Genomic DNA, 287,243 nt, shown 5'->3' with positions numbered 1-287,243 from the left:
CATCTCTGATTGTCTGTTTGGCCTTATGGTTGTGCAAAGATGCTAATGAGAATAAGAGGAACTATAACTAACCTGTGTAAAACGGGGCCAAGTCTTCAGCTGGTGTCATCAGTATTTCTGTATTGTGGAGATTTACTGATTTTAAATGAGCTGAGGAACTTGCCAGGCCATGGTTCTTTCCCATGGAGGAGAATCAGGAGAAACTCATGTGAAGTCGGTGAGGTCTGTTCTGTGACGCTATGCCAGTCCCACCCTGATGACATTCGATTTCCGTGTGATTTGCACCCCTGCTAGGACAGAACCCAGTGGAGCTGGTTTAAGTGGGGGAAGTATCAGGCCAGAATCTCAGCCATGCCAGTGTGAATCTCATGCAGTTTCACTGGACCAATGGAGTTGCAGCAGTGTAAAATGAGTGTGAAAGGAAGAGCAGGCTCATTGCCTTCAGCAATGTCACACTACAGCCACACTGGTGTAACTTAAATGGGGCTCTGGCCCCATTTCCTTATCACCCTATAGTCTGTGGTGTTCATTCCCAGGCTGCAGGGAAACGACTCGTGTTGAGCAGTTCACATCTGCCGTGTGGAAGGGTTGATAAACCACCATTGGCACAGAGCTGTGCAACATCTGTTTCTTCTTCGAGTGTCCCCGTGGGTGCTCCACAATAGGTGACGGGCTTGCCCGGCGCCGCAGATCGGATCTTCCAAGCAGTTTCTGCCGGACCGCGCATGCGCCGGCGCGCGCCGCTCCCTTGCGCGCTCCTGGCCATGTGCGCGATCCGGTCCCCGCCAGTTCCTCTTAACCGCCGTCGGCTGCAGACGGAATCCGACTAGGCTAAGGCCAAATAGCGTATTCAACGACTTTATCTGTTTTTTCTTTGAAGTTTTTCAGTTACTTAGGCTACTATAAGTTAGCCGGTTGTTATTTTGTAAAAAAAAAAAAAAACAACAACAACAAACAAGCTACGAGAGGGACAGCTCAGCCCAGTCCCAGTAACAAGCGCCGGAGGCCAGGAGCTAGGGCCATCAGCCCTCCTGCTGAGGCAGGCCATCAGACGGGGAAAACAGCACAAAGAAGGTGCTAAGTACCCACTTAAAAACTCAAAGACTCACCAACAATGTCCTCTTCAGGCTTTAAAAAATGTGAGTCCTGCCGAGAGGCGATGCCAGTGTCCGATGGGCACAGTCTATGCATAAGGTGCCTGGGGGAGTCCCATGTGGCACAGAAATGCGCCTTCTGTGCTAAATTAACAACCAGAGCACGGAGGGACAGGGAGATGCGGATCAAAATGCTGCTTCTTGACAAGGCCCTCCAGCCAGACGTGCCGGAGCGGCTGCAGCAGGAGGGACCCTCCGGGGCCCTTAAAAGGAAAGCTGCCTCCCTCACTCCATCAGCGCAAAAACGGAGGAAAGTTTCTCCAGCCCGATCCCTGCCGGCAGCAACAGTGAGCGGGACGGGAGGAGCAAGCAGCCCCCAGCCGCAGCAACAGCTGATCGGCGGCGGCACGGAGAGCCACGTGGAAACGGCTCAGCCTCCGATAATCAGCCAGCCGCCCCGCACCGCAGGCAGGGCGGCGGCTAAGCAAACGCCGGTACCGGCGGCACCGCAGACAGCAGCACCGACCCCCAGGGAACCGGCGGTGCAGGGAGCTCAGGCACGTAGCCTGCAGGCGCAGAAGGACACCGCACGTGCGGCACCGCCTTCGAGCGTGCCTAGCACGGTGCCGACGGGGCCGGGATCCCCTGCCCATCAGGGGGCGGAGTTACCTGCTCCAGGGAGGGGGAAGGCTGCTCACAAGAGGAGGCACTGCAGCCCCTCTCCGGACAGGGCTGTGGAGCTGCTTTCTCACAGCCCTCCGCTTATGTTGCAGACTCCAACCAGAAGGCAGGGGTCCCCCCTAGCCTACCCGGAGCCGCCTTCTCCATTTTTACAACCAGACTCACCATGGCTGGCACCACCTTCACCCTTCCTGGGATTTGAACCGCTGGACTATTATGCTAAATCGCTCTCTCCAGTGTCTCGACGATCTCCCTCCCCCAGACGCAGAGGGTACGCACCAAGGGAATGGTCGAGGTCACCTTCCCAGGAACAGTGCCTATACTGCCATGGTCGTCCCTACCACGCGGGGCACGGACACCATCGGCAATCTACTAGGGAAAGATCCCCACACACTACCTCGTACCCCCGAGGGCAATCGCGATCGGGGACAGAGACTCAAGCATCTCAGGGGGGACTGGTCATGGGACCCCGAGATTTTCCCTCGCAAACCTCCAGCGAGAGGGTGTACCATCACCAGCAGGAACCGGAAGGGTCCAGAGAGACGTACCCCAGCGGTTCCTCGCTCTCCTCCCCGGACGAGGCCACGGCCCTGGGGGACGTCCATCCTAAGGACGATCTCAAACAGTTTCAGGAGCTGTTTAAGAGGGTAGCCTTCACGCAAGGCATCCAGACAGCAGAGGTGCAAGAGAAACACCATAAGCTCCTCAAAAATTTGAGACCTCCGGCCTCCTCCAGAGTAGCAATACCGCTTGATGAAGCGATCTTAGAGTCCGCCACTACCATATGGCAGACCCCTGCAACTATTCCGCCGGTCCAAAAGAGAGCGGATAAGAAATACTTCGTGCCGGCGAAAGGCATGGAGTTCCTGTTTAGCCACCCACAGCCAAACTCCTTGGTGGTGGAGTCCTCGCAACAAAGATCAAAAACATCTCAATTTAAAACAGGGGGAACGGACAAAGATGCCAAGAAGCTAGAGCTGTTCGGCAGAAAGGTCTACTCCTCCTCTACTTTAACGTTGCGAATGGCAAATTACGCAGCGCACTTGGCGAACCATAATTTTGACAACTATTCTAGGTTAACCTCCCTCATGGACTCGCTTCCAGAGGACAAAAAGCCGGTCCTCAAGGCCATAGTGCAAGAAGGCTACGCGGCTGTGAGGATGGGAGTTCAGATTGCTTTGGACGTTGCGGACACAGCAGCACGTTCCACAGCAACTGCAGTGGTGATGCGACGGGAGTCCTGGCTCCAGACCTCGGGTATACCGAGAGATCTGCAGGCAAAGATAGTTGACCTTCCCTTCGACTCGCAGAAGCTGTTTGCTGAATCAACTGACTCGGTCCTTCATTCCAGTAAAGATTCAAGAGCCACACTCAGGACCCTGGGGATTTACACCCCTCCATACACAAAGAAAAGGTACTACCCTCAGCAAAGGCGGTACCAGTACCAGCAACAGCGCCCCCAGTATCACAGGGGTTACGAGCAAGGGCGGCATCAGCAGCACCAGCAGTACAGAACTCCCAGGCGACGCTCACAACAGGGCCGTGCGTCCTCGGGGCGGGGCCAAAGGCCACAAGTTTGACATACAGATCCAGGGCTGCGCCATCACTACCATCGCACAAGGTCATCCGAAGCGGCTATTTCACCATCGCCTCCGACCATTCTACGACCAGTGGCAAAGGATCACCACAGACAAATGGGTGCTGGAGATCATAGCCACGGGGTACGCCATCCCCTTCCAGTCGCTTCCACCATCGCGACCTCCGCCCAAGCCCCACCTCCAGGAGGCCTCCCATGTAGCCAGGCTGAGGCAGGAGGTGGCCCATCTCGTGCTCATAGGGGCGGTGGAAAGGGTGCCGGAGCAACTGCAAGGAAAAGGGTTTTACTCCCGGTATTTCCTAACGGAGAAAAAGACAGGAGGCTGGAGGCCCATCTTAGACCTTCGCGGCCTCAACAGGTATCTGCGCAAACAACGTTTTCGGATGATCACGATTGCCTCCATCCTTACAGCACTGGACGATGGAGATTGGTTCGCAGCCCTCGATTTGCAAGACGCATATTTTCACATAACCATCCATCCGGCTCACTGGCGATTTCTCCGTTTCATGGTAGGCAACGAACACTTCCAATACAAAGTCCTACCGTTTGGCCTCTCCTCGGTCCCCAGAGTCTTCACCAAGACCTTGGCAGTGGTGTCAGCCTACCTGCACAGACAGGGGGTATTTATTTTCCCGTATCTGGACGACTGCCTGCTCAAAGGGGCCTCGAAGGGGGAGGTTCTCCGCATGATACGCGTCACAGCAAACACGTTCTCCTCACTTGGCCTGGTTATCAATCTGGCAAAATCAAAAATAGACCCCACACAGGACATAGAGTTCATAGGGGCTCGCATAAACTCGATCACGGCGAGAGTATACCTACCAGAGGCTCGCTCTCGAGCCATCGGTTCCCTCGTGCAAGTCATCACCTTCAGCCCTACGGTGCCGGTCTTGACGTGCTTGCAGCTGCTGGGCCACATGGCAGCGGCGACGTTTGTGGTACAAAACGCCAGGTTGCACATGCGCAGCATGCAGCACTGGCTGGCCAGTGTATACAAACCGGCAGTACACACCGTTCACAGGGCGGTGTCGCCCACAGCCGGGGTGCGCAAATCCCTGCAATGGTGGGTAAACCCCAGGAACCTGCTAACAGGGGTACCCTTCCATCAGCCGCAAATCTCGGTTTTCCTCACCACAGATGCCTCCCTCATAGGGTGGGGAGCGCACATGGGCGAAGAGGTGACTCAAGGACTGTGGTCACCCACGGAACAGTCACTACACATCAATGAACTGGAGCTCAGAGCAGTGTTCAACGCCTGCAAACACTTTCGAGACCACATACAAGGCAAAGTCGTCGGGATCAGTACAGACAATACCTCCACCATGTTTTATATAAACAGGCAAGGAGGAGCTCGATCGCGTGCCTTATGCGCGGAAGCAATCCGCTTATGGAACTGGTGCATCGCCCACGATATAATCTTGAAAGCCTCATACTTGCCGGGTGCGCACAACGTGAAGGCAGACCAGCTGAGCAGGCGTTTTGCGCTCACACACGAGTGGCAGATTCGTCCCGATCTGCTACGGCCGATTTTCCACGCATGGGGGTTTCCCCAAATAGATCTGTTTGCCACCCAGCACAACAAGCAGTGCCCACGGTTCTGCTCCAGAGCAGGACTGGGCTGGGGGTCCCTGGGGGACGCATTCGCGATCCAGTGGGGGGGCCCCCTGCTTTACGCGTTTCCTCCCACAGTGCTGATCCACAAAGTTTTGCAAAAAGCCAGGAGGGAAAGGGCCCGGATGATCCTGATAGTCCCAACGTGGGATCGCCAACAATGGTTCCCCCTACTCCTGCGCATGTCGGACCGTCCACCGATGCCTCTTCCGGTGGCGCCGGATCTGCTCACGCAAGCCCAGGGGTCCATAGTGCATCCGCACCCCCAAAGCCTGCGACTGCAAGCGTGGCTAATCCATGGCTCAGCTCCCTAGAGCGCACATGCACAGTGGAAGTACAGCAAGTCCTAGAAAGTAGCAGGAGGACTTCCACTAGGAAGACCTACAAACAAAAATGGACTCGCTTTACGGCCTGGTGTTCTACCAAACAACTGGCCCCCCTTTCGGTGCCTATACCTACAGTTCTAGAGTATTTACTGGACCTCAAGAGAGGAGGACTCTCGCTATCCTCGTTAAAGGTCCACCTTGCTGCCATCTCGGCGTTCAAACATGAGGAGGAAGGGCACACGGTGTTCGCCCACCCTATGGTTACCAGGTTCCTCAAAGGGTTGGTAAACCTCTACCCCCCTCGGAAACCGATTCCACCTTCGTGGAACTTGGACCTGGTGCTTACCACACTCATGGGACCACCGTTCGAGCCATTGGCCACGGTTCCCCTCCACCTCCTTACAATAAAGACGACCTTTCTCCTTGCAATTACGTCAGCTCGTAGGGTGAGCGAGCTCGCGGCAGTCATGGCAACGCCACCCTGCACTGTTTTTTCCAAGGAGGCGGTAACCATACGGCTGCATCCAGCCTTTGTTCCCAAAGTTTCCTCCGAGTTTCACATCAACGAACCTATTGTTCTACCCTTGTTTTATCCAAAGCCTCATAACTCCAACGAAGAGGCGCGCCTACACCTCCTGGACGTGAGGAGGGCGCTAGCCTTCTACGTAGACAGGACCAAGTCCTTCCGGAAAACGGATAGACTCCTAGTCTCCCTCGCTCCCAAATCGAAAGGAGAAGGTCTCTCATCGCAGCGAATCTCAAAGCACATTGTATCCTGCATAAAAATGTGCTACGAGCTCAAAAAGACTCCTTTATTGGCCACTCCCAGGGCTCATTCCACCAGGGCGGTGGCAGCATCAACAGCCTTTTTCAAGGGCGTTGCGTTAAAAGACATTTGCAGGGCGGCGACCTGGTCATCCTACGACACCTTCGCCAAACATTACGCCCTTCACAGGGTATTCCAAGAGGATACCCGTCTCTCTGCAGCGGTCCTCTCGGGGACAAGCTGCACATAATCCGATTACCCACCTCCTATCTTGGGTTACTGCTGGGTAGTCACCTATTGTGGAGCACCCACGGGGACACTCGAAGAAGAAAGAGAAGTTACTCACCGTAGTAACGGTGGTTCTTCGAGATGTGTCCCCGTGGGTGCTCCACTTCCCGCCCATCCTCCCCGCTTCGGATCTCTGTTAGTGTTTTGCAGGGGCACCCGAGGCGGTTGGTCGAGGAACTGGCGGGGACCGGATCGCGCACATGGCCAGGAGCACGCAAGGGAGCGGCGCGCGCCGGCGCATGCGCGGTCCGGCAGAAACTGCTTGGAAGATCCGATCTGCGGCGCCGGGCAAGCCCGTCACCTATTGTGGAGCACCCATGGGGACACATCTCGAAGAACCACCGTTACTATGGTGAGTAACTTCTCTTATCTTCCAAACCGGAATCAGGCACCTTTCTTCATTTGTCTGCAGCAGTGAACAACTTCACAGACAGGGCCAAGCATTCTCCCTTTTCCAGCACATGGTCCCAGTAGGACAGTGAACAGTGGGACATACATAGCTCAGAGGAAGGCTCTTTCGTCAGCTGGACTGCTGAAAGCAGGGCCATGTCGGGCAGTGGGTGTGTGTGAGAATTTTTGCTGTGTTAAGGCATCAGTGTAAAATAGTCACTCGTTCATCTCACTCAGAGCACTTTTGCCAAGAAATCATGGGATCAAGACCCTCAGTGGGAATCCCTCAGCAAAGTTCCACTAAGTCAGAAGAGTTGTTTCATACCAGTGGATGATTTGGCCTTATATGTTTAAAAGAAAGTGAAATAGTCCTGTCTGTTAGTGCTGGATAGTGAAGCTTCTATCTAGCTGTTCTCCATATAGCCCTTCTATATACTCATCTATCCCAAAACACAACCCTATCTGTTGGCCCAACTGTTCTCACTTATTCCATAAGTGAGAGAGAGTGCAGTGGAGCATCTTCAAAGTACTGAATATGAAAAATATGCCAACTTCTGTTCCCTACCCAGCCATGCTATATGCACCTTGATTTCCATCTGGTCTGCTCCCCAGCTGAGGTCATGATGTATAGATTGTAGCTTGTTAGCACTTCAATGGCAGTACCTGGTCTGGAACCATATGCCTGAAATATTTTGAAGTTCTTTGTCTCCACGCACTCCACCATCTGCTTCTGCTTTGGCTTGGCTGATCTCAGCAGGACAGGAATCTTGACCTCACCCAACTGCCTTCCCCACCTCACACTCCATCTTCATTATTAAACTCATTTTCCAAACCTGCCCCCAAAGCTCCTCAGGAACGTGTGTGAAACACCACCCAGCAAAACCCCTCTGCCCACAGATGAGGGACCCTCCACTAGCATTTGAGCAGCAAACAGATTTCCTTTGCCTTTCCTGGTGCTGACCCTTTGCACAAGAGGTGAAAGTGCAACAACACTTTTAGACACTAGCTGGTGTGAGCGAATCTGCAGCAGACCCCAGCTGGTGGCTCTGCTTAGCAGATTCACAAACTGCAAGGGCTCTTCCCCTTCCTTCATTGTCCACCCTTACTCTCTGCTGGCTCTTTCGCTCAATTTCCACTGACGTCATCAAAGATGGATTGTAGTTACTAACGTCTGCTCTGGTCAAGTCATTTGAGAACCAGAACAGGAAATGTGCAGAGCTTGGTATCTAAAGGTACAATCCAGCACAAAACACCAAGCTATGCTGTGGAGAGGGAAGTCTCCAGACCTGAGGAACAATCCCTTTTCTGACAATGGAGAGACCAAGCCACTGAGAAACACCCCTGCTCTGTACAGGAGTCCTAAGGCAATGGGCAGGTGGGTATGACAAAGAAAAGATCAGGTTATTTCTTTTCCAGAATGGCCCTTGGCTGTTCAGGCCACTGTTTTGGGAGCCAGTGCGAGGTTGTGAAAGGAGAGGACGGATGGTCCAGTGGCTGGCTGGCTAGTTCAGTGCTAACAAGATAACAGCAGTTCAAGTCCCTGCTCTACCGCCAATTTTCTCTCTGAGCAAGTCACTCAGCCACTGTGCCTTTGTTGCACTGGTAAAGTAGGAGTAGCACTGCCTCCCCTCACAGCAGTTCTGGGAGAACACAGATATCAAAGATCAGGAGATGCTGAGGAATGGATGGGCTCTAAGTACCATAGTCTAGCAGGTGTCTCAAATGAGAGCCCCTGGTTGGAAACACGGGCCTCATTCACACAGTGCTGACATTTGTGAAGCTGAGGGACATGTTGTGAGGTTAGTGTGCAACACATCCCTTAGCTTTGCTTCTTGGTGGATTTTATTGGGTCCCTCAGAGACTCACTGTGGCCCTTCTGTTGCCTTGGGTCTTTCCAGCAGCAAGAATCCCCACTTACTGAGCCATTCTCCTCATAGGGAAGTCACAGTGGGTTGGGGCAGCTCGAGACCAGTTCTAATGGCGACAGCTCTGAGCAGTAGCTTCACGACTGAACTTGTGTTACAGGCTGTTAGTGAGCCACACGTGCCTTTAAGTTCCACTACTGAGACAAACACCCGTATTCTCCCTCCCTGACCTAGCACCCTGTAGTGGATTTTGGAGCTATGGGGCCCTTGCCTTAGTGAGATGGCACCTACTCGGCCGTCTTTAGCACTTAAATCTTTCCGATAAACCACTAACAAAGCAGGGCAGACTTGCACTGAGCTCCTCATCTGGACTAGATTGTTCCAACAGCCTCCTTAGCTCCACCTAATACTTTTCTTTTGATCACACTGTTTTATAACATTAAAGTGTAACTTTATGAAAAACAACACAGCTGGGCTGAGAGCTGAGCGTGTGGATTTCCTGAATCCCCCTTTCTTTTATCAAACGCTTGGGGCACTTATTTCATTTGCCTTCTCCGGCTGGGTGCAGCTGTTCCAGGGACAGGTTTCGCAATGCACAGTCAGATGGATAGCCTTACACTTTTGCTTCAGCTGGGCTTTTACTGATCCCTGCTTTGTGAAATCTGAACCTGGGGCTGGCCTCAGGTTTCAGTCCTACTGCTAAACTCTTTAGTGTAGTCTATTGTGTCCTGGCTGGAATTCCAGAGTAACTGTATCTCTTGGTTGTATCTCTGGGCAGTCTGAATAGTGCTGGGAATGGGATATTTGCAAAACAGGACCATCAAAAGTGCCAGGCAAGAAACCCGTGGGACAGGGGTGGTGTTCACCCAGGGACATTAGAGGAACTGGTGTAACTGCCCTCAGGCAGACTTGAACGTGGCACCTCTGGAGCTTACCGCAGGCACCTCTACAGCTTGAACTAAAGGGGAGCTGGCTCTCAGCTTACTCTGTAAAGGACACTTATTCTTTCTCTGTGACATAGTCTAGGTGCAACTACATGGCACAGTTAACCACACATAGGTGTGTGGGTTACACTGGGTCAGTGCAGATATCCATTGGAACCTTTTCCCCAGACTGGCCTGAAGCTCTGGAGACAGGTCACTGATGTGCTCACTTTGTTCTGCTAGGAACCATGCCAAAGTGCCATGATGGAGGCTGGCCTCATCCTGTTTCTGGCTGCAGCCAGGGAATATGGCAGGCCTTTGTTAATATCAGTGGGAAGCACAGTCTCTGCTCCAGCAATCTAAGCTAGACCAGTCGTGCAAATCGCATGCAATGAGACAAAAGAGCCAAGAGGAGGCTTTAGCACAAAGAGATGCACTCTGTAAAGTTATATGGACAAGTTTCCCTGGCACACTCTGGTTGCTTTGTGCCCCTCCAGCAATGCAAAGCAGAAGTGAGCCTGTTGCAACTGGCCAGTTCCACTGGTTTTGCTCTGAAAGGCCAATGCACACTAATTGGAATGTTCTTGAGCGCCTGGCCATTTAGGAGCCCGACTATGGCAAAAGGCCCTGCTGTGCTGTGCTCACCATGGCACAGACAACTGAAATCCCCTTTCTGGTGTACTGACTCTGTGGCAAAGACAAGTTCATTTAAACCTCTTGTACCATTAGACCTATTGAGTCATTCTGCTGACACACTGGTGATCAGGCCAGTTGGGTCTTATTAGCTTCAATGCAGGACAGGGGCATAGCCACAGGTGGGCCTGAGTGGGCCATGGCCCACCCACTTTGCATCCAGGCCCACCTCGCATCCCTTCACAGCTCTCCTAAGGCCCCAGTGCTAGTGCCACTCCACTGGCCCACATGGCACTCCATCTGACCAGGGCACTGGGTCTTACTCTGCTCCGCCCAATGCTCTGGCCAGGGAGCAGGGCCAGGACACTGGGACTTACCCACTCTGCCTGCAGCTGCAGCCAGGGAGCAGGGCTGGCACACCAGGGAGTAACCCCATCACCCCTCATTGCCCACCCACCCGCAGTCAGGGCCTGCCCAAGGGGGCCCTTCTGGCTATGCCACTGACTCAGGAGGCTGTGGAAGTATTGCCAGAGTCCCCAGATGCTCACAGGTTTTAGGGGTGCCTCTAGTACCCAAGTCATACTGGTGAACCAGCAGTCATGGGTTTCTAAAGTTAGCCCATGACAGCAGATCAAGCCCTTTAATTCTCAGTGATAACGGCATGTGATGGGTTGGCAGCCGCTGCTGAAGAGAGGTACCAATGTGCTGTGTCTGGGGCAAGGGGCATTCCAAGCTCATACAGCGCTTCAGCTGCTGCTTGTTACAGCATTTGGAATAAAGCCGAGGTGCTCCAGCCATAAGGAACTTTCTGTAAATTTCTTAAAGCAGGAAGACAGCCAAAAATCTCCTTAAAAGTCTAACCTGGGTCTGAGATGTTCTGATGTCAGGAGGAGAAGGCAGGCTCTGTGTTCCTTCAAACTCAAGGCCAGATTTCCAAACCAACTCCCCAGAGATTGGCTCCATCAGGGGAACTGGCAAGAGAATCACATTTTTAATGTCCGTTTCAGTGTTCTTATCTATTTTCTGTTTGGTGCTGATTTATGCTTCTCAGGATTTTATCTACACTGCTGAATTTCTCTCTCCCATGATTTATACTACCTTCATGTTTCTCAGACTGTGCATGTTCTTTTCCATGGGGAGCTGCCCTGATGCTGATAAAGATTCTTCTCCCTGAAAGTTAGGGAAAGAATTTCCTCTCACTCCAACAGGACTTTCTGCTTTGGGAGTGCCTGATCCTATAGAGGTTGCTTGCCTGTCTTTGAAGGGCTCAATGTTTAGGCTGCAGGTGGAATTTAGAGAGCACAGGCATAATTGTGTATCAACAACAGCTGTTTGGTTCCATCATAAAGTAATGGGACCATATAAGTACCACAGATGGATAGATCTGGGAATGGAGCCAGTAATTCTGACTCCCCATCCCCACTAGCAGACCTTCGTGCTTCTCAAGACCAAAATGTAGATTTGGGCTGAGATTTTCAAATGGTGCCCAACTCCCCCTGGAAGCCTAAGGGAATGGGAGACTGCTTCTGTTGTTCCAAATGCGGTAAAAAGCAGGGAGCCCTTTGGAAAATAATCACAGCTAACAGTGCATACTATAAGCAGTGAGAAGAAAAATGAGAATTTCGTCACAGGCTAGCTCCTAAGTATCCAGCGTTACTGGCTTTTTAGGTCATGCCAGGGACTCTAGAAGGAATGTTGTTCCGAATGGGCTAGGCCATGGGTCTGCAACCAAAATAGCGAGGAGAGCCATTTTTTCAAATTCAGTTACAAAGTCAGTCCTTCAAGAGCCGCAGTGCACGTGAATACGAGGCAGTTCTTTAATAAATAATGTCAAACCATGCGTTTTATCACCCCTATTTTAAGAAAAGCACACACAATGATTTGTAACAGTTAAAAAGTTGTTATCCCCATCTCCAGGCTTTACTCCCCCTTCCTGCAAAACCCCCCCCATCCCCAGGCTTAACCCCTCCAAATTCCAACCTCCCTTCCCAACCCCCAGGCTTAACTCCTTTGAACCCCAACCTTCCACCGCACCCCCAAACTTAACCCCACTGAGCCCCCCCCACCCCCCCGCCACAGGCTTAACTCGCCTCAGCATGTGTAGTTCTGCAGTGGACATGGCTGCTACCATCCCCCATTGCTCCCCGCCATCTCCTCCTCCTTCTGGGTGCAGCTGTGCAGCTCCAGCAGGGGCAGAGGCAGGCTTGGCCACCCTCCCCCCCCAGCTCTCCTGCCCACTTAGACTTCCACCCACATGGGGTGGCCCCCTCCCAGCTGGCTTTCTCTGCTGGGCTCCCTGCCGCAGCTGGCTGCTGAGCATCTCCGGCTGCCTCCACTTAAACAAAAAAACTAAATTCAGTTGGTTCAACAGTGAGCAACTGAATTTAGATTTTTGTTTAAGCGGTGGCAGCACCTGGAGCTGCAAGAGGAGTCAGCGGCGGCAGCGCTTGGAGCCGCAGTTGACTCCTTAAAGAGCCATGTGTGGCTGTGGAGCCACAGGGTGCCAACTCTTGAGCTGGGGCATCTCTCACCAAATCAGCTTCCAAGGAAGCTTATTCCCGGATGAAAGCTTTTAAAGAGTAAAAGCAATGAACCATCTGTAGCCCGTTCAGGCTCCTGGAAAGGGTCCTCCCTCTCCGGGTCAGTGGGCGGCCATCCCGCCCCACCCCTGCGAGTCCCAACAACCCCCAAGTCCCTGGTTTGGGGGGGGGGTCGTCCCATCTGGCTTCAGGTGGGTGAGTGGCAACAGTTCAAAAGCCCCCTGCCTTACTTCACAGTCTTGCCCACCCCCACCCCTAGCTCAGGGCAGGGCAGCACACATCCAAAAAGGAGCCCATGCCCTGGAGTAAGGTGGGGCAGCAAACACTGGTCTTCAGGTGGCTCATGGCCCTCATTCGGGGGAGGGGGGCAGAGGCGGCACACAACAAAAGAAGCCTAGGCCCTGGTTCAGGGCGGGGCAACAAAAAACAGTCTTACAGGCTGCCCAGGCCCTAGCCCAGGCAGGGCAGGAAACAAACCCAATGGCAGCCCAGGCCCTAGCCCAGGGCGGGGCATCAAAAAACCGAACAGAAGCCCAGGCCCTAGCTCAGGGTGGGGCAGCAAACAAACACAAAAGCCTGTGCTTGGCAGAGAGTGGGGAGACTGCCACTCGGCAAGTGGTGGCAGGGGGACGCAGGCTTACCCACCCCACTGAGTCCCGGCCCAGGGGTCCTGGTCGCAGCAGTATAGCCAGCTGCACAGGTCAGCAGAGAATCCGGACCACAACACGCTGCTCAAGACCTTTACCTGTCTTCTCTATCCCCTGGGCCACTCCCAGTCTCCCCCCCCAGCACATACCCAAAGTCCACCCGACATCTTGAGGCTCACAGGGTATCAGGGCCGGCTGGGGTCCGGGTGGCTCAAGTCCGGACCTACATAGCCTACTGAGTCCGCTGCTCAGGCTGGCTGGGGGTCTAGGCTGTGGTGGATACTCTGGTCAATCCTCTGGGTCTGGCTGGTCTGCTCTAACAGGCAGGTTCCTCTGGGGTCGGTAGGGTGTCAGAACCAGCAGGGCCCAGGCAGCCCAATCCAGGTCTTGGCCTCACTTAGCTGGTCCTCTGTCTCCCAGGCTGGGAGCCCAGAGCCATCCTCTTGCTCCCCTGGGGGCTGGCCCCCAGCAGAGTCCTCAGGCTGTCAGGCAGGGAGCGCAGAACCATTGTGTGGCTCCTCTGGAGGCACAGTCCCAACTGAGTCCTCTGCCGCGGCTTGTATTGGCCTGGCCCCACCTCCTGACTTCTGGTCAGCTGACTGGGAGGGGCCAGACTTCACACAAAAAGGCTTCTGGAAGGACCCCCTTCTGGGTAGTGGGGTGGTCATCCTGCCCAACTACAACCATACATTTGTTTCTAAAAGTAAAGAGAAAACCTTTGCAAGCTCTCTCATCTTGAGCTAATCAGCTCTCGGGGGAGCAGGGAGGTCTGGTCAATGCAAATGTAGACTTTCCTTTTGACATTTCTTTCTGTCTAACTGGCTACAAGCTTCCAAGGGAAGCTCCCAAGCAACAATCACCCCTTAGCATCTCTCCCTGTGTGGGGACAGGAGTAGGAGTCCACCGAAAGTCTCTCTGCATTCAATTTTCCATCTATGTGGCCATGGTGGCCCCACATGCCTGAACAGGAGCAACTGTGTCTAGGAGTAAGAGCTCAGTTCCTTTCCAATAGCCTGTTCAGTTCCTTACCTTTCTGCTGATGCTGCCAGAAAGGACTCTGGTGCCTTTCAGGACAAGGACATTTGAACAGTATGGATGGGCCTAAGACCCACCAACTCAACTCAGGAAGGCAGTAAACAGTTGTTTTAACAGGGTTTCCTTACTGTTCTCCTTGCAATGACTTGGAAGTGAATGGCTCTATAAATCATTACCAAACCCATGAGCCAGTCACCTCGTGCCAATCTCACTCTTCCCTGCAAACAATCACCAGTCAGAGGGGCCCTGGTCTGGGATTGTGGAGCTGGCAGGTAGTGAAAATGGCACGATGGCCAGGCCTCACCAAAGACTCTGGGCTTGGGGAAGGGATGAGAGCTCTTATTTCACCCAGTGTCCTCCGTCCACCCTGTGGCAATGCTCTGTACAGAAGTAGTGTCCTTTTTCTTTCCAATGCAAGCTGTGGGGGGGGCCATGGATTACACTGACATGAAGGATTAATGTCAGACACGTGACTGGCAAGCCGACTCAAGCCATCACCTTCAGTCTCCCCTGTTCTCCAGCGGGTGCCCATATGGCTGGCCAGGGCTGCAAGCACCAGAGGAGCGCTTTCAGTGCTAGCTCCTCTCTTTGCCTTGGCTTGTCAGCTGCTTGCTCTGAATCAGGAAGGGGCTGGTCTTCTTAATGAGTTTTTCAGTGCCGACCCTAGGGGAACGTGCTTGGAAAAAGCTGGCCGGCTGGAATAACATTACTTCAGAGCCCTGCACGTCACACTGAGGGAAGAGAGATTGTTTGTTTCCCACTGTGCATTCCGTGACAGCTTCTCCTTCAATAGACAGTTAGAGAGCACAACCGCAGGCAGGACAGTCTCCCAAAGCTAGATCAGGGCTAATCCCCCTCACCTTTCCTTTGACGGGTGTGAAACCTCTTGTCAGGCTTGGCGGCCGTGGGTCATCTCCACACAAACCCCATCTGTGCAGTGTTGGATGCTCATGCCACATGGGCCATCAGGGCTGATGCTGCTATGCCTTCCCTACAGTGCTCTCCAGGGCTGTAGGGGCAGCCTTGGAGTCCTTCATAGCAGCTTTAAACACTGAGGGCCTATTTCACCTGCTACTGCCACGTGGCAGGCAGCTGCCCTCTGAGGCAAGTGTTCTCAGAGAGGAGAGACCCTGCCGAATTACCTCCAGCACTTCCTGCTGTAACTGGGGCTCCTCAGAGGCTCTCTCGCCCCAGAGCCAGCGCTGCTGAGTTTGTAGGGCTTGCAAGACACAGCCCTGCAAGGCACAGCTACTTGCTAGTTCAATGAAGAAACTTCTGGGAAAACCAGGGAGCTAGTGGACCATTTTCTACCCAATCTTGTCTCTATGCGTCCCATCCATCTAGCTAGTGTGGTTTGTCCTGGAGGCCTCCTGGTTCCTGATTGCTGTGGTGGGCTCTGAGCGGAGTTCCACGGCCGTGGGCCAGCTGTTGAGAAGGCTCTGTTCCCCCAAGATACCTGTGTCCCGGGGACAGGGGCATGATGGCAGCAGAGAGCGAGCCCTGGACTGATCGTTGGGCAGCTTTGCCCATAGGCCACTCCTGACTTCAGTTATCTGTCCTGCAGGGAGTAAGCAAAGAGAGGGGATCCACAAGGCAGTGTGCTTCCCGTGACCCATATCGTGAAGCAAACTGGCTACTGAGACGCTGGCAGCTCCTGCAGCGTCAGTGGCTCCATTCTGGTGGGTCACCATGGCCAAATTGCAGGCTGATAGGAAAGTGCACAGTGCCTTTCCAGAGTGCCAAGTAAATGGATCCTCCGCACCTGTGGCTGATGCCATGCAAAGCCTGCAGGGAGTCTTGTGCTGGGCTGCAGAGCAGCAGCAGCCAGCGCAGCAGCTTCATCATCCTGTCGGTGGAGTGAATGTTCTCACTAGGAACAGAAAACAGGCTCTGAGACAATGTCTTGGCCCCACTGCCAAACTAAACTGAACTTGGCACGGTTAGTTATTTGTTTCTCCAGAGAGCTTGCTGGGACCTCATCGAGCAGAACAACTCTGGGAAAGAGGGAGCTTCCTTCCCAGGGACCCTTACCAGCACTGCCTCTAAGAAAGGGGCCAGGGCTTGCCAGCCCTATTATTGTAGTGCCAAGACTTTCAGACTGTGTTTGTTTGAAGAGAGCATGGGAGCGTAAGCACTGGTGAGCCCACGTGGAGGACAGGCTCTGGGACCCCCACGCCCAGTAGTGCATACGAGTGTTTGTTTTGCAGTTGTTGCTAGTCTGGGCTGGGATTGCCAGCAGAGCAGCTTCCAAACAGGCTGAGTGTCCAGCTTTGATTATTTAGCTGAGTGGAGAGACAAGTGCAAACCCTGCCTTCCCCTCTCTGCCTCCTAAGGCCAGGTGGAAATGGCTGTGGGGACAGAGCCAGCTGCATACATACTGCATCCCAGTGGTCTCTGGCAGTCAGGGGAGACTCAGCATTCTGCAGGAGAGCTTTCCTCACTGAGACAACTGGGTGTCCAGCATGGAGACAGGTCTCGTACGGGGCAGGAGATGCTATTCTCTAGGGATAGCCTGACACAGCCACACTCTGGGTCACTACAGATACCTTTTTGCAAGAGTTGTGGCATTTGCCCAACACACTGGCCCAGATCCAGAGACAGTCATTATCTTACTCATGAAAATCCCCTGCACAGCATCAGCCAGGTGCTGTGCAAACTGCCAGTTGCCCTACACTTTTGTGCAGCCTAGAGTGCTCCTTAACTCACACCTGCTTAGGACAGACTCTTTCCTTGTCACCATGGTGGGGCAGGGGAGTGCTTTCATTGATTTCAGTGGAAGTTAGGCGCCCAGTGGAATATGATCTGCCCATGGTTGGGGTGCAGGAGCAGCTGCCCCACGTGGCTGTGTGTTTTAATGCAACTGCTGGGACTGGATTACAGAGAAAGGGACAAGCACAGTTAGTTCCTTGCCTGTGTCTTGGAACAAGATAGAGCCCCCAGGAGCACTGACCGGCAGAGCCACTCCTCGCTTGGCCATGGGAACAGGCCAGGGGGTGAACCCCACCACCAGGAGTGTGGGAGCAACATGGACTGCTCTCCCATGTGGACACGACTCATTTCAGGAGGGGGCAGAGCAGTGCACGTGGGGCCAGGGGAAAGGCAGTTACAAGCCCCGGGATGACTGAGCTGCCTGATCCTGAGAAGTGAAAACATCCATTGCAGAGGAGACCCCATCACCTGACGTGTCTTTTGCCAGGGTGGGTCTCTGGTGGGAAGAGGCTATGACAGGTTGGTGCCTTGAGCAACACCGGGATAGCTTCTCTGCCCTGACACCACACCCCTCTGGACTTCTCCATGCTTAGAAAACAGTCCTGGCACCAGGTGCATTCTGGGATAGTGTGAGGGAGATTGTGAGCATGTGACCCCTGGCCTGCCGGAGGAATCTCACAAGCCATGAGAACATTTCCCAGAATGCAGTGGGTGTGGGAGCAGTGCTGGGACTGAACTCGGTGCTGCATGGTGCCACTGGATGCAGAAGAGAGCTTCATGGCAGCTCTTTGCTGGGGCAACTCCACCTTTGTGAACATAGCCCATGGAAGTAAAATGCTCCAGATTAACTCCACCAGGGCCCCTCAGGCACAATTTCTCTCTGCAGTCATCCCCGGGGCAGGATCTCTTGAGTGCCCGCTCGGAGAACTCTGGCACCCTGTCAGGCCCAGCATTGGCTTCACAAACAGTACCCTAACCTCCCCACCTAGGACAGCCTTTCCCTCCGCTTCCAGAAGCACTTGCCCAGCACTGGCCCCAGGGCGGGCTGCAGAAGCACAGGCTCTGCATGGCAGCACAATGCAGGGATTACTCCTCTGGGCTCTGGCTGTCCAAGAATCCCCCCTGCTGCCTCTTTGGAAGAAATTACAATAGGAACTGGCCCTGGTGGGAAGGAGCCTTTCCTGCTGCTAAGCTCTTTTTGCAGGTGAAGGAAGAAAGGAGGTGAGGCAGCATGGGCTGGGGCAGGAGCTTGTGCATTTCGGAGGCAGCAGGTTTTGTCTTTCTTTAAGTGGAGGGAAGGAGCCAGTCACACAAAGATCCTTTTCTTTGCATCCCAGGACCCTTTCAAAGCACCTGGGGAACTGGTGAATAGAAGCCTGGTGCACGTAACAGCCCACTGGCAGCCTGCTGCTTGGGTGAGCTTGCAGGTGCATGTTAACCCTTCCTGGCCCTGATGGACACAGCCATGCTCCACTGTGCTCTGAGTTTCTGGGGCTATCTCCATGCCATCTCACCCTCCCTGTCAGCCATGACGTACAAGCTGTTCCAGTCCAACTCTTCCTAGCATGGGGAAGCATCCCCTGGGGGGAAGCCGAGCCCCAATATGCCAGCCCTAACTCCTGTTCTGTGCCCTTCTCACTGGCTCCAGGCACCGGCTGTACAGTGACCCAAGCGGAGGACACAGAAGTTCCCTGGTGCCCCTCCCGGTTTCTCTGGAGCTGGCTGACCTGCAGGAAGGACAGAAATTGCCTGGAGCTATAAAGGATCTCTGTAGCCATGGATATTTGAAGCTGCAAAGAGCTTTGCATTTCTAGTAGTCTCCAGTGCTGAAGCCCCATTATCCCCCCACTCACGTTCCATGCACTCTGCTTCCTCTATGCTCCAAATTCACAAGAGCACCACATTTCCCTCATAGCAGCCCCCCGGGACACAGGACAAGGTTTACAGAGGCCTTTAGCATGGGGGAAAATAACTTCAGTTTCTTACAGCTACTGTCCTATCACAACCTGCCCCTGCTTCAAGAAAGAAACTTAAGTTTGTGATGGAGTGAGGGTAGGTGTGGTATATGTCAAGGCAGGGTTGGGGTTTGTTGCGGGGTTGCAGGATTCAGGGCAGAGGGCTGTGGAAATGCGGGGTACAGGAGTCAAGGCAGGAGACTGAGGATGTGGAGGAATCAGGGCTGCTGGGGCTGTGAGGGGTTCAGAGCAAATGTTTGGGCTGTGGGGGGTGCAGGTTAGGGACAGGGTGCTGGGGGTATAGGAGAGGCTCAGGGAAAGGGGCTCTGAGTGTGTGTGTGGGGGGGGAATTTCTACAGGGGTGTCTCAGGTCTGGGACAGTCCTGGATACTGCCAAGCTACCTTATCTGGCTGGTGGACAAGTGCCCTGCTGCTCTGCTCCAGTTCACTGCTCTGCCACAAGGGAGCTGTGGGCTGGCTGCGTGGGGCACTGCTGCAGGGAAACCCGCAGTAGTGTGAGTGATCCCCTGGCTGCCCGTTGTGCACTGAGAGGGGCAGCGAGACAGGTGCAGATGTACCAGGCACACTGCTGGGAGCACAGCCCCTTCCTCAGCTTGTGCCTTAGCCAGATCCTTTCACACCTGCCTGCTCCACCTGGCTGCACGTGCAGGGATGCCAGCACCTGCCTACAACAGGAGCCCTGGGAGCCTGGCTAGGCGAGCCCAGCAAGCCATGCATGCATGACAGCAGAGTGGCCCAGCCAGCTCTCAGCAGGGCACCCCAGCCAGCTCTCGCTGGAGTGGTGCACCAGGGCTCCCCACCTGACTTTCCCCTCTGGACTTCCTGTACCTTTGTATGTGTGGCCCAGAGTTACTAGCCAAGACTGGCTGAACCTCTATTACCTGCAGAGCCCAGCAGGGAGCTGGATGCTTTGTAGACAGGTTCCTCCTACAAGGGGTTTTAAGTCTTGGGGCATTTGCTCAGGACAAAGGAGTGCACACTGCAGCCACTCCCAGAAGGCTCAGCCAAGAGTGAGGTCACTGCCCCCCACCCTCAGCACAGGCACTCCCAAAACAGCCTGCACCTACAAAACACTCACAACAAAAGCCTCCCCTCGCTGTCCTCATTCCCAGTCTCTGGTGACCCCCAAGGCCCCAACAAACCACAAGTCCTTCTCCCTCCTGATCCACTGTCTCTGGTGGAAACACCCTGGCAGTGCACACGAACATCCAAAACACAGCTCACAAGACACCTGCGGCTGTCAGCCACAGCCCAGCAACAACAGCTTCACCCATGCATGAAATGTGTCCAGGGTACAGGTACTGCTGGCACTGAACCCCGCTGCTGTGCATGCCAACACCTGGCCCTGCCAGCCAGGGCCCTGAAGGGAAGATAGCTCTGATGGCTATACACCTCTTGGCCCCATTCTCTTACAGGTGGACCTCTCCACAGCTTCAGGAATGTTCAGCCCTGGAGTCGTGCGGCCCCAGCTCCGAGACATGGCGGGATTCAGTGGCACCCAGACGAATTCCATCATTCATCTCAGGCTGCCCCCAGAGTGATGTGAAGGCCTGCTTCTTCACTTCCAAAGTCCCCCCATGCAGAATCCCCATGGGCATCCAGCCTCTCCCACAGCTTACTCAATGTGGAGTCACTGCAGAGGACAATGGGACCACCTGGCCTGAGATCTCAGCCACATGCAGGAGACACCCAGATCCAGGCCAGCTTCACCTCACATACAGCTAGCGCCATTTCTCAGCTCTCCAGAAGCTGGGCAAGGAGCAGCTAATGACAAACTCTGGAAAATCAAAGTGGAGAGGAAAGCACTTCAAAACATTTCCTCCACAAAAAGCATTGACCCTCAGATTTTTAAGGAAGCTTGCAACCTTGGTGTGCACCTGGGCTTTTCCTAGCTCCAGCAGATGGTCATCAGAACCCACCCAGAGACAGGCCTACAACCCCAGGGGCCATCTGACCTGTGTGATCAAGGTCTGCCATAACAACATCATCCCAGGGACAATGGAAAAGTCATCCTCCAGAGTGAGATTCGTGAGCCAGACACAGAGCTTTCACAGGCACTGGCCCAAGAATCTGGAATCGACTGAAAGCCATCAGAGAGACTGCAAATCTCTGTGCCTGTGGGGTAAACTGCAAAGCCTGCCCCCTCGGTAAAAGCATGCTCTTAAACAATGGTGTCTGGCTGAAGGGAAGGCCAGCTTTGCCACTGAACTGCAACTCAGGAGGCCTGGGGCCAGTGAGAGGCTCTGGTGGGGGTGTGGTGTGTGACCGAGTAAGTCACTTAACCTCTCTGTGTCTCGAATTCTTGTCTGGACAATGGGCACCATCTCTCCCTAATTCAAGGTGTGCCCTCTGAAGGGTACAGGAATGTACATGTGGTGCAGTTGTGTGGCACAGCAATGAGGACTGGATCATGCTGAGAAAGAGATGCCACTGTGATGGTTGCCACCTAGAAGAGGTGGCAAATAGAAAAACAATGAGAAGTCCTGTGGCACCTCACAAACTAACAGATTTAAGCTACGTCTACACGTGAACGCTACATCGAAGTAGCTTATTTCGATGTAGAGACATCGAAACAGGCTATTTCGATGAATAACGTCTACACGTCCTCCAGGGCTGGCAATGTCGACATTCAACATCGACGTTGCACAGCACCACATCGAAATAGGCACTGCAAGGGAATGTCTACACGCCAAAGTAGCACACATCGAAATAAGGGTGCCAGGAACAGCTGCAGACAGGGTCACAGGGCGGACTAGCGCTTCCGGGGCAACAGCTAGCCTCTCCCTTAAAGGGCCCCTCCCAGACACACGCAGCCTGCACAGCACGCAGTCTGCAGAGCCATAGGCACACAGACCTCGAGCGACGCAGTCATGGACCCCCCGCAGCAGCAGCAGCAGCAGCAGCAGCAGCCAGAGGTCCACACAGCTGCCCGTGCAGGAGCAGTGCTCGCCCTGCTCGATGCCATGCAGGAGGCAGCTGAGCACCTCCTTGCCACAGAGGAGGAGCTGCCCACAGGGGAGGAGGACTCAACCCCCAACCCTGCAGCACCCCGCCGCCGCCGCCCCCCCCCCCCCCCCCCCCCCCCCCCCGCCGTGCACGCCGCCGGCTGTGGAGCTACCCCACCAGCACCGACTGCTGGGAGCGGCTGGTGCTCGGAGAGTGGGATGACGACCGCTGGCTCCAGAACTTTCGCATGAGCCGGCAGTCATTTCTGGAGCTATGCCAGTGGCTCAGCCCCGCACTGAGGCACCAGGACACCGCTGTGCGGCGTGCCCTCAGCGTGGAGAAACGGGTCGGCATCGCTGTCTGGAAGCCTGCCACTCCAGACAGCTACCGATCCGTGGGCCAGCAGTTTGGCGTCGGCAAGGCCACCATCGGGGCTGTCCTCATGGAGGTAAGAGGACCCACGGGGGGAAGGGGAGGCAGCCCTGGCAGGGGAGGGTAGGGGAGGGGTGGGGGGCCCTGGCAGGAGAGGGCCACACACACCCTGCACACCCCTCATTGGTGCTCTCCCATGTGCTTTCCCTGCAGGTCGTCCGTGCCATCAACGCCCTGCTTCTCCACAGGCTCGTGAGGCTTGGGGACCCGGATGCTGCCATCGCGGGCTTTGCCACCCTGGGCTTCCCCGATTGGTTCGGGGCTCTGGATGGGACCCACATCCCCATCTGCGCCCCAGAACACAGTGGAGGACGCTACATAAACAGCAAGGGCTACCACTCAGTGGTCCTGCAGGCCTTGGTGGACAGCCGGGGCCGTTTCCAGGACATTTATGTGGGCTGGCCTGGCAGCACCCACGGTGCCCGGGTATTCCGGAACTTGGGCCTGTGCCGCCGGCTGGAGACGGGGACTTACATCCCCCAGCGGGAGATCCCTGTGGGGGACACCACCATGCCCCTCTGCCTCATCGCAGATGTGGCATACCCACTCCGGCCTTGGCTCATGCACCCGTACAAGGGCCATCTGCCTGCCAGCCAGGAGCGCTTCAACCAGTGCCTGAACCACGCGCACCAGGTGGTGGAGCGCACATTTGGCCTCCTCAAAGGGCGCTGGAGGTGTCTCCTCACCTGCCTTGATGCGGGCCCCACCAACATCCCCCAGATTGTGGGTGCATGCAGCGCCCTACACAACCTCGTGGAGAGCAAGGGGGATGCCTTCTTTCAGGGCTGGGCTGTGGAGGCCGGCAGGGCCGATGTGCAGCCACCCGCTGCCCCCAGTCGCCAGGTGGACCCCGAAGGGACCCGGGTCCGGGGGGCCCTGCAGGCCCAGTTTGATGAGGCCGCGGGGTGAACGCTGGCAGGTCCCCCACTGTCCCCCCACATCCTCCACAACACTCCCTGCCCCTACGCCCACACCACAGAGTACCCAAGAGCACACCCCCCAACTTTTCTTGTAAAAATAAAAGCAGACACTTGTTTGTCAACTCAAACATTTTCTTTACTACAACTCTTATACTATTATTATTATTATTATTATAAATATTCTGAACAAGACAAACTATGTACAGGGGAAATCAAACTGATAAATATATATACATTATAAAAATCGGGATAACATGAAAGGGGAAGACAAGGAAGGGGAGAACTGTTTACATGGGGGGGTAAGGATCAGCAAAGTAATGGGTCACAAATACAAACTATTTACAAGAAAAGAATAATAAACTGGGGGGAATATATACAAAGGGGGAGGGGGGGGCCACGTCCTGGGCCCCACGCGCCTACAGTCCAGCGCTGGGGGTGGGCGACCGGGATCCCCGCCTCGGCCGCAGCCCTGGCCAGGGCTGGCTGGGGGCCGGGCGGACCGGGAGATACGGCCGGCGAGTGTCAGCTGGCCGCAGGTCCCCCTCGGCGGAATGGCCCTCAGTGGTGGGTGGCGGTGCGACGGCGGACGGCGCAGCGGGTGGAGCAGGCAGGGCGGGCGCTGTGGCGGATGGTGCGGCCTGGAGGGCTAGGGAGTCCGCGATGTGGTTGAGGATCCGCATGTAGGCCCCCCATGCCTCCTGGCGCCAGGCCAGCGCCCACTCCTGCAGGTGGAAGCGGCGTTCCTCCACCCGCAGCCGCTGCTCGGCGACCTCCAGCTGCCGACGGCGCAGGGCCAGCAGCTGGGGGTCCGTTGCCAGCGGCTGGTGGTGCTGCATCCGCTGTCTTCCCCGCCGTGGGGCTGGTCGTTGCTCTGCCGAGGGGCTGGCCTGGAGCAATGGACCCGGAGGGCTTTCCGGGACCACTGACGCCTCGCCGGCGCTCTCCGGTCCTTCCGATGGTACAGCTGCGGAACACAGGAGAGGGGGAAGAAGAGTGGAGACAGGCGTTAGTGTGGGCCCCGAGCCATGGCCCTTGTCCCCCCACCCCTCTGCTGCAGGTTCCCCATCCCCGTCCCCGGGAGATGCTGCTGTGATGGGGTTCAGGGGTCCCCCTGCACTGCACCCCGTCCGCTGGCAGGAGTGACTCTCACTCACTCAGCAGGTACGACAGGAGGTTTATTAGGCAACAGATGCCCACTTTCTCCCAGAAGCGACAGTACAGCAGTCAGAGACGGTCCTTCCAACCCGTCCTGGGGAGAAGACCCCGAGGGGTGCCCCTCTGGGGTGTAGCTTTCCCCCTCCTCAGGCTGACTGCCTTCCAGCTCTCCCTTCCCCTAGCCTCTAACTGCCGCCCCCAATTCAAACGCAGCTCGGCTCCTCCCTCCTCTTTGTTCAGGGCAGAGATGTAACCTGCCAGTTGTAGCCCCAGGATCATCCTTAGCCACTGGGAGCTATTCAGCTTGTTTCTCATATCTAGCCTGAGTCTCGCATTTGCACTCCCCCTACTCCATCACATGCTGCTGCTGCTGCTGCTGCTGGGTGTCCCTCCCCCTCCCCCCGGGGGACCCTAGAGGTTCCGCTCCCCCCAGCCCCGGGGATGGGGCATGGCACTGTCGTGCTGGGGGGGGCAGGGGCTGATGCACTCCTGTGAGGGACATGCCACTGCTGTCCTTGGGGCCATGGTCATCTGGGCATGTGGAGGGCCCTATCCATATCTATTACCCCCGCCCCTCAACCCCGGGGGTGTGCACCGGGGGGGGTAGATACCTGACGGTCCACTCCCACGGTCAGGGGACACCCGGGGGGCGGACGCCTGGCTGGAGCTCCTGGATGGGAGTATGATGTGCAGGCCAGTGTCACTGGAGGAGGAGTCCCTCTCCTCCTCCTCCTCCTCCGGTGTCCCGGGGGTGGGCTCCTGGGGGGGCCCCTGGGATGCGGGGCTTGCCTCCGAGGCAGACTCCGCCTCCAGGGCCTGCTGGGGCTCCTCAGCCGAGGTATCAAGAGTGGCCGGAGGGGAGGAGGTGTGCCTGGGGCCCAGGATGTCCCTGAGCTCCCTGTAAAAGGGGCAAGTGACGGGGGCGGCCCCAGATCGGCCGGCCGCATCCCGGGCCCGGGCATAACCCTGCCGCAGCTCCTTCACTTTACTCCAGACATGATCCGGAGTGCGGGCAGGGTGACCCCGGGCAGCCAGGCCCTCGGCCAGCCGAGCGAACGCATCCGCGTTCCGCCTCTTGCTCCCCAATACCTGGAGCACCTCCTCCTCGCTCCAGAGCCCCAGCAGGTCCCGAAGCTCGGCCTCCGTCCGGGGGGGCCCTGCTGCCACTTCCCCGCCTGGCTGCTGGGCTGTGAGCCCTGGCTCCCCTTGGGGGGGGTGCGCTGGGGGGGGCTGCCGGGCAGCCATCGTGTTGGGTGGGGGTGTGGGTGGCTGCGGAGGAGCATGCAGGCTAGCCGCGTGTTACGGCTGCTGCCTGCATGCTCTCTCAGCTTCCTGCACAGGAAGGCGGGGGGTGGGGAGCTTTAAGGGGCCGCTCCACGCGGCCACCATTGAGCTCAGGGGCTGGAGAGAGTATCTCTCAACCCGTCAGCTGATGGCCGCCATGGAGGACCCCGCAATTTCGATGTTGCGGGACGTGCAACGACTACACGTTCCCTACTTCGACGTTGAACGTCGAAGTAGGGCGCTATTCCCATCCCCTCATGGGGTCAGTGGCTTCAATGTCTCGCTGCCTAACGTCGATGTTAACTTCGAAATAGCGCCCAACACATGTAGCTGTGACGGGTGCTATTTCGAAGTTGGTGCCGCTACTTCGAAGTAGCGTGCACGTGTAGATGCGGCTTTATTGGAGCATAAAATTTCATGGGCAAAGACCCACTTCGTCAGCCTCGTTCGCAGTTCCCAGGCAGGCTGGAATAATGTGACATAGTCTGCGTGGCTCTGTGAGTGGGGCTAGAATGTGGGCTCTCTGGTATTGCTGTAATGGGAGCCACGCAAGGTCCTTCCTTGGCTCTTTGATCTGATTCACTGTGCACTTGAGCTAACGTGGGACGCCTGGAAAGGCAGCTAGAATTTGGCCAGTATGTGGATCACATCTTTTCCATCAGCAGCTTGGAGCTGGGCCAGAGGGGTTGCTCTGCCTCCTTTGTTTGCCAGATGTGATAGGAAGGGTCTGTTTATCCTTAAAAGGAAAATGCTTTGGTCCATCAAAGAGAAGCATTTGTGATGGGCGAGTGTGCCCTGTGCAAAGCCATGTGTCTCTGTAAAGATAACGGCATCCCAAGGGAGAACCAGGAAGATGGGGCTCTCTGGCTACGTCCTGACATGGCTGCCAAGAACGCCAAGGAACCCTGGCAGCATGCTGGAGATAGTTCCCTGCACAAGGACACACACAGCAACAACCACTTTCCCGTCGTGACCTTCACTTTTTAAGGGGAGCTTTGCTAAGGGTATCTCACAAGCAGCACCTGCCAGTGGATCTGGCGAGCCCTGAAGAAGAGCAGGCCCAGAGAAATCCCCCACCCTGGAGAGAGGCAGGGCCAATTAACTGCTCTGCCTGCCACCAGGGTATGGCCTAGAAAGCACAATGAAACCATGAGCTCCTTTCACAGCGCCTCTCATCCTTGTTCGCATCAACAGCTCCCCACTTGCTCCCTATCCCTCAGCCTCCAACAGATGGTCTGTGTTACTGGAGGAGCCTGGGATAAGGTGGGAGCTAGAGACGGGGTGGCACGGTGGTATTTACCCTTTGGCTTCCCATAAAAAGCCCAGGTTTTATCTCTTTAATCTGAAGGGTCGGGGTCAATGCTTGTGATGGCACAGAGAGCAGGTTAATGGAATGTCAGGTGGGAGTGGCCAGCAGGAACGTGCGTGCTGGGCTCAGAGAACACAGCTCACGGCTTGGCTCCTGCCAGGGCTCAGGCAGGCGAAGCAAGATCAAGGGGCTGCTCAACATAGGAGCCCTGGGTGAAATCCTGGTGGGCCTGGTGGGACCTGGAATGGAATCAACTCACAACACAAAGGCATTTTAATGGGAACATGCCACACATTTTGTTCAGAGCCAGCTGAGACAACCAGGCTTTTCAGTCCCTGGCAGAACATTTCTTGTTTCCCCTTCAAAACAAAATATTCATTCAGTGAGCAGGGATTCACCCACCTACCTGTGTCAGAGTACCATATTCTTAGCGGCAAGCTGGCCATCCCAGGTTTCCCAGCCTGTTCCAGCTGTGCTCTGAGCTGGATCTGAGGGCACAGGGCAGGGTACCCAGCTGGGGGACTAGTAGCCAGCCACGCCGGGCAGCCCAACTTATCCCAGCTTTAAGGCCTAGCCAGGAAGGAGAGGCCCTGGGGCTCACCACCCTGCCCTTTCAGTATCAAGCAGTGCTCGCTGCTTCCTCTGCGCCTGTCAGATGAAGGAGGGCCATTTTACTATCCTCTGGGTCACTTTGCAGAGAGGTGTCTGGTCGCAGAGAATTTGGATTCAACCCAAGTAATAGCCAGAGAGAAAGGAGTTGCTCCCAGCACAGGCCAGCATATGGGATGGCTTACTCAAGCTCCACTCCCTGCACCTGCACTCCCTACCTTCCACTCTTTCTGTCCATTATTGTCAATGACAGCACTTCCTGCTCTCTCTCCCACAGCCAGGTCCAGTCCAGGACCTTCAGTCATGAGACACACGAAGAATCCTTTGCAGCAACTGCTGCAGCAGTGGCAAGGAGATGGCCCAGCTATGAGTGTGGAGAAGGAGGTGTCCAACTTGTTGTGGACAAGAGTGGAGACCTTTGCCATGTGGCAGCAGAGGAGGTAAGGGAGGAAAGAGAACGGTATTGGGATGAGGGGAACTGGAGAGCAAGGGAGAGGGTGGGTAAGAGGGAGGAAACAAGGGATGAGCCACTGAATTGAAAAGGAGCACACAGGAGCTAGAGAAGCCCTTTTGGACTGCTGCCCAAGACCAGGGGCAGGTAAGGGGGTGGCTGGGAGAAGGCTTAGCTGAAGTACCACTGCCTTCCAGCTGTTCTGTAGGTAGGACCGGCCTCTTTTGAGCACAGATGAGACAGCCAAAGTGATGCTGCTGCAGCTTACACAAGCGGCTAAGCCAGAAAAGGGCATGCGCACAGGTCTTTGCCATCTCTGCCCATCCCATTCCTGCACAAAAGGGAGCAGAAAACCAAGCCCTGCTGGCAGCATATGCAGCTGTTCCGCTCTACTGCTGGGGAAGACACTCGAGTCTGCTCTAAGAAAACCTGATCCAGCAAGAACTCGGGGGAAGACGAGGAGGCAAAGGTGAAAAACCCAAGCAACAAAACCATGCTAATGTTCTCATACCTCTTTAGCAGGGATTCCCAGACTATGGGTTGGGATCCAAATATGGTTCACCATTAGATTTCCTAAGGGTCACCAGATGGGCGGCTCTGAACTGCATGTGGCTCTTTAAGGAGCCACTTGCAGCTCCTGCTGCTGCTGCCACAGACTCCTCTGGCTCCCAGTCCCCGCCCTGCCATGCTGAAATGGAACTCAGTTTAATTGGTTTAACGGATGGCAGGAGGGATCCAGCCATTAAACTGATTAAATGGAGTCTGATTTCAGCGTGACAGGGCAGGGAACTGCCCTGCTGCAGGTGGGGGAAAGGGAGTAGGAGGGCTGTGGGGAGCCATGCGGAGGAGGCAGCAGCCTGGCGATGGAGCAGTGGTCGGTGGGAGCAGTGGCACTTGTATGAGGTGGAGGGGCGGTTTGGAGCTGTGGGAGGTTTGGGCCTTGCGGGGGGTGGGGTTGGAGCTGTGGGGGGCGGTTTAAGCCTGCAAGCGGAGGGTGGGGATATCAAGATTTATTTAAAAAAAAAACAAAAAAAAGCCATCCCAGGGAGAACCTCCCCATCCCAGTTTTGAATTGCTTTGGGTCACAAAGTCTTACTGAATTGTCAGAATGGATCCCTGTCTTGAAAACGTTGGGAGCCACTGCTCCATAGCTACCAGCACTGACCCATTCCTGAGCAGCACGTATGTGTCAGGGCTTGTAATTCACAGCTCTTCTTAAACAAAACATCTTGATACTTACTGTCAGCTGATGGCTAGTAAAAACCTTGAGCCATACCGACAAAGGGAACATCTGCAAAACAGCTCCTTCCGCATTTTAGCTTTGCAGTAAGTTTCCTCTGATTTCTGTTCTTTGCTGACTGCTGATGTCTAATGCGTAGCAGCTCTACTCAGTGCTGTAGCTGCTCACAAACGGGTCTAAACACCACTGCCCTTCCCACAGATGGAGGGGGTTTGCAGTTTCTAGATGGACCCCAATACATGAGCCTTCTAGGATTCATAACCTGCTCCCAGGAGGGCAATCTTCTTGGGTCATCTCTTTAGCAGTGGTCATCACTGGGCAATAAGGCCTCTCTTTGTGGCACACTCTCCTAAACCAGCTGAATTATCTGCCTGAAGTCTCTCAAACCCTGGCTGGCCACTCTTCCTAGATTTCTCTCCCAAACCCCACTGATTCCCCATGTACTCTTTTGGCAAGATTCTAGTTTTCCCCACAACACCTAATACTGCTGAGGGTCAGACATTTGGCTTGGGTAAATGCTCCGTTTGAGCTCATCTGAGCCTCTTTGTCTGAGCTCATGCCTAGTGCAACTTCAGCAACCTGGGGCTGAAGCGGGGCTGAGGTAAAAAAAATTCAATGTGGTGGAGAGAAATGAGGTTTCTCTTTCAGGCTCCAGCTGAGGTCAGGTCCCACCATGCTTGGCTCTGCCCAGGCACAGAACGAGAGGCAAACCCTGCCCCCAAAACTTTGCAGGCTAGACAGAGGTGACAGGTAAAAGGCAGGGGAAAGAAAATGCCACTCTCTGCTTCCTATGGCTAGGGAGGACACTCAGTGCTGAGGGCATAGGGCTCAGACACTCAAAGCTGTTTAAATACCGTTGAGGAGCCAGACTTAAGCTACTTTGTGATGCTCTCACCGAAAGGCTGTGGCAGAACTAGGGATTGAGCCGAGCCAGTCACACCGACATAGGGGCAAGGAGGACAGTTGCCCCAGAGCCCCTTTGAAGTGCAGTGGCAGAGCTGCTCTTGCTGCATGCAGCTGTGAGGTAGTGGGGTGGGGGGGAGGCAGTGACGTGGTCTGGGTGGTGCTGAAAGCTCACTTCTCTTGGCCCTGCTCCTTCCAGGCTTGCGGAGCTGGGCCTCACTCCCACCTTACCACACAACCCGCCCTTGCTCTGGGGGCTGCTTAGTCCAGCTCTTCAGCATTCCAGCCCTGTGCCTTCTCTGCCCACCATCCTTCCTCTTGACCCAGTGCTGCCCTCATCCTAGTCACAGTTTTCTCAGGACTCTGATAACCAACAAATTTGCTCATGTGACAGCTACTTTGGGCTCCACATTTTGCGAATGAGCAGCTGGGCAGACAAGCTGCGCGTCACTCTAAACTCCCATCTCCATTTGCAGATTACACACAAGTTGGTCCTGAGTGCTGCAAGGGCATTACCTCTTTGACCAGAATGGTGGATATTTGACGGGTGTGTTTCTCCCAGGTTTGTATGTGAACCCTCTTTGGCCTGTTTATCAAAATGGGCCTCTGACCCCTGTGAGGCTTCCTAGCTGCTACCAGAATTTGCATGGTTTTCTCTCCTACTGGGCTTTTATACTAAATTTATCCACAGGAAACTCTGTGGGACAAGAACAATCTTGTTGTTCTGTGTTTGTACAGTACCTAGCACAACTGGATCCCTGGCTAGGACTCTAAGGTGCTCAGTAATACAAATCCTGTTAAATAATAATATTAATGCTAGACACCTCTGTTTACAATGTCAGCCCACCCACGAGCTGAACCCGACTCCTGTTAATGGTGTTTCATTGAAGCTGCGGCTCTGAAATGGGGAGGGAAGGGGATGATAGGCTTCAATCAGATAAAACGCTCTGTGACGTGGTTGTTTTTACCACCAGCAGTGCACAGTTCACTGCAGGCCAATGTGGCATTCCGTGAGCCAAAACTGCAGGCAGAAGTTTTACTGGTGTTATAAAAAAAACAGTGGAACAGTGTCAGAGGAAGATGTTTGGGAAAAGCTGAACATAAACATCAGAGAAAATGAGTCTGAGTTTATACAGAGTAAAATTGCTTTTCCAGGCTGCCCGAGCACGGACCTGGGAAGGCAGCTAAGCTGGGATTCTGTTCTCTTGGAGCCCAATACCCAGCCACGCAAGCATGGCAGAGGATTGCAAATGGTGAGTCTGGCAGCTTTGTTTTGTGTCAAGCAGGGCGGTGCCTGGCATCATATCTGGGTTGAGCAGGAGCCTTGCACTCAGGAGTCCAGGTCTAGGCTCCTTGGTGATCTGTAGGCACCATCCTCACATGCGGCAGAGCTAGCTGAGCTCTGACCAGTTCAGTGCCCTGGGGTGCAAACACTCCCATATGTCCTGCTGTGAAGGGTACCTGCGTGGTTGGAGCCTCATGGCTCACGTGTATCTGACAGCAGCTGGTCCTCACTCCCACATTCCTGACCCAGGGCATTTCATACCTAAAGGCATAGACTCCCTTATCGATACTCTTTGAGCACAGCGTTAGCCATGGTGTTGTACTGGCTGCCTGGCTTTGCAGCATCGAACACCACAGTCTTCACAGAATCGGGGTTTGCTGCCTGATTAGCACTGAGTTTAAGATTCAGAATGTGAATCTAGAGTTCTAAATCTTAAAAACTGGACACAGCAAATCCAGGGCCTTGCTCATCCCATTAAAGAGAGGGACGCTCTGGAATGTCTTGCTGTGGAGTTCAAATCCTCCAACAGTTGTGGGATGCTTGAAACTGAGGCTAGACTTACAAATCTCCCTAGGTTTTTTTTGTGACTGTAAGACGAACAGCAGCAAATCATTTTACTAAATATTTACTAACCCCAAACAGAAAGGGATTGAAAAACAAGTTTTGATACAGAAAAGCCTGTCACAGCTCACCATCTCCATCACTATGAACAGTCTTCCAGCACAGCCCACCTCTGTGCTGTTTTTCCCACTGGAATAGCAAACAGGAATTCCTAGACTCCATTCAACACAAGGTGCACACAGTCTGGTCTCTGGTGTACAGCACTGGCAGTACAAGATGCTTCAGAGGAAAATGCAAGAACCCCACAGTAGCAGATGTGCGGCAGACAGCCCACTCCATCCCCCAATGTTCTGGTCTCATCTTAAACCTGTCAGGAGTTGCACTCCAGAGCTAAGCCTTTCTAGTAGCCCTTCTCTTTTGTGATATGACCCAGCCCCATGACCTGTCAGGCCCAGGCTTTGTGGATTTCAAAATCTAGGTTCACTCCATGAACTCTAGGGGTTTGGGCTGGTGAGTGTGGTGTGTGCAAAGCCATCCATCACTATGGAAGTCTCTGCAGCCTCGGGCACTGAGTGTACTACTGCTCTTTTCTTCTTGGGTTGTTCCATTTCCCACAGACCTAGAGTCACTGCCCATAGCCCAGGGCTTTGTTTTTTTCCGGCTTTTTGGGTTGCTTTCCCAGTACATACACTGGACTGCGATGCCTGCATGCTGTCAGTCCATCGCTTCCTGGGCGTCTTTAGTTTAAATCTGTGTATGTGTTTTGTATTTATAGCAGTGATTGAGCCTTTCCTTGGACAGAGCAGCTGCCCTTGCTTCTTGGAGGCATTTCTCTAAAGTGAGGTCTGTTTCTCTCCTGTAATCTAGATTCGTGTCCCACCATGTCCTGACTTTTCTTTTTTTCTGCTGGGGGCTCCACCCCCACTCTGCCCTGAGGCCCCCTCCCACTGGGCCTTTTCTCTGGAGGCCCCGTATTCACTTCACCTCTTTCCCCCTTCCACTCTGCTCCCTCTTCAGAGACGCCCCACATGTATCAACATGATCTTCTATTCACTCATTTCCGTCTCTTCCCTGAGCACTCTCACCACCTGCTCCCTGACCAATGGTCAGCCTTGGACTCCTTGAACAGCTGATCAGAGGCCAGCTCCCAGGCCACAGAACCACTGAGGCTGGTGGATATTGAGTACCCCTGTTTTTTGTGCGTGCTTTTGCCTCAGAACACCCACACAGTTGGCACCTGTGTGTCCCACAAATAATCCTGCCTCTAATTTGGGAATCATTTATGTCTGCAAAGCTCCGTGTATATTCCAGAGTTCATGTCTCTGTAATGTAGGTATCTATTCCTTCGTCTCCTTCTTGGGTTCTAACAAAAAATCCGTCATCTCTCTACGGTCCCCTTCTGGTAGAAGTCACAGTATTCCTCAAAGGCCTTGCTGCTGTTCTGCTGTGTGCCTCATTACTCCTGCCAACAGTGTTTCCCTCAGTTATATAGTAAACAAGCTTTTCCTTCCTTTTCTTGTCATGATGCGCCATGTGCATCTCTGGTTACAGGTTGAGTTTCTTCTTTCTGTGCTTTTTTGTCTGGAAATTAAGCATTCACAGTGCTTTGAGATCCTCCATGCTGCTTATTGGCGTTACTTTGTTTTCCTGTTAGTCACATTCTCTTCCTTGGTGTCTGTCTCACTAGACCCACTGCCACTATGTTTTATGTACCACATGATGGGAAGAGTACAAGAGGATTCCATGCTTGTAAAACTAAACTGTCTCTTTATTAAAGGAGAGGAAGCCATGCTAGTCTATACACTATCAAAACAAAAAGCAGTCAAATAGCACTTTAAAGACTAGCAAAATAGTTTATTAGGTGAGCTTTCGTGGGACAGACCCACTTCTTCAGACCATAGCCAGACCAGAACAGACTCAATATTTGAGACACAGAGAACCAAAAACAGTAAGCTTAGGAGGACAAATCAGAAAAAGATAATCAAGGTGAGCAAATCAGAGAGTGGAGGGGTGGGGGGGAAGGTCAAGAATTAGATTGAGCCAAGTATACAGACGAGCCCCTATAGTCTTTAAAATAGTGCCAATTCTCCTGAACTCCTGTCCCCTTCATTTTAGCTTCCCAGGGAATCCAGCCCATCAGGTTTCTGAGGGAGTCGAAATCTTCTCTTCTCAAATCAAGAGTCTGTATTTTACTGCTCACCTTTCTTCCTTTTGTTAGGATCCTGAAATCCACCATCTCATGATCGCTGCAGCCCAGATTGCCACCTACTTCTGTTTCTCCGACTAGTTCTTCCTGGTTTGTGAGCAGCAGGTCAAGCTGCACATAGGCCCTGGTTGGTTCCTTCAGCACTTGTACGAAGAAGTTATCCCCAGCATTCTCCAGAAACTTCCTGGATTATCTGTGAGCTTCTGTATTGGTCTCCCAACAAATGTCAGGGTGATTAAAATCTGCTATGAGAACCAGGGCCTGAGATTTGGAAGCTTCTCTTAGTTGTCTAAAGAAATGCTCATCTACCTCATCTACCTGATCTGGCAGCCGAAAGCCAACACCAGCCACAACATCACCTCTGTTGCTTCCGCATCTAAACGTAAACCATTGTAGTCTGCAGTCTGTTGCCTATGCTCCAGTTCCCTCCCTGCTTGTAGGGCATTGTGGATGCTCACGCCCAGCCTCCCAAAACAGAAGAGTCAGGCCCCACTGGTGAGTGGGGTAACGGGGCAGAGAGTGGAAGTAACATTCGATCACACAGCACATCTGGGGCAAAGTCTGCCGGGGAACCCAGATCCCGAAGGGCAAGGAGCAATGTGTGGGTTCCCGCTGACCAGCCGCTCCCTGGCCCTCCTCCCCAAGTCCATTCTCCAGTAACAGAACTGTTTGTCTCCCTGCCCGTGGGGCCTTCACTTAGCAGCAGCAGCAGCAGCAGCAGCAACAGCAGCAGCAGGACAGGGGTGTAGAGAGACCAGACAGAATGCCTGCTGCCTGGTCCCTTGGGAAAGGGCCTGGGGCTCATCTCCAGAGCTGCCCCCCCCCGGCCCCCAACTGACACAGAGAAGGTGTCTGCTGTGAAAGAGACGCTTGTGCTGAGTGGCGGAATGGAGAAAGCTGTGGAAGGGGGGAATGTTTTATCCAAAACATATGTTTTTGCCGTGATTCTAGTTATCTGGGATATTTCCTGCATGTTTGTTGCTAGAGCAACTGGCCCAGCATGAAAGCCCTATTTACTAGACCCTAGGATAAGAGACAGCCATGTGGTGTCAATTTTAAGGCTCTCTCTCTTTCTTCAGTCTGTGCAGTCCCCTCCGCCGCTTTACCGGATGGTACAGAGCTGAGCCCCGAGTTGAGAGCCATCCCTCCCCACTCACCTCCTCTCCCAGGCAGTTTTGTTTGAATTTGAGTGAGGGTTTCTTGGCTGCAGGGCGAGAGTGACTGGGCAGGCAGCCACGGTGGGACAGGGGCTCCGCTTAGAAGCAAGTGTTGAGAGAAGCGTCTGGTGCCTGCGAGCAGTGAGAAGAAGAGGAGAGGAGTTTGCCGCTGGTAAGTGACCCCTTCAGCTCTTTGGAGGCAGACCTGGTGGATTAATAGAGGTGAAGCCCCTTCCCCACTCCCTGAGGTGCCCAGGACATCTCACCTGCTTGCTCTCCCAGGGCACGGCAGACGGGTGCTTTTGTTTCCACTGCTTTTCAGGAAACTAGCTGGTCTGTGAAGTGCCAGGTGGCTGGGATAGTGAAGGGGGCTGGCATTTGGGTTTGAATGCACAACAGGATCCTCCAGATGTTCTCACTGATTCTCATACCGAGGTAGCACAGTGATTAGGTCCTAGGACAGGGCCTAGTAAAGCAGCACCAAGCAGCATGGAAACAACATCCTGCTGGCTCTAGATTTCACCCCGGAATGACCTGTCACATGTGAAGCCTCCCCAATTCTTATCCCTGCTCATGCCCGACAGGTCTCGAGGAGCCCTCAGTGACTTTCCTCAGTGTCTGGAGAGCATCCAGGGCAGGGAGGCCTGTGCTGTATGGCGCTCAGCTTTGGTTTTTGGTCACCGTGCAGACGGTGTGGCACACTGATTGTCATCTTCCTAGCTCTGTCGGCAGCCGCAGCCCTTAGCCAGCAGGTGCACGCGTGTCAGTGTTCCACTGTGCACACTGTCAGGCCAGGTAGCTGCCCTGAGATGGCAGTACAGGTAAAGGAGATGGCTGTTTTAATCCTCGCTCTGTGGGAAGGTTTGGTGGGCAGTATGGGGGGGGTGCATGTTGTGCATGCATACCTGAACCCTCTGTGAAAGGAAGGACTGATGTAGCTGTGGTTGTTGCTGAGGCTGCAGTTGAAAGCCTGGTGCTGGAATCACCCATCAGGCTGGTTCTTTCACTAGCCTCTTGGATGCCAGATGTAGGCCACTTGGCTCGAAGCTCTGCCGTCTTTGCCAGGCACCATGGGGCGAGGGAGGGGTGATAGGTTCCTTTCCACAGCACCTCCCCTCCATGCACATTAGTGCTCTAGCTCCAGGTGATTGAAGCCATGTACTGAAACCACGTCCTAGCCACTGCCGGAGCTGATGGGGGTGCTGCAGCTCAGCAGGTAGGTTACTACTAGGGGCTCTGCAGCACCATCCCACAGAACTTTATAGGATAACCTGCCAAAACGCACGCATGCGCATGTCCCTAATGAAGCAGGCAAGGTACAGAGCAGGAGCCAAAGCTAATGCCTCCTGAAATCCACTTGGAAAGCAGTTTTTGCAATTAGAAATCATTTGGATATTAAAAACAAACAGAGAGCAGCCTCAGGGCTGGACTCAACATCCATTCCTCATGGAGCAGAGCTGGAGTCTGAACTCACAGCTGGACTAGGGACAGCAAAGAAGGAATGATTAGTAAGTCTCCCAGCTATGGAGTAATTCAACTCAGTCACTGGGGGCTCTGCTTCACCTGAAGTTCCAAGGTTTGCCTTCATCAAATAAAACATGTTACACAGCATGTGGAGGAAATCAAGAGCACTGTCAGTTAAGGGCCCTCTCTCCTAAGCCAAGGGAAGGTGTTAGCACGTCTCTACTACACACGCTAAATCAAACCCTGGAATATCAGCTTCTGAAGCATTGACCTTCCCATAAGAATAGATGTGTCCTAAATAACACTTGCTAAGAGATGGAGCAGCTGGGGGAAGACAAAGCTGTGAGAGCTCAGAGCAGTTTTGCTAGAATCCTGATTTGGAAATGAACTTATTGAGATAGCCTGAGCTAGGAGCTTCTGAACCTGATGTCAAGAGGTAGTGATCACTTTGCCTTTTCCTACAGCTCAGTGGAGAGGTGCTGGATAGTTGGGAGAAGCATCTTGGAGAAATGACGGAAATGGCTCCACACCTGCATCATTGCTAATGACACATTGGAACTGTAATAGAGAAGTAGCTGGGTTAGTCTGTATCTTAACAAAACAAAAACACAGTCGTGTAGCACTTTAAAGACTAACAAAATAATGTATTAATTATTATTTATTATTATTTATTACTTTTGTGGGGCAGACCCACTTCAGAGATGGTGCTGAAAGTGAATTGGCATGACAATTATATAACAGAGAGATACAAACAAAAAAATGGAAATGAAAACTGACACATCAGGTACACAGGACGCGGGGTGGGGACAAAGGTTGGAGAGGAAGGAGCACAAAATTATTTCCTGCAAATGTCCATTAAGTTAAGTAGCTTGCCTCAGATCACTACAAATATCAAAGATGGGGAAGCTGTCTTTGTAATGTGTAAGGTAGTTGCTACCTCTATTGAGGCCAAGGAGCAAAGTATCTAATTTGAGCATAAACTCCGCTTCAGATGTTTCCCTTTGTAATCTGGTGTTAAAGTCTCTTTGTTTTCAGGTACATATTCTCAGGTCTTTAACAGTATGGTTCACTCCACTGACATGCTCACTGACAGGTTTATGTGTATTCAGATTCCTAATGTCTGCTTTGTGTCCATTCATTCTTTGGCAAAGTGATTATCCAGTCTGTCCAATATACATAGCAGAGGGGCGTAGCTGGCACATTGTGGCATATATGTTAGGAATGTGTCAGCAGGAGCTCAAATCTGAAGGAGTTTGAGGAATGTGTCCTTTAGAGATCATTTGCATGAAAATGCAAACGTATGCATATATAATGCCTTGCAAACAGAACCCGATGGGTAGCAGATGAAGCAGCGGGGTTACATCTGTTGTAAACAACATGCTGTTGTAAAGTCACAGTTTATGCTATCCCCCAGTGTAAGAATTGTGTAGTCTCACCAATGTTTGAAGTTATTGTAGGGGTACAGGGTGGTCCTCATCACTGGGCAAGATATGGATTGCACAGGGCTCCTCTCATCTGAGCATGGGCAGGGGGAAGGGTTATTGCTTGAACTGGCTGATTGGGAGTCTTTGGCTACACCAAGTCCTGGCTATATAGCTTATAAGCCTGCTTTGACTAGTCCTTCCTCCCCACTTTTCAAAGGTAGAACTATAAGCTAGATGCTGGAGTCTGTATTGTCTTGTGTGAGTCCATGCTAATGGATACTGAGGTTGAAAGCTGAAATCACAGGGTGGCAGTTGAAGCCACTGAGAGCTGAGATCACAGTGCTTTGCATTCAGTCAAACCCCCAAAGCAGTCTCCAGGCCACCTACACAGTGGCTGGCAGGAACGACAGGCGGAAGAAATGTCTGGCAGGGGCGACTGGCATGTGGCTGGTAAGAGCAAGTGGACCACAGGACTGGCACAAAGGTGGTAGTATCTCAGGCTCAGTGAAGGAAGTCATCATGGTGATATGTCATGATCTGGATGGACTGGACAGAACCTTAAGGGGTACATTTCAAGGGAGGTACAGAGAAAGTTTGGGTATGTGAATGGGACCCCTATGTTGTTGGACAGTTGAGCCTGAGACGCAAAGGACGCTGCTTAGTCCGTTAGAGCTGGGATGGTTACTTGGGAAATGGTTGAAATGGTTACTTGAACTCTGGTTGTGGTATTTTTCCAAAGCTAATGCCATATGACTTCTCTGCCTCTTTCATTAAAAGTTTCTTTTGTACTCTCAGACCCTGTGCTTGTGAGTGGGGAAGCATTGTCTCTGAGAGGTGCCCAAAGATCTGTGAATTTTCCAGGCTACTGGGTGGGGGCTCAAGCCAGTTCTGCGTGAGATGGATGGAAAGGAACCCCTAGATATGGAATCCAGCCCTGCCTGCTGCTGACTGCTATCGGCAGAAGGGTTACATATATAACATGAGTTGAGGTACAGGAGTCTGATCCCCGTATCCTGTAACTGACATGGTTAGGTCTGATGATAGTGTCTCCAGAATAAATATGTGGACAAAGTTGGCAACAGGCTTTGTTGCATGGAAAAGTTCCATGGTTACTTTGGTATGGCCTCTGGTTGCTAGTGAGAATTTTCCTGAGTTTAGGTGGTTGTCCGTAGGAGAGAACAGGCCTCTCACCCAGAGCCCGTTGGAGTGTGGCATCATGTTCCAGCTGGAGGGGTTTGAGCTGGAGGTTACAGGTAATGACAAGTGGTGTTCTGTTATTGATCTTCTTGGGCCTATCTTGAAGTAGCTGGTTTCTGGATATTCTTCTGGCCTTGTCAAACTGTTTTTTCACGTCTTTGAGATGGTAATTAAGTTTTATGAATGCGCTTGGTACAGATCTTGAAGTTTTGGGTCTCTGTCAGTAGGGTTGGAGAAGCACTGAACTATTTTCCCGGGGTTAAGTATCAGAGGGGCAGTTGTGTTAGTCTATATCTGCATAAACAATAAGAAGTCCTGTGGCACCTTACAGATAACAGATGTTTTTGGAATATGAGCTTTCATGGGCCTTTAAAGACCTTGCCAAAGTGGGTCTTTTCTCAGGAAAGCTTATGCTCCATAAAAAAAAAAAAATCTATTAGTCTATAAGATGCCACAGGACTTGTTGTTTTTCCTGGGGTTATTACTGCAGACTCATGGTGCCTCCAGCATCAGGTGAGTTGGGTTAAAAGGTTGAAAAGATGTGGATCTCAAAGCATTTTCCAGAAATTCATGACTTAAGCTCCCACCCCTACCTGGGAAGTTGGCCAGCATAATCATCCCCATTTTGTGCTACAGTGAAACTATGTGGTTTGTTGTCAAGATTAACACAGGAAGGCAATATCAGAGGTAGAAGATAGAACCCAGGACTCTGATTTCCAGGCCTGTAGCCATGACTCCCTCCATTTGATGTGATCAAAAACACAGTACAAAAAACACAGATTCTTTGTATACTAGTATCAGAGAGGTAGCCATGTTAGGTCTGTAGCTTCGAGAACAACAAGATGTCTTGTGGCACCTTACAGACTGACAGATATTTTGGAGCATAAGCTTTCATGGGCAAAGACCCACTTCATCAGATGCATGGGGGCGGTGGTTTCACAGGGGTATTTAAAGAATGGGGTCCCAGTAAAAGGGAGGGCCAGAGCTGACAAGGTCTATTCAGCAAGGTGGAAATGGCCCGTTATCAATAGTAGGTATCGAAAGAGACAAAAACAAGTCAGATCAGACAGGGGGATATGAGCCATTGTCAGAGTCTAATGGGGAGATATTAACACCCAGGGCAGAGAAGCTATTTTTTGTAAGCTGCAAGCCACTCCCAGTCTCTGTTTAGTCCGTGGCTAATGGAGTCAAATTTGCAAATAAATTGCAGCTCAGAGATTTCTCTCTCCATTTGATTTCTGAAATTTCTTTGTTTCAGGACTTCCACCCTTAAATCTGCTACTGAGTGTCCAGGGAGATCGAAGTGTTCCCCCACAGGCTTTTGTACATTACTGTTTCTGATGTCTGATTTATGTCCATTTATTCTTTTACATAGAGACTGTCCAGTTTGGCCAATGTAAATTGCAGTGGGGCATTGCTGGCACATGACGGCATATATTATATTAGTAGATGTTCAGGTAAAGGAGCCCCTGATGGTATGGTTGATGTTAGGTCCTGTGATGATGTCACTGGTGTAGGTATGTTAGCGGAGTTGGCAGCAAGGAGCGTTACAGGGGCTGGTTCCAGGCCTAGAGCCACTGGTTTGTGATTTGTAGTGGCTGGTGAGGATTTGTTTAAGGTTGGCAGGCTGTCTGTAGGCGAGGACAGGCCTGCCTCCCAAGGTCCGTGAGAGTGAAAGATCCTTGTTCAGGATAGGTTGCAGATCACTGATGACGCATTGGAGAGGCCTTAGGTGGGGTCTGTATGTGATGGTCATTGGTGTTCTCTTGTTTTCCTCGCGAGGCCTGTCTTGTAGCAGGTCACATAAATACCACCCTATACCAAAAACCCATGGACCGCTGTGCTTATCTACACTCCTCCCACTTCCATCCAGGGCATACTACACAATCCATTGTTTACAGCCAGCCATCAGACAGAGACAAACATCTACAAGACCTTTACCAAGTCTTCCTCAAGCTACAATACCCACCTAAGGAAGTGAGGAAACAGATTGACAGAGCCGGACGTGTACCCAGAAGCCACCTGCTACAAGACAGGCCTCTTCCCATTAGACTCTGACAATGGCTCATATCCCCCTGTGTGATCTGATTTGTTTTTTCCTCTTTTGGTACGTACTATTGATAATGGGCCATTTCCACCCTGCTGAATAGACCTTGTCAGCTCTGGCCCTCCCTTTCACTGGGACCCCATTCTTTAAATACCCCTCTGAAACCACCCCCCCTCCCCCTTTGTGTACTAGCTTAGCTATAGGCTGTCCCCAGAAGCCATTAATAAAATTACAATTGTGTCTGTCTGGTATACCCAGCTAGGGCCTGTGTTCGGTCTGTGCATATGCTCTGTGCACGCAGGTCTTATCAGGCTGTGGATTCCAGCGCTCCTAGCTGGAGAGGATACTCAGGTCATTACGTACCTTTTAATGCAGGTTGCACTTCTCTGGTCTGACACAGGCCCGAACAAGAGAATTTGCCAGACCTGCAAAAGACCCCAAGCCACCCCTCCCCACAACCCCCCTGCACTGGGCTGCTCACTCAGCTTCTGCGGAGCCAGATGGACTCCAGCCCTGGCCCACTCTGCAGTGCAGGGCTTTGGCCTGCACCACCCCTTGTGGAGTGCCAGAGGATGCTGGTTCCAGCCCCACCCAGTGCGACTGTCCTGTGGGCTGGCCCTAGCTGCCCCCGCAACCAGGATGCCAGCTCCAGCCATGGCCCCATGGGCCTGCCCATGGCACTGCGTGGCTGTCAGGGCTATTGTCTCTTGCCTTGGCCCCATGTGGCTGCTGAGGGGCTCTGACCTAGGCCCCAGCCTTACACAACTGCCTTCTGGGCCAGCCCATGTTGCCCACCACAGGACACTAACTCTGGCTCCCCAGAGCTGCTGGCGGACAACAGCTCCAGCTTGCCCTCCTGCCAGGGCTCTCTGGTCCAGGAGCTTCCGTGGTCCAGCCAGACCAGGAATGTTGCCAGAGCAGAGAGTGCAGGTTTTAGGGGTTGCACCTGTAGTGGTGTCTCCTCCTCAGCCAGGCCAGGAGAGTGCTGGTCGTTGGAAGCTGAGAATACCACAGCCATCTACACAGCCCTGTTTGAGAGGCTATGTGTACAGGCCAGGCAGCAGTTTGATCCAAAGCAGTTGTGGCATGTGCCAGTGCCTGGTGTGCCAAGACGACAGGGCCTTGTTTATAAGAAGATGTGGAAGTGTGTGTGAGAGAGCCTATAAAAGGCAATGTGGGCTAGGGAAGGAATGTAAATATGCAGCTATTTTTCACATTCAAGGTTAGACTAATCTACACGAGGGGCGCAGAGACCTAGCCATGCCCCCTGGGACAGACCTGCTGACGAGCCCTGACACAGGGAGGGTTGGAGCAGCTCCATGGCCAGGCTGAGTAAACCAAGTGTAAAAAGCTCTCCTGCTGTGGGATTTCCACCTTCTTTTACAGAGCTCTGGGCTCAAACAGCCTGCAGTCTGTTCCTGGCTCCGACACTGATTTCCTGAGTAGCCTTGGGCAGCTCACAGCCTCCTCTCTGCATGGTGGTTTCCACATCCATAAAAGGAGGGTAACCCTGCCATACCTTCCAGGGTGTGGAGAGAGTTTGGAAATCGTGTGCTTTGAGCTCTTTGCCTGAAAGCTGCCCTAGGCATGCCGATGTAGTGTGGGGATAGCTGCTGACTGTAAATCAGTCCTTTTGGCCATAAACTCAGAGAGTGGGGGCCTCATTGGTGTACCTTGGGACACCTGGCCAGGACAGACTTCTTTAGCACCTTCAGCCAGAGATCTCCAAGCAAGCACTTTGCAGATCTGGATCCACTGCAGAGGCCAGGTGCTTCTGTGGGACAGGAAGGGCCCACACATCAGACTGCTGCTGGAGCTCGGGGATTGGTAGAGGGATCCAGCCTGTGCAAGGGCAACTGCCTTTCATCTCTAATTCTCTACACCAGCAGAGCTCACTACCTCACTTGCTGGGACAATAACCATCTGCCTGAGTTACAGAGAATCCATTTTTCTGTGAACTCACTGCTGTCCTGAAAGGCCCCAGGGCTCTCTTCTGCTGCAGTGCTGCTGGGCAAAAGAGAACTGAGACCTCTGTGTTCTGTTGCCCTTTGTGCTGTGGGACTGGACTGGGCCCCACCAACTCATCTCACACTGAGCGTTGAAGATCTTCCCTCTTCTATTGGAGTCCTGCTCCTTCAAGTGCTCTGCTTCTAGGCACCATATACCAGACATGGGGGAGTAAGAACAGGAGCCTAAAGGGAATTGCCCTAGTCATGGGGCTGCTCACACTTCCATCCCCTTTCTGGTCTGTGAGTGTCTGCATACACACATGCGTCTGCGCACATCATGCATGTTAGGCAGCATACCCAGAGTTCCAGCTGAAGTTAAAACGATGGCCTGGGTTAGCGAAGGCTTTAGCTGGATGGGGACTTTGGGAGATAGATGCCCAGGGGTGAAGTGCTACGGTCAGTACTGACACCACCAGTGCTGGCTGTACCCAGGCCGCTGAACCTGATTCCTGACTCCTCCTGGACTTGCTGTGAGCTTGTGTTCAGAGGCTGTAGCCAGGACACCCGTCTTCCCATTGGCTTTTACTTTACGGTGGTGGCCAAGGTGGGGACCTGGAGGAGACAGCAAATGTGGGATGAGTGAGGGAATCTGCCCCGACCTTCAGCACAATGGTGGATGAGCAAAGAGTGATACCAGCTCACTAACATTCTCCATTCTCCCTGTCCTAGGCCCGCAGAGGAAACAAGTGCAAGTTTGTGTGGCCTGTAGTTGTTTCCTCCTCTGAGCAGAGGGGAACCCCTTAATAACCCAGCTGTCCAGCAACAAGTGGGGCTGAGCAGCTGAAACAGATGCGAGGGTCACCTCTAACAATCCCACCCTGTTGGCAGGCGTTGATGTTGCTAGGAAAGAACTCAGTTGGTTTGCTGCCTCATTGAGGTTGGTGGCATGCTAAATCCCTATTGACTTTCAGAGAGATGGGTGTGAATTTCTGTGGAGAGAAGATCCAGGGGGTGGGCTGAGCAGCCCTGTGGGAAGAGCCTGAGAATGGGTCCAACCTGAGGAGAAGGTTACTGCTGAGCTTAGTGTTTTATTATTGCTGTTTTCTGTGTTAATAAAGCCAAATCCTAGAAGCATTGTGGCACAGGAAGCAGCATCTCGTGAAAGGCTGGAAAGACGATTTCAAGCTATTCAATGCAGTTTGTCTGTGATGTTCATACTTCATTTAAGGAAAACCCAGACAATCCATAATCCATCCTTCCCCTGCCGCCAGTAAACCCAAATGTCATATGAAAGACTCTCAAGTCCCAGAGGTGCAGGATCCCCTACTTGCAAATTATCTGACTATTTGTGCTGGTGTTTGTTTGTGGTTTTAGGGACTTCTTTGTACTGACAGTTAGGAAGTGCTCCGTTTGCTGGCAACTGCATGTGATTACAGCCTCCTTCGATAGGTTGCATCTCCAGTTGCCCATCACCATGCTAATCTGTGCACATATGTCTATAATCCCTGATTTCGCCAGCATGTTGGCTGGACTTGTATTAAATCTGGATGTGAAAACCCAAGGACCCAGGGAATTGTGTTTCCAAACTGTAGAAAGTCAGGATTTGTGAGTTCTTTTCCTGCCGCTGCATCTGATTGCCTCTGTGACCTTGGCCAAGTTTTTCTGCTCTGTGCCTCAGTTTTTCCATCTGTAAAATGGGGATCATGCCTGTCTCACAGAGCTGTGAAGCTGTGATTGCAGATGCTCTTGAAGTGCTATGAGATCATTAGAGGGACAGCATGGTAAGATCTATCTGTCCTGTCATCTTGTTATCATCACATGGCTGATTGACTGGCTTTTGAGTGTCTGGCAGGGTGAAGACCAGATTGTGTGAAGTGTGGAGTATTTCCTGGGCAGCAACAAATGCTTTTGGCTCCTTGGGTTTCAGTCAAAGATGAAGGCTTTTCTTTGATCTCGCCTTCCCTAATATGAACACAGAGCAGCCACTATGTCAGCCACCATTACTAACGAAAACTCCACCCAGGCAAGACACTTCACATGCTTGTCCCTCTGTGAAAGCAAACACAGCAGTGTGATCACATTGTGTGATGCCAAGAGATGGAGCTCAGCTGCTACAGCAAGGAGCGTGGGATAAAGCGGGACAGAGACTGGAAAAGAGCAGGCATTCAGTCCATCCTGGCAAGTGCCCAGCCCCTCACATGGCCAGGCTTGAGGGGTGCTCACTCCTGGGCACCCGTCAGTCCCCCTTAGCCTGCAATGGTGCATAGTCCTGAGCCTGGGGAGTTGTTCGGGGGAGCTCCAGCTGGTATTTGCTAGAGGCTGAATCCAGAACACCCAGGCTCTTTGCTGTCAACAGAATCCTCTGCAGGCCCCAGGGTGCGGGGGAGCAGCCTTGGCTTCAGAACTGAAGCTGATAGTGGGAGGCTGGCAATGTGCCCACAGCAGTACCTGGCTCTGCTCTCGCCTTCTTTGCAAACAGCTGACAGGAGGCAGGGAGGGCTGGCAGGTCAGAGCTGTGCAGGGCACAGCCAGATGGGAGCTCTCAGCCCCTTCCCTCTTCGCTGCTTTGGGGAGGCAGACCCCTGCCATGGGAGCTGGGCTACGCTGAAGCCTTGGCTGTTAGCGGAGGGATCCCAGCTCCCTCATGTCTACCCCTCTTCCAAGTGAGGGTCCGTTCTGCTCCAGCTTGTCAGCTCCATCAGGCCTCAGGCTCCTTAGAGAGACCAGAGATGTTGAACTCATGATTGGGACTTCCTACATGGCTCCTGCATGGAAACCTGGGGCCCCAGTGCCTTCTCCTGCCCTCCTGGGAGCCCTGTCCTTCCCTTTCCAGTCCCCTCATCATCCTCTTCCCTACAGGCCTCCACATCCTCCTCCCCTCCCATTGCTCTCTCACCTGCTTTCTAGGTGTCCCCAATCTATCCCTGCCTCAGCATGTCTCCCTCCTCTTGCCCCTGTGCCCCCACCCTGCTCCCCCTCTATACAGACACAATACCCTGGGTCCCTGCTTCTCTGGGATACCTCCATGTCCTGCCCCAGCTCTCCCTTTCCACCCCCCCAGCATGGTCTCACACCATTCCCCAAGGGTGCCATAGAAATGCTTCCCCGGGCCAGTTGTGGGAGCCTCAGCAGAGTCTGCTGCAGAGCATCAGCCCCAGAGCAGGGAACAGCTGCCTGGTGCTGGTGCCATGCTGGCCTGCCAGGGCTGCTGGCCTGCGCAAGCCTACAGCGCTGTGTTGTGTGAACAGGCCAGGAGTGGGTGAAGTGCTTCAGACAGTGGGATTTGCATACATTGAAGCCGCAGGCAAGGGGCCTGCCATCTATTTGTCACCCTCCGTTAGAGATGAGCCAGCCTAGTGCCATTGTCCTGCCTTAATCTAGCCCTGAAAGGGCCACTGTCAATATCTGCAGTGCTCCGCTCTTGTGTCTGTGACTCAGCGCGGGGTCTCCAGCTGTGTAGCCAATGGGGCTGTCAGAGCCACTAACAGCCAGGCTACTTCTGTGGGCCCCCCCATGGAGAGAAGAGGCTTTTCTCTGGGAAGACAGGCTGGCAGCGGTGGGGGTCACGCAGCAACATGGCTGGGCCCAGCCATTCACTCAAAGTGCGCATCTGCTGCCTTATCAAAGGCATTTCTGAGGTGTTGCAATGGGGTACTCTGCTCCCTGCTGGACAGCGCCTCCTCCTGGCAGTCCCAAGAACCAGCTCTGCGAGGCTGATGCCAATTCCTGCAGTTGCACTCTATCCCTCTGTCTCTCTCTCTCTCCATCTGCAGCCCCTCTGCTGCTATCTCTTCACCACTCGGCCTGCTGGCCAGTTCACTCAGCAACTTCTCTCGGGCAGAGGGGTATTTTTCAAGATCTCTTGCCACGAAAAGCATCAGGCAATCTTCACACCATCTGCCCTATGTTGCTGCAGCAATGACTCCAGTGATTTTTGTAGCACTGCCCTGAACACCACCATTCTGCAGTGATTGGTGAGGGAGATGACCCCGACTCATTCTCTACTCTCAGTTCGGCTCCAGGGCCCTGCAGAGAATAGTCAAGGTCTGCATTGATCCCCCTGCTCTGGCCGCCCTGCTGCTCTCCCCAGACTACTTCCTACCCTTACCTCACGGAGAGGGAGTGCAGGCTGCCTGCTTAGCCCTTCCAGCCTCCTGTCTTTCTGTCTGTTCCCTTACAGGTGAGCTGCTTTCTAATCAAGGCTCTCCACGTCATAAATCTGCCTTGTTTGCTGCTGGACTGGCTGACTGAGCCCACCTGGCCTTGTAGGCTCAGTGTGGGGCATACCTCCCTTCACTGTTGCTGGTCACAGTGGCATCTAGATGCATAGTGGTGGCTCAGACTGAGGCTAATCCAGTTCTCAGGTGTCAGGAGCCAGCACCCTGTAATCAACGGTCAGCACTGTGATATCATGAGGATAGAGATGGGGGAGCAATGATAGCAACCAAGGTATCCAAGAAAATGGAGCAAAGGCTTAGGGGGAAGCCTGGACAAAGGAGTACCTCTGCTGCTTTCTGGAGGGGGCCTGTTAAATTCCCAGTGTAGTGATTGTCTTGGAAGCAAGGGCCACTTCGTGTGTTCCCAGAAACACTGAGACACAGCACCAGTGGGTCCAGAACTCCAGAGAAATCCATTTTACTATGTATAGAGATTTATACAAAGTAAGCTCACATTCTCCCTCTTTCTCAGGGTAATGATATATGCACGGATTCTTGCCCCCTCTCCTTGGTAACAGTTACTTACACTGGGTTTATTGATAAACAAAAGTGATTTTATTAAGTATAAAAGGCAGGATTTAAGCAGTCATAAGAGATACCAGACAGAACAAAATAGGTTAGTAAACAAAATAGAACAGAACATGCCAGCTAAGCTGAATACACTAGCAAACTGGTTATGTATAGTACGTTCTCAACCTACGTGCCAATTAAATAATCTAATCTTTGCGCAGACTGGATGCCTTTCCAGTTGGTGTCCAGCCATTCCTCCTGTTCAGCCTTAAGACGTTTCCAGCAGTCATCTTGAGTGGGATAGCTAAGGAAAAGCTGACAACCAAGATAATTTTACTCTCTACCCCTGCCTCCCCACACCTTACATAGGTTTTGCAGAAATTCTTTGTGTTCAGTTCAAATGTTTTCGGAAAAGTACAACATCCAAGATGGGCCCTAGCATTAGGTGACATGGCCACATGTCTTGGTAGAACCACCATAGCCTCTCCTCCCAGGCATATAAAAAAGAAATAATGTCAGAGAGGTAGTCATGTTAGTCTGTATCTTCACAACACAAAAAAGCAGTCCTGTAGCACTTGCAGAAAATAATTGAAATCTTTGTCGAGTCCATGTTGATAGGTATCAAACTTGAAAATGAATTCCAATTCATATGTTGTAATCTGGTGTTAAAATCTTTGTTTTAAAACACACACCAGTAAGTCGTTAGTTTGTCCTGCCAAGTTGAAATGTTCACTTACAGGTTTATGTGTGTTTAGATTCCTAATGTCTGATTTGTCTCCATTAATTCTTTGTCCATTGTATGTGGCAGAGGGGCATTGCTGGCACATGATGACATATACAGGAAACTCTTCGATATCCAGCATCCATGGGACCAGGAGATTGCCAGATAATCAAATATTCTGGATCATAGAGAGTTCAGTACTCATGCTGGGTACGAGTGCAGAGACCCTGCCATCTTCACTCACACGCAGCCCTGAGTGGAATGACCTCCCCCCCAAGGGGCAGGGCACAAACCCCAGGTTTTCTTCCTGGCTCTGTTCTCTGCTGTAAGCCATGGGCCTGGGCAGGACGAGGCAGGTTTGCAGCTGCCATCTCCCAACCCACAGCTCTGCAAAGCCCTTCAAGATGGAGCCCCACAACAGCAGGAAAAGGGGATGGTACCCCGGGGGCGGGGGATGCAGCTGGCTCTGGGTGGGTCCCCCTGCACGCTTCCACCTTCCCCTTTAAGAGCAGGTATGTTTCCCCTTTAAGAACAGGAAGCTCCATGCCGAGTCTGCACCAGCAGCAGGCAGGTATTGGGTTCAGGGGAGAGAGGTAGTGCCTGTTGTCTATTAAAATTGCTAGCTAGCTACATGATTAGTGGGGCTAGATTAAGCATGTCTTTTTAATTTCTTAAGGGAACAGGATGCCAAGACGTGAGGTTTATCAGCTACCATCTAAATGTTCCTTTAGGACATTTCCACTTCCAACTAAACCAATGAGATTTTATTGCTACCAACTTATTACCATGTGTCTTGCAGCCAGGGACAGGGGACAGGGATGGAGAGAGCCCAGGAGTTAAGCTGGTTACTCAAATACCAATCAAATAAGAGTTTACTGTATAACACTAGTCAAAGTGCAGGAATGTGAGACACTGATTATATGACTGACATGGTTAGGTCCAGTGATGGTGTCTCAAGTGTAAATATGTGGACTGAGTTGACAATGGGGTTTGTTGCAAGGAAAGGTTCCAGGATTAGTATTTCTGTGGTAAGTAAGTAATTCTTGATAAGTGAGCATTTGAACTTGGCAGGACACACTATCCACGACTTAATGGGGCATGTTCTGAAAAAAAGAGATTTTAACACCAATTATCTAAAGCATTACAAGGACACTTTCCCAGCCTTTGATATTCACAGTGATGGCAGGCATCCCACTTAACTTAATAAACACTTGCTGAGGTTTTGTTTCTCCCCACTCGCTTTCATCATCATCATCATCATCATCATCAACAACAACAACCATGGGTTCAGCACCCGTTGGTGTCCAATGCCTCCCTCACTATTTCCTTCCATCTTTCTTTGTCCAGCGTGGAGTGCCTTAATTCTGTAGAAAAGCTCCACACCAGTATACTGTATCATGTACCCATTCTCTGTGGGGTCTTCCTGGTCCTGTTTGAACCATCCATTATGCCAAATACCATGGTCTTGATTTTTTGTTTGTCATTCATTTTGCAGATAAGCCTAAATAGCTGTAACTTCTGTCGTATAGCCTTCTGCAGTAAGTTTTCTTTCGGCCGTATCTTCCTATATATTTCCTCATGGGGGGACTTTTGCTTCCATCCTGTTCTCAGGATTTTTCTGTAACAACCCCTCTTGAACGTCAGTATCCTTCTCTTTCACTCTTTCATTATCACCCATGTCTCACATTCGTACAACGTGCTGATGAATACTTATGTTTTCAAGACACTCAGCTTTGTTCCTAAACCAATTGCTTTGCTTTTCCGGATCTTATCCATCGCCTTCAAACTCGCTCTTGCTTTCACTATTCTAGGCACTGTTTCCCTCTTACAGTCTCGATCATACGTTATTTTGCTCCCCAGATGTGTGAGCTTCTCTGGTTTGATCCCGTCTACACTCATCTTCCTTCCTATTTCCTTGTCTCCAAATACCATTGTTTTTGTTTTATCTATGTTCACAATCGGTTCATACCACTTCCCTTCCTCGTTTAGCACTTGCACTGTTCTCACTAGCGTCTCTTCATTTTCTTCAATGATAACTGTATCATCCGTGATGAACCCCTTTCTTCCCTCCATCCAGCTGATGTGTAAGCTTTTTTTCTTTCACTTTTTTCTATTGGTTTTTCTTTTCCTTTCCCTCAGTAATCAATTATTCTTCTACGAGTGTCCCCGTGGGTGCTCCACCATAGGTGTCGGACTCGCCCCAGCGCCACAGATCGGAAACTTTCCAGCAGTTTCTCTCGGACCGCACATGCACCGGCGCGCGCCACTCCCTTGCGCGTCCCAGGCCACGTGCGTGATCCGGTCCCCACCAGTTCCTTCTCAACCACCATCGGCTGCAGACAGAATCCGCTCAGGCTACAGCCAGAGTCAGCTTAGTTAGAGTTTTTTTAGTGTAAACTGTTGGTTTTCTTGCAAAAAAAAAAAAAAGGAGAAAAAGAAGAAAGGATATATATATATACATATATATAAAAAGATTTAGTAAAGAGAGAGAGGAGCAGAGAAGACGCAGGGACGTGAAGGCCAGTAGGCCTCCAGCCGCGGCGGGCTGCGGTCCGCGAAAGGGGAACAGGCACAAATCTAGTGCTAAGTACCCTATTAACAACTCAAAGACTCACCGTGATGTCCTCTTCAGGATTCAAAAAGTGCGAGTCCTGCCGCGAAGCTATGCCGGCCTCCGATGGGCATAGTCAATGCATTAGGTGCCTGGGGGAATTACACGTTACCCAGAAGTGTTCCCATTGTGCAAAGCTCACAGCCAGGGCCAGAAAAGACAGAGAAATGTGGCTGAAAATGCTGTTGTTTGATAAGGCCCTCCAGCCCGATGTGCCGGAGAGGCCTCAATCGGAGGGACCCCCGGGCTCCATAAAAGGAAGGCGGCTTCCCTCACTCCCTCGGTGCAGAAACGGAGGAAGCTCTCTCCAGCCCGATTCCTGCCAGCAGTCACAGCGAGCGGGACGGACGTAGCACACAGCCCCCAGCCACAGATCCAAACAAGCGGCAGCGCAGCAGCGCACGCGGCAGAGGCTGAGCCTCCAATTACTAAACAGCTGGCACGTGCAGCTCTCAGAGCGGCGGCCAGGCAAGCTCCAGAACTGGCGGCACCGCCACAAGCGGCACCGATCCCCGCGGCGCCAGCAGTGCAGGGCCAACAGGCACGCAGCCTGCAGGCACCGGAGGATGTTATCCGCGCGGCACCGCAGCTGAGCGTGCTGAGCGCGGCGCTGACAGTGGGGCCGAGATCCCCCGCAGGGGAGGGGTAAGGCGAGAGCAAAAACCTGGCACCACAGCCCTTCTCCGGACAGGGCTGCAATGCTACTCTCAACAAGCCCTCCCCTTATGCTGCTCACGCCACCCAGAAGACATGGGTCTCCTCCAGCCTACCCAGAGCCGCCTCCTCCGTTCCTCCAACCAGCGTCACCATGGTTTGGGCCACCTTCGCCTTTTCTGGGTTTGGATCCCTTGGAGTAGTATCACAAACCAGTTTCACCATTGTCTGAATCATCGTGGAGCTCTCGCTCTCCCAGACACCGGGGGTACACACCCCGAGAGTGGTCCAGGTCTCCATCCCAGGAACCATGCCTATGCTGCCATGGTCGCTCTTACCATGCTGGGCACAGACACCCCAGGCATACACCTAGGGGCAGGTCCCCCCCGACCGTCCAATACCCCCGCGGACACGCTCGGACGGGGACGGAAACACAGTTGTCTCAAAGGGAGTTGATTTTGGAACCCTGAGACTTTCCTTCGCAAGCCTCTAGCAAGCGGGTGTACCATCGACCACAAGAACCTGAGAGTTCGAGGGAGGCTTACAAATGGAAAATCATAATTCAGTAAACTATAACTTTTGTTGTGTTATCTTACTTAAGATATTTTGCATAAAGCATATTCCTGGTTTGTCAGATTCATATTCATATGCATATTTTCATAAAGCATATGGAATACCCCATGGTGAGGGGTCTTCCTGAGTTCAGCTGTGATTGGCCTGTGGCCTGGAGCAGCATCATTGGTATGTATGTTAATGTCAGAAAAAATCATAGAGAATTTTAAAATTCCTCCTGTGAGGAGGAATATGCTTGTTGACATCTGGCAAAGAGGAAGGACTCAGCCAAATCATAGAATCATGGGCTGGAAAAGACCTCAGGAAGTCATTGAGTCCAGCTACCTACTTCAAGCAGGATCAACCCCAGGTAAATCATCCCAGCCAGGACTTAAAAACCTCTGGAGATGGAGATTCCACCACCTCTCAAGGCAATGCATTCCAGTGCTTCACCACCATTCTGGGGTAGTAGTTTTTCCTAATATTCAACCTAATCCACTCCTTCTGTAACTTCAGGCTACTGCTCCTTGTTCTACTGTCTGTCAGCACAGAGATCAGTTCTGCTCCATCTTCTTTAGAGCTCCCCTTCAGGGGGTTGAAGGCTGCTATTAAATCACCCCTGTAGTATATACATCTCCTAGAGCAGGAAGGGACTTTGGGAGATCATTGAGTCCAGTCCCTACCAAGTGGTGTTCCTGGGTTTTTTTTTTTTTTTTTGAACATCTATTTCTCCCAGACCCTAAATGGCCTCCTCAAGGATTGAGCTCACATCCCTGGGTTTGTTAGGCCAGGGCTCAAACCACTGAGCTCTTCATCTCCCCAGTCTTTTCTTCTGCAAACTAAATAATCCCAAATCCCTTAGCCTCTCCTCATAGGTCATGTGCTCCAGCCCCTTAATCATTTTCATTGCCCTCTGCTGAACCTGCTCCAGCACATCCACATCCTTTCTATACTGGGGGGCCCAAAACTGGATGCGGCCTCATCAGTGCAGAATAGAGGGGAACAACAACTCCTCTAGATCTGCTCAAAATGCTCCTCCTAATGCACCCCAACGTGCCGTTAGCCTTCTTGGCTACAAGGGCACAATGTTTACACATATCCAGCCTATCATCGACCATAATCGTTAGGTTCCTTTCCACTGTACTGCTGCTTAGCCAGTCGGTCCCCAGCCTATAACCATGCTTGGGATTCTTCCGTCCCAAATGCAGGACTCTACACTTCTCCTTGTTGAATCGCATCACATTTCTTTTGGCCCAGTCCTCCAATTTGTCCTGGTCACTCTGGATCCTATCGCTCCCCTCCAACGCATCTACCTCTCCCCCTAGCTTCATGTCATCCGCAAACTTGCTGAGAGTGCAGTCTATCCCCTCATCCAGGTCATTAATAAAGATGTTGAACAACACTGACCCCCCAGAACCAAGCCTTGGGACGCTCCGCTTGAAACCGACTACCATTCAGATATTGAGCTATTGACCACTACCCATTGGGTAGCTTTCTAGTCATCTTATAGTCCGTGTATCCAAACATGAACACCCCCACGGACAGGGAAGAGGTTGCTAGGAGACAGCTGGGCCCAAGGTGGAAAGAACAGAAGGCAGCTTCTGAATTGTGTCCTCAGTCCCTGGCAGGCGACAGGCTGCCATGCAGTGTTCTGCACAAGGGGCAGAGGTCCTGCTAGCCCCCAAAAGTGCACAAACTATTCACCCCATAGCTATCAGAAACAGGAGGGCTTCGGGGCTGATCATCCCCCCACGATTTGCAGGGAGCAACTTGGAAATGCATCGGGGTCCCTAGTCTGAAGGGTTGGAAAGGGGCAGCAAAGGTGAGTCGCCAAGGGCAGGAGCATGAAAGGCCAGGCACCAGGCCTGGGTTAGGATCTGTGTGTAGCTGGGAGTCACCCTTGCCACCTGCGATGCATCAGCAATCCTTTCCTCAGGCACCAAACTGCAACAGCTGTGTGCAACGCTGCTGAGTTGGTTCCAGGATAGTTGAGACATCAGAAATTAGAGGTAATATCTGAATAAAGCTATTACCTCACCAGCCAAGTCTCTGGGACATCATAAATTCATTTTAAAGTGTCTTGATCTTAACCAAATGGATGATTTTTGGGGAGCAAACACAATTTTCAAGGTTTTGAGACATTAGAGCACTCTCTCTGCTACAGCCTTCCACCTGGAATGCTCTTCTTGCTATCAGCACAAGGATGATGCAGCTACAGATAGTGCCATGAACATCCTGGCTTGCAGAGGAGCAGTATGCTGAACCCCCTGGAATGCAAACTGCAGAAAGACATGAAAGCCTGGAGCACAGCACAGACCTTTATTATCAGCTGAGGCTCTCAGTTGGTTTTGGAAAGGGAAATTATTCTCCCAGCCAGGATGACAGGGATGATCCGCCCCTTTTGCAGAGAGAGATGCCTGAGTTACTTAGCAAGTCCGCATAGGGCCCAGATCCCTCAGTCTCACTCTTCTAGGAGTCAGACATCTATGTCATAAGAGACCATCCATGTCCCAAACCTTACAATCCAAGCAGACAGGATAGCTCCTGACTGAGAGTAAAGAATTATCCCTGGTACCGATGGGGACCTGTGACACAGAGCCAGGCGGTGAACTAAGATGTCCTAAATTGCTGGAGAGGAGTCACCCATGAGACACTGCCTCCCTGCAAACCTAGGACTTCTGAAGCCTCATCCTTTCTCCAGCCCTATCAGTCTGTTAATGAGAAAGGGGCTTGCCTTTGCATAAGCTCAAGTTTTCAAAAATGATTTAGGCACATAAGCTCCTTTTCGTATTTAGGTGCCTAACTCCCATAGGAGTCTGTTCTGTGAACTTTCACTGAAACTTTGACTCTTGAGTCATATTGAAAATGGAACTTAGGCACATAAGTCACTGAGGCAATTTTGTAAATGTCAACCAAAGTCCCACTTGTAGAGGGTCAGCATGAAATCCTGAGAAATGTCATTGACTTGACACCATGTCACTTACAGAAGGTGTCTGAGGTATCTTGTTCCACAGACAGGAGCTAACTCACCGCATGGATTGTTGTGTGTTGGCAAATGTTGCCTTTTCGTGGTAACTCTTATGTCTCCGGGCGGAATCGTGTAGGTGTGGTTCAAGTAGTGACAGTGTGATCAACCCTGCACAAACCACACAGGCATGATCCCAGTTCAGCTGTGCTTATGGTGAAGGCCCCGTCTCGCACCACAACTAGGTGCACTGCTCACAACTGGGTAAAATTGCAGCCTGTGCAAAGGGCCAGTACAAGTCTATGCTGCTCAGAGGGCTCAGGTAGCCTAACGCAGTACCTGAGCCTTGCTTGATAGCTCGTTGAATAGCACATATGGGCAAGCACAGGTCCCCACAGAGAACCAACACAATTCAGAAAGCCCCAGATGGACTGTTCTTAGAAAGGGGAAGCACATTTTATGAAACAGATACATGAGAGAGCCTTTCATTAGCTGGATTATGCTCAACAGAGTCTGTCCATGCAAGAGAACAGTGTAATTCCTATTGGCAATCCAAAGCTTGCTCAGCATCCAGGGGAGGTGTGCTGGCTAGGGTCTGTTACGAGCAGCAAGGGGTTATGCCCACTTTAGCAGAATTTCCCCTTTGTGCTCAGGTGGCAATGCCAGGTCTGGTTGTCACATACGTCCCACCTGAGCCTTTATAAGAGTCTTTGCCTGGGTGGAATATCACCCACAAACTCCTGGAAGGTTATGAATGACAAAACACTATTGGCTTCCCCAGAAGAGAATCAGGTGAAAGAACAGTAACTCTGCCCCAGCTGTTGATGGCTCCATGGCCCCTGATTGCAGGGTTATGCCATTGGCAGTTCCATTTGGACAGACACCCGACAGACACATGTTTCTCCAGAGCTCTCAGTTTAGCTAATCCAGTCCAGACACATCAGAGGAATGAGCTCATTCCCGAGACTGTCAACCCTTCCTGCTTGCTTTGGTAGGAAAAGATGGCCTAGTGGTTAGGGTGTGAACTTAGGATGTGGGACGCTGAGGTTCCATTTCCTAGCTTTCCCCAGATTCCTTGGGCTACTCACTTGTTCTCTCTGTGCCTTGTCTCCTCTGTGCTCAGTGGTCACAAAGCTCTTCCCTTCCCCAGTGGCTGTCATGGGGGAAAGGAGGTTGAGATGCTCAGACCCTTTGGTGACAACAGCTAGAGATGTGTATCACATGGAAATTCCACAGGAACAAAATCTCAACACTTTTGCTTCTGAAGGAAGCCTCAGACAGTCACTCACTACACAAATGGAAAATAACGGGGGAAGGGATATTCCTGTTTGACACCACGGCTTCATAGAGACTACTGTGACACTAGGTATGCACAGGCATTGACCTCCCACAGCATCATCCATAGAGCAGATCTTTTCAACAAATATACCAGATTGATTTAAAAAGGGTCAGAAGTGGAGACTCTGCCATGACCGGGGGTATGCAGTGCCAGTGGTTAAATCCCCTCCCTGTCACCCGTTACACTTTAGTTCCTGTTTGAATTTGTCTAGCTTCAAATTCCAGTCACTGCACAGGGCTCACCCTTTTCTGCTAGACCAGCAGCTCAAGTATCTGATCCCCATGTAGGTACTGACAGACTGTGGTCATGTCACCCCTTGTGCTTCTCATTGTTAAGCTAAATAGATTAAGCTGCCCAAGTCTCTTCCTGTCAGGCAGGTTTCTAACCCTTTAATCATTCCCAAGACTCTTCTCTGAACTCTCCCTACCTGATCCACAGCCTTTGTGCATGTGAAGTGTCAGAGATGAATGTTTTATCTGAACACAGCCATCTGGCCTTGCCATGCCTTAGAGTGTGGTTAGGTATTGTGAAGAATGCAGGGTGTGGGGGGAAGAGGGGATATGGGGGCAGTGGATGGGATTTGAGGAGATTAGATGAATCCCTGAACAGTTAACTAAACATTCTTTGGCTGTGGTGGGTGTGTGCGAGGGGTAGTGTGATGCCCTTAAACAGCCCTAAGTTACAAAGCTCTTTGTTTGCTGGGATAATACATGACTCGCTCTGCAGCCGGCACGAGCCTGGTACAATGTCCAGCAGAAATAGTGTAAGAAGCATAAACCAAATACACTGGATCACATGGATCCAGTGGGCTTTGGATCAGGCCCATGCAGACAAAGATATGCTGCGTGTCCATACACCCATGTTCTTACATGCCTAGCCTCATAAACTGTGTGTCATGTGGTTCCTGAAGTGGGGACAGCCTCTTGCCCTGCAGGTTTAAACCCAGTACCCAGCATTTCTACAACCCACTTCTTTGTGGTGTCCTCTGGTTAGTCTTGGCTCTGGCCTCTTGGGCAGCTCAGTTACTTGTTCCAGAGCTCAGAGTTGTCTTTCTCTGTGTTTGGCACTTGGAATGCAGGCTCCTTCACAACCTGCTCCCCTGTCCAATATTCCCGTTAGATCTTTCCAGTGTTATTTCAAGATCAGTGAAGCATTTGGCACACAGAACAATGGCTCTATTAATATACGTGTTTGTGTTACAAGAATTTGTTTGAAAGGATTTTGGTGTATTTTAAAATTTACAAGAAAAACTTTCTGATCCTCCTGGTCCCCTGGTGATTGAAATAAAACTTCTGACTTCATTACACAGTAAGAAACAAAACAGCACCAGGGCAAGAGTCACAGTTGCTTGTGTGTGTGGAGTTAGAAGTGTGAGTTGCAAACACCCACATGGGTTGGCAATGGCTTTGCTCTGAGCTGTAGACACTGCTGTTATTCACCTTCCAGTGACTAGGACTACCCACTCTCTAGCTGAACAGAAGTGAACACCCTCATCCCACCTCTTCTCTGAGGCCTGCCCTGCTTGCTCCATCCCTCCACCCTCCATCACGTGTGCTCCCCAACCCTCGCTCACTCACTCTTGTAAGAGCTGGGGAGGCCCCCTTTTCAGGCGAGTGTTTGATTGAAACCTGGATGCCTGGCAACTCAACCACATAAAATCTGCCACAAATTTCATTTCACTGGGTCAGCGAAATGGATGCAGTGTGGACATGCTTCTTTCAGTTCAAATGAGGCTTATTGTAGTTTAGCCAGCACTGGTTAGGAGCAGGACTGAGCTAAACCAAAATAAGCCACTCTGAAAGAAAAGTTCACAAAGGCGTTTGCACAAATTTAATCTAAATGGCTATAAAAACAGATTTACACTAAACTTGTGAGAGTATCTCCTGTGCAAAAGAGCACAGCCTTTAGCACCAGTTTAACTAAACAAGTTTTAAAATCATCCCTGAGAAGAAGCTGGTGTCAGAGCATGTGGATGTAGGCAGCCCTTCAACTATGTCTACACTGGGGAAAAAAAACCTGGGGCTGTGAGTCTCCGAAGCCATGTCTACAGACTTGGGCTTGTGCTACCATGCTAAAAATGGCCATGTAGAAGTTCTGACCCAGACTGTAGTTCAGGCACTGAAGCCTGGAGCTGAAGGTAAGCTTCAGTGCCTGAACTGGAACATTTACCCAGCTGCAGCAGTACAGGGTGTACCACATGAGCATGAGTCTGTAGAACTGGGCTCACTGCCGTGGGGCTCTTTTATCAGTTTAAATGTACCCTCTGACGCCTGCATGGAGATTGGAAAGCCTTTACAATCACAGAAAATCAGGGTTGGAAGAGCCCTCAGGAGCTCATCTAGTCCAACCCCCTGCTCAAAGCAGGACCAATCCCTACTAAATCATCCCAGCCAGGGCTTCGTCAAGCCAGGACTTAAAAACCTCTAGGGGTGGAGATTCCACTTCTTCCCCAGCCAACCCATTCCAGGCCTCGTCCACTTCTTGGTGACATAGTTTTTTCTAATATCCAGCGTAGACCTCCCCCACCACAACTTGAGACCATTGCTCCTTGTTCTGCCGTCTGTCACTACTAACACTAACCTGACTCCATCCTCTTTGTAACCCCCTTCAGGTAGTTGAACTCCACTGTAACGTCCCTCCTTACTCCTTTCTTCTGCAGACTCACTAACCCAGTTCAGTCAGCCTCTCCTCATAAGTCATCTGCCGCGGCCCCTAATTATTTTCATTGCCCTCTACTGGACAGTCTCCAATTTGTCCACATCCTTTCTTTAGTTGGGGGGGGGGTCCAAAACTGGACACAATACACCAGACATGGCCTTACCAGTGCTGAACAGAGGGCTACAATCACTTCCCTAGATCTGCTGGTAATGCTCCTTCTAATGCAACTCAGTATGTCATTAGCCCTCTTGACAACAAGGAGTCATGCCCAGCTTTTTATTCAGTGTAATCCCCGGCTCTTTTTCTGCAGAATTGCTGCTTATCTAGTTGGTCCCCAGCCTGTAACAATGCTTGGGATTCTTCTATCTCAAGTGCAGGACTCTGCACTTGTCCTTGTTGAACCTCATCAGATTTCTTTTGGCTCAATCCTCCAATTTATCTAGGTCACTGCAGACCCTGTCCTACCCTCCATTGTATCTACCTCTTCCTTCAGTGAACTTGCTGAGCGTGCAAGTACAATTCATTCCATCATCCAGATCATTAAAGATGTTGAAAAAACCTGCCCCAGGAACCACTACTGGCCACTCTGCTTGATACCAGCTGCCAAGTAGACATTGAGCTGTTGACCACTAACCACTGAGCATGAGGCTCCAACCAGCTTTCTGTCCATTTTGTAATTATTTCATTCAATCCATACTTCTTTAACTTGCTGGCAAGAATACTGTGGGAGATTGTATCAAAAGCTTCGCTAAAGTCAAGATATGTAATAGAATCATAGAAGTCATCAAGTCCAACCTCCTGCTGAAAGCAGGACCAATCCCAACTAAATCATCCCAGCCAGGGCTTTGTCAAGCCAGGACTTAAAAACCTCTAGGGATGGAGATTCCACTGCTTCCCTAGGTAACCAATTCCAGTGCTCTATCACCTTCCTAATGAAATGGATTTTTTTCAAATATCCAACCTCTGTCTCCCACACTGCAACTTGAAACCATTGCTCCTTGTTCTGTCATGTGTCACCACTGAGAACAGCCTCTCACCATCCTCTTTGTAATCTCCATTCAGGTAATTGAATGCTGTTATCAAATTCCCCCCTTGCTCTTCTCTTCTGTAGGCTAAATAAGCTCAAATCCCCCAGCTTCTCCTCATAGGTCACGTGCTCCAGCCCCCGAATCATTTTATCACACTCTGCAGGACTCTCTCCAGTGCGTCCATATCCTTTCTGTAATGGGAGTCTCAGAATTGGATACGGTACTCCAGATGTGGCCTCACCAATGCTGAATAAAGGGGAATTATCACCTCCCTATATTTGCTGGCAGTGCACCTACTAATGCACCCCAGTACACTGTTATCCTTCTTGGCTACAAGGACAAACTGTTGGCTCATATCCAGCTTCTCATCCACTGTAATCCCCGGGTCCTTTTTTGCTGAACTGCTATTTAGCCAGTTGGTCTCAAGCCTGTAGCAGCGTTTGGGATTCTTCTGTTCGAAGTGCAGGACTCTGCAGTTTGTCGTTGTTGAACCTCATCAGATTGCTTTTGACCCAATCCTCCAATTTGCTTAAGTCATTTGGACCCCATCCTTAACCTCCAGCATACCCAGCCCACCAGCTTAGTATATTAGTAAATTTTCTGAGAGTGCAGTCCATTCCCTCATTCTGAGTATTAATAAAGATGTTGAACAAAAGCACCAACCAGGCATTAAAATGCTGACCATTACCTATTGACCCAGGTGATCTAGCCAGCTTTCCATCCACCTTACAGTTCATTTTCCAATCCATACGTCTTTAATTTCTGGCAAGAATAAAGTGGGAGACGGTATCAAAAGCTTTACTAAAATCAAGGTATATCTGGTCCGGCACCTTCTCCATCTCCATACAACAGTTACCTCGTCATAGAAAGCAATCAGGTGTATAACCAGCAACTTTGCACTGCATCACAGTCACTCTAACTCAGGGACCCATCCATGCAACAAACCTCGTTGCCAGCTCTGCCCACATATCTACACCAGCAACACCATTACAGGACCTAACCAGATCAGCCACACCATCGTGGGTTCATTCAGCTGCACATCTACCAATATAATTTATGCCATCATGTGCCAGCAATGCCCTTCTGCTATATACTTCAGACAAACTGGCCAGTCTCTATGTAAAAGAATAAACGCACACAAATCAGATATCAGAAATGGCAATATACAAAAACCCATAGGACAGCACTTCAATCTCCCGGGCCACACAGTAGCAGACTTAAAAGTAGCTATTTTACAGCAAAAAAATTTCAAGACCAGACTCCAAAGAGAAATTGCTGAGCTACAATTCATCTGCAAATTCGACGCCCTCTGCTCAGGATTAAACAAAGACTGTGAATGTCTGGCTAAATACAAAAGCAGCTTCCCCTCCCTTGGTGTTCACACCTCCAGATCAGCTACTGGTAGTAAGCCTCATCCTTCCTGACTGAGCTAACCTTGTTATCCCCACCCTTGCTCTGGCTTATTTATACCTGGCCCTGCAGATTTCCATGACCAGCATCTGATGAAGCGAGTCTTTGCTCACGAAAGCTCACGCTCAAAACTTTTCTGTTAGTCTGTAAGGTGCCACAGGACCCTTCGTTGCTGTTACAGATCCAGACTAGCACGGCTACCCCTCTGATAGTATATAATAGTGACTAGAACTGGCTTGAATGATTTTTATTGTGGCTCACAATAAGGGATTTCTTTTCCAAATACATTGGAAATTTTCAAAAAATCTGATGAAACATTTTGAAATGAGTTTGCTTATAATTTTTTCATTTGCTTTTGGTAGGAAATCCCAGTTTTACTTATTTGTCAGCTGCTCTTCTGCCCCATTTTCTCCCTCTTCAGGGCACGAAGGCAAGTGGGGGCATGGGAACTAAAAAAGGGAGGCAGAGTTGGGGGGACACTTTTACTACTTTAATTTCTCCGTTTTGTGTTGCTCACTCTTAGAGGCCATTTCTGGCATGCTAATAAAATGGCCCAAAATATGCTAATGAGGTGTGGATGTAAATTCCCGGTGCCTCATTAGTATAAGGTCACATGATTTGGAGTCTGGAAGAAGCTCTTCCGGACTCCAAAACAGCATTTAAAAGTGTGGCCCCGGGGGAATCTTCCGGAAGGAAGTCCTCCTTCCGGAGGTCCCTTCTTCCCAAAAATTTCAAAACTTCAAAATCACTGAAAAATGTCCAACTTGTTTCCTACATTCTCCATTTTGAGTTTTTTTTTAAAAACTTTAATCAGAACTGAATTTTTTCCCATAAAAAATTTTAACTGAACCACATGCTTTTAGCTGAGTAACTTATGAGCAGCTCTAGCAATGCCATTTTATCTATCTGTTTTACTTCTGCATTGCCAGCGTACGACAAGGTAGTTCTGCGCTTCCTGCCTTAAAGGTTGTGCATAGTTGTTTTACACCTTCAGCTGCTGGGTTCCAGCCCAGAGATGGTTGCATTTCAAGACGAAGGATGCTGAGTCCTAAGAGAACACAATGTGCAAAAGTGTTTGGGGATCATTTCAAGTGAGAAATATGACAGGGGAGAAAGACAGTCACTGTAAAAAGAATAATGAACACAAGTCTGGTGGTTTTCCTGCACCCCCGCCCCCCAAGCATTTACAGCTCAGAGAGATTTTTTGCTTTTGTGTTTCTGGATCCCATTTACCCTCCCTGTTCAGAGCTAGTTATGTTTATTGCTATTTGTATCCAAGGGAGGGAGTGGAAAGCCTCCTACAGGAGAGATATCGGTTGAGATCACTTCTGGGAATGCATGAGGTTATGTAGGAAAGTAGGAAAGCATTCAGTTCAAATCAAAAGGAAATGAGAGTTGGATGGAGCATCCTCTCTCTCGGGATGATTACCAGAAAGGCTTTATTCAGGGCAAACGGCAAACCACCGGGTCTGAAAAGATCAAATGGCACTCTCCAAATGTTCCCTTTGGAGACTCCACCCATGCTATGCTCTCCTGTTACTTTATGTGCATTTCAGAAACTTCCAAGATGTGAGCTGAGCTCTGCAGAATAATCTCATCTTTGAGCATTTCACATCAGAGCCTTATTTTGTGATTTCAAACTCTGTTCTCTGGAGTTAGATGGAGAAAGCAGTGCATGTGGTACTGCTAGATTTAGAGAACAGCATTTGATTAAAACATGAGACTGAGCTGGGCACTTTCTTAAAGGGCAGGCAAATCTTGACTGTTGTATAGGAGTACAGGAATCACCAGCCTGGATCAGACCCCAGGTCCCTCTCATTCAGTATCCTGTCATGACACAGCAGTGGACAGGGTAAGAACTGTGCAGTGGCAGAGGTGGAATAATCTTGCTCCCACATAGTCTCATCCTGATCCCTAATAGTTGCCAGTTGTCTTAAGCACAATGTTGAATATCCCTTCCAGAATTTTTGTTCTCATTAACTGTGACTCTGGATATTCTTCACAAAAACAAGCAGTCCTGTAGCACCTTAGAGCATAATAAATTTATTAGATCATGAGCTTTCATGTAAGACCCACTAATGGCCAATCTCTTTTTTGATCTTGTTACATTATTGGCATTGGTGATTTCCTGTATCTGTGAGTTCCACAGTTCAATCACATTGTGAGTGAATATCTTTTCTTTTACCCATTTTCAGTTTCCCACCTTTTCATTTCTTTGGGTATCCTCTTGTTCTTGCATTATAAGGCAGGGGGAAGAGAAGCTCCTGTTTTATCTGACTCAAACCTTTCAGGATTCTACAATCTTTTATCACATCTCTTCCTTGTGCTCTCCTTTCTAAGACGACAATCCCAATATTTTCAGGGATTCAGCTCCAACAAGCACAGTTTCATTACAATAGGAAAGAAAAGCTGAATTCCACTTAACTGGGCCCAATGGCCCATTCAGTCTGGTGCTATTATCAATTATGCTAGCTTGTGCCAAAGGGGATGTGAATGTATGTGCATCCCGAACTGGAGAGAGAGGCTCTAATTTTTGTCAATCCACTACATGACAGCAATGAAAATGGTGGTTGTCCCGGTGTTGAAAATTGAACCTTCTGGCGAAAGGCTCCTTCGCTCCTAGCCAACCCACTACACCCGCCAGCCCTTGTGGAGCAGCTTTTCTTTCCATTTTTATGCTGGAAAAAAATCAGAGTTTTCTGTACTAGAGTACTCCATTCCGTGCATACACTACCCCAGCGCTACTTCCATCTGTATATGTGTATATACATCTGTTTGTGATCTGTGTACAGGCAGACAAGTGCTAGGGCCACACCTAGAGAAAAGGGGAAGTGTTTTACCTCTGCTCCAGACATAATCCAAGGTGAGCTGCGTATTACATGAACAGTGTCCATGAAAATACTTACTGGGTCAAAAAGCCAGTTTTCAGTACAAAAAAGATCTGGGTCACCTCTACCAACATTGTCAGGTCTAACCTTCTGTTATCACTTGTTCATAACTTTCTGAAACATTCTCCTTTAGGCCTGCTATTTTCCGTATTACATCTTTTGGTGAAAACTAATGGTTTTGGAAGATTTAATTAAAACTGTTCAGCTATTTCCTAAGTTAAAAAAGGATTTTCCTACCTTTAAAAAAACCCACCAAACAGTTAGCTCAGAAACTGACAAGATTGATTCTTACCTGTGTTTTGCAGTCACTGTATAGTCCATTTAGAAATAGTTTAAAAAGATGGAGAATAATAAAGTTATAAGCTACTTTTGAGCATGCTCAGTGGTACTGGTTGTAGCAGAGCTTGGTGAAGTCCCATGACATTGTACCTACTCTGAGAGATTTACTACTTTTCTCCTGCGTCTACACTGGCAAAAATAGTACCCACAATGCCTCTGTCAGCAGTAGCAATGTTGGAGTGTGTAGATGGCACTGATACAGGCTCAGGCATTTTACTACCCTTTGAGAGAGAGGTTCAATACCATTAGGACCATTTCATTGACAGTAGAACTAAGAATATGGGACATTTCTCTAACAATCCCCTCCATCCACCCCATAAGGAAAACTGAGGACACTCAGTGCCAAAAACTTCAATTGAACACCAAAGTTACATCGTTACTAGAAGGGAAAAAACATAGTGCACGCAAATGTTTAGCCACATAGTGCATGCTGCAAACTTTATGGCCTGGAGCAGTTACTCTCCAATAGTTTCACAGTGGACAATTACATTTATACAGAGATTGCGTTGCGAATATCTCATGCCCCGTGCACTAGTGGCTACGTCTACACTTTGGAAAAACTTCGAAATGGCCATGCTAATGGCCAATCGGAGAATACTAACGAGGCACTGAAATGAATAGTCAACGCCTCATTAACAAGCTGCCAGCTGCGTTTTGTGCACGAGTGGCTTGTCTACATGGGGGTCCTTTTTGAAAGGACCCTGCAAACATCAAAATCCCCTTATTTCTGTCAGCTTGGATACCTCCTGAGCGGCCACACAAGTGCCCAGCTTACAGAGAACACCTGCCTGGCCCCTGATCTCTGTTACTGCCTCCAGACTGATGCACGAGTAATACACAGACCATGATCTGGACCAGATCTCGCTTCCCGTTGGCCATTTATGTGGTTGTGAGACACTGAAAAGCCCCTAAAAAAACCTGGAGCACAAACACCTGGACCACAAGCTAACCATGTTCGGGGCTACATGGGAAGCTTATATCTTCAGGTTAGCATTCTCTGTATCATTTCTTCAGGACCAGAGATATCCATTACCACCCACCCAAACCGCGTGCGTGTGCGCGCGCACACACACACGCACACACAGAGCACCCCACACTCTGGCTCAATCAAGCAAACAAAAGCTCCACATGTTAAAGGAGTTGCTTTCTTACAGGCTGGCGGGGGAGAGAAAGGAGTCCAGTGGCACCCTAAAGAGCAACAATGCTGTAAAAAATTGTCAGTCTTACAGGTGCCACAGGATTCCTTGTTGCTTTTGCTGAAGCAGACTAGCAGAGCTACCTCTGAACCTTCTGCTATTTCTGTTACTTAGGCTTGGCTGGCCTTTGCATACCAAACTGGAGGGGGGCAGATCAGTGCATACTGACAAACAGAAGCACTAGGCCCCTCCAGCACCCTGGGAGCTCCTATTTACCTTACTGCCCTAATGCATCCAAAGTCACAGAGGCCAGGGGACTACGAGATCGCAGCTCAGTGGCATACGCCTCACCCTTATCTTTCTCTTTACAGGATTCTAGCTTGAGGCAACCAGGCCATCCCAATATCTGCAGCCCCACAGGGTAAGTGGCCGTTTTTCTGGCTCTTGTTGTTTCTCCCAATTACCTTTCCCTTCTAATGTCAAAGTGCTTCAGGGTCTTAATTTTCCCTCTGTGACAACTGCCTTTGGGCACTGCACCAGGGTATTTTCAGAGCAAAAGGTGTGAGTTGCTACCACTTAAGTTAAAGATCTTTAGGAAAGGGTAAAACAGACCCAGGTATCCCCACAGAGGGTCTTCTGTTGTGTGCTCACCCATAGGCTACACATGTGCTCTCCACACTGCCTTTCCCAGTGTACAAGCCTCTATATCCAACCCCCGCCCCAAGCCTCTCGGATGAGGGGCTGCATTGAGCTCCCTGGCTGCTGGTGGTAACAGCTGATACTTATCGATCAGTAAGCATTTCAGGTCAAGGTCAGTGGTGTTATTATGGCACAGCGTTGCAGCTTGGCTTGTTGATACAGATGAGTCCCTGGAAATGGCTTGTTCCCTGACCTTGTGTAAGTTGCTGACTCTGGAGTCAAGCCAGTGCAGACAGGATCCTTTACCTCTTGTCATCTGGTTTAGGAGTGCAATCCAGCTCCAAGAGGGGCTGCCAGAATACCACCGCTGGCTCTCAGCAGCTCCCAGATAGATCCAGCTCACAGCTGGATTTGCGCTGGAAGGCCATCAGGGGTTCCAGGCCAACACACTGACAACGGCACTGGGGGGAGTGCGACCCACTTCATTGGGGCCCATGTGCAAAATGAACAGGGCACGTGGTGGGGAACACACTGATCCCAGAACTGCAGGGAGCTCTCTTGTGCACTTCCCTCTGTGAGCACAGCAAGGTAAACTCCACAGGCAGAGCATGGGAGTTGCAATGGTGGGGGGCCCTGTGCCTTGCACCCAAGCCTGCTCCTGTGGCAGCCACCAGATAGTGTTAAAGAGTCACTCCTTCTCTTGGAGCTTGGCTGAAGCTCCAGAGCCAATCAATATCTGTGCCCCCAGCTCTCTGGGATGCAGCTTGCAGAGCCATTAGTCTCATTGTCTACAAGGATTCGTGAGGGGTTATGAGATTCCTCTGCAAAACCCCATAGGGGCGTTTCAACTGACTGCCAGTGAGTCCTCTTTGGGCTCCCCATACCAGCCCTCCATAGACCCCCATTTCGGGGTCAGGCCTGGGTTTTGCCCCGGCTCCATTACATCACAGTTACTGGCCTTCTGTCAGTTATATGACCTGGCCAGACATGCCCAGCCCCATGGACGAGGGGCTCTGTGGGGCTGTTCTGAAGTGGTGAGGATAACACCAAGCCCAGCAGGAATGTTTCTGAGCTGTAGCGCTGGCATGTGTGGCTGATCTCCCACTGGCCATGGGGATTCATAAACTCCATCCCTGGCATACCACCGAAGGCTGCAGTGACACAGTTTTCCTCCATCTCGCTCCAGAGAGGAACTTTCCCAGGCTTGGAGCCTGTGCGGCCCCTCCCAGCCGAGGCTGCACTTCCCCTCGGTTTGGCCTCATGTGTACAGCCTGCTCCAGGTGAAGCTGCACACAAAGCCATCTTGTGGGAGAGGTGGATGGCTAAGGTCAGTGTTCCAGTGGCACAGCTCCTTGCAGGAGCCTGCAGCGATACACCCTCCCTGGCCATGCTGAGCTGGATTATGAACGGTATGAGGGGGCCTAGGGCTGGAAGGGCTGGGACAGGGAACCGATTAGTGCCTGTGTCTGTCCAAGTCAGAGTCATCCACTGGCCTTGGGGCAGTTGAGGAGAGGTGGATGGCCAGAAGTAAAGCACCAAGGTGTGTGGGCACCTCTCCTCAGAAGACGGACCAGCAGCACAAGGCAGGTGGCTGTCAGGGCCCTGCCTGGCCCACACTGAGAATGGCATTGGACTGCAAACCCCAGGGTGTTACCTGACAGCAGCCTCTCTCCAAGTCCCCTCACGCTGAGGCCGTGCTCTCTGGTGGTGCCTATGTGTCTGGCTCAGCTCTGGGCTTTTCACGGCCTGCCCCCGTGGGTGTGGGCTCAGAGGTGTGTAACGTTTGGGGCCTGCCAAGGCCTGGCCTCCAGTTAGCTGGGGCAGCCCCACAGCAATTCTGTCTTGTCCAGGCCAGTCCAAGCCTCCCTGTGCATCTTCTCCCCAGAGCTGGAAGCACTCCTCGGGGCCTACACAGAAACATCAGCCTCTGAAATGCATAGAGACAGACATCCCCAGACTTAGTGTGGCCTTGCCAGTGCAGTCCCTCCCTGGGCACGTCTGGGGCGCTGTGCTCACCAAGCTTTGGGCCATCCCCATAGCTCCAGAAATGCCCGCCTTATGCGGTAGATTGAGTCAGATCCTGGCAGCCTGGACTGATCTAACTTCTCCTTGCCCCTCCCCCAGGGCCTCCTTCCATCACTCAGCAAAGCTGGCTATCAAAACAGAAAAGCAGTCAAGTAGCCCTTTAAAGACTAACAAAATAATTTTTTAGGTGAGCTTTCGTGGGACAGACCCACTTCTTCAAATATTGAGTCTGTTCTGGTCTGGCTATGGTCTGAAGAAGTGGGTCTGTCCCACGAAAGCTCACCTAATAAACTATTTTGTTAGTCTTTAAAGTGCTGCTTGATTGCTGTTTTGTTTTGATAGCATATAGACTGGCATGGCTCCCTCTCTGTTACAAAGGCAGCTAGTGAGGCTGAGTCAGTGCTAACGAACCAGCTGGACTGGCAACAGGTCTCTGAAACAACACCACTTTCCCTCCGTAGCCAGTGGCCACCAATGCTGTGCAGGGGCTGACCCTTGTAGGTAAGTCCAGTGGAGTCTCTGTGCTTGGTTAATCATGTCTCTGGAGTGCTTAAAGGGCTGGCTGGCGGATTTAATCCTGGCCTCTCTTCTGCTTTTATATGCCTATCCCTGCACCCAACAAGGTATGTCTCCCCCTCCTCCCAAGCGCCCTCCAGGAACAGCCGAGAGGTGGGACCTACAGCTAGAGTGGTGCCTTCCCTCCTCTGGTGCAGTACCAAACAGGCTTTAGTTACTGGCCTAGGAAGTAAATGAAGGCACAAGGCCTTTGTTTCTAATTCTCTTGGCTTCCTGGAACATCTTGTAATAGAAACCCCAGGTAGCAGACACCAGCTTTTTGGGGTGCATTAACCATATTTGTAAGGTGCTCTGAGAGCCCCAGATGAAAACAGCAGAATACACAGGCAACCACTTTCTCCAGGCCTGCAAAGCACTCAAACAAGGCTAGGTTTGGAGACCAGCAGGTCTGGATAAGCAGCCAAACTTAAGCTATCTGGATTCGATCTGAGCTCTGAGGAACAGGTTCAGAAGTAGGGGTGTGCCACCACAGCCTGAATGGGCCCAACCCGTTCTGGGATTCAGCATCCTTTCTTTCTGTATCAACTACAGATTTTGTCTCTCTCTCCAGCCTGCCCTGCCCTGCCCTGCTCCGCCCCGCCCCAATTTAGCAACCAAAGAGCACACACCAGGGTTGTGAGAGGCAGAGCCTCAGAGCTGGGAGGGTGAAGGGTGAAACTCATTACTGAGCAACCTTTGTGCTTATAGCATCTGGAATATTTCATCAGCAGGAATGTGTCTCAGGCATCTTTCTTCCAACTTTCTCCAACAATAGTGCTCTGAGCTCCCAGAGCTTGTAAAAAAGCACTTCATAAATGTGCCCTACATTAAGGAGGGGGCCAGGATATATGAAATATCACCTGATATGTTATCACACCAGCATGACTGGCTGAAAGCTTTCAAGGAGTGGAATGAAATCCTATTTGCAGACAGCTGCCTGGGGGTTGGGGAGAAGAAGTGTTCTGGAGAGGTTGCTTGCCAGGCCTTTTTTTCTGTTCCCAGGCTCCTTGGGGGGGACAGGGTGTAGGCTGTGTGTGCTCACCTCACCCCTTTAGGCAGCCGTCTATTTTGACACATAAAATGCTGTACAAAACTGTCTTGATATTCAGAGTCCCTTGGCCTTGCAGTGCTTCTGTGTTGGCCCCTAAGACAATGCAAAATTCCTCATGAGCAACAGCATGTTAATAATGAGTTGGAAAGGAGTTTACCTGCTTTTCACAGATAGAATATCTGAGGGGTATCCGTGTTAATCTGTGTCCGCAACAACAACAAGAAGTCCTGTGGTACCTTATAGACTAACATTTTTTTGGAGCATGAGCTTTGGTGGGCAAAGACCAGCTTTGCATCTGACAAAGTGGGTGTTTGCCCACGAAAGCTGATTCTCCAAAATATCTGTTAGTCTATAAGGTGCCACGGGACTTCCCGTTTTCACAGGCAGAGAAACCCAGGCTCCAGCTTAAGCCACTAACCCACATACCTTGCTCAGTTTTCACCCGCCTTGCAGTCAGAGTCTTCAGCTCTGCATCTTCAGCGTGGCTCAAGCTTCTGCTACAGCTGTTAAGGGAGCATGGGAAGGGGAGGTAGAAATTGCTTTGTGGGTTGGTCTTGTCCTTTCCACCCCCATCCTCTTGGAGCCAGCACAGGAATGCTCCCTGAAGCAGATTTCTCAGAACTTTGAGTATCGGAGGGGTAGCTGTGTTAGTCTGGATCTGTAACAGCAACGAAGGGTCCTGTGGCACCTTATAGACTAACAGAAAAGTTTTGAGCATGAGCTTTCAAGAGCACAGACTCACTCATCTGATGATGAAGTGAGTCTGTGCTCATGAAAGCTCATGCTCAAAACTTTTCTGTTAGTCTATAAGGTGCCACAGGACCCTTTGTCGCTGTTTCAGAACTTTGAGGAATCCACCATTGGCGAAGTCAGCATTGTAAATAAGGGCGGTGTTCAGTGGTCAGGCCATAGGATCAGGGAGGAGGAAGAGCTGTGGGTCAGATTCACCCCTGGCATAACGTCAATGGGGTTATCCTGGAACCCGGCATAACTGCCAAAGGGAAGCCGTGAAGAGAACAATTCCGTCAGTTGCGGAAGACAGGCCACCAGCACAGTGCACAAATGCAATGGGCTTCAGCTGAAAGCTCTTCCTCAGACCCATCCAGCTGATGTGGAATGCAGATACACAGACCACACCCCTCAGACTGCTGGGTAGATTTCAGAATACTGTGAGGCAAGTTCAGAGGTGCATTCTGTTGACCAGAGCAATGGCTCACACAGGAGGATGGAAACAACCTCATCAGCTCCAATTCTACTTCTGGCAAGAATGTACAAATCAGAGCTCTGGCTTGGTTCTTTAAAAGAGTGGCAGGGAGTAAACCCTCCTGCCTACAGTCTGCTGCCACTTTCTCCTGCATTTGCCAAGAGCCTGTGCCATGCCCAGGATACTGTACTGCACTTTTCACCACCTTGCCTCTCCAGACAGAGGTGGCACTAGGATGCTCAGGCTCCCAAGGGTTCCGGTGTGCTCACGGGAAGGGTGCAGTGAGCAAGGGACAGGAACCCAGAAAATCCCAAATTCTAATTCAATCTCCTGCAGTTCATCCTCAGCTCCTGGCCATGCCCAGGCCTCAGTGCCGCCTTCTGACCAGGGGAGATTACAGCCCTGAGCCAAGCTAAAGGTTGGCGGGGAGGGTGAATAGGTTAACATTTCCACAACCTTGTGAAAGCCTGAAGCACTACAAAGGGTTGTTATCCCCATTCATCTCCTACTTGTCTGAAAACTCTGGTTGGTAAAAAAAAAATAAAAGCACTGGTCTGAATTCATCTCTGGCACAACCAACGGGTTTTCCCCAGGGATGAATTTGGCCCTAGTGTTTTGAGGGCCCAATAAATCTTCTGGCTGGTGTGTGTTGGTGTGGTACGAAAACAGCTGTGTTTTCTTCGGCACCAGTGAGTTGACTGATATGGTTTTTATTGCTACCACAGAAGTGGTTAACACGCAAATGTTTCTTTAGAGTTTTATGGCCCTTGCTGTCTCCGATATTAGCCTTACTATATTGAAGGAGGGTTTGAGAAGGTGACACCTCCAGAGAAAAAAGCTGCTGCCTGCAGCAAACCTTCTGCATGGCAAGTATGCCAAAAAGCCTGAGATGCTGAACAGATAATTCTGCTGCCCCACATCCCTGTGCACAGCTGAGAGCAGGGTGGGACACACATTTTGATCATTCAGCTATCACAGCTCTCCCCTAAGAACATCATGATGTGATGGACAGCGAGACAGCAACAATAGCCACATTCCCAGAGTAACTCTGGGAACCCTTTCATTTTGAGAGGTTCCCCAGTCATGCTTTCCCCATATAGGGCATGAAGTACAGCACTCAGCATGGAAGCCCCAGAGGGTGCTGGCTGGCCATGTGGGGAAGGGGGACACTTGAAAATGAAGCTGCCCATTTGCAATCTGCTGCAAGGCTACTGCTCACGTTCTTACGAGTGCGAGAACAACCTGTCTGCTGCCAACAAAGGCTGTCTTGCCAGCAGCTTTGCACGCGTGTGTCTGGGCGCAACGGGCGACCCGTGGCCAGGAGTCGGCTTCGCCGTTCCCAGAAGCAGGGGAGCGAGACAGGATGATTTGGAGCGTGGGGCGGTTTTATTGTCGCCTTTTCCCTGGCCACCCCATGCTGCTCTGGCTTGGCAATCTGAAATTGATTATTTTGTGTGTGCGTGTGTAAAGCCCGCCCCCTCTGCTGCCTAATTAAAAAGTGGCCTTGTGAGGCAGCCTGCTTTTAAATTGCTGAGGATGGCAGGCCAGCCCCTCAACACACAAATCATTAATTCTGGAGTGACAGTGTTTCTTTAAGAGGCCCACATCCTCCAGGACAGGGGTCAGATCAAGTTGATTATAGACTCCTGTTCTCATCAATCTCGCGCTCCCCAGGAAGGTAGCGGAAACGTGTCCAGAAACTTTGGCTCGCTCTATTGCCTTGTGGAGCCGGAGCTGGCTTCTTTCTCAGGCTCCCTGTTTGTCCCAGGGAGGGGTCGGAGAGGGAGAGCTGGTCTGGGATACACACACCCACAAGCATTGGGGAGATGCCTTCGATGCCGGGAACCCCAAGCAGGGACACTGCAGTTCCTCAGCAAGGCTGGTCAAGTTCCTCAGGATTATCTCAGAGCAGAGTGTGAGATATCAAAGTTGGAGGAGCAGGGCCATGTCAGTTCAGCTTTGTGGGATTCACTCCCATGAATGCATGAAAGGCTCCCTGTACAAACTGCATTAGCTGCGCTCCAAATGTTCATTCCCGATTGGTCACGCTCTGACCCGCAGCTGCATTCCCTGGCTGGAGGAGTGAAAGATGCACTGCCGCTTTGTTCTGCCAAAATCAGTGCTTGGAACCATGACAGGACGATCATATTACTGAGCGAGAGGGTCATCCGGAGAGAAATTCTCCTCGCTGTGACTTCAGGGGCACATCCCTCCTTGGAACAACAGCATGACAGTGCACCTGATCTCTGGCCCCTCAGACCTGCTGGAGGAGTCCTAGCTGGGAAAGAGAAGGGTCCTGCATGGGGCCAGCACTGGACTGCAGCCCTGCACTCCTGCCCCATTTGGACAGGCCATTTGTCCATCCTCGCCACTCAGCGGTGGCAGGGGAGCTGAGTCAGTCTGGCTGTGCGCTTCATTTGAAGGGCCGCAGGCAGGTTAAAAGCAGCATGGACCACGCCTATCAGTTCACTCTGGCTCTGCTGCCCTTCTCCAGGGACCTGTCATGACCCTGCATGGGCCTTTCTTATTGGTTCACTCCAGCCCTGCTGCCCCCTCCAGTGACACGTAATATCCCTCCTAAAGCATACGGAGGAACATGACCCCTTTAAAAGTAAGTCTCCTACTCCAAGTATCACCAGATGGGTTTTACAGTGTCACTGTGGAGTTGAGACACCCACCCTGGTCTCTGGAGGTTGCAGGGAGCTGACACCTGCTCTGCATCTGGGAGCACCTATCGGGCCCAGGACAAAGGCAGCCCTCAGGGTGTGTTCAGAAAAGACCTCTGCCCTGCAAAATGGCGCAGTGGTGTCAAGCGCAGTGCTGACTGAAACCCAGTGTCTGGGATTCCTTTTCTGTGGGGGAGAGATCGGACCCCTTTCGCCGGCTGAGAAAGGCGAACGGGGTTTGGGAACAGGGGCCCCCAGCAATGTGTGTACTCTGGCCTTGCCCAGCCCAGCCTCGGCAAGACCAGGCCCCTGCTGCTGGCTTGCACCTCCTTTTTGTGTACTCCAAGACATCTAATAGGCACCAGCTGTTTCCTAACCCCGTTAGTTAACCCTTGCCTTTCTGGTGTGTAGCTCCAGGGCTTTCTGGCCTACCTCCTTCCTGCCTTGGACCACAGTTGGATGCTGCCATGGTTGGAGAGAGAACTCTGCAGCGTGACTTGTATTTACTATGTGCACATGTTCATTTCTTTGCTTGTAAGCACTTTTCTACCAGGAATCGGAGCAAATGTAGAAGCAGCAGTCCTGCTGTGAAAATGGCTTGCTGCACGTACCTGCCTTTGGGCCAGAGTTTGACCTGCCATTTGACCCCCTCAAGGATTTGTGCTTTAACTCTACTGCTTCTGTGATAAATGTTCCTCTGAGGGCTTGTCTCTGCCAGCTGAACACACTGAGTGGAGCCCTAACTCAGTTACCTGGCCACAGGCCCAGATGGGACCCTCTGTTCACAGCTGCACCCCACTTCTGGCTCAGATGTGGGAGTCCAGGCACCCCTGTGGCTCTGTTCTCCCCTCCTCCAGTGCAGGATCTGTGCAGGGGAAGGAATGGAGACTGAGCTCTAGACACTCCATCCTGCACATCAAACACCACCTGCACCCCAGCCCCAGCCCTGAGCCCCCTTTCAGAGCCCACACCGCACACCAGACTCCTCTCACTCTTCCCCCACCTCAATCCCTGGACCCAACCCTGAGCCTTCTGCCAAAGCTTATACCCCACACCCTTTGTGCACATCAAACCACCCACCCTTCCCCTACCTCAACCTCCTGCCCCAGCCCTGAGCCCTCTGCCGGAGCTCACACCCCACACTCTTTCTTGCATCCCAACCCCCTGTTCTGTACCTGGGGCCATGGAGAAGTGGTGGGGTAGGGCTCGGGCAAGGGTGTTTGTGGTTGTGTGATTAGACCAGGGGTGGCAAAAGCAAAAATTTCTCACCAGAGCCAACCCAGCAAGGCATAACCAGTGGGTGGGGCCCAAGGTGGCAGGCTGACAGCAGGGCCCAGCCAGAGGGCGGTGGAACATGGTGCCCTGGAGGTGCAGGGCCCAAGACAACTTCCTTGCTCACCTGGCTCTAAGGCTGGGCCTGTTTTCCACTGAATAATGCTTTCCTGCTTTCCATATCCCATAGTGCAGTGTGATACTTGCTTTGGAGTCTCCTTTCTCCATTCTGTATGCTGATGGAAGTGTCTTTCTTTTCCATCTTTGATGCAGATGAGGCTAGGGGCGTTTCCTTAATCCTGTCACTCTTATCTGGAGGGATCTAGGTGTGTTGTCCCCTGCTCTTGCCTTTTCATTGCTTTTTGCACCCACTTTCATTCAAGCAGAGGCTCGGGTGGAGGAGCCAGACGGGGAGGGTCCTCCAAGAGTGCTATAGCCTGGTTCCCCAAGAACACAGCGCTGGAAGGTAACAGTGTGGACACAGGTATATTCCTGGCTTTGTTCAGGGGACCAGAGCTTTGACATAAGACCTTATCCCTTAAACCAAAAGAGGAAATGGAAAATCCATTCCAGGATAAGCAAGACATCCCTCCAGCTTCCTCCCTACAGCTTGGGCACCACCACTGGGATCAGCCTACCATGGATACTGTGTGCATTTCAGGTTTGGCCTCAGCAGAATCTGAATACCATGAGCTGGGAGGCCAGGGTGTCAGGCTACCCCAAGAACCCTACTTTCCCTCCAGGTAACAAACCAGCTGGCATCACCAGCACCTAGTAGGGAATCCAGTTCACTTTGTGTATAGCCAGGGGTGAGGGCCCACATTTCAGACAGAAGCATTTATGGGCAAATTCCCAGGTCCAAATACTTCTGGTGACTTGGTGCTGTGCTCTCCTGGGAGTCCTTCCCAGTCACTGTCAGGGCTTGGTTCTCCTCTCACTTTCTGCTGCAGAAATCTATTGATGTTATTGGGTCTCTGCCTGGTTTATACCATGGGAAGTGTGAGAGCAGAATCAGGCCTGCAGACACCACAGGGAAGATTCTTGTTATTCAGCGTGTGTTATCAGTGGTGCTTGGTGCAATACAGAACATGAAGAGAGACATGGGCGCTGCCATGGCAGCCTGCACATGCAGAGAGACAGAAATGCCCCATACGCTGATTCCAGGGGCCATCGGTGTAGCCTGTTGGTCCTTGTTTCTACCACATGCGGGAAAACAGGGCTTTGTCTGTCCCTTGCACACAGGATAGCAGCAGACAGACCTGACTTCCCCTCAGTTTCCCTCCAATGGGCAAAGCCTGGCAAAGTCTCCGTACTGGCTGATGTCTCAAGCCAAAGGGGGGCAATCCTGCATGTGTATCACACTGCCTATAAACAGTGCCAACAGCTGTTGTGCTAGAGCCCTTGCTACATGAGGGCCTACTTGGAAAGCAGAGGTTCCTAGGAGGATCCCCAAGGACAATAGGGCCATTGAACCTGGTGAGATACGCCTGGGCAAAGGTGCACAAGGAGATATCACTAGCTGTCACTAGCAGCTCTGTAATCCACTGGTTCGCGATGGTTGTAAGCCTGACTGGTGTCATTTCACTCCATCCATTAACTGTCCGCTCTAGAACCAGAGCTGTGCAGCGAAGGCAGAAGGAGATCCTGAAAACCTTACAGATTGTGTGCAGGGTGATTCTGTTTTTCCTCATGCTGTATGTCATCCTGTGTCACATGTATTACCATGGTAATGAAACTGGTAGAGGTACTGGCTGAATCCAAAACCAGGCAATGGCTAGGACTTGCCATACAACATGCTCAACCAGATTAACGGGCTGATTGTGGGGGAAGGGGAGGCAGTGCCGTTCAGTTAAAACCACACCAGACTGAAAGAGCAGAAACTTGCAAATCAGAAATACAGGTACTGGAAGAACTATATGTCCAGCTTGAGTGAATGACAGCTAAGGAGGAGTATGCTAAGCCTCTGATGGGCGGAGGCTCCCTGGGGAGGAGGACTTACTTTAGATGCAATGAGGTGACACAATCCGGAATCCTGGGATGCAAGAAAGAGCAAATCATTTCAGCTGAATGACTGGCACTGTGAGATCTCTGCACTCATTGAGCAGCATGTGGCTGAACCCCCTTTACTTGAGATAATGAAGAAGGGACGGGAGAAAGTCTCAGGGAGTTTCACCTGCCCACCTGACTGGTAGTGGTGGCTGGTGGTATTGGCAGGGCTAGGGCTCCTCCATCTGCAACGTTTCTGTTCTGAGGTGCTCCAAGTGCTGGCCATGTACAAGGGGAAGGAAGAAGTGTGTCTAGTGAGTGCTTTGCGTGCAGGTGATTTTACACGTTGTTACTGTCTCCTTGTCTGATAAACAAGATGAAGTAACAAGCACAAGGACAAGTTGGCTCCAGAGGATACAGTGTACTTAGATTTCCAGAAAGCCATTGACTAGGTTCCTCACCAAAGGCTGTTAACCAAAGTAAGCTGTCATGGGATACAAAGGAAGGTCCTTGCATGGCTTGATAACTGGTTAAAAGACAGGAAACAAATGATAGGTCTGAATGGTCAGTTTTCAGAATGGAGAGAACTGACTAGTGGTGTTCCACAGGGTGTGTTTGGGAACCAGTCCTATTCAACTTACTCATAAATGGTCTGGGGAAATGGATAATCAGTGAGGTACCAAATTTGCAGATGATACAAAACTGCTTAAGATCATTAAGTCCCGGTCAGACTGTGAAGAGCTACAGAAGGATCTCTCAAAACTGGGTGACTTGGGCAACAAAATGGCAGACGAAAGTTAATGTTGATAAATGCAAAGTAATGGACGTTGGAAGACATAATCCCGACTGTATGTATAAAATGGTGGGGTCTTGCTGTTAACACACAAGAAAGACATCTTGAAGTAATTGTGGGTAGTTCTCTGAAAACATCCACTCACTGTGCAGCAGCGGTCAAAAAAGCTAAATGAATACTGGGAATCATTAGGAAAGGACAATGAGAAGTCCTGTGGAACCTGACAGACTAACAGATTTAGTGGAAAATAAGCTTCCATGGGCAAAGACCCAGTTCATCAGATGCATGTAGAGAAAGAAGAGGAAAGGAGTAGACTTGACTTACTTGACTTACCCTTGTACTCCGCGTGAAGCATGGGTCACTTACACGTCTCCTCCACTTCACTCTGTTTCAAGACAAAACTTCCAGTTGACCCCAGGAATACCAGTAATTGTCATCTTTCAGTCTCAGTAGATCTTCTCCATGTTGTTTGACGTCTTCCTCTTATGCATTTTCCTTGCGGGTTCCATGTAAGAGCTTGATGGACTACGCTGGAGGATGGTTTTCTGAGAGGGTGGTCTAGCCATCACCACTTTCTTCTCCTGATTTGAACATCCAGTGGGTCTTGTCTTGCTCTGTTTCAAAACTCCTCATTTGTGACAAAGTCTTGCTATTGGATGTGAAGGATGTACCTCAGGCATCTATTTATTAATATCTGTAGCTTGTGATTTGAAGACTTTTTGTATGCCAGGTCTTACATCCATACAAGAGCACAGTCTTCACATTTGGGTTGAAGATTCACAGTTTCATGTTCATAGATATTATTTGTGAACTCCATATGGGATGAAGAGTCTTGAGTGCAGCTATTGCTTTCCCTCTCCTGACATTGATATCATTGTCTATTCCTCTGTCTCTGTTCAAAATACTCCCCAAATAGGTGAACTGCTCCACATCTTCCAGGTCCTTCCCGCCTAGGGTAATGGTGTTGTTGTTGGACTGGTTGATCCTCATTGTCTTGGTTTTTCCCTTGTTAATGCTCAGTCCAGTCATTGAGGCATTTTTGTCTAGTGTTGTGACCCTTTCTTTCATGTTTTCATGTTGGTGTGAAAGGAGGGTGACATCATCAGCACAATCAATGTCCTCTAGCTGTTTGAAAAGTGTCCGCTGACTGCCTTGTTGATGGCCATCTGTTGTCCTGCTCATAATCCAGTGATTGTGATAAAGAACAGGAAACTTCGTGGCAACTGCTACACCACCAGAGCATCCTATCCAAAATTATTAACCTGATTCGTTCAACGTATGAACACTTGACGTTCCAAGTCGTTCACAATTGTGCCTTGACAGAATCCTTCACCATACTGTCAGGAGTGCAGCAAGGGTGCCGATTGTCACCTTTTCCTGTTCTTGATCACAAAGGGGTAGGTAAGGGATAAATATCCTGTTGCCTGTGTATAAATCCATGATACAGCAACACCTTGAATATTGTGTGCAGATGAGATCATTTGCAGCTGGAAAAGATTCAGAAAAGGGTAACAAAAATGATTAAAGGTCTGGGAGGGCTACCAAATGAGGAGAGGTTAAGAAGACTGGGCATTTTCAGGGTGTAAAAGTGATGACTAAGGAGGATGTGATTGAAGTCTGTAAAGTTATGACCAGCATAAAGAAAGACAATCAGGGCTAGGGATGTTGATGGCTAACAGGTTATTCAAATAAAGGGGGGAGGCAGCTGGGCTGGAGTGCCTCCCCGCCGGTGGTGCTCCCCAGGCCACCATGGACAGGGACTGCTCCGGTTGCACTGGAGTGTCCTAATTTGTTTAAATCCATTTGAAATTTTTACTCACAAATCTCAGTGTGGAGATCATCATACTTGGTTCTGTTCCAGGTTCTGCTGTTGACTTGGGTCCTCCACAGCAAAGCACATTACCTCCTTCTGCCTCAGCTTCCCCATCAGCAAAGCTGGGGCACAAATGCTCAGCTGTCACTCTGGGCAGGTGGGATGAGATTTCGTGAAATAGATTTGGGATCAGCGAGTGACAGACACCACGCGTGTGCTGTTTGTTCCTGGACGATGATCCACTCTGATCACTGGTTACTGTCTAGGCTGTTTCTTCCACCCTTGGCCTGTAGTTGGATTAATCTCCAGCGGATTGGCTAAGCAGCTCTGTGCTTTCACTCTGTCATTTCTGGCTCTACCCTGTACTGGTCACACTGTGGGTGAAGCCTCTGTGTTCCGTCAGGAGAAAGTGCTAATTGAGCATCCCCCTACCAACATCCCCCTACCAACATCCCCCTTTCCTGCTTGATTTATGGCTGCTGAGTGGATCTTGTTAGCCTGTGGGCCTTTCTCCGTGCCTTCCCCCAGAAAACAACATTTACTTTCTGGTGTGCACCTGGCTGTGCTTTTGAGTCTCAGCTGGGAGCGTTCTGCTTGAGAACTGAAGGGGCAAGGTGCTCCAAGGATGAGAGAAACAGAATTACTCAATGTCCAGATGGTAGCAAAGTACAGAGAGAATAGCAGCTGCCAGCTAGCCATGAGCTTCTCTCTCCACCCTCTGGGTTCCTGGCCAAAAATGGCATCTGAGGGGAATGGTGATTACTGTGCAGGTTCACTCCGCCTCATTCCCTTCTAGACAGTCAGGGGCTTGGGTGGTTTCTAAACCAAGTGACACATTCCAGGTGTTCTCTCCCTAGAACTTAATGTCCTGTTAACTTGTTGACCCTTCACTTCCACTTGGGACAAAATTCTCCTCCCTGATCCACAGTCCTCATCCCTGAATAGTAACAGAGAGGAAGCCGTGCTAGCCTATACACTATCAAAACAAAAAGCAGTCAAGTAGCACTTTAAAGACTAGCAAAATGGTTTATTAGGTGAGCTTTCGTGGGACAGACCCACTTCTTCAGACCATAGCCAGACCAGAACAGACTCAATATTTAAGGCACAGAGAACCAAAAACAGTAAGCAAGGAGGACAAATCAGAAAAAGATAATCAAGGTGAGCAAATCAGAGAGTGGAGGGGTGTGGGGGAAGGTCAAGAATTAGACTGAGCCAAGTATGCAGACAAGCCCCTATAGTCACTGGATCTAGCTGCTCCGCTCACGGGGCTGTGCCATGCCTGAGAATGAGAGCCACAGACATGCAGCACATTCACTCTCGCTGTCCAGTGAGAACCAGCTGCCTTCCTGAGGCTTCGTGCAGCTAGATACAGGTACCCACCAAGAAAAGTAAGTAACAAGTGAATTGTGATGGCTGGGTGAACTCAAGGCAAAAGACCAATCAGAGCACCTCTTTGCTGTGGGGTTGGTCTGGAGTCAAGGTGAAAATCTCCATCTCCCCACATCACACCCGAGCACCATCCCATGCCTGCTGGACTGGGCCCATAGCTGTGCCCCACATCACCCAACCAAACATAGTTAAGAGGTGAAGAGAAAGGTGCCTGCCTGGGAGAACTTGGTGGACTGAGCTTGGAGCAGCTTACAGAGAAACTTCAGAAAGCCCCTTTAAACATCCCTCTTTCTTCAATTGTCCTTGGCTCTCACACTGCCAACCCAAAGGCAAAGTGCTCATGTTTTATCAGAAAGGTGATACCAGCAACAATGTGGGTGTCAGATGCCAGCCCGCAGGGAGAAATGCATGTTCTGTTGCCCTGGGAGGGAAGTGGCAGCTCAGGCCGGTGGTAGCTGGCTTGGCACCAGGGGCTTTTTGAACTCCTCAAGTGCTCTGTTCTTGTCACCCTAAAGCTGTGCTCCCCTGCACAGTGGCAGGCTTTGAAAGGAGGATCTCGGTGCTTTACCTCCACCAGTTAGCAGCAGCTTCCACAGACAACGCCAGCTGGTGAATAGGGCAGTAGTGTGGAGGATTATAGAGGTCTGGGTAGGCGCACCAGCAGCTGCAGAAGGCAGCTGTTTGGTGAGCATCAGTGGGAAATACCTAAATGGCTAAGGACCATTGCTCTGAATTGCAGCATGGGTCAGTCAGACTTTCCTTGGTCTGAGGCGGGTGCACTAAGGCCAATGCAATTACTAGTGAGGTCATTCAGAAGCCTCCTAGAAAGCAAGGTCTTGTGTGCAGTGTATGGACAGTGGAGGAGAGGGGATGATCTTGTGTGCACAGTGCAGGACTGAGGGTGAGAAGATCACAGAGAGCTATTTGATAGTGCTACCTCTAATCAGTCAGAAGGGGGGTCAAAGAGAGAAGGGCACCTGGCCACTCTCGTCTGCCCAAGCAGAGATTTATCTGCTCTGGCCCTGGAGAGCACCACCTCATAGCTTGGGGTTGAGATAGCGCCTATCTCAGAAACAGTCATCCAGTCCTGATTAAAGACTACAGGTGACACTGAATCTACTCCCTCCCTAAGAAGTTGTGCCAGTAGTTATTTACCTTCACTGTTAAACAATCATGCCTTATTTCTGGCCTGAATTTGTCTGACTTCAACCTGTGGCTGCTGCCTTTTGCTAATAATGGCTAAACAGCAGCAGCTAGAGCCCTGGACCCTTTAAATTGCCATAGGAGCCCTATGGGGCACTCTCTGGGAGGGGCTGAGGTCTAGCTGCCCCTAGCCCCTAGTCCTGCCTTTTCCACCCAAGACCTTCCCCGTCCAGGGGACCTGGAGCTGAGCCTCTTCCCTGCCCCACTGCTTAGGGCCCAGTGACATCTGTTGCAAGCTCTGCTGCTGAAAATGGGATGACAGACTACTATCTGCTACTCCAGTAGGAATCCAAGTAAATCCCATGACTTCAAAGGATTACTCTGAGTTTGCATTGTTCTACCAGAGGGCAGGATCTGCCCCTTTCCTTTGATGAGGTGAGGTGTGTATTCACCAAATACCACCCAGTTACAACCCAGAGCAGCGGCCAGGCATGCAGTAGTTTACAAAGTTCACAGGAGAGCACCCTGCTCATTAGGTGGATGCCTCTCTCATCAAAGTTACTGGAAGAGTGGAGCTTTGCACTTTCAGCATCAGTTTCAGTCTTCTGCAAGTGGACCCAGCTCTGCTGAAATCAACTCCTCACTGTGGAACTCCGGTAACTTCAATACACCTGCACTGGGTGCAACTTAGTGCAGAATTTGGGCTCACAGAGTTGCGACTTCTTACACCAAGGTTTTTAGGCTTCCAAGCCTGGGGACTTGTGTCCATTATTCCCAACTGTGTGCCTAGAACAGAGTGCCCCATGTCATTGTGCAGCATGGTTTTGCTATAGGCTCAAACCTCTTGATATAGGCAGTAAAAAGTCCCATCCCTTTTCCAGGTTGCACCAGCATCTTAACAAGTGAGACTCAACCTGGCGGGAGCTGGTTGCCCAAAGCTACCAGCAACTTGGCAACGAAATGTGGGGGTTTGTGGGTCATAGTCTTCCTGTCTCAATAAGGCTGTTTATTAAATCACCACCAAACAAAGCGACCAGTCTTACTCGGGAGCCCAATTCAGCCATTTGCATCTTTATAAAAAGGATTAGTAGCAGCCCTGTTGTTTGGGTGTCATTTTGTGCCTTTGAAACCCTATGACTTCATCCACTTTCATGGTCCTGCTCCTTCCAGTAATTAGATTTACTTCTGATTTGTTACAACTGCCTTGGTTTGTTGGAGAGGGTGAGAGACATTCCTCAGGGTGAACATTATTTAAACAAATATGGTAAAGTCTCATTTTCTTCCCTCCTCCCCTTGCCCTCCCTGAATGGTTTACAGCATCTTTAATTAACTAACTGGCAGAATTTACATGAGGTTCCATTTTTCAGAACTGACCAAAAATAGCCCCCAGGCTAAAAATAAATTGCAAAATCAGGAGAGCTACAAGAGTGCAAACAAAGGTCCTGGTCTTGCTTAAAGTGGCGTAAATCAGCAGGGTTTCTATTCAGGCCTATACAGTTATACCAGGGTAACAGTGGTGTAGGTGAGAGGAGAATCAAGCCTTTGTCGTATCAGTGGCAGATCATAGCCATGCCAGAACATGTTATTCTCCTCTTAGTACCGTCAGCTAATGCAGGCCACGTTCCACCTCAGGGACGGCTGCATTTCAGGGGTTGGGGAAAGGTCCCTGCTTTGTAAACAGTGTAGAATATTTTGAAATCACCTAGTAAATAATGTTGTTAGTCTCTAAGGTGCTACCGGACTGGTTTTTATTAGGTGATGAGCTTTTGTGGGACATACCCACTTCTTCAGGTGGGTCTGGCCTACAAAAGCTCATCACCTAATAAATTATTTTGTTAGTCTTTAAAGTGCTACTGGGCTGCTTTTTTTGTTTTGATAGTACATAGTCTAGTACCGCTCTCTCTCTCTGTTAGTTTGTTTGTTTTGTTTCGTGAAACACAGCTACCTTTCTGAGACTATTCCTGGCTCCCTTCTTGTTGTTTTTCAGTGGGCCTCCAGTCAAGAGTGCAAGGTGGGACCTGTAAAACTCAGGACCCCTGGAAGGGCTCTTAGGTGACTAGCCTAGCACACTGCAGGCTTTTTGCTCTTTGAAGGTGATGGAGGAGCAAAGCACCTGAAGATTTGGGCAAACAGGAGGAAAGGTGTTCACTGAAACACAGGACAGGCTCTGTGTCTATTGTTCAAATGTTAACAGGTCTCTTCCATGTGTTTGCAAAAAATGGGGAATGGACTCATCTGTCACATCCTTATCTGCTCCTTGTCACTCAAGTGTTGCTCTTTGATTCTAGCTCTGACAGGAAAGCTGTGTCTTGACTTGGAAATCAGATTCTAATCAAAGCTGCAGGAGGCACTTCGGGCATCACTGAAAGCCACTGGCCACAACAGGGTCACACTGCCATAGATGAGAGAAGTGTTTGCCTCATCTTTGTTCCCAGTTTGCTTCATCTTGGTATAGGCTGAGGACACCCATCATGTTCTACCCCAAATTTGGCTGCTGCACTTTAGCATGAGCAGGCTCCTTCAAAGCTCCCTTCTCTTCAGTAGCAAGGGAGTGCCCCTTTGTCAGTGAACTATCTCCCATGGCAATTGCCTTTTCTGAGACACAGAGACAAGCCGTCTGTCATTCCCTCTGGTCCATGAAGCAGTTTGTCTTCTTTAAGTTAAGTTAGATAGAGCCCAGCTAAAGGGCGTAGCTTGTATTAATGCCAGTGCCTAATAAGCACCTCATTTGAATCCATGCAAAGTACTAGGGAGCATGGAGACATGCTAATTAAAGTGACTGCTGTTCTTTAATTAAGCAGTAATTCCCCCAAAGAGGGCATTATCATGCAAATAATAATGCCCACTTAGGTGAAGTAAGGGCTTTAGGCAACAGCTGAGACCCTGTAATATTCGGGTGGGGAACGGAGGGGGTGAGGGAAAATTAATCCAGGATGCATTTACTGGTGCTATAAACCAGACAAAAAAGTGATTCTCTGCTCCCTTATTGAAATCTTTGCCTCTCAGAGCTTTGATACTGGACAATGGGGCCTGCTCCCATTCATCCCTCAGCTGAGGCCAAGCCATGAAGCACAGACCTGATTCAGGGCCACATAGTGTGAGGAGGGCATGGATGAGTAAATGAGCTCAGAAACACTGATTTAGTGTGTGTGCATTCGAGAGCAGACTGATGGGTGCACAGGGGTTTTAGGAAGCAGTGTGATGGTTTCATGAGTGTTTAGGGAGCAGTGGGATGGTTGCACGGAGGTTTTAGGAAGCAGCGTGATGGGTCCATGGGGGTTTTATGAAACAGCGTGGTGGGTTCATGGGGATTTTAGGAAGCAATGTGATGGGTGCATGGGGATTTTAGTAAGAAGTGTGATGGGTGCATGGAAATTTTAGGAAGCAGCGTGATGGGTTCAAGGGGATTTTAGTAAGAAACGTGATGGGTTCGGGGGATTTTAGGAAGCAGCATGGTGGGTTCATGGGGATTTTAGGAAGCAGTGTGATGGGTGCATGGGGATTTTGGAAGCAGCGTGTTGGGTTCAAGGGGATTTTAGGAAGCAGTGTGATGGGTGCATGGGGATTTTAGTAAGAAGTGTGATGGGTTCAAGGATTTTAGGAAGCAGTGTGATGGGTGCATGGGGATTTTAGGAAGAAGTGTGATGGGTTCAAGGGGATTTTAGGAAGCAGTGTGATGGGTGCATGGGGATTTTAGGAAGAAGTGTGATGGGTGCATGGGGATTTTAGTAAGAAGCGTGATGGGTGCATGGGGATTTTAAGAAGCAGTGTGATGGGTTCAAGGGGATTTTAGTAAAAAGCGTAATGGGTGCATGGGGATTTTAGGAAGCAGTGTGATGGGTTCAAGGGGATTTTAGTAAGAAGCATGATGGGTTCAAGGGGATTTTAGTAAGAAGCGTGATGGGTTCATGGGGATTTTAGGAAGCAGCATGATGGGTGCATGGGGATTTTAGGAAGAAGCGTGATGGGTGCATGGGGATTTTAGGAAGCAGCATGGTAGGTTCATGGGGATTTGAGGAAGCAGCATGGTGGGTGCGTGGGGATTTTAGGAAGCAGTCCATTCACTGTGTATATCAGAAGGAGAAGTTTGGGAACTGGACATTGGTCATTGGTCATTATGGAATGGCTGAAGACACCTCAAGGCAACCTCTCTGGAGTGTGATACAGCTGAGCAGACAGGCATGTGATGTGCTGGCACCCTTGCTGATGAATCTTATCAAAAGCCTTCATCCCCTGTGGCCCAGTGGACACGGATAGGAGAGTAGAGATCGTGGGAAAATACAGTAGTGGTCAGGGTCAGAAAAGAAGAGATTCCCATATTCTGGACTAGCGGTGTAGTTGCTCTTCCACAGCCTCTGGTCTTAGGAGCCTCTCATTCTTACAGAATTGTCAATTGGATTGCAAATGCCATTTCTTTTTCTGATGCTGCAATATAATATTGTCACCCTGTTTCACACTGTCTTATTATCACACATGACATCAGTGGTCCACAAGCTGAGGACAGCACAACCAGCTTCCTTTTTCCACCTGGCATGCTACTACTGGCATCAGCTAATATTAACCTGTGTTTTTATCTATCAGATTTCCATGTATAATGCCCCCAGCCACCAGGACATCAGTGGGTGGAATTGAACCTGGAACCTTTGCAGCAGAATGCATGAGTTTCTACTGCAGGGGCTTGCAACCTACAGTCTGTGGTGTGGGTCCAGCCTGTGGCTTGCCTGGATGTGGCCCCCAAGGCTTGGGACTCCTCCCACCCCCACCATCTGGCCTGCTGCAGGGTGGGGGTGGGGGTGTGGAGCCCCAAGCCTGGCAGGCCAGAGTTAAACAAGCCTGCCTGGTGGGGGGAAGGAGCGACTCTGTGTGCTGCCTGTTCTCGTGGCACCCCTGCCCTCTGTGGGAAAGGCATAAGAACATAAGAGTGGCTATACTGGGTCAGACCAAAGGTCCATCCAGCCCAGTATCCCGTCTGCCGACAGTGGCCAATGCCAGGTGCCCCAGAGAAGGAGAACAGAAGACAATGATCAAGTGATTTATCTCCTGCCATCCATCTCCTGCCCTTGTACTGAAGGCCAGGGCACCATACTTTACCCCTGGCTAATAGCCATTTATGGACCTAACCTGCAAAAATTTATCGAGCTCTTTTTTAAACCCTAATAGAGTCCTGGCCTTCACAGCCTCCTCCGGCAAGGAGTTCCACAGGTTGACTGTGCGCTGTGTGAAGAAAAATTTCCTTTTATTAGTTTTGAACCTACTACCCATCAATTTCATTTGGTGTCCCCTAGTTCTTGTATTATGGGAAAAGGTAAATAATTTTTCTGTGTTCACTTTCTTCACACCATTCATGATTTTATATACCTCTATCATATCACCCCTCAATCGCCTCTTTTCCAGAATGAAAAGTCCCAGTCTCTCTAGCCTCTCCCCATATGGGACCCGTTCCAAATCCCTAATCATCTTAGTCGCCCTTTTCTGTACCTTTTCTAATGCCAATATATCTTTTTTGAGGTGAGGAGACCACATCTGCACACAGTACTCAAGATGTGGGCGTACCATAGTTTTATATAGGGGAAGTATGATATCTTTTGTCTTATTATCTATCCCTTTTTTAATAATTCCTAACATCCTATTTGCTTTACTAACTGCCGCTGCACACTGCGTGGATGTCTTCAGAGAACAATCCACTATAACTCCAAGATCCCTTTCCTGATCTGTCGTAGCTAAATTTGACCCCATCATGTTGTACGTGTAATTTGGGTTATTTTTTCCAATGTGCATTACCTCACACTTACCCACATTAAATTTCATTTGCCATTTTGCTGCCCAATCACTCAGTTTGCTGAGATCTTTTTGTAGTTCTTCACAATCCCTTTTGGTTTTGACTGTCCTGAACAACTTGGTGTCATCCGCAAACTTGGCCACCTCACTGCTTACCTCATTTTCTAGATCATTGATGAACAAGTTGAACAGGATCGGTCCCAGGACTGACCCCTGGGGAGCACCACTAGTTACCCCCCTCCATTGTGAAAATTTACCATTTATTCCAACCCTTTGTTTTCTGTCTTTTAACCAATTCCCGATCCATGAAAGGATCTTTCCTCCTATCCCATGACCGCCTAATTTACATAAAAGCCTTTGGTGTGGGACCGTGTCAAAGGCTTTCTGGAAATCTAGGTATATTATGTCCACTGGGTGCCCCTTGTCCGCATGTTTATTAACCCCTTCAAAGAATTCTAATAGATTAGTTAGACACGACTTCCCTCTGCAGAAACCATGCTGACTTTTGCCCAACAATTCGTGCTCTTCTACATGCCTTGCAATTTTATTCTTTACTATTGTTTCTACTAATTTGCCTGGTACTGATGTTAGACTTATCGGTCTATAATTGCCAGGGTCTCCTCTGGAGCCTTTTTTAAATATTGGCGTTATATTGGCCGTCTTCCAGTCATTGGGTACCGAAGCGGATTTAAAGGATAGGTTACAAACCACTGTTAATAACTCCGCAATTTCACATTTGAGTTCTTTCAGAACCCTTGGGTGAATACCATCTGGTCCTGGAGACTTGTTACTATTCAGCTTATCAATTAACTCCAAAACCTCCTCTAATGTCACTTCAATCTGGGAGAGTTCCTCAGATTTGTTACGTAAAAAGGCTGGCTCAGATTTAGGAACCTCTGTAACATCCTCAGCCGTGAAGACTGAAGCAAAGAAATCATTTAATCGCTCCACAATGGCACTGTCTTCCTTGATAGCTCCTTTTATATCTTTATCGTCCAAGGGCCCCACTGCTTCTTTAGCAGGCTTCCTGTTTCTAATGTATTTAAAAAACATTTTACTATCATTTTTTGAATTTTTGGCTAGCTGTTCCTCAAAATCTTTTTTGGCTTTTCTTACTACATTATGACACTTAATTTGGGAGTGTTTGTGTTCCTTCCTATTTTCCTCACTAGGATTTGACTTCCACTTTTTAAAAGCTGCCCTTTTCTCTCTCACTGCCTTTTTAACATGGCTGTTAAGCCATGGTGGTTCTTTGTTAGGTCTCTTACTGTGTTTTTTTATTTGGGGTATACATTTAAGTTGGGCCTCTAGTATGGTGTCTTTAAACAGTTTCCATGCAGCTTCCAGGGATTTTAGTTTAGTTACTCTACCTTTTAGTTTCTGTTTAACTAGCTTCCTCATTTTAGTGTAATTCCCCTTTTTGAAATTAAATGCCGGAGTGTTTGACCATTGCGGTGTTCTTCCCAACACAGGAATATTAAAAGTTATTATATTGTGGTCACTATTTCCAAGCGGTCCAGTAACAGTTACCTCTTGGACCAGATCCTGCGTTCCAGTTAGGACTAGATCGAGAATTGACTCTCCCCTTGTGGGTTCCTGTACTAGCTGCTCCAAGAAGCAGTCATTTAAGGCATCAAGAAATTTAATCTCTGAATCCCATCCTGAGGTGACATGTACCCAATCAATATGGGGATAATTGAAATCTCCTATTATTACTGTGTTTTTTATTTTGATAGCCTCTCTAATCTCCCTTAACATTTCAGCATCACTATCACTGTCCTGGTTAGGTGGTCGGTAATATATTCCTAATGCCATATTCATTTTAGAGGAATGAATTGTTACCCATAATGATTCTACAGAACATTTTGATTCCTTTAGGATTTTTGTTTCATTTGATTCTATATTATCCTTCACATATAGTACCACTCCGCCACCCGCACGACCTGTTCTGTCTTTCTGATATAATTTACATCCCGGTATGATAGTGTCCCACTGATTATCCTCATTCCACCATGTTTCTGTGATGCCTATTATGTCAACTTCCTCCTTTGATATGAGGTACTCCAGTTCACCCTTCTTATTAGACAGACTCCTAGCATTTGTGTAAAAACACTTTAAAAAACTACCACTGTTTATATGTCCGCCTTTCACAGACACTTTGGATTTTTTTATATGCGATTGTTTCACATCTGATCTTGCCCATATATTATTTCCCACGTTCCCTATCTGACTAACTTCTAGGGAATCCTTATCTATGGAGCCTCGTGTAAGAGAAGTCTCCGTCTGATCCAGGTGCTCCCCTGCACCAATCGGCTTTCCCCCACCCCTTAGTTTAAAACCGCTCTACGACCTTTTTAATGTTTAATGCCAGCAGTCTGGATCCACCTTGATTTAGGTGGAGCCCATCATTCCCGTATAGGCTCCCCCTACCCCAAAAGTGTCCCCAGTTCCTAATAAATCTAAACTTCCCTACACCATCGTCTCATCCACGCATTGAGACTCTGAAGTTCTGCCTGTCTATCTGGCCCTGTGTGTGGAACTGGAAGCATTTCAGAGAATGCCACCATAGATGTTCTGGATTTCAGTCTCTTTCCTAGTAACCTAAATTTGGCCTCCAGAACATCTCTTCTACCCTTCCCTATGTCATTGGTACCGACATGGACCACGACCACCGGCTCCTCCCCAGCACTGCCCATAAGTCTGTCTAGATGCCTCAAGAGATCCGCAACCTTCGCACCAGGCAGGCAAGTCACCATACGGTTCTCCCGGTCATCACAAACCCAACTATCTATATTTCTAATGATCGAATCCCCCCACTACTAAAACCTGCTTCTTCCTAACAGCTGGTGCTCCTTCCCCCGGAGAAGTATCCTCGGCGCGAGAGGATACCATAGCACCCTCTGGAAGGAGGGTCCCAACTATGGGATGGTTTCCCTGTGCTCCCATTGACTGCTCTCCTTCCCTGAGCCTTTCTTCCTCCGTAACAGCATCAGGACTGTCAGATTGGAGGTGGGACAGCCCTACTATGTCCTGGAAAGTCTCATCAACAAACACCTCTGCCTTCCTTAGCTCCTCCAGTTCAGCCACCCTGGCCTCCAAAGCATGCACTCGGTCTCTGAGGGCCAGGAGCTCCTTGCATCGAGCACACACATATGCCACCCGCCCACAGGGTAGGTAGTCATACATACTGCACTCGACACAATAAACAGGATAGCTCCCACTCTGCTGCTGGGCTTCTGCCTCCATTTTCTACTCTAATTATATATGAGGGTTTAATTAAATGTTTCAGATAGAGGTTGTTATAAAGGATTTAAGTTTAAGGGCAATAGAAGTCACTGGCTCCCTCCAAGCTCCCCCTCTAAACTCCCCTCTCAAAACTCCCTCCTGTTAGCACTCCCTCCTGTTCACAAGCACCCGGTCACAAAGCTCCCTGGTCGCTTACTAGCGGGCTTTAAGTGCTCAGCCTCCCTGAGAGCTCCTCCCTCTGCTTACAGCTCAGCCAATCAGCACATGGTGTTTCAATTCATCCCCTAGAAGCACTGCCTGGAGGCTTTTCCTCCACTGATCTGATAGGCTGGAATTACCCCTCATGTTTTACCCCACCCCAGAACCTAGGGGAGGCACAAAATCTCCTAGCCCCACCCTCCAGACTCTGGGGCTGGTGTGCGAGGAGAATGGGGGGAGCATAGTTTTTCCTGTTTTTCAGTCGGGGACCATGTCAGTGAGGTGGGGTTTGGTTTGGTTTTGTTGTGTCGCACTTGTGTAACCCTCACTGATTTTTTTTAGTAGGTCACTGGCCACTGACCTAAGAAAGCCACCCCCCACCCCACCACCCCCACATTAGCTAAGGCTGTAATGCAAACTCATGCTTCTCTTTGTAAGCGGTCTGCATGCTGCTAGATGCGACAGTGACCGACACCCAAAAACAGTGCGAGTCACATGTGCGCATTCCTGCTTGCTTCCCAGTAGCCTGCATCGTAACAGCAGAGACACCAGACCCATCTAATGTGCTGGGATGGCCATTGCAATACTAACCTTTGTTTCTAGCCTAGCCGTGGGAGCAGGATGCTGAGCAGATGGCTGGAAGTCACAAATCACTTACCCTGGAAGCTGTGAAATTAACCTTCTGTACCAGAGAAGCTAGTACCCATCACACTGTGTCTCATTATGTGCCAGTAGCAGTAGGGGTTGAAGTTGTCTTAGAAACCTGCATATTGGAAACCCAAAAGTCTATGTTCCTAGTGCGATCAATGGCAAAACTCCTCCTGAATTTAATGGGAGCCTACCCACAGTGTTCAAAAACATTACAGGAGCAAGCAAAGCAGCCAGGCTGTTTGGAAGTAACACTGTAACTGAAGTGAATGTTAGAACTGGTGAAAGCCTTGGGCATTGGAATCCTCTGCCCCAGAACAGCCCCCTCTTGGCCAGCTCTCCATTACTGCATTACCAATTCCCTGCGGGACTCTCTTGCGTTAGAGAGGAGCCTATTCTCTGTGGCTTATTCAGTTCCTGGCTGTTGACTCAGAGACCCTGAAGGGTTTGCTGCGCTGATGGTTTTGTGATTTCAAATCTGCCTGCTGGGAAGGGGATTGACAGCAGCAGTGTTTTTTTCACACAATGATCAGCCAGCAAATGGCTAGCCAGCCATCCAAGCTACCAGCCACTGCTAATCTACACCCACTTACACTAGTGCAGGAAAGAGGCCTGCGTGCGGTTGAGCTGACTATCAGATCCTTGCAGGATGCAAGTCAGAGGCCATCTGACACGAGTCCTATCATATGGGTGCTTTCCTGCCTTTTACACAGCTGACCAGGCATTGATGTAGGCCTTACCAAGATGTTTTCCTCAGACAATTTCACAGCCTGGTGGATGGAATGGCTGAACAGTACACAATACTCCATTGCCTAAACCTCTCCTCTAACAGTGACAAGAAACTGGAACAACTCAGATGGGAGGTTTGACTGTATACGTCGATTCTGTCACAAGAGGGAGCACTGACTGGCACCCAGCTAAACCCTGCTCTGGCTCAGTCAGATAAAGCAGGGGTCAAGAGGTGCACATCTGATACATTTTGCTCTTTTTAGCCAGCACTATTACTGCTATTGTTTGCAGGGCTATCTGTATAGTGTACTTACACGTGTACAAGATGCAGAGTCCCAGACCCAGTCTACAGAAGGCAGATGCAGAGAAGACAGGAGAGACTGCGTGGGTGGCAGAATGGGTGAAGGTTTGAGCAGGGAGGGGGAGAAGGAAATGGATGAGACACTGAAGCTAAAGCTGGTGGAGTGAAGTGGGGTCTACCTTTATTAAATCACTTCCTTTACATGGAGTACACGACAGGGTTGTAAAAAGATCTGAGATGTATGCCATGGTAGAGGCATGCAGGGCCTTCAGGCAGGGCTGTCCCTAGGCTTATGCAAAATAGGGCACCCACATATATGAGGCACCAGATTTTTGGGTGTCCCTACACAGCCATGTGTGCTTGTATGTCCGAGGCCAGCCCTGGCCACCTCTGCTTTTTCCTCGTCAGCCTTTTCCCCATGGCTGCTCTCTGCTGTTGACTGCAGGCCTTCTCCCTGTCCCCACTCCCTCCTCTCTCTTCCCTGCCCTATGTGCTCTTCTCCTTCAGCAGCAGCCAGCTAGCAAGGGCTCCCTGCTGCCAGACTGAGGGCAAAGCGAAGTCCAGCCTCTGCAACTCTGCTCTGGCCCCAGGGAACGCCTCCAGTCCCAGTAGACACCATGCAGAGGGGGAGGTAGTGGTGAGGGAAATCACATAGGTGGGGACGAAAGCTCTTTGCCCCAGGCCACAGCAGAAGCTGCATGAGGGGTGGGGAGGGAAGTTCCAGGCCCCCCAGCAGAAGCCACAGGTGCGGGGTGGGAGGGAAAAACTTGGACCCTGTCAGAAACGACATGTGGGGTGGGGGGCTTTGTTGTGGAGGGCCTCATCATTTGTAAGGCTGGACCTGCCCTCAGGTGAGAACAGAAGTTCCTGTGCTACAGGGGCAGGGTAGCCAGAGGCCGGGTTCAAAGGAAGGAGAGAGAAACACTAATTGGCAAGTGAGGAACATAGTTGAAGCATTTGTATTTTGGATGGGCTGGAGAGGAACAATGTAGGAGTCAGAAAGGAGGAAATTGCAACCCCCCAAGAAGGAGATGATTAGGCCATGGATATGTATGTTAATTCTTAAAACGCTTGCTTGCACTGCTGAGAATGGAGCTGCGATTCTATCACAGAGTGCAGCCAGAGCCAGACTGCCTTGTGCTGGGATTCTAGCTCTCAGCTAAGCAGGGTCAGGACACGATGGTGAGAGACATTTCAAGGCCATGCTGCAGGAAATATTGCCACATCAGTGCTCATTGGTATGTGTCCTTTTATGTCTGAGTCACAGCTGATCTCATGCCCAGTTGGGCTTTAGGGGCTGCTGTTCTATGGTAGGTGCTATCAGGCCAGAAGTAAAACGGGGGTCCTGACAATTTGTCGTCATTACAAGTCAGTTACCCTTTCAGCAGGAGTGCTGTTAAGCCAGATGGCCTGGCCAAATTCTAATTCAGGCACTGCATTGTCTGCTCCTAAATCCCCTCTGCATTTTCATCTGGAAATGTGAGTTTTCTTCTCTTTCTGTCCGAAACTGTGCATGGTGTTGCTATGTTTCCCTGAAGAGGTGATAGCATTACAGTGGTGGGTGCAGTGTTCCCAGTGTGTGTTGTGTATATGCGAGTTTGTAATTTGCTTCTGAAGTAGAATCAGGACAGTATGCATAAGTCGAAAAATCTCTTAGGATGGGGCGATGCCCCCAAAAGATGCACCAAAATATGTCAAATATTTCAGCTTTGGCCCATTTTAACTTGTGCCTGCAGAACTCAGCCTTGGACACTTCTGGCTCTGCTATGGCCTTGTCTGCATTAGAGAGTAGTTTGGTCTTACCTATCCCCGTGTAGAGAAAGCAGTAGAGCCCCTTCACCTGGACACAGTTACAGCACTCTGAAAGTGATTTATGCTGGGATAGCCGTTCGCCTAGGGAAAGGAGAATGAGCTCCGTTGCTGGAAGACAATTTTGTACCTGTATAAGCCTAGTGTCAATAGACTTGTTCCAGTATAACTCTGTTGTTAGCAAATCACACCCCTAACTAAAACAGTTACCCTGGTATGACTTGTAAATATACACGAGCCTATGGCCGTCTCCATGTGATAAAAATACTATGTGTAACCGTGCCTGTGGCCGAGCCATGGCCCCTTCTTTGCCAGGGTGGAAAGGGAAGGGTGCTGTGAGCTAGAGAAGGCAACTGAGGTCATAACATGGCTCTCTAACCATGCTGAGAGCAAATGTCTTCCCCTACCACATGCAAGAAAAAAACCTATTGAAAGAGACCACGCACACATAATCTAACTGGCCTCTCTGGGACCACTCACAGGCGTCAGAGCTACTCACTCTAAAAGATGGAGACTCGGGCCTAAGGTTTGGCCCCATCTGTTTCACAGTCATGGATTCCAAGGGCAGGACAGACCATTGTGATTGCCTCATCTGGCCTGCCATGCAATCCTGAAAAAAGTTCTGCAGGAGATCTGTTTAAATGTGGGTTATTTCTGAAGATTAGCCCTTAATTTTGCTGTTGTTTTTCACCTGTGGAGAATCATTATTGCCATTGAATGGTTAGCGTTTACTACGTGGATGCTTTTTAAAACCGTTATGTGAGTAACGCATCTGTTCTTTTATACCAGTTTTAAGTGCTTTCTAATAATGTAAATGCTGAATAGAATAATGGGTAGTAGGAATCTGGAGTAATCCCAGAAGGCAAGAGAACCACATCCCTGTCTAAAAGAGAAAACAAAAACAAGAGGCCTGAAGCCATGGCTGTGTTTATTTTATTCTTGGCCCATGGAATCCTTTCACAGGAAAAATTTAAACCAGCAGTAGCTATTTATATAGCCACGCACAGAGTAAACACACATGGACGGGGTTGTCTCCATTCACAACACGGCTGCCATTTTCTTGGGATTCCTGCCACTTCCTGTTTCTATGGAAACACTGTTTACCCTCTTTTGCTCTTAATCGGCCCTCAACGTCTAGACCTGAAAGAATTCTAGTTCGGTGAACTTTGCTGAATAATAAAAGAAACATGAGTTGAGAGTCAGAACAAGCTGGTGGGGATTTTGGTCTTCACACACATGCTCTCACCCTGAAGTCACAGAATTGTACTGGAAAACTCAAAATCCAGTAATCGTATCTTGACTGGAGAGCTGTGTTCATGTTGGAACTGGAGCCCCTTTGGCTGCTGGGAAACGCATGGCACCAGGTACTAGCTGAACATGTGGATCTGTGATATGTGTGGTACTGTGCAGAGCTCCATGGCTTACAAGCGGTGGCAAAGTGGAAATTTGGTGTAATTTTTTAATGATGCTTATGTGTGCCTCAGTTTCCCCTGTACATTTCTTGGCTATGCCTGTGGGAGGGGAAGGACTAAGTTTGCTCTTGGGGCAGGCTAGGAGACTAGGTGTATGTGTCATGTAGCTGTGTAAGTGGATTGACTCACCAAGGCTGACCCATCTCAATGGAAAATCCATGAAGACAATGGACAGGGCATTCTCTGGGACATTGATACCTAACAAGCAATGACCCAGAGAGAGAAGATTTCCCTGCCTCGCAGACTCCAGCTTGAGATGGAAGCTGAGGTGACAGGAGGTGAGGGAAGAAGGGCTGGCTACTGGAAAAGGCCTGGGGCTCTCTCACCTGAGAATGGAATAGAAAGGAATTTAGAGAGGGAAACAAAGAAAATGGAGCTCACCACATCCTGCTGGATGTATTGCTCTAGGCTGACTAGAATGGACTATGCTTTAATCTTCCATTCTGTAACCTAAGGGCTTCCAATTCTGTGCTCCAACTGACTCACAAACCCAGCTGTTCTGAAAGCACTGCTCAACGGTAACTGCAAATGCCAGGGGCGATGGCTTAGTCCCTGGAGAGTGGACAAGTCTCTGCCAGGAGTCAGTCACAGCTGGACTCTGAGCAGAGCTCACAGCATGAAGCTGGGGCTCTGAAGTCCAGACGTTCAGAATCCTGCAATGAGGATGCTGCATGGCCCCCGGAGGGGAGAGCAAAATCCCCACACATTGAAGGGATCCCTCTGAGAGACTGTCCAAACTGGGTGGGTAGTCCTGAGCCTGTGGATCAATGACACAATTGCATGGTTTAGGAGTCCTGAGTGAGGCATTCCTGATCTATTTGGCTCAGAGAGTCTTTAGTCTAATTCCTCCATCGCTCTCCTTCCTTTTAATTCTGCTGACAGTAGGTCCCACAGCAAAGAAACGTGATGTCTTGTCTCTGTATATTTCTTATCATTTTTCATATATGGATAATCAGAGCACGGCTGGAGTCAGTAGCCTAATCTGCCAGTGCTTTGGAAGGGCACAGATATACTTGCACAGGTAGTACTGTACACACAGATGTTGACTTGCCACATAGCTTTGTTTTGTTTTTCAGTATAGAAGGCAAATGAGAGGGGATGGCACTCAACCCCTGATGGCAACTGCTGCACCAAGACTATTGATTGTAAATACGCTTGGAGATTTTAAACTGTTCAAATTAACCATCATCCTCACTGTTGAGCTAGCCTTGGAATTTGAGCTGCTAGAAAAAAGGGCTGAGACTGTTGAGGATGAATGCACAGGCAGAGCTCAGTTTTTATCTCCTCAGAACAGGCAGACTCCTTCCTAAGCCATAATCCATTTTCAGATTGGCTTTGTTTGGAGAGTCAAAGGGGAATCTACAGGGTCCTTCCTGGAACTCATGCAAATGGGCCTGAATCAGGTCCCTGATGCACGTACTCCTAGACCGTGGGGCCATTTGGTTCTGGATCTAAATGGTTTAGCCCAGTCCCATCTCTTTGCCCAGCAGAGTGCCAGTACCAGCAACTCGGGTCTGCTGCTAATTCACACAAAGTGGAGGTGGTTTCAGCAGCTACAGCTTTTGAAATGGAGAACCTGTGGGGACTGCAGACTACAACTCAAAGGAGTTTGGTAAATTTGGAACATTGTGTGATGTGATGCATAATCTTAATGGGCAAAAACTTGATATTAAAGATGAAGGTTGTACAGTGCTGTGGGCTGTCCTTCAGGCAGTGGTGAATCCTGGGGCTCCCCCAGCATACCCCAAGAGCAGGCCCCACATCAACCCACTGCTGCAGGAATCACCCCTGCCCCACCTGTGTTCCACCCCACCATGCCTCACTCCACCCATTCCCCAAGCCCCACACCTTTCTACCTCTGTCCCACCCCTTGCTGCAGCCCCCTCCCACAAGCAAAGTAAGCCAAGAGATTACCAAAGGACCTGCCACAGGGCAGCAGCAGATGTCAGCCCCCCTCTTGGGCTCACGATGGTGACGGGAGAGAGCAGCCAAGCAACCTGCTCCATTCAGCCCTGCCCTGCCACCCTCTCCCAGATCTTTGTGCTTTGCTTCTCCACGGTGGTGGAAAGCAGAGCACCCTGGGGTCAGGGCATTCTGCTTCCTGATGCCCTGGTGAAGCCAAGCACAGCAGGCTGGGCAAGGATTGCAGGGCAGGATGGAGTGGAGCAGATTGCACAGTTAGTGGGGAAGTGGGGGTGTGGCGCACCCCTGCTGCTGCCCCACACCAGGCCTCTCCTCCCCAGTAATCCCTTGGGCCATCCTGGGACCTGTCCACAGCATGGTTGAGGCAGTGACTGTGGGTGCCCCAAGGCACGGGACCTGGAGCAGGCCCCCCAAACTGCCCTAGGGACATGAAGGTTCTCGCCGCTGTTGGCTGTATTTTGACTACCTTTGCTCAAAGGAAAGACTTCTCAGACTTTTGAGGAACGTAAACCATATTGTAGGCACCGTAATAAAAGCAGCCCATATACTGAGGTGCCTAAGTTTAAGGCTCCAAATTTTGAACATTCAGAGTGGGGTTTTCAAAAGCATATAAGCAATTTAGGAGCATCTGACCCACTGACGGTGCCCCTAAGTTAGTGACAAGTAACAGAGAGACAAGAAGTCCTGTGGCACCTTACAGACAAACATATTTTGAAGCATAAGCTTTCACGGGCAAAGACCCGCTTCATCAGATGCATGAGTGGAGGGGGTGGGTTCAGAGAGGTATTTACAGAGTGGGGTCCCACTAAAAGGGAGGGCCAGAGCTCACAAGGTCTATTCAGTCAGGGTGGAAAGGTATAAGTAACAGAGAGGTAGCCAAGTTGGTCTGTATGTTCAAAACAACAAGAATTCCTGTGGCACCTTATAGACGAACAGATATTTGGAGCATAAGCTTTTGTGAGCAAAGACCTGCTTCGTCAGATGCGTGAGTCTGACGAAGTGGGTCTTTGCCCATGAAAGCTTATGCTCCAAAATATCTATTAGTCTATAAAGTGCCATGGGACTGCTCAGTCAGTGAGGCACTTCTGACCTCCCACCCTTTTCATAAATCTTTTGTAACAATAGCACTTTAGGTTCAAGTAACAGAAATGTTCCCTGTGTTAGTTCAAGAAACAACCCCTTTCTTAAAACAGAGACAGAGCAAGACGTGGATAATACTGTTTTTTTGCTGGAAGAGCTTTTATAGCTTCGGGAAGGGAAAGTAACATGATTCTGCAATACCTTGCAATAGGCCCTTTATTTCCTTAATTGCCAGCTACAGAGTGGCTCTAATTGTTTTATGGATGATGGATAAGCCTCTTCTGCCTTCTAGACATTTTTTCTCACCTTTCCTGCTCCTCTTTGTGAAATGTCTCTGTAATGGTAAATTGCCAGGTAGGTTTTTGAAAGACCCAATGGTGCATATGGAGAATCAGTGTCCTGGATGTTTGAAGATTTTTGTTTAGTTTGGTAATTTTGAAAGAGAAGATAAAACAACCAATAAACAAAAACTCCAGAGCCCAAAGCAATGAGAAATCATGGACATCTAACAGCATCATTTTCATTTGCCGCAGAATAAAAGTCTGGGTAACAGCAGCACAAGACACAATCACCAAAAGTTCTGCCCGTTTCATATTCACTGTGCCAATTAACAGTGCTATATGACTGCTTTTTTGTATTATTCGAATTAACAGTCTGTATTTGGCAAGGGAACCAGGTCAAAGAAAAATATTACCCAATTTGTTTAGCAAACCATTTTCATCAGTCAATGGACTACCCTGGTTGCAAATGCCAAAGACACCATAAACCCAGTGACTCATTCTGTACATACTTTTACCATGTTTAACGTTTCTAGTTTTCGGTACCTTGTACTGTTCCAGCTAAATAAAACCTATCATAATGTTCTGCAGACTTTTTTTCAATTCCTATAGGAGGTTTTGTTAGCAGGTGAGAAAACTTTCCTGGGGTTGTGTTTCAGAATGCAAATAATGTTCTTGGGATTTGCTAAAATAAAAGATGGAAATATAACTTTGGTAAGGAAGATAAGGCAATATGGAGCCAGGGAGACATTATTTCTCTGGGTTTCCCACCATGACCAGAACATCTGGTATTCAGAATCCACTTGGTCTCTTTATCCCGTGCAGCCATATCACCTGAAGCCATGTTCTTGTTAGTTAGGCAAGTTTGGGCTTGATCTACTTACACTAATCTATCTAGGTATTTGTCATGCATCCTAACCATAGTACATGACCAGCTGTCCTGAGTCCACACCTGCATGTGAGATTCACTCTAGGAAAGTACCAGGTAGTATAGGAACGTACATTGTATTTCAGTATGTGGAGTTAGTCTGCTTTGAACCAATGCCCCAGCAGGGTGTTACGGGTTCACTGGGAGCTGGAAATGTTCTGACAGATGAAACAGAGATCCTGTGTTGAACATCTGATGACTCATTTTAGAAGTTAGTCTTAGTTAAATCTGAGCTTGAAAAAAAATTCTCTTCTATTGACCTACCCTTCTGCTCTGCACCTCCACCACCTTTTGAGATTCCTCTGTGCAGCTCTTGGTATGGGTACTGGATTGCTGTGGGGCCAATAGAACCCAGTCTTGTTTGTTGTGGTTGCATTTGCCCTCTAGGGAGCCCTCACTAAACCCAGAAGTGCTTTTCAGTCCCTGGATGCATTTACGTCAGAAAGTGGCAAACATCTCGAAGGCCTTCTGAAGCGCTGGGGCATGGCTGCGTGTTCTTCAGGCTGACTAGACAAAAGAGTACACTGGGGATAAACCTCTCCCACCAGTGAGAAGAGGCATGGTAAATTCTGAGATTCTGGTACATACCTCTGAGAGATAAGGAGAGGGACTTTATCTTTTTGGCAGCCTATAACAGCTGCAATCACAGGGTGCATTTATTAGCAGGTATTGAGTAATCATTTGGCCATGATGTCTACTAAGTTAGCAGCAGCTGGTGGTAAATAATATTTGAGAACAGTTTAATCCAGGAGAATTGTTTGAACAGTTAGAAGATGTATCTGATCCTTATGCCATGATCATCTGTTTCATTACAGGCTTGGGGGACATTTAAAAAAAATCTGCAAGTTGTGGCTCCATGCTCAGGAGGTAACACCACTACAGTGCCTGCCTTCCTGTCTCTGTCACCAGCGTCAGTGGGTGCAGTGCACCTCACGACATATTGGTTGCCCTAATGTTCCCAGACCCCACATTTCAGTAGTTTTCATAAAGCCAGGCCTGTCACAGGTGTCTCAGAGAAGGTATATGAGTTAGTGTGGACATTGTAGCTATTCCCAGGGCCAATTTACCCAGACTAGGATCTGAGGCTGATCTCCCCATAGGTTGATGGCACAGTCACACTTCATGTTCCACTTCTGATGGCTACAGGGAAAGTGGGACTGGATCCTCACATAGGTGGAACACCATTTACTTGAATGGACTTCTTACTAGAACCCTGTATTGGTACAAAATTTGTATCCACATTCACATATGCAAAAATGATGCAAAGATAGCTGCATCCATATCCACATATCTGGCTGCCTGTGGATGTAAAGCAGATTCCCATGGATTTGCAGGTCTCTGCTTCTTACCACTGATTTACACTGATCAGAATCAGGCCTTAGGTGACAGACCTGCTTATACAAATTCTTCCTATTGCAAATTTCAGGAAAAACTGCCAATTGTGCTATGTTGTCAGGTTGAAACCTTCTATATAGCAGCTTGAATTCCCTCCATGTGGTTTTGTTTTCTAAAGCAGGCAGAGAACAAATGGCAATCCTGAGCACTCTGTTTTCTTTTCAGATGTTCACTGACATCCCAGTCCAACTGGCTTGCAAGTGATGGGACTCTTTTTGTCATTGACAGTGACAATGTCTGTCATCTTGTGTACTTCAGTTTCTCCATTTGTAATAATAATTATCTGTTGCACAGGGGTGCTGTGTAGCATAATTAATTATTGATTTAAAGTATTGACTAAAATCTTCAGCTGAAAGGTACAACTAGAAGAAAAAGATGAATAAGCTGGCAAGAGATCCCCATAATAACTGTTTCAAAATGCCTACAGAAAAATTGCATTTTTCTTATTTTTTAAACTTTCCAAATAAAAAACTGTTTTCTTCAGTGCTCTATGAAATGTGGAAAGGCAGTAAGGAACTGGCACTATGGAGCAAGGAGAAGGCAGTCCCTTCTGTCAATTTTCCTCTCTTCATACTGAGTGGAAAGGCTTAAAGAATCCACACCCAGTTTGCTGGGCTTCTCTATGGGCAGAGCAGAGCATTTCACCCTAAATAAAAACAGAGCAAAAAAGAAACAGATCTTTCATGACCTGGATTATGGAGGGAAACTCTATTAATCCTGCTTCCTTTCTCATGACAATAGGATGGGGTTAAGTGATTTAACTTTAGAAGTGAGTTAAAACGGCTTTCATTTTGTTCTTGTTTTTCTTCTTTTTTTAGGATTAAAAACAAAAAACAACGTGTTTTTTCTCCCCCTTCTGGCTTAATTCCCGAAGAATGCAGAGGAATGCATTGATCACAGCTGTCCTCAGGCACCTAACTTTAATCACATTGTAAATCTTTTGTGAAGGTGCTGTAGAAAGGATAGGCCATATAGGGTGCTAATTAGCTCTGAGTTAAGCTTCTGAGAAATCCAATTGAAATTAATACGGGGGACCAAGGGGGACACAACCAGGAATGCAGGTAGCAGACTGAGAATGGAGGTGGATGAATAGCCTTTGCTGTGTGTACATCCTGACCACTGGGCTAGTCAGACAGGTACTGGGATAAGAAAAGTTTAATCTGAGACCATAAAAAATTGCATTATTGCCTATCTTTAGGGCCTCAGTCTGAATTTTAGCTGCCGCTGCCAGCGGGACTCTGGGAGAAACACCATGCTGGGGTATAGAGTCCATCCTAATAGGGGACTGGATTAGGATCATTCTTCTGGCTTTGCTACTCTCTGCAGGAAGGGAGATGGGGGCAACCAAACTGGGGATGAAAAAGCTAAAGCCAGACAGGAAGAACATGCCAGCTTCATCTATTTGGCTTCTTATGATTAGCTTCCAGTGTATTATTTCCAGGGAGTACTGTTGCTGGTTTTGTTGTCCGTCTCAGTTCTATTGTGACCTGGGAAACATGCCTTTTTTTTTCTTTTTTTAAATAATGGCTGCTTTAGGGTTGTGAAAATTAACAGACTGTCTTACAATCCATGAGAGCTGTTTCCAGCCATTTAGCAAGACAGTTTCTTTTTACCCATGTCACAGATTTGGCTAGTAGCAGGAAGCAGATAACACCCAGAAAATAACTAGATTTTTTATCAGCTAAATATAATATCAAAAACGAAAATAAAATTAATTTTCAGACACAAGATTCTATCTCTAAACCACACATTGACTTCTCCACAGGACCTGCATCCAGAACCTCAAAGGTATAAAGGCATCAGAAATTAAGTATCTAAATATCTCTGAGAGCCTGGGCCCTAGGCCCTCAGACACCTGGGAATTCAAACCTTTCACTAGGACAGACTTCTTTGTGACCGTTAAATTGCTCTGCTGTGGTTTTGCCCCTTTTCCAGCATGCACCTAAAGAGATCAATTGGTCCTTTAAATTTGGGAGAGTCAAACAGCTGCTTCCCTATGAGTGGCCATTTTGAATCTAGGTATTGGAGGCTTAGGCCTGGTCTGCACAAGGAGATTAGGTCAAGATTACATAGATCAATTTTCTAAGCCATCAGACCACACTTCAGGGTCTGTTCCACTGACTTTAAATGCTCCTAAAGTCAACTTTTGTACCTCTGCTTCTCATGAGGCATAACATCAAAATCAACCCGTCATGGTTGACTTCTGGGTAGTGCAGACAGAATGTTAAAAACATAAGAATGGCCATTACTGGGTCAGACCAAAGATCCATTTAGCCCAGCATCCTGTCTGCCAACAGTGGCCTGTGCCAGGTGCCCCAAAGGGGGTGGACCAAAAACAATGATCAAGCAACTTGTCTCCTGCCATCCATCTCCAGCTTCTGACAAACAGGCAAGGGACACCATTCTGACCCTCTGGCTATTAGCCTTTTATGGACCTAACCTCCATGAATTTATCTAGTTCTTCTTTGAACTCTCTTATAGTCCCAGCCTTCACAGCCTCCTGTGGCAAGGAGTTCCATAGGTTGACTGTGTGCTGTGTGAAAAAGAACTTCAGTAGTTTTAAACCTGCTACCCATTAATTTCATTTGGTGTCCTCTAGTTCTTATATTATGGGAACAAGTAAATAACTTTTCTTTATTCACGCTCTCCACACCGCTCAAGATTTTATATACATCTATCATATCTTGCCTCAGTATCCTCTTTTCTAAACTGCAAAGTCCCAGTCTCTTTTACCTCTCCTCATATGGGACCCATTCCAAACCTCTAATCATTTTAGTTTACCTTTTCTGAACCTTTTCTAATGCCAAAATATCTTTTTTGAGGTGAGCAGGCCACATCTGTATGCAGTATTCAAGATGTGGGCACACCATAGTTTTATAAAGGGACAGTAAAATATTCTTTGTCTTATTTTTCTATCCATTTTTTAAATAATTCCTAACATCTTATTTGCTTTTTTGACTGCCGCTGCACACTTTGTGGATGTTTTCAGAGAACTATCCACAATAACCCCAAGATCTCTTTCCTGAAGGTGGCTACAGCTGTCTCCCACTCTTTGGACAGGGCAAGTCACCATATGGTTCTCCTGGTCATCACAAACCCAACTATCTATCTTTGTAATGATTGAATCAGCCACTATGAACACCTGCTTCTTCCTAACACCCAGTGTTCCCTCCCCCAGAGAGGTGTCCCCATTGTGAGAGGATACCATAACATCCTTTGGAAGGAAGCTCCCAAATATGGGATGATTTCCCTCTGCTTCCATTGACAACTCTCTTCCCATGAGCCTTTCATCCTCCTTAACAGTGCTGAGGCTGTCAGACAGAAGGTGGGACAGTACTACAGTGTCCTGGAGTGCCTCATGAACAAATCTCTCTGCCTCCCTTAGCTCCTCCAGTTCAGCCAGCCTGGCCTCCAAAGCCCAAACTCGGTCTCTGAGGGTCAGAAGTTCCTTGCACTGGGGGCACACATATGCCACCTGCCCACAGGGTTACACTCGATGCAATAAACAGGATAGCTCCCACTGCGCTGCTGGGCTTCTGCCTGCATTTTCTCCAAAGAATAAATTTGATTATATATGGGGCTTTTATTTAAATGTTTTGGATATAGTTTTATAAAATTTTATGTCTAAAGGTTATCAGAAGTAACTAGTGCCCTCTAAATTCCCCTCTCAAAACTCCCTCCTGTTAGCAAATGCCCTGTTTACAAGCCTGTTGTGAAATTTGATGTTCTTTGCCTCCCGGAGGTTTCCCATGGTGCCCCAGTGTGACCACTCTGGCCACCACTTTCACTCTGCTGTTCTCTAGGTGTGCAGGGAATGGCCCAGGAAAGTTTGAATTTCATTTTGTTTGACCAGTGTGGCGCGTAGAGCAGGCAGCATACCTCAGGAGCACAACTGACCGTGGATTCCCAGCATTGCAGATGAGCTCTAGCATGGAGCATGCACGAGATCCAAGACTTCATTGCTCTTGATGGGGGCCAGGGAGGATGAAACTGTCCTGGTAGAACTATGAAGCACCAAAGAAACAGATCTCACAGGGCATGGGGGAAAAAGGATACACCGGGGATGTGCAGCAGTGTTACATGAAAATAAAAGAGTTCAGGCAGGCATACAAGAACACAAAGGAAGAAAACGGATGTTCTGGGTCATTACTGCAAACAAGCTGCTTCTCTGAGCAGCTGCATGGGATCCAACGGGGGAACCTAACTTCTGTCCCCATAGTAACAAAGAGGAAGCTGTGCTAGTCTATACACTATCAAAACAAAAAGCAGTCAAGTAGCACTTTAGAGACTAGCAAAATGGTTTATTAGGTGAGCTTTCGTGGGACAGACCCACTTTTTCAGACCATAGCCAGAACAGAACAGACTCAATATTTAAGGCACAGAGAACCAAAAACAGTAAGCAAGGAGGACAAATCAGAAAAAGATAATCAAGGTGAGCAAATCAGAGAGTGGAGGGGTGTGGGGGAAGGTCAAGAATTAGATTGAGCCAAGTATGCAGACAAGCCCCTATAGTGACTCAGAAAGTTCCCATCACGATTTAAACCATGTGTTAATGTGCCGAATTTGAATATAAAAGCCAGCTCAGATGTTTCTCTTTCCAAAACGGAGCGATAATTCCTTTTCTGTGATACACATACCTTTAGGTCATTGACAGAATGCCCCATTCTATTAGAATGTTGACTAACTGGTTTGTGGATCTGGAGTGTTTTGATGTCTGTTTTGTGCCCATTGACCCTTTGTCTAAGGGAGTTAGAAGTCTGTCCAGTATACAGAGCACCTGGGCATTGTTGGCACGTGATGGCATATATGATGTTAGTAGAGGAGCATGAGAAAGTGCCCGTGATTCTGTGAGTAACCTGGTTAGGTCCAGTGATGGTATTTCCAAAGAAGATATGTGGACAAAGCTGGCAGCGGGCTTTGTTGCAGGGAAAGGTTCCAGGACTGGTATTCCTGGGGTATAGACTGTGGCTGTTAGTGAGGATCCTCATGAGGTTGGGAGGCTGTCTGTAGGAGAGAACAGGCATGTCACCCAGGGCCTTCTGGAGTGTAGCATCCTGATTAAGGATAGGTTGTAGGTCTTTAATAATTCGTTGCAGTGGTCTGAGTTGGGGGCTGTAGGTGATGACCAATGGTGTTCTGTTCTTGGCTTTTTTGGGCCGATCTTGGAGTAGCTGGTCTCTGGGTATTCATCTGGCCCTGTCGATTTGTTTTTTTACTTCTCCTGGTGGGTAATTCAGGTTTATGAATATTTGGTAAAGTTCTTGTAGTTTTTGGTCTCTGTCCGTTTATACCTCCAAAGAGATTTCCTCAGACAGCCTCCGCCTTGTAAAACTTACCTAAGTAACTATATCTCCCTAATGTATGCCCTTCGTTTACATTTTGTTGCAGCATGCTCAGCAGTGGGCTTGTTGATCACCACTTCTCTCTCCCACCCCCAGCTGTTAGACTGGCATAGAGACAGAGGAGAAAACAAACACAGACAGATATGTTCCTAAAGCACATGGAAGGCATCTGCATAGACAGGGCACAGTTACGTGCATGAAGCAGAACCATGTTGGAGGAGAGGTGGGTGGATCAGGAGAAAGGCGAGTGGATCAGAAGAATAGGTGAGCAGGTTGTGAGGAGAGGAGAGCACTCAGTGTGAAGTCCAGACCCAGAAGAGATGTTGAAATTGATGGTGCAGCAAACAGAGCTCCTGATGTACCTGGTATAGGAGCGCAGAGCCCCACAGCAGATAATGATGAATCATATGCTTTCATCATGTTCTGTACCTTCCCACATCAGCACCACAGAATGCAGAGTGTGGGGAGGTCAAGGGCATCTTTACATTCCATTCCCAGGGACACTTGTCAGAGCAGAAAACTGACATTTTCCCACCTGTGATGGCAAAACGATTCTTGGCCTTGCTTACCCACCCATGAAGTCCCTGTCATGAATTCCTTTACTGTTCTCTGAATAAAAACTAGCTCACAAAACCAGTGTCCTTATTGCTTGTTTTACATGGGGGCAGGGTGAGTTTACAGGATTTATAGGTCAGCACTCATTATGCAGGCAGCACCTCCTTAAGAGCAACAGACATGACTGGTCTGGTTATTCACAAAGCAATTTTTCAAGGCCTACCCAATTAGCAGTTCCCCTTGCTGTGCTCTCCTTATTGCTCTGGTGTCTGGCTGCTCATAATTAGTGGCCAGGAGATCTGTCTTGGCCTTCCAGCCTGGCATGAAATTTTCCCTCTTGCTCTCACATAAGTTATGGAGCACACAGCAGGTTGCCATCCCAAGGGGAATGTTGCTTCACTGAGGTCTGTACTGAGTCAGGAGGCTCCTGAACCTGGCTTTTAAATGGCCAAATGCACATTCTACTACCATTCAGCACTTGCTCAGTTTGTAACTGAACTGCTTCTTACTGTAGTCTGGGTTGCCTGTGCTTGGCTTCATGAGCCAAGGGAACAATGAGTAAGTGGGATCTCCCAGGATCGCTGTTGGCATCTCCAAGTCTCCAATGGCAATTTTCCAGTCTGGGAAAAAAGTTCAATTCTTCAGCTTTCTGAACAGACAAGACCTTTCCCGCCCATCCCACACTGATGTCAGTGGAACGACCCTTGTGATACACCAATTCCTGCAACACCATCAAGAAGTATTCTTGTGGTTTATGTACTCTGTGGCAAGATGGTGTGATGCCAAGATAGGGATGTGCATTTCATCTATCATCCTACTGCTGTTAGGGAATCCCATCACAGCAAAACCTTTCACTATGTCCTACACATTTCCCAGAGTCACTGTCTTTCCTGGCAGAAGGGTATTGATTGACTGGGCTACCTGGATCTGGTATATTTCTTATTTTATGAAGCTGACATCACTGGAGTTACTTCTGATTCACACTGGTATGAATCTGAATGAGGTGCACAGTATTCGTTCCAAGGCTTTGGGTCTCTCAAGGGGCAGGAAGTCTAATTAAATAACTCTCCTTCATGTACAAGAGCGTAATGTTTTACTTCAGAATTTATCATGTACTGTTATCACCACAGCTTCTGCGAACATCACACTTGAAACTGAGCCACAAATGATATATTGCATAGTGTTTGGTACCTATATTAACTACAACTGTATTACTAATATTTTTCTATTACAAATTTAGTTCTTCCACAGACTTGATGAACCTGTCTGTGGAAGAACTAAAAAGAGGACTTTAGAATCTGCACCTTTCAAATTAATAACCTTTGTATTATTGCCTTTCTTTCTCTGAAGTATCTTTCTTTTCTGTTGGTGCTAGTTAGTGAAACTAGGACTTCATATTTATAGACTAACATATTTTGGAGCATAAGCTTTCGTGTGCAAAGACCTGCTTTGTCAGATGCATGAGTCAAAGCAAAGTCAAAGTCAAAGCGGGTCTTTGCCCATGAATGCTTATGCTCCAAAATATCTGTTAGTCTGTAAGGTGCCACAGGACTTCTTGTTGTTTTTGAAGGTACAGACTAACTCAGCTACCTCTCTGATGTTCATATTTATGGTGTTCTGCCAGAGCACAAAAAGTAACATCTTACTAATTACAGAATTGGCTGCCTCTTCATATGACACTGTATCACTTTTTCCATCATATAAATAAAAGGTGTAAAATAGTTTTCTTTTAATCTGTTCTGCTGATAAATTAATAAAGCACTGCAAACTCTGCAGTAGAGTTAGACGATCTATTGTTTTGATTGTACATAATAGGTTTAGTCAGTTGAGGCAGCAAAGCCTAGTCTGTTCACCATATAAAAGGCTATTGAAATCTATGAAATCCACTTGGATATGTTTCCACAAAGTAGAGCATGGTGCAACTTCCTATTGTTCCTTTTTGAAAAACAAAAATTATTATATGAGGCAAATGATATTTAATTTCATTACCTTGATGTTTCTGCTGCATGAGTATGAGGGCTATGAAGAATAATGAGTATTTTGGGACAAAACAGGAGAGAGTTAAGTGTTGTCATGCAATTGTTAAAAAGATTACATCTAATGCTGTGTAATTTAAGTAGTTGTTGGTATTGAATTTCATTGCAAATCATCATAACTTAAATATTTAGTGTTATCTTTAGTGGTGAAATCTGGACACAAGCCAAATTCAGGCCAACCCATATTTATCGTTTAGTGTTGTATGTCCTTTATATCTGGGAAAGTCAAACAGTATTATTGTCTGTCCAAATTTGCTTGTCCACATTGTCTGAGTGCTGGCAAGAGGGCCTCCAAATGGCCCCAGGCCTACTATCTCAGGCAGAGGGGCATTCCCTGTAGAGTCGTGTGAAATGAGGGACACAGGAGCTATGCCAGGCAGGGCTCTGCAGGGGCCAATAAACCATTTTTATAGTGGAGATGCTGAAAGCCATTGACCAAAACTATATACCAGCTGCAAGCCAGGGGTTGATGCTAAACTCCCAGCACCCCAGGGAGAGTAGAAGAGTGCCCTGTGGAAAGTCTGGAGGGTCAGTGGGATCTTGGGAGGTGGGCAGGGTTTTGCCAGGTGGTCACAGAGGGTCAGTGGAGAGGCAGAACTTTGCCAGGCAGTTTCAAAGGGTGTTAGAAGCATAGAGGCCCTGCAGAGAGCCTTTAGTGGTGCACAGGAGCCTGTGCAGGACGGGGGCAGTGGTAGGTGGGCTCTGAGAAGACTGGGGGTTTTGTGGGGGTCAGGTCTGTGCCATGCAGGCTCCAAGGGGCAGAGGAGTCTGGGGCGGGGTAGGACCCTATGCAAGGGGACAGGGCTATGACAGGCAGGGTTCAGGGAGACGGGGACAGAGGGGCCTAGGTGTGGGAGGGCAGGGATGCACCAGGCTAGCCCAGGGGGCAGAGAAGTCCAGGGGAACAGGGGTGTGCCAGTCTGGTTCAGGGGGCTGAGTGGATGGAGGCACAGAGCAGGGCAGTGCAAAGGTGGTTCGGGAGCTGAGGGTGCGAGGGGCAGGGATTTGCCAGGATGGTTTGGGGGCTGAGGGGATGGAGGAGGGGATGTGCCAGACTGGTTCACGAGGCAGAGAGGTCCGGGGGATGGGGTCGGTGCCAGACTGGTTCACGGGCTGAGGAGATGGAGGAAGGGATGTGCCAGGCTGGTTCAGGAGGCAGAGAGGTCCGGGGGATGGGGTCGGTGCCAGGCTGGTTTGGGGGCTGAGGGAGTGGGGGACGGGGTCGGTGCCAGGCTGGTTTGGGGGCTGAGGGAGTGGGGGACGGGGTCGGTGCCAGGCTGGTTCGGGGCTGAGGGGGCGGGGGACGGGGTCGGTGCCAGGCTGGTTCGGGAGGCAGAGAGGTCCGGGGGATGGGGTCGGTGCCAGGCTGGTTCGGGAGGCAGAGAGGTCCGGGGGACGGGGTCGGTGCCAGGCTGGTTCGGGAGGCAGAGAGGTCCGGGGGATGGGGTCGGTGCCAGGCTGGTTCGGGAGGCAGAGAGGTCCGGGGGATGGGGTCGGTGCCAGGCTGGTTCGGGGGCTGAGGGGGCGGGGGACGGGGTCGGTGCCAGGCTGGTTCGGGGGCTGAGGACGGGGTCGGTGCCAGGCTGGTTCGGGGGCTGAGGGGGCGGGGGACGGGGTCGGTGCCAGGCTGGTTCGGGAGGCAGAGAGGTCCGGGGGACGGGGTCGGTGCCAGGCTGGTTCGGGGGCTGAGGACGGGGTCGGTGCCAGGCTGGTTCGGGGGCTGAGGGGGCGGGGGACGGGGTCGGTGCCAGGCTGGTTCGGGAGGCAGAGAGGTCCGGGGGACGGGGTTGGTGCCAGGCTGGTTCGGGGGTCCGAGCAGGGCCTGGCGGACCGAGCCCGAAGGGGTGTCCAGCAGAGGGCTTGCTCTGAGCCGGCACTAGGTAAGGCCATGGCGCCGCAGCGGGGCCTCACGCACGTGGGGGGAAAGCAGCCGCTCCGGCCCACGGCCCATTACAGGGCCGGCAGCGCCCCGACTCCTTGGGCGGGTTTTGTTGCACGTGTTGACCAAGGCGCATCGCGCGGGGCCAGAGGAGACGTGCGTCTGACCGACGAGTTGCCCCCCGCGTACCGTGTTGGTATGTTCCGCGCGGAGTGGGCGGGGCCGGGGCCAGTGGCCGTTGGCTGGAGGGGCCGAGGGCGTGGCCTGCGCGCGCCTTCGGGCGCTGGGCGGTGGGGGCGGGTCCTGGCGCGCGCGGGGGAGGGGCTGCCCGGAGCCCCGCAGCGGAGTGTGGTCAGTGTGCGCCAGGCGGCGGTGGGTGTTGGATGGCGGGTCCGGTTCGGATCGGATCGGGCGCGCGCTCTGGAATGCCCCGGGGGCAGCTGCCGAGCGGGCGCGGGGGCTGTTGAGAGGTACCGGGCGCAGCAGTGGCGGGCCTGAGGGGAGTCGCGCGGAGCCCGGCGGGGCGGCTGCGGGGAGCCGGGCGCTCAGCCGGGGGTTTGGTCGGAGGGGCTGATGCTAAGTGGGAGGGGAGCGAGGTCCGGTGAGCTATGGGCAGGGAGAGCAGGATTGGAGTCGGGGGGTCTGAGTGCCAGGTGGGGAGATCAGAGCCGGGGGGGCCGGGCAGCGGGGGCCGCTGTTGGGTGGGGGGGGGCTGGGCGCTAATGGGGGACTTGGGGTTGAGGAGGGGCTCAGGGTGGGGGTTGGGGACGGGGTGGAAGAGCTAAGCTCTGGCCTTCTGCAAACCTTGCAACTGGTGAGTGTGTAAGTGACATAATCTTTGGGTGCTTGCAGGGCCAGGTCCCCGGCAATTTCCTTCCGTCGCCGTGTGCACGGGGCTGTGATGTGTTAGGGAGGGCCAGCCAGCGTGGTATCCATTCTGTAAGCTCCAGTGACTAGTCCTCTGAGAAATGCACGAGGCTATTCCTGGTTGGTGTTAGCACTGAAGGATGTTACGCTGGGCTCTTTATCCTCCTGTGATGCTTCAAGGCCTTGCTATGACTTTCCACCCTATAGGTACCATAGAATTTCCCGTGAATATAGATGGGTGGGGTGTGTGAGGAATAGTTGTTTGTGGAGACAAATATCGGCAGATACCGGCTACTTCTCCTGAATCTATGGTAGACTTGTTTTTGATAAACATCACCTCAGATCTTCTACTTGAAACCTAGAGGAGACAGAGGACTGATTGATTGCCTTCCTAAATTGCCTGGATCATATATGAGAGAAGAGGGTTACTCTGACATTGCCACTTTTAAGCTCTGATGTTGATAGGCTAAGCTCTCAAATGTTCCCAGAGCAAAACCAAGGGCAACAGAACATAGTCAACCTGTTCTTCAGTCATTTCCCTGCCTAGTACAATAATAATACACTTGAACCTCATAGACAGACAATCCTACGTATCAGAACTAAGACAGTGCCTGGCACATAGTTGGTAAATGTGACTGAGACACACAGCTGTCAGTTTCAGATGGTCAGGCTAACAGTCAGTAGGGCTCCTTTTAAGCATTAAATTGTAAGTTGCTGCTTATCTTTCCTAAAACTATTAATAGCGGCAGATGTTGGAACAGGATGAAATATCAGCTTTTGCTTGGAAATTTTAAATTAGCTGAACTAGAAAACATTCTTACTAACCAGGAGCAGCATGGACTGCCACTATCTGTTAGGCGTGGGTTGAAATTGTATGCTGCACAAATGAACATCTCAGAAAAGTAGACAAATGCTGTCCAATAGGGAAAAGTTTGCACTTCCTTGAAGCTGAATTCAGCCAGTGTTATGACTGTTTCAGAAGTGTGCTTAATTCTTCTTAATATTTAACTGCATTCAGAATCTTGTTTAATTGATAATCTAGAGTGGAAGATGCACACTCAGTGGTTAAACAATAGATTCCAAGATCATTATTTGTGAGAGATAATGACTGAAACACACTTTTGTCTAGTAAATCCCTACTTAGATTGCTCCTGGATTCTTCAAAAGCTTCATCTTGTGTATGAAATGTTTCAGCACATCTCAGGTTTCAGTATCAAAAAGTATAAAGTATCGGAGGGGTAGCCGTGTTAGTCTGGATCTGTAACAGCAACGAAGAGTCCTGTGACACCTAACAGACTAACAGAAAAGTTTTGAGCATGAGCTTTCGTGAGCACAGACTCACTTCATCAGAACTTCATATCAAAAAGTATAAAGGATCATAGAGTTGGACTTCATTGATCTAGCAAGTGCAGGTTTGCATCAGTCCTTGCCTGCTGTTGCAGGTGGTTTGGCTTTGAAGTGAGTGAATTAAATTAACATTGGACTACTGTATGCAGGTCAGCAAGGCAGACCTGAATGAGGTTTGTGCCCTTGAGTGGAGGTTCTTGTCATTTTAATTGAAAGGTAAAACTAATTTAATTGTTCTGTTGTCTCATCAGACATGACTAGTTTGCAGTTAGACAAAACGTTTTCATGACTTTCTTTGCTGTTTAGATTAAGTTGTTTAGGCTCTTTATTTTATCTTAAAGTGTAGATGAGGGGAAATCTTATTCATAGGAAATGTTTCCCCTTGCAACTGTATATATAGACTGCAAAATGAATGAAAATTATATATTTGTGGATTCTGTCTGTTGTTTTTAAACAACTTCAAGGGGAAATTCTTGTATTGACTACAATAGGAATAAACTGGAATGTAGTTTTATTTTCTCTGAATTCCCCAGTGAATCCTATCATCGGTCTATTGCAGTCTCTTTGAGGCAGGGATTTTTTGTATCTTTCTGTCTTGTAGCAGACTTTGTATTGTGTGATCTAAACAAAAATGAGAGTTTTAAAGGAGAAATTTATTTTGTATTTGTTGTCATGCACAAACCTGGAGAATGTAAACCCATCATAAAATTATAATTAATGGCCCTTTTTTAGCATTAATTCTAAAATAAGGTCAGTTGGTACCAGTTTCAGTGTTTGTGTTAAAGTGCACTGAGTAAAGGAGATAGCTTTATATTTTCTGGTTAAACGTAAGGAATCGTGAGATATGGAATAATATTGACTCATTTTCAAAATCTGAGTTTACAGGAAAATAAACCCCTTTTTAAGATTCTCTTTCATTTCCTACAGTATCACTGACATGACCTGAATAATAGTACTGAGGTGATATTATTAATGCAGCTTTTAAAAATCAAACTAATTATACTTGCCTGAAAGAGCCCCATTAGTGTGATTCTAGCTGCCTGGTGCCTTTTTGGAGCCCTGCAGACAGCCTAGTGAATAGGGCTGAAAATTCATTCTGTATTTGATTAAATGGAACAGACTCGTTGCTCCTTACCCCAGCAGGGGCTATGAGATCTCTTGATCCTCCAAGCGGCTCAGAGACCCTGGGAATTCCATTAGCGAGCACCTGAGGAATTTCTGCCCTGCAGTGCCTTTTTTTTTTTTTTTTTTTTTTGGTTGTAGTGGTGAGAGAGAGAGAGAGAGAGAGTATAGCAGTGTTGACAGTGGGTGGAGGAGGCTGTATTAGAAGAATCATATGTTGGCAGATCTAACATTAAGGCATGACTTAACAGCTTATCTTGTAAGAGAAAAGCCTAACGCAAAAGCACACTGTTAGCCTATACTTCTTGTATTTGAAGTGGAATTGTGGTGTGTATTGGGCATTGAGAGGAATTCATCCACACAATTTATTGAAACCATCTGACTTGTTATTTCTCAAACTGTAGAAACAAACTGGAGGAAAACAAACATAAAAACACACTTTCAAGCCTGGTGAATTTCTAAAAGCAATTTATAGCGTGTCAGCTGTTTTGCCTTGACTCTAATTGTTAACTATTTGAGGGTTTAGTACAGTCTTCCAAAGAAAGTAAATTTATATGATTGTTTCTTTTAACTTGTCATGACAGAAGTCAATTGAAATAATTATTGATGTTTGTATTATTGTCCCAGTTCATTCTAGGTATAAAATTATAATGCCTGAACTCATTTTCATATCCTCTCTTCTTAAAAGTTTAAAATTGATATTTTTGCCTATCATGTTGTTTTCTCTGATGTTAGTGTGGTTGTAACCAACTCCAAAGCAAAAAAGTGTGATTCTTAATAAACTCTCCATTGGCATTTAAAAAGTCCTGAGATTTCAAATAATTTTTGTATTTTTAAGACTTTCTTGATATGATCATGTGTTTTTTTTGTTTTTGTTTTTTTATTAAAGTAAAAATCTTAGTAACTGGTCTTGAATTTAGTGCTTCCTGTAATGATCCCACTAAGTAAATTTACATAGTCCCTTAAGAAATTTGTAAAGTGTTGTTTTAACTTGGAAAAATTACCAAGCATTAAAATATTTCCCCCATATTTTGTCTCATTGTCTTAACTTGAAAGGATTGGGAAGTTAATAAATCTGACCACATTTTAGTTACCCCCTTGTACATGTTGCTCTCTGAAAGCAATAATACAGCTACTTTATTGCATTTCACTTAATGAAGTTCCTAGAATCAGGTTGTACAAGAGCAACATTGAATTCATAGTCTTAAGGTTGATTAAGTTTGGGTAGAGTTTTGACTAGGTGTCAAATTTAGTGAATGCACTGTTTGGATATCTATACAGGTTAAAGATGATAAAACTCACTATTGAATATAAAGATTTTGTTCATTTTACTGCTGTCTATAATTAGGATTACCTGGTAGCTAGAGTCACTCACTTTCACATTTGTTGGTTTATTGACAGAAGTCTTCATTTCATGTTCTTGAACAAACAGGGCATCCTCTGAGACATCTATCCCACTCCAAAGTTGCACTTTGGAGAGTTTAGTTGACAGTTTCACAAAGTCATTTTGTGTGAAGTAAACTGAGCAACAAAGTGGTGCCATGCTGTCTATTAAAAAAAGAAAAGTCTTAAGGAAGAGGATATGATTTAGTATTGTACAACTTTGTTGCTGGTGGCAACAATACTTAACATTCCTGTTGTATTCTAAAGATGTTCAGGTCTTGTATATCATTATTTAAACATTTCATGGCATGAATTTGCCATAGTTTGCTAAACTTAATAGTACATGCCCTAACTAACAAAGGTGACTTTTGTTGGTACAAGCTAAAACTGTGCTACAATTTGCATATGTATACGCCAGTAATCTGATTACTTAAAATCCAGTTGTACTGTAGGGTTTTAGTTATAAGAATTAGTTGTAGTTACCACCTGGACTGACCACACCCACAAACAGCAACATTACTGAATGTCTGCTTTACGGCACAGGAGGGGAAGTAAAAAAGGAGATTGTTACCTGGTTGATTCCACAGCATTTCAGTACTCTTCCCCCTTCAAATGTGAAGTGAAATAACAAACAGAAGTTCATGTCAATATTAACATTTAAAATTGTTTAGCAATTTAAAGCTAGAGTTGGAAGTTTAAATACCAAGAGATCTCATTAGCTTAAGTAGTAGAGGAATAAAAATAAGAGTAAAAGTAATGGGATTTTTAAAGTAAATAGTAGATCTTCTAGAATAAAATATTTTTTGATCCTTGAATCCACATAAAAACAAGAAGTCTTGTGGCACCTTATAGACTAACGGATTTAATGGAGCATAAGCTTTCGTAGGTAATGACCCACTTTTTCAGATCCGTCAACGCTTATGCTCCAATAAATTTGGTAGCCTATAAGGTGCCTCATAACTTTTTTTTTGTGCATACACGCTATCATGGATACCCCTCTGATATTTAGATTAACATACGATTTGAATTTTTAGAAGTACATTTAACCACTTGTACACTACTAAATGGTACCTGCGTCAGAGTAAACCACATTGTGTATTGATCCTGAACCAGTTACATCATATTGAGATATTGCTGCTAGATTTCCCAATTTACAGTGTGTGTTGAATGGCGGGGTGGGAGCAAAGCGGGCAGCAACAGAACTGGGTTCAAACCTCGCAGATGCAGAAATGTAACTGTTAGCTTGCAGTACCTTTGGTAGGAGTTAAATCGAAAAGTATATATGAGGGCAGTCTTGTTTTTTTTCCCCCATCCCTTTGCAGACATTGGCTGAGTTTTGCCTCTTCTCCTTTTATGTTTCTTGTCGAATCTAAGATGCCTCTATTTTGTTTACTGTGTTGTTTGTGTTCCAGAATTCTTGATGCTTATCAAGCAGTAATGGGAACAGTGTTAGCTACTTTGTACTCCCTCTGCTGGCCAGCTGTGAGGCTCTGCACAAGGCAGAATTAAATCTCATGTGGGATGCGATAGAACAGTGGCTGCTGGTTTATATTTCTTTATGTATTTTTGTCTAGGTTTGGAGATTAAAAGCCTTCATTTTCCAAAATGAAAAGGTGATTCTAAAGAGCTCTTCTTAGACCTAAGCTGTTTGACGTTATCTCACGGTTTGATTTAAATCCACAAAATCAGAGTAACTCTTACTTTTATTCACCTTGTTGCACCATGGTACAAGAAGACATACATATAATACAAGTTGAAGTAATGTTATTGTCTGAAGATTTTTAGCTGTTGAACTTCAAACCCCCCCCCATGCACTATGATCTCCATTTTAAAGACTCTGAAAAAGAAAGGGCAAAAATGTTATGATTCACCTGCATTAGTGCAGTAAAGGTGGCAGAACTGGGAACAGAATTCACATAGTCTGGCTCTTAAATCCTGCTTTATTTAGAAATCTGACTAAAGGTTGAACCTCTTTTGTCCGGAACCCTCAGGAGCTGACCAGTGCTGGATGACAGAATTTGCTGAATGATAGGAGGTCAATGTTTTCTAGCACATTGCTAACACTTCTGCTGCGTACTGGGCTTTTAGAAGCTATTTGGGATAAATCACACCTAAATAACAGCACAGAACACTGAGAGCCAGGACCGGTGGCTATAAATCAACTTTATGCGACCCTGGGAAACTTGGTCACACCCATGATGTGGTTGTCCAGCTAACTAGAATCATGCCAGACTACAGAGTTTGCTGGCTGACAGAGTTCCAGATTAGAGAGGTTATAGCCTGTAGTAGACTGGATCTTCCTTTCCTAGTAAGATCATTGGATATACATAAATATGTTCTTATGCCATAACCAGCAGAGGGGGAGCTATGTGTCTCATTACTAACTGCTGAGTTCCACAGTGGAGGATAGAATATCTTTTGAAATGTGCACACTCACCCTGGTCCAGGAGCCAACAAAGGACAGAGATGAGCAACAGCCTCTCTTGAAAAGTGAAAACATGATGTTCAACTGACTGCAAGCAAGCTGAATGTAGCCCTAGCTAAAGCTCCTCAAATGGCTTGGCAGATTGATCAAAGGCCCCATACATCCTCCTAAATTATCCCAGACAAGTAAAGCCTTTGCCAGGTCTCTCCATAGGAGATATTAAAAATGACTCCAGACAGCAACTCTAGGCCCTTCATTCCCAGTTTAAGAAGTAATCAGACCCAAACTAAGGCCCTATTCCTGTAATTGGAATGTGCTGCATAGAGTAACTGTGAGCCATCTAGTTAATGGTGGATGGATTTATTCCTCATGTGTCACAAATTAGTGCACAGCATACTGTATATGGGCTGAAAGGATGTTGCCACCAAGTATTCCTGCAAGACTTCACCAGGTAAGACAAGACAGGTAATAAAGTACAGGCAGCCCCAGGTGAGGGAATCGCTTAAACTGAAAGCAGAGACCCTTCCTGAAGCTACCGACCATCAGGCCCCACTCTCTCTGAGGATAGATATCTCTTGGGATAATAAACCATTAGTCAATGAGATGCAGTAAATCATGGCATGCAGCCAAAGAAACTTAAACTTCATTTTCCTACTTTAGGATTTTCCATTTGCACTCATCTGAGAAGAGGTAGTCATTGTTTAACCTTCTCTATTTTGTTAAGGGTCGATGAAACAGGCCAAGGTGTGTGTGTGTGAAAACAGATTGGAGTTATGCATTAGGAGCCTCAGACATTCAGCTTGCTGAAGATCTCTTAAAATGGCAAGCTTAATCCACGTCTCTCAATGAACTGTTTACCAAAAACCAGTGAGCATAAGGGGTTAAGAAATAAATAGATATAAGTATTTAACGGATGCTCCAGAAACTCACTTCTCTGATACTCAGAGCTACAGAGGTTGCAAAAGTTCAAACTTTTTAATTTGTATGGAGTCAGAGAAGCTGTAAGAGAGGAGAAACTGTGTTCATGCAGGAGGCATGGGGCGGATATGAAGCAGTCTTCCCTCCCACACCCCAAGCACAGGGAGCCACATGGAACAGCCAGGGGGCTGGGGCTACTGGCAGACAGGGAAATCCGCCCAAGAGTGCTGCTGGCTGGGAGCTGCTTCGGTAAGAACCTTCCAGCCAGAGCCTGCCTCTAGCACCCTATCTCAACTCCCTCCAAGACCCAATGTCCCCTCCTACACCCATGCCCCAGGCCAGAATCCTCACCTGCACCATACCCTCTGAACCCTGCACTCCAATCCCCGATCACTACCACCCTATGGTCACTGCCACCTCCTCCCAACCTCCATCCCAGACCCCACACCCTCTCCATGGAAGAGTGCAGCCCTTGACCACTTACCAAAATATTAGCATGCCCTCGCACGTCAAAAACCTCCATCCCAGACCCCACACCCTCTCCGTAGAAGAGTGCAGCCCTTGACCCCTTCCCACGTAAAAAATTATTGCGTTCTGCCCCCCCCCCCCCCCAACACACACACTGTGCTATCTGTGCTCCAGAGACGACAAGATAACCAAAAGTTTGAGTTTCTAAAATGCTTGGATACAAGAGATCCTGCACACTACTCTGGCCACAATAGTGCCTAGCTGCTCAAACTCATTATGTTTACTTCTCATATGGCACATGCCACAATCAGTACTGGTTCTAATTACCAGGGTGGTTAGGTGCTGGAATATATTGCCTAGGGAGGTTGTGAAATCTCCATTGTTGAGATGCTTAGGAGCAGGTTAGATAAACATCTCTCAAGGGTGATGTAGATTGTGCTCGGTCCTGCTAGGAGTGCAGGGGTCTGGACTCAATGACCTCTTGAGTTCCTTCCATTTCTAGTATTCTATTCTGTGATTCTTGTCTCTCAACGCTAGTAATGGCATTCACAAAAACATGAGCACTACTGGTGGTAAGCCCGTAGGTAAAGAGGAATCCAGATGCATCCATTTCTTCTCAAGCACCTTGTCTGAATCCCACGCCATTACAAATCAGAAATGTGACTGGAATGCGAATTTCTTTATAGGAATATGGATTATTAATCAAGGTCAGACGGGCTGGTGCCTTCTTCAAGGATGCTTTACTCAGGGGTATTTGTATGCTCTGAGGGAGTTCACCTCTGGAATGGCAACAACAGGTTTTTCAACTATTAAGGAAGTAGTGTTCAAACAGTCTCAATATGTAAGTTTAAGCTTCCTAGGTATTACTGTGCCATGCAAAGATGTTTTAATTTAGGAAGGATCATGAGGCCTTTTCAGAGTTTTCAGGTATACCTCCTCAATGATACTTTCATTCCTTAATTACACAGGAACATTTCTTTTTAATATCTGACCTCTGCAGTGGTTGTGAATCAGGGACAGACTCAGTGTGGCAAAACAAGGAGCTGCTTCCTGAATTTCGTCGTCCTTTTCCCCCTTCCTGGACTGCAGGTCTTCAGTGCTGTTGAAGACGGAGTGAAGTGGGGGAGACTTGTAGATGACCTATGCTCCATGTGGCGTGCAGTGGTTAAGTAGTAGTAATGCTGTTGTACTTTGGCAACATCGTAGAATAGGGAATACTGTACCCAGTGGACTGATGGAATGCTCCCTCTTGCAACAAACATTTGTCAGGGTTAAAGGTATAAGGAAGTGGAGTTTACAGAGGAGTATTGTACCTAAGAACGCAGTGTTACCACAGAGGAGGAGGAAGAAACCTCACTAAAAATTTTATTGCCGTTGATTACTTGCAGTTAATGTGTGATTAACCCAAATGAATTGCAATTAAACTGATTAATCATGATTATTATGGGCATTCTATTATTCTTAAACAATGTGATTAAAAATAATGTGCAGTAAAGATTTTAACCCAAATTCTTAATGAACTGTGTGGCTAAACAGCCATACACCTGCCTATTTAGCACTGCACAGGGGCCTGCAGCAGCTGGACTCAGGGGCTGTCCCACTCCCAGCCTCAGCCCCAAACTAGCCCATCTTCCAACTGACTGTGGCCACAGGTCCATGACATGGCTTCTGCCACAATAGCCCTGGCCTGGTCTAGCCCTGTGCCCCATCCCACCCTGGAGGCCTATCCCCAAGCCAAGACCTCCATGTGCCCCCTGGGTGTTCTCCACACCCAGGTACTACTATGAAGAGTGAGAGCTGGGAGGAGTCTTCTCTCTTCCCGGTAGTTCTGGAACACGCTTCTTCCCCCATATCTGTCTTGAACCTGGTTCCACCTCATAGCCTGTATCCCCAGCAGGAGCCCTCACACCCCTGCACCCTGGCCTTCTGCTCCACCCCAGAGCCCACGTCTCCAGCTGGAGCCCTTACAGCCTTGTACCCCAATCCTCTGATGAGTCTGATGATAAAAATGAACGTGTCTCTCTATACTGCTTTGACTTGCTATCGCTCAGACTCCTTTGGCATGGGTGCACGTTCTCTGGGGGTTGAAGGGTGCATGGATATATGAATCTTTAGTGTATCTGGTATGTGATATGTTGCAGTGCTGGTCACAAGAATGCCATGTGAACATGTCTTGCTTTCAGGAGATGTTATAAACAAGAAGCAGACAGTATTATCTCCTGCAAGTGTGAATAAACTTGCTTGCATGAGCGATTGGCTTGTAGATTGGATTGTAGAGTTTAAATTTTAAAGTTTGTGTGTCTGTTTCTATCCACCTGAGAGTCCATTTGTTCAAGAACTCCAGAAAGGTAAGAGCTAGGACCTCCAAATTTGGTGGGCAGCTTCCTCTTATCGTGACTTAAAACAAGGTCAGGGCATGGTTGTGCCAGGACACTGGGATGTGTGAGAAATGTGATCCTTTCTCATCAAATAGAAAGGGAGGGGGCTGGTAGCAGGAACAGTTATATTCCAGAATGATCACAGGTGGGCAGCAAGCAATTGTGTCCCAAAGAGTTGAGGAGCAGCTGTCAGCAATTGGGCAGCATTGCTCGAGGTTGACCCTGGGGAGCAGCTGCTGGCGGTTCCTCACTCCTCTACCCTGAGGCTCTTTCCCACTTTCTGTTCTGAGCCCTCCATCCCCACTTACTTGATTGTGGCACCCTCTACACCTCCAACCCCTAGGCCCAAAGGACCTGAACATTGCTGGGTAAATCTAGTCATTGTATATTTGTAAGTTCAGCTTTTGTAATAAAGAGATTGCACTACAGTACTTGTACTAGGTCAAGTGAAAAATACAATTTATTTTTACAGTGCAAATATTTGTAATTCTGTATTCTGTTTTGTAATAAAAATCAACATATTTACAGGTGTAGAAAACATCCAAAAATGGTTAAATGAATGATATTCAGTTAGTTAAAAGAGAGAAGTTCTCTCCCAACAGTGTTCTGAACAGCTGCTACTACATGTTTTGTAGTATTTACTGTTGTTATGGACCCCATCCAAAAAACTGAAGGAAGTCCCTGTTATCCTTGGCTGCCTGAGGACAAGGAAACCCAGCATTCTCATTCTCTGATGTTCTAGTATTACTAGGAAAAGACAAATTGAAGTAGCCCAGAATAAGTTTTTGTTTAAAATTTTTTTGTTCATTGAATTACATTAATAAAATGCATTACAACTAACCTGTAGCTCTCTCTATGCAGTTGAATTAATAAAACTTAGAGTATCTTTGTTAATGTCACTGATAGATAAACTCTGCTTATATATCTGCCTGGTATTTTATAGCTAAGCAAGTGAATTTTTAACGGGCTTTAAGAATATACAATTTATTGTTTCTGGTACAGGTTGAACCTCTCTAATCCGGAACACTCTCATCCAGCAACATCCATAGTCTGGCATGATTTTAGTTAATTATCATGGGTGTGGTCAAGTTTCCTGTGGTCCCACAAAGTTTGTTTTCAGCCACTAGTTCTGGCTCTGTGTTCTGTTCTCTCTGTTAGCCTGTTAAGTCGAGGGTTTACTGTATTTATAAAATCCTGTAGTTTCCTGGATTTTATGGTTTCTGTTTACAGTGCTGATGGTCTGAGGTTAGCTATTTGAATGTAGACCTCTCGTGTGAATACTTCAAGCCAGGAGGTAAATGCATGGGCCAATAAAGGAACATTCTTTCAGTTACAGGCCCAGAGATCACTTATCTAGTTTTGGATAATATAGAATTCCTCAGAAGAGTAAAATTAATGTGTTAGAGTCCAGAGGAAATTTCAGAGGTGTAGTTCTCATGACTTAATTTTGCCTGTTATGTAGGTGAATGGTGGTTGGGTCTTTGATTACCCAGCAGCTGTGCAGGTATATATAATGCTGCACATAGTCATCTGAAATGCAAAAATTTGTGGTCTCCTTAATGTGTTACATTGTAGTCTTCTGCTTTGTCGTGTTTACTGTGCAATGCATAGAAAGGGGTCTATAGGTGTAAACTCAGACTTTGCTCTGTTGTAACTTCATTTAATTTTACTGAAGTATGAGCCTATATTGGTGTGTGTTCACATTAAGAAGAAGGAAAGCAATATACCACATGTGCAAAGTACGCAAGCTGTTAAATGGTCATGACTGTTTCAGAACCAGTTTCTTCAGATAAGGCTAAGCATGCATTTTTCAGTCAAGACCGTATGTGTGCTAAATTTGAGGTTTTGAAACAAAGATGTGTTTGAGTTATCAGTGTGCAAAATAAGCATCTGAATAAGTTTAACAGCTGAAAAAATTAAGCTGCCCACCTACTGTATACCTCAGATGAATGGATTCGATTCAGACTTTATAACAGAACTCACCTGTGACATGACTCTAAGCATAAGATGCTTCAGGTCGAAATGTAAAATTTATGAGATGTCTGATTATGACTTTAAAGCAAAGTGAGGGCATGGTTGTGCCTGGACACTGGGATATGTGTGAAATGTGATCTCCCAGCTCTCACTCTTCATAGTGGTGCCTGGATGTGGATAACACCCAGGGGACACATGGAGGCCCTGGCTGGGGGATGGGGCACAGGGCTAGATTGGGCTAGGCTGTTGTGGCAGGAGCCATGTCATGGATCAGTGGCTGCAGCCATTTGGAGGATGGGTTATTTTGGGGCTGAGGCTGGGAGTGGGACATCCCCCTGGCTCAGCTGCAGCAGGCCCCTGTACAGTGCTAAATAGGCAGGTACATGGCTGTTCAGCCATACAGTTTATAAAGAACTTGAGTGAAAATCTTATGGCTGCATAAAGAGGCAGCTCAGGTAGGAGTAGGTTTTGTTTTACCTTTCTGAATTTGACTTTGGTGTAACAGATACTGAACTGTTGTGTCCAGTTCTGGGGACAACAGTTCAAGAAGGATGTTGATGAAATGGAGAGGGTTCAGAGAAGAAAGATTAATGGGTCAAAAAATCTGCTTTTTAATGCTAGACTGAGAGGTCTGCTTTGATGCTTGATGCTTGCAGAAAATATTTTATTGGGTTGGGCCATGTTAGTCCTTTGTTCCCCCCCAACCCCCGTTTGGTCTGAGTTGTTCAATATGTTTCAAATGAAATGTCTGGGTCATCGGTGATCTGATTTTTTTCAGTTGGGATCAGTTGTCTATTTGTTCTTCCTAGACTTCTTGATATGTTTAAATTATCATTTTGATGACTAAGGAGTATTGCTGGCACATGTGAAAAATTGCCCTATAGAGCTGTCAGTCATAGCTAGAAAACATGAGTGATTGAGTGGTTGCGTGTCACAAAAATTTGACATCATTGAAGGATCAGTCTTAACTTTTATATTAAGTGTGCATTGTTGAGGTAGCTTCTAAACATGGTATAGATAGTGTACCCATCATCCCACGTATATAATTTATTTGCCTTTTTCAGCTCCATCAACCATGTGCAGTCAATGTATCTACATCTTTGACCTGAGCAAATAATGAATCTTAAATAGGGCTGCCAGGTGTCTGGATTTCAAGTGGAATGCCTGTCATGAAAGGACCTTGGTAGCTCTGGTTAGCCCTGCTGATGGGGCCATTAAAAGTCTATTTGGCAGGACAGCGAGGGCCCAGAGCTAAAGCAGGCTCCATGCCTGCCCTGTCTCTGTGTGGCTCCAGGGAGCAGCTTCCAGGTTCTTCATCCCCTATGCCCCAGGAGCGCATGGAGTGCTTGCCGACTCTGCAGCTCTCATTGGCTAGGACCTGTGACTGGTGGGAACTGCGAGGGCAGCACCTGCAGATGTAAGGGCAGCAAATTGGAGTCTCCCATGCACCTAGGGACTGCAGGAGCCTAATGGCTGCTTCCTGGGAGATGCAGTAAGCAGTACCGGGAATCTGCACAACCTTGCACCCGAGTTGCCTGGCCCAGCCCAGAGCCCCTCCTGTGCCCCAAGCCTTTCATCCCTGGCTTCACTGTGGAGCCCACATCCACAGCTGGAGCCATGATCTCCCTCTGCCTCAGCCTGATGAAAGCAAATGACAATGGGGAAGAGCGAGTGATGTGTGGGTCTAGGGATGGACCGGGGTGGGGCCTCAGAGAAGGGGTAGGACACTGACTAGGACTCATGGGGAAAGGGTTGGGCTCAGGTGTTTGGTTTTGTGTGATTATAAAGTTGGCAACTCGAATAACTGATTAGTACAAACTACTGCAGATTTTAGTTCTGCACAAAATTGCTACCAAATTTAGAACTATCACTAGCAATGTTACTCATTCACAAGAGGCTTCCCAAACTTGCCAGAAAAATATATATGGATGCTACCATTTGCAAACTGGTACTGTTTCTCACTTACACCAATACAAGACCATGTGCAAAACTAGGTGTGTTTGTGAAAATCAGATCAGCCCGATAATAATTAAAAGATAACCTGCTTTGAGTTATGGCTCAGTGTTTTCTTGGATCAGGGAATAGTTGTGGGGAAGGGAATTGGTTACAGTCAATAAGTAGAGCTTATGAGGGGGAGTCTCTAAGGGATTTAATGCCTTAACTGCTTGCTTTATTCATCCCGCCCCTACTTTTTTTTGTTGAAGTGTTTTCGTTAGGAATAAATATGCCTTTCGAATCTGAATTCATCCTGAAAAAAGTCATGACTTCTAAATTGAAATAATTTTCCACTTGATCTGTTTTATGGTTTGTTTTTTCAGCAGTCTTGACTGATAGATCACCTATTTTTTCATTTGATTCGTAAGTATGTTTACTGCTTTTGTGCTTGGAGGCTTACATGTGAGCTTTCATGAAGCCATGCCTGAAAAAATCTCAGTAGAACCAACTTTGGATTTGCAAGACTGTTAGTCAGAGTTTGACTCTCTTTCCATCTCTCGCTCTCACACTCACAAACTAAATAGTTGGTGTGGTTTTAATATGTGTACTCTCAAAACCCTGTCTTTCATAACTATAGACTTTTAATACAAATGCTCATAGGGTTTTTTAAAACACACACAAAACCCTCCATCCTCATTTATTTCGGTGCATGATTTCTTATTTTGGTTGGCTTCCTACAGTCTAGCAACATATAGAAATGAAATGAAAAAAGCAGCCATGTAGCACTTTAAAGACTAACAAAATAATTTATTAGGTGAGGTCTGCCCCACACAAGCGCATAGATTATTTTGTTAAAGTGCTACATGAGTGCTTCTCGGCTTTTGTGTTTTGTGAGGATACAGATTAACACGGCTATTTCTCTGTAATATATAAAAAAGGGCATTTGTGGTCCCTGCTTTGCAGGGAGTAGAACAGGAGTGCATTCATTTTTAATGCAAATTTTGACTACAGCAAAACTTTTCCTTTGAGCTCAAACCCTTTTTCTGAGTGTAATTAGGAACGCATTGATTCTTATTGCAGCTGGCAGCCTCTCTGTTGCTTTTTTCTGCTGGTGACCCCCATGGTCTTGATGACCTTTCCTGGGGTTTGTCGTAGGCCCTTTTCATTGTGATGGGCTGAAAGTGGCTCATGTGGAGTTGATTATTTCCTTGCTTGTCTGGCCTTTTGGGTGCCATAACTCCAAGTCACTTCCATTTTCTTCCTCTGCTTCTGGCTGACCGCAGTGAAAGGAAATGCTTTTTGCTGGCGACAGGATCAGTTTGCATGCATGGCTGACTTGATTTGAGACCCTGAAGGCTGAAGAGGGGGAGGGTTATGAAAGCTGGGGAACTACATTTTCCTGTTAAAAGTTTGTGTGAATTATTGGGTGATTAAGCATTCATAAATATGATGCTTAAATAAGATTACATTTCTCTTTGAACAATCAGACCTTCCTATCCGTGCTCTACCTATCAGTGGAGTGTTAATGCACAGCAGCTCTGTTTTTACAGGTGTGTACCGTATGTTTCTGTAGTGAATATGTGAGTTAAGTAGTATGGGTGAGAGTGCATCAGAGTCAATTGTACATGACTGTGTCAAAAAGATTTCATGACTACCAAAAGAACCAAGAATAAACCGTAGGGATCAATAGTTAAGTGATAGGCAGCATGCTACTTGCTACAGGGCTTTTTTCACTGTTCCTTCAAATAAACAAAAAACAAACACACAAGTATATATGCCACCTGCTATGTGCGTTTTTGCCAGACCCCAAGAGGACACCTGAAGGTAGTCAATGATCAAAGGCTTTGGTGATCACTGCGGAGCCAAAAGTTGAAGAAATGTCTGATTGCTTTCTCTGGGAATACTGTAGTCTTCACTACCTTTTTTCAAAACTATCTTCTTGTGACATGTAATGATCCAACTCAGCTTGTATACTCTCACCATGGTATGTTAGTGCTGATGACTTTAATATCTTATATTTAGTTTCTCTTTGAAATCTTCAATCTGCTGCCTTGCTATAGTCAAAACGTTGGATTGAAAACAAATAAAAAAAATACTGAAACGTATGTGTGGTCTAGGAAAAAAAGTACTTCACAGGCTTCTGTGTCAGAACATATAAAATGTTTATGATATGGTAACATACTGGACTAAATATTTTTCAGAATGTGAAATTACTTTGTTGGCAAAGATCTAATTCCTGGAATCTCAAAGCCAGTTTATTGACTGGAAAAGTAGTTTATGCGGTAATTTTTGTTAGCTTTAGCACAGCTGCGTAATGTCTCCAAAGACAGAAGCTTTCTATTGGGCATAGGACAATACAGGGCACCATTGTCTTTACAGAGAAGGCCATTTGTCAATTTTTAGAGCTCTGAGATGGTGAACCAGGAAAGCTTTAACTTCTCATCTCTCAGATGGAATATGAAGTAATATAATCCTAGACCGTGTTTGTCTCTAAATATCTGACAATGAGAAGATGGGGCTGAACGCCAGAGGATTGCTCACTGGATACATTGTTTTGTTCGATTTCTTCTGACCTGCGGTACCAGGTATTTCAGAGAGAAGGGAGTATAATGGGCAAGATGGACCCTTGATAACTTAGAAGAAGAGTAGGAACTTCTTCATAGTGAATAAACTTTTGCTTTTTTCCTCCTTTTTAGCAAGCTGAAAGGGGTAGGTACAAAGCAGCTTGTAAATGGGGAAGTACTTGTGTATACTATTAAGCAGTGGAAGCTGTCTGTTGTTCTAGCCTTTATCTATCATCTTTGGAAAATCATGGGAGGCAGGAGAGGTTCCAGAAGACTGGAAAAGGGCAAATAGAGTGCCCATCTATAAAAAGGGGAATAAGAATAACCCAGGAAACTACAGGCCAGTCAGCTTAACTTCAGTGCCAGGAAAGATAATGGAGCAGGTAATTAAAAAAAATCATCTGCAGGCACTTGGAAGGTGGTAAGGTGATAAGGAACAGCCAGCATGGATTTATAAAGAACCAATCATGTCAAATTAATTTCTTTGATAGGATAACAAGCCTTCTAGATAGGGGAGAAGAGGTAGATGTGGTATACCTAGACTTTAGTAAAGCATTTGATACGGTCTCTCATGATATTCTTAATTAAAAAAAAAACTAGGCAAATACAATTTAGATGAGGCTACTATACGGTGGGTGCGTAACTGGCTGGATAACCGTACCCAGAAAGTAGTTCTTAATGGTTCTCAATCCTGCTGGAAAAGTATAACAAGTGGGGTTCCGCAGGGGTCTGTGTTAGGACCGGTTCTGTTCAATGTCTTCATAGAAAGTACACTTATTAAGTTTGCAGATGATACCAAGTTGGGAGGCGTTGCAACTGCTTTGGAGGATAGGGTCATAATTCAAAATGATCTGGATAAATTGGAGAAATGGTCTGAGGTAAACAGGATGAAGTTTAATAAGGACAAATGCAAAGTGCTCCACTTGGGAAGGAACAATCAGTTTCACACACACACAGAATGGGGAAAGACTGTCCAGGAATGACTACAGCAGAAACGGATCTAGGGGTTATAGTGGACCACAAGCTAACTATGAGTCAACAGTGTGATGCTGTTGCAAAAAAAGCAAACATGATTCTGGGATGCATTAACAGGTGTGTTGTGAACAAGACACGAGAAGTCATTCTTCCACTCTACTCGGCGCTGGTTAGGCCTCGGCTGGAGCATTGTGTCCAGTTCTGGGCACTGCGGTTCAAAAAAGATGTGGAGAAACTAGAGAGGGTCCACAAAAGAGCGACAAGAATGATTAAAGGTCTAGAGAATGTGACCTATGAAAAAAAGGTTGAAAGAATTGGGCTTGTTTAGTTTGGAAAAGAGAAGATTGAGGGGAGACATGATAGCGGTTTTCAGGTATCTAAAAGGGAGTCATAAGGAGGAAGGAGAAAACTTGTTCTTCTTGGCCTCTGAGGATAGAGCAAGAGGCAATGGGCTTAAACTGCAGCAAGGGAGGTTTAGGTTGGACATTAGGAAAAAGTTCCTAACTGTCAGGGCGATCAAACAGTGGAATAAATTGCCAAGGGAGGTTGTGAGATCTCCATCGCTGGAGATAGTTAAGAACAGGTTAGATAGATGTCTGTCAGGGATGGTTTAGATAGTACTTGGTCCTGCCATTGGGGCAGGGGGCTGGACTTGATGGCCTCTCAAGGTCCCTTCCAGTCCTAGTGTTCTATGATTCTATAATTGTGGTCTTCACAACATTCTCCAGCACAACCTTGTTGTGCTAGTCACAGTACAAATGACAGTCCATGCCCCAAGGAGCTTTGCAGTCTGAAAGACAAGATGTGAAAAGTGAATGAGTCCAAGAATGAGGGCCTCATGTTTTAAAATGGTAGGCTGTTACCATCAGGAACATTATTATGCTGTTTAAAAGTAGGATAACGAGGCCTAATTCTCTTATGGAGGAAAAGATGTTTAATCATATCTGAAAGAATATTTGTTTCCCTTGGAAAGCTCACTTGAGTCCCAAAGGCCTCATGAAATACCACAGAAAATTTTAATGCATTTAAAAGAGCCTAAACCAGGTCTTGTGAGCCTGCATACCAGTGTTGAGAATTCATCGCTATTGGTGGATGACTAGCAAATTGTTGCTGCTTCCATTTCAAAGTTAAATTATAATCAGAAATAATTCTTGTAGAGGAACAAGATAGACAGACCACAAGCCAGTCAGCAGAATTTGCCCAAACTTTTCTTTTCATGTGTGCATCAAAAGTGACATTTTATCATTTTGGCAGGAAAGGTGATAAAACCCTGGAAGGAACTCTGTTAGCCACAAACACATCCTGATCCTCTTATAAAATACTTATTCACTTAGTTCACTTCTGATTTCCCTCTTGGATACAAAGTAGGTGGATTAGAGCAGCTGCCAAAACTACCCTGATTTTATGCAGCTAATATAGTTTGCGGTGCTTCGTTTAGTGTTGGTGTCTTTGACACCATGAATAGCAAAATCGGACCATAAGCTGCTTTTAGGTCAGTCCAAATAAGTTACTCAGGTTTTTCACCCTTATATTTGGATCTGCATTGTTCACACACTAGTCTCCCTCCATTCTTTAGTACAAGCAATCTTTCTGCATTGCACTATACCAGTCTCAGGAATTCCATTCTTTTGCCAGCAGGTGGCATCACACAGATAACTCTTCCAAAACTCTGATGTGATTGGCATAGAGTCTCCTGGAATTCTCCTCACCATGGGGCCTCTTTAGAATTGTGAAGGAGCTCATCAGGCAGTTCTGTAGCTGTAATGATCTTTGTTCAGTGTTTAAATATCAGTGTGCTTTCTGCTAGTACATCTCAGTTCTGCATACTTTATCTTACTCATCTGCAAACCTCCCAGGCAGTTCTATAAACTCCTGCTTATTCAGAACACTCCTAGTGTTTCAACACCAAACAGAATTAACAAAATTCTCTCTGAAACTGTTAATTAAAAAACAGTAAAATGAAGGATTTCTTTGTATGGTTATTGATATCCCAGAAGTACACCTTCTTTAGTCCCACATGTGTCCTCCTTGCCAGCTCTGAACACTTTCTTGTCTCACCTGCATTCAGAGAAGAGGTGCCTCGCTGACAGTAGAAATTTGGCCTCCCACACACCAAATCTTTTTAGTACACTTCCTCCCATTAGCCTAAAGGTGAAAAAGAAGTTCATTCTCTCTGCTCATTAAATCTTTGGCCACCTCTTCTGAGACTCTTGACAAACCTGCCAGTTGTAAAGCAGACACCTGTCTGTCAGGAACTTAGGTGGTGGTCTTCTGTGGCCTAGTCTATGCTAGAGAACAAAGTTGATCCCAGATACACAATTCTGGCTATGCCATTAGCATAGATAGAATCGGCTTCCTGCACCAGTATAGACTGGGGCTCTTTGGGCTCCCACCGATGTCCCTTACTCCGTGCGATAATGTGGAGTACCAGGGTTGATGGCCGAGCCCAGAGAGATCGTTTTTTGCTGCATCTTTACACGTGGCAAAATTGAACTACTAATGATCGATCATAGCACGTCAAATGCTGGGTAAGTATAGGCATACCCATAGAGTGACAATATCTGCTAATTAGACAACGTGGGTGAAGTGGAATATTTTATAAAACCAACTTCTGTTGGTCAAAGACAAGCTTTAGGGCTACATAGAGCTCATCTTCAGGTCTGGGAAATGTACTCAGTGTTCCAGCTAAATACAGAGTGGTTCAAGGTGCAGTGCAGTCATAGGACATAACAGGAGAGTTAGTGAGTTATAGATTGTTGTAGTAAGCCATAAATCCAGTGTCTTTATTGAGACCATGCTTTTTTGTGTGTAGCAAAGTTACGAATTTAAGTTCCCAGGCTCATCTTTAGAAAGTGGTGTTGTGAGGGGTCGTATGAGGACAAGGACTGAGAGTTCAGATGTGGTGCAACTGTTTTGTGTGAAACATGTTTGCTCTTCGGTGACACCGTTTTTGTCTTTCTGTCATTTTTCCTGAGTATCCTGAGCAGACGGTATGTAATTAAGATAAACTTTACTGAATTAACTGAAATTACAAGGAATCACTTAAGAACTTTTGGGAACATTTCATTGAAAAGGCAGTTGTGTCCCAGTTGCTGTGGCATTGCATGTAGCTACTGAGGTAGGAGTTCCTTTGTCATCAGCCATTTAAAGCTACCCTGAAGAGCTCCATGTACAGAATTCTCCAGGAGCCCATATAAAAAAAACAGATTTTTAAGTCAATAGCCTGCTTTTAAACTGGCTCAGAGCCTTCCTCCTGATCCAGCAGGCATACAGGATCCCTCATCCATAAGGGGCCCCAGTCTGTCGAGCACGGCTAGGAGGACTGGGGTTTTTTTTGAGGCCTGAAGGCAGGGTGCTTGTTCAGAGCTAAAGCTGTGATGAGCTTGTAACCACAAATGATTCACTTGGATGGGGATTTAAGAGACTGTTTCTGCCACAGCCCATGTTAAGTTGGGGGTGAACCCCAATAAGCTTATTAGCTTGTGTGTATGTTCTTGTTTGTAATGTTTTCTCTCTAGTGCTGGTCCATAAGGATAAGAGAGGCTTGTGTAGAAAGGGCTGTGTGATATCCATAACTGGGGGAGGTGGGGTGGGGGAGCACACATCGCACTAGCCATCTCTGAAGAGAAAGCAAGTAGGTGTGCTTGGGCATTCTGCCTCTGCTGGGCATAACAGAGGAGGCAGGGACTGCAAACTGGGAATAGCCTTGTTCAGAAGGGAGTGGTGTGTGGGTCTCTGCACCCGAGAGAGGTGACAGTAGTGGGAGTGGGAAGCCTAAAAGTGGGTGCCCTTGCAGTGCACTGAGGGCAAATAAACATTCAGTTGCCCTGAATTGTGTTACTGACCATTTCGTATGGCCAGTCCTCGACTGGAAAGTAATTCATCTGAATACATTATAAAATCATGTGTCTTTATTAGTATATGAGACATAAGTGCTGTAAATGGAAAGCTTTAATATGTGGCACTGCGGCCTTTAATCTCTAGACGTTGTTCAATTTAAATGTTCCACTTGGGTGCTCTTTGAGTAATGAAGTATAGAAATGAACACTAATCTTTCTTCTTGGTGGTCACTCGATAACGAGCAGGACATCTTCATGTCATCCTCCTATTTGTGAGTCCGTTGATGGCTGATCAACCCAGTTCTGGAGCTGCAGATCTTATCACAGAAGGGGCAGGTGTTCGTAGCTGTTGGAGGGGCGCAGGACAGTTTTTGATGCTCTTTTCTTCTCTACCTGTCTTCATCTGTACGGCGTGGGACTTCTCAAATTATGCCACCCGCTCAAGGATTACCGTTCTCCACTGGGGATGGTCTTGGGCACTTTTTCATGTGTGCCTTTAGCATGTCCCTATATCCCTTCTGTTGGCCCCCAGTGCTTTTCTGTCCCTCCGCCAATTCGGAAAACAGAATCGTTTTGGGAGACACTGATCAGGCATCTGAACCACGTGACCAGTACGATGCAGTTGTTGATGAATAATAATGGCTTCAATGATGGTCATGTTCGACTATTCAGGACACTGGTGTTCATGCACCTATGCTCCTGAGAGATATTAAGGATTCTCCTGAGGCAGGGTTGATGGTATTGTTCAAGTGCCATCAAATGATACATGCATGTGACACCTGGACAACATACAAGCAGTAGCATTGGAACAACCACTGCACGGTATATGAGGAGTTTTATCTTGGGATAAGTGTCCCAGTTCTCAAAGACCCTTTGTCACAGGTGGGCAAAAGCAGAACTTGCACAGCTCTGACGATGTTGGATTTCTGCATCAATCTCAATTTTAATGGAAAAATGACTTCCAGGATATTCTCCACATTTTCCAGCATTTCTCCACTGACTTCAATAGAAGGTGCATAAGACTGTCCCATTGGTGAAAGCTGGTGGAGCACCTTAGTCTTTTTGATGCTCAGTGCAATGTGGAGATTCTTGTATGCTTCAGCGAAGCACCGTAAGATGGTCTGAAGAGCTGTGGGAGAAAGAGCCATAACCATATTGTCATCTGCGTACTGGAGCTCCATGATTTGAGGTTGTGGAGGTCTTGCTTTTAGCCTTCAATCTCCTGAGCTTGAAAAGCTTCCCACTCATTGTATAGACAGTCTTCACACCATCTGGAGGCTTGCCATCAGAGTGGTGAAGGATCATGATGATGACGATGCAGAACAGTGATGCGGCAATGACACACACTTGCTTGACTCCCATTTTGACCTCAAAGGGGTCGGTTTGGGATCCTTTGTTGCTCAATACTGTGGCAGTCATGTTGTCATGAAGCAGCCTTAAAATGCTAATGATTTTTGTTTTACAACTGACTTTAGACTTGCTTAAGATTTTATTTCACGCTTGCAATGCCCGAGGATACTTGGAATTCTGGTGCAGTTTTTTCCTGTATACATAATAAACTGTAATTGGTTGCATTGTCATTCAAGTCTAGGGAAAGATCAAAAGAGCAGAATAGCTGTTGACACTGGCAATAAGGAGCATGTAAAAAAAGATAAACAGAAGGAAATCAGAGAATGGATAAAGGAAAGATTTCATCAGATAAGGTTTTGTTTAAGATAATGCCTTGGTTAAAAAGACAGCTGCTGTGTAACCAAGTAGCCTCATACATTGGGGTTAAAGTTGAGTTAGAATTTATGTTTCATTGCTTTTTATAAATAAATGGTTGAGGAAAGATCTGGCAAAAAAAGAACCCCCTCCCCCGCTCATCCTTTTCAGAAAAGTGATTCATGTTAACAAGTTCTCTGAATGTTTACTTTGTCCTGTGTGCTCACTAGTGGGGTAGCTCTCCAGCCCTTGAAACAAGTGAATATTCAAATAAACCAAGCACTTTCTGCACAGCAAGTTTTTCTGCCATCTGTCTGTTCCCAAAAAAATCCCTGAGAGCTCACTAAAAGAACTGGCAAATGGTTAGCCTCTTTAAAATGAGGCATGTAGAACTATTGAATAGTCTTGCAAGCCTATCAAATCTTAATTTGGTGCGTTTTTCTAACATAATTCAGAAGGCTTCCCTTAAATTGTTTGTTGAATGTGAATGTTAGATGCATGGAAAAACAGCAATAACTAAGTAGTCTGTAGGAAACATGAAGTGTTTGTAGTCTTAAGATAGCTTTAATTTTGTTAGGTTTCTGATACTGCATTGACATTCCAGCTTTGAGAATGTGAAAGTGACAGTACTGCTTTCCATTTTTTAAATTTAAATGTTTTTTTTGTCTTGTACTACGTTTTGGCACTCATCATTTCCTGAGTGGTATGTCTTTATACCAGTAAGAGCCCATGATCTGACCTGTGCATCAGATGCACATTTTCCTAGAAACTGCTGACACATAAAGTACTTAAAGAATGCATTGGATGTTCTCAACAGCTACTTTTTATATAGCCTAGGTTAATACCTGAGGTAACTATGAAGCAATGTATTTAAATATCAAAGGAATCATTTAGATGAATGTCTACAGATTTTTTTCTACTCTTTAAAAATTTACATGAATAGCATTTACAGATATTAGGGACTTCAGAAGGGAATATCTTGTCTACTCTAATTTGGAGGGACACAAGTGTCAGAAATTTAAAATCTGAGAATTTCAGTGTATGTTCGAACTGACAGCCGTATAGATTTTCATGGTGCTGTGGATCTTACGAAGTGCAAACTTGACATCTGTTGTGGACGATTTTGTAGCTACATCATTGGTTTCTACTATATATGGAGTATTGCTAGTGCGTACGTAACCTATAGACCTCAGCTGCAGAGCTTCAACCAATTAATCCAAGCTGTAGCAGCTCATATTTTTAGCTCTGAGAGACTAAGGTCCCATCTCTGGTGTGTTGGCCAAGAGGGTAGTGTCACATTTAGATACAGTAGATCTCCAATTCTTGAAGCTTTGATTTATTCTTAAATCAAGTGTCAGACTGCATTTCTGTCAATATTATAACAAAGAGGGAATGAGCATCCAAAATTTACTGGAGACTTTTTTCCTGTTTATAGTTTTTTCAGTGACTTGTCTTAATCTGGAAATCTGCTTTCACCTTTTGTAATCTGGCACTATGCAGCCGAATTCCGGACCATTTCAGGCACTGCTCTTCATAACTGCCACAGTTATTTTCTCCACTACAAGTTCAGGTAAGACCTCATCTTGACCTAGGTAATTTTGCTTGGATGTTAAGTCTGTATTTTCAGAATGACTCAGGATTACAGATGCTTCAGTTTTTAGGCATCCAATTTGGGATACCTTATGGAATCTAAGTTTCAGAAAATACAGAGTGCTCATGGAACAGCAAGAAGTCTTGTGGCACCTTTTTGACTAACAGATATTTTGGAGCGTGAGCTGTTGTGGGCAAAGACCCACTTCATCAGATGCATCTGGTGAAGGGGGTCTTTGCCCACAAAAGCTTATGCTCCAAAATATCTGTTAGTCTATAAGGTGCCACAAGACTTCTTGCTCTCGAAGATACAGACTAATACAGCTACCTCTCTGATTCTTGTCAGAGTGCTCTACAAACACTTGATTTTGCATAAGTTTAAGTTGAGCACCCAAACCACTATTCACTTTTGAAAATGTAGGACAAAGTTAGTTGCACTTTTATATATTAGCTAATTTTCTTTGTGATGTAGAAAAAATTCTAACTAGATTTGTCATAGCCCTGTGGCTACAGGTCAGGTCTTACATCCTATTCCTGGAGAGTGCTGTTTTATGGACCGTGTAAAGTATTCAAGAAGACATAGGTAGAACTTGATTCTCTAACAAATTAAAGCCTTAATGCTTACCTCCAGTCAGAAAAGCTCTTATGTAAAAATGCCATGATTTTAGTAACAGATTGTCTTAATTTAGCCAAAAGCTATTACCAGTGTTAACCCTCTACAGCCAACAGATGAGAATGAAATGAATCTTGTTCTTGTCCATTTTAAAACTCATTAGGTGAATTCCAGGTTCAGGGTCACTTTCAGCCCATGGTTTCATGGTTACAGCGGAGGGCAGAATTTGAAAACAAGCGGAGTGACACAGGTGTAGTTAATGATATTAATGCAATGGATGCTGATTGACAGACTGGAAAGATCACTGCATTTCTCTGAGACACCAGAAGGTGGGAAAAGTACCTCTATGTAAAAGCTGGAAAAAAAATAGATCTGTCACTTTGTGAAACCCCAGGAGGATCCAGTTTTATAAAGCTGAGTTTTATGAGTAGAGCCACACTTGAATTTCCCATGGTTTTTTTTTTTTTCTGTTTTTTGCATCTTTTTTAAGGCTCAGTTTAAAATCATTAAACAGTCTTATCTGAAACTGATCTGTATAACTAGTGGAAGAGTTCACTGATCTTAGGAAAAAAATATGAATTGAGCAAAACCATTTACAGGAATCTTCATGTCACTAATCTTTTATATTTCAGTTTTTATAATATATTCTCAAACTAGAAACTGTTGTACTGCTATTATTATTTCTTTGGGGTGGGGTGGGGTGGGTGGAAGTTGGCAAACACTAATTGTTTTTTTTTCCTCCCCTCTTGCCCTGCCTTGTTCTGCTTGTCACATAACAGAAGTCTCCATGCTGTGTTTTGTTTGTTGTCTCCCTGCCATAGTTTCTGTTAGCCAAAATGTGCACAACTTTGCAAATTGTTTCCCCTTGCTTTCCATAATGTTTCAGTGGATAGTGCTGGAAAACGCTGGTCTCTGAGCATGAAACTTGCTCTGGTGAAGGACTTGCATATCTGAGTTTTGCAGAACCCAAGTTTTCATCTACCAAATCAAGTTTTTTAGCTCTTAGAGTTGAAGATATGTTTCCAAATATGAATGCTGAACTGCTATAGACATTTTCACAGTGCTGTTTTGGCTTCTCACAGCCTTAGAAAGGTGATGATCCAGCTCCATCTTTGTTGGGCTCTACTTTGTAAAGTCCAGTTCTTTGTAACATGTGAAAACCATAGGTGAACTTTAGAAATCAAGGTGATCTGAAGAAGAACTGTCTGTGGCTCAAAAGCTTGTCTCTTTCACCAGCAGAAGCAGTCCAATAAGAATGTTACCTTGTCTCTCTAATTTCCTGGGACTGATACAGTTACAGCTACACAATATATAATGTAGGTGGATGTTATTTCATCCTAATTTAATAAGTTTTGCGGTCCTGTAGATAAACCTCCTCACAAGCAGGGTGAATAGTCACAGAGAGGTAGCCGTGTTAGTCTGTATCTTCACAAAACAAAAAAACACTAACAAAATAATATATTAGGTGATAAGATTTTGTGGGATAGACCCACTTCTTCAAAGCTCCTCACCTAATAAATTATTTTATTAGTCTTTAAAGTGCTACAGGACTGCTCTTTTTTTTTTTTTTAGTGGGGTGACTGAGGCTACTTTGACAGCACAGTAGCCCTAGAACTTTGAGAGTCCCACTGAAGTCTATTTTACGCAGGGCTAAATAGCTATGTCTTCAAATTACTGTTTTGTCTGGTCAGGAGATTTAAAAAGCCTTTGCATAGTCTTCTGTGCATGTGATTGCCAGGTGATGACAGTATTATTAGGAAGCCAAATCTAGATTCTGTCATTATAGCAAAATGTTACTGGTCTTTGTGCACCCAAATTCCTTTGTCCCTTGTAATCTTATTCTGGGGAAGATTATTTCCCTTTGTGTAATTGTGGGTGTGTCTTATCCCTTCATGTATATTAAGGTGGGTTCAGTTAGTTTATTGCTGTCTGTTGCAGAATATCTATTTTGTTCATGACCTCCCAGTGGCATGTTAGTCTCCAGTAGCAGGAATCTGTCAAGATGAATATTTTCAAAAGGAGGTAATTGCCTCTTCTCCAAAGATACTCATTTTGACAGATTACCACTGATACACCACCTTCTCAAAGAGTTTGGAAGTTCTGTGTATGGTTTAGTGTTGTATTGTCCTGCTTTTTATTATTTTGCTAGTACTTCAATCCTTGCTGCTAAAGAAACTGTTCACCCTCTTTTGGGACCTCTCGCTCCGGACTTTGGAAGAGAATTTCTTCTATATCTGTGTAGAGTGCTCTGAGATTCTTGGGGTGGTAATTTGTTTTTGGAGAACTTTTTATATTTTCGGAGTAATGAATAAGTCTAGTCCATTCTTCTATACAAGTCAAAGCATAACTGACTAGACAGAAAGATTTCAGAGAATATTCAAATGTCATTAAAAAGCATTCAGCCATTTAATATCTTTTTTTCCCTTTCTTTTTAGATTTGATTCCTTATTTTATTACTGAGCCCACATCTACTATCCAGAAGCCTGGTGGGCCTGTAAAGCTTCATTGCTCTGCTGAACCCTCCACAGCTTGCATTTCTTGGTTGTTTAATGGAGAGAGGTTGGATGACAAGGTGGAGCAAGTGGAGGTGCAGCCAGGATCTTTGACAATCTTCTCTCTCAGCTCATCAAATTCTGGTCGCTATCAGTGCATTGCCAATTACAGTGCTGGGGCAATTGTGAGCAGGCCTGCCACAGTATCCATAGGCTGTAAGTTATTTTCTACTTTTATTCCGAAGTCCAGGGCAAAAATTAGTAGCCATCAATTGTCATTTCTTCCATCTTAGAGCTGAAAGAAACCTGACACATTTTGATTTTCAAAAAATATGCAGTGCACCTTTTTAGAAAGTATTCTGAGCTTTTAAAGAAAAAACACCCTAAACTGTACTAGAAAAACAGTGCTTTATAAAATCACTGCGCATCTAGCACGCATGCACACTTAGAAGAAGATGTAGAAACATAAACTCTGCCCCAAAGACCTTGTGTATAATTTCAAATTGATGTAGCAGGATTATAGGGATGTCACTCTTTGTGTCACTGTAAACATTATAATGTCGTAATTAGTGTGAGTCAATGGATGCAGCTACAAGCAGGGTCAAGAGCTCTTTTTGTTTGGAATATCACCAGTTGGAATATGTGGGTGTTTGTCATCTGTTGCTGTTCAATTTTGAATTCTTAGCAACTTTGGCTGTACAAGTTACATCTGTGCTATGCACAGCTACAGTAAGGCACGTATCTGTGCCATGCAAAGAGTCCTGTATCATTGTACTATTAGCAGTAACTCAATTCATTAAGGCTCTTATGTTACAGCTAATATTTCAACAGTTTCACTGATTATACATGGAAGGCTGAATAGAGGGGAATAAATTGTTTCAACTGCCATATGTTCAAATCCACACAGCAACGCAACTGGCATAAAGAATAACACCAAACAGACAGAGCCCCTCATGGTAGTGCCCAGCCCTCATTTGCTACTTACAGAAATTGGCCAGGCCACCCAGGCACAAATCAAAACAGCACACTACACTGCATCAATCAGCACACACAATAACTTGATATTTCTCTCTGGAGCCTAGTATTTTGTTTGTTTTGAATATCACTAGATTCAGTTGTTGCTGGGATTCACCATCTGTTCACATCTAATTTGTAAGTTGGCTGCCATTTTCATTTTTTTACATGTGATGTTATAAATTACACCTCTTTGCCAGCACAAGCTTTCATCTACTGATTCCAATTCTAATGAGTGAAGACAGCAAACAGAGCATGGGTGAGATGGGGTTTCAGTGCTAAAATTATGTGAGTCTCAATATGGGTATGAACAAGTTTTTGGTAATTGTGTGGTTTCTATTTGTGTTTAGAAAAAAAGTGGGGGAAGTGGTGAATGTGAATGACTCTGTTAGATATCACTGACTTTTCAGGAAGGAATGATACGCTTTGTGTGGTAGAGTGGGGAAGAGAGTAGTTTTGGAAACCATCTCACACATAGAAGGCAACTATCCCAATGGTCTATGGTTCTTCACATGGTATGATGAATGGAAATTAATGGGTCCACTAGTATTAGTAGTAAATGTATGCAGTGCTTTTGTGGTGTTCTTTTTTTTTAAAAAAAAAAAAAGAAAGAAAGGAAAAAAAAAAAAAAAGAGGAGAGGGGCTGGTACTCAGCTGGCTCCCTGTCCCACCCTCAACCAGTCCCATGGCTGGGGTTGCCAAGATAAGATGCTGGTACTCAGTACCAGCACAAAAAAAGCACTGAATATGTATAATATGGTAGTTCCAAAGGCCCTGTTTTGGGATTCGTTACCTGTTGTGCTGGGCACTGTACAGTCATACGGTTTGTGCCTTGCAGGTTAAACACACCAACAAGTAAGCAGAGTATATAACATAGAAGCAAATAATATGAATTAACACTGCCTTGTTGGCTATGTATGCTGCGATTTGTGGAGGTTTTTAACTGAGAGGGGAGGAGGTGGAAAGAGTTGCACATAAGCATGATCAGAAGGCTGGATTCTATAGTTGTCGTGGTTGAGGTGAGTCTTAAGAAGAAATTTGAAGGAAGGTAATATTAGTGACCATACATATTTTATCCAAGGGGAAGCAATAGATGTGGTATACCTGGACTTCAGTAATGCATTTACTAAATGGGGCTGCTGCTATCAGGTGGGTGTGTAACTGGTTGGATAACTGTTCACAGAGAGGAGTAGTTAATGGCTCACAGTCATGCTGGAAGGGAATAACAAGTGAGGTTCCACAAGGTTCAGTTTTGGAGCCAGTTCTGTTCAATATTTTCGTCAATGGTTTAGAGAATGGCATAGAGAATACGCTTGTCAAGTTTACAGATGCTTCCAAGCTGGAAGGGGTTTTGGGTGCTTTGGAAGATCTGAAGAAATGGTCTAAGGAAAATAGGATGAAGTTCAATAAGAACAAATGCAAAGGCTCCACTCGAGGAGGAACCATCTGTTTCACATGTACAAAATGGGAAGTGACTCCCTAGAATGGAGTGCTGCAGAAAGGGATCTAAAGGTCACGGTGGACCACAAGCTAAATACGAGTCAACAGTGTTGCAAAAAACCAAACAATTCTGGGATGCATTAAGAGGAGCATCGTGATCAAGACACGAGAAGTAATTTTTCTACTCTACTTTGCAATGATTAGGTCTCAGCTGCAGTACTATGTCTGGTTCTGGGCACCACGTTTTAGGAAAGATGTGGAGAAATTGGAGAGGGTTCAGAGAAGAGCAAGGTCTAGAAAATATGACCTGTGAGAGAAGATTAAAATAATTAGGTTTGTTTAGTTTGGAAAAGAGAAGGCTAAGTGAGGAGATGATAGCAGTTTTCAAGTACTTAGAGTGTTACAAGGAGGTGGGAGAAAAATTTATTCTCCTTTGCTGCTTGTTCTATCGGAGGCTCTGGGCTTAAATTGAAGTAAGGGAAGTTTAGGCTGGACATGAGGGGGAAAAATTCCTAACTGCCAAGGTGGTTGGTTACGGAAATAAATTGCCCAAGGTGGTTGTAGAATCTCTATCATTGGAGATGTTTAAGAAGAGGTTGGATAAATATCTAACGGAGATGATACAGATGGTGCTTGGTTCTGCCATGAGGGCAGGGGACTGGACTTGATGACCTCTTGAGGTCCCTTCCTGTTCTAGTATTCTGTGATTCTATGAAAGTGTGTAAAAGAAATGCTGCTGATATGGTTGATAAAAGATGGGAATGGTAGAGGTCAATGTGTTATGTTACTAGTCAGCCACCAAGTGTTATGAATGGCCTTATAAACAAAGACAAGACAAGGAATCGGCTGAGGGATTCCCAGGTGGGACTTATAGGTATGTCCTACACAGCAAAGTTATTTTCATATAGCAGCTGCTACTTCAAAACTGGTAAACCTCATTGTACAAGGGATAGCGCCTGTTTCGAACTAAGCCATAGCGTACCCAATGGCTCTATTTCAAAATAGTTTCTGTTGTGTGGGTGCTCTATTTCAAAATAGCTGAGTGCTATTTTGAAATGCATTTTGTGTGGAGGTGCACTATTTTGAAATAAACTATTCCAGAATACCTCTTCTGGAATAGCAGCAAAGGGTCCTGTGGCACCTTATAGACTAACAGAAAAGTTTTGAGCATGAGCTTTCGTGAGCTCTGATGAAGTGAGTCTTTGCTCATGAAAGCTCATGCTCAAAACTTTTTTCTGTTAGTCTATAAGGTGCCACAGGACCATTTGTTGCTGTTACAGATCCAGACTAACACAGCTACCCCTCTGATACTCTTCTGGAATAGCTAGTTCAGGAATAATGCTGCTGTTTACATAGCCATATGGTCAGGTCGATGATCCAAGACGCCAACCGTAGTACACTCTGAAGAGTTTAAAATGTTGGCATTGGTGGGGGAACACTGATGCTGTGGGTTAGGTCAGATAGAGAGGGTTATTGTTATGTAGGGCCTTATGTTATGGACAATTGCTCACATGTTACTTTGAAGGCTTTGTGACTGGGAAGCAGCAAAGGTTACCACCATACTATGAAGAGTGTGCTCTACTGTCTCCTCTCTCCCAGCAGAGCTTCCGGTTAGTAAACACCACACAAAGGAAGGCAACTCACTAAACCACCCTTGCTCCAAGTCAGTGCCCACAGAAGTCAGTCAGGGCCAAAATGATATCAGTTAGACTAATAACTTACGATGTGTCTCTCACAACAATGTAGGTACTGTTTGTAACACTTAAAGAACAAAAATGCATGTCCCCATTAGTTAATATTGAAAAGAATTACAGCTGTGAGCCAGATTAGAGCTAGACTGATAGCCAGAATGTTAGAGACAAATCACCAAAATCCATTTACCCTGAGTGATTTCCTGAAAACAGGTACTCTTGGCAAGGATGTCAATGACTCTCAGGCCCCCTCTTTACTCTAGTCCCAAAGAAGTCCTCCCTACCCTTCTTATTGCAACTAATACCTTGCCTGGCCACGAAACCATAAAGAGGCTTTGTCTGCATGGTGCCCATTTCCTTCCTCCCAAATACTGGAATTTTTTTAAATGCAGATCTTCTGAAGTTGCATTCTAAGAATAGATCTTTAAACCATGGTTTTAATGGGAACTAAGGGTCTCCAACTTTTGAAAGTGTTTGGAATTACATGCAAAATCTAATGCAGACCCCCTAGTTCCTCCCTTTCTGTAACTGTAAAGTCTTAATTTTTAGAAGCAAAAAAATCTTTTCTTGTCACCTTCTCTAAAGCAGAGGACAGTATTTTACAAATCTCTCTTCTCTAAGCTGTGCACTGGCTAGGGAATGAACAGATGTTCTAATTTGTACTAATGGTGAATCCTACTATGTATAGCTACACCGAAACTTAGAAATAATGTGTCTAGTTACAGCTTTTATAATGCTTCAGGTATCCCACGAGCTTCATTTCCAGGCAAAGGAATTTTCTGATGTAAACTCTCATGTTGTTCTGCCATGTCAGCACAAAACTGAACTCCTGGCTGTACTTCTTGCTTTAGAATTTTCTATATCGAGGCATGTGTGGCATACAGGACTAACAAAAAAACCTTTTCAATATCTATGTATTGTGAACAATTCACAGAAACATCTGCCTTTCATACAGCAACTGCCACCAGGAAATGCAAGTGAAGTTCCCAAATGTGATTTCAGTTTTGTGAAGGCCTTTTCCCAGTATTACATGGGATTTATTTTCACAAGTATTTGGACAGTAGAACTGACTGGAAAACTATTGGGAGGAGGAGAATTCATGATTTCCGCCCTCCCCCATTTCCATTTTTATCAATTGAGTCAATCATCTGGCTCTTTGTGTGCTAATTTTTTTCTTTGTTTTTCTATCTTTTCTTGTTCTGTCATCTCAGCAGTCTTTGCCTTGCTTGTTTTTGATCTGTACATTTCTTGATGATTAAAAAAGAAATGTTCAGTACAGAGGTTATAGCCAAGCTCATAAGGAAAAAAATTATGTACGATTGAAAACTATTTGGCTGTCCTAAGAACTGTGTTTGATTTAGGCCTTTTGTCAGCCAGGATTTGAGTAACCTCTTCTTAAGGAGTCCCCATCTATGGAGCATGTCCAGAATCCGAGTGAGAGGAGACTTTCTTACAATTTAGTAGACTGCGTTTTGGTAAAGTGCTAACCATAGCAAAACCCCCTCAAGAGACCTGCAAGTGCTGTCAGCATAGACAAATTTTACAGACTACAAGCTTTGAACATGGAAGCTAGCAGGACAAGAGCAGCTTGCACAGTGTACTCTACTACATGAGGCTCTTAGGGCATGGCTACGTTAAAAGCTCTGTAGCTGCCAGGCTGTGTTTACACTAGCACAAATCTTCAAAATCGCCATGCAAATAGCCATTTCAAAGATTACTAATGAGGCGCTGAAATGCATATTCAGCGTTCCATTAGCATGCTGCCAGCCACGGCTCCTCAAAATTTTGCTGCGTTTCACTGCTGCACAGCTCGTCCAGACTGAGCTCCTTTTCAAAAGGACCCCTATCCTATCAGCAGGTAGGAGTAAGGGGATTTCAAAGTTCTCGCAGTCCTTTCGAAAACCTCTGTCTGGACGAGCCGTGTGGCAGCAAAACGCAGCAATTTTGAAGAGCCGCGGCCAGCAGCATGCTAATGGGATGCTGAATATGCATTTCAGCGCCTCATTAGTAATATCGATTTGTGCTAGTGGAGATGTAGCCCCACTGTGGTATAGACGCTGCAGCATCCACAGGGGTTTTCCCATTGCTATAGTAAATCCACAACCTTAAGAGGTGCTAGCTAGATCAATAGAATTCTTCTATTGACCTAGCATTGCCTGCACAAGGACTTAAGTAGTCTTAATGATGTCCTGTACATTTAGTCACTCTCCTGAGCAATAGCTAGTTTTACCTACCTTTCTAGGTGTGGACCAGGCGTAAGACAAACTGATTCTGAGTTTTAAGCAATATAAAAACAAAGTGGGGGTGGGGAGTGGGGTGCTGTAGGTTGTTGTTGAGGTTTTACATTGACTTTTATTGTACAGGCAGTGAATGGCAGACGAGAGGCATTCCTCCCTGATGTATTCACTGTCAAGTTATGTTCCCCCTGATTGTAATTAACACAGTTGTGTATGCATGTAGTTAATAAAATACCTGTTATCCATTTAATATGAATTGCTACCTGCATTAACTTAAGAATTAGTAATTCACAGACATATTCAATTCCTGACCTGAGACCCCCTCTGTTTTCCTTATTTTTCATAAGGCGGTTCTGTGTAATTTGCAAGCAACTTAGATTTTCATTTTTTGCAGGGAGGCTGTCAAGACTATTTAGTTGGATCAAAATTTGCTGTATTTGCAATCAGTAAATACTGTTTATCCCTGCCTCCTTCAAAATCTATAATCCCATTTACCTTTGTAAACTGTTTTACAGATCTTGATGATTTTGATACTTCAGTGAAACACACAGTTACAGCAGAAGAAGGAAGTGCTGCTTTCATTAGCTGTAAGGTGCCAGAAAGTAACCCTAAAGCACAAATTCGCTTTAGAGTACGGGGAAAATGGCTGGAACAATCAACAGGTGAGAGATTTTAGTTAGTTTAAAAAGTGCATTTAGTAAACAAGGTGATAGATAAATTGACTAAAAATTTAAAAACGCTTTCTTTGAAACTAATTTAAACATAAGCCTTTTTCCCCTTTTTCAGATAACTACCTAATTCTTCCATCTGGAAATCTGCAGATTTTGAATGTCTCTTTAGAGGATAAAGGCTTCTATAAATGTGCGGCCTACAACCCAGTCACTCATGATCTCAAATTAGAACCCACTGGACATAAGCTCATAGTCAGTCGTGAGTACTTAACCTGCCTATGAGGGTGGTTTTAAAGGGTAAAAGCTTTGCCTTGAATTAGTGGTTTTTAGTATACTCTGCTAGATCTTAATGTTTTGCTATTCTGATGGTGAAACTGTGGTCTTCTGCTATATCCTCTGTACATATATTTTAGAAATGTCTATCTCTATCAGTCCATTTGTTCAGGGACTCTTTGAGCAGGGTAAGGGTTTGGTTGTGCCAGGAAAATTAGATGTACCTGGAGTGGGATTGTTTTCCATAACACAGAAAGGGAGTGGCCTGTTAGAAGGCAGTGTCATGACCACACAAGGTAGCAAGAGGCTTGCCGCTGGCTCCTCACCCCCAAATTGTGACTACAGCCCCTCCGTACACACACCAGCTACCTTCCTGAGCCCCTCCTTGCCCCGAACCCTGACTCCAGACGCTCCCTAGACACTCCAGTCCCAGCCCTCAGGCCATCCTCAACCCTGTCTCTTATATCCCTTACAACAACCCACTGCTCTGACCCCCTCCTCACTGCCCAAGCCTTAGTTCTGCAACCGCCAAGTAAGGAGCCAGGTAACTGTGCTAGTGTATTATAGCTAGCAAATATCTACAGAATATCTTTCATCTTCTGTAACTGACTTTATGAAAAAAATTAACCTAAAAAGATTCCTAACATGAATATCTGGTGGTCTAGCAATCTCTGAGTCTGTAAAGTCTTTCCTGTTTGTTTGGTTTTTTTCTTCCGTATATTTAATCAGCATGGTAAATTGTAAGGAAATAGTTATCTACATTAAGAAAATGTTGACTTTCTCTTCTGAGGGCAGGAGGAGTAATTTATTGTTTCTCGTACTTTGTTCTCTTACTACTATAAATGGCACTGATGATGGGGAGAGGTAATGAACTCCTGCCAGAGTAATGCAGAGTTTAGAGTAGAGCAGCAATGTGCAATCTAGACTAGTGAATGGGCCACATGAGTGTCCAGCTTTCATCTCGGTGGGCCGCAAGATTGTCGTGACCAAAATGGTCTACTGGGACAGGGTAGATTTGCTAACTCTACTCTTGTACCTAGAATTTCTGGATTGTGCTGATTGGATGCAGAGCGAGTGCACGGCTCTCCGTCTATGTACAATCAGCACGTGCCTCACTTCATGGGTCTTTGTTCGATGTTCACGTCACTTCTGTAATACCAGTAGGAAAAAAACTACATGGATTCAAACCAGTGGAACCTTGCAACCCTGTGTCTGTTCGTAGTGGTAAACAGTGTCTTGCAGGCACACACAGAACCCCGACGGACTGCATGTGGCCCACGACTGCAGGTTGCGCACCACTGTAGTAGAGGCATGGTGGGTGTGCACTGCTGTCTGGGAAGTATAGGCTCAAGTGCCAGAAGAACTCTGCACTTAGCTCCTGGAAGGGGATTGCTGCATGTCCAGTAACCATCACTCCAACAGATTTTTGAGGGGATGCCAATGTAAGAGAGCCCAACCATGCTGTATATGGCCATGAGAAAAATTAGCTGCAAAGTGACCGAGTACATTTGAATAATAACAAAGCGGTAACTGAGAGGAAGCCGTGCTAGTCTATACACTATCAAAACAAAAAGCAGTCAAGTAGCACTTTAAAGACTAGCAAAATAGTTTATTAGGTGAGCTTTTGTGGGACAGACCCACTTCTTCAGACCATAGCCAGACCAGAACAGACTCAATATTTAAGGCACAGAGAACCAAAAACAGTAAGCGAGGAGGACAAATCAGAAAAAGATAATCAAGGTGAGCAAATCAGAGAGTGGAGGGGTGGGGGGGAAGGTCAAGAATTAGATTGAGCCAAGTATGCAGACGAGCCCCTGTAGTGACTCAAAGTTCCCGTCACGATTTAAACCATGTGTTAATGTGCCAAATTTGAATATAAAAGCCAGCTCGGCTGTTTCCCTTTCCAGAACGGTGTGATAATTCTTCAATAACACACATACCTTTAGGTCATTGACGAATACCCAGAGACCAGCTACTCCAAGATGGGCCCAAAAAAGCCAAGAACAGAACACCACTGGTCATCACCTACAGCCTCCAACTCAGACCACTGCAATGAGTTATTAAAGACCTACAACCTCTCCTGAATCAGGATGCCACACTCCAGAAGGCCCTGGGTGACATGCCTGTTCTCTCCTACAGACAGCCTCCCAACCTCATGAGGATCCTCACTAACAGCCACAGTCTATACCCCAGGAATACCAGTCCTGGAACCTTTCTCTGCAAGAAAGCCCGCTGCCAGCTTTGTCCACATATCTTCTTTGGAAGTACCATCACTGGACCTAACCAGGTTACTCACAGAATCACGGGCACTTTCTCGTGCTCCTCTACTAACATCATATATGCCATCACGTGCCAACAATGCCCAGATGCTTTGTATATTGGACAGACTTCTGACTCCCTTAGACAAAGGGTCAATGGGCACAAAACAGACATCAAAACACTCCAGATCCACAAACCAGTTAGTCAACATTTTAATGGAATGGGGCATTCTGTCAATGACCTAAGGTATGTGTGTTATTGAAGAAGAATTATCGCACCGTTCTGGAAAGGGAAACAGCCGAGCTGGCTTTTATATTCAAATTCGGCACATTAACACATGGTCTAAATTGTGACCGGAACTTTCTGAGTCACTATAGGGGCTTGTCTGCATACTTGGCTCAGTCTAATTCTTGACCTCGACCCCAACCCCTCCACTCTCTGATTTGCTCACCTTGATTATCTTTTTCTGATTTGTCCTCCTTGCTTACTGTTTTTGGTTCTCTGTGCCTTAAATATTGAGTCTGTTCTGGTCTGGCTATGGTCTGAAGAAGTGGGTCTGCCCCACGAAAGCTCACCTAATAAACTATTTTGCTTGTCTTTAAAGTGCTACTTGACTGCTTTTTGTTTTGAAAGCGGTAACTGTTAGACTGTATCCTAACAAAACAAAAAAGCAGTCATGTAACACTTTAAAGACTAACAAAATAATATAATAGGTGATGGGCTTTTGTGGGGCAGATCCACTTCTTCAGATCTGCCCCACAAAAGCCCATCACCTAATGTGTTGTTTTGTTAGTATTTAAAGTGCTACATGACTGCTTTTTTGTTTTGTGAGTACATTTGATAAAACAAAAAATATCAGCGCTCGGAAAAGAAGGTGGTGAGGGAGCTGCTAGAGGGAAAAGCATTTAATTATCCAGTTTATAAATTGAATCACCAAGGAGTTTTCTTTTGTGTATCCCTTACTCCCAGGTACTTCTGCAAACGGTTTCCGCATTCTTCACCCCCTTGTTTCTCTGACTTTGGCAGTACCTAAGCACAGCCCCCTCACTCTAGAGTGTATTGTTAATGGAGTGCCTGCATCTCGTATCCACTGGTTTAAAGATGGCCAGGATGCACTGGCTGGAAGTAGATGGACATTGCTGCACTCCCATCTTGTTACAGACAGAATTGATGGATTGGATGCTGGAAACTACTCCTGTGTGGTGGCAAATGAAGCTGGAGTCGTGAAATACATAAATTACACAGTGACTATACTTGGTAAGGAATAGAAGGTACAAAATTGTTCTTTATTTGCAAATTTTATGGGGAAGACCATTTCTGTTTTTGTTATGTAGCTCTGATGCTAAGTTCCCTCATGCTCTTTCAGCTTAGGCAAGGGCTGAAGCATTTCAAAATTTTACATAAAAAGTTAAGGTGAGTACTTAATAAGCATATCTTATGGTCTCTCCCTGCTGGTATCTCTTAGGACTCACTATCCTCATTCCAAATCCATTGTCTTCCTCTAAGTTAAGCTATTTTGGGTTGAACACGCCTCAGGACAAAACTAGTAATCTTCTTTGTCTGCAAACACATGAACACCTCTAGTATAGGATGAATTATGTGCCAAAGTAGGGTACTTCTCCTTTCCTTGTCCCATGGTAATAACTAAACAAAATGCTCTCTGGAAAGGGTGAGCATACTAACATCCCTCTCCCTCACTCCCACCACCAGTCCGTAGCTGGCTATTTCTTTGCGTCTGGAATGATTGCTTTTCACTTTTTTTGGTAGACTCCTTAAGTCTTAATTGCAACATTCTTACTATTGCCTGCAAAAGAAAGTATCTAAAGGATTATCTTATTGCACATCTCCTGGGGAATAACACACTTTTCTGTACCTCTTCAGAGTGAAATATAATTGTAGGAAAGGGCTACAGCAGGGATCAGCAACCTTTCCATGGAGGAGTCCCGAAATTTTACCTCTATGTATGGTCCAAGTGCTGGTGATACTTTTTAAAGTCCCTAATAGTCCTACTTACAACAGCTTCATTAAATAAAAAATATAAAGATGCACAGCTTTACTATTTAGGTGGAGGTTGGTAGCATTAGGTGGCCTTTTATTAATCCACAGGCATCGTGGCTTTGAGCAAGCTCCCAGCTGCTTGGAGGAGCAGAGGTGGCAGGGCTGCGCTCCTGTCTCATGTGCTGATGAAAATCTGCTCACATGCCACTCTTAGCACCTGTGCTGGGGGTTGTTGACCCCTGGGCTACAGTTTAGACATGCTTGTTAATGAACACTGATTGCGAGTCTTCTGTTTGCTATAGACATTACTTTGTAAACAAAAATATTAATGTTTGCTTTTTCAAGACTGTTAAGTGATTTGCTTGTCTGCATCCATTGGTGGTGGTGGGGGCCTTACCATGGGTCTGGGGTAAATATAGTAGGGCTTAGATGGGTGTATCCTGGCCAGCCAGTCTGGATACTTTATCAAACAAACTTTTTTTTTAGAGATGCTTTAACAGGAAGTAGTTTTGTGGGTTTTTTTCCCCCAAAACATAAGATGTCTGTTAAAGGAATCCTTCACTTTTATAGTGTAAACATGATTTTTTTGAAAATGCCTTAGAAGCAAGTATTAGTCTTTCTCTGCACTTGACATGGCTCAGCTTGACTTCTATACATGTGATATGTTTGTAAGATTTTCATGTTAGATGTGGCTTAATATCACAGAATCATAGTAACTAGTTTCTTGATTCTTGAAAGAGTTTCACATTCTACTTGGGATTTTTTTTTTTAAAACAGAATCTGCGTCCATTTCTAAAGGACTGCGGGATCAAACAGTGTCTGTGGGTGCAACTATACATTTGTCGTGTGACATACATGGAAACCCTGCTCCTAATCTTACCTGGCTCCATAATGCAGCTCCCATCCACCTTTCTCCACGACATCTGGTCACAGGAAACAGATTGAGAATCGCTGGCATCACGAAGGAGGATTCTGGGTTTTACCAGTGTGTGGCAACTAATGGGATTGGCTTTATTCAGTCCACTGGGAGACTTCAAGTCCAGTCAGGTAGAAGAACACTTTTAAATATCCGCAATTTAAAATAAAACCTTTTTCTCCTGACGCATTTCAGTTTTATCTCCAAAAGGTTTGGTTTATAGATTAAGTCCATTTTTGATTACAGGAAGCAGCAAATTGTAAAATTTATTGATCACTTTAAGTATTTCATGGGGGAGTGGCAGACACAACCTAGCTCTTTAGCTCAAGAATCCAGAATTTTTAAAAGGCAAAAAAAAAAAAAAAAAAAAAAATCTTGCTTCATATATACTCATGCATGTTTCTGTCCGAGGCTGTTGGCTTTTATGACACTTTAGCCATGTTCTGATAGAAGAATTATTTGGAGGGCTAGAGGTGTTTCAGTTGACTCAATTTATATTGGTTCCTGAACTTTTATACCTAGATTTCAGGGTAAACTCCAACTGTAAATTACACTTGTGGTGTCTCTTATTGACTCCATTGTCTTAAACCATCTGACTTGAATGGTTACACGTTCTATTGGAATTTGTTTCCGACTGAGGAATTCCAGACTCATGGCTTGAGATTTTAGTTTTCCTACATTCCAATGCAGATTGAAGGTTAATATTTCATCTTCCTTCTCTGAACAAAAGTTTCAGTAGTGTTAATGGGTGTCAGCCCCTTGTTCCATAGGCAGTGAATTAGGGAATTACTCGCAATTAGAAAACTAAAATACTGTGTAAATGACAATGTCTGAACATCTCGGAAGTGTAGCCGTGTCAGGCTGTAGCTTCAGAAATAACAAGCAGTCCTGTAGCACTTTAGACACTGACAAATTCATTAGGTCATTAGCTTTCGTGGGTAAGGCCCGTTTCCTCAGATGATTTGAATGTGTTCATTTTTGTACCATATTAACAGCTCATCTGTGCATTTGACAATAGATTCCATAGTACAATGAATTAATTCTGTGTATGAATTTGGTTTTTAACAGGCAAAGGTTCCAAGCCGGTTATAGTTTCTTCTCCAGCCAGTGCCAATGTGGTAGATGGTGGTGATGTTACGTTGTCATGTAATGCCACTGGAGTGCCTAGTCCTATTATCCGTTGGTACAACAGCCAGGGAGTTATCACCAGCCATCCTTCTCAGGTGCTTCATTCAAAACAACGAAAATCTCCACAAACCAGAAGACGCAGCACCGTTTTAGAACCCCTCTACTTCACCGTGTCTCGAGCTGGATCAAGCTCCCTATACATTCAGGCAGTTACTCCAGAGCATGCTGGGAAGTACTCTTGTGAAGCAATAAATGAACATGGCTCAGCGCAGTCAGAAGCATTTCTTACAGTTGGTAAGCTAGTATCAGCTTTTCCATGGGCCTTTTTTATGTTTATCCTTTTCACTAATCTGGCATATGCCGTATGTAGTGAAATATCTTTCTTCCTCGAGTGTCCCCGTGGGTGCTCCACGATAGGTGTCAGGCTCGCCCCAGCGCCACAGATGGGATCTTTCCAGCAGTTTCTGCTGGACTGCGCATGTGCCGGCGTGCGCCGCTCCCTTGCGCGCTCCCGGCCACGTGCGCGATCCGGTCCCCGCCAGTTCCTTCTTAACTGCCATCGGCTGCAGACGGAATCCACTCAGGCTGCTGCCAGAGTCAGCGTATTTAACGTTTTAAGTGTTTTTAGAATTTCTTTTCAGTTTTTCAGTCTTTAAGTTAGCTTGTTGTTTTTCTTATTGCGCAAAAAAAAAAAAAAGTATATAAAAGCCTTAGTAACAAGAGGAGCAGCGGAGGCACAGGGACGTAAGGTCATTAGGCCTCCTGCCACGGCAGGCTGGGTCCGAGAGGGGAACACGCACAAAAAGGGTGCTAAGTACCCTATTAACAACTCAAAGACTCACCGCAATGTCCTCTTCAGGATTCAAGAAGTGTGAGTCATGCCACGAAGCTATGCCGGCCTCCGATGGGCACAGTCAGTGTATTAGGTGCCTGGGGGAATCTCACGTCACCCAAAAATGCCCCTTCTGCGCAAAGCTCGTGGCTAGAGCAAGGAAGGACAGAGAAATGCGGCTTACAATGCTGCTCTTTGACAAGGCCCTCCAGCCAGATGTGCCGGAGTGGCCCCAACAAGAGGGACCCGCGGGGGCCATAAAAGAAAGGCGGCTTCCCTCACCCCGTCAGTGCAGAAATGGAGGAAAATCTCGCCAACCCGATCCCTGCCGGCAGCCGCAGCGAGCGGGACGGGTGCAGCACGTAGCCCCCAGCCGCAATCACAGACGAGCGGCAGCGGCGTGGAAGCGCACGTGGCAGAGGCTGAGCCTCTGATAATCAAACAGCTGGCCCGCACTGCGGGCACAGCGGCAGCCAGGCAAGCGCTGGAACCGGCGGCACCGCAGCTAGCGGCACAGACCCCCGGGGCGCCGACGGTGCAGAGCTCACAGGCACGTGGCCTGCAGGTGCCGGGGGAGACCACCCACGCGGCACCACAGCGAAGCGTGCCGAGCACGGCGCCGACAGCGGGGCCGAGATCCCCAGCATGGAAAGGGGCGGAGTCAGCCCCACAGGGGAGGGGAAAGGCAGCAGAGAAAACCCAGCACCGCAGCCCTTCTCCAGACAGGACTGCAGGGCTGCTCTCCCTAAGCCCTCCCCTTATGCTGCGAACTCCAACAAGGAGGCAGGGGTTTCCCCCAGTCTACCCTTAGCCTCCCTCCCCGTTCCTCCAGCCAGCCTCACTATGGCTTGGGCCACCCTTGCCTTTTCTGGGATTTGACCCCCTGGAGTACTATCACAAATCAGTCTCACCACTGTCTCAACCAACTAGGCGATCTCACTCCCCCAGACGCTGGGGGTATGCGCCTTGAAAGTGGTCCAGGTCTCCATCCCAGGAACCGTGCCCGTGTTCCCATGGTCGCCCCTATCATGCGGGGCATAGACACCATACGCATACCCCCAGGGACAGGTCCCCTCAGACGGTTCACTATCCCCGAGGGCAATCACGGATGGGGACGGAAACGCAAATATCTCATGGGGAGTCGATTCTGGAACCCCGAGATTTCCCCTCGCAAGCCTCCAGCGAGAAGATGTATCACCGTCAACAGGACCCAGAGGGATCCAGAGAGGCTTACCCTAGTGGTTCCTCTCTATCCTCCCCTGACGAGGCTACGGCACCAGGGGACGTCCACCCCCCGGACGATCTCAAACAGTTTCAAGAGCTGTTTAAAAGGGTGGCCTTTACGCAAGGCATCCAAACACCAGAGGTGCAGGAGAAGCACCGTAAGCTCCTCAAAAACCTGAGACCTCCAGCCTCTTCCAAAATAGGTATTCTGCTCGACGAAGCAATTATGGAGTCCGCTACCACGATATGGCAGACCCCTGCATCCGCTCCGCCTATAAACGAGAGCGGATAAGAAATACTTCGTCCCGGCAAAGGGCATGGAGTTCCTGTTCAGTCACCCACAACTAAATTCTCTGGTGGTGGAATCGTCTCAACAGAGGTCGAAAACTTCTCAGTACAAGACTGGGAGAACGGACAAAGATGCCAAGAAGCTAGAGTTATTCGGCAGAAAGGTCTACTCCTCCTCTACCCTACTGTTGAGAGTGGCAAATTATGCAGCACGTTTAGTGAACCATAACTTTGACAATTACTCCAGGCTGACTTCCCTCATGGACTCGCTTCCAGAGGATAAGAAGCCGGTGCTGAAGGCCATCGTGCAGGAAGGCTACGCAGCCTCGAGGACAGGAGTTCAGATCGCCCTCGACGTAGCAGATATGGCGGCACGCTCAACAGCTACGGCAGTGGTCATGCGCAGGGAATCCTGGCTTCAGACATCGGGTATCCCGAGGGATCTACAGGTAAAGATCGTTGCTCTCCCCTTTGACACACAGAAGTTGTTTGCTGAATCAACTGATTCCGTCCTTCATTCCGGTAAGGACTCAAGGGCTACTCTCAGAACCTTGGGGATTTATACCCCTCCATACAGGAAGAAAAAGTATTACCCTCAGCAAAGACAATACCCGTATCAACCCCAGTGTGCTCACTACCAAAGGGGCTATGAGCAAGGGCGGCACCAACAGTACAGAACTCCCAGGCGACGTTCCCAACAGAGCCGTGTCTGCTCGGGGCAAGGCCAAAGGCAACAAGTTTGACGGACAGATCGAGGCCTGCACTATCACCACCATCGCGCAATGTCATCCAAAGCTAATGTTCCATCATGGCCTCCGACCATTCTACGCCCAGTGGCAAAAGATCACCAAAGACAAATGGGTACTGGAGATCATAGGCACGGGTTACGTGATCCCCTTCCAGTCGCTCCCACCGCCACGACCTCCACCCAGGCCCCATCTAAAGGACGCCTCCCACGAAGCGAAACTCAAGCAGGAGGTGGACCATCTTATGTTTATAGGGGCAGTAGAAAGAGTGCTGGAGCAACTCCAAGGGAAAGGGTTCTATTCAAGATACTTCCTTACAGAGAAGAAAACAGGAGGCTGGAGGCCCATCCTAGATCTTCGAGGCCTCAATCAGTACTTGCGCAAACAACGCTTTCGGATGATCACAGTTGCCTCTATACTTACGGCACTGGATGATGGAGATTGGTTCTCAGCCCTCGACTTACAAGATGCGTATTTCCACATAACAATCCACCGGGCTCACAGACGTTTTCTACGGTTTATGGTCAGCAAAGAACATTTCCAATACAGGGTTCTGCCGTTCGGCCTCTCCTCGGCCCCCAGAGTATTTACCAAGACCCTGGCAGTGGTGTCAGCCTACCCGCACAGACAGGGGGTGTTTATATTCCCATATCTGGACGACTGCCTACTGAAAGGGGCCTCGAAAGACGAGGTACTACACATGATACGAATTACAGCAGGCATGTTCTCTTCGCTGGGCCTGATCATCAACCTGCAAAGTCAAAGATCGACCCCACACAGGACATAGAGTTCATAGGGACACGCATAAACTCCATCACAGCAAGGGTTTATCTACCAGATGCCCGCTTTCGCGCCATTGGTTCCCTCGTGCAAATCATCGCCTTCAGCCCCACACTGCCGGTTCTGACGTGCTTACAGCTGCTAGGCCATATGGCAGCAGCAATGTTCGTAGTACAGAACGCCAGATTACATATGCGCAGCATGCAGCACTGGCTGGCGAGCGTCTACAAACCGGCAGCACGCACCGTCCGCAGGGTGGTGTCACCCACGACAGAGGTGCTCGGATCCCTGCAATGGTGGGTAAACCCCAAGAATATGCTAACAGGGGTACCCTTTCATCAACCACAAATATCTATCTTTCTCACCACCGACGCCTCCCACATCGGATGGGGAGCACACATGGGTGAAAAGGTGACGCAGGGACTGTGGTCCCCTACGGAACAGTCGCTGCACATAAATATACTGGAGCTCAGAGCAGTGTTCAATGCCTGCAAACACTTTCAAGACCATATACAAGGCAGAGTAGTCGGGATCAATACAGACAATACCTCCACCATGTTTTATATAAATCGACAAGGAGGAGCTCGGTCCCATGCCTTATGTGCGGAAGCAGTCCGCCTGTGGAACTGGTGCATCGCCAACAATATAACTTTGAAAGCCTCGTATTTACCAGGTGTTCACAACGTGCAGGCAGACCAGTTGAGCAGGCACTTTGCACTCACACACGAGTGGCAGATCCATTCCGATCTGCTACGACCGATTTTTCATGCATGGGGGTTTCCTCAGATAGACCTGTTTGCCGCTCATCGCAACAAGAAATGCCCACAATACTGCTCCAGGGCAGGACTGGGACGGGGGTCCCTGGGGGACGCATTTGCGATCTCGTGGAAGGGCCCCCTGCTCTACGCATTTCCTCCCACAGTGCTCATCCACAAGGTCTTGCAGAAAGCCAGGAGAGAGAGAGCCCGCATGATCCTAGTAGTCCCAACTTGGGATCGACAGCAATGGTTCCCCTTACTCCTGCGCATGTCAGACCGCCCACCGATGCCCCTTCCGGTGGCACCGGACCTGCTCGCACAAGCTCAGGGGTCTGTAGTGCACCGACACCCCTGAGGCCTGCTACTGCAAGCATGCTTAATCCATGGCTCAGCTCCCTAGAGAGCACATGAATGGAGGGAGTGCAACAAGTGCTAGAAAGTAGCAGAAGGACTTCCACCAGGAAGACTTACAAACAGAAATGGTCTCGATTCACTGCATGGTGCTCTACCAAGCAATTAGCTCCCCTTGCTGTGCCTATACCTGTAATATTAGAATACTTACTGGACCTCAAGAGAGGCGGACTCTCCCTATCCTCGTTGAAGGTCCACCTTGCCGCTATATCGGCTTTCCAACACGAAGAGGAAGGGCCCACGGTGTTCGCCCATCCCATGGTTACCAGGTTCCTGAAGGGGCTAGTAAACCTGTACCCCCTCGGAAACTGCTTCCACCTTCGTGGAGCTTGGACCTGGTGCTTAACGCGCTAACGGGACCACCGTTTGAACCCTTAGCCACGGTTTCCCTCCGTCTCCTTACGATAAAGACGACCTTCCTTCTTGCAATCACGTCAGCTCGCAGGGTGAGCGAGCTCGCGGCAGTTATGGCAACGCCACTCTGCACAGTATTTTCGAAGGAGCCGGTAACCTTACGGCTGCATCCAGCCTTTGTTCCGAAAGTTTCTTCAGAGTTTCATATTAACGAACCTATAGTCTTACCCTCGTTTTATCCAAAACCTCATAACTCTAACAGAGAGGTGCGCCTACACCTCCTGGACGTGAGGAGGGCGCTGGGTTTTTATATAGACAGGACTAAGTCCTTCCGAAAAACGGATAGACTCCTAGTCTCTCTCGCTCCCAGATCAAAAGGAGAAGGTCTCTCTTCGCAGAGAATCTCGAAGCACATCGTATCCTGTATAAAAATGTGCTACAAGCTTAGAAAGATTCCTTTACTGGCCCCGCCTAGGGCTCACTCCACCCAGGCGGTGGCGGCATCAACAGCCTTTTTCAAGGGCATTGCGCTAAAAGACATCTGCAGAGCGGCGACATGGTCATCCTATGACACCTTTGCCAAGCATTATGCCCTACACAGGGTATTCCAAGAGGATACCCATCTCTCGACCCAGCGGTCCTTTCGGGGGCAAGCTGCACATAACCCGATTACCCACCTCCTTTCTTGGGTTACTGCTGGGTAGTCACCTATTGTGGAGCACCCATGGGGACACTTGAGGAAGAAAGAGAAGTTACTCACCGTAGTAACGATGGTTCTTCGAGATGTGTCCCCGTGGGTGCTCCACCACCCGCCCATCCTCCCCGCTTCGGATCTCTGTTTAGTGTTTTTCAGGAGCATCCGAGGCGGTTGGTCAAGGAACTGGCGGGGACCGGATCGCGCATGTGGCCGGGAGCGCGCAAGGGAGCGGCGCGCGCCGGCGCATGCGCGGTCCGACAAACTGCTGGAAAGATCCAATCTGCGGCGCCGGGGCGAGCCCGACACCTATCGCGGAGCACCCACGGGGACACATCTCGAAGAACCATCGTTACTACGGTGAGTAACTTCTCTTTTTAGTAGCAAGAGGATCAGTTTATCAAAATCTGAACTAGGAATGGTGTCTTTCAGGGCATATGAAATGAGTTAGTCAGGTTTTTAGTGAGCACATACCCAGTACATTTTTTTGGCCATTTCACCTGAGACTAAAGCTTGGACTAGCATCTTGCCACCTGTTTCTCAGTATTGTGGTGCATCTTTAGGAAGGGAGATAGCTGTGTGGGGAAACTCCATTCTGGGTTCAGAGAGTTTAGTTCTCCAGTCTGATCCAGTAAGGGACTTTCCACAAGCACTAAATTCACTTCAGAATATCTAAATACTTATTTTTTTTTTTTTTTTTTTTAAAAACTGTGCAGAATCCCCTGCTAAGGTGGTGTGTGGTTGCAACCCCGATTTCAGTCATTAACAGGAGTGCTTCCAAAGTCGCTAAGGAATTGGTACACAAAGTAAAGCAGGGGAGTCCTCGGCTCTTCTCAGTAGTGTGCGCACGCACCCCATGGCCTTAACTGCGGGTAGATGAGAAATGTAAAAATATAAAAGGCTTCATCTTGGAAAGAAAGTGCTGAAAGTTCTCTCTTCCCAGAGGCTGTGGCTAGAAAGAGTTTGTTTTAACCTGAAGGCTATAAACAGAAATCTTTATTTTCATTATAGTTTAGTGGTATGTCCAAGATCACAAAAATATATATATATATTTTTAAATTACCCTGTCAAGAACAGGATCAAAATTTTAAAAAGCACCTGTGTGATTTACGCTTGTTCTCATTGCAAAAGAGCCTTGCACTTAGGAGCCCAAGTTTTATTGAAAAGCAGTGGAATTTAAGGTGCTAACTGCATTTTTAAAATGGGACTTAAGAGCCTAAGTCCTGTAGGTAGTTCTGAAAAGTTTACCCTTGGCTTGGTGTGCAATTGTCAAAACGTGTCCTAGGAAGAACAGAAAATCTAATTAAAATTTGCTGAGCTGAAGAGCAAGTTAAACTCAATACCTATTTTTTCCCCCCAAAAATAGGGATAGAGTAGATATTGAATGTATATAATTCTTTTAAAACAACTAATTTTTAATTGTCTAATTTTAAATATTCTGGCTTTTGTTACAATACTGGTAAATATGTTCTGACATATATTAAAATCCTGTTTTAAAAGATATTTTCCTACTTCCGTCTTGATGTTTAGAAGGTTCTTTTTAGCAAGAGATATACAGTCCTCTGTGTACAATATACAGATATATAGTAAATTTTCATATCCAGTAGCAACTTAGCAATGCATATCACTAAAGAACAACGTGCCTAGATGCTAAGAAACAACTGTATGCAGCGTACTTTATTTACCAACAGTAGTAGTGTACACTGTAAATTTACCCTATATTTGCTCTATTTGTTTGTATTTACTTTCACTACACTGTACTTACAGAAAATGTAACTATAATTTATTTATGGTTAAAATGCCTGTTATTTGAGGCTTCATATGATGGAATACTGGATGTGAGAGAGTTTGCTGTACTCAGTTTGAAAGTTGACTACGTTCCAGGTGCTATCAAATATAAAACCTTTTTTTTTTTTTTTCAATTTTTCCATTTAGACTCCAGTAAATCTTTTCCTTTAATTAAATGTACATAGCTGAAAGGGCAAAAACATTTTGAAAAAGTCCAGAGGGAAATATCTCAATGTAACTTTAATATAAAAATACCTCTAAGTTCAATAATGGACTTCGTAAAACCAAAATAAGACACAATTCCCAGAACTGTCTCAGCCTCCTGGCCAGGAGTTCTAAAGGTTAAATGTTGTCATATTGGCTTTTATCAATTTCAAATTTGTTGTACTGGCTTCTGATTGACGTTCAAGTGACAGTGAAGGCATTGGTTTTGATCTGTAAACCTTTAAATGAGAGCTATCACTGTTGAAAGGTCTGTTACCTTAAATGCCAATAGATATTTATAAAACCATACTACTTAAATAAAGCAGGTCTAATAAAAGAAGTATCAAACAGAAGTAGTTCGTCAGGCAGCTGAGTCTACAACAGGTTCAAATGAACATGTCAGGTAAAGTTTTCAGAAGCACCTGAGTGATTTAGGAACCCAAATCCTTGACACTTTGTATCCAAAGTCATCTAGGTCAGAGGCAACTGGTGGGAGGGAGCCTGGAGTGGGGGATGTCCACCACACATTTCCCCCTGTCCCCTCCAGCCCAGAGAAGGGACAGAACAATCCCTCTATTACCTGTCTTGATTAGGAAGTCCCATCTTGCAGGGCTGATGTTTGGAGGTTGTCATCAGGTATGCTACAGAACACCCATTACAAATTTCCCGGTTAATTCCCATTACACGTGAGTTTAATTTGTGGGATTGTGAAGGAATTTTTTTTCAAAGGTTGCAATGACTGTGTGAAGCAGAGGGAGAATAGCTCATCTGACCAGGGTATGGGTAAAACTAGTGGAAGTACCCCACATTGCATATTAAACAGCAGATACAGAAACCTTGACACATCCTCTGGTGAAGGTACTTTAAAGCTGAAAGGCCTTAATAAAAATTACCATTCTGTGGTATTTGTCGAGAAGTTAACTGCTAGCTCTCAGGACTAGTGAAAGCAATAATGCCAGGAGGTCTTTAGTCATCAACCTCTAAATCAGAGTAATTCTTCACATAGTTGCAGTCCAGTTCCCTGCTCAAGCAGTCATCAAGTTGTATGTGTGCGTTCAGAAATCCTTACTCACCTGTCACGGTAAAGTTTATTTTCCAACTCATCAGATGAACAGAACATTGAATTTTGATACTAATATGGAGCATGAATCGCTTTCTCCCTGGTTAATTTAATGTTGACGACACATTTTAAGGGTGACAGTGTTGTACAGCATTGAGTCTGTTGTTTTGAAGAAGCTGACATCTGGCCCTGGAGAGTTGTTCTTAGTGTTGCTTACAACTCCCATCCCCAAACTCTTTAGCATTCCTAAATAAACCAATGGTTGAGAAGAACATGGGCTTCTGATTTTAAAAAAGGAACTCTTCCCTTCTCCAGCTTCCTGTAAGTGGCCAAAAATAGCAGCCATACTTGTTGGTATTTTAGTGGAGGCTTGAAGGAATCTGAGCTGACTAAGCCAACGTCACTTACACTTTATCAAGGGATTTGTTTATTTTGTAATTACATTTCCCTTGTTCTGATTTCTGCACCCCCACTCATAACCAAAACCTGCAGAGATCTGTGAAAGAAAGGGTAGAACTAAGCATATCTGGCAATCAAACATTTCACTGTACAACTTCAGGAGCTGCGTCATTTCCCTCAGCATTCTGACTTTTTAAATATTGAAGTTTGATGCCTGACTTGATGCTGACCTCAGCTGGCCAACTTGCCAGCCCACTGCTGCCTGGAAGGTTGACAAGCTGTTTACCAGTTCAGGGATTCCCTAAGTGTATTTTTGTGTTGTGGTCTAGTACTACTAACCCCATTGTAGTTAAAGCTGTTGGATGGCAGGAGAAAGCACATAGGTGGCTTTCAGAAAATATTAATATCACAAATAGCACTTTAGATCTGACTCTTAGGTCACCTCATTCTTAGCAATATGTTTTCAAGTAAGTTGGGTGTGTTTCACCTATGTAACATTCAGTGTTAGTGGAAATTACTCATACCTAAAACTTTGCAAACTGAGTTAAGAAAATACCCTTAATGTAGTTTTTATGTACAGTAAATTGTAAATGTACTGTTGTGGTTTTATGACTTTCAGTAGAGTCCTGCCAAATTCACCATCCATTTTGACCAATTTCACAATGATGGGATTTGAAAATTGGTGAATTTCACATTTTCAGGTGTCGAAACCTGAAAATTCACAGTATTGCAACTGAGGGGTTCTGACAAATGGGGGTGGGTATCACAAATCTGTTGGACTCCGAAGGCAGCAAGTTTCCTGCAAACAACTGCAAGAAGTAGAAGTGGATCTGATCTCCCCTGTGCTGCTGGGAGCTCCCCAGCTGGGGGTACGTCTCAACTAGTCCAGACAGGCTTGGGAGAGGTAATACTTGTTCTTTCTCTGCATAGCTGCAGAGAGGTCTGTCCCCGCCACAGCTGCAGGAATGTTAGGCTGCTGCCCACTCTCAAAGTGTGGAGGTTCCCAGAGGTGAGTCTGGTTTGGTCCTTCCGCACCTCCTCCATGTCACTGCCAGAGCAATTTGCAGAGGAGAGACTCTTCCTGTCCTTCCCCTGACCACTCTGGGGGCCTCTTAACAGTACAGGGTGGATGCAGTCCGAACTGCACAAGTCTGCCCTGGCTGCAGGAACCTCAGGCTGCTGTCCATTCTCAGTGTCTGGCTGCAGGGAAAGGCACCAGAGGTAGGTCTGGTGCCCCATCTCCCACCACAAGAGCACTTCACAGGGAGAGACATCTTTCCCTGCCCAGTCAAAAGGTAGGCAGCCCCCTTTGATTGGGTGGTCCCAGGAACAAAGAGCCATCAGATTTCAGGGGAAAGGGCTTATTTCACAGTCCATGTTCATCACCATGAAGTTAGTAGGGCCCTGTTTGAGTTGCTTCAAATTACTCTGTTTATGTTAGTAGAAGTATAGTTAGTTACTTTTCCACAGAAGTACATTACTGCTGCCTAATGTACCTGGTACATCATTTATAACTAATCTACTGCTGCTGATCTGCCAGGCATGACTCCTTTAGAAATCTAGGTGAGGAGGAATGTACTTGTTTCCAGTGCATGAAGCAAATAGGTTCGGTCTTGTACATGTAACCAGGATTTTTCTTCTGCAGTTCCTTTTGAATCGAGTACAAAAGCTGAAGAAGTCCTTACTCTGGAGGTTGCCCAAAGTGACGAAGGAGATGGAGATTATGATGCAGAAGTAGGGCTCTCCAGTTTGTCACCGACAAAGTTACATCTTGATGCAGTTGTTACAGAAAAGACACCCATTGGGGCTTTACCTCCTGAAGCCCCAATCATTCTCAGTCCTCCACAGACACTCAAGCCAGACATGTACAACTTGTTGTGGCGCTCTGGAAAGGATGGTGGCTTGCCAATCAATGCTTACTTCGTGAAGTATCGCAAGGTAATGCTCTTTGTTGGAGAGAGGGTTAGCTCCGTAGCAAATGGATTTCATGTCTGAGGATTCTCAAGGAGCCTACTGTTGTTGCAGCAGTGTGAGCATTAACCAGAGCTGTGGTATCAACCCAAAGAGATAACTAAATACAGCTGAACTGCAGTGGAGCTGTGGATTCACCCGCAATCTATTTAGGGATAACTGAGATTAGTTGTTGCTTTTTCTGAATTTAGCCAGGACTCATTCAATAGAACTTAAGGGTTTGGTTTTTTTTTGTAATACTACTATTGTAGATGTGCAGTTGGACTCTGAGCGTTATTCGTGCAATATCAGTAATGAAAACTAGTTAAAGTCAGTGGATTTGGCTCTGATCTTACTAACAGTAGTACAGGTCAGATGAAGGTTCTGCCTCTGACCCTGTATGTTGAAGAAATTGCTGTATCACACCCATTAAAATATTTGAAGCTATCAGGGGAAGATAAACACCTTTGGTTATAATTGGAACCAAGCAACCCAGGCCTAAATCTCTAAAATATGTATATTTTTTTCCACCCCGAAGTGGGGCTAGGGTAATCATTTCATTTATTCTAGGTTTCAATCCTTCTTATGTCCTGGTGCTTGCCCCAGCCTGAAGTGGAAATAACCACAAGGTACTTTTGACAAGCCAAATTCAGGAAATCTCAGGACAGAGCCAGTTTACATAATTTCTGAACCAAAGATAGTTGGTTCAGATAAGCATCAAAGTTCTTAATATTTATTTAACCTTTTCAAATTTATCTATCACAAGCAATTATCTGCTTTGTATTAAATGCCCATTAATAGAAGAATTTTTAGTAGACAACTTATCATGGTTTTAAAAGCATCTGTATTTTGTGTCATAAAATTATTTAATTGATTTCCTTTCTTCCAAGATTTTTTTTTTTTTAAAATATAACGTTAGGAAGAAATCTTTCTTCTGAAGAAAGAATTTGAATCAAGGCAGTCAGTATAAATGTTAGTAATCTATAGCATTTCGAGCTTCCTTCCACATTTTTATTAAAGTCTTATGATGTTTAATAGTTTATTTTTGGTGGAAGCTGTGCCTTTCCCTTTGGGATTTGGTGTAATGCTTTTCTCAGAAGGTCAGGAATTAAGAGAAATCTTTCCTTTGCCTAGTGGAACAGACACATTCACTGTAAAACAAAAGGAAAAAAATTGTAGGAAGGGAAATACGTAAACTAATAAAAACAAATTTCCAATCTTCCTGCTGACATTTTCCAGTCTCTAGAAGTAAACAAGCAACTAAAATACTTCCCTCTTTTTTTTTTTTTTTTTTTTGTTCATTGTAAACAGTAACATTTTAAATAGGCTTATATTCATGGAAGGTTGGGATAAGTTAGATCAGAGGTGGGGAAACTTATTTGAGTTGAGGGCCACTAACCCACAGAAAAATCAGTCAGTGACCACATGCAACTGAGAAGTGGGAGGAAAAAAAACCTCTCAGAATTGTGCCCCTCCCCCCCCCCCCGACTGAGAAACATTCACCTCACTAATCTCAAACTCCATTCCAGGCCTGGGGGGACTAGGGCTAATAGATTTTGTGGGACTCTCCTAGGCTCTGGGATGGACCCAAAAATAAGGGGTTCCGCGCACTGGAGTGAGTTGTCAGGGAGGAGGCTGAGATGAGGATGTGGGGTCTAGGTAGTAGGTTGGATGTGTTTGAAGCAAAGAACTTCTGTGTTTAGGTGGCTAACACTCAGCTTTATTGAATTCAATAAGGCAACAGATGAGCCAAACTGGACACCAGTAAAATCAGGTCCCGCAAGGCTGCTTGATGCGGCTAAGTCTATTATTTTATACCCCTTACACAAACAAGTCCAACATCAGAGGCAATTAGTTAGAGCACTCAGAGCCTCTCCCTCTCCTCCCTCCTTCACCCCTGGGCAGGTGGAGCCGGCAGGACAGATCCACCCACTACTTGCCTGGATGAGGCCCATGAGGCTCAGCGCAACCCCCTTGCAGACCAGATCCACGGAAGTTATGGGCTGGATCTGGTCCATTAGCTAGACATTTCTCTTCCTTCCACCCTGCACACCCAATCCCCATGCCACGTTAGAGTAGCTGTCACCTTCCTCATCTTGGATACTGCTTTAATCCAGGGTCAAGTAGTAATAAGACATGCACACTGCCATCTAATGGCTGTTGGCTGTTTTATTTGAAATCAGTTGTCATTCTAGTTCCCCAGGTATCAAAACAAAAAGTGGTCAAGTAGCACTTTAAAGACAAGCAAAATAGTTTATTGGGTGAGCTTTCGTTGGACAGACCCACTTCTGTGTTAATGTGCCGAATTTGAATATAAAAGCCAGCTCGGCTGCTTCCCTTTGAAGAAGGGTGCGAAAATTCTTTTCCAGTAACACACATACCTTTAGGTCATTGACAGAATGCCCCATTCCATTAAAATGTTGACTAACTGGTTTGTGGATCTGGAGCGTTTTGATGTCTGTTTTGTGCCCATTAACCCTTTGTCTAAGGGAGTTAGAAGTCTGTCTTGGGTCTGTCCCACGAAAGCTCACCCAATAAACTATTTTGCTAGTCTTTAAAGTGCTACTTGACTGCTTTTTGTTTTGATAGTATATAGACTAGCACGGCTTCCTCTCTGTTACTAGTTCCCCAGGTATGAGAGCTCTCAGGGTAAATACCCATTGTAATATGCACTAATTGTCATTGTTAGCTGTCTCAACTGAGTGGCCAGAGCCAACTAAGTTTGGAAACTGCATTCTCTCAAACCTTCATATATGGGATCCCATAGATCAGGGATCAGGTCTACTGCAGGGTCATTGTGTACAAGTTGAACCTCTCTAGTCCAGCACTCTCTCGTCCGGCAACATCCATAATCTGGCATGATTTTAGTTAACTAGATGTTCGCTTATCATGGATGTGGCCAACTTGCCTGTGGTTCCATAAACTTTGTTTCCAGCCACCAGCCCTGGCTCTGTGTTTCTATGCTGTTATTTAGCTGTAATTTTCCCCTAAATGTCTTCCCAGAGCCCAATAAGCAGTGCAAATGTTAGTAATATGCTAGAGAATACTGATCTCCCATGGTCTGGCAAATTCTTTGGTTTGGCACTGGTCAGGTCCCAGTGAGGCCAGATTAGACAGGTTCTACCTGTAGAAGTTCACAGAGCTTCTGCTTGTACTTTACTTGTTGTGTGGGTAAAGGACTTGGTATTTTCAGGGCTGGCACTGGTACTAAATAAAACTCTCAGAACATAGTCATTTTAGCCTTTTTCATTCAATAACATGCCCAGAAGCCAAGTTCAGTTGGACAAGTATTGATATTTTCCCTAAGTTGAAGTCATGGTTTGTCTTGCTCTTAGCATCTTGTGATTTCCTCTTGTACAGCTGGATGATGGTGTCAATGTCATGGGAAGCTGGCATACAGTCCGGGTCCCTGGCAGTGAAAATGAGCTTTGTCTCTCAGAACTGGAGCCCTCTAGCCTCTATGAAGTTCTGATGGTAGCAAGGAGTGCAGCTGGGGAAGGCCAGCCTGCCATGCTTACATTTCGCACTAGCAAAGGTAGGTGCAATGTTTCCTACGCACAGAGTTATGGCCAAAACATTTCTGCAGTTTAAGTTGTTGTCAGATTGTCTGTAAAGATGTTTGTGGAAAGAGGTGTTTAACATTGTATCAAAGGACGCTCCTATCACACCTCAGACTGTTAGTAAATAGGATCCCACATACACAATAGGTTAAATTCTGATGGTGCAGCAGACACTTGTCGTATTTTTGTGGTGATTACGTGCATGTGAATGCATGAAGCAAACAACAAACGCAACTATGCTCTATATGGGTGTTTTAGGGCTAATCAACACTAGAAGCTCTACAGTCCTGCAGCTGTGCCCGTACGTTTGGTCGAGACACTGTGTACTGAAGGGACAACTGGACACACAATACAAGAGCCAACTGTTTTTTAAAATCATTAGACATACTAGCAGTTTATTTCCAGGTGGAAGCAGCCATATGTTATGGGCACTGGTATCAGCTTTTAATTGCCAGTTTTGGTGCTGCTTCATTAGACCTATTACCATGTTTCTCAAGTGCTTTCATCCTGGCTCCTTGAACATTGGTGGTTCCTGTGCAACAAGGGGCGTGACTTGTCGGGAAGTCAGTGTGAGGCATGATGAACTGTCTTGTCTCATCACCGCAAAAATCTAGGGTGGAGTTATAGCATATTATGCTGTACAGATGTGCAATTATACTAAGCTTGCAACTTAGCATTATGGACTTAACTCCAGCTTGAGACTTGTCGTGTGGTTTATATGGAGAATTCTTTTCTCCTTCAGTCTCTGAGGAACTCCTTAGTGCACAGTTAGTCTGGCTGGGAGTTGAAGCTGGGGTCAGTGTCAATTGCACCATTGTTAAAGTTGCTATCATGTGTAAGAGCAGTGGGAGGGAGCACATTGTAAGAATACGGTCTGTCTTCTCCAATCACTGAGCTGTTTGTTATATTTTATTGCATATCGAAACATTTTTTTAGAAAGAACATCATCCTCAAAAAACACTCAGGCCCCATCTCCCCCAGCTGGCATTCCTAAACATCCTGTCATTCAGGAAGGGACAAACACCTTTGGGGTGGTCCTTCCAGACCCATCTCGACACAGTGGAGGTAAGTGTAAGGATTGTCTCCAATTCATATGTTTAATATAAAACGAGATGTGCTGAAGCTATTTTCTTAAGACTTTATAACTGTTCTGTACTTCTGTGTCATGTGCCCATTTTTATTCTTTTTATTCCTTAGGGCTGTCTCTTTGTTGCAGGCCTCTTTCTCTTGTGAATAATCTTTTAGCAAAGCTCAGATGTAAGTGACATCAGACTTCCAGATTTTCTAGCTTTCATAAGTTTTTTTTTAGAGATTGTTCATGCTTTGAACAGTTCTAATTAAAAGGTTAATTCACCTCAGTCAGCAAGACAGTATATTAATAGCCATCTAGGTTTGTCTAGTCAATTGTTGTGACCTGCATTAATATATTTGTGAATCCTCAAAATCCAATGTATATCTTACAGAAGGATGAAGTTTATACACTGAGATGTCATCAACTTGATTTCTCAGCCAGGAAATTTATGATACTTCTCTTCAAGCGTAGTTGGTTTTCAAAAATGAGTTTAGTTTGATGCCACATTGACCCCTCATTTTACTGGCAATTTGGAATATTTATGAAGACATTTTTCCTGTTTGTGGTGTTTTCTTCTCTGTCAATATGAAAGACCTGCAAAAAAAAAAAAAAAAAAAAAAAAAAAAAAAAAAGGGGGGGGGGGGGGGGGGTCAGTGAAGGTGACCGTACACAAAGTGCTATCACATGCACAAAGTCAATGTCTCTTCTGTAGTTTATCATAATAACTTGGATATTGTAACCATAAGTAATTAATTTTCAAACAGATGTGATTTTGTAAAATGAAAATGTCCCTTTTATGGATCTCACTACTAAATACGTGTGTGTAACTTGCAGTAACTAATACCTGTTTGCAGAGACTGTTGTCAAAGTGAGAGTAAATAAGATGGCTGCAAAAGATGAAATTTTCAAATGCATTCACATCCAGTTTTCAGAACTATAGTTCTTTCTTGCATGTGTCAATTTTTAAAGGGGATTTAGCCTCCTTACACCTGTCAGCTCTTTTGAAAAATGTTACCCAAGTAGCCTGAAGATGAGTTTAAAAATTTAAAATCCAGTATGTGCCCCAACCCAAAAAAAAAAAACCCAAAAACCCAAAATGCTATTGTCTGTCTTTTCCTTATTTAAATTCCTTCCTCCCTCTATGGCACTCTGGTTTAACAATGTGTAAAACCAGTGCAGGAAGTCTTAAGATGTATCATCAGTAAGAATGGTTATAACCAGATTGCTAACACCATCTCTTTCCATTTTCTCTGTTCCCTCTGCTGTCTGTAACTTCAAGTGAGTTCAGTAAGTACTGACGTCATTTTGCTATATGCTTGGTTTGCTCTTTGTTTCTTCTAAATTATGCTTAGCGCTTCAGCGTTTAGTCATGTTTTATGGATCACTTTTCTCATTATTCTGGGAATTTCAGTTCCAATTTTTGTTCACACCAAAGGAGAGGTAGGGTTTACTGCACTACTATGTCTTAAACCCATTCCTTATTTTTCTGTTAGGTTGTTGCTGGTTATTTAGGAACAGCTTTGTTCTCCCATAAGATAATTACACTGCGCTGCATCAGATGAATCATTAATGTTAGAAATGGCAATGTTCACCTCCACAACCAAGTTTTCATACACAGTTTAAGACTTTTTAGTACTAAGACTCTTCCCAGTGGATAAAAGGAAAAATTATGAAAGTACCTTTAATTTTATATCCTGGATTGTGTGTGGGAGGAAGATTTAAGAATGCTCCATGTTTGAAACCTTTGATCTCATTTACCGAATAATCCTAATTTCTTAGTACATCTTCCTCAATTTCTCATTTCAGTTCCTGAGGCTCCAGATCGCCCTGCTATCTCAGCAGCTTCAGAGACCTCTGTCTACGTCACATGGATCCCACGTGCTAATGGGGGTTCCCCTATCACTTCCTTTAAAGTAGAGTACAAACGTATGAGTAGAAACAGCGACTGGCTAATTGCAGCTGACAGTATCTCTCCTTCTAGACTATCTGTGGAAGTTCGCAATTTAGAACCAGGTATTACAATTCTTTCACGGCCTTTAGGATTTGGTTCCAAGAACTTTTTTTTTTTTGTTTGTTTGTTTGTTTTTGCTTAATGACCACTTCCTTGTGAGGGGAAGTACTTTTGATTTCTGGTCACGCACTTGAGGCAGTAAAATAGTTACAGATTCATTAAGAATACTAAACGTGATTGGAAAGGCCTGTTTCATCTGTAGTTAGTTGTCCCACCAAGGTGGCAGCGCCAGTGGAGGAGGAGGTGGTGGCAACTCCTCTGGGCTGCACCAGTGGTCCCTTGGGCGGCGGGGGGGGGAAGTGGAGGGGAGCGGAGTGGTGGGCCGCATGGGTGTTGGGAGTGGGCCGGATCAGGCCAGGCCGGGGGGGGGGGTGTAGGGTGAGCTGCGGGGTGTGGCCAGAGGCACTAGACCACATGGCTGCAGGTGCCCTACCGCGTTGCCGGAGCCACTTCACCACACACGTCTGTGGCTGTCCCGTGCACAACTGGAGGAGCCACTGCGTGGCCTGGAGGAGGCACTGTCGGAGCTCCCACGTGTACACATGGTGGCTCCAGTGGAGGAGGTGGTGGCTCCTCCAGGCTGCACCAGTGGTACCTGTGGGAGGGGGCGTGTGGGGAGTGGCAGGCTAGGAAGGTCTCAGGGACCTAGCTGAGTGGGTGTTGGGAGTGGGCTGAGCCAGAGGGTGCGGGGAGAAGCTGCAGATCAGGGGTGTTGGGAGCGGACCAGGCTGGGGGGAGCTGTGGGCCATGGACAGAGGCGCCTGACCCCATGGCAGGGCTGAGTGGGACACTGTGATGCAGGGCCTGGAGAGTGGACCTGCAGGTTGCCCAGCGTATTTCCACGTGATGGATAGGAGGGGGGCCTCTCCTGAGAGGTTGGCTGCAAATTAAATATGGTTTGTCATGCAAATATGCAGGCGCGGACCAGCAGAGGCAACTTTACCAGGGTGTGAAGGGGCACTGGTTGGCGTCTGTTGTCCCAACTAAAAATATCACAACTGCCCCATGACAACGTTATGGCATGGCATATGCCCTCATTCAGCATGAGATGAGGGTCTGGGATACTTGGGTCCCGGGATTATTTTGGATAATCCAAATGGCATATGAACCATGATTTGGTCACTGACATGAAAGGGAGCGTGACTCCTTATGTCACCCCAGGGAAAACAACCCTGTCAGAAAATTCCCCACTGACTTGTGGGTAGGTTTGGGAGATCCAAAAGCTATGGGAGTAAACTCGGACAGAAAAATCCAGAGTGCAGACCCTAAGGCAATTAGCGGGGAGGGGTCGTCTAACCTGCTTTCCGACAAGTCCTTGTAGTCACCTCACTGCCAAACATACTGACTTCTGTCTTTCCTATGGATTCAGCTGGGGCAACCGAGAGGGGGATAGTGCCACCTGGGCAACATACTTTCTCCAAACACTAGCCCAGGCAGTGTAGCATGTAAGAGGGTGCCAAATGGAGAGGACACTCCATTCTTGGTTGGTAGCTTGGAAACAACAGGGGAAGTGGCAGTTAACAGTTATAAATTCCTCCTCAACTGGCAAAGAGGATGCTGTTACGGGTCACTTTAGTCAGTGGGAGGAGTCAGCTACTGCCCACCTCGAGCTGGGCAGCCCCCAGGCAATAAGGTGCTGACCCGCCACTCCTGCCTTCCTCATTGGATGCACGTGGATAGACCAAAAATCAAAAAGTAGATGTGAATGACGTACCCACCATAAAATGAAATAATAAATCAACTTGCCTCCACCTCGGTAGCTGGAATGTGTGGACTCTATGTCGGGGACTTGAATCTGCCTAGGACCTTACAAACATGGACTACACTTTCTTCTGGAAGGGCTTGATTTCAGAACAACGCCACCTCTACGGAGTTTGCTCCCAACAGCAAATCCATCTGCTGAAGTCTGTCAGTATTCCCACAGCTGAATTGGAACACATTACATCCTTGAAGCTTTGCACCAAGTCAGGATATGTCAACGTCATCAGTGCTTGTGCACCCACATTGGTGTCGTGCACCAAAGACAAGGACTGCTTTTATTATAATCTTCAGAAAATTATCAACTCCTCTCCAACTGATGAACAACTGTACATCCGTGGCAACTTCAGTGCAAAAGTTGGACACGACCATTAGTCCTGGCCCCCCTGCCTCTGTCGTCATGGCATTGGGAAAATGAATGAAAAATGGTGAAAGGCTTCTAGAATTCAGCTCTCAGAATCAGCTCTGCATTGCTTTCTCTAACTTGAAAGAGTGTCACAGGGTTTCATGGTGCTACCTCAGATCTGGTCACTGGCATCAGCTTGACCTTGTACTGGTATGCAGGAAACATCTTAATGCCGTCAAATTCACATGCACGTACCACAATACAGATTGCAACACTGATCACTCCTTGATCATCATCAGAGTAAAAATCATCCCAAAGAAACTCTATGACAAAGGAGCGCCGTAAGCCAAAGATCAGTACCCTCAATACCAGAGATGTGCTGAAATGCTGTCTTCACAGATGATCTCACTCTCAAAATGGAACACAAACCAGACCAGCAAACCTGTGATGAAACATGGTGCATGCTAAGAGATCCTATATACAATTGTGCCAAACCTGCCTTTGGAACACGTAAATTGTCCGACAAAGACTGGACCAATGTAATGGATCTAAATTGGAGCTGTTTGCAATGACCAGTGGAGTCAAACAAGGGTGTATTCTTGCCAACACCATCTTCAGCGTATTCTCCTTAATTCTGCTAAATTGCACATTTCAAAACTCGCATGGTGATGTATTTCCCCACACAAGATTAGATGGCTCTCTCTACAACCATGGTAAGACTCAAGGCCAAAACTAAAGTCAAGAAAGTCCTCATTAGGGAACTCCTCTTTGCAGATGATGCAGCTGTCGTTGCTCATAATGAAGACATGCTACAGTCACTGACGGATTCTCTGTCCAGACCCTGCAAGTTGTTTTCCCTTGATATAAGCATGAAGAAAACTTGTATTCTAGGTATACCTCAGCGTACCAGTGTCATTCTGGATAACAGCCCATTAGATGTGGTTCAACAATTTTGTTACCTTGGATCTACTGTCACCGCAAACCTATCCAGGCATGAAAAACTGAACATCAGAGTTGGGAAGGCAGCTACTATTTTGGCAGACTTACCAAATGAGCATGGAACAATCCTAAACTGACAGTGGGGGAAGAAAAGATACTAATCTACCAGACGTGTGTATTGAGTATCCTTCTATATAGTTCTGAGGCATGGACCACCTACTTGAACCAGGAGAAAGAAATTAAACAGCTTCCTTCTTCACTGCCTCCGCAGAATTATGACTATCAACTGGCAAGATAAAGCTTCAAATGCAGATGTCCTCTCAAGATCTGGCATACCCAGCTCATAGCGATCCTCAACAGCAGAAGACTATGTTGGCTTGGTCACGTGAGAAGAATGGGTGATGAATGTCTTCCCAAAGAAATACTCTTTGGTGAACTGTCATGTGGGTTGAAAACGAGAGGAAGACCAAAGCTAAGATTCATGGATTCATGCAAAAACGCCATGGAAAAAATTCACCATCGATCCAAAAATCCTGGGAATCTAATCAAAATATCTGGCAACAACTGCTATGACAGGGCACATCATCCTGTTAGTATATGTGCAAGCCATGCAAAGGAGTTTCATCTTAGAAGGAAAAGCTCTCAGACTCAAGAATTCAGAAATGGACTGACGTGGTTATTGCAGTTGACCGGCCAACTGTCATATTGGATGGATAAGCCACGAGAGAAGCTGCAGACTCAAACCGCCGCTGCTAGCCACCGTCTCTCGAGGACGAAAATGGGCTATATACATGTAGTTTCCCTCAGATTAGGAATTTGTTTCTCTATTTGAAGTTGGCTATATTTCTCTAATAAGGAAAAGTACCCCCAAAGTTTGATTTCTATTGATAATTGTGTGTTTTCCTTTCAACCTCACCCTACTGAAATTGTCATTTGTGGTAAATCTGTGATTGCTAAGGGCTTCTGTGCAGCCATTCTTTTTTTCATTCAGTAGAAAGTATTATTGGACTGGGAAACTAGAGAACAAATATACTAACATCAGCTGGTTATTTTGGTGAGATGGCAGTTATGGGGAATGTCAGAAATAGAGAAGAAAGGACTATTGTTCATGATTTTAGACATACACATAACTTGTCTTGTGGAATGCACTCCCCTAATCTTAACTAGACAGTCCTTGCCCCCTTCCTCTGCCTCCCTCCCCCCCCAAAAACAGGTGGGAGGGGATGAGGAGAGGTAGCATTTCCTTGTCTTACTCATAGGTGAAAATTTATTTCCAACATAATAATTTTGACTAGCTTTTGAACACTGTGTGAGGGCCAGTTGTGTCACAGTTAAGCATCTAAAACCATTAGAGAGACGTCACTAATAGCATGTAATTTCCTTTCTGATTCTGAAAAAATTAATTTAGAATTCCACTATAACAGTGTCTTATTGCTTGGATTTTGTTTTTCGTATCATTTGCGCCTTTTTTTTAGTGCTGTGGTGTTTTTATCTTACCCCCTAATCTTAGCTTTTGCCTTTGAAAGGAGCAACATACAAATTCCGTGTGATTGCGGTTAACAATTATGGGGATAGTCCTCGAAGCTCACCCTCTCGACCTTATCAAATTGCTGGCTTTACCAACCGTTTTTCCAACCCCCTGATCACAGGACCTCACATTGCCTACACAGAGGCAGTCAGCGACACTCAGATCATGTTAAAATGGACTGTGAGTACACTTTATTTCTGCTCTTTCTATAGCTTAATTCTTACTGATTTGGCAGTTAGTAATCTTTTTAAAGAGAAGATCAAGAACAACAGATTCAAGTTAGCAATGTAGTTGTTTTCCTCTGTGCACTTGAGTGGTATTCTTAACAGATTAATGGGCAGCTCCTCCCATGAACCATATCAATTTTCTCATTTTTCCTATATTGTCAGATTTAAACTCCAGAAATCAGAATTGTTGGTGTATTTCTGATACTGTCTTGTAGTGGATATTGCTTACCACACCTTTAACTCCTCCAAACATCTCAGAAGTGTTATTTGATAATAGATCCTTTTTTAGCTTAGATGAATCATTGAAAAGAATCCACCATTATCATAGAATCCTAGGACTGGAAGGGACCTTGGGAGGTCATCTAGTCCAGCCCCCTGCTTCAAGCAGGATCAACCTCAACTAAGTCATCCCAGCCAGGACTTGGTCAAGTCGGGACTTAAAAACCACGAGGGATGGAGAATCCACCACCTCTCTAGGCAACGCATTCCAGTGCTTCACCAGCCTCCTGGTGAAGTAGTTATTTCTAATATCCAACCTACACCTCTCCCTCTATCGCATCAGACCATTGCTCTTTGTTCTGCTATCTGACACCACTGAGAACAGTTTCACACCATCTTCTTTAGAGCACCTCCTTCAGGAAGTTGGAGGCTGCTATTAAATCACCCCTCACTCTTCTCTTCTGTAAGTTTAACAAGCCCAAATCCCTCAGCCTCTTCTCATAGGTTGTGTGCTCCAGCCCCTTAGTCATTTTTGTTGTCCTCCACTGAACCTGCTCCAGCACATCCACATCCTTTCTGTACTGGGAGGCCCAAAAACAACTCAAAAAGACTTAACCAAGCTTCAGAATCATAGAACACTAGAGCTGGAAGGGATCTCGAGAGGTCATCAAGTACAGTTCCCTGCCCTCTCAGCAGGACCAAGCACCATCTAGACTGTCCCCAATATGTATCTATCTAACCTGCAATTAAAAATCTCCAGTTATGGAGATTCTACAACTTCTGTAGGTCATTTATTCCAGCGTTTAACTACCCTGACAGGAAGTTTTTCCTAATGTCTAATCTAAACCTCCCTTGCTGCAATTTAAGCCCATTGCTCCGTGTCCTATCCTCAGAGGCCAAGGAGAACAATTTTTCTCCCTCATATACTCACAACCACTGGCAGGCCCCACTGAGCTCCTCACTTGCTAGAAGGCCATGCCAATCAGCTCGTCCCCACAGTGCCTTGCGCCCTCTGAGGATCAGCTGTTCAGCAGCTGGCAGGAGGAGAAGAGGCAGAGTAAGGGCATATTATGCCTGGGGCCAGGCATGGAATTGGGATTGGAAGAGGTGGAGTTGGGGGGCAGAGTGGAAGTGGGAGGAGGCAGGATGTGGCTCAAGTACATCCTGGGAAAGGTATTAGTGGGGTAGCTGTGCTAGTCTGTAGCCACAAAAACAATGAGAAGTCCTCTGGCACCTTATAGACTAACAGATACTTTGGAACATAAGCTTTTGTGGGCAAAGACCCACTTCATCATGGAAAGCTTATGCTCCAAAATATCTTTTAGTCTGTAAGGTACCACAGGACTTCTCATTGTTTCGCCTGGGAAAGGCAGGGTGAGGAGGATATCAGAGAGTCAGCACCTCTGTTCTTAAGCATAGAAAGGCACTGACTCACACTGAAGCCCGTCTTCAGCTTTTACTCGAGTTGTTTCAGCTGTAGGCCTGTTCAGAAAAAGATTGGAAATGTTTTTCCCTTCTCCAGTGGGAATGGTGTGGGGTTTTTTATTCTTTTTGTGCCCAAAAGCAGTAGAACTGCTAGCTTACAGACTCTTAGGCTAGGTTGAAGACTTCTAAAGGCTCCCAGATATCTTCTAACAAAACTTCTGTCAACAGATTGCAGCTAAATTGCCAAGTGGGTGGCAAGAGCAATCTGCTCAGTCGACAGAGAGGGGCCAGACTGCGCAACTGCTCTCAACAAAATGGCCAATAGGAAACAGCAGACAGTGCTGCCCAGTGTCCCGGAAGCCCTGTCTGTAGGCAGAGGGCTCCCTCCCCGAACATGCAGACTAGCTTTCTGTTGACAGATCTCCATCAACACGGAGGCATTCTGCCTCCTGGGGAGCTGGATAAGACTGTCGACAAAGGTGCTGCATTCTGTCAGCTTACTGTTGACAGAGCACATTGGGAATCTTAAGAACCCCAGTGTAGACATAGGTAGAAATTCACCCTTGGGCAGACACCAGCATGCAAAAATTCTCAGTCACAATGTAAGTTTCAGACAGCAACTGGTTACAGACTGTAGGGCATTAGAATGGGAAATGTTACATCATCTGAACTACAGTGGATTTTTTCTACATCTGTCTTATTTAAAACCACTTTTTTATGCAAATACGTCTGTTCTCTCCCTGAATGAAGTAAATTTGTGATGACCTTGACACATAATCAAATCTATTATTTTTAAATAGATTTAGCCTATGATTTACTAGTCTTATTCTCTTTTCCAGTATGTTACATCAAGCAACAATAATACTCCTATCCAAGGATTTTATATCTATTACCGGCCAACTGACAGTGACAATGATAGTGATTACAAGAGGGATGTTGTGGAAGGTATGCTGTGATGTATGCAATATCGGAGCCAGTATGCCACATATTTGTTGGGGTCGACCATCATGTAGCCATAGTGGTTGTGCTTACATAAACTCTGAACTATTATATCCAAACTAATTCAGCCTAAGTCATATATTCACCAGCAGTAGAAATCTCTAATTAGAGACCTCTAATTCATTTGTTGTACAAGCGGCTATGGAAAGAGCATGGCACATTATCAAAAACTGTTCTACCAGGTAAAGGATCAAGGTGACTGGGCTGCCTGTATAGAAGGGTTTTCCCCTCTGCAGACTTCTGCTTTTGTACAGCTGATTCTCAAGCTTTGTTAGCTAACTATGATTTTAACACCTACACCAAACTCATGGAATTAAAAGTCCCCCAGGAACACTAAGTTCAGTTCCAGTCCCATCTGGGAAAGGGGAGTTTGGTAGTAAGGTGGCTTCCCAGGCTGTCGTAAATGCTGCAGATATATCATCCAGTTCTTTAGCCACTGGACTGATCCTGTGAAGGGACAGCTAGCTTCATTCTTTGGTCTTGCCAAGAGAGATCCAAAATACTACCCAAGACTTCACCTTTGAGTCCAGTCTTTTTAATGAAAAAGCAGACAAGTCTCTACATTCTCTAAAGGATTCAATATCCACCCTGCAATCACTGGGGATTTACCCTGCAGCTCGCAGGAGAACATGCTAGAAAGAGCACTTTAGACCTCAGCTATCCCCTTTGTATGTTCCGTGTTTCCAGTGTCCACCTGAATCTTTTGTAAGTGACAAAGGATTCAGAGGTCCCGTTTCTCAGCTCCTCCACACCTTCCGTGTACTCAGGCAGCAGGTCAAAGGCCATTTTTTACATGCATATCAAGACTCCATGTACAACCAATGATGCCACCTACTTCCTTCTCCTGTCATCTTTGGAGACTGTCTTGCTTTCTGTACCCACAGTTTGGAGTAGGATCCCCAACATGATAGATGCCTCCCTGACAGAATGGGGACTCACTTGTATTGCCATGCTGCTTGGGTGCCTGTACGCAATCAGTGGCCAGGCTACATGTAAGTTTACAGGGGCTGAGAATGATCTGTCTGGTGTACAAGGCCTTCCTTCCCCTGGTATGCTTATTCCATGTGCAAATACTGTCAGACAGTATCACCACAGCAATCTATATAACCAAAGCAGAGAAGAGCAAGAATTCATTTCCCTTGCACGTAAACTCTCAAACTCTGGCACTTGTGTATCAGATGGTTTGTGTGATCTGATTTCTACCTCCCAGGTGTTCGGAGCTCCCTTGGCAGGTTAAGCAGAAACTTCTCTGCAGACCATGACTGGGAGATCCACGACACAGTCCTGACCATCATATTTACGTGATTGGTGACTGTACTATGGGACTTTATTGCATTCCAAATGAGCAGAAAGCTTCTCATGTATTGCCCCAGGGGAACCGTCATCCAGGACTCCCAGGGTTATATGCTCCTGGACAGACAGCCTCAGATATGCCTTTCCTCCAGTCCCTCTTCTGCTTCAAGTTATACAGAACATCTGTAACAGCAACGAAGGGTCCTGTGGCACCTTATAGACTAAGAGAAAAGTTTTGAGCATGAGCTTTCGTGAGCACAGACTCACTTCATCAGATGAAGTGAGTCTGTGCTCACGAAAGCTCATGCTCAGAACTTTTCTCTTAGTCTATAAGGTGCCACAAGGACCCTTCGTTGCTGTTACAGATCCAGACTAACACGGCTACCCCTCCGATACAGAACATCTGGTGTGACAGAACCACACAGACCCCAGACTCTTCTGGTTCACAACTCTGACAATGTCCACATCCGCCCCTCTGATCCACACATTTCAGGATCTCTTAACTCCAGATGCAGAGAAGTCAAGCATCTCAACCGTGCTCACTACATCTGGTGGCTTGATGTTTGGCTAGAAGTTCAAGATAGTATCCTTGTGCTCCTTATTCAGGAAATCCTCGCCCAAAGCTCTACAATCTGACTAAATGGCAGCCAGGCACATTACCACCAGTATTCACTTGATAGTGTAGGTATTTGAGTTATCCTAGGCCGCCTCCTCTTCTTAACGCCTTCAGCTCACTAGCTTTACACCTACCAGCACTTCATGCCTGCCCCCCGCTCCCCCCCAGCCCCCTCTAGTTACAGTGGGAACCTCCATTTGGTATTTTTCAACTGGGAAGTCCTTCCAGTTGCTGTTTCATAGATGGTTAACTTTTAACTCCTTTTTTTTGTTCTAAGGAAGCTCTTCTGAGACGAAGGTACGTACTTGTTAGCTATGTTGACAGTTTAGATGTGAAATTCAAGCTTTTGAACGCATTCATGTAAGCCAGCGGATTATTTTGCTGTGAACTTTTAGATCATAATTTTCATGGAAGAAGTTGACATTTTTACATTTTTTAAAATACCCCTTTATTTATCTGGCCTAAGTAAATGTAGTAGCCTCATCCTGCCTTGTTGAAGTCAAGGGTTTGGGGGTGGGTGGGGCAGGGGTAGGGGGTGTTGCCACTAACTTCAGTTAAGACAGGATCTTTATTTTGCCAATTCCTCCTCCTTTTGACCATAGCCTGCATAATACATAAGATATGACGTAACCTTTTCCAGATGGTAGAAGTTCAAAGTGTTACTTTAAAGCATGTGATGTTAGCAACTTTATCTGTGAACGTATTTTAGCCTTCTGTGGCACAGAATTTGTGTATATGTGAATGTTTATGCACTGAGCAATTTTAATGTCTTCACTTTGCTGTGAAAATTGCTGATTCCAGATTTTCAAGTTTATGCATACTGAAATCTTTGTGGCAATCTGAAACCATTAGCAGCTGGTCAGCTGTCCCAGGCTGCAATTGAGATCCACATGTGGCAACCTGCAGTGTTAAAGTGCTTTTCCTGTGTTTCTGTAAAATTGTGAAAGCTATCTTCAATTGAAAAGTTACTTGATTCTTTTTTTTAAAATTAAAAACTTAGTTTCCAGGCCTTTTGGTGGTTAACTATTACACTTGAAAATGACTAAGTTGGCCTTCACAGTCTTGGGTCTGTCCCACAAAAGTTCATCACTGAATAAATAATTTTGTTAGTCTTTAAAGTGCTACATTTCTGATTTTTTTTGGTTTGTTGGAGAACATACTAACATGGCTAACTCTGTTGTTAGTCTTCCTTCTTTTACTCTTGAATCAGTGTCTCATTTTGACAGAAGAAATGATCTTGGGAAGTCTTTTGCTAGAGGAAACGCTGTTGTGGTGGTGATGTTCATTAATGAGTTGCCTTAAGCTTTCATTAACATTTCCTGCCAAGTCTTGTCTTCTGAGACAAAGTCAAAAGCTTACTGAAGGTTTTTCCTCTATAAAAGCTGCCGCAAGCAACTTTGTAAAAATGTTTGTGTGTTTGCCTCATATGGCTTTCTGATATCTGTGACTTTCAGCAAAAGCGAAACTAAACCTGCCCCTTCCTGCTTATAAGCACTGAATTCTTCACTGTAGCTTCTATCTTGGAGTATGAATTTTAAACCTAAATGTAGTCTGATGTCAGTTGTTTAAATGTTTTCCCTTCCTAATGGTGCACGGAGAGTACAGTTCAAGAGCTTGTGCTGATTCCAGTTCCACTACTGGCTTGAAGCGGAAACCTAAAACCTGGTTTAGTAATTGCTGAAAGGAATGTTTGGGGGTGGAGGCAGAGAGGAGAGAGAAGTAAAAAAAAGTCTTGGAAAAATGTGCTTTGGGAATAGGCCAATTCCAGAATCAACCAATATTTGAATGAGTTATTTTAGGCGTCTTCATTTTAGTGTGTGTGAATTGAGTTGTGTTTCATAGTAGTTCACCACTTGGAGCCCCGAAAGAAAGCAGATTAAAAGATCCTTCCTCGTGTAGTAGTGTGAAAGCCACCTTCCTTTACAGGGTATTTTAGTGATGCTGCAATGCAAATCGTACTGCAGCTTTAATTCTGTTGAGTTACAATGGAATCTTGAGGGCACAGTCCTTCCAGCCAAGTGGGCTTCATTTTTTTTAAAATTAGTACTTAAATCAGTAGGTGGTATGACAGTTTCTTAGAAACAGTGGAAACAGTTCAAGGTGGCATTTTCCAAGAAGGATTAGAAGTGCTCAAACAGTTAATTAAACTCTCAAAAAAGGGTCCCTGTTTATTAAAATTTGTCACAAATCTGTAAAAATAAAAGCTGTGAATGATTTATATTCAAGTGCTCTGTACTTCAGGAGGATGTCTAAATTAAAGGATGGCTAGCAGCCAAAGTTAACAAAATCATGCTATTAGAAAAGCTCTCCTGGATTGGAGTCCAAGCCCCCAGAGAGTGAGAGTGAGAAAGACAGGTCTGTTATCTCAGAGTGTTTCCTTGTATGTTTCACAAAGTGTAAGTCGAATTATTCGTAGCTGCTGCTAACAGAGGGTAGGAGAGGTCATAATATCGAAATCAATTATCTCCTTCCTGTGAAAATATTGGGTAACTTGAATTTTAACTGGGACCTTGCATTTATAGTCACTGAGGATCCCGTGATACTCTTGAAGGAGTCGGGGTATTATGGCAGCACTGTGGTCTATTTGTAGCAGGAAGATAATTGCATTCTGTCTGCCTAAGCTGCTTCTGTTTCAGCCTACCTCACTACTTGCCCTGAACATTGTATGTTAAACAGCTGGCACATTCCGGCCTGGAGCCGTACAGGACAATGATGGTTGAAGAAATTCCTGTGTATACATATGTAGCTTGTAAAGTGCTTAAGAATCTTCCAGGATTGAAAGAGTAATTCCAAGTTTAAAAAAAAATTAGTTTCTTTCAAATTAGAGCTGTGCATCAGTCAGAATTTCTATTTAATAGAAAAGTCCAGGGTTTTTAAATTCCATTAGAACAGAATCAAAGAACTCTCAATTTCCCATGAAATGAAATTGTAAAGAAAGGTCAATAAAAGCAAAGCATTTCGATGTTGACCTTTTAAAATAATTTTCAATGCCTATATTTTAAACCAAGTTGTTTTAAAACAAAAATCAAGCATTTCCTCCTTAAAATGTAAAAACACTTCAGATTTAAAACCCTCTTTCATTTTCCCCAAAACCAAAATGTTGCTGAAATGGAACAAGCCAGCATGGTGGCTTGATTGTGACAAAACGGCGTTTCCCAACAGAAAAGCATTCTCTTTGAAGATTTGCCATCAACTCTGTTTAAAGGTATAAAGTGTAAAACTTTAAAGGTAATGTTTTCTGTGCTCACCAAGCAAAGCTATGACAACCCAGCTTAATACCTTTGCCCAGTAAAAAAGGAAAAAAGCTGTATTTTCTCTCCCCCATATACACCAATCTCATTTCAAACAAGAAAATAAATAGAGTTCAATGTTTTTCTAGGTACAAAGCAATGGCACCTGATAAACCACCTGCAGCCAGAAACATCGTATGACATTAAGATGCAGTGCTATAATGAGGGAGGTGAAAGTGAGTACAGCAACGTGATGATGTGCGAGACCAAAGGTGAGTGGAAGCACTTTTGCTTAACTCAGAGGTAATAAAAGTGAAACCTGATAAGAGAATTACCCTTTGTCCCTCATTTAATTATTTGAAAATTATTTTATAGGTGCCATCACCTATAATTATGTTTGGAGGGTTCGGGGGCAAACAGTGGAGGGTGACACGGGTGGCGGGGGGGAAGGGAGGGAGGGCCACTGGCCACATGACCACCCCCGACCCCAGCCTGCAGAAGAATGCCAGGACAGCCCCCTTCCGCCCCAGACTGCTCCTTCTGCCCCACTTTGTCTCTTCCCCCTACGGATGTGGCCTGGAGGACTTGTGGGCTGGGGGTGTGGTGTTAACAGGAGGAGTCCATACCCTGCACTCACCAGCAGTGACAGGGAAAGCAGAGCAGTGCAGCCCCAGCTAGTGTTCCTCCCTTGGCCACATTGCTCCACTTACCATGGATGAGTGTGGGGGTAGGCCCACCTCTCCCCTGATCAACACGCTAGTAAAGTAGAGTGAGCTAGAACCACATTGCTCTGCTTACCCCACTGCTGCCATTGAGCGCAGTGGGGGATGGACCCCTGCTGCTGGTGCCAGGCCGCCACCATCTAGTCCTTTTGGATGCTCAGGGACTGTGGCCCTGCGGGCTGCTAACCAGCCCCTCATGCCTTCTGCCCACAGTGGCTAAGTGGGAGTATTAGTGCCCCCTTGAGCCTCTCCTGTGTGTCATCCCCAAGAGGATTATTTTCACTTACTGTCCCTGAGGGTTTGACTGTATAGAGACCAATGTGTTTCTCTCCAGGAAAGAGAGCTTGCAAAGACCTTTAGACCTACCTGAACTATTGACAATCCCAGTTCATCCAATCTTGGTGGTCTTTCCCTGGGCAGATAAGTTGGTTACTGATGATGATGTTTTTGTGCCTGTATGGTGTCTTCAGGACTTGGTGAAATTCTGATTCCTGATGAGAAGGTTGGCTGCAGATCACATTCTACCTGCCTTTGGAAAGAAGACAGGAATACTGTTCTCTGAAAATGTCACAGTGATTGATTATTTGCAAAAGCAATTGACTGTCCGTCATTTTGGTATCTTAAGCAAATTATAGTAAACCCTCGCTTTGCACATCTTCAGGTTGCGCAAAACTCACTTTAACGCAAGTTTCACACAACGTGAAGACACATAGCTATCAGCATGCCTAGCTTCCCACAGCTGCAGGCAGCTTGGCAGACTGAGGGCCCCTTCCCCTGTCTTCCCAGAACAGCACTAGGCACTGCTCTGGGAATGTAGGGGGTGGGCTTTTAGCTCACCTGTATGCCTGCTAAAACCACCTTCCCAGAGCAGCACTGGTGTCAGGCTGACAGTGGCCCCACTCTGGGAAGGTAGAGAGAAGGGTTTTAGCCCCCCTACTGCGTGCTGCTGAAGGCAGCTGCCAGGGCTAAAGCCCCCTTGCCCTCTGCCGCAGCCCCAGCTCAGCCCACTACAGCCCTGCGTGGGGCTTAGGCTCCAGCCCCCTGCCCACCACCTCCGCGGACCCTGTTCCAACCTCTGCATGCCCTGGCTCAGCTCCACCCTCCCACCCCCAACCCATCACCACCTAAGGCCCCCTCCCCGAGGGACTACTATAATCTTAGAAATCTAGTTATGTAAGAGAGGCAATATACTGACAGTAAAAGGCTATAAGCAAGTACATCCAACTTACCTTAACGGCAGGGCCAAGACCTGCAATCTCTCAGACTAGACTGCCTAGACCTGGTGGAATATATACTACCCCTACCCAGACTGACTGACTTATCAACCAGCTCTGTAATTGTTCAAGATTTTTAGACTATGCAAGGAAGACACCCTGCTGGGAAATGTTCATATTGACATTAATCCTTTAAGTGCATGCAAAATTATGCTCTGAAGCAGGGGTGGGCAAAATGTGGTCCGAGGGTCAGATCTGGCCCACCAGGCCACCGAATCCTGTCTGCAGCTGGCTCCTGCAGCTGTGGGGACTTGTGGGAGAGCTTCCTATGCTGCCCTCACCTGGAGAAAAACCCCTGAGCTGCTTTTGGCCAGAAACTGGCGAATAGGAGCTTATAGATTTTGCAGGGTGCGGGGACAGTGTGCAAAACCAGCCAATGGGGGTTGAGAGACTTTTCTGGGGGCAGGGTAGGGGAGTGCCTGAAGCTTTCCTACCCCTCTCAACCTTACAGAACCATGTAGAACAGCTGGTGGGACAGGCAGGGAAACCTGCCTGCATGTAACTGGCCAGGAGCTGCTTGGGAAAGTGCCTCCTGGCTGCAGCCTGCTTCTGGTACCATACTCCAGCACCCTCCCAGACCATGCACCTGGTCTGGCGCCCCTCCCCTAGGCCAGAATGCTCTCCTGCAACCTCCTCCTTTCTGTTGCTGTACCCCAATCTGTCCTGCAGGTCACAACCCTCTCCTTCACCCAGACTTCATCTCAGATCCCACACACTCTCCTGCACCCTAGTTCCCTACTCCAAACTCCCTTCTGCATCCAACCAGACCCCACATCTCTCCATATAAAAGTGCAGTCCCTTTCCTCTAATCAAAACCTTGGACTGGTTCCCCCCATGAAAAATTACTGCCCACCCCTCTCTAGAGTGCTCCAAGGCTCTGCTGGAAGCAAGGAATGGGCAACAGGGGATGGATCACTCAATTCCCTACTTTTTTGCCGATCTTCTCTAGAGCATCTGGCATTGGTCACTGTTGGAAGACAGGATAATGGGCTAGATGGACCTTTGGTCTGACCCAGCATGGCCATTCTTAGGTTCCTTTGATCTCTTTCATGACCTCATCAAGGCAACCTGAGGCCCTAAATGGCACCCCCAAAGAAGAGCAAGTTTTTTCTCTGTCCCCATGTTGTAGCTTTGATCCTTTTTGGGTTGACCCCTGGAAGGGATCACCCCAAGCAGCCTTTGAGACAAGCTAGCCTCACTCCTTTCTGTTCCTGTCTTCAGGCAAGCTGAAGTCTGCCCTAAGGAAGGAAGATTCAGCCCCCCGCTTATTTCATCCCAGGGTATTGTAGTGATCACCCTGTACGCACAGGCTGTGGTTACACTACAGTCATCTGTCGACAGACGTCACTGTTGGAGATTTCCTGACAAAACTTCTGTCGACAGAGTGCAGCCACACATAAAAACCAATCTGACGAGTTCTTCACTCTGTCAGCTATCCATCTGCTCTCTTGTCTAAACAACCACCCGGAAGCACAGCAAGAAAGACTGCCTATTGTCTGGATGCCCTCTCTGTCAAGAGAGGGCGTCCGCACAGCTTTTTTGTTGACCGAATCTGTTGACAGCAGCATTATGTCTCACCAGCACCATCCTGCCTCTCAGCTAAGAAAGTGCTGAGTTTTGTCAACAAACTGTCAACAAAATGCATTTTGTGTGTGGATGTTCCACCAGTTTTGTTGACAAAACCGAGGATTTGTCAGTAAAACTCACTAATATAGCTGTAGCCACAGGATCTTTACAGATGTTTTAGAAAATGTTATGTTCAGAAAAATGTTCCAAAATCCAAATGTAGACCAGGCAGGCTGTATTAAATGTGTGTTAGCAGATCAAGGTGAATGTTGAAAAGACTCTCGATAAAGAATTTTCTATTCGTTACAGGTCTCAAATAGATTGCCTAAGCATGAGCTAATCTTCTGCAAAACACATTTTATTGCTATGAATACAATATTAAGTGTTCTGCACAAACCTTCTTTTAAAATCTGGGTTGTAGCTCTCACTGGTGGAAAAGTTTAGTCCTGCAAAATTAGTTACCAATAACCAGTTCTTTACATTGGTTTTGGGGAACGCAGAGTGGCTAAAATCCAGTATGTATTTACTTAGTAGCCAGCAAATACATAATTGCTGAAATGGTGTCTGTCACTTAGTGCAGGTGTCATGCTGACTTGTTCCAGAGTTTTGTAAGATTTCTATCTTGTTAATTTCCTGAAGAATGTCATTTTTAATACACCAAAAGTTACCGGAGTTGATGTCAAACAGAAGTAGGGTACCTGGCAACGGTTAATTGACAGAAATGCACATTGTGCCTTTTTCCTCACCTCAAAAGTGGAAGGATTTGTGTTCTTTAAGTTTGGAAACTAGTGCCATCCCCAGCAGTGTTTTTGTTCCATTGCTTGCTGAAGTATAACATGGCTAAAGATATATGCGATAGATAGACAGATAGATGCGATTTTACTTGGGTGGACAGCTGCCATCCAAAAATAGTTGATCCTCCACAGCTAATGCACAAATCTTGAGCTGAAAATTTTGTCATATCATTGGGATACTAAATTTGGTGCTACGTATTTCCACTAGAACTGCATAGTTGAATAACACGTAAGTACCTGGAGCATAACATTTCTGCAGACTTCTTAATCCATGTTGGGTTCACAAGACCATGTGTGTCTCTTTTTTAACCAGTGAAACGTACACCCGGAGCATCGGAATATCCAGTGAAGGACCTGAGTACACCACCTAGTTCTCCTGATCGTGGGGTTGGAAGCCATGCTGGCCCATCAAATGGCCCTGTGCGGAGCAGTGACATGCTGTATCTGATTGTGGGCTGTGTCCTTGGAGTGATGGTCCTTATTGTGATAGTTTTCATTGCCATGTGTCTGTGGAAGAGCCGCCAGCAAAATGCCATGCAGAGTGAGTGACTGTTGCTTTTTCTTTCTTACAAATCCAAGTTTAATAGGAAAAATATCCATTTAATGAAATTAGAGAATAAATATATAGCCTTTATATTTGTTACTCCAAATGGGAACTCTTCATCCACCATTATGCTCAAATTGATACAGGATGAACCTCTCTCGTCCAGCACCCTTGGGACCTGACTAGTGCTGGACAAGAGAATTTTCCGGACACTGGGTGGTCAATATTTTCAGCACATACCAACACTACTTCTGCTCGCTGGGCTCTTTGAAGACATTTGGGGGTAAATTACAGTTAAATACCAGCACAGAGCACTGAGAGCCAGGACTGGTGGCTGGAAACAAACTTTATGGGACCACAAAACAGTTGGCTGCACCAATGATAAGTGGTCATCCAGCTAACTAAAATCTTGCCGGATTAGAGAGTTTGCCAGGTGAGAGAGTTCCAGATTAGAGAGGTTCAACCTGTATCTTGTTAGTGGTAGACACTCCTCACTTGTGTGTTGCTACCAAGGCACATGCCATGATGAAGGAATTGGCAAAGGTAACTGTCCATTCCTCTGCAGTGAGTCTCATTTAAGGATTGAAGCACCTGCCAGTTGTTGCAGTGTGCGCACTGTTAGAGGCCTTTTTTTTGTTGTTAAGTTACTGAGGCCCTGATGCAGCAGCTTTAAAAATGTGCTTAACTGTAAGCATCTTAAGATTCCCCTTGATTTCAAGGGAATGGCAGTATTCCCATGCTAAGGCTTAGGTATTTGCATTTTTGGCTAGATAGCAGTATAAACCCAACTTTCTTTTTGCCTTCTCTGATGTTTTCCAGATCAAGTTAAGTCTTGTGGCACTTGTTTTTAGGCTCATTGTAGTGCTTGTTAAAGGCTGTGGAGCAGCTGTTAGTAAACAGACACATGCCAGTTTCTGAATAGAAGCTGTGTGAAATACTATGGAGTACTTAGCTTTTGTAAGGTGCTCTATACTTTCAGCTTCTAGTCCCAGCAACTACTCTGGACAATTGGAGTCTTACAAGGCATTTTAAATAGCTCCCTCAATTTCTGGTGCTTCAATCTGCTTTATTTGCATAGTTTGTGATTGTTTAAATATGATCTGCACTCCCCACCCCAAATCCAAATTATGCAAAACTTCCTTTGAAACTGAGCAGAACCAAAGTAAGTTTAAAGCCTGTTGATCATGCAAATGGCCCTGTTTTTAAAATCTATTTTTACTGAGCAACATCTTCTGCTAAATTTTTTCCAGACCAAGAGGATTAGTATCTGGGCATAGCTATTGTAGAGCTGGAAAATATTTGCATATTAAGCATTTAGATGTTATAATTTATGAGTAGTACTCTGCCAGATACGTGGCCTGAGAAAATGCATTATGGACCCTGAAATCTGGTCTTACCCCAGGAAAGCTGGTCTTTTGTGTGCTTTTACACTATGCTGTATATATTTCACAGGGGAGACCAGCATTCGTCAAACAGGGGTCATGATCCAAATAGGAGTCATTGGGTGTTGCAAGGTTACCACCCTTGATTCTGCTGTGCTTTCAGAGCTGGGTGGGCAGAAAGCATTGGCTGTTAGCCAAGCACCCAGCTGTGAAGGCAGCACTCCTCCAGCAGCAGCACAAAAGTAAGGGTGGCAATACCATACATTCATCCTTATTTCTCTGCTGCTCCTGGCAGAGGCTCTGCCTAGAGAGCTGGGCTCCTGGCCAGCAGCTGCTGCTCACCAGCTGCAAAGACAGCAGTGCCACCAGCAGACGCACAAAAGTAAAAGTAGCAGTACCGCAACATCCCTACAATAACCTTGTGCCCTTTTTGTGCTTCTTTCCCCCCGCCCCACAGAAATGCACACAACTTCTTTGCACTACTGCAACATCCCTACAATAACCTTGTGATCCCCTCCTCCCACAGAAACGCCCACAATTTCTTTTTGGGTCAGGATTTCTACAACGATACTGAAATTTCACCTTTAAATATCTGAAATCATGAAATGTATGATTTTTGACATTCCTGTGCATGTGAAATTTACCAAATTGGACTGTGGATTTGGTGGGGCTCTATTTATGGGTGTCCTAAAAATCCTGAAAAGGTAGAGAGTCACTTCTATGTCTCTGAAACACCCATTGGGTTTTAGTAGTATGATGGAAAATCAAATATTCTTTAATCATACACTGGTTATTTTGCAAAATTATGATAACAAAGGATGCTAATTTTTTTTCCCCCCCTCCGTGGGTCTCCCTTTTCAGAGTATGACCCCCCTGGTTACCTCTATCAAGGTGCAGATATCACTGGGCAAGTGGTTGAATATGCGACTTTGCCAGGCACAAGCTGCATCAATGGCAGCATACATGGGAACTTCATCAGCAATGGTAGTCTCAATAACGGCTGTCCACACCTCCATCACAAGCTTCCCAGTGGAGTTACTGGGATCGTGAAAGGTGGCTTGACTGGAGGGGCTGGACTTTACCCAGGGCACACCAGCTCTCTCTCCAGGACACACATGGATTATGAACATCCTCGTCACTTAGTGAATGTAAGAGTGTTTTCGCCTTCTTATGCTGAAGGGGTCTGATCTTGACTTTACAGTGTATTCAAGATGTAAAAGGGAACTCTGGCTAGGCCAGTCACAGTTGTAGATATAAGGAGTCCTTGTGCTAGAGCTAATAATCACTTGTCACTCCCTCTTTGTACCAGTACAAGTAGATGGTCTTGGTGTTCCTCCTTTTTCTAGCTTCAGAGCTTTCTGTGAAGATGAGTGTTAGAGGAACCAATGACTATTTATTTTGAGGAGTCTCCATTTTCCCCCTATGTTTAGTCTGAGAGTTTTGAGACTCCTGTAATCCTGGATTGGGATACTGTACGATATGTATATAGTGTATTTCTTAGTCTCCTTGTCAGAGAGATGGTTGCTGATTTGCAGCTTCATGAATTGACCGTTCCCCTTGTGCAAACACATACAAGTTTCAGCTCTGTGATTTGTAAGCAGCGTTATTAACTTTACCATAGTGCACACATAACTGGGGTCTCATAAAACATCTCCGTCTGGTCTTGAAATACAACATAAGTAGTCTGCCTTTGAGTTGCTTATTTGCAGCTTTTGAGACTAATTTTTTGAAGTAACAGAAACTGATCTTACTCTGTGATCCAGCCTTTGTATGCTGTGGAAAACTATTTAAATTTGCTGAAACATGTCCCATTTCCAAGAAAGAATGATTTCATTGTCATCTGTGGAAACAGATGGGTTGCATTCAAACTTACTAAACTTTTATCATTGCTCCTACTCAAAAACATGAACATTGCCCAGGAAAAGCGAAGAAAAAGTTCAAAAATTTTATGCAATGTCTGCTGTTTCCAAAGGAGGAAAATAGGACTATTGTTAGCTTTAGTAATTGAACACAAGTACTTCGTTCTGTTGGAAAGCAAATTGCCACTTACACGGTATTTGCCACTTCAGATAACTCCAAGTTAGACTGTACACTGTTCATCTCCTCACGTGGTTTCCTTTTTGTGCCACCCTTGAATACCAGAGGTCCAGTTTTTCCTTTCCCTGAAAGAATAATGAGGGCCTAACGATTTGTTTTCAAACAATCTAATCAACATTAGCAATGGATGACCCTCAGAAGGTTTGGTATTCTAGTTGAGGTGAGCATGCAGAGGTGTGTCTCCAAACATCTGGGCACTTCATGAACTTTCGTTTTTGTGGGGACAAGATTTCTTATGGACTCTGGTTGATATTTTGGGGTTCCTCCTTCCAGGATAAGGAGTGGAAGTTGCAGAGCAAGGCTTATCCTAAGGTTACATACGTAGTGTACAACCACCTGTGGACTTGGAATACAGGGTGCCATACATGGGGAGCAGGCCTGTGAGGTCTCCGTAGGATGCACTCTTTCCAGAAGAGACTCTTGTGTAAATACTGCTTCTTCTTCGAGTGTCCCCGTGGGTGCTCCACAATAGGTGTCGGGCTCGCCCGGCGCCACAGATCGGATCTTCCAAGCAGTTTCTGCCGGACCGCACATGTGCCGGCGCGTGCCGCTCCCTTGCGCGCTCCTGGCCACGTGCGCGATCCGGTCCCCACCAGTTCCTCTTAACCGCCGTTGGCTGCAGACGGAATCTGAACTATGCTAAGGCCAAGTTAGCGTATTCAATGGTTTTAACTGTTTTTTCTTTAAAGTTTTCAAGTTCTTAGGCTACTGCAAGTTAGCCAGTTGTTATTTTTCAAAAAAAACCAAAAAACAAAAAACAACAAGCGGGACGGCATTCAGTCCAGTCCCAGTAACAAGCGGAACACCGGAGGCCAGGAGCCTAGGGCCATCAGCCCTCCTGCCGCGGCAGGCTATCGGAGAAGGGGAAAAACAGCACAGAGAAGTTGCTAAGTACCCATTAACAACTGAAAGACTCACCAACAATGCCCTCTTCAGGATTTAAGAACTGTGAGTCCTGCCGAGAGGCAATGCCAGCGTCTGATGGGCACAGTCTCTGCATAAGGTGCTTGGGGGAGTCCCATGTCACGCAGAAATGCTCCTTCTGTGCAAAACTAACAGCCAGAGCAAGGAAGGACAGGGAGATGCGGCTTAAAATGCTGCTCTTCGACAAGGCCCTCCAGCCAGACGTGTCCCAGATCTCTCGACGATCTCGCTCCCCCAGACGCAGAGGGTATGCACCAAGGGAGTGGTCTAGGTCACCTTCCCAAGAACAGTGCCTATACTGCCATGGTGGCCCCTATCACGCGGGTCATAGACACCACCGGCAATCTACCAGGGAAAGATCCCCACAGACGATCTCGTCTCCCCGAGGGCAATCGTGAACGGGGACAGAGACTCAAGTATCTCAGGGGGGACTGGTTATGGAACCCCGAGATTTTCCCTCGCAAGCCTCTAGCGAGAGGGTGTACCATCACCAACAGGAACCGGAAGGGTCCAGAGAGGCGTACCCCAGTGGTTCCTCGCTCTCCTCCCCGGACGAGGCTATGGCCCCGGGAGATGTCCATCCTCCGGACGATCTCAAACAGTTTCAAGAGCTGTTTAAGAGGGTGGCCTTCACGCAAGGCATCCAGACAGCAGAGGTGCAAGAGAAACGCCATAAGCTCCTCAAAAATCTGAGACCTCCGGCCTCCTCCAAAAATAGCAATACCGCTTGATGAAGCAATCTTGGAGTCTGCCACTACGATATGGCAGACCCCTGTGACTATTCCGCCTGTCCACAAGAGAGCGGATAAGAAATACTTCGTGCCGGCGAAGGGCATGGAGTTCCTGTTCAGCCACCCACAACCAAATTCCTTGGTGGTGGAGTCGTCGCAACAAAGATCAAAGACATCTCAATTCAGGACAGGGGGAACAGACAAAGATGCCAAGAAGCTAGAGCTGTTCGGCAGAAAGGTCTACTCCTCCTCCACTCTACTGTTGCGAATGGCAAATTACGCAGCACATTTAGCGAACCATAATTTCGACAACTACACTAGGTTAACCTCCCTCATGGACTCGCTTCCAGAGGGCAAGAAACCGGTGCTCAAGGCCATGGTGCAAGAAGGCTACGCGGCCTCGAGGACGGGAGTTCAGATCGCCCTGGATGTTGCGGACACAGCAGCACTTTCCACAGCTACGGCAGTGGTGATGCGAAGGGAGTCCTGGCTCCAGACTTCGGGTATACCGAGGGATCTGCAGGCAAAGATAGTCGATCTTCCCTTCGACTCGCAGAAGCTGTTTGCTGAATCAACTGACTCGGTCCTTCATTCCAGTAAAGATTCAAGAGCCACACTTAGGACCCTGGGGATTTACACCCCTCCATACAGAAAGAAAAAGTACTACCCTCAACAAAGACGGTACCAGTACCAGCAACAGAGTCCCCAGTACCACAGGGGTTACGAGCAAGGGCGACATCAACAGCACCAGCAGTACAGAACTCCCAGGCGACGTTCACAACAGAGCCGTGCGTCCTTGGGGCAGGGCCAAAGGCCACAAGTTTGACACACAGATCCAGGGCTGCGCCATCACTACCATCGCACAAGGTCATCCGAAGCGGCTGTTCCACCATCGCCTCCAACCATTCTACGACCAGTGGCAAAGGATCACCACAGACAAATGGGTGCTGGAGATCATAGCCACAGGGTACGCCATCCCCTTCCAGTCGCTCCCACCGCCACGACCTCCACCCAGGCCCCACCTCCGGGAGGCCTCCCACGTAGCGAGGCTCAAGCAGGAGGTAGACCATCTCATGCTCATAGGGGCAGTGGAAGGAGTGCCGGAGCAACTGCAAGGAAAAGGGTTCTACTCGAGGTACTTCCTTACAGAGAAAAAGACAGGAGGCTGGAGGCCCATCTTAGATTTTTGAGGCCTCAACCGGTACCTGCGCAAGCAACGCTTTCGGATGATCACAATCGCCTCCATCCTTACGGCACTGGATGATGGAGATTGGTTCGCAGCCCTCGATTTACAAGACGCGTATTTTCACATAACTATCCATCCGGTTCACCGGCGATTTCTCCGGTTCATGGTAGGCAAAGAACATTTTCAATACAAGGTCCTACCATTTGGCCTCTCCTCGGCCCCCAGAGTCTTCACCAAGACCTTGGCAGTGGTGTCAGCCTACCTGCACAGACAGGGGGTATTTATATTCCCGTATCTGGACGACTGCCTACTCAAAGCGGCCTCGAAGGAGGAGGTACTACGCATGATACACGTCACAGCAGGCACGTTCTCTTCGCTCAGCCTGGTTATCAATCTGGCAAAATCAAAGATAGACCCCACACAGGACATAGAGTTCATAGGGGCACGCATAAATTCTATTACAGCGAGAGTATATCTACCAGAGACTCGCTTTCAGGCCATTGGCTCCCTCGTGCAGGTCATCACCTTCAGCCCTACGGTGCCGGTCCTGACGTGCTTACAGCTGCTGGGCCACATGGCAGCGGCGACGTTCGTAGTACAGAACGCCAGGTTACACATGCGCAGCATGCAGCACTGGCTGGCGAGCGTATACAAACCGGCAGCACACACCGTTCACAGGGTGGTGTCGCCCACAGCAGAGGTGCACAAATCCCTGCAATGGTGGGTAAACCCCAAGAACTTGCTAACAGGGGTACCCTTCCACCAACCACAAATATCGGTTCTTCTTACTACAGATGCCTCCCTCATAGGGTGGGGAGCACACATGGGTGAAGAGGTGACTCGAGGGCTGTGGTCCTCCACGGAGCAGTCACTGCACATAAATATACTGGAGCTCAGAGCATTGTTCAAAGCCTGCAGACGCTTTCGAGACCATATACAAGGCGAAGTCGTCGGGATCAGTACAGACAATACCTCCACCATGTTTTATATAAATCGGCAAGGAGGAGCTCGGTCCCGTGCCTTATGTGCGGAAGCGGTCCAGTTATGGAACTGGTGCATTGCCAACAATATAATCTTGAAAGCCTCGTACTTACCAGGCGCTCACAATGTGAAGGCAGACCAGCTGAGCAGGCGTTTTGCACTCACGCACGAGTGGCAGATCCGTCCCGATCTCCTACGACCGATTTTCCACACATGGGGTTTTCCCCAGATAGACCTGTTTGCCACTCAACACAACAAGAAGTGCCCACAATTCTGCTCCAGGGCAGGACTGGGACGGGGGTCCCTGGGGGACGCGTTCGCGATCTCGTGGAGGGGCCCCCTGCTTTACGCTTTTCCTCCCACAGTGCTGATCCACAAAGTCTTGCAGAAAGCCAGGAGGGAAGGAGCCCGAATGATCCTGATAGTCCCAACGTGGGATCAACAGCAATGGTTCCCCCTACTCCTGCGCATGTCGGACTGTCCACCGATGCCTCTTCCGGTGGCGCCAGATCTGCTCACGCAAGCCCAGGGGTCCATAGTGCATCCGCACCCCCAAGGCCTGCGACAACAAGCATGGTTAATCCATGGCTCAGCTCCCTAGAGAGCACGTGCACGGAGGAAGTGCAGCAAGTCCTAGAAAGTAGCAGGAGGACTTCCACCAGGAAGACCTACAAGCAGAAATGGACTCGCTTCACGGCTTGGTGTTCTACCAAACAGCTGGCCCCCCTTTCGGTGCCTATACCTGTAATATTAGAGTATTTACTGGACCTCAAGAGAGGAGGACTCTCACTATCCTCGTTAAAGGTCCACCTTGCCGCCATTTCGGCATTCAGACACGAGGAGGAAGGGCACACGGTGTTCGCCCATCCCATGGTTACCAGGTTCCTCAAAGGGTTGGTAAACCTATACCCCCCTCGGAAACCGCTTCCACCTTCGTGGAACTTGGACCTGGTGCTTAACGTGCTAACGGGACCACCGTTCGAGCCCTTGGCCACGGTTTCCCTCCGCCTCCTTACGATAAAGACGACCTTTCTTCTCGCAATTACGTCAGCTCGCAGGGTGAGCGAGCTTGTGGCAGTTATGGCAATGCCACACTGCACTGTTTTTTCCAAGGAGGCGGTAACCATACGGCTGCATCCAGCCTTTGTCCCCAAGGTTTCTTCTGAGTTTCACATTAACGAACCTATTGTTTTACCCTCGTTTTATCCAAAGCCTCATAACTCTAACAAAGAGGCGCGCCTACACCTCCTGGACGTGAGGAGGGCGCTAGCCTTCTATGTAGACAGGACCAAGTCCTTCTGGAAAACGGATAGACTCCTAGTCTCTCTCGCTCCCAAATCGAAAGGAGAAGGTCTCTCTTCGCAGAGAATCTCGAAGCACATCATATCCTGCATAAAAATGTGCTACGAACTCAAAAAGACTCCTTTATCGGCCACTCCCAGGGCTCATTCCACTAGGGCGGTGGCGGCATCAACAGCCTTTTTCAAGGGCGTTGCGCTAAAAGACATTTGCAGAGCGGCGACCTGGTCATCCTATGACACCTTCGCCAAACATTACGCCCTTCTCAGGGTATTCCAAGAGGACACCCGTCTCTCGACAGTGGTCCTCTCGGGGACAAGCTGCGCATAATCCGATTACCCACCTCCTACCTTGGGTTACTGCTGGGTAGTCACCTATTGTGGATCACCCACGGGGACCACTCGAAGAAGAAACAGAAGTTACTCACCGTAGTAACGGTGGTTCTTCGAGATGTGTCCCCGTGGGTGCTCCACCACCCGCCCATCCTCCCCGCTTCGGATCTCTGTTTAGTGTTTTGCAGGAGCATCCGAGGCGGTTGGTCAAGGAACTGGCGGGGACCGGATCGCGCACGTGGCCAGGAGCGCGCAAGGGAGCGGCGCGCACCGGCGCATGCGCAGTCCGGCAGAAACTGCTTGGAAGATCCGATCTGCAGCGCCGAGCGAGCCCGACACCTATTGTGGAGCACCCACGGGGGCACATCTCGAAGAACCACCGTTACTACGGTGAGTAACCTGTCTCTTTCATCTCCCCAGTTGGACTGCCAGGGAAGGCTGTTGAGCAAGAGTATTGGCAGCTGACTCTGCTCTTCCACAAAACAAGTGAGACTTACATGATCACAGAACAGAGCAAAGGCACTTTTTTGCCGTTCTTCCTGCAAACTTTCTTAATTCTTCAGGGAGCAGGAAGATGAAGAAAGAGGCCTGGGGGTGTGGAGATAGAGCCCCCATACGAGTGTACAGGTCTGCAAGATGTAGGACCAGACCTAGTGCTGAGGCAGTAGAGAAGCACTTATCCAACCGAACTCCAGCTCTGAGATTGAATTTGTTTTCCTAAACTTACTTTCCTGAAAAAAATGCAGAGTTGTAACACAACAGTACAGCACCATTTTCAAATGACTCACATCAGTGTCCACCTCACATTAACAATGAGGTATGTGTTAATCTGGGCATTTTACTTACTTGCAGTGGAGCCTGCCAGCCAAAACCAACACCACCAAATCCCTCACACCCCAGTCCATTGCTGGCAAAGAAATGACCCCATCTGTAAAAATAGAAAATGTTTCCAAAGTCTATTTAATGAAGTAAACTGATCTAATTGGAGTAATTACAGGAAAGTAGGATGGGTTTGTGTTGTGACATCAGCCCTGAATATTTAACAGCTTGTCTCCCCAGACCGGGCACAGGTCTCTAATGATTAGGAATTTGCTTTCATGTCTGTCGTCAGTGTTAAACATATTTACAGCATCTGTGTTAAATTAAACCTGGAGATATTAGACTGAAAACAAGCCAGGGAAATTACTACATACTGTCTAAGGTACAGTTATTTACTTTTCTCTGACACAAATGCTGGCAGAAAACTCTGCTAGATGTTGTATAATAGAAGCTCAGTGTTCCCATGCCCCATTGCAAAACCCAGATCTGATGATTGATAAGGTAATTAAGTTTCAAAATTAAATGAGATCTTGGGGGTCAACGTACATTATGTCCATTTATCACAGAATCCTAGGGCTGGAAGGGGCGTCGGGGATCGAGTGCTGACCCCTGCCTAAAGCAGGACTAACCTAAACAAAGTTATCTCAGCCAGGGCTTTGTCAAGCTGGGACTTAGAAACCTCTAGAGATGGAGGTTCCACCTCCTCTCTAGGTATCATAGACTAGATCTTGTATTCTTGTGTTGCAATTGACTTGGAGCTGTTTCTTTCTCCTTCTTCCTCCAGGGTGGTGAAATGTACACAGCAGTGCCTCAGACTGACCCCTTGGAATGCATCAATTGCCGGAATTGCAGGAACAATAACCGGTAAGTTAGTTACCTATCTGATTCTTGGCATCTTCAGTGAGCTTTGCAAACAACAACCCCTGCAGCATTGCTATGTGTAAATTACACATTTTACATATGGGAAACAGAAGCTGAGAAGTGGTGACTACAGCTGGTGAAGATTTTCAAGCAAACCTTACTTTCATTGGAAAATGTGACTTTGAGTGAGATGTTTCACTATAGCTGCTCCATATTTGGCTAAACTTCTGTTGAAACAGTAGTATGCCCAGGTAATCTGGCTGCCATTAGCTCTGGGGTATGGAAAAGCAGACTGGCAAGCACACCTATTTCTTGTGTACAGAGAGGCAAAGGCCGAAGGCATCCTCATCTCTGGTGGGCCAGCAGTGTCTGACTCCTAGTGGTGGGTTAGAAAGGAAGCAAAGCTGCTGGGGTCAGCCTGCTGAAAGATTATAAGTTTCCACTCATGAAATTGACAAATGGCTGGGGACAGGTTTCTATGACTGGCACGCTGTCTGCAATAAAACTTATTAAAATGCATGTTCTTGTCCTTTCCACAGCTGCCAGAATGTCAGTTTCAAATGTTGTTTCTGGAGCACCATATTTGTGTAGCTGAAATAAAATTTTTGCTTATCTCTGGTTTGTCAGAAAATTTTCATAAATTTAGTTTTCATCCGAATTAAGGAGGAAAGCATCAAAATGTCTAATTTCAGCCAACTCTCTGGTTGTAACTTAGCCAAGGACACAGAGGAGGACATCAGTAAGTTGTTTGACAGATGACTCTGAAAAGTGGTCAGCTGAAGAACAAAGTTATAAGAATCTCGATAGGATTGAGTAATACTTCTCTGGAATTGTCATTGCTTGAATTGTTAATTCCTGGGTTTTATTGGGTTTTGGGGTTTAATGGGGATGGTTGACCTACGGTCTCAGATATGCATCATTCCTTCAGTTTCATTCAACAGAGACATCTAAATTGACCAGTAAAAGGCTAGTTTATCAGCCACCACTAGCAGTCTTACTGGTTGTTCTGTGTTATACATCCCTTAAGACCGTGTGTAAAACCAGAGCAAGTGCATTGGGTTCTCATTATTCAGTGTTTATAGAGTGCAGAATTGGAGACTTTGGAGGCATTTGGTAGAGGTTTGACATCCTCGCCCCATGTGCATGTCACAGCAGGAAAGAGGAGGTTTCTTTACAGAGTCAGAGGTCCAGGAGTGCCTTCCATATTAAGGTTAGGCTGTCTTTTTCACCCAAAGCAGGGAGTTTAGCCTTTCTTCTGTGAAGAATGTTTGTCTGCTCACAGGTGTGATGTTAGTTTGGTGGAAAGGTTATTTGTTTTCAGGAGTTTCGGCTAAATCTGTGATTTTTATAATTAATTAGCAGGCCCTGAACCTCCTTGTTGTGGGGGCAGGGGCGACTGGTGCCAGTGGCAGGAGGGTGGGCAGGGGCAACTGGTGTCTGTGTGGAGGTGTCGCTGGGAGGCCCTGTGTCAGGCAACGGTGGCCGCCAGCGAGTCGTGGCTTGGTAAGATCTGGTCCCCACAGCACACTGGCAGTGGAGGCTCTCTGTGGGAGGCAGGTAACCAGCACTGAGCCCGTGGGCCAGATGAGACTTACTGTGGCGGTTCCCTGGACGTGGGCTGAGGGAGGCAGAAGAAGAGTGAGCATAGCCAGGTTTTGTGCTGGTTTCTAGTGGCTGCACCCTGTTCGGACCCTGCCGTGGCTGTGGATCAGCTGCAAACAGCCTCCTACTCTGCTAGTGGCCCACTGAGGCTGGAGTTCACAGTCCCTTCTCCCAGATGGTGGGAGGGGCAAACCCGGCTGAGATGCAGTGCCTGAACAGCCAGTCCACTCCGGGAGGAACCTTGGGCGAAGCCAGGAAACTGACAAGTGCACCAGTGCTGATCAGTTTCCTGGCTCCCAGAATGGCAGGGAGCCGGGAGCCAGGTTGCTGCCTGGTTCCCTGCTCCCCACTACTCTGGGAGCCAGGCACGGCTTCTCCCAGCTGGGGGAAGCCAAGGAGAACCCACGGCAATGCAGCTGTCTGTGTGCCTGGCCTCCTCCAGCTGTGGGAGCCGGGCAGACAGACAGCTACAGCGCCAAGGTTCTCCCTGGCTTCCCCCAGCTGGGCAGGCTGGGGGAGGGGATTTCAACTTGGTCTGAACTCCTGTTAATGCAAGTTAAGCACAAGTCAAAATCATGCATGTCAGGGATTTTAAAAGGGGCACTTAGACTTGAATGTCTCACTTCCTCAAGGTGGAAGGCTACCATGTAACTAAGGCTATATCTGCCCTGCAACTTGGAGGTGTGATTCTCAGCTAACGCATACATACAAACACTAGCTCTGGCCACGCTACAGTGGAAAAAATGTGTGGTTGAGAATTCTTTTCACGTTTTTAGAAAGGAAATTGGAAAATTAGGAATTCTCTCATGTTTGACCAAAGCATTATTTCACATCTTACCAGCAACATTTCAACCCTGGGCCTTCAGATCCCCAGCCCATATGCAACTGTGTGAGACATGACATGAGTTGTCCTCTATGTGGATCCTCTGGTAGACAGAAAAGTGACTTACGTTAGGCCAGTGTTTACACAGGTATTTGCTAAACAGTAGTAAAATGCTAGGAACTGGGATTGCCTCATATCTAATGATCAGAAGTTAGGAACTCTATTTCTGGCTCTAGGATAGAAGAATGGGCTAGTAGTTACACGCAGCATTGTCAAATATATCAGGTTGGGCAGGGATTTTGAGTAGAAGAGATGGGGTATATCAGAGATCTTAGCTCTGTTCCTACCTCCGTGTGAGTGATTTTGTGCAACCTCAATTCCTTTATTTGTAAAATGGGATGAGTCAGACTAGCCTCCTTAATAAAAAGGGCTGTGATGTGCAGAGATCTATCAACAGGGAGTGGAAGAAATGAGATTTAAACTCATGTTTTCTTGGTTGCTAGATCAGTACACTTACTACTTATTTAAACCCTTGTACTCCAAGTGGAGCATGGGTCATCTACAAGTCTCCACTTCACTCTCTTGGGACAAAACTTCTAGCTGACTCCAGGAGTACCCCAGTTGTCCTTCAGTCTTAGTAGATATTCTCCATGCTGTCTGAGGTCTTCCTCTTTTGGTTTTCCTTGCGGGTTCCATTTGAGAGCCTGATGATGGGCTGTGCTGGATGATGGTTTTCTGAGTGTGTGGCCTAGCCATCCCCATTTTCTTCTCTCAATTTGAACGTTGGGTGGTTCTTGTCCTGCTGTGTTCCAAAGTTCCTCATTTGTGACAGAGTTTTGCCATTTCATGCAAAGGATGCACCTCAGGCATCTGTTTATGAACGTCTGTAGCTTGTGATTTTGAAAACTTTTTAGTACGCCAGGTCTCGCATCTCTACAAGAGCACACTCTTCGTGTTTGAAGATCTGTAGTTTCATCATTTCGTCCCATATGGAGTTCACAGATAATATCTGTGAAGAGTCTTAAATGCAGCTGTTGCTTTCCCTATTCTGGCATTGATATCCTTGTCTGTTCCTCTGTCTCAGCCAGTAATACTCTCCAAGTAGGTGAACTGCTCCACGTCTTCCAGGTCATCCCTTCCCAGTATGATGATGGCGGTGTTGGACTGGTTGGTCCTCGTTGTCTTGGTCTTTCCCTTGTTAATGCTCAGCTCAGTCATTGAGGCAGTTTTGTCTAGTCTTGCAACCTTTTCTTTTATACTTTCATGTCCGTGTGGAAGGAGGCTGACATCAGCAAAATCAACGTTCTCTAGTTATTTGAAAAGTGTCCACTCAATGCCCTGTTGATGGTCGTCTGTTGTCCTGCTCGTAATCGAGTCCACTGTGATCAAGAACAGGAAAAACAAGAAGTCCTGCAGCACCTTATAGACTAACGGGTATCTTGAAGCATAAGCTTCCGTGGGCAAAGACCCGCTTCATCAGAACAGGAAAGGGAACAAGCGGCAGGATGGAGAAACTTGAAAAAACTGACATCACATGGAAGCTATCTGGGTCGCGGCATACAGTGGATCAGCTAGTATGGGTAATGGAGAGGCACATGCTAACAAAACCAAGCAAGCAGCTCAGTAGATAGAAGGAAAATTTTGAAGAGCTAGTGAGCTGCCATGCCTACAAGGAACCTCCAGAGTTACCACCTGCAAATATACCTCTGCAAATTAACAGCCACAGACCTACAAAAGAAGATCTGAAAAGCACCTGCTCCAGACGACATCTGTGCAGAAGCAATCGAGGCAGGTGGTGAGACATCAGTCAACATGATGTATAATCTGTTTGGGATGCCGAGGAGATCCCACAAGACTGGAAACATGGCTGTCATATCAAGCTTCCAAAGAAAGGCAACCTGAAGGCATACACGAAGTGGAGGAGCATCGTGTTACTGTCTGTTCCAAGAAAAGTATCCAATGGGATTCTGTTGGAGAGAATAAAGATAGAAATTGATAGACATCTCAGGGAAGAACAGTCCAGCTTCTGAAGTGAGATCTTGTGCTGACCAAATAACTTTCAGAGTGATCCTAGATCAGTCGCTTGAGTGGAACTCTTCCCCCGCCCGCCCACCATACATAATCTTCATAAACTTTGAAAAAGCTTTTGACAGGTTGATATAGACACTTTTTGTAGAAACTGCTGCAATACCGTGGCATCCCATCCAAAATTATTAACCTGATTCATTCAATACACGAACCGGCAACATGCCAAATTGTTCACAGTGGTATCTTGACAGAATCTTCAGCATACTCTCAGGCATCCGACTTAGCTTAGTAGTAAGGCGTATTTTGATGGGATTCTCTCTTCCTGTCTGAGAATCCTGGGTCAGCTCTAATGCAGGTGAGCTGTGTTTGCCATTGTGAAAAATCACAGAATCATAGGGCTGGAAGGGACCTTGGGAGGTCATCTAGTCCAGCCTCCTGCTTCAAGCAGGATCAGCCCCCACTAAGTCATCCCAGCCAGGACCTTGTCAAGCTGGGACTTAAAAACCTTGAAGGATGGAGAATCCACCACCTCTCTAGGCAACGCATTCCAATGCTTCACCACCTTCCTGGTGAAGTAGTTTCTTTCAATATCTAACCTACACCTCTCCCTCTTCAACTTCAGACCATTGCTCCTTCTTCTGCCGTCTGACTCCACTGAGAACAGTTTCTCACCCTCCTCTTTAGAGCTCCCCTTCAGGAAGTTGAAGGCTGCTATTAAATCACCCCTAAGTCTTCTCTTCTGTAAACTAAACAAGCCCAAATCCCTCAGCCTCTCCTCATAGGTCTTGTGCTCCAGCCCCTTAATCGTTTTTGTTGCCCTCTGCTGCACCTGCTCCAGCACATCCACATCCTTTTTATACTGTGGGGCTTAAAACTGGACACAATATTCCAGATGTGGCATCACCAGTGCCGAATAGAGGGGACTAGCTACTTCTCCAGATCTGCTCGAAATGCTCCTCCTAATGCACCCTAGGATGCCGTTAGCCTTCTTGGTAGAAGGGCACACTGTTCACTCATATCCAGCCTTTCATCCACCATAACCGCTAGGTCCCTTTCCGTTGTACTGCTGCTGAGCCAGTCGGTCCCAAGCCTATAACAATGCTTGAGATTCTTCCCTCCCAGGTGCAGGACTCTACACTTCTCCTTGTTGAACTGCATCAGATTTCTTTTGGCCCAGTCCTCCAATTTATCTAGGTCACTCTGGATTCTCTTTCTACCCTCCAACGTATCTACCTCTCCCCCCAGTTTTGTGTCATCCGCAAACTTGCTGAGGGTGCAATCCAGTCCCTCATCCAGGTCATTAATAAAGATGTTGAACAACTCCAGCCCCAGAACCGAGCTTTGTGGCACTCCGCTTGAAACCAACTGCCGTCCAGATATTGAACCGTTGACCACTACCCGTTGGGCCCGACCTTCAAGCCAGCTTTCTATCCATTGAGGTAAGACTGATCGGTCTGTAGTTCTCTGGATTGTTCTTTTTTCCTTTTTTAAAGATGGTGAATAAAATACTCTGCATACCCAACAACAATAGTAGTATTGTATACAGTAAACGGATTCTGTATTTGCTGTATTATTTATTTCTATTTACTTTCACTATGCTTTACTTGTAGAAAACGTAACTAACATTCATTTATAGTCAAAAGGCCAGTTACTTGAGAGTTCCAGATGATAGAATGCCGGATATAAAAGAGTTTACTGTAATTTGGTCTGAAGGGTAAACCCAGTTAGGGCTGCTTCTCTCTAATCCTTCTTTATATCCCAACCACACCAATATTTGTATTTTCTGGTCAGATTCATTAGCAGTGCATACATTCTAAATGGACTGGCAAAGCAATATTCAGCCAATTTGTAATACAAGTTACTCAGCAGTGAGGTTTATTAATCAGGTCATTGGTTGATTTTAGCTTTTTAGCCTTGATTTGATCTATGAGACATTTTCCACTGGTCAGATTTTAAGCTCTCATTCATGCGTGCTCTGCATTAAAGGTATAATAACTAGTTTTAATCAGTTTAGTGTGGGCCACTGGATTTAAACTTGATGGCTACGTCTACACTAGCCCCAAACTTCGAAATGGCAACGCAAACGGCCATTTTGAAGTTTACTAATGAAGCGCTGAAATGCATATTCAGCGCTTCATTAGCATGCGGGCGGCCGCGGCACTTCGAAATTGACGCGCCTCGCCCCGACGGGGCTCCTTTTCGAACCGACCCTGCCTACTTCGAAGTCCCCTTAATAGGGGGACTTCGAAGTAGGCAGGGTCGTTTCGAAAAGGAGCCCCGTCGGGACGCGGCGGCGAGGCGCATCAATTTCGAAGTGCCGCGGCCGCCCGCATGCTAATGAAGCGCTGAATATGCATTTCAGCGCTTCATTAGTAAACTTCAAAATGGCCGTTTGCGTGGCCATTTCAAAGTTTGGGACTATTGTAGACATAGCCAATGAGTCAAATTAATTTACTACAACTCCATTCCAGCCAATGCCGTTGATACCAGGAATGATATTGAGCATATGCTTCAAAAGAAGAGCCATAAACAAGGGGGGGAAAATCCATTTTTAAGGGGTTTCATTACAGGAATGCCTTAATTATTTTTAAAAGGGACTCTAGTTAAAACCTCTGTAGAAAGAAATGTAAACTGATGAATGGCTTTTTTTGAAGAACAGATGTGTTGCGTGTGGGTTCTGCAGTGGCTTTTGTGGTATTTCAGTACTTGGAATCATAAGCACTTGGAGACTGTTTGTTTTAATGAGAGGCAATTGACAGCACATGGAATTTGCTGCGCACGACCGCTGTTGCTGTGGTCATAGGAAGGTCAGTTCCAGGGATACCTACAAGGGCAGATGAACTCTTACTCCAAAATCCATGTTTTGACCTGTTCCAAATTGTCCGTTTCATCTCCTCATGACTGTTCCCATCACTAGTTCTGTTTATTTCCAGCAATTGTGGTCTCATACTTTTCTTCGTGTGAGAAGCCTAAGTAAGCACTGGAATAAATTGCCCAGGCAGGCTGTGGGACCTTTCTGTGGAGATTTTTAGGAGCAGGTTAGGCAGGTACCTGTTAGGTATGGTCTAGATTAGGGGTCGGCAACCTGCGGCTCTGTAAGGAGCTACTTGCGGCTCTGAGAGCTGCCGCCACCACTTTCTCTTGCGGCTTCGGAGGCGGCCATCGCTTAAACTGAATTTCTTTATGTAAAAATAAATTCCGTATAACCAGTGTCGACTCCGGAGCCGCTTAGCAGTCAGAGGCAGCAGGTCAGGGATCCGGGAAGTGAAAGCTGACTGGGCAGGAAGCCACCCCACATGGGCATAAGTCAGCTGGCAGGAGAGCTGGGGGTGGGCAGCTGACCCTGCCCCTACTGGACCCACGCAGCCTCACAGCCCCCCAAGAAAAAGGCAGCAGCAGCGGTGGTGGTGGAGAGCAGCGGGGGGAGGCTACAGCGGAACCGTACTCTCAGGTGAGTTAATTCTGGGGGCCAGGGGTGGGGGTTGAGGCTCAGAGGCGTGAAGCCTGGGGGTGGATGGGAGGGTGGGGCTGAAGGGAGTTAAGCCGGGGAGGAGGTTGGGGATCAGAAGGGCTAAGCCTGGGGGCAGGGGGTTTATGAGATGGGGGATAAAGCCTGGGAATTGGGGGCAGATTTGGGGCTGAGGCAGGTAAAGCCTGGAGATGGGGGTAACTTAACTTTCTAACCAGTACAAATAACTGTGTCTGTGCCTATGCAGTTACTAAAATGGGGTGATAAAAAGTGTGGTTTGACATTGTCAAAGACTGTCTCATATTCACGTGCATTGTGGCTCTTGAAAGATTGATTTTTGTAACTGAATTGGAAAAAATGGCTCTTGTCACGATTTTGGTTGCAGACCCTGGTCTAGATAATACTTAAGTCTTGCCATGAGTGCAGAGGACTCAGTCACTTCCAGTCCTGTGAGTTTGAGTCAAAGATTTTGTAATTAAGGTGACTGTTGAAAACCAGAATTACAGCCCCCTGGAACCTTGGGCTGAATCTCTAAGTTGTGTTAGACAGACTCCCCTTAAAGATGCTGTCAGTCAGTATTTCCCAAAATAGTTCATGACACAGTCTTCCATTTTCCCTTGCAGTCTAACAATCACATGCCAGAGTGACCAGCCCATTTAACTCTCCTGAATTGCATATGCTGAAAAAATGAGAACAGCGCAGGTTCTGTTAACCACATGCAGATGTCTCAAAATACCCACTGAACTTCCGAATACACAGAATCAGCTCTGAATCCTGGAAGTTCTGCAGCTATGGAATGCCAAAGAACACACAAACCTGGAGCCCATTCTCACCTGCAAGCTGTCCAGGATGACACGGGCATTTAAGGAAAATAGATGAGAATCTAGCATTTCCAAATGCCAAATGAAATTTGGTGATAGGACACTTCTAACTTCAGTAACGTACTGGTTTCTTGGGCATGTCGCTATCACAGGTAGTGCAATGCAAGAGAGTGACTGTATAGCCAGAAAAGCTCCTCCTCATAGAGGGAGGTGGAGTATACTTCACTAGTTAAAATGAATGCAGCCTGAATAAACCTTGAGTAATTTTCCTACTTTGCAGGTGGTAAAATGGGCCTCTGTGCTTTACTGCATGTTATTTTGAGCCCAGTGACGTATGCAGTAAGTTCTGACACAAGCAGTTCAGATTTGTGTGGCAGAATACTGAGCCATTGGTTTATTCGTTTGGTTTTTTTTATTTGAAACAAGTGGAAATAAATGGTTTGGGCCTGAGCCACTCCCCAACAAGTAAGACAGCAACGGCATGGGCATGGTTTCATGAGCACAGCCCAGCGGTTCTCCGAGTTGTATTTCCTAAATTCATTTGTAACATGTTACCATCCCAGATTCCTTATTGTACTCAGATGTGGTTTGGTAGTCCAGCATTGCAAAACGGACACTTCCAATTTCATAGGGACTGGGTCTTTCCAGTATGCATGAGTGGTTTATTTTGGTCAGATAGGCAATTATGTAAATGTGCTCTCCTGTTTAGAAACAAGTACTCGGTTAACTTTTTTCTGGATTGACTTTTTTCATCAATAAAAGGCTATTTTGTGCTCTAAGTCTGTTAGTGCTGTTTCAGATCCTGGTGGAGTTGTGCTTTCTGACTGGTGCCAGCTCAGACTGGCAATGTATAGACTGTGCTAGGCAAGCGTCTAATGTGAGACGGGATGGGGTTGTACCTTTAGGGTGCGAAGGTGAAATTGCTCTGAGTTGTATCCATTTGGTATGTCACTCGGTAGTCTGCAGTACATGAGAACCCTGGGAGAGTCTCATAAGCACTTCCAAATACTTGTGGACAAGGGAATTTGTGTGCAGGGGAGTCAAAAGCTTTCACAGCCCCCTAGGCAAGGCTGGGGGTAGGTGGAGAGCTCTATGCTCCCAGATGGGGTCGCCACTGCTACTGCCACCACGGCCCCTGAGCACCTGCCCTCTTTGGCCCCTGTGAAGAGTCTGGTTGTGTGTAAAACAGATATGCTCTTTGTAGTCAGCCTGCTCATGCTGATATCGCTCTTGTTTCCATATTGATGTGTTGTGTTGTGGCCTTAGGAACTGCATCCTGCAGACTAACTAGGTTTCTGACTATGGGGGTGTGTTGGAAGTGAATGACTGGTAGTGAGGTTTGGGTGAAATAATTGTTTTAATTTTGTGCAGTGTGATCAAGATTTGCTGGGTTTTTTCCTACTTTTATCACTCTCCGTGCTGCATTTCAGAATGGAGGGTGATGCCCTCTTCTTACAGCTCATACGGTTTGCTTGAGAGAACTCTAATTTATGTGACTCTTCTTACATATGAATGTTTGATCTGTGGAACAATTACTAGTACATATTGAATCACACTGGAGGGGTCTTTCACATTTACTGTGGCTGTTACCAATGAAGCTGCTAGCCCTGCTGTACCCAGGACTCAAGGATTCTTGGCATTTTCACTCCACAGAATGAGGCCATGCTGGGAATACATTTATAAATGCTTTTGCTATAAACTCTTTGCTGTGGAAAGGTTAAGTAGCTCAGCTTTGCCTCGGTGATACAGCCCAAAATGAGGGTCATTGCTGCTATTTTTTGCAGAGATTGAAATGTGTCACAAAGTTTTTACACTTAAACTGCCCTCAGTTGAATCTAGGCCTCCGTTTACATTAACTAGCTTCGCAATGCCTATTTGTGACCTGAGCTGCTTGTTGGATTCATAATTTAAGCCCTGTGGCATGGCGTTTCAAATCTTTATTACAGGGCTGACCAAATAAAGGAATGTGTTTGCAAGTCACTTAATTGACAATAGATGGAACGATGCTGAATTAGCAACTCTCTGAATGTTCTCCAGCCATCTGGCAAGCTAGGCAGACGATTTAATTGTGAATGCTTTTCTGAAAAGTCTGAGTTTATCTGACAGAATAATTGTAATTTATTCCACCAGCTCAACTATATTTACTGTATTTATTAATTGAGATTTACTTGAAGTATTTAAAAAAAGTAAATTGCTGGAACAAAGAATCTTGAGGGTTCAGGACTATGAGTGATTTTTGTGTATTTTGGTTTAAATTCACAGGTGTTTCACCAAAACCAATGGCACTTTCAGCAGCAACACGCTACCTGTGGTGCCCCTAGTAGCACCTTATCAACAAGACAGTTTAGAGATGAAGCCTCTGAATCATCTGATGGTAGCCATGTGTTTAGCCTCTACGGTCCCAGAATGCAGCATCAAGATGGAGGAGGATAGCAAGGAGAAAGTGGAGCAGCCATCTGCTCAGCATTCTTGCTGTCAGGAAAATATGAAGTGGATTAACGTAGATTACCCAGAAGGTATGCCACAGTTAGGGGACACTAAATCTTGGCTTCCAAGCTGCGTGTTTATGCTACAACAACTCTGTAGGGTGCTCAGTCTGACTATGTGGAAACTAGCAGTTGATCTCAGAAAGGAAAGGCCAGAGTCAACGAGACATTTAGCAGTTTGCTGGCCCCCTAAGGACAATGGAAGTGAGGGCACTAAAATCCCTCGCAAGGAGCACTCCTTAAATAATGGATGTTTCTAAATGGAACTCCTCCATACACTTACTGCAGGTGACATACATCCAAAATAAATCAGTCTTTGCCAATATCATCTAAAGCTTTGATCTTAATTAGAGCTCATATTCTAAGAATCAGGCTGGGTAAGTGCATAGGAGACCTCCTGGAAAGGCCTAGCAATCTGCAGGAAGTGAAGTCAATTCAGAGTTAACCAAGGGATGCACCAAATGGGAAAATTAGAATTCAGGAATCAACTGTCTTGTCCTTGGGGTCAGCAAGAGCTGAAAGCATCACACAATCCTGGCTGGGCCAAAAAAGAGACACTTTGAGCTTTCCTTCTGAAAAGACAGGTTGTACCAACATGGTGTGTACAAGGGTAAAGACAGGGGAACAAGAGTCCAGGCAGTTCCTCCCCGCCCCATCGTATTGCTTTTTTTCTGTGAACCAATCTCTTTGGAGGCCCTGTGTTTGTTGTACAGAGTAACTGTCAGGGTCCCTGAGCCCCTGGGAAGTTTTATCCTGTACTGTTCGGTCCCTTATACACAGAGTGCTGACAGAATTATCAGGCTAGCTGTTCCCATGGGAACAGTGTATGCACCAGCTTGTAAGACTCAAGTCAGGACAAGCTCATGTAACATCACAGCACTGAGATACATTTATAGTGAAAACAACCCAAAGTTTGTTCTCAAAGGTTAAGATATGAGGCAAGGAGTAAGGATGATGGTAGTAAAAGGGTTATAGACAAATTCCGAACATGTTTTCTAGAGATTAAACTTAAGTCTAACCTTCTGTCCAAAGACACCCGAGGTGTCTCTTGTTGTGGTTCAACCAAGACTGGTGGAGAACCTCTTTGCATGAAGGTAAACATGCTGTCAGTTAACTTCCTCTGGTGCAGGATAAAGGGATGTTTCCCTGCCTTCTTTTTACATCCCTGTAGTTCATTATGCCCTCCCCCTCGTGGCTAGTTTTTTTTTTCTTTGTTCTTTTCCTGTGGATGGGTCATCCATTGAGTTGGCTTACAATGCTTACCATTGACAACGAGACACACATCTTACTTCAGAAGGAAACTTCTTTCTCTTTGGTTTGTGACAGACTTTAAAACATCCCTTTTCCATACCAGTACACAGCTTCTTAAGCCTTAGTGCATACATCAGGCAGGTCAGTAAGACATCTCTTTTCTTAAAGCTCTCACAAGACCTCATTTATGGGTCAGTATCACAAAAATGATGTGCTAAGAGTGACACGTCTGTCAGGCCAGCTGTAGGTTCGTGGTACACAACAGTGGAACTTTTGGCATTGGGAAGTTCCTAGAGTCACACAGCATTTGTGTGCTGTCTTTAGCTCAGAGAAATGACTTGCCATTCACTCATAATCTGCCAAGGCAGCAAAGCCACTCTCTTATCACTAAAGGTAGTGAAAACAGGAAGTACATTACTGAAAGGCGTGGAGAACAGGGATGTTTGTAATGAGAAGTGTGGCCCTAGAAAATTAGCATTTCTTGGCAGGGTTTAACACTGTCTGGAATCCAAATGGACTTTCACTTGTAGTGAAAAAAGCGGCATTTTATCCAGTTCACTAATCTGCGTTTGGAGACTGTTGGGTCAGTATGCTGTGATAGTGAAGGGGCAAGGAGAGCTTTCATGCCGATATAATCTGCTCTTGGCTTGCAGGTGACATCTGTGTACATTCAGAAACATCCAATCATATTTTGAGCTGGAGTCCTCTTCTTCTCCAGACTGTTTCAAAGGACCGTAATGAACAATCGGGGTGGAACTCATCTGGTGTCACTTTAAACAGCTCTGGGGACCTTCAGCAGCTCCAGATACAGGAAACCTGAAGAAACAGAGGCCATTTCTCACTGAAAGCCAGTAACTGCACAGCAGAGTCCCTGATAAAGGGGTATTAATTATGAGAGAGTCACTATTTATTTTTTGTAGTAGTGTCATGAATGTATCTGGTGCAAAATGTTTTGCCTTTTTATATTATTTATGCCTTGAGCAATTCCTTTGTTTTTTTCCCCACAAACTGTGGATTTAGCCTGGGTTACACATAATGTTTTTTGTAATGATATAAAGAAGAAAGTTGGTAAATATGTTGTGTGCTTTCCGGGGACATTACCAGCCTGAGAAGCGCTTCTGCAGAGAAGCATTAACTGTTTAGTGTGCGGATGTCGAGTAGATCCAACCTGAACACCTCTGAGGTTCAGAGCAGATTATAGCCACCCTAGAGAGTTGCTGTGTCAATCACATTTGTTGTAATATTTTTACAGCTATTTTCCCTGACTACATTCAGATGATATTTTAAGCTCTCGTGATGGAAGGAGATTTAATAAGGGAACACCAATATAAGACGCTCCAGCCAGTTGGCTTATAGGAATGGTTAAATAGTAGTACCTGTGCAGTTTGGGAACCTGAGCTTAGCATTCAGTTGGATATTACTTAGCATTTTAAGTTATCGTCAAGTATTGGATAAAGCCTAGTATTGAGAGAAGGTGTCGTAACTCCATTCTTACTGCAAGGTCATCTAATCAGGGAACAGAAAATATTCCATATGATTTGTGGGACCAGCCACATAAGAAATAATCCACATTAAAAATGTGTGAGCAGCCTAGAATCTGAATATTGTTTACCCAAGCCAGTCAGTGAACTTCTTTGAACACACTAGTTATTCTTGTTAAAGTCTCACAAACAAAAAGTCTGCAAAATTTAGAGCAGTTATGGACGGTTCTATCTCTTATTAGCCAACTGTTTTTGCGTTCTTGTGCACATTTTGCGTTGCAGGTAAGTTGGGCTGAGTGTTTTAAGGTTACAGCTTAGATCTGCAGGCCTGAGTAGGTTTTTCCTTCAGAGCTGGCAGTACTGCTGTCCCAAGAGTAAGGCAGACAGGACTACGAACTTCCACTCTGAAACGCCCAGTAGCTTCTGTCTCCACAGCGCACTAGTACATGGTTGCCACTAATTCCAATAGCTTAATTTCCAGTTGCTTCACAATGGATCTGTTCAGTTTCCAGTAGAACCTCCAGTGGTTTGTCCTTTTCGAATCCACACTTGTGAGCTGGTTTTCAGTAGCTCAGGTGGCTGCACGTTTCTAACCCGAACCCTGGTTAGCAGAGGCAGATCTGTGAGGTTCCTAACGTATTGATGCACTATTATCATTAGTGATGAAAGCTGAAATATAACTAATGTCCTGTGACAGCGGTGCCCTGCTTGCTTGTTCACTTACATGTGGTGAAACGTCCTTTACCACAGATCTCCCAGGGACTAGTGAGGTTGACTATTTTAACTATGGTTTGAGAAAAAGAGAAGGTGTGTCTTGTGTGGGAACACTCTCTTCAGCAGCGAAATAAGAGCACAAAGGGCTTGCAGTAGAAGATTGAGCCCAGTGCTGTCACAAACACTGTCCAACAAACCAAAGCTCACATAGCGACTGTGTATGAAGAAATCTGCCTGTATCTTAGAACTAGCAGCTGGAGCGTGATGTAGGTGTGGCAATGTTAACTGCACACTTTTTTCAACTATAATCGGAGTAAATAAAACAAACTTGCACTTATAAAAATCTCAATCCAAAAACCAGAGCCTGTAACCTACGGAGGGACACACATAAATCAGAATTACTGCTGCCCTGAGGTGACGTGTCTGCAGCCTCCCTTTAATGGAATGAATATTTTCCTAGCTAGAGCAAGAAACGCCCCAGGGGAGGGAGAGAAGCAAAGCTGCTGTATTTGAATTGCAAACCCTTTACAGAAGAAACAAGAAGGTGGCTACAGGTGCAGTATACAGTAGAACTCCAGAGTTACAAACTGACCAGTCAACCCCTCACCTCATTTGGAACTGGAAGAACACAATTAGGCAGCAGCAGAGACACACAAACTCTGTAAGACTACAGTACTGCATAAACATAAACTACTTAAAGGGAAAGCAGGATTTTTCTTCTGCGCAGTAAAGCTCTAAAGCTGTACTGTCAGCGTTTAACTCTAAACTTTTGAAAGAACCATACCATTTTGTTCCAGGTTACAAACCACCTCCCTTCCCGAGGCATTCATAACTCTGAGGTTCTAATGTAGCACATTAAGATGGGTATCATTCAGATTGGCTCTGTGCTTTTGTAACTATTGCAACAAATGTCATATGCGGCATGTGTATATACTGTGTGAAAATTATATATAATATAGAATATATATAATATTATAGATACAGCCCTTAAATGAGATCTGAATGGGTTGTCTGGGTCACTATGCAAGAGTTTATTGCAGTAGAAAACTAGTTGCTGCTGTTTTTTGCATGGCGGATGGGAGGGGAGCCATGTCAGATGTGTACACAAGTTCTCTGTTCCTGGTGGGCAAGCGAATGAGATGGTAGGTTTAGTGTGTGTTTGTTTGTTTGTTTGTTACACCTAATTAGCCTCTGAGGAAGGCAGATGCCTGCCATTTAGCATGATCTGTTGAGTGCAATGGCCAATCTTGTTTTGTTACGAAAATTGCCCAGTTGGAGAACTTGAGTATTACATGCTTTGATGTAGAGATTCTGCAAACGCTGCCCTAAGAGTTTGGTAGTTTAGAGTAGGAAACCCAGGCAGGTATGCCTGAGCCCTTGAGACATAAACCTGCTCTTAAAGAGTCAGATTGCAGAGTGGGTTTTCTGATCAAGAAAGAGATTGTTGTAATCTGCCATGTGAGCAGACTTATCATGGACTGCTTTATTTATATTGAATAACACTGTTTTAAGTGTTTTTTCCGTTATTGTATTTTATTTATAAATATATGTGTGTGTGTGTGTGTGTGTGTGTTTGCCTTACTTTTTAGGGGGCCTGTGTTCTCCCAACTATAGGCACATAATTACAAATCAGTCCAGTCTCATCCTTAGACTTCAGCTAGTACAGCTACCCAGGAAATGTCAAGAGGCCTTGCCCCTCTTAAACAAACAAACCCTTATTGGCCCTACCTGTTCTTTAAAGCTGGCTTAGTTAGGTGCTTTTTACGTTATTCTCCCTAGGAATCTAAAGGGCACAGGAACTTGGGGGGGCGGCGCTAAGAAGCAAGCTCACAAACTTAGTATTCTGGCTTCATGGGCAAGCGTTTTAGTGCCATGGGGATTGGTGCATCGGCCCAGCTGTGATGAGAAAACTTGCATTAACTGCCTGTGTTGTACTTGATTCTTGCCAATGTTCGGTTCTTTGCTTCCATGAATGCTACATTTTTAAAAACCTAGGTGTAGGGTCACTGATACCAGACCTGTGTATTTTTCCCTTTTGTTATCCTGCTTTCAATCACTGAGGCCTTCTGAAGAGAACTGGTTATTGCTAGCCAAACCTTGATCTGTCAAAAAAAGAATAAATGTATATATTTTAGAGAGGTAGCCGTGTTAGTCTGTATCTTTGAGAACAAGAAGTAGTCCAGTGGCACCTTATAGACTCACAGATATTTTCGAGCATAAGCTTTCGTGGGCAAAGATCCGCTTTGTCAGATGCATGCATGTCTTTGCCCACGAAAGCTTATGCTCCAAAATATCTGCTAGTTTATAAGGTGCCACAGGACTTCTTGTTGTTTTCTGTGTAAATTTTGTTTCAACCCTTTCCTCTGGGTACATTCTCTAGTTGTGTAACTGTTTTGTCTTTAACGTGGGTTTTCTATAACCCAGCTCAGCCAACCCTCTCTGATCCTCCCAGATTCTGAGTACATCATTCAGCTGCTGTACTGCCCAAGGAGAAGGTTTCCTTTTATGTTTCATGCATGTGGGCTTTGAAAGCAATGACTTAAAGATGCATGGGTTTTGTAACGCATAGAAAAATATGCTATATTTTCCTAAAGAAAGTTGTAATATTCTTTTGAAATTGTACATACTTTTAAATGATGTAGTTTTGGCAGAATTTTTGGTGGTTTGCTTAATATTAAAAAGACTGCTGCTGCTTTGACTCATGCTGGTTATATTGTCCGTGCTGGACTTTCTATGTGGTGTGAATTCTCATTAGCCAAAAGCTAATGGTACTATGGAAAGTCTGAGTAGCTGTATCAACTACTTAACACTGGCCAAATGTTTGCTAGTTTGATATTTAATTACTTCTTGCCCAATTCACCTACACTAAAGAGCAGTGAATTGCCAACACTATTTTAACTCATAGGCAAGGAATAGAAGAAGCCAATGGACTTCTTTAAAAGGAGACTGGATAGCTTGTGTGTCTCAAAAATATATGGTCTGGGGAAAGGAGTAAGCAGGGAGGTGGTAAATTTTGCAGATGATGCAGAACTGCTCAAGATAGCTAAGTCCCAAGTACACAACAAAGAGCTACAAAGGGATCTCGCAAAATAGGGCAGCAAAATGGCATATGAAATGTAATGCTGATAAATGCAAAGCAATACACATTGGCACATATTCCATATGATGGGGTCTAAGTTAGCTGTTACCACTCAAGAGGGAGCTCTTAGGGTCATTGTGGAAAGTTTTCTGAAATCATCTACTCAATCTGCGGTGGTAGTCAAAAAAGCAAACAATGCTGAGAATCCTTAGAGAAGGGATTGGTATATAACTCCATAGTACATGCACACCTTGAATGTTGCATGCAGATGTGGTTGCCCCATCTCAAAACAAGGTGGGTTGGGGTTGGGATTGGAAAAGGTATAGAAAAGGGCAACAAAAATGATTAGCAGTATGGAATGGCTTTCAGGGAGGAAAGAACTGAATCAGAGAGCCTGATTTTTCAGCTCAGAAAAGAGATGATTAAAGGGGATATGATAGAGGTCTGTCAGATCCTGACTGGTGTGGAGAATGTAAATAAGGGAGTGTTTACTTCTCATAGCACAAGAACTAGGGATCACTGATTAAATTAATAGGCAACAGGTTTAAAAGAAAAGGAAGTGTTTTTTCACACACCACACTAATCCTGTGGCACTCCTTGCCCCAGGATGGTGTGAAGGCCAGGACTGTAACAGGTGGGGCAGAGCTCTGGATTTGATCTACAGGGCTCCTGAACTCCTAGGTGGTTAGGGCTTGCCTCTCAGGCTCTAGAGGTGCTGTTCTTCCCTGGGCCACTTCCCCAAATGGCCCCTCCCTGCTACTTCCTCCTGATACCTGACCACTGTGCAACTATACACCACACCACAGTCACTCTATCTCAGGGACCCATCCATGCAACAAACCTCGTTGCCAGCTCTGCCCACATATACACACCAGCAACATCATTACAGGACCTAACCGGATCAGCCACACCATCGTGGGGTCATTCAGCTGCACATCTACCAATGTAATTTATACCATCATGGGCCAGCAATGCCCCTCTGCCATATACATCGGACAAACTGGACAGTCTCTATGTAAAAGAATAAATGCACACAAATCAGACATCAGAAATGGCAATATACAAAAACCCATAGGAGAGCACTTCAATCTCCCAGGACACACAGTAGCAGACTTAAAAGTAGCTATCCTGCAGCAAAGAAATTTCAAGACCAGACTCCAAAGAGAAATTGCTGAGCTACAATTCATCTGCAAATTCAATACCCTCAGCTCAGGATTAAACAAAGACTGTGAATGGCTGGCTAAATACAAAAGCAGCTTCCCCTCCCTTGGAGTTCACACCTCCAGATCTACTGATGACAGTACAACTCGGCCTTCCTGACTGAGCTAACCTCGTTATCCCCAGCCTTGCTCTGGCCTATTTATACCTGGCCTTGCAGATTTCCAGGACCAGCATCTGAAGAAGTGAGTTATCTCACGAAAGCTCATGCTCTAAACTTTTCTGTTAGTCTATAAGGTGCCACAGGACCCTTCGTTGCTGCTACAGATCCAGACTAACACGGCTACCCCTCTGATAATCATCATTACCCTAGTCCATCAGACACTAGTCTTCCTGGGCAGAGTAGACCTGACTTTCTGTTGCAGAATGAGATTATCACTCAGAAAGATGCATAACTAGGCACAAACCCCCTTGCTTATAAATGTTCACATCATGTTTAAGCATATTAAAACAGCCCCAGGAATTTCCTTCTTGGCTACTTACCAACAATCTTCTACCCTTACAACTAATCTGTCAGCTGTGGTCAGAGTTGGCATTATGACAAGCCAAGATATTTGTGTTGAAGGAGCATTTATGTCCTTTAGGGGCTGGTGGAAAACTTACGTGAATCAAAGCACTGCCTAATTCAGACACTTGCAAATAAGGAATGGAGCCAAATTGCTCAGCGTTCTAATGACTGAGTTCAGGCCCTAGCATGACAACTCTTCCTTACAAATAAACTCCACAAAAGAGTATCCCATTGATATCAACTTATTCTTAAGCGCAGCTGGGAGATGAGGAGGGGGTGAGCTAAGATCATGTGGGACAGGGACTGGACTGGAGCTGCTCACAAAAGGATAGAAATACATCGGTCAAGCAATTCCCACTAATGTAAGGTGCTAAATGTCCCTGGCTCTTTTTTCCTGGACTATATGGGTCTGGGCTGTAAGCACAAAATGAAAAATCAGGTTGTGGATGGTTACCTGCAGCTACTGTACAGAGCCAGTCCATTCACTCAGCCCGGGCTCCCTCCCCACCTCTGGCTAAGCCCGGCCCTCAAGCATCCTCTAACCCATACACAGGTAGGGCTCCACCCAGCTGCAATGGCCTGGCCTGTCTCAGCTTGGGAGCTGCTGCGCCTCTGCCCAAGGTGCTGAGCCAGGCCTTGCGACATCCCTGGGCTGTAAAGTGCACCATGCAATGCTAGCCAGTAGGGCAGCCTTGGAGAGTGGCCAGGGCCCTTCCTGGGGGGACAGGGTCTGAGGCAGTGCCTCCCCACCCAGTGCTCTGGGTGTGGAGCCCAGGGTGTGCCCCCACTGCAGACCCCAACCCCACCATGGCTGTGCCCCCATGCCACCCCTTCCTAAAACCTGCCCTGCCCTGCTTGTGCCCGAAGGCCCCTCTCACCAGTGACAGGAGCTGGTGATTGCTGGGGGATGCCCCTCCTTCCCTCCACACTCACTGTGGCGGAAGGAGCTGGAGAGATCGGGCTGCCCCGGCCATAGCCTGTGCCCAGCCCCCTGCACCCTGGTGCCCACTGCTGGGCTGGAGCCAAGTGCAAGGTGCTGGGACAGGGTGGAACAGAGGGCTGCATCCTGCCTGTTCCCACCATCACGTGAGTGTGGGGGTTGGGGGGGGACCCCCTGCTGCTGTCCTCCCCATGGGCCCCTGGAGGTGGCAACTCTGGTGGCCACCAAAGGGTGGGGTCTGGGGTGGCTGCCTGAAGGCCCCTATGGACAGGAAGGTTCTGGGGCAGTGAGGGGCTGTTAGTGCCTGTAAATGGAGTGCCAAGGCCCTTGTGGGCAGGGTTGGGGGGGGTGTCTCCCCTTGGGCTTGCTCAGCCCGTACTAGGCGCTAAAACTCCCTGGGCCCTGTGCACCACAAGAACAGGTTTCTGTGTGCCAGCGCCAGTGTCTGCAGCTACATTGCTCAGGCTGCAGCCTCAGCTCCGGCTGCCCTCTGGGGCCTTTCTCTGGCCTCAACAAACCCTGTGCCCTCGGCAAGTTTCCATTTACACCCGGACTTCTGTGGGGCTTGCTGTCCTCGGGGGGCATGCCCCCTCCTGCTGTCAGTGGGGGCAACAGACCCTGCTGCTGGCCTTGGGAATGTGGTTCCCTCCTGCCACTGTCCTCTGGGACACAGACCCCCCCCACCACCCCGCTGTCCTGTGGGCTACTGCCTCTTCTGCAACCCTGCTTGCCCCAGCAGCAGGCTAACTTGCCTTGGTGGGAAGATCGGCAGATTCTGGCTGCACTGGGGCCTTAGCCAGGGTTCGCTGGTAGAAGCCGGGGTGGTGGGCAGCTGTGCTGCTGCTAGCTCATTAAAACTGGGCCTTACCCACCTACCTGCCCCCTTAGGGTTCAGCTGGTGTGCCAATAGACCTGCTGCCTCAGGAGCTAACCCCCCCCCCGCCCCACAGCACTGGGGCCCAGTGGGTTTTTTCACCTCAGCCTGGCTCATCCTTGCATCTGACCACAGCATCCACCCAGGGACTCTGTGTGCGCCAGGCTGTTTCCTGGCTCCAGCTGGGGCGGGGCAGGGCAGGGCAGGGCTTCCCCCACCAGCACATCTGCTCCCCACCCAGGGCCAGGAACAGCCACCTCCCAGGCTACAACCCCCAGCCAGGGCCTGCTTCAACAGCCACCTCCCAGGCTACAACCCCCAGCCAGGGCCTGCTTCATCAGCCACGCCAGCTGCTAGGTCCCCCACTCCGCCTGCCACTGCCAATGTTGTGCCTTTTGGGCAGGGTGGGTCAAATCCTGCTGCACACACCAGAGGAGCAGGGGCTAGAGCTGCCCAAGCTGGTCTCAGACATGGAGCTCATTCAGCAGAGGCCAGCCTCAGCCTTCCAGAAATGTGGCTTTATTAACACAAACAACTTAACACGCTAAGCCTAAAGCTCAGCTCATGCCTTAGCCTTAGGCTGGGCCACTCTTTGGGCACCATGGAGGGACCTGCTCAGCCCATACCCAGAGGCTCCCTCTCCACCAAGCTGCTTCCACCTGCTTGCTACCCAAGGTGGGGAGCAGATCACCTGCCAGGTGAGGCAGGAGTGTCCATGTACCCTGCTGAGTAGCACTGGGTGCCTGGGCATGGCGAGGGGGCAGGCTTAGCGCAGCTCTCGCACTGACTCTCTGTGCCCCTAGGGATGTGAATATGCTGCTCCATGACTCGGTTTCCCCATACGGGGGGATATCAATAGAGAGACTGCTCCTTCCCTGCTGCTGGGAAGCCTGCTGGGGGGTGGGGGGGAGGAGGGGGTGCTGGCTGGGCTGACAGGCCAAGGCTTAGCCCAAGGCTGAAGGAATGTGCATTTGTTGTGCTCACACATGGGTAGTGACTGGCCGGCCTGATGGCAGTGGGGGTGTGGGAATGCGGCAGGACTGGGTCTGCAGCTTGCTGCTGGGGCAAGGGGCTGGTAAAATGCCAGGAAGGCCAAGTGTGTCCCGGAGGTGCTTGATACCTAATGGCTGCTTTGGCCACAGGCGCCACAAAGGGAGGTGATCCGGTGCTTAATGGCAGCCAGCGGCTGGCAAATGCACCTGCAAGCAGAGCCTGCTCAGCCCCCCACCCCCCCTCCCGCCAGCACTGGCTCCAAACCAGGGGTGCTGAGATGTGCCAAAACACCGCCTACCATGGGCAAATGCTGGGTGTAGGACGGGCCTCAGCCTGTCAGCACTGGGCCCGGGAGCCATGGTGAGCACCCAGGAGACGCGGCACGGCAGTGCTGGAGGACGTGATCCCTGGGTGGGGAGGGACAAAGCCCAGGGGCCCAGCTACTGAAAGGCAGCAGCTGCTCTGTGAAGCTGGCCCAAGTGATTTAGGTGCATAACCCCCAGTAATTTGCCCCAAGGCCTGTGCCCCTTACTCCCTGGAGCACACACAGCTCCCCCAGAAATTGGTGCATAGAGCTGTTCCCTTTGCTAGTGCTGTTGTGCCCTGCCAATGACCTGCCATCTCCCCTGCCTGCAGTCCGGCCAGGGCATTTTGCTACCTGGGCTGAGGACCTGGCCATGCCAGGCTGGGGCACAAGGGGAATGCCGGGGTGGTGGGGGGGGCTGTACAAGCCAGTTTCCTGCGCCTTGCTGCAGTCTCTCATGTGGGAAGGTCTGGCAGGGGCCCACTGGGAATCAGGGTGTTGCAGTCACTGTGATGGTGATATTAACAGGAGGGTCATCAGCAGGAAGATCCAGAGCTGGGGGCCCCTCCTGGATGGCTGCAGGGGGGGCTGGGTGGCACTCTGCAGAAGGGAGAGACACACACACACACGCAGCCAATCAGCCAGCTGGCTGCTCCAGCCTGTGACCTGCCTGGGCGCAGCACCTGGGTCCTCCTGGAACCCCGCGCCCCCCCCCCCAAGCCCAACCTGCCCTAAAGGCTGCCCCATGCTACTGCCATAAACCACGGCAATCCAGCCTCATGCTCCATGGCACTAGCCAGCCGGTCAATGGCAGGGTCAGGAAGAACCACACTAGGCCATGGCGGCTCATCGCTGGCCCCTGTGAGCTTGCCCAGTCAAAGCCGGGCACCATGTACAATGGCCAATGATTTAAGTGACCAGCTGCACATGACCTCAAATACAGCACAAGGGCAAAGCAGCACCGCCGCCCCGCCCGCCCCACTCCCGTTGGCATACTGGCTGCCCCTGTGGCCCATTTACCTGCCAGTGGCTCTCTGGCAAAGGGGGCTGTGGGCAATGTGCCCCCAGGTGCGCCGCCTGTCTCACCCACTGCACCTGCAGCGCTCTCTGCATCGTCGGGCGTGCGGATGTGCTCGTGCGCATCAGGGCCAGCCCTGGGACAGGGGGTGCAATGTACCTAAAAACTGTCCTTGTGACCCACACGAGGGCCTGTGGGTGGCCCTTTGTGCGGAGCTGGGTGCTAAGGCAGAGCTGTGGCAGCCAGGCCAATGGGATGGGGGTCATAAGCAGCGGGGGGCACGTGTGAATGGAGTGCGTGGCTGGCCGGGGTGGGGGGGTGGCGAGCAGGCAGCTGGGTGGGTCCGGTCCTTGCTGTATGGGACAGCTCTCTTGGTGCCTGTTAGGCTGTAGCCTGGTCTGGCCCAGCGTGCAGTGCACATTTGGAGCCTGCACACCGTCGAGGCACTGGCCTGGATTGGTGCCTCATGAGCACTGCCCGGGGCGGGGGGGCGGGCGACGGGGCCAGGCGCTCACAGCACACCCCAGGGCCACTGGGCTGTAGCGCCACTGGCCAGTCGGGCAGGCAAGGAAGGGGCCGGGGAGCAGCAGGGGTGGGGTAGCTGGGCACAGGGCACTTACAGTCCGAAGAGCAGGTCATGCAGCCCTGGGGAGCAGCACAAGGAGACAATGGTGTAAGCCTTACCCCCTTACATCACACAGCACCAGCCCCCCCCCCCCGCACCTGCCTGACCTGGGGCTCTGGCAGGAATCAGCCTGAGGCCTGGCCTTGCCCTACACCAGGCCAGCCACAGCCCTGTGCCAGCTGGCAGCACATCACGGGCCCTGGCACACGGAGGTAATGCACCGCCGCACCTGCCGAAAAGGACTCCTGCACCTGATGCCCTGCAGACAGCATCCTGCCACTGGCTCAGGAGCAGCAGCTTTGCCCTCTGCGCCACTGTCTGCCAGGCACACTGCCCACAGGCTTGACTTGGTATGCTGCCTTCCAGGTCTGCCCGGCCTGGCACACTGCTGCCCGTCTCCCCAGACGCTCTCTGCATATGTCCAGCCTAGGGTGCCTGCTCTCGCAGCTGGGGCTCAGTGAGCTGCTGGGGCTTTGCTGCCATTTCTAGCCCTGTGCCCGTTCCTGACCAGGCTCCCTGAGCAAGACGCCGCCCGCCCCCCCGCCCCCCCGGTCTGTTCCCAGCAGCAGTGACGAGATCCCCCCCCCCCCCCCAGCACCCCCATCCCTGTGCCTCCTGCCGCCACTCACGTGGGTTGGTCTCCCGGTGCCGGATGATGTACTGAAATGCCAGCAGTGATGCAACCGCTGCCACCACCATCCCGGCCACTGCAGCGCCCACCACTGCAGGGTAGGCATTGAACGGGGGGTCGGCTAGAAGAGACAGCAGGCACCAGATCAGCATCGCGCAGCCCAGCCCAGAGCAGCCTGCTAGAGCTAGGGCGCCACTCGCCTGGGGAGGGCAGCTTAACTGTCCCACCGTGCAGCCCTCAGCGGCATCCGGAAGTGCTGTGTGACAGTGCCAAAGGGAGGTGCTGTATTGCCCCCACCCCCAATTGCCTCACAGACGCGTCACACGCGTGGGGAGACGATCCACTCAGCAGCAAAGGGAGCTGCCTAAGGCCAGGCAGCATGTCAGTGGCAGAGCAGTGAACGGCCCCGGGTAACCACCGCAGCATGTGCTCGTAAACAGCTGGGAGTTGAGACTTTGCCATGACTGACTGGAGCGTGTAGCTGGGAGCAGGGCAGGCCCACTTGGTCTCGCTCAGCTGTGATGGCTGGGGCTGTTGGGGTGGGGGGGGCATGTCGCACACTGCTGCCCAATTGCAGCAGCGACTCACTGCTCGCCTGGGGTTCAAAGTGCTCAGGTGAGGGGCATCCAGGCCAGGCCAGCCAGTGGAGGTGCACGGCGTGGTTGGGTGGGCGCTGCGCAGCCTGGCACAGGGACGCAGGAGGAGTCCATTGCGGTGCAGCACATGGCTAGCCACTTGCGGACAGTCCACCTGCCAAAAGGCCAGGCTTGGGGCAGTGCGCCAGAGGGACGTGGCCCACTGTCCAGCTGTTGGCAGGCCTCAGAACCCACAGAGTGAGCAAGAGGATGGGGCTGGCCCTAAGTGAAGCCTCAGCCTGTGGGACCTGGTGGCAAGGCACCCAGCGCTGCAAATGGCACACAGTTGGGAGGGGCATGGACACAGCCCCTGGGGAGGGCAACTGTGCCATTTGTAAGCGCCTCCCGGCTGGGCTGGGCCAGCCCTGGAGCCCCTCCTAGGCAAACCCTGCACAGCTTGTACAGTCCCTTCTGAGCAGAGAGCTTGGCCCTCACCTAAGAGTCCTGCTACAGCTAAGCTGAGCACACGCTGGGGCAGGGCCGGGGGGGGCGCGGCCGCAAGGAACGCCACCACAGGCATCCTCCATTTGTGTGTGGTGGCTGGGGGAGGGGTGGGCATGGCTAGCACTGGGAAGCAAGATGGGCTCCTCCTTGGGCCACAGGTTTGTGATCTGGCAGCCTTGTGGGCAATTCTCAGCTCTGCCATTGCTGCCCTTGTTAACCTTGGGCATGTTACTTAGTCTTGTGGCCGGCTCCTTGAAGCAATTGCAGCACCACACACTGAGGGAAACCTCAGTCAGTAGACCCCTGCCCACTCTGAGGGTCTGAGCCTGGTTCCTTCTGCCTCTCACCGCGAGAATAGAGCCATACTCTGCCCAGTCTATTTATGGTGTCAGCTTTTGCGGCCAGGCACCATCCCACACAGCAGAAGGAATCCCCCTTCCAAAGAGCAAAGGAGATTTTTAAATGCATTGTTGTTAACTGCTGCGCCAAGCCACGCTGGGCTGCCGCCCTGCAGTGGCCCAATCTGCATTCAGTGTGATGTGGTTCATCAGCACCATAGCTTATTGTTTCCTATTGTCTGGCTGCACTTTGCTGCTGGGGGCTGGGCTCAAGGCAACTGCTGCCCCCCCCGCTTGGGCCGCATCCGTCGTCATGTCGTCATCGTCCGTCCCGTCCCGCGCCCCCCCGCCCGGTCTACGTACACAGTACTGGACTGAAGTCAGGACCCCTGGTTTATTCCAAGCTCTGCTAGTGAATAGAAGGGTGATCTGGGTTGCCAGCCCGTGCCTCAGTTTCCCCCATACACTGAGACTGACTTGCCTGGCAGAGGTGCTGGGTGTGGTTTAATGTACTGTAAGGCCTGCTTCTGGACAACACCCGACAGTCTGGGTCTCCCAAGGCCATGGGCCTCTGCTCTGCTCCCATCTGCGGCCTCCAGCAGGAGCAGCTCCTGTTCCGCCTGCAGCACCGCGCAGGGAGCTGTTAGGCGACGTGTCCGTGAAGCAGGTTTTAAAGCGGATGTCAGTGTGGAGCAGCCCTGGCTCCACCTGTGCCCTGTGTGTGCACAGCTCCTGGGGGGGGTTGCTAGCCTGGGACTGGAGGTGCACGCCGGGGTTGCCCTGTTGCATGCATCTGCCGCTGTGGTGGAGGCTCTGCAGCCCACATGCTGACCTCAGGGAGGCCAAGGGGCCATGCTGCGCTACACAGCTCAGCCCATCAGGGCACAACCAAGGTGCCTGTTCATGCTGCCCAGGGCCCACCAGCCCTCAGCTCTCTCTCCTGGAGCCGAGCTCGCACGGTGCTTGGACAGAGCTGTGCTCAGCACTAGAGCAAAAAAAAGCTAGGCCCTATGGTTTGTACAGCTCCTAACACAATGCGGTGCAGCCTCGGGGCGAGGTGCATGGTGGTGCTCCACTCGTCCCAGCCAGGGCTGCCGACAGTGACAACCAAGTGAGTGGAGTGAGTGCTTGGGGCTGTGCTGCAGCAGCTGGAGCCAGAGGATGGGGGGTGCACGGCCCAGAGATGAACAATGGTCTGCAGGAAACGGTGCACTCAGCGTAATGAGCTAATGGGGAACAGCAACGACAGTCGCACTGAAGCCCGGTGGGAACGGGGTCCATTCAGACCGCACTGCACAGCACCCTTATTAGCTGAACCCACGCCCGGGAGTCATGCAGCGGGGTGAGCGGGAAGGGAGACACAGCAGGCTGGGCCATGCAGGGTGCAAGCGGAGAAGCAGCGATAGCAAGAGGCAGCGCAGAGGGCTCCAGAAGAGGCACGGGGAGAAGCGGAGCAGTGGGCAGTGTCCTGCTCACCCGGGCTGCATCTCAGCCTGGAGCCTCTTGCGGCTCTAGAGAGGAGCGAGGCTGACGGCTCCTCCATGGGAGCTGCATGTCCCTGGCTCGTCGCTCCAGCAGGGCATCAGCCCTCAGCCAATGAAGGCCTGCGCTAGGTCCATTGCATCATCAGGGTGACTTCTCACTGGCTGATCACACGCGGGGGGGTGTGGCCTGTTTGGAGACCAGCCCCTGCCCATGGTAACCAATGCAGGGAGGCCAGTGTTGGGCTGAGGGCTTTGTGTGCCTCAGCCAGCCGCACCCCGGCACCGGGCTGGGACTCCCAGCAGCTGTCACGCCAGGGCTGGGGCAGGGCCCGCAGGCCAAGCCAGCTGGGCAGGGCTGTGCTCAGCCCCGGCACCGGCCTCGGCCCAGCTCGCATGGCCAAGCCCGGTTCCACCAGGTCACAGCACATGGACGTGGGGGTGGGGATGGGCTGGCAGCCAAACAGGGCCACTAGCCCCAAAGGGAGCAACGCCAATGACAAGGTGCCAGCCCCCCACCCCACCCCACAGCCTGTCCAGGCTCTCGTTAGCACAGACATGCCCCAGGCTCCCAATGGCACCAACAGCACCCGCTGGCGTCCTCTGGGCCGCAGCGATTGGCGTCCCTCCCCAGAGCCAGCCTGGGGCCTCTGCATCCTCTGCATTGCTGCAGGGGCCGAGGCGGGGGGGAGGCCTGCAGGGGCCGAGGCGGGGGGAGGCCTGCAGAGGCCATAGGAGGAAACCCCTACTGGCCCATGGAGGTCCCCCCGTACCCCAACACCGTCCCCTGCACCCCAGTGCCACATCATCCCTGTACCCTGACACGACACCATCCCCTGCATCCCCAGTGCCACATCATCCCTGTACCCCGACACACACCACCATCCCCTGCACCCCAGTACCACCTCAGCCGTGTACCCCAACACTGTCCCCTGCACCCCAGTACCACATCATCCCTGTACCCCAACACTGTCCCCTGCACCCCAGGGCCACCTCAGCCGTGTACCCTGACACACAACACCATCCCCCGCACCCCAGTACCACCTCAGCCATGTACCCCAACACTGTCCCCCGCACCCCAGTGCCACATCATCCTTGTACCCCGACACTGTCCCCTGCACCCCAGTACCACCTCAGCCGTGTACCCCGACACACGACACCATCCCCCTGCACCCCAGTACCACCTCAGCCCTGTACCCCGACACACGACACCATCCCCCGCACCCCAGTGCCACCTCAGCCGTGTACCCCAACACACGACACCATCCCCCGCACCCCAGTACCACCTCAGCCCTGTACCCCGACACAAGACACCGTCCCCCGCATCCCAGTACATCTCCCCCCCCCCCCCCCCCCCCCCCCCGCAACTTCCCATACATCATATGCCATCACCCCCTATCCCCAATCCAATCCTTCAAGGTGCCCACACCCTCCCTTCCACCCTCGTACTGAGATACCAGTGCAGTCTCCCTGTTCTCTATGGCGCAGCGCAGGCCCATAGTACCTGCCCCTCAGTCCCGCTGCCCCAAGGATGTACCCAGCCTGGCCTGCGCCATACCGAGATCCATAGCCTGTGAGGGCAGGGGCCTGCGAGCCGCCTGCTGGCCAGACCCTTCAGCCCAGCATGAGATGGATCCAAAAAGCACTGGCTGAAGAAACGGGGCTTGAATGCTAATCCTGCCAGCCCTGCTGTCCAGCTGGGAAGGGGCTGAGATACACCCACCATTCTCAGCAGCCTGGCTTCCCTGCCCCACTTTGCCCCCGCCCGAGGGGGGTCCCCTGCCCCACGCTGGGGAGACAGGCTGAGGTTCTGGGGATGTTGGTGGGACCCTGGCTAGCCGCTGCAGCTGGGGAGCTCCTGCTCCAGTCCCAGGGCCTGGTCACTTCACCTGGGGTCTTCACCTCGGAGGGGTGGCCAGTGGTGCGGTGGTTGACGGCCAGGATGCGGAAAGCATACACCACTGCCGGGTCCAGACCGCCCACCCTGTGGTCCCGGATGTCAGGTTCGATGTCACTGGCCACCGTCTCCCAGGCCCGGGCTGCCGAGCGTGACAGGCCCAGTGAGGGCTTCTTTGCTTCTTGCCTCTGGACGACGAAGCCGGTCAGGTTCCCCGAGCCCTGCGTCACCCATTCCAGCTGCACCTGAGTGCGCTGCCGGCTGTAGAGCAGCTTGCTGATAGTCACATTGGGGGGCACCGGGTATTCTGCAGAGAGAAGGGTGTGTGTCAGCCGTAACCCAGAGAGCCAGCCGATCGGGCATGCACCCACCCCATGCCACATGCACACATGCCCGGACGCTTGACACCAGCACATCACACACACAGGCACAGTGTCACCTCATCTTCTGCGCGTCGCTGCACAGGCTCCGTCCCTTTCTCTCCCACACTGCTCACGAGAGAACCACTCAGGTGGGCAACAATGCCCACACTGGTGCCATAGCTGGTGGGTGAGCACCCCAGCCCAGCCCTTTCTGCCCAATGCCTTGCTCTTTCTGCAGCCCCTGTGGAGCCACATCTGCCCCCCCCTCCGCCCCCCGGTTACTGCCCCAAACCCCCAGGGCTCTGAGTCTGCCCTGTGCCAGTGCATGGTGCTGCTCCACTCTTCCCAGCCAGTCAGAACACGTGGCAGCCAGAGACCTGGGCACTGCACCATGGCCCCTGTCTCCCCAGGCAGCAGAGAGCCGGGCAGCCCCGGCACAGCCCCGTCCTCCCGAGCGGCAGAGAGCCGCGCAGCCCCGGCACAGCCCCGTCCTCCCAGGCGGCAGAGAGCCGCGCAGCCCCGGCACAGCCCCGTCCTCCCGGGCGGCAGAGACCCGGGCAGCCCCGGCACAGCCCCGTCCTCCCGGGCGGCAGAGACCCGGGCAGCCCCGTCCTCCCGGGTGGCAGAGAGCCGGGCAGCCCCAACCTTCCAAAGTAAACGGGATGAAGTTCAACCAGCACAAATATGAGGTGCTCCACTCAGGAAGGAACATGCAGAGAGGGAAGGGACTCCCAAGACGGAGTGTTGCAGGAAGGGAGCTTGGGGTCAGCGTGCACCACAAGCTGAATGTGAGTCCGCAGGGTGACACTGTTGCAAAAAAGCCAACACGCTTCTGGGATGCATTAACAGGAGTGCTGTGAGCAAGGCAGGAGTAATTCTTCCACTCTGCTCTGCGCTGATTAGGCCTCAGCTGGAGTTTGTGTCCAGTTCTGGGCCCCACATTTCAGGAATGAGGCAGAGGAGCTGGAGAAGGCCCAGAGAAGAGCAACGAGAGCAACGAAAGCTCGAGAGAACATGAGTGATGAGGGAGGACTGAAAGAACTTGGCCTGCTTGGTTTGCAAAAGAAAAGAGGAGAGGGGAAGTGACAGCGGCTCTCAAGTACCTGGAAAGGTTACAAGGGGGAGGGATGAAAGCTCTTCTCATGGCCTTCTGAGGAGAGGACAAGGCGCTTAGGGTGGGCTGGGCTTAGGCTGCACGAGGGCGATTTCGGCTGGACCTAAGGAGAAGCTCCCTGTCAGGGTGGGTTAGTAATGGAAGCAATCGCCCGGGCCGGGGGCAGGGACCAGGGAGGGCAGCACTGTCACTACCGCTGTTGAAGAGTGGCAGGGAGGCCCATCCAGAGGCTTGTTGGTGCTGCTGCAGGACAGGGGTGGGTTGGCCACTCACTCGAGCTCCATCCCTTCTGACATGGCTTTGCCTCGAGCAACGTGTTCAATGCGTACCCAGGACGAAACCCAGCAGGAACAGGGCCTCCCACCCACATGCTCCCCAGAGTACCCCTGCCTCCCCCCCTCAGCCCCTTCCCTCATTTCCTTTCCCCCATGCACCACGTGCGCACCACCAACTCCCCACCCACTTCCCCTCCAGCCTTGCTACAGGGCTCCCCCCACATCTCCTGACCCACCAGTCCTGGCCTCCTTCTAATGCTCTGCCCTGTCCCAGAGTGGCTCCCATGAGGTCCCACCCAGCCATGCCATACTCTTCACATGGAGCCTGATGGGGAGGGTGGCGTTGCCCACGGCATTCACGGCTGCACAGTGGTAGGTGCCGCTGTCCCTCAGCCACTCTGTGTCCCGGATGGTCAGGCTGAACCAGGCGCTGCCCTGCTGCAGCCTGTACCGCGCAGTGTCCGACCGGATCACCTGGTGCTTGTTGTTGTACCAGAACACTTCAGAGCCCAGGTGTGGCCCCTGCAGGGTGCAGGCCAGCTGGGCCTCACCGCCCTCAAACAGCGACACCTCCGTGCGCTCAGCCGCCAGCCTGGGAACCTCTGTCCAGAGGGTCGAGAGAGAGAGAGAGAGAGAGAGAGAGAGATGGGCACGGCGTGTGAACTGCCCCAGGGCAGGATGCCTGCGTCCCAGCAGAGCAGGGGTCTGCGCCCATGAGTCTGGGGCGACCACTGTTTTGGTCTATGAACTCTGCAGCGTCCTAGCCTAGTGAGGGGATTTGTCCCGTGAGACCTGCAGCAAGTCCTGGCCTGGGGAGAGGAACCAGATCTATCCCAGCTCATGCAACCTCTCTAGGGATGGTAACTAAGTCGCAGTTCCAGGGCAGGGCCATATTCTGCCCTGCACGCCTCTGTGCATGGCTGGTGATGCCAGGGGCTGCCTAGGGGCCCAGAAGGCAGGGGAGGTGCTGCCTTGTGAAGGCATGCATTGCACGGCAAACCGAGAGCCCTGTGTGAGGAACTCCCGTGAGCTGCTGTCCTGGGGCCCCTAGGCCATTGGCACAGCAGCTCAGCAGAGCCATGCTTTCACCCGCAGCCCCGGCACCTGCCTGCATGCTGCAGGCCTGAGCCATGCTGCACACCACTGTGGTCTGCCGCCGCAGCAGGGAGCAGCCCCTCAGCACCACAGCCAGAGGTGTGGGTGTCCACTCCTGAGGCTCCAAAGCAGCATTTGACAGGTGCAGGGTGGTCACAGCCAGGCCGCCAGCCACCGGTGTAGGGAAAGCACCCAGCTGGGCATGTGCCGCTGTAACCCACACACCTGGGGATGGGTCACTGGCCCAAGGAATGGCACCGAGCCCCCTCACACAGAGAGAGAGAATGTGTCTGCTCTGCAGCCTGAGCCATGAGCCAGCTGTCTTTTCACTCACCCTGTGGTGGTTCCTGCCCCAGGCCCCTGAGGTCTCCATCATGCCTGGGCTGCTTCTCCTAATACTTGTTCTGAGTGCCCCAGTTGCCAGGTCAAGCACCCTTCCCCTGGATCCTCCTCAGCCCCCCTGGCCCTGCCTTGTGGGGTGCAGCAATTCCAGGGGGCAGACAGAGCTTTGCACCCTCAGGAACAGGCCCCATTATCCCAGAAGGGGCGGGGGAGGGCTCCACAGCTCATCCCATTCCCTGCCATCGTGGTCCCAGGGCTGGCTCAAAGCAAGAGCCACTTGGCTGCCGAGTGATGGATGCTGCTTCTCAGGCAGGGTTCCAGCCAGCCCCAAATGTGTGCCATGACCCACCCGCAGGCCCAGCTGCTGGCTTGCTCACCCAGCCGGACAAGGCACTCCCTGGCGCTGGCCTGCAGAGGGTGGGCTGCCAGGCAGGTGAACTCCTTGCCCCCCAGGGTGCTGTTGGAGTGCATGACGTAGATGTTGCTGGAGGGCTTCAAGCTGCCCAGCACGCGGTTGCGCCAGTCTCTCCACCAGAGCGCGATGCGGGGCAGGCCTCCAGCCCAGTCGCAGGAAAGCATGAGGTACTCGTTCTGCTTGGTGGCCATGGCCGAGCAGGTGGGGCTGCCCCTGGGGACCCCTGGGACCAGAGACAGCAGCACCTGAGTCAAGGCCCCTGCCCACATCCAGCCTGGAGGTGATGCTGTGCAGCCCTTTGTGCGGGTCCCAGTGCTTTGTCTCCCCACAGAAAATGGGAGGAATCAGGGTTCCCAGTGCCACCTTCTGCCCCAGGAGCTCTGCAGACGGAGGCTCGCCTCACGAGGTATGTGCCCAGAGGACCAGTGCTCACTGGCCGGGTGGGACTCCATGGAGCTCCAACACTGTGGGGGGGGAGGACTCTTGCCAAGCCAAGACAGTGAAGGCTCAGAAAACCCCCATGCCCTGGTGGGGAAGGTGGGTGCAGCCCTGAGCTCTCCAGCCCAGGAGTATTCTCGCTGCTCAGGGACTGTCCACGACCTCTCCAACATTCCTCCACACAAGGGGGGACCTTCCTGCCCCTCTCCAGGTCTCCAGGAGGGTGGCAGCTGCGTGTCTGTGCCCCGGGACATTTATATGGTGACACTAAGCTGATTCCTCGTGCAAAGCCGTCAGTAGGACGCAATGTGCCCTGCACCACAGCAGGGCTTTGCAGACCCTGCAAGTTAGTTCATGGCCTTTGGGACCCCCACAGACAAAACCCACAACCACCACCACCCAGAATGACGTGAGTCAAGAATACAAGCAGGCCCAGGGAGTGGCCTTGTGGTCACTGCAGCCAGCTCACTTGTAGGACCAGCAGTTAGGCTTCCCTTTGTCAGTGCTGCGAATGAGAGCAGGCCAGGCCAGGCCAGCCCCAACACTTCACCCTCATGAGCAGTGTGACTGCACGGCAGCCATGCAACTCCCTGCACCCTGTGTGCAAGACCAACAGTTGCTCTATCCCCCCCGGGAGCCCCAAATGGCCGGGAAGAAGGGAGACCTGCTCTCACCTGCAGCTGGGCACTCATTTCCACCAGTGGGGGATAGAGCATGGGCCCTGCAGGCAGGGGTGTTTCTGCTGGTGGGTGGCACCATGGGGTGGGCAGGGGTACTCACACACAGTGGTGATGCAGACCGCGTCCGCTCTGAGCGCTGGGTGGGAGGCAAGGCAGGTGTACGAGCTGCCGTTCCGGACATCTGCTCCTCGCTGGATGCTGGTGGCACTGGAGAAAGACGCCGCAGCGTCTGCTTCCTGCCCAGATCTCACCCACTGTAGCCGCGCTGGAGGGAACCCACCAGGCCACGAACACTGCAGAGCAATGTCCTGGAAATTGGCAGCAGGCACGGGCATGCAGCTGGGCTTCCCCTCGGGCAAATCTGTGCATGGGGCAAAGATTATATCAAGAGCAAGAGGCATCAGCAGCACCAGGTAGAAGACCAGGCGTGCTGCCGGGGGCTGCCGGGCACAGGAGGGGTACTGGGTCCAGGAGCCTCCTAACTCTGGGGGTTCTTCCCAAGGAGACTGACTCCCTTGCCGGCTCTGTAGGCGCAGTGGTGCAGAGCTGGGAGAGCCCAGGGTGCTCGGCACCTGCAAAGTGCATTTCACTTGCTAAACCTGGGATGCACCACATGGGCCCTGGCTGCCATCAGCACCCAGCTGGGAGCCTGAGCAACTAATGGAGAGCAGAGGTCCAGGTCCCGTAGGCACATGGCTGTCCCTCCAGCACCATGAGACTGCTCCCCAGCATGGTTCTTGAGCCAGGGACAGCTCTGCCCGATGTGTGAGGTGGGGGCAAGGAATGGGTGTGCCCCTCGTTCTGCAAGGCCTGATGCCTGGGTCAGGTGGCTCCCAGAAGAAAAGTGGTTTCGCATGCTGGTGACAGGGCAGAGATTCAAGGTCACTGAGTTGCTCTGGCTCACAGTGGCTGGAACTGTGACCTGGTGTCGCTCTGGCGCACGGGATGGAACAGTGAGCTGGTGTCGCTCTGGCGCACAGGGGAGGAACAGTGAGCTGGTGTCGCTCTGGCGCACAGGGGATGGAACAGTGAGCTGGTGTCGCTCTGGCGCACAGGGGAGGAACAGTGAGCTGGTGTCGCTCTGGCGCACAGGGGATGGAACAGTGAGCTGGTGTCGCTCTGGCGCACAGGGGATGGAACAGTGACCTGGTGTCACTCTGGCGCACAGGGGATGGAACAGTGACCTGGTGTCGCTCTGGCGCACAGGGGATGGAACAGTGAGCTGGTGTCGCTCTGGCGCACAGGGGATGGAACAGTGACCTGGTGTCACTCTGGCGCACAGGGGATGGAACAGTGACCTGGTGTCGCTCTGGCGCACAGGGGATGGAACAGTGACCTGGTGTCGCTCTGGCGCACAGGGGATGGAACAGTGAGCTGGTGTCGCTCTGGCGCACAGGGGATGGAACAGTGAGCTGCTCTGATGTCCCTCTGAGGTGCCGGCACACTTGGGACAGTCTGCAAGGTGTCTCCCCCGCTGTGCAGCACCAGAGACATTTGGCGACACTGTGAACTGACACCGATTCTTCAAGCAGCCTCCAGATTTAATAATCTCACTGAGCTGTTGCCAGTTGGCACCTCTGGCTGGCTGCCACAGCCGTCCAGCACCCTCTTGGCTACTGTCCCCCTGAGCTGACCCTTTCCTGCTTCTGGAATCCCCCGTCACATGACCTGTCCTTCCCAGTCAGAGACCAGCCCAAACTCTCTGTTCCCCTTGTGACAAGCCCCCGAACCACCTGCCAAGACTCCCTGGTGCCTCCTGATAGCTCCTCCGTCCCAGCCTGCCTCCCTCCCCGCAAGGTCTGGTGGCCTCTCCCTGGTCCCTCAGTCAGCTGGCTCTGTTCCCAGAGGGGTCTGAGGGTTTGGTACCTGGTAGAAATGATGGGGGAGCAGGTAGACGTTGCAGCAGAGAAGCTGCTAGCTCAGAGGCGTCTGTATGCAGCTAGAATTCACTTCTCTTACACAGTTCCACTCTCCTTATATGCTGGGTGGGTCCATGCAGGGTCACCAATAGGCCCTGTGCTGCTCCCCAGCATGCCCTCACCAGGATCCTGTGCACCACTGCACAGCAGCCCAAATGCAGAGCTGAGCCAAGCAGGAACAGCAAACACCCCCCTTGGTGATCAGTTGCTAGACAACTCATGGGCCCCCTTGCTCCTCCACTGCCCCGGAGCCCAGCTGCAGAGAACGCACCCACTGCCTTAGGCCATATACAGCCCCCTGTCATTCTCACAGTGCTGTGCCTTCTGCCCTGCCTTGTGGCGCTGAGCCCTGGGCCCAACTGGTGCTGGGGAAGAGGCAATTCTGCCCTCACAAAGGAGGGGACCGTGTTTCATGTGTGCGTTTGGGACCACCAGAGGTAGAAGCATCTATGTCCCTCTCATGAGCCTCAGCACCCCTTTCTCTGGCTTGGGGGGCTCCTCCCTCACCGCTGGTACCTCATTAGCTAGCAGGGGCCCATGCAAGTCAAGGAAGGAAGGAAGGAAGGAAGAGGGATGCAGAAGACAGAGGGGAGGGCCCAGTGGGGGGATGCAGCTGCACATGCACAGAGCACATCCAGAGGGCCTGGCGCCTGGCCGCAGGAGGGAGCACTCACAGTAGACAGTGAGGACGACGGTGGTCTGTGCCCGGGTGTCAAGATGGGTGTTTTGGGCCAGGCAGGTGTAGGTGCCCGTCTGGGTGCGGGAGATCTTGGCTATCACGTACTTCTGGCCAGAGTGGACCTGGGAGCTGTTGTAAAACCAGATGTAGTGGCTGGGTGGGTTGGAGGGGGCCAGGCAGGTCAGGACCACCTCCTCCTGCTCATTAGCTGAGAAGCCATTCTGGGTAATGGCAAACGGCTCAATGCTGATCACGGGCTCATCGGGGCCATCTGCAGAATGAAGCAGTGGGCAGTCAGAGCCAGGCCAAGGGTGCGGGGTGGGGGGCAGAGGCTGGATCGTTTAGCTGAATCTCTGTGGTGCAGGACTAGGGCATGGGGCTCTCTAGCCCAGGAGGTGGCTGGGTTCACCCCTGAGACATGGGGTCTCTGGTCCCCAGGGCAGGCTGGCGTATGTCACCCCCTCCCCTCGCTGGTCACCAGCAAGCTCACTCCCGTTCCAGACCCTCTGTCCTCCTCCAAGTCCCAGGCAGCTGCTGCAACGCTGCTGCAGCCATGCACAAGGAGTCCCTGGGAAGGGCGTGCACAGGCTCTGGGCTGGGGGAAGAGAGATGGGAGGCCCTGAGAGACACAGGGGAAAAGAGACACTCGGTGGGGGCCCGCTGCTGGGAGCTGGGAAGCACCCCACTCCCCCGGCCTCGGCAGGGATTTCAGACGCTCAGACGCTGGCGGGATCAGGCCGCTGCGGGCGAGGGCAGAGCGGAAAGAGGGGAGGTTTGCTGGTCACTTACAAATGACATCGAGATACATCCTGTCACTGGTCTGGCTGTTGACCTCGTTGTGGGCAGTGCAGGTGTACCAGCCCAAGTGAGTCCGGTTAGCTGTCGTCAGGTTCAGCAGCCCACTGCCGCCTTCCGTGACTGCCACCGTGCCCTCCCGGCTGGTGTGGCGATGCCAGGAGAACTCAACGGGGGGCGTCCCCTCCTTCACCACGCACGTCATCGTCACTGGCGCGCCTTCCACCGGCGTGGGGTCACTCATCTGCAGGAAGGGCTGTGGAACAGGCACTAAGAGAGACCAAGAACATGCCTCAGGTGTGAGCTGACCTGCTGCTGCTTCTGCTGACCCACCAGATCCCCCACAAACTGTCTGCTCCAGCCCCCACCACACCCTCCATCCCAGGAACCCCAGAGCTGGCTCCCGTCCCATCCTGCACCAGCTGCTCCCTCAACAATCCAGTCCCTTTCTGCTGGTGCTGACCCAGTGCAAGGCGAGTCCAAAGGCTTCCAGGTCAGAATTCTCCCCTCACCAGAGCAGTGGCCTGCCCTTGGCAAGCACATGGGGAAGGCGTGGCCTAGGGGGTCGGGTGGCGACTAACGTGTAGCCTGTACCCGGGTGCCCGGGGGGCCAGCGGGTGGCTGCAGCGATGCCATTGCACGTGGTTTGATGGTGAGCCTTCCGACGCTTGGTGTTTTCCTTAAAGCCCCAGCTCCTGGAGTCCTGGCATGACACAAGCCTCTCAGCTGGTATGAATAAAGTGAAGTGGCTGTGGAGAAAAGTGTGTAAATGCGCCCCAAGCCAGCCCAACAGCTCTCCCCACAGCATCAAACCAGGCTCTTTTCATAGCTCTCTGGATTGTAAAGCTGCTCTCATGAATTTGGGGCACCTGACTCAATTCTGCGCAGTTGGAGGTGATGCAGGGCCACTTGTGTGGGCCAGTGGGCACTCACCCCCTGAATTTTCAGTCCAGCGTGGAGGAGTGGTGTCCGCACCATTGCTGTCAGTTCTGTGAGTTCGGTCCCATTCCAGCGAGCGAGCCACTGGCAGCGGTATCTGAGCCTCTGCTGTTGGCGGCTGGAGGCACCCCTTGGTGCTGCACACAATTGATTCCATGCCCAGGGCAGGCTGAAAGCCTCTGCAGGGTGTGGGTCAGTGGGCCCCAGGGAGCAAGCACCCCTCCCCCCTGCTCAAAATGTGCCAGCTCTGTGGGCAGAGCTGCCAGGGACCTCTGATTTTTGGTGCCCAACTCGACACACCCCTGGCCTGATTCTCTGAGGACTCAGCACCTGCAGTCACTGCTAGCACTGGTGGGAGCCCCAGGGCTCACCTCCGCCACAATGCCTGTAAGAACATGAAAAGCAGCTGAGGCCATGGCCAGCTGGGCCAGCCGGTATTGCTCCTTCCTCCCTGGCCGCCTGGCTCTTGTCCTCAGCTAGACGGGGTGGGACTGTCCGCTCTGTGTTTGTACCGCCTGCACTGGGGTGCTGGGCCACCCCCGGTGTCATCACAGCAATACATGATGACCATAATAAGCCCAAGTCAGGGGCTAATCCTGCAACTGCTGACTCAGCCCACCCGCTGCAGGGTCCCCATCTGTAAAGGAGACTTTTTACCTCCACCCTCTGGCCAGTCACTGCGCCCAGGGCAGGCACAGCACAGAATCCCTGGAGCAGGTGGCGGTTCTGGGGGAGGATGGAATTCTGTGATGCTGTGTGAGCCGTGTGTGAGCTGTGTGAAGGGTGAATTATCCCCCACAGCTTCTTTTCCTCATCAGCCCAGCTGGGCAAAGCAGGCAATGGATTGTTTGCAAATGTGTCCCGTCCATCAGCCAGTTAATTATTAGCCATTGTTCCTTGCCTCTGGATTCTTTTCTCTCTCGGGAATTATGAAGAAACAAAGCCCTGCAGCACCTTAAAGGCTAACAATTGCATTGATTAGGTGATGAGCTTCATGGGACAGACCCGCTGCTTCAGATGCAGGAGCAGAAGTTTCAGAAATGGTCGGTCTTTGAGGTGCTGCGGGACTGCTTGGCTTTTTGCGATGCGAGAGACTCACATGGCTTGCCCTCTGCAATTGCAGACTGGGTGGCCCCAAATTTCTCCCCGTTATCTTCCCCATGATCTGGGTAATGATGCTAACGGCATCTGGCTCACTCAGCTTTGAAGGGAGCTGGATTAATACGCACTGGGACAGAAATTCTTTGCTACCCAAGTGGTGGACTAACAGATGTAATCTGTCCCATCTGGCCTAAGACTCCAAAGGACTCTGAAATATTCCACCTGGATGAGAAAGCAGTCTGCAGCTAGTGCTATGGCCAAGGCGAGGGGCTCTGAGCTCTGGACAGATGACTGAGCAGTGAGCACAGCCCTCACGATGGGCCATTCGTGGACTTACCAGCAAGAAGCAGTGGCCCAGGAGTCAGTGACATCCTCCCAGGAACCAAGCACCATATGTCAGAGTCATCTACCCAGCAGGCACATTGCTGGGGGAGCAGCTGAGCCTGAGCTTGGCTGGTGATGCTGGGAGAGGCAGGGTATGGGCCCCCAGGGGTCGTCAGGAAAGCCCTGCTCTGGCACACCCAGGCGGGACCCCTGGCCACAGCACCGGAGGTGCGCACACATCACCAGCTGTTGTGCTGAGATGGCAGAGCAGAATGCTAGCTGTGTTTCCCCAGTTTGTGAGCAACGGCTGCCTGGGGCACCATTCTGCACAGCAGGGCACCAGGGGAGCAGGGCCCAGCCAGGCACAGGAGTGCAGAACACCAGGGCGCAGAGCCGCAAAAGCCATTGCCCCCACCGCTTGGCGCTGCGCAGGCTGGGCAGCAGCACTGCAGTCTCACCCTCTCCCATCACTCAACCCGGGCCAAGGGGCTCCCTTCAGGTGCTCCTGACAATGCCCGGGACCCGCCGGAAGAGCCTCCAGAAGGCAGCAGAGGATGCCCTCGCTTTTAAGGCAATGAGAGCTGAGCTCTTTGGGGCAAGGTCTGCCCGTTCGTTCTAGCGCAGCAGGGTCTGTCCGTCACTGCAGCAGTACCATAAGGACAGGCTGGGTCAGGCTGTGGAGCACATCCTGCAGGAGACACCATGGAGGGTGGAACCCAAACGGGTCGCACGGGCCTCCCAGCATCACTGCATGCGGCAGCATGTCAGCAACTTGAGGGGCAGGTGAGCAGCAGTGCGAGGACAGTGGTTGGAGGAGGTGATGGGGCACCAGCGCTCCCTGGAAGCTGCGCTCTGATTGCAGAGCACCCGCAGCGGGTTCCTTCACAGCCGCGCAGGCCTCCTTGCAGATATGTCATTTATTCTGCACACGGATGGAAAAACTTGGAGTGGGCACTGGGGCCCCTGGTGTTCACGTCCACCCTGCAGCGCTGGATGCAACCCAGTCCCCTGCCTCAGTTTGCCTGAGGAGTCTGCAGCTACAGAGGGGTTGGGGACTGTGGCAGGGGCACAGCAGGCGGTGGCTTGGGGATGGTACTTCGTTACTTGTTCGGACAGTCCCAGGCAGAGGGGCGCCGCGCTACCTACCCAGCACGACCAGCTCGATGTAGAAGTAGCCCACTTTGATTTCTCCATCCTCTTCATACATCGCCTGGCACATGAAGTGCCCTTGGGCAGCCGTCTGCAAGTCACTCACCTCCAGCGTGCCGTTCCTCAGCCTCACCTGCCCCAGGACCGCGGAGGCCTTCTCCACCTTGGCCTCCACCCCGTTGCTGATGGCGACAGCCCTGGGCACCACAGAGCCCAGCTTGGTGAAGCTCCAGAACACCACCATGGGCGAGACCACATCCCCACACACCAGCTGCACAGAGCGGTGACGCACCCCTCGCACCGCTTGCTCCTGGTACTTGGCATCACCTGGGTGGAGCAGCTGAGCTGGGATGGACAAGACAGGAAGGATGGGCCAGTGGTTAGGGTGGCCCTCTGCAGCTCGGGCATCTTTTCCACGCTCCAGCTCAGCCGCTGTGCATTACGCTCCTCTGTGCCTCAGGGGCCCAGTGCTGCCCTCCTCGGGGAGGGGAGGGTTAGGGTTAAGGACGGTGGGAAGGTGCTGGTACTAGGTGCAGCAGACAGCTTAAGTCTGGCACTGATAGAACTGAGCACACAAAGTGCAATTTTAATGTAGACTTGGACCCACCAGCCCCAACGCCTCCTACTCTGCCATAGCAGTTACAGTTCTCCAGATCTTGGGTCCTGCTCAGAGCTCTTCCCTGGGCAGGCTCCAGCTTTCCCAGGGAGGCTTTGGGCTCTGACAGACAGCAAAGCCCTGCCCCTTTCCAGGCAGAGGACAACTTCCATGCCCAGGCAGAGGACACCTTGCATCACCATGTGCACCAAGGCTGCATGCTGCCAGCTCAGCAAGGGGACATTTCATCCTGGCTTCATGCAGTGGGGGGCACTAGGCCCATGAGCCTATAGCAGTGCACATGATCCTTTCCCTCTGCAGGGGTGCCATCACCGTGGGCGCCGAGCTGTAGCCACTACTCACCGTAAGCCACTGCCTGGAGAAGGCAAAATATTTTCAGCAGGTTTCTAAACCATGAGTTCCTGGCTGCTCCATAACCCATGGCTCCATGTCATGCCGCAAGAGAGCCCAGCCACCCTTAGCTCCCTCCACTCTGCAGCCAGCCCTCCAGCCACCACCTCCACCTCCTGGGCGTCCCAAGCCCTGCCCGGTCTCTGTGGGCCTGAGCAGCATGGGTCTGTGTCTCTTCCCATCTCCCTCTGCCTAAATGCAGTCCCGCTGGGTCTCAGGTTACTCTACACAGTCTCTGATTAGTTCTCAATTATTCATTGCCCTTCTCGTTCTTAATCTCTTTCCCTTAATCTATTATTCAGGTGCCTTCTATGGAGTCTGCTGGCCCATTTGCCTGGGCTGGTGCCTCACGGCTGGCCGTGGAAATCTGAACTACTGACGAGGCCCCAAGTGTGGCTCTGAGTCTGATGGTCAGGGACTTGGATGCTGCTCAGCGTCAGGGCCCTGTCCCTGCACCACAGCCCCTCTTGGAGCTTCAGGTTAGTGCAGGCTTTGGAGCAAACTGTGTGGGGGGGCAGACATTGAGGGCAAACTCCCAGGGCCTCATTACGGGGCAACTTGGAGTATGGGGCAGCCTCCCTCTTCTCCCAGCACCTTCAGCAACAGCCATGAAATCCCTGCCTGTCTTGTACACCAGGGAGTTCATATTCCACCAGGGCTTTGTTCCTAGCTGAATCAGACTCATTCCTCTTGAGCTGCCCCCTCTGCTCTGCAATGTCTGAGCAGTGCAACAGCCGGCAGACAGCTCGTCCCCACTGCTGTGTGTGTGGGAAGTGCCCCGACCCCCAAAACAGCTCACCCATATCCCCAGCATTCAAGCCACCCTCCTACTGGCAGCAACGTTTGGCTGGAAACCCGAGGACTTGGGCTGCAGCTCCAACAGGAGGCCACTTGCCCAGCCCACTCACTGCTGCAGACCAAGAACTTTCCAGCGGAGCTTTTCTGGGGCTGTTTGTCTTGGAGAAGCCCTGGAAGTCACAGCCATGCAGAGCTCATTTCATTTACATGCGGCTGTCTGGCTGGAGCCTGGGCTCACTTCACCTGCTTGGATTCTCCTGGTGTTTAACCCCATGGTCCTTTTCCTCCTACCCTCCCCTTGCCTGCATTCCTGGCCTGCAGCTGGGGTGCTTGGCTCTTACTCCCTGTCTCTGTTGATCACAGCTCCTCAGGCGAGCAGCACCAATGTTGACAGCTCTCAGGCTGAAGCCCTCGTGAGAATCCAGGTCTCGGGGTTACGGCCTCATGATCTGCAAAGCAGAGGTAAGGGCTCCTCCTCACTGGGATGGGCCCCGGTAGTTCAGTGAAGTGATGGCTTTACACCATCACTTCTCAGGCAACCGGCAAAAACATCAAGCCAAAAGCAGACACTTTGCTGTGCTTTCTACAGGGCAGATAGGACTGTGCTCCCCTAGCTGGGTGTGGCCACTCCCTGGAGTTAAAGACCCAGCTAGTCACTCCAAGGGGTGGGGGAGTCTCAGGAACACGTAATAAAAAGTTCCACGAGTACCCACCTCTGGAGCCTTTGCAAACACATCAGCAGGAACTGACCCCACAGCAGAACAAGAGGCCTCTGGGCATCAACCCCAGACCGTGGCCACAGCAAACTGAGCTCTGGCTGGAGTCAGGAGCACTCAGGGACCTTCTCCCCTGAGATCTCACCTTCCCGAGGCTCCCAGTCGGACACAGCTGCTGTGTGTGACTCTTGCCTTTTGTAAGGACATCCAGTGATCCAGCTAGCCCAGTCTGCTGTCTGCAGCCCACGGCTGGGAGAATGGGCAGAGCAGGGCATTCATCTCCTGCTGTCCAGTCCCAGCTTCCAGCAAGTGGAGGTTTAGGGAAACCCGGTGCATGGGACTGTGCCCTGACCACCTTAGATAACAGCCTTTGTAAATCCAGCCTCCGTTAACACAGCTTGTGCCTTTCAGAACACAGTTGTGCTTTTTCCCTACACAACAGCCCCTGGCACTGACCTCCCCGGGCAGACACGCAGGATCCCAGGGCTTAAAGGAACCCCCCACCCTCAGTTTACCATGCTCTTACAGGGCCCACAATTCTGTAAATAATCTTCTCAACAGCTGTCACCAGATAGCGACCAGTCAATCGCACGAGACCCTGGCAAGAGAACTCCCTTCCCTTGGGACAGGAACAGCCTTTGGTTCTGGGTCCGGGCTGCCTTAGCCCAGGGGTGGGCAAAATCAGGCCCAAGGGTTGGATCCAACCCACCAAGCATTTCTCTCTGTCCGCCCAGCTGATGAGCAGAGCGTGCAGACTTACAGCCAGCAGCATGTGCTCAGCTGCAGCCCCCACGTACCTCATTCTGCTGCAGCCGAGCTGCTCCTAGGAGTCTCCTGTTAGCTGTGCAGAAGAGGGAGGGTAGTGCTGAAGTCAGGGGGGTTCCCCTGCCTCTGTACCCCATCTCTGCAGAGCAGGGATCGGGCAGAGGGAGACACACAGCAGAGCTGCTCCAGTCTGAAGGCTGGAAAGTCAATAACTCAGGAGTGCAGAGCAGGGGATGGGGACACAACACATTAGGACAGATTTCCCTTACAGAGACAGAGGGCAGCTTCTCCCAGAAACTTACCCAGCAGCAGCCAGCGCACACACCGTGTGTCACTGTTACACACACCCAGCCTGGGCCCCATACACACAATCCCTGTCACATGCACACTCCAGCACACACTCAGTCTGTGCCACAAAGTCTGTCTGTCTCACACATACACGCACATATACACTCTCTCTCTCTCTCTCTCTCTCTCTCTCTCTTTGTCTCTCTCAGTAGCCCAGCCCCATCCCTTCTGCCCAAGGCCCTGCCCTTCCTGGGGCATTGGGGTCCTGGTGCACAGCTAGAAATAGAATAGTGGTGCCACAATAGAAATAGCAAGATAAGATGTGTGAGGTAACTAACCATGAGACCAAACCAAAATCTTGCTTCTCCAATCAACCCAAGGGCCAAGCCTGCAATGTGTCCTGCCACTCTCTCTGAGATGGCTGAAAGAGGTGTCTCCCCCGCCACCGCACCTGTGCCCAGATGTAGAGCTCTGACCCAGCACTGCATCTCAACCACATCATGCCAGGGTGGGCACGCGCTGCCATGGTGTCCTGGCAGGACAGCTCTCACCCCTCCTAGTGTCAGTGATGGGACCCTCCTGCTCACCTGGTCCTACCCCTGCAAGGCACAGGCCAGAGAAGCGCCCCAAGGCCTGTGGGGGAGCTTGGTTATGTTCTCAGGAAAACATCCAGGCCTGATGCAGTAAAGTCTGCCATGATGTCACTTGGCAAAAGTCCTGCCAGCAATTTCCCCAGCTCTTTATAAGAACTTTTAAAGCCATGGTTTTTCCACCCCCACCTGTTAATGAGCCATCTGCGAAGCTACGCCCTTGGCTCCAGCCTGCAGCCTGGGGCGAGCCCATGTTCAGATGAATGTCTGGCAGGCCCAAAGTCTGGTAGCATGGCTGGTAAATGTGTGTCGGGGCGGCAGTGCCAGGCTGGGTGACCCCCAGTGGAGCTCCCCTCCGCCTGCATCCATCCTGCACAAGCTCCCCAGCCTGGTGACAAGGCAGCCCCCCAGTGAACCCCCAGCTGGACATGGGGTGTGCACCTGCTGAGGCCTTGGTCTCTCCCTGCTGCACCATGATGTTCCTCAGACTCTGCTGTCAGGCGGAAGCAGCTGCCGTCCTGCCTTCAGCTCAGCGCAGCGTGTGGCGGGGGACACCCCCACTGTGCTGCCCCAGGGACTGGTCTTTCGCTCTTCTTGGTTATTCAGTACAGTGCTGAGCCCCCTTTGGTACAGGCACGGAGCTTCTGGTGCTGCGCAGGGTATTGCCCCCAGGAGGGAGGGCAGCCAGAGCACCCAGGGGCTACGTGATGTGCCAGGGACCAAGAACGCTCCTGAGTTCTAGGCGTGCTCCTTGTTCGCTACCCAGCACAGCCCCTGGCAGAACAGAAGGTGCCCTGGCTGCCGGGGGCCCACATCCCACAGTAATGCCACATCCCCTCCAGGTCAGGGGTTCCAGGCCTGGGTCTGCACCTGGCCAGCCAGGCCCAAGCCATTGAACCTCCCCACCCCGTCGCGCCCATGGATGGACGACTGCAGGGCTGTCAGCCTAGCGCTGGTCTCCAGCACAACACGCAGCACCCGGTGCTACGCTGAGCAGGCCAGTGCTCTGCCATGCTGGGCGAGCTGGTCCTGGGCAAGTGAGGCAGCAAAGCAGCCTTTTTACTGCTGTTCCAGAGGAACACTTCTGAACCGCACGGGGCAGTCTGAGGCTCCTGGTGTCTGTTCCACCAGCCTCCTTCAGCGCCGGCCAGCGTACATGCTGCCATGGACCGCCTGGACCCAGGGCCGGAGAAGGCAGAGCAGGAGACAATCCCCAGCCGCAGAAAGGGGCCCTTCTCCCCGGGGAGCTCCCTCAAGGGCCTGATCCTGCCCAGACAGGCCGAGCAACCGTCTGAGTAAGAGCCGCCCCCCCCCCCCCCCGCCCGAGGTAAGCTGCCGCCCCACATGGTGACCCACATGGGCGGCAACTTAGCAAAGCTGTGGAGGTGCTGCAGGACTGAACTCTCCAGCGGGCAGAGAAAGTCAGACCTGGAGGGGGCAGTCAGCCAGCTGAAGGCCCCTGGGAGTGTCCGATGGGCGCTCAGCTGGGTGTTACGCAGGCAGCTCATGCCTGGCGCTCCCCCCGCACCCGCTGCTCCCCCCAGGGGCTGCCCCACACATGGCAGCCAGGTTCCCCCCCCCCCCCCCCCCCCGAGCTGCGCTTCATTACTGCTGTTTACGAACATCACGCGTGCTGGGCTGTATGTGGGACTGGAGGGAGAGCTCCAGACCCGGCTGCGTGGTGGGCCCCACGACCCGCTGGCGAGGCCCAGCTCCCAGGTGACTCCTCCGCGCAGGCTGCTTTGGGGGTGAGGCTCTCGCAGGCGCTTACATCGCACTGCTGTTTCCAGAGGAGCAGAGTGACCCACACTCCTCACTGGAGCCTCCTCTGCACCTTTGGGAGAAGGGTGGTCCTCTCCTCTCCACTCAGCAGCTGCGGGGCCGGGGGGGCTGAGGCCCAGGGAGATCCACAAAGAGATTTAGGCACCTGCTGCCAATATTTAGGCACCACTGAGCTCCTCAAAAGCTCAGCTAGGCTCCTGCCCCATCCTGGAGGTGCCTAACCCTGTTAGGCACCTTGAGTCCTGCAGCTTAAGTCCCAAGCCACCTCTGTGATGCCAGCAGGGATGGGCAATGCGGCAAGTGCTGGACTGGGACAGTCCTGGCGCGTCAGGGATCTGTGGTGGGGCTGGTCAGTCTTGAGCTGGAGCCTGTGGAGTATCTAGCCATGGTTCCTTCCTGCCTCCCCGCTCCCCACGCCATGCCATTGCTGAGGAGAGCGCTTGGCCCTGACAAGCTTGTCTCTTGCCAACAGGAGGGGAGCGGTGAGAGATGCGACTTCCCCCACTTTGTGCGCTAAGGTCCGGGGCACACAGGACCGAAACACCACCGCGCTTGCTGCACGAGCTCTCCAGCATGAGCCTAGAAAGGCTGCTGTCACTGAGTTGGCCCCGGCACATACCAGCAGTTTTCCATTTCCAATAACCCCTGGGGTGCAGGCCCGCCCAAGCCATATCTCCACTGCCTGCGCCTCCCCTGACCCTCTCGCAGGCTATTCCCAAGGGCCCTTGTGCCTCGCTGGTATACAGAAGCCACTGGACTAGGGTGAGCCTAGCCCAGTGCAGAGGAAGGCCTAGGGAAAGGGGCTGATGGCCAGGCAATGGGACCTGTCTCTGAGAGCTCACACTTGCTTCATTGCTAAGCGAAGTCCCATTCCTGGAGGACTGGCTCTGGGGTATTTGTCCCGTGTTCCAGCACCAGTCCTGAGAAGCTGAGAAGGGCCATCTGATGCCTGTGGGACTCCCTGATGTACACAAGATGGTGTGGCAATAGTCATGGGCCTGGAGCGATCTGGCTTCCTCTGGACTTGGGGAAAGTTTGGAGCCAGGTCAGAACTTTGCAGTCCAGTGTGTTTCCTCCAGCTGGGAAACTGCTCCCTGGAGGTTCCTCAGCCTCTGTGTCCCAGGCTACTTCTGCCCCGCGGTTCGCCACCAGGCAGACCTCCACTTCCTCTAGGTTAGCGCTCCCAATCAGCCTCTTCATGCAGAAAACAGCCCCGTTTGCAAAGGGTGGGTTTTGCAGGGGTGGGATCTACCAGAAAGGAGAAACCTTCCAACCTGATCCCACAGCCCAAAAGAGAGAGGGAAGGAAAAGGCACCAGCCAGAAAAGGGAGACAAAAACCCCTCCTGGCAACATGCATCTTCCTGTGTACCAGCCGCAGCAAACATCCAGGGCAGCGTGCCAGTCCCGGAGGAACGGCTACAGTTACCACGCAGGGTAGGGACCACACACGGAGCCGCAGGAACAACACAGGCAGCGAGCGCAGGCGTTCTCCAGTTACGCACGCAGTGTGCTGCAGCCCCGGGACCAGGAGTGTGTCACACGATGGCGTGTGGCGAGGGGCTGTGCTCGGGCAGGGCACGAGTAGTTGCAATGGCTTTGTTTGCCTCACTGGAATGACAGTGAGCAGTGCTGCGCTGCGTTCCCAGCTCCAGCACTCTAGCCCAGCACCCCACCCTGGGAAGTTCATGCCCCAGGCTGTGAGCCATCAAAGTGTTCGCTCCCCGTCCCGTGGCATGGTGTGTCACAGAGCTGGAGGGTCCAAGCCGCGCAGCACAGGCTGGCAAAGCTGAGACCCCCAAGCCCTCAACCGATATTCCTTGCAGCTGACTTCACAGCAGTGCTGTCGCCAGCCTGGTGGGGTGGCGGTCATGCCTTGAAAGCACCCAGGGGCACAGCCAAGAAGAGGAGCTGCTCTGCTGGAAACGAGCCCGCCCTGCTGCGGGGGCGGGAAGCCACGTGCTGCTGGGGGGGGTTCATGTGCGGACGCGGCGGGCGGGCGTCAGCTGACTGCACAATGCTTGTTTCCAGCCCCGAGTGCATAGACGGGCCGGGCTCTAGTGAGATGTCACCTCATGGGCTTGGAACTCCTCCCCACACACAAGCGAGGGGTGGCTGGTGCCAACGCCCTGCTGGGCTGGTGCCTGGCACATGGCGGCCATGTAGCCCCAGTGAACCTGGACACCTTGTGGCGGAGGCCCGAGCCCCAGCTCTCGGAGAGCTCCGTGGGGCAATGCTCAGTGCCCCCGGCACGCTCCAGACCAGCAGCCAGGCTTGGGGAGCAGGGTGAGGGGCAGGACAGTGCCAGGCAAAAGGGAGTTATGGCGAGTGATGGGCAGGGGCACTAGCTGCCCTGGCCTGAGAAAAGGGCCACCAGCTGGGGCCAGGTGCCACTTGGGAGCTGCCCGAGCAGTGCTGCCAGGCTCCGGGTGACTCCCAGTGGTGGGAGTGCAGCGTCAGAGCCAGCCAAAGTGGGGCCAGGAGGCCCTTGGGCCTCGGCCGCAAGCTCACAGGGGCCTCCGATTTACGAACTTGGCTTTTGGCGCCCGCCAAGTTTGGCACCGTGGCCTTTCGGTGCCTCCTGCCACCTCCAGTGCCTGGGCACAGGAAAAGGCCAGAACAAAGCTACTCAGACGAAGTCTCCCTCTCTTACAGTGAGGGGCCTCCAAAGCAGGAAGTAGCCTTGGCCTTGCTGGAACCCCATCTCCTCTTCTCCGGTGCTCCAGGGGCTACCCTGGCCCTGCTGGGGGGAGCGGGCGGTAAACACCCCTCAGAGCCTCTGGAGGAGACTGACTCCACAGAGCACAGCAGACTCCTGTCCTGTGAGCAGGAATCCCAGCTGCCAGCCCCACCACTGTGCTACTGGCAGGCCTGCGGAGACAGGACAAGGCAATGCCTGTGCAGGGATGGGGGTGGAACAGGCTGCTCGCCCAGTGCCAGCAGCGGCAAGCAGGTCAGCATGGAGCTGGCCAGGGTGACCCAGGCCCCCCAGTGCCCTGAAGGGGTCCCAGCTGCAGGGGGATGACAGCTACTGTCAGGGGAACACCCGCATGGAGCCAGTTCAGAGGGAGACCCACAAGAGACGGGGTCCCCAGGAGCAGAGCCTGCTGCTCGCACTCCCCACCATGGGCTGTGGAGTACCTGAATGGAAGGGAATGGGGCTCAGCCTATTTCCCTGGGAGACAGGAGAAGGAGACGTGTGCAAAGAGCGAGTCCCTGCTCTGGGGCAACCAGGAAGGCGACAGGGCAGGCACTTCCCTTCAGGCAGCTGAAAGGGTTGCAAGTTAGTCGTGTGTCTGAGAGGACACTATTTTAAACCCACTTTGAATGCTGCCATTTAAAGAGGGCCTAGCTTCAGACCTCTGCAAAGAGGTGTCCTGCCTGGGGACCAGCCACCCGTGTGTGTTGTGAGAACAGAGCTGGTTTCAGCGAGAGGTGAGGCGGTAGGGCTCTGGGAGCCTGACACCCATTTCCCACGTGCATGCCAAGGAGCCAAAGGCAGGGGAGTGAAAGCACTTGTACACACCTCCTGGCAGTTGCTTTGCTCACCCTGAGCACTTCATTCGCGGTCTCCGACCCTCCAAGCTGGACTCAGAGCTGAAGCGCAAGGAGCTGGCTACACAGGAGCTCTGTGCCTGGGTGTTTCAGGGCACTGGCGTACGTTGCATCACAGCCACACACGTGGTCTTTTCCACTTCATCCAATGCCGCCTTCTGCTAGCATTAATCCTGCGGAAGCAACACAGCTTGTTCTGGGGCTGGGCTATACCACTGCAAAATGGGTGGGACACTTTCACCAGCCAGAAAGTGCCTGGGACATATGTAGCTAGCAGAGTGTAAGCCAGCACAGTGGTGACAATCAGATTTAGCAGGTCCAAACCTAGGTAGCTGAAGCACTTCCAGAGCAGGTGTAGCCCAGTCCTTAGGCCCCTGCTCAGTGATTGTGGTGGGTTGCCTCTTACTCAGGTCAGAGCAAAGCCACTGGTTGCGTTAAACCTCCTTAAGGACAAAAAGCAGTCAAGTAGCACTTTAGAGACTAGCAAAATGGTTTATTAGGTGAGCTTTCGTGGGACAGACCCACTTCTTCAGACCATAGCCAGACCAGAACAGACTCAATATTTAAGGCACAGAGAACCAAAAACAGTAAGCAAGGAGGACAAATCAGAACAAAAAAAGTGCTACTTGACTGCTTTTTGTTCTGATAGTATATAGCCTAGCACGGCTTCCTCTCTGTTACTCCTCAAGGGTGTGAACAGTGACGCTGACACTGACAGGCAGCTGGTGCTGCTGCCACAGGCTCCACCATCCAACTTCAGCTCATTGGTGCTGCCCTCAGGGGGCGTCCCCACACACCTCATTTCCTGCGCCCATTTACTGGTGGGGGACAGCGCACCCTTCTCCTTGTTCGGAATAAACTGTTTCCAGCAGGACTCACACCCCTCTGTAATGATGTCAATGTCAAAGTAAGAAACATTTCACTCTTCTCTTCTGTCTGCTCTTGGCTGCGGAGAAACAACGCACTATCATCAGCGACTGGTGCGTGGGCAATCAGACCTAGTGGTTGGCAGAGCCAGGAGTGGAGCCAAGGGTCAGAGCCAGAGCAAGGGGCAGGGGATGCAGCGGGCTGGAGCAGGACATATTGCTGAAGACTGCAGTCGTATTGCACGCTGCGTATTGCAGCCGTACTGACCTAAGCCCCGCTGCAGACAGCGCAAGGTCAGCAGGAGGGCTTCTCCTGCCAACTCCTCTCAGGGAAGGGGATTAACCAGGCCCTGAGGAGGCGCTCTTCCAGCAGGGCACCAGTGTCTTCCCTAGAACGGGACTGCGGTGTGGCTCTACATGTGCAGCTCCGAATGTGATGACAGGGCCCCAGACTGCAGCCTTTCCGGCCGTTGGGTTAGCCCCAGTCATTGCTTTCAGCCACTGTATCAGCCCAGCCCCCTCTGGACACTCTAGTGAGGGGTCAGCCTAAGCGTCACCCTCCCTGTCTTTTATCAGACAGCCTGTCAATTCTCCAACCCCTCTGCTTTGCGGTGTGCTGCTAGTGCTGCTTCAGCCCGTCTTCCACCTTGTCCTCACTAGCGGTTCCCAACCTGGTCAGCAACACTGCACACCTCAGTGAGACAACTCCACCGCACACCCTTCTTTTCAGCTCAACCGATTGCTCCGCAGCACCACCTTTACCCATATTTATTAGGGTTATGGGCTTACCGGTGGGGTGGGGTCTGCAACATGCCAGAGCGTACAACAGGCTAAGCAGGGATCCAGTGGGATTTTGCGTAACGGAGTAACCGCTGGAGATTTCAGTGGTTATTTGGTTACTCACGTGGATGAGGGGGAGGATGCTCCAAAGAGCAGGTCCCCTCCCCACCAGACTGTTGGAGCTGAGACGCATCATTTAAACCACGTCGCAGCTGCAACAAGCTCCCACCCTCTCTCCTCCCCTGCCAGAGCAGGGAGGGGCCATGGGCTCCACACCAGCCCATTCAGGATGGGAAGCAGCATTTCAGCTGCCTCCTGGTGTGCACGGACTCCTGTGGCGTTAGCGTTTCCCCTCACAGGGACCCTGCAGAGAACCACCGTGAGGAGAAATTGACAAACCCCTGTGCCATCAAGGCTGCCTGAGTCCCAGCTGGTGCAGGGTTCGTCAAATTCCCCCCACCCCCACCCACAGTGACTCTTCGCAGAGCTGGGGTAAGGGGAAATTGATGACATTTCATGGCACACTTGGACATTTCTTGTGGCGCACGAGTGTGTCACGGCACGCTGCTTGAAAACCACCGCTCCTCCCTAGCTTGCTTCTTCCCGTGTCCTACCACTGCACAGCGGGAGGGGTAGTCAGACTCTTCCCTGGCTCCCTGCAGGCTGCAGGAGTTTTATCTGGTCTGCTCGCCAGCTGCACAAGGCAGCACCCGGGGTCAAAACCTGCTCTTCCTGAGCACAACCACCCCCATAGGAATTTGTAAGGCAGCTGTTACAGACCACGCCACCTTACTGTTTAACTAGCTACTGGAGCCAAGTGAGAACTGATGCAGTCATGTGCCAGAACAGATGGGTACAACCCACAGTTCACACTGAAAGCAGGACACACAGACTCCCAGTGGGTTAGTCTAAGTTCTCCCACCTGCCCTAAAGATGTACCACTTCACCTGAGTTGGCTGTTCATGGGGTTTCTCCTAGCAAGATCCTTTCTCTTTCCCTCAAGCTCTGACTTGCCTTAGGGATGTGAATGGCTGGGTATTCATAAGAACACATGAAGGGCCAGACTGGGTCAGACCAAAGGTCCATTCAGCCCAGTGTCCTGTCCTCCGACAGAGGGCAATGCCAGGTGCCCCAGAGGGAGTGAACAGAACAAGGAATCATTGATGAGCCCTTCCCTGTCATCCATTTCCAGCCTCTGACAAGCAGAGGCCAGGGACACCGTTCCTGCCCATCCTGTCTAGCAGCCGTTGATGGACCTGATGTCCGTGGATTAACTAGCTCTTTTCTGAACTCTGGCATAACAAAGTCCTGGTCTTCCCAACACCTCTGACCATGCCCTGTGTGAAGAACTACTTCCTTTCATTGTAACCCTGGCACCTATGAATTGCATGTGGGGACCCCTCGTTCTTGTGTTATGGGAACAAGTAAATAACTTTTCCTTACTCACTTTCTCCACACCAGTCAGGATTTTCTAGATTCTCTCATATCCCCCCTTAGTCTCCTCTTTTCTAAGAGGAAAGGTCCCCATCTTTTTAATGCACCCAGGATGCTGAGCTGTTCTGTATACCTGGCCTGGAGTCTGTCATGCTTCGGCGTTGCTGCTAGTAAGAGCCACCCAGGTGAACCAGCAGGATAACTCTGTACTACCACCAACCCCCCACAATAGTGATAGTCGCTCAGAGCACCCCGAGACTCCCCTACACACCCTGATCACTCCCACAAAGCCCAGCTGAAGAAAAGCTTGGACTCAGCGGGGAGCCGTGGAAAGCGAGTTTCTCACCCGGGGGCGGGGGTGACAATCTTCACTTTAAAGTCTTTGGAAAAGGAAGGGGCTGGTTTTCAGCCTGGCCGGAGACACTTGGGCTCTGCCAGTGATGCCAGATTCCCACCCAAACCCCTCCTGCCTCAGACCCTGCTGGCTTGGGGAAGTGTGGCCAGGTGCAGCCCATGTGCTGGCCTTTGTATCCTGTGCCCCACCCCTCCCAATCTCAACATCCAGGTTGCGTTCCAGGTAGGCATCCACTGATTCTGGCCTCTCTTGCATGGACGTGACAGGGGCTGGAGCCAGCGCCCCTTGATGTGTCTGCCCACCTCCCTGCCCTCTTTGATGTGGTTCTTTGGACAGCTGGGGGGAAGTGCAAAGCCCAGCCTGCCGCCCCCCAGCGCCCACGGCTTGTCAGAACAGCATGTGGCTGTGCTATGTATAATGGGAATCCCAGCCTGGGCTAGCTCAGCTCTGCCATGGCTCTAATGACATGCAGTGAGGCCTCCTGGGTTTCCTTCCTACTCAGAGACATTCTGTCTGCTCTCAGCTAGTGACAAAGAGGGAGCATGCCCAAACCCAGCTGTGCTGGCCTCTGGCTCTGGACTGGGTCGCAGCCTACAAGGAAAGCTATTTCATTCCGACCTGTAGCTCCTTCGATCAGCCAGGCAGGATGGTGAGCTCAGCGTTCCTCCTTGCAGCCTGCAGTGGTCCCCAAGGGATGTTAACGCCTGCCTAGGGACTGGACCCAAACTCTACCAGGGTTTCCCTGGTGGTTGGAGGGGATGAGGCAGTGTTAAGAAGGGCGGAGAATGAGAAGCCAGTTCTCTTCCCCGTCTGATGAGAACAGCACTGCTGACCCGAGGAAGCTGCTCTATTGTTTGGAGTCACCCGAGTTTGGGAAGAAATTGCTTGAACGCAAAGAGCTGATTTTCCATTTAGTCCATCACACACAACAAGCCAATCCAAAGGGCTGGGCTAACCTCCTAATGATCTAACTCAATTACTTTGACAACAATCAGCTCTATCGCCACGACAACCCAGTACACAAGAGAAGGCACCTTGTTTTTCCAGTCTGAAAAATCCAGTGTCAGTCAGTCGCTGTAGGAAATTACCTCCCTCCCACTCACAGCCTACCACATAAGGCTTCTAAGTGTCACAGCAGAGGCAGGCATCCAAATATAGTGGTGCTTCTAGCTGATGGGCAGCCGGCAGGAATCGTACCCCCCCTCCTCCACACTGACATGCAGCCGCCCCTGTGGTGGAGCAGAGCAGTTCTTCAGCAGCTCACAGCAACCCTCCACTGCCGTTTAACAGGGACAAGTCATGTTACGGCCTATTGAAACAGCAGAGGGATTGAAGGGCAAAAGGTAATTCCTAGCGGGAATGTTGTGGTGAATGCTCCTCTGATGAAAATCGCTGTGGGTAATTAATATCGGGGCCATGGTTTTACAGCTCACCCAGAGAGATGAAAGCAGCTTTTCCTGAGCATTGGCTTAGCAAGCGGCAGCGTTTAGAGAGGCCAGAGATGCACGATGGGAACTACCATGTCTCGCAGAGTTCCCATCAGTAGCAATATGGCGCTCTCTGGTTTGGGGCTTCTGGAAGGGTAACTAATCTGCCTCCTGGAGACCAAACCCCAAGCAGCCCCTCCCCTCGTTCCCAGAGCTCTGTCCCTGGTGCCAAAACCCAGCATCACCCGACAAGCCTGACGATAAAAATCAGAGATGATGAAATTCAACCCACTCCATAGGCTTGGTGGAAGGGTCCCACCCTCCCAGGGCCAGGAGGGGCGAAAAGTGCTTCTTCAGCCAAATTTGTCTCAGCAGAAAGCACAGCTGTGGCAAGAACAAAATGTTGCAGGCCTGGGCATCAGTTTGGCTGAATTGTCCTAGTTAAAAAAAAAAATCAGAAAAAGCTGAACCACTTCAAGTTTGGAATCAAACCTGCTCAGATGGTGCAAAGTATTTCCTTCCACCTGCAAAGACTTTTTACTGATTTTTCACATATTCACCATGAAGGGCCACATGCCGCCGGCCTTGTAGATCATAGAATTGTAGGGCTGAAAGGGACCTCAGGAGGTCTTCAAGTCCAGCCTCCTGTTTTGAGCAGGATCAGCCCCCCACTAAGTCATCCCAGCCGGGACTTAAAACCCTCTAGGGATGGAGATTCCACCACCTCTCTAGGTAACACATTCCAATGCTTCACCACCCTCCTGGTGAAGTAGTTTTTCCTAATATCCAACCTACTCCTCTTCCTCTGCAATTTCAGACCATTGCTCCTCATTCTGCCATCTGTCACCTTTGAGAACAGCTTCTCTCCATCCTTTTTAGATACACCCTTCAGGAAGTTGAAGGCTGCTATCAAAACCCCCCTTACTCTACTCTTCTGCAAACTAAATAAGCCCAAATCCTTCAGCCTCTCCTCGTAGGTCATGTGCTCCAGCCCCCGAATAATTTTGATGCCCTCTGCTGAACCTGCTTCAGCACATCCATATCCTTTCTATGCTGGGGTCCCAAAACTGGACACAATATTCCAGATGTGGGCTCACCACTGCTGAATAGAGGGGAATAATAACGTCTCTAGATCTGCTTGAAATGCTCCTCCTAATGAACCCCAAGATCCATGTCAGTGGGGCTGCCAGCACGAGGCAGGAGAAGCGCACTCATCTGCTGGTGAGTTCAGTGCCTGGGCAGCAGAGGCAAGGCAGCTGCCAGGCTCACTGTGGCTGTGCCCTGATCTCAGATGCTTTGCTGGTTGCATGGACACTGGTGTGCTGGTGCCAAGCCAGCAGCGGCAGGGCTGGGGAGTGCATCACATGCTCAGGGGCTGTCTCCCCCAGAAAGCACAGCTCTGATCTGGGGCAGATAGAACAATTCCCCTGAGAGGGAGTGGGTAGCGGGCTGGCTGATTGCGCCGAGCGCCCCACACAGCAGGCTGGCGGGTGCAGAGCTGCCTGCAGCGACTGTCACTGTGACTGGTGTCATCGGTCCCACCTCATGGGCCGAGTGCGGGACTCCAGCCTGTCTCACACACAGCTTTCTCCATGCCCATGAGGAGTGAGACCAGGGCTGCAAGCCCGTCAGCCCCACAGCCCCTGCAGGCACAGCAGGCTCTGTCAGAATGCCTGACTCAAATGAGAGGATCCTATGTTGGGACTGGCTGGGGGCGAATTCCTACGGGCCAAGGGGGCCCAACAAAACCCACTTCCTGGGCTGACCCTTCTAGTCTCGCCGCCTCTTGGGCCACACATGCCCCTGGCCTGAGCTCAGCCCTGGCTGAGCAGCTACACTTTACTGGGCAGCGTTACCAGACAAGCAGGAAAGTCCACCTTCTGTCCCCGCTTATGAAGCGCTCTGCTGGCGAGTGCCCCTTGCAATGCCCATGTCCCCTGTGCTGAGGGGGGTGGTACAGGGGAGACAGTGGAGCTCAAGTTCCCTCCTGACCCTTCCGCCCTAAAGCGGGAGCTTTGTGGCCCATGGAACAGCTTCACCTGGCAGCCAGAGACCAGGGGCTGCTCCCCCACTGGAGCCCCCAGAGGCCTGTGGGGAGCTGGCGGCCGCCCAGCCAGGCTGAGGACAGATGAGAAGCCCCATGTAAGACAAGACTTTGCTGAGTTTGCGAGTGGCAAAGTCTGGACCTGGAGAGCAACTTCAGCAGGATGCAGGTGCCCAACTCCCTTGGGCTGTTTGGAAACCCCAGCTGAAAGCATCAGCTCCCGCTTCCAGCTGGCGGCACGTTGGTGGGGTGGGAGGACCTGCAGCTCCCTGACTTCCCACCCTGCAAGCGGCTGGTTGCATTCAAGGAGAGCCTTTGTGTGCTGCTGGGCTTGATATTTCATCCCACCAGCTCGACAGAGCCCATTAAACATACATGGGGTGTGTAACATGATCAGTGTGCCAGTGTGCGGGAACCAGGAGCTGTAAAGTGAGAGGGGCCAGCTCTGTGCTGCTGCTGTGGGGTGCAGAGGTCGCCGTGGGGCTGGGAGCTGCTGGGTGGGGCACTGAGCTTGCTGTGGGGCTGGGAGCTGCTGGGTGGGGTGCAGAGCTCGTCGTGGGGCGGGGAGCTGTTGGGTGGGGTGCAGAGCTCATTGTGGGGCAGGGAGCTGTTGGGTGGGGTGCAGAGCTCGCTGTGGGGCTGGGAGCTCCTGGGTGGGGCGCAGAGCTCTCCGTGGGGCTGGGAGCTGTTGAGTGGGGTGCAGAACTCACCATAGGGTTGGAAACTGCTGGGTGGGGCGCAGAGCTCGCCGTGGGGCCGGGAGCTGCTGGGTGGGGTGCAGAGCTCGCCGTGGGGCTGGGAGCTGCTGGGTGGGGCGCAGAGCTCACCATGGGGCTGGGAGCTGCAGTTGGGGCACAGAGCTCACCCTGGGGCTGGGAGCTGTTGGGTGGGGAGCAGAGCTCACCCTGGGGCTGGGAACTGCAGTGGGGGTGCAGAGCTCACCGTGGGGCTGGGAGCTGTTGGGTGGGGTGCAGAGCTTGCTGTGGGGCTGGGAGCTGCCATGGGGGGAGCAGAGCTCACCCTGGGGCTGGGCACTGCAGTGGGGGTGCAGAGCTCACCGTGGGGCTGGGAGCTGTTGGGTGGGGAGCAGAGCTTGCTGTGGGGCTGGGAGTCTGGCAGTGGCTGTGGGGCACAAAGCTCGCTGGGTGGTGCCAATGGCCACTGGAACCACTTGGGCCCAGTACCACTGCATCTTGTCTATTTAGTTTGGCCATGAACACTTGCTGGGCACCTGATTTTCTAGGGCCTCCCTGCGGGCTCTGATTACAAGTGAACTCTGCAGGTTGGTGCTGTGTTCCAGAGTCTGGCTCCTGTACGTTAGCATCCTGGGTCCAACCCTGCCCAAGCAGCTAGTGACAAACTAATACCCCTGCACTTAGCTGAGGGCTGCCTGCGCATGGTGTGCAAGTGCCCGGCTCCGGCACAAAGGGGTGTAGGTACTGGCGCTGCCTGGTCCGGCAAAGCCAATCCTTCCCAGCAGTAATGTGGTACCTGCCTCCAGCCCCTGGTTCACTTCATATAGGGAAATGCGGGGGAGGGGAGGAAATTACACCCCTTTGCTACCTGGTCTTTGCAAATTGCCTTGCTGGCAGGGGGTGAGTTGAGATTTGGAGCTGTGGCTGCTTTGTTGTAAAAGCACAAGACCCTTTGTCCTGGCCAACACACTGGTCCTGCAATGCGACTCCCTGGGGGCCACATACACCTCGGCAAGATCGGTTGCAGGGTTTAGCTCAAATGCCATCCCCCTCAGTTAGCCTCTGTGCAGACAAGGTGCCTGTTTCTGTCTGTCATGTCTCGTGTTACCTTAGATTCTGCTCAGCTGATAGCAGCAGAATCACTCTCCACAGGGACAGGGCAGCATGGGAGCAGGACGGGGCCCCTGGTGCTGGTTTCTATTCAGTCAGTCAGAATGGAGACCTCGTGGGACATGCTGCAGTCTTAGGTCGGTGTAGGAAAATGTGGCAAACAGCTTGAGTCTGGTCAGCATAACTTTCCTGCTCCTGAACACCCCTGGGAGGCCACATCCAATGGGCTGACTGAGACAAATGAGAATGAAACAACAGACAAAGCAGCTGACGCAGAGGGCAGAAATGCAGCAGGAGGATTACACAGTCCAGAAGGAGGAGCAGGAAGTAACAGAAAGTGGAAAACAGTCGCTCGAATGTTACCATCTCAGCTTTCACAGAGACGTTTGAGAAGATATAAAGACTCTTTCTGGATGGCTGCTACACAACCCAGAGTTATTTGTTGGAGTCAGAATGCTCACACCCCAGAACAGACGGAGACAAAGGCTGCTCCTTGAGGCAGGAGGCACAAGTCACTCTGCCGCACTGTGGGCTGGCTGTCTGTAGACCCCTGCAGACTTTCCTACAGAGCCCCCCAGTGCTAGGAAACCAATTTAAAGTGACAGCTGACAACTTTAAAAGCAGCTTTCCGGAGACCTCTCCACTCACCCTGCTACTGCCCTGCCAGCAGCTTCACAGCCAAAGACCTAGCTGAGGTGTGAGCAAGAGCAGAGTCCAGCCAGGTCGCTGGCTTTTTCCCAGCCGAGGCGGGGCAGGCGCTTTCCGAGGGAAAGGGGAGAAGAGACACAGGCTAGGAAGGTGTGAGTGCCCAGCTGTTCTCAGGAGCAGGCCCTAAGGGGCACAGGTCCCTTTAAGTAAGAACTGGGCTCCCAGGAAAATGGGGGAGGCATCAAGATTGCAAGGCAGGGAGCTAGTGACAAGACAGCGCCGGTCCTGGCCAGACCCATCTCAGCTCCCACATGGCTGCAGCAAAGCCAGCACACGTCACAACCAGCTGGTGCCTTGCGGGAGTGCGAGCACTTCAGCCAGGTGGTACCGAATCACACCTGGGGGGAGGGCGCCACCTCAAGCCCCGTGTGCATTGGCCGATGGAGCCTTGGCCCGCTGCCCACGCTGCCCCTGTTGGCAGGTAGCCAAAGGTGCCACACCGCAGAGCTGGCCATGGCCTTGCACAGCAGAAAGGAGATAACGACTGAGGAGCAAACCCAGCCCTAGCCAGGGAGAGCCAGGAACTGACTGAGCAGCCGTTTGCCACCATGGAACGGTCTCATCGGAACTACAGCATCTGGAGCAGTGTCCAAACGCAGCTCAGTTCCAGCCCTCCTGCCATCTCCCTGCCCCTCGTTCACCAGTTCCCCAGCTCCCGCCGGGCACAGAGCAGAAGCACAAGCCATGTTCCTCGTGAAAGAAAGCTGAAAAGAACAGCCCGTCTGGCCTTCTCCCTCCATCAGCCAGAGGCCAGAAAAGGGGTTGCTCCTTTTTTCCAATCCTTGGCAGTTCAGCTCTGGATTGGAACTGGGCAGTCGGCACGTGGGCCAGCGCTGGGGGCGATGCTCAGCAGAGGGAGGGGGGAGCGGGGGGTTGCAGATGAGTGCAGAGAATGACTTTGCATGTGCTTTTCTGGCGACGATTTGTCCAGATCAAGGCTCAGGTTTCTGGAGACAGCAGACGAGGAATTAGGAAATGTGCATATAACACGGGAACCAGTGATTCAAAGGTCAGAGGCTCTTCAAACCGACACGGCACAAGGGCCAGAAACACATGTTTGAGTGCACAGAAGAACAGGGTGGAAAGTGGAGAGGTTTGCCAAGGTCTGGCTTCATTATGGAGCGATCCCTGAGGATCGGGGGAGCAGTGAACTCAACTCCATTACCGAATAACGCAGTGTTGGGGGACGTGGGAGGAAATGACTAACCAGCTGGTTTGACAGGGGCTGCGGAAACGCTGTAGGAGTTGTTATAAGCCACGTAGCGGAGAAACACTTGGGAAAGCCCAACAGGATTTTGCGAAGGAGAGACTGGATGTAAGGAGCGGATTAGATACCTAGTGTCTCCAGTCGCCTTAGGTCCTCGTGGAGGAGGTGCCACGGTCTGGCTAGGCCCATCCAACATTTGACCCGCCTCTGGGGAAGTTCTGCAGCTGCCCAGTGTAGGCGTTAAGCTAGATGGTCTCATGATCCTTAGCCTCTGTTACTCCCCCATTCAGCGTCCCTCCTGGGCTTTGGTGAATTTCAGGTACCCAACATGCCCATAGCATCTGCAACTTTGCTCTTACAGTCTACTCTCATTTCACGGCTTCACCTGGTCACCTTCAGGTCAGGTAAGACATTCCCCCCAACCCCATAGTGTACGTGCGTGCGCACACACACACCCCCCCACACCCCCCCACACCCGCAATGCAGGGCTGCTTTGAAGCACTGAAGTTCTGCCACAGCTAGAGCCAGAAGAACAACGTTTGGGCGAGGCCAGGGCTCTGAGGTGATACAGAAAAGCCTGACAGGTGCTGGCGCATGTTTTGTCACATGCTGAGGGTCTAAGGGATGGCCAGATTGCAGGTGAGGGAGGAATCCCCAGGTCAGAGTGGCTGGGCCCTTGAAGGGTTTTCATCTTCCTCCACAGCTTGGATGGCTGGGTGGGGGTTGTCATGGCTTTTCCCAGCTAATCAGCTTCCTGGCACTGCAGAGGCCTTGGCTTCGCTCTCAGCCTGGGGCAGACACCTGTGGTGTCTGCTGGCTGGAAATGTTTTGTGTAACTGGAGTGGTTGGGCTTGGTGGGGAGTCCCTGGAGAGAAGGTGGTGGCCTGTGATGACCAGGTCAGAGATCAGTGATCCCATCTGGCTTTAAACACTATGACAGTACAGGTGTGGCCATGGCACAGAACTGGGAAGCTGGTGTGTGGGATGGGCCCCCACACTGAGTGTGTGGTGGTGGAAAGCAGTAGGTGGTGGTTGGCCAAGGAGCAGCTCCACTCTGCCTCCGCTTGGTCACTGTTTGCACGCGCCTGGCCTGCTCCCCAGGAGAGAGAGCACCAGCGTGTGGTGGCAGCACCTGAGCCCACGCTCCAGCCGCTGAGAGCACAGAGCAGCAGTAACCCTGAGGCGCTCACCCGAGTGCCAGGTGGCTCCCAGCACGACCGCACAGTGCGGCTGGACTGGAGAGGAGCCGCCCATTAGCCAGGCAGGGCCCAGCACACTCCACCCTCTCGTCTGCCTCCGTTCCCGGGTCCGCCCCGGCTCTGGGCTACTCTGGGGCTGGCAGAGTGACACTCCCACCCGGGAGATGGGCAGTTCCAGACTGTGACACCGGCTCCCATTCAAGTGAAGCCGGTGGGACAGAGGGTTGTGTTCCTGTCCTGGGCCGTGTCCACACCAGGCTGGGCAGTTACAGCCCAGGCACGTGGTGCTCACGCTCACGCCTGTGCCCTGTCAGCACACAACACAGCCCCTTCCCTTGTGCTGCCACCCTTCAGTTGTGAACCCCCCCCGCACCGAGGCCATTCACTGTCAGAGCTAGTCACTTACTCTTTACTGCTCCCTCACCTTAACCTGTGTGTCATGGGGCGCACGCCCCGGGGGGCTGCTCAGGCATGGTAAGTGGGGAGCTTATGCCCCTTTGTGAACTTCTCTCTGAAGGCTGAACCCACACCATGGGAGCGTGACCTGGCAGGCAGAGTCCTTCCACCTATCCTGGCCCGCAGGCAACGTAGATTGGGCCACCACTCAGGGCGTCAGGCCATCCGCCAGGCCCAAGCATCAGATCAACAACTGGTGTGCTCAGGCAGGACGGAGCAAACACGCCATCTCAGTCTAGCATTCACACTGGGGTGAGTGGGAGACAACTGCGAGCCTCTTGGCCTCAGGCAGGGCGCCCTGACATCCCTGCGGCGTCGGCAGCAGTGGTCGGGCTTACCTGAGCCCGCTCGTTCCACTCAGCAGCCCCAAACCCCCACCTGTGTTACATTCCAGGCATCCGACCTGCTCCTCCATTTGTCTTCTCCCCGATGTCCTATTTGCCCTGGAGATGGGCCTAGGCTGTAACATCCAGCTCTGATTTCAACCCCCTCAGCACTCTGGGCTATTTGAGCCCACAGAGAGGGATGTTTCTAGCTGGATATGCAGCCTCTGGCCTCCCTGAAATCCCAGCCCCACGGCTCTCTCTTATTTCTGGTCAGTAAGATAATCTCATGAGGTTACAGAACACACTCGTTCTGGATCCTTTCCTGCCTCACCCCTGTGCTCCAGGTGCTCTGAATGGGGAGATTCAGCCTGACTCTCCCTCTCCCTCACCCTGGTGACAGTACTGGAGGGAAGCTGGTGTGATACCTGGGCTGGTGAGAAGAGATTCATCCCATCCCGTTCCCACAGTGCCCACAGATATACCTGTTTGCTAGCGCAGTATCCGGTGTGCTTGGTGGTGGGCTCCATGAAGCATGTGGCCTTCAAACTCCTGGAGAGTCACTTCCTCAGTTGTTCTCGGCTCCATCCCTCTGCCAAGCCATTGGCTGGGCGGCATTGTACAGCCCTGGGGTGCTGTAACCTCCCGTTCTCTGACAGCGCTGCCCATCTCACCTGAATCCCATCTGCCCAGGACAAGGCTGCAGCCCCAGGCCCTGGCACCACCCCATCCCTGCTCCAAATCTTCCCACCCAGTTCTCTCTGCTCCCGGCCCCAGAGCCAAACCTCCCGCTGCTGCTGCTGCCTCAGCCCTGGCCAGCTCCATGCTCTTTGTCCTCTCCGGGCTCAGCTCACTCCCCATCTTGCCACCTCCACCCCTCCCTTCACCCTCTTCCCTGATGCCCCATGGCCTGTGAGCCTCATCCACTGGCCTCCTAACATGCCCCTCCAGCCACTCCTGCATACATGCTCTAGTGGTGCAGCACCAGTCAAAGCGCCACCTCCTTTTTCTCTGTCCTCTCATCCCTTAGGGCAGCTCGCCACCTGCTCCTGTCTGAATCCCGGCCCTTGGCATGTCAGGCCGCTGCTGGACTGGGGATGCGCACACCCTGTGCACAACACCACGCACGCACGCTGATCACGTACGCACAGCATTGCCAGCCAGGCTGCAGGAAGGGGCCCTACACCGGAGCCCCCTGGGAGTGCTGGCTGGGAACCCAGGCCCAGGACGGCGTTCCTGGAAGGCAGGTGCAGTGACTAGGAAATACAGACATTACAACCCAGCTGGCTTTTACTGTATGGTGAATAAAACCATTAATTGCCCCAAAACAAGCAGACTCCAATTATTAACATGCACCCCACCCCCGCTGTGTTCTTTTCCACGTCTAGCGGCATTTTAACGAATGTCGTCACTTCTTCCTTTGGTGGTTTGGTGAGTCATTTGGCCAGGGCCACCTGCGGCCTTTGGGAGCCCCCAGAGCACTTAGCAGCTGGACACCTCTGCTCCACAGCCGCAGAGTGGCAGCAGCTTACCCCATCTGTGCTCTATTTCAGTTCCAGGGCTGAGGCTTGTGCAAACCAGGAGGCTATTGAACGTGCATGTGAGGTGTTATGCAGCTGCCCTCCAAAGGCACAGTCAGGCAGCAGGGAGGAATTCCAGCTGGAACCACAGCAGAGTCTGGCGGTAGGTTTGGGTCACAGCCTGCAGGGGTGTCCGGGTACCAAGAATCATCCCGGTGGCTCATCCAGCCTTGTCTGCAGCGTGCCTTGCGCTGGTCTGCATTGCAGCCCCATGGTGCAGGTGGGGAGCCTGCAGCCCCGGGCAGTGAAGGCCAAACCTCTCCAGTGCTTGACCTGAGCTACTGAATGAGTCCCCAGGGGCTTCCAAAATTCACGCTGACCTTAGGAGTTCCATTAAGGCCCCAGAGAACGCCCAGAGCACCTCGCTTTGCTACCACAGCTGCGTCCTACCCACTGTCACACACGTTCCTAAGGCCTTTTCTTTTGGGCTCACACAAGGGGATGGCACAAACAGGCCATGGGGCCACCTCCCCTGCTGCACGTCACCCTCATGCAGGGCTGGCCAGCCAGCTGCAAAGAAGAGTTGAGGCTCTGAGCTGGGCCCTCTACCCAGCTGCACGAGCCCTGGAACTGCTACTGTGGTGCATGCCTAGAGGTAGGTCCTCCTGCCGCTCAGCCACTTGGGCAGCCAAACCTAGTTCTTGGGGACACGAAGATGCTTGGTACCTCTGAGGCAGTAAATATGGGACTCCAAGTGAGCAGAAGCCATCCCTGTGAATTCCCCAGGCTAATGCAGGACTGGCATGAGGGTGCTACACTGGCCCTGCTCCCAGCCTCTGGCCCAGGGAATCCTGCACATCAGGGCTGTAGCTGAGTGTGCTGCACTGCAGTTACTCCTGCCTACCATAAGAGGTCCTGGGAAGCAAAGTGTAAGTTAGAGCAGCCCCAAGACACAGCTCTTTCTAGCCAGCCAAGGGCGAAACCCTTGGCTGGGTTAGATGGGGAGCCTCAGCCTTGTGTGGGAGGACACCCATCCTCCAGGACTGGAGGGGGCTGGGGGTTTTTCATTTATGATGGGAGCAGAAACTCAGAGGATGAAAAAACAACGTGGATGCAGATGCAGACCATGAGCCAGGCCCACGCTGCAGCCACAAGCCTTGCTTTCGCCAGCACCAGCTTTGCCTTGAGATGAGCAGAAATTTGTGCACAACACCTCACTTGCTTGTGCAAGAGACTCCTGGTTTGCACAGGTGAAAGCCATAGCCAGGGCTTGTCTTGCTCTGGCACACAAGCTGGCAGGGCAAATCAGCCCGTGAATGTCATGTGCATGGGGTGGTGAGATCCAGGACAGTGTTCTGGTTCAATACACCGTATATAGGCCTGGGAGGTGAGAACCAGCCTAGCCCCTTGATCACAGCAAAACCCAGACTAGTGCGTTTGTGAAGTGCTAGACAGTGCCCAGGCCTATACAGCTGGAGGCAGGTCTTCAGTGACCAGCTGAACCCAGCAAACTCCCTGAGCCTCTCCCCAGCAAGTCCGTGTTCCTTCACACCCTGCATCCCGTTCCCCAGCACCCACATCCCCACCGGCAAGCCCCAAACACAAGGCCAAAGTCCCCCCACGAGGACTCGGGCTTGCCAGTGCTGCCCCAGCCTGAAGGTAGGCGAGTGGTCCCGGGAAGGGCAGCGTGGCTGTTCCCAGCAGGGCTTGGCAGGGCTCAGGGGAAGGAGACAAGCTTGTACACAGTGCCTCGTGTGAGCTTGTGCTGGAAGACTTGGCTAAGGGCAAGGCTCTGCAATAACCATGGCAACAAATGACTAAATGATGACAATTAGGCGGAACAGGCAATGGGAGCTGGGCCAAGGCAAACAGAGTACAATTACCTGCAATTTCTCATCGCCAGCCCCAACTCTCTTCCACAGCCCAGATCTTAATGAGAATTAATTGCTCATTACCGAAGAATTATGCCTGGTAACACTAAATGGGAGCCTACCTGCGAGGAATCCCTTCCAGCTGCAGCCAGAGCCAAGCCAAATCCTCCCACCCTATGTCTTCCACCTTGGGCCCATTGGCCTGGCATCCACCACAGAACACACCATCTTCCACAGCGAGCACAGACACATTTTCAACCTGCTCAGCACCGTGCGAGGGGTACTGAGTAATGGAGTAACGGTCAAAAGCGGCTCCCCTCCCCGCCAGCCCCTTGGAGCCAGGACACGGCATTTAAACCACATTCCATCTCCAACAGGCTCTGTCCCTCCTGCTTGCCACAGCAGGGAGCGGGGACAGGCTCCCCACCAGCTCGTTTCAGCTGCCTCCCAGAACGAACAGGGTCCTGAGGGGTCACTACTTCCCTGCACGTCGGTTCTGCAAAGAGCCACCGTGTGTATGGGGTGGGGCGGAATTGTCGAACCCCACTCCAGCTGGGACTCAGGCAGCCTTGCAAAAAGCCACAGAGAGGGGAAATCGAAGAAACGCCCCCTTGGAAAACCCTCATGGCACACTGATTGACAACTGCAGCTTTACATACCCACGGAGCCTATCGCGCATCAGTGGACTGCAGCCACATCTGGGGTGCAGGGCAAGAGAAAATGGCCATGGAGAACAAGAGTGGGGAAGGGTGAACTCTGAAGCTCAAGAAGCGCTGCAGGATTTACAGTCCCCCAGCAGAGCAGACAGCACTGTGCTTTATAAGCAAAGACCAGCACTGAGCACAGTGATCTGAACTGGATATAACCACTGCCAAGGACAAGGGCCAGTTGAGTTACTGGTGTAAATGAGGAGAAACACTTGACTTGGGGAATTAAAAAAGGATAAGCCAGAGCTTCCTGCTACATACACAGACAGGACCAAGCCTGGAGCAGGGATGTCAATTTCCTGCTTCCTCTGCTCTGCAGTAGACACTTGCATGGGGAAGACGACTAATTAGTCTATTGCGTGGAAAGGTTTTGGCATCTGGTAAGAAAACTAGAAAAAAAATATTTTAGCTGCTCCCTCCAACTCTGGGGTCCCCAGTAGAGCAGGGCAAGGTGCCAGCAGGCCCCTGAAAACTCCAAGCAGGGCGGCCCAGCCCCGCCCAGTGGTGTTCACAGAGTGGTAGTAGCAGTGCTGGTGCCAGGCGATGAGACAGCCATGCTGAGACAGCGAAGATCTCTTACCAGATTGTGTGCTGGTGGCAGAAGGAAGAAGCTTGTGAGTTCCAGAACAGAGCTCAGTGAAGCTGGGAAGCTCGTCCCATTCTCCTACAGCGGCTGCTCCAGGAAAATCTATTTGCACACCCACCTTTTCTCTCAGATCCGGAGAGGCATGAAGGCACACCTTGATCTGGGCTTAAGTAACCAGCGAGGGGTGGTCCTTCAGATTGTCGGAATTCAGCCTCAGCAAACATGGGCCCCCTTACAGAAGGGCTCACCTTACGCTGGGAGGGTTGTTACCCTAGCTGTGCAGCTGGGCTGAACTACTGTATAGAGGTGGAACCCCTGCAATCCAAGACACACTGGTCCAGCAAACTCTGGTTCAGGCCTGCCCAGGTCCTGAGGTGCCAGACCTGGGGGGTGCAACCTGCACTGTGGTTAGTGAGCCAGGGCAATTTGCAGCTCAGACTGGATGGTAAGAGGTTGGATCGGAGCAACATATACCTTGCACCCTTCAGATGGGGCTGCACAGGCCTGGGTTGTCAATGCTGTTATTTATTATCTGTAAAGTAATGAAAATAGGCACAAGCTTGGGCAACCTCCTCGGAGATGCTCTTCAGCAGGTCAGACTGGGTGATCCCAGCCGTCCCTTCCAGCCTTGGCATCTGTGGAGGTTCCCAGTTTCCAATGGTTCTGGCGGTCTGGATTCAGGGGTTGGTTGAGACGCATCTCTAGCCATCAAAGTGAAGTGATGCTGTGGTACAGGGTTAGACTATGCCCAGGCTGCCCTGGTGCGAGCAGCTCCTTCACAAGACTGAGACAGATCGCTCATTGTGTCTGTCTCCATCCATAACCGGGGTTTCCCTGGACACCGTCATGGTCTTGTTCAGATTTCCAATTCAATCTGGGCGGCTCATCCCCTGGAGTTAATTAAGCAGTAGAGAGAGAAGTCATCTGTCTTGCTGAGGTGTGTCTGCTTCCCTAAAGGCGCCTCTGTCAGTGGTTGGAAACCGCGCTCCGCTTTGTCTGCAATCAGTACAGGAGTGAGATCACTCAGATAGGATCATGGCCTAAAGGACCGTGCCAAAGCAACTGCATAATTATAAAATTCCTCCTGTCTTCACTGTTAGCGGTAACACCACCAGGAATGCGAGACGGAAATCTTTCAGCAACCCCCTCCCCACCCAACACTTCTCTCTCTGCTTGTGCAAACTGGCTTACTCTGGAGGCTGAGTCATGAGCACTGGTTTGTTATTGCAGGGACATTGGCAAGCGCTGAGCTGCGTGCCCTGCCTTGTGCTAGTAGGGATGCTCAGGCGGGCTGCTCTCAGCCCTGCTCTACACAGGAGAGTTTGCAGCTCCCATGCTGTAGTCTGTTGGGAGGCAGAAGTACTTCCCAACCCCCTGACGTGAAGGCCCCCAAGCCAGCAAGTCAGAGAATTCCATCCCCATGACACACACCCGGACGTGGGGAGCAGAAAAGGTTGTAAGCAACATCTTTCGGGGGACCCAGTGCTTACAGCCAGACTAAATGCTTACCCACTCAACACTTGCAAAGAGCCCGATTCCCCTCTAAAGCTGCCAATCTGCTGGCTTGAGTGGAGTGGCTCCGGGTGTGGCTGAGCTGAAACACAAGCCAAGCTTTGGGCCTGAAGGTGGGGATCCTGTTTCCACCGCGCAGATACAGCCAGGGCCCAGGATGCTGTGAGGCAGGAACTGGGTCTGCATGCTGCAAAGTTTGAGGTTTTAAAACTGTAGAGTCAGAGCAGGAAGGCTGGGAGGGGGCCTTGAGAGGCCACCAAGCCCAGCCCGTGCACTGAGCAGGACCAAGCCACCTAGACTGTCCCTAAGCAGGGTTTGTTTAGCCCGCTCCGAAGAACACTGACCCTGGGATTTCACAAGCTCTCTGGGTCACCTCTCCCACATCCCACCTGCTTGAGAAGTGGTAATGGTTTCCCAATACCAAACCCAGCCCTCCCTCGCGCCGGCTGCCTGCCTTGTGCTCAGGGAATACAGACCACCACAGGTCTTTGCCCTCCATCTGTGACTGCTCCCCAGCCTGCAAGTCTCTTTTCTCCAGAGTCAGCACAGCCCAGGTTTGTTTTTAACCTTTCCTCCGAGGTCGGCGTTTCCAAACCTTTGAGCAGCTGTGCTGCTCCTCTTGCCAATTTGTCCATGTTTTTTGTGATGTGCGGCTCCCGGCACGGGTTGCTGTGCTCCAGCTGAGTCAAGTGGGACGATTACCTCCTGGGTTTTGCGTACAATACTCCTGCTAATAAACCCCAGAAAATTACCTGCCTCAGCCCTGCCTCACACTGCTGAGTGGGGTCGGTCTGGGATCACTAGCCCCGGTCCTTTCCAGCAGCTCTGCCACCTGGCCAGGTCCCCCCCTGCAGTAGTTCCACATTTGACATGCCTTTCCTAAAGGGTGTACTTTGCACTAGTTATTACAGAATCTCATCCTACTGAATTCAGGCCAATCCTTCACTGGTCAAAGTTGTTTTGGATTTTCACTCTGGTCCCTGAAGTGCTCGCAACCAGCTTGGTGTCATCTGCAAGTATTACAAGCAGACGCTTCGCTTCGTTATCCAACAAAGGGTCCTGGGGCACCTTATAGACTAAGAGAAAAGTTTTGAGCATGAGCTTTCGTGAGCACAGACTCACTTCATCAGATGCTGGTCTTGGAAATCTGCAGGGCCAGGTATAAATAAGCCAGAGCAAGGGTGGGGATAACAAGGTTAGCTCAGTCAGCAAGGGTGAGGCTTACTACCAGCAGTTGATCTGGAGGTGTGAACGCCAAGGGAGGGGAAGCTGCTTCTGTATTTAGCCAGCCATGTGCAGTCTTTGTTTAAGCCAGAGCTGAGGGCATCGACTTTGCAGATGAATTGTAGCTCAGCAATTTCTCTTTGGAGTCTGGTCCTGAAATTTCTTTGCTGTAGGATGGCTACTTTTAAGTCTGCTACTGTGTGGCCTGGGAGATTGAAGTGCTCTCCTACAGGTTTTTGTATATTGCCATTTCTGATGTCTGATTTGTGTGCGTTTATTCTTTTACGTAGAGACTGTCCAGTTTGTCCGATGTATATAGCAGAGGGGCATTGCTGGCACATGATGGCATAAATTATATTGGTAGACGTGCAGCTGAATGAGCCCACGATGGTGTGGCTGATCTGGTTAGGTCCTGTAATGGTGTTGCTGGTGTGTATATGTGGGCAGAGCTGGCAAAGAGGTTTGTTGCATGGATGGGTCCCTGAGTTAGAGTGACTGTGGTGTGGTGTATAGTTGCTGGTTAGGATTTGCTTCAGGTTAGCAGGTTGTCTGTGGGCAAGGACTGGTCTGCCTCCCAAGGCCTGTGAAAGTGGGGAATCATTGTCCAGGATGGGTTGTAAATCCCTGATGATGCGCTGTAGAGGTTTTAGCTGAGGACTGTAGGTGATGGCTAGTGGTGTTCTGTTGGTTTCTCTCTTGGGCTTGTCCTGTAGTACGAGGCTTCGTGGCACACGTCTGGCTCTGTTGATCTGTTTTTTCACTTCCTCAGGTGGGTATTGCAGTTTCAAGAGTGCTTGGTAGAGATCCTGTCGGTGTGTCTCTGTCGGAGGGGTTGGAGCAAATGCGGTTGTATCTTAGTGCTTGGCTGTAGACAATGGACCGCGTGGTGTGTCTGGGATGGAAGCTGGAGGCATGAAGGTAGGCGTAGCGATCTTCCCCTCCCTTGGTGTTCACACCTCCAGATCAGCTGCTGGCAGTCAGCCTCACCCTTGCTGACTGAGCTAACCTTGTTATCCCCACCCTTGCTCTGGCTTATTTATACCTGGCCCTGCAGATTTCCAAGACCAGCATCTGATGAAGTGAGTCTGTGCTCACGAAAGCTCATGCTCAAAACTTTTCTCTTAGTCTATAAGGTGCCACAGGACCCTTCGTTGCTGTTACAGATCCAGACTAACACAGCTCCCCCTCCGATACTTCGTTATCCAAGTCACCTGTGCAAATATCGAACAACATTGGAGCCAGGACCGAGCCCTGCAGGGCTCTGCTAGATACTCCCTCCCCCCAACTTCTCCTTGAGCACAGACTCACTCACTCGTGCACCTGCCTCAATGTGTCTTACGAGCGCCAGGGTGACTGCTCTGCTCTCCTTCACCCCAGGATGAGTCTGGAGTAAGCTAAGCAACATTCCTAGAACAGCATCAGAACAATCTGCACGACAGACAGGGACGCAGGCAGACCAAATGTCCCTCTGACATGCATCCAGGGAGCAGTGGGTAGGGAGGCTCAGAAGGAACTTGGCCAGCAGTGCACAGAACAGCTCAAGCCTGCGACCATCTGGTACCTAACTTATTCATCAGTCTGCGCAGGCTCGGGTCTGTGCAAGACAGTCCCTGCTCTACCACACCAACCCTGCCTAAGCGGCACTGGCTGCAGGCAGACACTTGCGTTACAGCTCAGCTGCCTGCCATCAACTCAGCAGCTGCAAGAGGATGCTGGAGCGGTGGCAGCTGCAAGTTTGCCCCATCAAGGCCCACAGATTTGCGTGAGCACTAGAGAAATGCCTGGACTGTGACAACTGCGGAAGGGAAGAATCCTCCTCCTCCTCCTCCTGACCCTGGCCCAGTTACCAGAGAGCATCAGGCTACTGCACTCTAACCTGGGCAAGGCAGCGATGAGCCTAGTGCCAAGCAGCCCCTACAATAGACTTGGGGTGGTCACTGTGGTTGCAGAGATGGGGGGACCTGCTGTTGCCCCCCTTGCTGGAGACAGAACCATTCACATCTCTGGTCTAGTCCATCACCCCAGCCTAGCCCGCTCCCCTCCCACCACTCATCACCGAGCGCGCCTCAAGCAGCGGAACCTTCCAGCACTTGCTGGGGTCATGTAAGGCCCCGGGCCTGCAGCTCTCACTGGTAGGACACAGATCCCGACAGCCAGGTGCTCTCAGTCCATCCCTGGGACTGGCCAGGCAGCAAGTAGCTCCCACCAGTCACGGGCAGCTCCCACGGGTACGGCAGGATTCCAGCACCAGGCACAAATGAGAGCAGTGTGTCTCTGAGCCTGTCACTCTGTGCAGATTTCCCGTGTCCCGTTAGGACTCCAGAAATGAGACTTTTCCAGGTCTCTGCAGGGGAGTGATGCCTTCCGGGTGCATCACTACCTATACTGGGGGTGACGGCAATCCAGTAACACAATCGCCCACAGCTATCAAGTGTGTTTTCTCAGCTCAGTGTGTTTACTAAGCCAAGGCACTGAGGGGTCCGATATACTCGAGCGTCACGTGGCTGAGCCGTTTGGATGCTGTTGGTTGGTGCCCTCATTGGACTTGATAGTGCTACACGATTTTCCTGAGCTCGGCCACAGCAGCTGGAGAAGTGCTCAAACAGGGCTGCTCTGGTGCAAGTCAATTATCCACAGCGAGCAGCAGCTTTGCTACATCATCCCCAGGCTTCTTTTAGAGCCCCACGGCCGAATCCTGGTTGTACGAGGAGCGACTCCACCAGTCCTTTGGGGTTCTCTGGACTTACATTGTGATTAATTCCCCACGGGCTGCACTGACAGACCCTCAATTTCCCCTCTCTCAAAGGAGGGCAGCATAGAGCCACCCCTCCCAAGGGGACCGTGGTCAGTGTCTCCTGGGCCACCTCCCCAGTGCGCAGCTAGCGGGGAGATTCAGGCGCTGGCCAGCTGATTAAGGGAGCACCCGCAGTGGCTACAGCCACCAGTGTGTGTTCCTTCTGGTGGTGCACACCACAAAATTTATCCCAGCCCACCGGGGTGGGTTGTAGGGGCCAGAGAACACGTGGACAGAAGAGAAACGGGCTCAGGGCCCAGCTCTGTGACTGGACAATTCCCGTAACCTCCCTGCCCTGCCTCCCCGGGACAGTGACGTGCATGAACACCCATGAGATCAGACAGCATGGTGAGCAAGGCCAGGAACGCACCAGCACTCATACAGCACCGCAGGCAGCCCCGGCGGAAGGGGAAGTTCGCTCCCGTGGAGTCGCCCCAGAGGGAGCTCCCTTAGCTCACCAGGGGGTGGCGAAGGGAACGGAGGGCAGCTGCTCCGAATGAGGGAGCCAGCCTCCCTGCACGGGTCAGGGCTGCCAGTGCTTCACTCCACACTGAGCCCAAGGCACCACCTCTCATTAGCACCTCCAGACCAACTGCTGGCAGTGAGCCTCACCCTCGCTGACTGAGCTAACCTCGTCATCCCCACCCTTGCTCTGGCTTATTTATACCTGGCCCTGCAGACTTCCAAGACCAGCATCTGATGAAGTGAGTCTGTGCTCAGGAGTGCTCATGCTCAAAACTTTTCTGTTAGTCTGTAAGGTGCCACAGGACCCTTCGTTCCTCTCATTAGCGCGTCTCTTTCCTTAAGCCACAGCATCTGGAGCCAGTCGCTGTCAATTCCAGTGGGATCCCTACAGAAAGTCAATACAACTGCTCCTGGACAGCGCCAGCTGGGAACAACTTACCGCAGTGGCTCAGCCACACGGCCCTCCAGGCCAAAGCGCTGGGCTCTCAGCTCCAGGAAGGTCAGCCACCCCGTCTGGCTCAGAGAGCCGCTCCCGCTTTCCGGGACAGCCCTGCAGCTGGTTCCAATGTTCTGCACTAACTCTAGGGAAACACAAACTGTTGTTTATCATCCCCGCCCTGCCGCCCACCTCCGGTTTAGCTGCATACGCCTCAGCCATCACCACGGGGGAAGGCAGGGACGTGCTGCTCTGAGCCAGGCAGAGAGCAGACCGGAGATGCTACTCCGCATAGGCCCCAGGCAGCAGGTGGAGCAGAGGAGAGGATGTGACAGCAAGGAGCCCTGGCCCCTCGCAGCAATCAAAGGCAATGTACTGGCAGCTGCTTTAAGGTCCATACACAGACCAGTCTCCCTAACCAAGGCTATTGGCCATAAGCCAGCTCTCAACTGAAGTAAGGAAGCCAGCTGACGCTATCTGACTAGTTGCATTTGGTCCAGTAGGTCACAGCCAAAAGTATCACGGTTCTGGGCCTGCCAGAGCCTAACTTCCCAACAGCGTTCACACCCTCAGGCCTGGCCACATCAGATCTCGGCACCTCAGCCAAAGACTCTTTGAAAACAGCACAACAGGACTCGGACTTAATCCTGGGAAAAACTCCAGTGTAACACTGAACCGTGGTCAGAGAAGGGCTTGGGCAAGCCCTGTACTGTATCTCAGCAGCCTCTAGGTAGCTGCTGAAGAAGGTAGGCCCTCCCCAGATACAGGAACAAGCGCATCTGGAAACGAGCGCTGGTCAGAGAGATGACAAGTTTCAGCAACACTTGACAATTCCCTCCCCTTTTCCAGGCTCTGCTCTGGTTGTTCCACCCTGTGTGGCAGCAGCGATCGCCCCATGCACAAGTCACACTGGTCTGCACAATGAGAGGTGATGCTCTGGTGTCTACACGGAAGACAGAGCTATGCTTTACCAGGGCCAGGGGCTAGTGTGTTCCAGCAGCAGATGCCACACGTATCACAGCCTGCCTTTGGGAAAGCCTGGAGTATTGCCTGGGGTGCAGAGGAACGTGAGAGGTCACATAGTTCGACCCCATTGACCCACGACTAGGGTGAAACTAACTAACCCTGCTTTGTCCAACCCGTGTTCACAGCCCTCCAGTGATGGGCATTCCACACCACCTGGGGGAGCCTGGTGCGGAATTCAACTACCTCAACAGCTGGCACCCAGGCACTAGAACACTGCAGGCTGGGAGGGTCTCCAAGCCTGGGCTCCAGCCAGAAGCTATACGACAATGGCGCAGTCCCAGAGCGGGAAGTCCACAAGCCTGAGGTGGCTGGGATGGGCCAACCAGGGGCTTGTGTGTGTGTAGACACCTGCAGGCACTGAACATGTATGAAGCTCAGTCTCACTGGCCACAGGAGGTCTTGTCAAAGGCAGCACTCAGCTTGCCCTTGGTCATTTAACCACGTGACCATCGAAACTCTTGCCTGTGGCGGGGCGATGCGGCCAAGGGATCTCTCCGTAGTGAGGGGCAGCTGCGTGGACAGCTTCATCGGGCCACTGACCTTGAGTCTGTGCTCACTAGGGCAAAGGAGCGCAGCACACAGAAAGTCAGAGGCACCCAGCTTCCTGCCTGCTTGGGCAGCAAACAAGCAGCATATCACCTAACCAAGCAATCCCTTCCACAGGCTGGGGAGGAAGGACTCCTCTCAGACGTTCAAATGGACCGAGCCACTTCCGTCAACGTGAGGAGCATCAGAGAAATTACGTCAGGTTTTGGGTGCCTTAAAACTTAGCCAAAGGTGCAAGACAGAAGACACTGTTGACCTGCGAGATTACAGCTGGTTTTCAGCCCTCGTTATATGAAATACAGGAAGGCTCACCCACCGCTGTGCAGGCCCTTACTTTGTTTTTGTTCAGTGGAAAATAAAATGAGAACGTCCATTCCTCAGTGAAATCATTTCTCTGGGGGCGGGGGCTGGATGCAGGCTGCCTCACAGAGAGAACTACTCCAACCTGCTCTCCCTGCAGCAGCTTGGGGCCATGAGTAGTACTTCTCCATGGCCACTGTGGGTCCAGTGGGCACAGGTGGGGGCAGGGTACACGTCCCCCGGCTGCGGCAGGTCCAGGTTCATCTGCCCCCTGCACTCTGCAGCCAGAGAGGAATGAAGCAAACAGTGCACTTTTCCCTCATGTGCACCAACAAAGGGGAACAGCCAGCACTGTCCCTGTGCAAATTGGGGGGAAGACACACCAGCAGCCAACCCCTTTCACCAGCCCATCGATTGTCTCTCTCTTTCCTATGGCTTTCTGAGAAGCAAGCCCCTTCCAAGCACTGCCCATTTTCCTGACACAGCCAAGCCCTCGTGCTGCTGTAAGTCACAGCAAGAGGAAGTAGTGCACTGAATTTGAACTGTGTCCTCCAGCTGTGCCCTCCTTTCTCACGTTAGTGTGTCCAAGCAGCAGCACTGTGCAGAGAGTCTGTTCTTGCTCCACCAAGCAGTAAGAGAATGGGTTCTGATGAGACAGTGAGATTAGCAATGGCACTCTGGGCTCATCTTTTACAGGGCACCCCTTAGCACAACTTTCAAATTAACTTTTATTACAAGGCTGGGGAGCAATCACAAAAGCCCATCTGACATGGGTTAGGGATTTACTGCTTGTGCTGATTAGCTCCTTATTCTACATCTAAAACTAGGTCTCCATGGAAAGAGGTAAAATAAGTCCACCTCTATGTAACAGAGAGGCGGCCATGTTAGTCTCCTCCTCGTAAGCGATGGAGACGTGAACACTGCAGCCTGTTCTCTGGGGAGCTGAGCGCGGGAGTGCAGTGCCGGTTTAGTTTTGACAGCAGAGTGAGATCATTTACACTGTTGTTTTAGTGAGCTCAGCTTCCCTGGGCTTTGGAAAGAAGAACATAAATCTCCCCATATTCATTCCGTGCTGATGCCGTGCCAGACACCTCCAGTCTGGTTGTCTGCCTTTACAGGTCAGATTTTGAAAAAGCCGAAGGAGGGGGTGTTGGCAGAGCCAGCAAATGACAACGTTGTCAACACTTTGACCTAATAAAAGTGCTTCAGCCTGAAAGTAACAAATAGCAAATCACACATTTTAAGGGACTGTTTGGCAGCAGCGTAGCAGCACCACAACTCCCTAGTAATTATTTTTAATTCAACTTTATTGTAGATGTGGTCTGGAGAGAGAGGAGGGACAAAACATGTCCCGGGGCTGAAGCCAAGGTTGGTAAGGCACTTCCTACAGTGGGTTGCAGAAAAGGGACAGCCTTTCTGGACATTCCAATAAAGGTAGCATCTGTACCCCTCAGTGGGGGTATGTTACTTTGATACCTGCCATAGGAAATTTTGCTTCTAAGTACCAGCAAATTCTTGGAAGTGGAAGACAGACATGCAAACACTAGCATTTTCAGGCAACCCATAAATACTAACAAGGCACCCCTCTCTGAGGGATCAAATGAGCCCAACAGCTCTGGGATAGGTATTCACTATCTCCTTTCTGTACTCTCTAGTCTTCCTTCATAAACTTTTGCAGAGGCTTTTCAAAGAAGCATTCACCAGAGACTTCAGAGGCTAGTTACAGTCTATTCCCTGGAGGTCTGCTCTGCATCCCTGTGATCAGACATGTTCACCACCACTGGGGGCATTCACCACACAGTCACAGACAAGGCACCTGACCTTCGGTGCTATCACTGAGATTTGACTAGATGACTTCAACAATCCACCTGCAAGCTGTCTAATACAACATAGGGGATGGAGAAGTACACGAAGTATTTGCACACCAATTTTTGAAGCCAAGGCCTGCTTTGAAACAGACAACAAGAGCAGAGTATGCAAGAAGATACAACCACAGCCCGTAAAGAAGTTTATTTGCTCAAGTCCCCGAAATTGCCAGGAGCCAGAATACTCTGCAATAAAGTGCACCAGCCAATTCATACTGTCTTTAACACCCTAGCATGCCAGCTGCAAAGAACCTGCTTCCCACAGCACTGACAAAACGTGCCACGTCCCAGCTACACCCAAACTCAGAGCAATAAGAAAACACTACGGGCGTCTATGCTTTACGCACTGCTCGCAGATGCAGGCAATAAGCACTATGAAAAGCCTAAACTCAACAGCTGTCACTAGGGGATCAAGGCAGAACAGTTCTATCTCACTGCATAGAATCTGGCCCAATCTCCCCAGCTAAGACCCTGAAAGTGCAGAAGCAAAAGTAGCGACTAGTGATCAATACCCGGCCTTGGCCAGCATCCTGGACCTCTCACAGGCACGACCTAGTGCACGATATAGCACAAGCACAGACATGGCAGTAGTGAGGGATGGCCTCGGAGAGAACTCCAGGCCTCAGATTGCTACATCTCACAATGGCTTTCAACACTGCTCACAAAACGCTGCCCTCTGACCAGTACTTTAACCACTGCGACTAGAATGTTTTATTACGTGCACCAATGGAAACACACGCTGCCTCGTGAGTGCTCTGCCAAACTCTCCTGGGCAACCGCAGGGGCTTGGTTTACAGGGAACACTGACCACCACTGTAAAGTACAGAAACACTGCTACTGTCACTTTAAAATCGGGAATCTCAGGCATGTGGAGGCTAAGCTTGCCCCAGGTACCACAGATGTCTGTGCTAGAGCAGGGAAGTGAACCCACATACTGAGTCCAACGCTACTTCCCACCCAGCGGATCAGCCCTTGCACTGAGCTCCCCACCGTTAAGTATTACTGATTAGAGAAGAAATAATTATAAAGAAACTGATTTTGAAGAACAAAACTTTCCACTGTCAGCGTATCTAACAAGAAGCAGAAAAGGTAAAGCAGTGGGTAAATATTTCTTTAACATCCTGGACAGAGCGCAAAGGTCTAAAAAGCACCTGTACAGTTCAAGTATCTTTGAGAGATAATGTGTAAAGAAAACATTTGCTAAGTCCAAAGATAACTCCATCCCCTGTTCAGAGTCCTGAAGAGGTAAGGTCAAAGGTTAGAGCTTTCTGTGGCTCAGGAATGTTTGTCTTTTCTCTGGCCTGAGGGAATCGTGGGTGAGTGAAAACAAATTTTAACTTCAGGCTCAAAATGGTATTTCTGAAATAAAAGAAAACGTAGTTTCCCAAGTTAAATGCCAAGCATGGGATGGTAACAGCTACAGGGCAGGACATGTTACAAACTTATGCTGCCATCTAGTGAAAAGGACGTTAATAAGCACGAGTATTATTTACATTTGATATCAGGTAGGAGAGCAGAGGTGAGGCCTGATGGTTAAAATGTGAAGTGTGCTCCTCTGCAGGAAATCCTGTGTTCCCTCACCCATGACTGTGAAAGCAACCGTTGCCCTCTAGCAACAAGCTACATAAATTACTGGTGTCAGTTATCACGCAGATGTCAGTTTTGTGTGGGCAGTTTAAGTCAGCTGAACAACTTGTGTCAGGAAGTCTATGTTTGATAGAGGTGTCCCATGGGATTGGAGTAGCAAAGGGAGAGAATATCCTTGTGTGCTTTTTATTGCACCTGCCAAATAGCTTGGTAATAAGACACACTGTACAAAAATACAGCAGTCCATCAGAAGGGGAAAATGCGGCCCATTTTGAGGTCATGAGGATAAGTTTAATTTTTCTTTATCGAACACACACTACCCTCTGGCCAGCTATAACGCAGGGAAAACACTGCCAAAGCTCTCCCGCTAACAGGAGTGAAAGCAGCCAGACCACAGGGCATTTCCAAACATGGCAATCTGTTTATTTCAGTTTTTTAGAGAGAAAAAAATGGAAGTCTAAGGTTAGAGAAAAATCTCCCTCTGATTCCATGTACCTCTGGTTTCCTTAATATTCAATCTTCTCAATCTCATCCATATCATCTGGGTCCAACTGCTTGATCTTGATCTCTAAGAAAAAATGAGACCAAGAAAAGGGTTACTTTCTACTCTGCACTCAACTAGCAAGGCCTCTACTTCATCAGCAAAGCACAAATATAGTCTGGACACCCACGGGGGGTGGGGTGGGGGACGGGACACAGAAGTCGGTTACATTTTTAGCTCTCTTGGAGAGGGGGAGAGAGCGCGAGAGAGAGAACACGTGCACGAGGTATTTAAAAAAAAAATCTTTAGAACCTGAAGCCTATTTCACAAGTTACAATTCTTCACTGTAACTTCTAAATTGTAATATTACCTAATGCCAAATATTTGACAGACACTACGAAATACGAGGTGCAATATTTATCTCACTGAAGTTCACGATTTGTAATAATTCCTGTAGAATCCACTTAACAACCACCACTGAACAGACTTTGAAACATCCGAATAATGGACAGAGGCACAGGTTCCACTTACGCAGCTATGCCATGGCAACTACCACAGTTCATAGCTGTGATTCCGGTGTTCACTGAAGCAGCTTGGTCACTTCAGGTGCTTCCTGGTTCTCTGGCTACTAAAAAGTCACATCTTAATGGGCGTTTTGAATTCTTCTCTGCTTATTTTAACTCAACTCACAATTTAAAACAGAGACCCTCGAGTTTCTCTGGGGCACTCATAACTGAGGCTGTAACTTGCTTAACTTATTTCTGATCGCACCAGGGTCTGGACCAACTACACACTGTTCCGTATCAGAATGAGGCGTGCGTGTAAGTAACCAAATCAGTACCACTGATGCAAACACCACCCTGGTTATTGGAACAACTGGCAGCCTAGGCAGAGCCTCCTGCAGAGGCCAGTGCTCCAGGCTGGCACGTGATACAGCAGCAGAAGTGAACAAGGGAGCTCTGCTGGTGCTATCCATGCTACAGTTGTCTTGTGGACAGAAGATCTCAGTCTTTAGGGATGTCAGTCACCCACGCCTACCAAACTGAAGATACTGCTGCACCCCTGGAACGGGTAATAGAGTTCACACTCTCAAAGGGGGTACAGACCAATTCTAGTTAGGAGCCATTCTGCAGAACGCTACTGGACATTTGGGTGGCAAAACATGCCCTTGTTTCTGGATGCAAATCTCTGACCAAGCATTCAGTATGGTGTTTCCAGTCAGGTGCTTTAAGTGATAGTCAAATAAACTTGGGGAAGCACAATGTAAACAGGATTAAGACATCTGCCAACGTGAGGCTACAATATGTGCACGGTGCATATTTGGCGTTTAAATTAAAAGCAGCAGCTGGGGTTAGATTTATAGATCCAATTACAGCCCTTATCATCTTACCTCACCTACCAACCGACCCCTCATGGGATGTTCCAGAAATTAGGATTGTTTGGAAACACTTAGAAAATAAAGAGTTCCACATGCTAAGTATTATTGTTGTTAAATAACTGTTTTCTCAATCTCAAAGTTACGCTCAGGTTTACAGAACTGAAGATAACTTAATTGGTTAACACAGTAAAGGCATCCTGGCTGGTTAATAATTAAACCTCAGTGCTTTAATGTTTGTGTTGCAAAAATGCCCCTTGCAGCTGGAGAGCCATAGCCTAAGCATCGGTGCCCTTGGTCTGACTTACAGAACTCTTGCAGTTGCAGCTGGGCTTTGAACATATGAAGTACTACACGAGGTAAAAGAAAAAACTCTGAAATAATCGGCTTATAGGTATTTCAAATGGGTCACCCCATAGAAATGGATACTTTTGACCTTAATCCCTCTATGCTTGAATTCCCTACCTGTAAAATGGGCATAATACCCCATTCATCTCCAAGGACAGTCGCGAAACAAATAAACGTTTGTGGAGCAGATAGATGCTAAAGAGAGAAGCACCACTGAAAAGCCATTTTCAGAGCAAGGCTCAAATAGCATACAGGTAGGGCTGGGGCCACAAGCTGAGCCCTGACAAAATACTGCACAGCTGCTCCACAACCGAGTACCATCTACTCTGTGCACTGAATGAGGAGGGATCTTGTGGTACAATCTTATGTCATCGTGGAATATCCCAATGCCTGTGCAACCATGGCCTAGTGTACAGGCAGTCCCATTTTTGGCATTTCTTCACTTGAGGGCTGGACTTTGCAACGTTCACTAATGTATTTTTAACATAGTTGTGTGGATGTACAACAATACAGAGTTTAGTGTGGTATCAGTGGTTTGAACTTTGCTACTGTGTACATGCAGCGCAGGTGTGATGGGGACGCTGTACTCACTGAAGTGCTCTTCGATGCTGCGTATCACTGGTAAGTTGCATCTTTCTACCATGTTGAAGGCCAGACCCTTCTTCCCAAAACGACCGGTTCGCCCTATGCGGTGTAGGTAGGTCTCAAAGTCTGGATACTGCAACTGGTTTGTCGGCAGGTTGAAATTCACAACGATTGTGACCTGTTTCACATCGATACCTAAGCAAGCGTGAGAAACGGTCAGAACTCCCAGATGAAGAGCAAAGACACTGGATGGTGGCTCTGAAATAGGCTACAGCCCTTAAATCTCATTTACAATAGGATCAATAAGCCAGGAAGTGCAGGACCCTTCAGGGGACCAACAAGGGACTTGTCACACTCAGAATACCGTATTGCTTGAGGCTGACCTTTCTGACACAGCAATTGTAAAGCATGCATATGCTGAGTGAGTCCACATTAGTAATTTTGTAACTGTAATTCACTATTGGTGGAAGCTGTAGTGTAAAACATAACTCGGGGTGTTTGTACCAATGTGTCGATGGCTAGAAAGTGTTTGCTAGTGTAGATAACTGGTCAAAGTCACTGCAAACAACACTATCCTGAGAAGCAGGCACTGTGTTGTATACCAAAGGGATTAAACAGAATTACATTTCTTAACTTGATTTGGTAGGGATAAGAAATCTGGTGTCACTTCTGCAAACTACAAGAACCAGCATTAGCTCTGCCAAACAATTGTTGAACTAGAAAGCCACAACCCCCGACCCCCCAATCCGACCAAGTAACCACTGGATTCCAACAACAATGCAGCTGACAACAGCGTAGAAAAAAAGTTTATGACTAGGTCTTTATATGCGACAGATGACAGCTCTTGGACTACTGTGATCATCTGCTGCACTCCACAGCAGGTTTTCAGCACGTGAAGTGGAGGTGGGAAGCATGAAAGGATTATGAAATGCAGGAACTGTAAGTGGCTTGTGCGCTCCATGCGCACGCCATCTGGAAAAACAAGGCACTCCACACTGTCAGGCTTTGAGAAACAAACGCAAAGACGATACCTCTAGCACAGACGTTAGTAGTGATAAGGACCTTCTCCTTTCCATCACGAAATCTCTGGATTACAGCTGCCCGTTGCTCAACTGTCAGCTCCCCACTCAAGACTGACACTTTGTGGCCATCGCGCGTTAGTTCCAGTGACAGCCATTTTGCATTTCTACGAGTCTAAAAAATGCAGGAAGAAAGTACAAGAGATAAAACCTCCCTGTGTAGAAACATATTTCCCCCTCACCTTCAGCCATCATACTTATTACATATCCCCAAATGTTCATGAGCACAGAGGGTGAAGTTCAGCTGATTACTCTTAATCTGCCCTGGTATAGAGCAAACACACATGGCCGGCTGGATCCTACAGCAAAGAACGTGAAAGATAGTGAAAAACCACATTTGGGACACATATGCTCAGAATAAATATCAGCTGTAATGTGGCTTAAATGTAGGTATCGCTGTGGGATCAGGGATAACACGCTTCGCCTATGGCCGAGAGAGATGTGAAATTACACCAGTTTTGAAAGATTACCACAGCCAGGCGTGAAATGGAATAAAGATCCTATAAAAGTCTGACCCAGGTCAGCCACCAAGATGCTTGAAGAGCCCCTGGTGCTCCTGGGTGCCACTGCCTGCCCCCTGCTTCTCTTTCCTCAAACAGAAGTTTAGGAGCCCAGCTGCCGCTGAGCTCATGAACGGCACCTCTCAGTTGAGTGCTTCCATGCTCTTAGCATACACTAGGGTCTTGAGCATTGCACACCCCAGATAATCAAGAGTGAGACACGTGGTGCCAGAGTCCGCTGTACACTGAAGCCTGCAGCAAACTAATGTAGGAGTCACTAGAGAACCCAGCAAAGATGCAATTGGGACTCCTGGTAGAGGTTCAAGTACAGAACTCAGAAAAGCACCTACAGTGCAGCTGTGCAGTGTGGATCCCTGCTCAGGTAGACAGACTTCTGCCAGCTTGGATTCAGGTAGCATGCTACAATTTGCTGTGCGGCAGGGTGGGCTAGCTACCTGAACTGGTACCCACGACCTCTGATGGGATTGCACCTGGGCCACTAGTCTGTGCTGCTGTAGCCACAGTACTACTTTTGGTGTGCTAGCTCAAAGACAGTGAATTCTGTCTACTGCAGCTGGAAGGGTGATGACCCGCTCCATGTAGATATCCTGCAAGGGTAAAATGAGTCACGGTAGGCAAAGTCTGGAGGAAGGATGCAGACAGGCCCACCAGGAGTGGGGAAGGAAGGAGGCAGCTGCCCCAGGACCCCTCTGAAGTCCTGTGGCAGCACTGCTCTGCACAGCTGGGGGGCAGTGCCACAGTCTGGGTGGTGCAAAAGGCTGGACTGCCCTAGCCCCTGCCAGCCATGGACCTGAGCTCCCCTCCCTCCTTGTCCCAAGGTCTGCAGTGGCTGTGTGCCCCATTGAGTGTAGAAGAACATGCACTGAGAACAGTAATCCTCAAGTTACATTCCACCTCCCACCAAAAAACCAAAACGTCTTGCACTGTCCATAATACAACTCTCTCTTCTGTTGCCATCAGTGTTGAAGGAGAGGTCAGTTTTACTCTATGATCTATAAAAAAAGTAGTAATTTGGCTCTCTTCTTGCGTGAGTAACAGCAACAGGAGAACTTTACCTGGCAGAAGATGATGGCTTGGCCAACAGTGATGCTCCCATAGACATTGCAAAGGGCCTTGTACTTAGCTTCTTTGTTCTCACACAAAAAGTAGTACTGCCTGATATTGGTCAACGTCATCTCCTCTCGGCGGAGTTTAATTATGTTGGGGTCAGGGATGATCTGCTCAGCAAACCGCAACACGGCATCCTCAAAGGTTGCTGAGAAGAGGAGCATCTGACAATCCTTTGACAATGCTCTACAAGAGAAAGGCTCAAAGTGTGTGGTATTCTTACAGGAGAACAGCCACAAGTCAACAAGCCTTTCCTTATCAGTAAGGGTTTTTTTTCCATCCACCACAGAGCCATCTAAGGTGACAAGTGATCAGAGTGTGATCTGTCTGTGCAATCAGTAGTAGAGATCCCTCAAGATAAAAGATGTCAGTGGTCCTGCTCTAATGTTAAACAAGCTCTTAGGATAGGTCTACACTGCATGACCTGCATCCGATAGCCAGCCTTTCAGCCTGGGTCCACATACTTCCACTAGCAGGGCTCAGATTAGCACACTAAAAGTAATAGCACAAATGCTACCGTGATACAGTGGTGTGTGGGCTGTAGCTCAGGGTCTCAAGCCTGGGAGAGACTGGGACACATAGCCATGTTAACATTAGAGTGAGTAAAGCAGGTAAAATAGTAATGCTCAGGTGGGTTTCCAAGTCAGAGTTTCCTCAAATGTGAAATTTGCAGCACACTTGCCTTTAACACTCA

The 287,243-nt window shown here is 49.3% G+C and overlaps 3 protein-coding genes across 4 annotated transcripts in view; 1 reads left to right on the top strand and 2 right to left on the bottom strand.

Annotated features, from left to right (window-relative positions):
* The first annotated feature begins 113,147 nt into the window (after positions 1-113,147).
* CDON (cell adhesion associated, oncogene regulated) lies at positions 113,148-218,592 on the top strand. Of its 2 annotated transcripts, none has more exons than XM_074977207.1 (20): positions 113,148-113,251; positions 138,116-138,250; positions 141,319-141,591; positions 148,273-148,419; positions 148,544-148,687; positions 151,930-152,217; positions 153,736-154,005; positions 154,943-155,296; positions 166,186-166,478; positions 169,851-170,025; positions 170,987-171,115; positions 172,929-173,135; positions 177,703-177,884; positions 180,415-180,520; positions 185,863-185,985; positions 190,383-190,610; positions 192,857-193,143; positions 201,149-201,228; positions 212,231-212,484; positions 214,359-218,592. In XM_074977207.1, the coding sequence occupies exons 2-20, from the start codon at positions 138,175-138,177 to the stop codon at positions 214,523-214,525; spliced, it is 3,783 nt and encodes a 1,260-aa protein (XP_074833308.1). In that variant the 5' UTR covers positions 113,148-113,251; positions 138,116-138,174; the 3' UTR covers positions 214,526-218,592. The 2 variants fall into 2 exon arrangements, with proteins under 2 accessions (XP_074833308.1, XP_074833309.1); XM_074977208.1 differs by lacking the exon at positions 113,148-113,251 and adding an exon at positions 129,133-129,148.
* Positions 218,593-224,306: 5,714 nt separating this feature from the next.
* VSIG10L2 (V-set and immunoglobulin domain containing 10 like 2) lies at positions 224,307-242,771 on the bottom strand. The gene is made up of 11 exons (XM_074976738.1): positions 242,510-242,771; positions 238,994-239,269; positions 238,200-238,475; positions 235,707-235,967; positions 234,451-234,711; positions 232,948-233,238; positions 230,878-231,192; positions 226,089-226,211; positions 225,455-225,479; positions 224,837-224,970; positions 224,307-224,416 (listed from the first exon to the last, which is right to left on the bottom strand). Exons 1-11 carry the CDS (start codon positions 242,754-242,756, stop codon positions 224,307-224,309), a joined length of 2,319 nt encoding a protein of 772 aa, XP_074832839.1. The 5' UTR covers positions 242,757-242,771.
* A 38,757-nt stretch (positions 242,772-281,528) lies between these two features.
* DDX25 (DEAD-box helicase 25) overlaps positions 281,529-287,243 on the bottom strand; it is a 15,280-nt gene continuing 9,565 nt past the window's right edge. The window contains exons 7-10 of the mRNA XM_074976887.1: positions 286,498-286,735; positions 284,874-285,036; positions 283,849-284,037; positions 281,529-281,621 (exon numbers count right to left, since the gene is read on the bottom strand). Coding sequence (XP_074832988.1) covers positions 281,560-281,621; positions 283,849-284,037; positions 284,874-285,036; positions 286,498-286,735 — 652 coding nt within the window. The 3' untranslated portion in view covers positions 281,529-281,559. The remainder of the gene's footprint in view (positions 281,622-283,848; positions 284,038-284,873; positions 285,037-286,497; positions 286,736-287,243) is intronic.

This window comes from Carettochelys insculpta, chromosome 25, assembly GCF_033958435.1.
Source record: "Carettochelys insculpta isolate YL-2023 chromosome 25, ASM3395843v1, whole genome shotgun sequence".
Taxonomy (NCBI): Eukaryota; Metazoa; Chordata; order Testudines; family Carettochelyidae; genus Carettochelys; species Carettochelys insculpta.
This window is presented reverse-complemented; position numbering and strand designations above follow the sequence as displayed.

Excerpts from the sequence above, each read along its gene's own strand:
- VSIG10L2 (XM_074976738.1), bottom strand. The coding sequence starts at position 242,756 with ATGGTGGTGTTCTGGAGCTTCACCAAGCTGGGCTCTGTGGTGCCCAGG. Across the intron at positions 239,270-242,509 it reads CATCGAGCTGGTCGTGCTGG|TGCCTGTTCCACAGCCCTTC; the intron begins GTAGGTAGCGCG and ends GGTCTCTCTTAG. Across the intron at positions 233,239-234,450 it reads GGAGTGCCTTGTCCGGCTGG|AGGTTCCCAGGCTGGCGGCT; the intron begins GTGAGCAAGCCA and ends CCCTCTGGACAG.
- CDON (XM_074977207.1), top strand. The coding sequence starts at position 138,175 with ATGCAGCCGAATTCCGGACCATTTCAGGCACTGCTCTTCATAACTGCC. Across the intron at positions 173,136-177,702 it reads AGTTCGCAATTTAGAACCAG|GAGCAACATACAAATTCCGT; the intron begins GTATTACAATTC and ends TGCCTTTGAAAG. Across the intron at positions 185,986-190,382 it reads GATGATGTGCGAGACCAAAG|TGAAACGTACACCCGGAGCA; the intron begins GTGAGTGGAAGC and ends TTTTTTAACCAG.